General features: G+C 48.1%; 13 protein-coding genes and 1 long non-coding RNA gene across 33 annotated transcripts in view; 7 read left to right on the forward strand and 7 right to left on the reverse strand.

Annotated features, from left to right (window-relative positions):
• Crkl (CRK like proto-oncogene, adaptor protein) overlaps window positions 1-2,618 on the forward strand; it is a 23,472-nt gene extending 20,854 nt beyond the window's left edge. For both annotated transcript variants that reach the window (XM_090320567.1, XM_090320569.1), the window contains one exon: window positions 1-2,618. This exon is cut by the window's left edge and continues 196 nt beyond it. The gene's annotated coding sequence lies outside the window, so the exon portion shown is untranslated.
• An 11,181-nt stretch (window positions 2,619-13,799) lies between these two features.
• On the forward strand, window positions 13,800-33,664 carry Aifm3 (AIF family member 3). 2 transcript variants are annotated; one of them, XM_090320570.1, is made up of 21 exons: window positions 13,800-13,854; window positions 16,269-16,448; window positions 25,050-25,263; window positions 25,455-25,564; window positions 25,760-25,869; window positions 25,965-26,009; window positions 26,906-27,002; window positions 27,084-27,196; window positions 27,492-27,578; window positions 28,360-28,451; window positions 28,541-28,671; window positions 28,758-28,873; window positions 28,976-29,047; window positions 29,140-29,203; window positions 29,767-29,843; window positions 29,945-30,062; window positions 31,279-31,377; window positions 31,735-31,810; window positions 32,316-32,420; window positions 33,056-33,076; window positions 33,295-33,664. In XM_090320570.1, the coding sequence occupies exons 2-21, from the start codon at window positions 16,418-16,420 to the stop codon at window positions 33,332-33,334; spliced, it is 1,818 nt and encodes a 605-aa protein (XP_090176696.1). In that variant the 5' UTR covers window positions 13,800-13,854; window positions 16,269-16,417; the 3' UTR covers window positions 33,335-33,664. The 2 variants fall into 2 exon arrangements, with proteins under 2 accessions (XP_090176696.1, XP_090176697.1); XM_090320571.1 differs by lacking the exon at window positions 33,056-33,076.
• A 545-nt stretch (window positions 33,665-34,209) lies between these two features.
• Window positions 34,210-48,943, forward strand: Lztr1 (leucine zipper like post translational regulator 1). Of its 3 annotated transcripts, none has more exons than XM_090320573.1 (21): window positions 34,210-34,750; window positions 35,180-35,242; window positions 36,594-36,650; window positions 38,154-38,233; window positions 38,596-38,704; window positions 40,999-41,082; window positions 41,778-41,835; window positions 42,852-42,991; window positions 43,462-43,663; window positions 43,932-44,087; window positions 44,400-44,510; window positions 44,685-44,777; window positions 44,905-45,000; window positions 45,086-45,248; window positions 45,477-45,646; window positions 45,789-45,945; window positions 46,282-46,408; window positions 46,510-46,659; window positions 47,718-47,823; window positions 47,908-47,988; window positions 48,181-48,943. In XM_090320573.1, the coding sequence occupies exons 1-21, from the start codon at window positions 34,551-34,553 to the stop codon at window positions 48,295-48,297; spliced, it is 2,520 nt and encodes an 839-aa protein (XP_090176699.1). In that variant the 5' UTR covers window positions 34,210-34,550; the 3' UTR covers window positions 48,298-48,943. The 3 variants fall into 3 exon arrangements, with proteins under 3 accessions (XP_090176699.1, XP_090176698.1, XP_090176700.1); XM_090320572.1 differs by having other exon boundaries at window positions 34,212-34,750; window positions 45,083-45,248; XM_090320574.1 differs by having other exon boundaries at window positions 34,691-34,760; window positions 45,083-45,248.
• Window positions 48,944-49,036: 93 nt separating this feature from the next.
• Thap7 (THAP domain containing 7) lies at window positions 49,037-53,095 on the reverse strand. The gene is made up of 5 exons (XM_090320576.1): window positions 53,040-53,095; window positions 52,802-52,881; window positions 52,229-52,384; window positions 51,641-51,781; window positions 49,037-51,468 (listed from the first exon to the last, which is right to left on the reverse strand). The coding sequence occupies exons 2-5, from the start codon at window positions 52,879-52,881 to the stop codon at window positions 50,916-50,918; spliced, it is 930 nt and encodes a 309-aa protein (XP_090176702.1). The 5' UTR covers window positions 53,040-53,095; the 3' UTR covers window positions 49,037-50,915.
• A 579-nt stretch (window positions 53,096-53,674) lies between these two features.
• Window positions 53,675-63,828, reverse strand: LOC150045282 (tubulin alpha-3 chain). Its single transcript, XM_090320577.1, has 5 exons — window positions 63,743-63,828; window positions 57,522-57,744; window positions 56,444-56,592; window positions 55,446-56,126; window positions 53,675-54,063 (listed from the first exon to the last, which is right to left on the reverse strand). Exons 1-5 carry the CDS (start codon window positions 63,743-63,745, stop codon window positions 53,767-53,769), a joined length of 1,353 nt encoding a protein of 450 aa, XP_090176703.1. The 5' UTR covers window positions 63,746-63,828; the 3' UTR covers window positions 53,675-53,766.
• A 2,021-nt stretch (window positions 63,829-65,849) lies between these two features.
• On the reverse strand, window positions 65,850-82,306 carry Lrrc74b (leucine rich repeat containing 74B). Of its 2 annotated transcripts, none has more exons than XM_090320585.1 (9): window positions 82,159-82,306; window positions 80,370-80,512; window positions 79,546-79,678; window positions 78,163-78,303; window positions 74,470-74,579; window positions 73,244-73,359; window positions 70,369-70,447; window positions 69,337-69,432; window positions 65,850-66,982 (listed from the first exon to the last, which is right to left on the reverse strand). In XM_090320585.1, exons 1-9 carry the CDS (start codon window positions 82,298-82,300, stop codon window positions 66,827-66,829), a joined length of 1,116 nt encoding a protein of 371 aa, XP_090176711.1. In that variant the 5' UTR covers window positions 82,301-82,306; the 3' UTR covers window positions 65,850-66,826. The 2 variants fall into 2 exon arrangements, with proteins under 2 accessions (XP_090176711.1, XP_090176709.1); XM_090320583.1 differs by having other exon boundaries at window positions 78,163-78,369.
• Window positions 82,307-83,794: 1,488 nt separating this feature from the next.
• On the forward strand, window positions 83,795-94,246 carry P2rx6 (purinergic receptor P2X 6). Of its 4 annotated transcripts, none has more exons than XM_090320579.1 (12): window positions 83,795-83,982; window positions 85,169-85,319; window positions 86,350-86,421; window positions 88,597-88,672; window positions 88,849-88,942; window positions 89,016-89,096; window positions 89,179-89,320; window positions 89,410-89,519; window positions 92,241-92,334; window positions 92,423-92,488; window positions 92,609-92,686; window positions 92,784-92,873. In XM_090320579.1, the coding sequence occupies exons 1-12, from the start codon at window positions 83,849-83,851 to the stop codon at window positions 92,865-92,867; spliced, it is 1,182 nt and encodes a 393-aa protein (XP_090176705.1). In that variant the 5' UTR covers window positions 83,795-83,848; the 3' UTR covers window positions 92,868-92,873. The 4 variants fall into 4 exon arrangements, with proteins under 4 accessions (XP_090176705.1, XP_090176706.1, XP_090176707.1 ...); XM_090320582.1 differs by having other exon boundaries at window positions 83,862-83,929; window positions 92,784-94,246; XM_090320580.1 differs by lacking the exon at window positions 92,423-92,488.
• Window positions 94,177-99,155, reverse strand: Slc7a4 (solute carrier family 7 member 4). Its single transcript, XM_090320578.1, has 5 exons — window positions 99,132-99,155; window positions 97,426-98,412; window positions 96,368-97,008; window positions 96,009-96,117; window positions 94,177-95,878 (listed from the first exon to the last, which is right to left on the reverse strand). Exons 2-5 carry the CDS (start codon window positions 98,405-98,407, stop codon window positions 95,703-95,705), a joined length of 1,908 nt encoding a protein of 635 aa, XP_090176704.1. The 5' UTR covers window positions 98,408-98,412; window positions 99,132-99,155; the 3' UTR covers window positions 94,177-95,702.
• A 6,622-nt stretch (window positions 99,156-105,777) lies between these two features.
• Window positions 105,778-113,796, forward strand: LOC150045286 (tubulin alpha-3 chain). Its single transcript, XM_090320586.1, has 5 exons — window positions 105,778-105,849; window positions 109,654-109,876; window positions 110,808-110,956; window positions 111,425-112,105; window positions 113,400-113,796. The coding sequence occupies exons 1-5, from the start codon at window positions 105,847-105,849 to the stop codon at window positions 113,694-113,696; spliced, it is 1,353 nt and encodes a 450-aa protein (XP_090176712.1). The 5' UTR covers window positions 105,778-105,846; the 3' UTR covers window positions 113,697-113,796.
• A 1,349-nt stretch (window positions 113,797-115,145) lies between these two features.
• On the reverse strand, window positions 115,146-127,855 carry LOC150045287 (mitotic-spindle organizing protein 2B-like). 4 transcript variants are annotated; one of them, XM_090320591.1, is made up of 5 exons: window positions 127,701-127,792; window positions 127,254-127,354; window positions 126,896-127,044; window positions 125,997-126,176; window positions 115,146-115,476 (listed from the first exon to the last, which is right to left on the reverse strand). In XM_090320591.1, the coding sequence occupies exons 1-5, from the start codon at window positions 127,746-127,748 to the stop codon at window positions 115,322-115,324; spliced, it is 633 nt and encodes a 210-aa protein (XP_090176717.1). In that variant the 5' UTR covers window positions 127,749-127,792; the 3' UTR covers window positions 115,146-115,321. The 4 variants fall into 4 exon arrangements, with proteins under 4 accessions (XP_090176717.1, XP_090176716.1, XP_090176715.1 ...); XM_090320590.1 differs by lacking the exon at window positions 127,254-127,354 and having other exon boundaries at window positions 127,701-127,855; XM_090320589.1 differs by lacking the exon at window positions 127,701-127,792 and having other exon boundaries at window positions 127,254-127,487.
• A 244-nt stretch (window positions 127,856-128,099) lies between these two features.
• Smpd4 (sphingomyelin phosphodiesterase 4) lies at window positions 128,100-156,237 on the forward strand. Of its 2 annotated transcripts, XM_090320587.1 has the most exons (20): window positions 128,100-128,303; window positions 131,161-131,244; window positions 132,227-132,313; window positions 133,494-133,636; window positions 133,792-133,867; window positions 135,644-135,752; window positions 135,853-135,905; window positions 136,047-136,198; window positions 138,619-138,751; window positions 141,482-141,553; window positions 145,734-145,820; window positions 149,006-149,151; window positions 150,032-150,122; window positions 150,512-150,612; window positions 151,302-151,465; window positions 152,241-152,446; window positions 154,580-154,819; window positions 155,070-155,201; window positions 155,334-155,462; window positions 155,631-156,237. In XM_090320587.1, exons 1-20 carry the CDS (start codon window positions 128,229-128,231, stop codon window positions 155,958-155,960), a joined length of 2,610 nt encoding a protein of 869 aa, XP_090176713.1. In that variant the 5' UTR covers window positions 128,100-128,228; the 3' UTR covers window positions 155,961-156,237. The 2 variants fall into 2 exon arrangements, with proteins under 2 accessions (XP_090176713.1, XP_090176714.1); XM_090320588.1 differs by lacking the exon at window positions 145,734-145,820.
• On the reverse strand, window positions 155,291-155,802 carry LOC150045289 (uncharacterized). Its single transcript, XR_016533000.1, has 2 exons — window positions 155,615-155,802; window positions 155,291-155,501 (listed from the first exon to the last, which is right to left on the reverse strand). It is a non-coding gene; the product is annotated as an uncharacterized LOC150045289 (long non-coding RNA).
• A 4,151-nt stretch (window positions 156,238-160,388) lies between the features above and the next one.
• Window positions 160,389-166,209, forward strand: Ccdc74b (coiled-coil domain containing 74B). 2 transcript variants are annotated; one of them, XM_090320593.1, is made up of 8 exons: window positions 160,389-160,691; window positions 162,094-162,138; window positions 163,256-163,312; window positions 164,390-164,552; window positions 165,199-165,391; window positions 165,473-165,549; window positions 165,630-165,686; window positions 165,856-166,209. In XM_090320593.1, the coding sequence occupies exons 1-8, from the start codon at window positions 160,460-160,462 to the stop codon at window positions 165,992-165,994; spliced, it is 963 nt and encodes a 320-aa protein (XP_090176719.1). In that variant the 5' UTR covers window positions 160,389-160,459; the 3' UTR covers window positions 165,995-166,209. The 2 variants fall into 2 exon arrangements, with proteins under 2 accessions (XP_090176719.1, XP_090176720.1); XM_090320594.1 differs by lacking the exon at window positions 162,094-162,138.
• Window positions 166,210-166,914: 705 nt separating this feature from the next.
• On the reverse strand, window positions 166,915-233,152 carry Med15 (mediator complex subunit 15). Of its 7 annotated transcripts, none has more exons than XM_090320595.1 (18): window positions 233,003-233,152; window positions 210,608-210,695; window positions 193,814-193,865; window positions 192,292-192,321; window positions 190,048-190,260; window positions 187,579-187,820; window positions 185,787-186,113; window positions 184,259-184,387; window positions 177,661-177,780; window positions 171,111-171,238; window positions 170,888-171,015; window positions 170,586-170,720; window positions 170,448-170,511; window positions 169,773-169,839; window positions 169,290-169,450; window positions 169,038-169,204; window positions 168,397-168,495; window positions 166,915-167,823 (listed from the first exon to the last, which is right to left on the reverse strand). In XM_090320595.1, exons 1-18 carry the CDS (start codon window positions 233,068-233,070, stop codon window positions 167,687-167,689), a joined length of 2,355 nt encoding a protein of 784 aa, XP_090176721.1. In that variant the 5' UTR covers window positions 233,071-233,152; the 3' UTR covers window positions 166,915-167,686. The 7 variants fall into 7 exon arrangements, with proteins under 7 accessions (XP_090176721.1, XP_090176724.1, XP_090176725.1 ...); XM_090320598.1 differs by lacking the exon at window positions 233,003-233,152 and adding an exon at window positions 232,363-232,471; XM_090320599.1 differs by lacking the exon at window positions 233,003-233,152 and adding an exon at window positions 232,171-232,350.
• Window positions 233,153-236,793: the final 3,641 nt, after the last annotated feature.

Here is a 236,793-nt window from a genome sequence, read left to right on the forward strand (position 1 = left end):
GGAAAGTGTTCTCTCTCATAGGGAAGTTACACTGCATTGCTGACCGAAGTCCAGCTTTCTGCAGACTGGCGGTCTCTCATACACATTTGGAATGCACACAGTGGCTGCCTCCTGGCATTTGTATCATAGTAGTGTTGTTGAAGAGTAGCCAAATTTAGAGTTCTTCTGAATCATAAACTGGAAATACTGGTGGAAGCACACAAGTGGAGAGAAGTAGATATGGGAAGAAGTCTTCTCATCACTGCTCTGTGTACTTGGGACTGGTTCTGTCATAGAAAAGCTTGAGGCCATGGTGAGATCCTGCATGTTGCTGTTCCAAAAGCAGTAGCTCCACTGCCAACTTGTTTTTCTTTGGACAACAGGAAGTGAACTTTTAAGAAATAATTCTGTCCTGAACCCCCCAAATCTGGCTTTTGTTTTCTTTTGGTTTGGTTTTGGAAGACTAATTAGTTAGACTTGTGTGTCTTGAACAGATTTTTAAGTAGCAGGTTGGATTTTTTGTGATTTTTCCCAAGAATAATATGTGCCTCTGAGCTTCTAAACTGAAGCTGCTATAACTAAAGGAATATAAAGAGAACACCCCTGAAGCAGAGGCCTTTATTAGTCTTGGTTGCCAACAGTACCTTGTTTTTCCATATAGCGTGCACACACACACACACACACACAAAATCAGCGGTCATGGTGTGCCAAGCTAGGTGTATAGCCTCTTGAATTACTTTGTTCCCAGAAGCATCAGAATGGACAATAGTTTGGGGGAAACTGCTGATTGCTTTGTTCACCAGTGATAGGATTAATGAGGAGCCAGTTTTCTAACAGCTTTTCTGTAAATTATTTAGAAATAGAGGTGATTCATAGAGGTATTGAGGTTTACCAAAGCATCACTAAACTGGATTATTAAATTCTTATTAGCCAAACATTAGTGGTTCATGCCTGCAATCCTAGCTACTCAGAAGGCTGGAGATCACAGTTCAAAGCCAACTGTGGTTCACAAACAGCTGAGGCAGGAAAGTCTGTGAGACTCTCAACTCTAGTTAATTACTAGAAAACCAGAAGTGGTGTTATGGCTCAAAGTAGTAGAGTGCTAGTCTTGAACCGAAGAGCTCAGGGACTTGACAGCTCAGGTCAAGTCCCAGGACTGACAAAAAATGGATGGCTCCCATAATTCTACTCATTAAAGTCCACTCAGCCCTCCTTGTCCAAGGCCCACCTTCCCCAGGCTGTCAGAGAAAGATGATGTCTGTTGCTGCCTCCACAGTCCTAAACATCTGTGATCATTCTAAGCAGAGGAAATACTAGCTGTGGAATTTGGTTCATGTACTTGAGATCTAGGCTAATGTTATAGTGGCTAGGGAGAATCCTAAACCAAGTTAACCATTTGTAGATGTGTTGATATAAAAGCATTTTCTTGTTAGCTAAAAAAGATCTATTTATATAAGTCTATTGGTGCAAATGTGTGACTAGTCCCTCAATCCCTCAAGTCTTCCCATAGCAGATTAGAATTTTTGGAATCCATATGCAGTTCAGTCTGCTCTCCCACCTGGATCTTGAAATCAAACTTCTACTCAGAGTGAATACAGCAGACCTAGAAATGTAGCAATGATCTAGTGACTAGCTCTAGCATTTACAAAGCACCTGTTGTAACTATGGCACTTTCTCTGGAGGTTCTTGGATTTTTTTTTTTTTTTTTTAAGATTTAGAGCAATATGTTGTAATGACATACCAGCAAAATTCCTATTGTATTACCTTTCCATTACTTTCATTGATTTTTCTTTACTATTCCACTAAGCTGATGACTGCCATATTTAGAGAATCTTGAGTGTGCCTGTGACAATAATTGGAAAAAAATACCGCTGTCTATATGTTCCTGAAAAAAAAAGTTCTAGATCAGCTCTCCTTAAGCAGAATGAAGGGCAGTCAGTCACCCCCTGCACAATACTGTTCCTTGCAGTTACTCTTTTTGTTGTTGCTGTTTGGCTAGATCTATTGAGTTGTAAGTGATTACTTTTCAGACAGTGACCTGCTTCAGCCCTGCCCTTATTACCACTTGCAGGTGAATGAAGTGTCTAGCAGAAGGTGAATATGTGCCTTGTTCAAAGAGGGCACAGACCCTGAATCCCTGGTTTTGTTTTGTTTTGTTTTGTTTTTACTGGGGATTAAACCCAAGCCTCACTTGCAAGGCAAGTGTTCTACCATTGAGCTTATACCCTCAACCCTTTTAAAATTTTGAGGCAGTCTCTTAGTTTCTCAAGCTAGCTCTAAAACGTATGGTCCTTCTGCTAAAGTAGCTGGGGTTACAAGGCATGTGCCACCACGTGAGCCTGGCTCTTAAGGCTTTTTGAAATCACACACAGGTAAAGAGCTTGGCTCCTTTTAATTATAGCAGTTGGTTCAGCAAGATCAGTATGTGGTCTTTCAGCTAGGTCTAGTGACCTATAAAACCCACCGTAGGGCCAGGAGTGTGGCCTAGTGGTAGAGTGCTTGCCTGTTGAGCATGAAGCCCTGGGTTCGATTCCTTGGCACCACATACACAGAAAAAGCCCAAAGTGGTGGTGTGAGCACTAGCCTTGAGAAAGCACAAGGACAATGACTAGGCCCTGAGCTCATGCCCCAGGATTGGCCCCCCCCAAAAAAAAAAGAAAGAAAAAAAATCACCCCACCCTATGCTGAGCACTTCAGAATCAGACTACCCAGAAACTAGTGTTTAATTCCTTAATGAAATATTTCAGATTTACCTCTCTGGGCCAAGTGCTGGTGGCTCACACCTGTAATCCTTGCTAATCAGGAGGCTGAAATCTGAGAATTGTGGTTTGAAGCCAGCTGGGGCAGGAAAAGCCATGAGACTCTTTAACTCCAATTAGCCATCTGAAAACTAGAGCACTAGACTTGAGCAAAAAGAGTTCCGGGAACAGTGCCCAGGCCCTGAGCTCAAGCCCCACAGCCGACGCAAAAAAATTTAAAAAAATCTCCCAAGCTTCTCAGGAGATTCATAACTCCAAACAAAGGGAGTCTTGAGTTCTGAACTCTCAAAATATGTGCCAAAAGTGGAAACTCTTTGAAATTCTGATTCAGTGCTAGGTGCCAGAAGTTTACACCTATAATTCTAGCTACTCAGGAGGTTGAGATGTGAGGATCACATTTCAAAGCCAACCTTGGCAGGAAAAGTCCCTGAGACCCTTATCTCCAGTGAACCACCAGAAGACTAGAAGTGGCACTGTGGCTCAAAGTGGTAGAGGAGCACTGACATTGAGCTGAAGAGCTCAGAGTCAGTTCCCAGGCTGTGAGTTCAAGCCCCACGATGGACAAAAACCAAACCAAAACAAACAAAAAGAATGAAGCACTTCTGCTCAGCTTTGTGCCCAAGCACAAAAATAAGCCTCCACTGATCTTGAGAAAACATCAGTGCTTCAGAGAACAATATGTATTTGACCTTGGGGTAGTTTTTTTTAATGATTTGTTAATTGCTACTTGGTCTGCTGTGCTGTGGTACAGAAAATATTTGAACAGCAAATCAACTCACAATGGTTCGTGACCTGGAAAAGAAATAAATTATGAATTTGAGGGCATTGACAGTTTATTTAAAAACTTGTTGATTCTGGGCAGAACCGCTGTGACAGGAGTTATCCTTGCCATTTCTGCACTGCATGCTTACCACCTGATGACATGGTTAAACAGGATGTGTTGACCAGCTGCCATTGTATGACTTTGGTCACCAGACCCCACATCTGTGCTCGTGGAAAGGAGGAAAGGACCACTGTGCCCTCCTTGGAGCTTCACACCCTGGCACTGTGCCGGCCTTTACAGCTGTTTACAGACAAGGCAGGCCTGAGACGACGGCCACTGCTCTTGTAACATTTGCTCAGAGGAATATGAACATTTATTTTTTGAAAAGGGATGATGTGTTTTTGTGCCAGGTGTTTATAATTTAATCCTTTAATATTATGTTCATTAACCTCTTAAAATGAGTGAATTCTTGATTGTTTTAACACAGTACCTAAGACTAATGTTTTCTGAGGACACCACTGAGCTCTGCCTCAAACTCCACCCTCTGGGACCAGAGATCCTTGACCCTGGTAACTGCTGTCAATATGGACACTGAGCCGGTTGTGTATTCTAAAGGAGTAGAAAGACAGTTCTCTGAGACAGGATCGTCCCTGCAGGAGGAACAGTGGCCTTGCTTCTAGACGGTCTTCACTGTGTGTTTTAAAACAACAACCACATAAAACTCTTTTGACCTGTAACGTAAAGATCATAAACTTCAGGCAATAATATTTTCTGTGTAAGCTTTTAAAATTATTTTTGGGGATCATAGCTTGTTTTATTTTGTGCTATAAAATTAACAGTATTAAATGACTTATATTCTTAGAATACATCGAGTGTCTTTTCTTAACAGATTAGTGCCTTTTTATTTTTGTATTCCATTTTACGTTCCTGGTCCCAGCATCAACACCCTTGTTTCCATGTCCTGTTTGTACATTTGCTCAATAAAACTTGCATCAGCTGGTGGTGGCAGCTGCTTCAGTGTTTCAGTGTCTCCTCAGTCCCCACCAGCCACAGCCTCCCAAGAAACCCCTCACACTGCCCAGAGCCACCCAGACTGCTGCTGCCACCTCTGCCCAAGAGCAGCCTTTACCAAAAATGTCATACAGAGCCTTCCTCCAAAAGAGAAATTCTTGTAGTGTGGACATAGTGGATACTGTAGAAAGCCTAGTGCTGCTTGAGACTCTTATCTCCAGTTAACCACCAAAAAACTAAGTGGTACTGTGGCTCAAGGGGTCGGGCACTAACCCTGAGCTGAAGAACTCGGGGACAGCACCCAGGCCCAGAGTTCAAGTCCCACAGCTGACAAAAAACGTCTAGTGCTTGGTCCTAGCCTTCTGAGTGTGAAACAAGTTTACTTAGATTATTACACCACCATGGAGAGACTGAATGCTTTTCCTTCTAAGATACCCAGGCTCCTGCTATATTTTTCTTGAGCATAAACTAAGAAATCTTGGAAAATAAAGTAGTTTCATCCTAAGTAAGGTACAATGTCTGTCCAACTTTTGTTTTGCCAGTCCTGGGGCTTGAACTTGGGCCTGGGCACTGTCCCTGAGCTTCTTTGTACTCAAGACTAGCACTGTTACCACTTGAGCCACAGCACCAATTCTCTTTTTTCTGTGTATGTGGTACTGAGGAATTGAACTCGGGACTTAATGCATTTTAGGCAGGTACTACCACTAAGCCACATTTCTAGCCCCTAACTAGCTATTTTAAAGCATCAATTTGACACCTAAATAATACCTGCTGTTCTGGGAAGGGCTTCTCCAGCTTTAGAGACTGCAGCCAGCAATTATAACCTGACATTGTTGAAGTCTACAAGCACCTGCAATGCTCTTTAGAGGAGTGCCTTCTGCAGACATCTGGATGCAAATCTAGCTATGGAGGTCCAAGCAGATTCAGGAAGACATCCTGGCTGCCTAGCAGAGGGTGAAGCTAGCATTGCAGTCTAGGGACTATTCCAGATTTTATCTTGTATATTCCTTTACTCAGCACTGCAAAGGCTATTTCCTGTCTTCTGCAAGTAAGAGGTGATGGGTGGCCTCAGGCCCTGCTCTCTTTTCCTTGTCTTCCCCCCCCCCTACTTTTTTTTTTTTCAGATGGGAGGGGAGAGGTTTGTGGTAAGGACAACCATGGAACAGCACAGGCTTGGATTTTCCAAACACAGGGTAAGTTACTCCCATGCCTTATCTCTGAAGACTGCTCAGAAACCCTGCCTGTGGTGCCTGCCTGGGTGCAGCGCATCACCTACACCACAGCCTTGCTCATGGGTTCCCAGGAAGATAATCTCAGTGCTTACCTGGCAGGACACGCAGTACTCAGTCCAGGAAAGGCAGACATGGTGCAGGAAGGAAGAAGCCTGGCCTAAGGCACAGGGCACCCAAGCACTCCCCCCTGCCAGTGTTTTTGGGGGGTTCTGTCATTCTTTAAAAGGGTTCTCCAGGGCACAGGAGTCTGGCACCTGCCATGTGCCCCCACATGTGCAGTCCACAAGGTCTCTCTCAGATCACAGTAGGGGGAGGAGCTGAGGCCAGGAGACAACAGGTCTTCCTCAAAACTGCACCCCAAGGGCATTTGCATTTGTCCTCTTTCTTTTTTTTTTTTTTGCCAGTCCTGGGCTTGACCTCAGGGCCTGAGCACTGTCCTTGGACTTTCTCAAGGCTAGATCTACCACTTGAGCCTCAGCACCACTTCCGGCTTTTTTCTATATGTGGTACCGAGGAATCGAACCTGGGTCTTCATGCATGCTAGGCAAGCACTTTAACCACTAGGCCAAACTCCCGGCCCCTGCATTTGTCCTCTTAAGGCTTTCTTTTCACCCATAAACAGTTGGGGCTTTTGGATTGAAAGTGTAGGGGGGGGGCGGGTGGAACAGGAGGGTGCAGTTCTGCTAGCACTAAAATATGGAGGATGTTGGCGGATGAGCCTTGGAGTGATGGCTAGGGCAGAGACCCAAGTGGAGCACCCTGTACCTGCCTGCCTGCCTGTCCGTCACAGAGAGGCCTGGAAAACAAGCTGCAGCCTCAGGAACCTGAGAAGGGAGTAGGAGAAAGAGGGATGGGGGATTGTACGTGTGTGTCAGAGCTGCTCAGCAACCTGGTCCAGGAAAGAAGAGAAAACCTCTAGAGTATGCACCAAGAGAAGCAGGGAAAGGGTTGTCTCCACCCAGGTCGCATGCCAGTGCCTTCCAGGAATGATGGGTTGATTGCAGTTCACCTAAGCTCAAGGAATGCAGGGGATTCTGCACTGGCTTCAAGGTTGGAGGATAGGCATCCTCTCAAGCTGAACTCCAGTGGCTTATAACTGTAACCCTGCCTACCCAGGAGACTGAGCTTTGAGGACTGAAATTCCAAGCCATCCTGAGCAGACAAATCTGAGGTTTCTCCCCAGTTAACTAGCAAAAAGCCAAAAGTAAAAGTGTAGCTCAAGTGACACAATGCCAGCTTTGAGTGAAAAAGCTAAAGGTGTAATTCAAGCCCTAGTACAGTCATAAAAAGAAAACAAAAGCCGGGGGTACAGTGGCTCCCACCTGTGAGCTACTCAGGAGGCTGAGATCTGAGGATCAAGGTTCAAAGCCAGCCCAGGCACAAAAGGACCTGAGACACTTATCTCCAATTAACCTCTAGAAAACAGGAAGTGGGGCTTGGCTCAAGGGTAGGGAGGTAGGTAGTCTTGAGCTGAAGAGCTGAGGAACAACCCCCAAGCCCAGGGATAGGGCAGTAGCCTTGAGCTGAAGAGCTCAGGGACAGTGCCCCAGCAGAGACCAAGCCCCATGACCCACCCAAAAAAAAAACAAAACCACAGGATACAACAGTCAAAAGATGGATATTTGGCGCTGGGAATGTGGTTTAGTAGTAGAGTGCTTGCCTAGCATGCATGAAACTCTGAGTTCAAACTTTCCTACTCTTTTGTTATACTTTTTTTTTTACATTCCTGAGGCTTGAACTCAGGGCCCAACCAGTGCCCTTGGGCTTTCTCAAGGCTAGAGCTCTACCACTTGAGCCACAGCACCATTTACTGCTTTTTCTATATATGTGGTACTGAGGAATTAAACCATGCATGCTAGGCAAGCATTTCTGCCACTAGGCCAAACTCCTGACCAATTATACATCTTTCTAAAGTTTTTCTGTAACATATAAGCAGGTATACTCTGTGAACACTTTTTCATTACACACAAATACACAGGTTATTTGCTCTTCTGTGCCTTTATTTTAGATTTTTTGTTGAGTGGCATCTTAAATGTTTATGTTCCTTTTCACTGCTGTATAGTATTAGTATTCCATAAGATGAGTGTCTTACAACTTATGGTGGTCCTTTCTAATCAGATACATTAAAATGGGTGCTTGCTGGGCAGCAGTGACTCATGCCTGTAAATCCTAGCTACTTAGGCTGAAATCTGAGGATAGAGGTTCAAAGTCAACTGAAGCAGAAAGGCCCAAGAGACTTTGTTTTTTTGTGTGTGGGTCATGGGGCTTGAACTGGGCCTGGGCACTATCCCTGAGCTCTTCAGCTCAAGGCTACTGTCCTTCCCCTGGGCTGGGGTGTTGTCCTTCAGCTCTTCAGCTCAAGACTACTGCCCTACCCTTGAGCCAAGCCCCACTTCTCATTTTCTAGAGGTTAATTGGAAATTAGTCTCAGGTCCTTTTGTGCCTGGGCTGGCTTTGAACCTTGATCCTCAGATCTCAGCCTCCTGAGTAGCTAGGATTACAGGCATGAGCCACTGTGCCGAGCCCATGAGATATCTTTAGCCAGCAAAATGAAAACAAGAACAAGTAGAAGTTTGGCTCAAGTAGTACAGTACTACCCTGGAAGAAAAAAAAATAATAAAGACAGGTATGATGAAAACTTCTTACCCAGCTATTCCTCTATTCCAATTATTTTGTCTATGGGACTTATCCAGAACTAGTGCCCACCCAACTGGTTCATTCTGTGTTCCCTGGAATTTGCTATTTTTCCTCTTGTACTTTCCTAGCCTTCTCCCTCTGCCAAACTAACCTTCTCTCCCTGGCAAGTTCCTGTGGTTCCATTTGTCCTCAGTTCCTACCACCTCTCTCCACGAGACTGGGAATTAGAACTGACTGAGTAGGTTGGCAGAGCAGGAACTAGTCTAGCATTCAGAAATCCCCAGAGAATTCCATAGGTTCTGGTGACAGAATGATCAGGGCTGTGTAGACAGATCATGCCTTGGGAAGTGGCTGGACCTCAGTAGCCAGGACAAGGTTGGATGTGAAGGGCAGAAGCAGGAAAATGGGGCTTGGAGTAGGAACCCCAGCTTGGGGACTCCTCTAACTTATGCTTCCCTAGAATATTGCCTTGTGGCTGTGAGCACCACTTAACCCACCTATAGTATGTCATACCTTCAGTGTTTCCCAGATCAGCTAAACTGATGTCACTGCATCCAGAAGTCCTCAGTCTTAAGAAATAGGCACACCCTTCTCTCTCCATATCACAACCCTCAAGCTCATTGAAGGCCATGCTGACCCTCACACTGGCCTCTAGGGGGTGCCAGTGTCAGCCCTAAAACCAGCTATGGACACAAGTGTACTGAAAAAGGACATTTCCCAACTGGGTGACAGAGGAACTAGGGGTGAATGTAAAGAAGTTTTTGTTTTTTGTTTAAAAAAAAAAAAAAAAACAACTGCTTCATGGCAAGGGTAACTAGGGTTGTCAGCCTTTCTTCTAAACTGTGCTTACTGCTGCAATCTCAGTGAGTCCTACCTTTGGGCTATCCCAGTAGCATTTGCTATTGTCAAGGCTGAGGGACATGTTTTTTTCTGAAGTATCTTGCAGGCACCAGTGGGTTACACTTTAATCCTAGCTACTCAGGAAACTGAGATCTGAAGATTGAGGTTTGAAGCCAGCCTGGGCAGAAAAGTCCATGACACTTTGATGTCAATTAGCCAGCAAAAAGTCAGAAATAAGTATGACTCAGGTGGCAAAAAAAAAAAAAAAGCCTTAGGCAGAAAAATGTCAAGAGAGTACAAAGCCTGGAGTCCAAGACCCAGTACCAGTCTCAGAGCCTTCCTGGGTCCTGAACTCTAGAAATCTCTCTCCTTCCCCTCCCACATCTCTACCACCAACATTTGCATGACAGAACCAGCTTCCAGGGTTCAAGTCTCAGCTCTGCCTCCTATCAGCTATGTGGCTTCTAACCTCTCTGAACCTGTTTTCTCATCTCTCAAATGGAGATGATCGGGCTAGGAGTTTGGCCTAGTGGTAGAGTGCTTGCCTAGCATGCAAAAAGCCCTAGGTTCAATTCCTTAGTGCCACATACATAGAAAAAGCTGGAAGTGGTTCTGTGGCTCAAGTGGCAGAACTCTAGTCTTGAGAAAGCCCAAGGCCAATGCTCAGGTCCTGAGTTCAAGGCCCAGAACTGGCAAAGAATAAATAAATAAATAAATAAAATGGAGATGATCCGGCTAGAAATGTGGCTTAGTAGTAGTGTGCTTGCCTAGCATGCATGAAGCCCTGGGTTTGATTTTCAGTACCACATAAATAGAAAAAGCCTGAAATGGCTCTGTGGCTTAAGTGGTAGAGTGCTAGCCTTGAGCTAAAGAAGCTCAGGGACTGTGCCCAGGCCCTGAGCTTAATCCCCAGGGCTAGCCCAAAATAAAAAAGCCAGGTGCAGTGGCTTACACCTGTAATCCTAGCTACTCAGGAAGCTGAAATCTGAGGATCATGGTTCAAAGCCAGCCTGGGCACTAAAATCTATGAGACTCTTATCTCCAGTTAACCACCAGAAAACTGGAAGTGGCACTGTTGCTCAAGGGGTAGGGTTAAATTGCTAAATTGCTAATTGCTAAATTGAGCTAAATTGCTCAGGAACAATGTCTAGGCCCAGAGTTCAAGTCCCATGACCAACAAAAATAAATAAAATTGAGGTGATAAACTGGGTACTGGTGGCTCACCCTTATAACCTAGCTACTCAGGGGGCTGAGATCTGAGAATCACAGTTTGAAGCCAGTCTGGGTAAGAAAGTTTGTAACAATATTATCTCCAATTAACCACTATAAAACCAGAAGTGGGGGGGCCGGGAGTTTGGCCTAGTGGTTAAATTGCTTGCCTAGCATGCATGAAGACCCGGGTTCGATTCCTTGGTACCACATACATAGAAAAAAGCCAGAAGTGGTGCTGAGGCTCAAGCGGTAGAGCTCTAGCCTTGAGAAAGTCCAAGGACAGTGCTCAGGCCCTGAGCTCAAGCCCAGGACTGGCAAAAAAAAAAAAAAAAAACAGAAGTGGGGCTCAAAGTGTTAGAACTTGAGCAAAAAAAAAAAAAAAAATGCTCTGAGATAGTGCCCAAGTCCAGAGTTCAAACTCCATGATCATCACCATCAACAACAAAGGAGATGATAAAAAGAGAAGCTTCTGCTGGACACCAGTGGCTCACCCCTGTAATCCTAGATACCCAGGGGGTCGGAGATCTTCAGATCATAGTTCAAAACCAGCCCAGGCACAAAAGTCTGTGAGACTTTTACCACTAGTAGTTCAAAGTGGTAGAGCACTAGCCTTGAGCTGAAGAGCTTAGGGACAGCACCCAGGCCCAGAGTTTAAGTTCCATGACCGACAGAGAGGGCTGGGAGGCTTCCTTCTTAGGTTATTTGTGAAGACTTAAAGCTTATCCTTTAGTGCCAGGATCTGGTGGCTCACACCTGTAATCCTAGCTTCTGAGGAGCCTCTGATCTGAAGATTGAATTTCAAAGCCATCCTGGGGTAGACAAATCCATGAAACGCTTTATCTCAGATGAATAGGCATAAAAGTTGGAAGTAGAGGTGTGGCTCAAGTGGTAGAGTGCCAGCCTTCAGCAAAAAAGCTAAGTAAAAGCTTGAGGCTTTGAGTTCAAGAGCTACTACTGTCACAAATAATAAAGTGCTCACCTTAACATCCCAGCTACAGGAAAGGATGAGGCAGAAGGACCATGACTTCTAGGCAAGCCTGGGTTACTAGGTATGACCACCCTGTCTCAAAAAAAAAACAAAAAACAAACATATAAAGTCACATTCATGGGTTTTTTTTTTTTTTGCCAGTCCTGGGCTTGAGCTCAGGGCCTGAGCACTGTCCTTGGATTTTCTCAAGGCTAGAGCTCTACCACTTGAGCCTCAGCACCACTTCCGGCTTTTTTCTATGTATGTGGTACCAAGGAATTGAACCCGGGTCTTCATGCATGCTAGGCAAGCACTTTAACCACTAGGCCAAACTCCCGGCCCATCATTCATGGGGTTTTTTGTTTGTTTTGTTTTGTTTTTGTCGGTCATGGGACTTGAACTCTGGGCCTGGGTGCTGTCCCTGAGCTCTTCAGCTCAAGGTACTGCCCTCCTCCTGGAGTCATGCGCCACTTCCAGTTTTCTGATGATTAATTGGAGATAAGAGTCTCACTGACTTTAGTGCCAGGCTGGCTTTGAACCACGATCCTCAGATCTCAGCCTTCTGAGTAGCTAGGATTGCAGGCTTGAGCCACTGCACTTGGTACCCATGGTTATTTTTTTAAGAGACTGTCTTTCTGGCTTGGGGCGGGGGGGGCGGGGATGGAGCATAGAAAGGGAGGCGAGATCAGAATGTGTGTGGAACAAACTGGCTGGTTGGAAGCTAAGGGCATCAGGCTCAAGTACAGCCATCTGCCAAGTGCTGGGGTTCTTCAATGGCCATTGTCACACCTTAGAAAGCACACTGGAGGGGCTGGGAGTTTGGCCTAGTGGTTAAAGTGCTTGCCTAGCATGCATGAAGACCCGGGTTCGATTCCTCGGTACCACATACATAGAAAAAAAAAAAAAAGCCAGAAGTGGTGCTGAGGCTCAAGTGGTAGAGCTCTAGCCTTGAGAAAGTCCAAGGACAGTGCTCAGGCCCTGAGCTCAAGCCCAGGACTGGCAAAAAAAAAAAAAGAAAGAAAGCACACTGGAGTCACAGGTTGCCTTCACACTGGCTCCCTGCAGGCAGGAGCCTGATACCACAGGCACTGCACTGTAACCTATTCAGGTCTTCATCCAATTGGTGGACAAGCCTCAGTCTGCCCCAACCTTCCCATTTGTGAAATGGGTTAAGTGGAGTGGGAGGATGGCATTTATGTGCTGAATGGCAGGTGTAAGTCACTGCCCTTAATCAGAGTCATTGTGTCAATTGTCCTGGAGGGACAAGTGTCACCTGACCACAGCTACATAGAGATGGAGAAGAGATGAGCTGATGAAGCAATGCACATCCAGGAGCTGGGAACCAAAATAAAGGATCTGGGGGCCAGGAGAGTGGCCTAGTGGTAGAGTGATTGCCTAGCATATATGAAGCCCTGGGTTCAACTGCTTGGTACCACATACACAGAAAAAGCCCTAGAAGTGGTGTTGTGGCTCAAGTGGTAGAACTCTAGCCTTGAGAAACCCAGGCCCTGAGTTCAAGCCTTAAGACTGACAAAAACAAAAACAAAACAGAAAACCAAACAAAATAAAGGGTCTGTCTGGGCACTCCTGGCTCACACTGGGAATCCAGCATCACAGCTGGGACCCAGCCCAGTCAGAAAAGTCCATGAGACTCTTATACTATTATCAGAAAAAGCTGGAAGTGACTCTGAGGCTCAAGTGGTAGAATGCTAATCTTGAACAAAAGTTCAGGGACAGTGCTCATGACCTGAGTTCAAGCCCAGGACTGGCTCAAAGACAGAAAGGAAGGAAGGGAGGAAGGAAGGAAGGAAGGGAGGGAGGGAGGGGGAAGAGAGAAAAAATAAATCTGGACACTGGTGACTGTCAACCAGAGGTTGAGATCTGAAGGTTGGGGTTCAAAGCCAACTGGTAGGAAAATCTGGGAGACTCACATGACCACCTAACATCGGAAAATGGCTACTAGCAAAAAGGCTCAGGCACAGCACCCAGGCTCTGAGTTCAAGCCCCACGACCGACCAAAACCACACATATAAAAAGCGACCTGGGCGAGTCCTCTCCTGAAGTGGGCGGGGGTCTCTGGGTTTTCTCCTGGAGGCAGATTTCAGCTTGTCCCATGTCACCCACCCGCGGAGCCCCAGAGACTGGCCCCACTCCCAGCTGGTCAGCCCCTGGGGGAGGAGGAGGTGTCCCGAGGATCCTCCGGGTCCCCGGCCCGGCGTGACCCCTGACCACCCCCCACCTGCGGGGCGGGGCCAGGCGGGGCGGGGCCTGGCAGGGCGGGGCCTGGCAGGGAGGGGCGGGGCCAGGCGGGCGGGGCGGGGCCAGGCGCCTCGGCTCCCGCGGCCGCAGTGCGGCCGCAGCGCCGGCCCCGCCCCCGCCCGCTCCTTCCCTCCCCCCGCCCTCCCCCCAGCGGCCGCGGCCCCGAGCGGTTCCAGAGCCCAGGCCCGAGCCCAGGTGAGCGCCCGCCCCGGGGACCCCGATCCCCGGGACCTCGGCCCCTACCTTAACCGCTCCTACCCTGCACCCCTGCGCCTCTGGGCAGAGCGCGCACTCGTGGGTCTCGACCCGGGGTCAATGCGTTGGGGGCTTCGGGAAGAGCGGGGTGGGGAGTGAGGGGGCGTCATCAGCTGGGTCTGGATAGACCCGCCGGGTCTGGAGTCCCCTCTCTTCTTCCTCTCCTTCCCTGCTAGCGCTCCTTCCTCCCCGCGGAGCCCTCCCGTGTACCGGGCCGCCCGGCTAGGGTGCTGGGGTCCGGCGAGCTAGGGGGGACCGGGATGCCGCGCGGTCTGCAATCGGCGTCCCAGACCCCGGGAACTGCACGTGCAAAAGCAGGGAGAGTGGACAGGAGGCTGGGGCCGGAGCGGGGAGCTCGAAGCCGGGACGGAGGCGATCAGACGCCATCCCCGAGCGCGCCCGGAGCCGCTGCGGCTGGGCAGGATCTCCCCCGCTCCTCGAGGTGAAGCCGGGGCATCAGGAAAGGGGAGGCCGGCGGAGGCGGGGGAGAAGGCTCCTCCCGAGGGAGCTGAGGGGGACCCCGGAAGCCCTGCTCTCCCCTCCCCCGAGAGTGGGTACCTCTGGGAGGGGGAATCAGAACCCTCATAGGTGTGAGGCGGGGGGCGCGCCCTGGGACAAGACAGGCTTCCTGAGTGGCCGCGATGGGCACCGTGAGAGCTTTTCAGGAATGGGCAGCTTGTGAGTGACACACAGCACTCAAACAAAACTTGGAGCCCCTTCCGTCAGAGTGAGGCAAAAATCTTCACCTTTGAAGTTGGGGCCACCGGGCTCCCAGCTATCCTTCCACCACAATAGATGAAAGGCATGATGCCCACCCAATTTCCTTCCAGGCTAAACCCCTGGACACCTGGGAAGGGAGGGAAGTCTGGCCAGGCCCTAGGGGGACACCCCTTTCTTCCTTCTCCCCCCCACCCAAGACTAGATCCTACCCAGCAGGGAAGGTCTGAGGCCAGAAGGTAAACAGGGCTGAGCCACTGGTGAAACCAGGACCTCAGCCAGAGCTCCTCGAGTGCCCAAGGAAAGGGGCAACTGGAAACTCAAGTTTTATATACTGGATGACCAATGAGAGAAAGAGCTAAGGCACCCCCAAATGGCTCAGGTGACTCTTCACTTTAATGGGCAGGCAAGATCAAGGACCAGGCAAGAGTGGGCCTTCCTTTCAGTCCCCTGGCTCTCAGGCACCCTCCAACTGCCTTCCCTGTGGTCTCAGGAAAAATTTCCAGGGGAAATGGAGGGCTGAAGAAGGGTGGAATGTGGAAAAGTCCATTTTAAACAGAGCAGCAAACACCTTTGTCCTGCACCTTCCAAAGTCCACTCTTTTAAGCCCCATCTTCAAGAAGGTCCACCTTGTGATCCCAGGCCAGCTTTGCTATCGTGATCTTTCTGTTGACTAGGGGCCCCATCCCGCAGCTGGTGCCTTGCAAGGCCTTAGGGTAGTATAGGTGCCTGTTAGAACCCTGCCCATCTTACACCTAAGGTAGGTAGGGGATTGACAGAGCACACAGGTCCATCCCACCCACCACCTGCTGCTTGACCTTGGCAAGACCTTGGCTTCCCAGTTTCTCCATCTGCTGTTGGACATGACTCCAGCACCACAGAATAGGATGGAGGTTGGGGGGGGGTGCCTTATGCCTGCTGGGCACAGGATGTGGCAGGGCTGTCTGCCTGGCTTCCCTCTCCCCCAACCCCATTAGTCCCGGGCTGAATGCCCACATGTTCACCATGGAGCTGGGTTTCCCTGGGGACCAGTGGACTGGACTAGCCTCACATCCCCAGCTCCTCCTGGCCAAAGTTTCCACTAGGAAGGGGGAGGAGAGGCTGTTCTGCTTCCTGGACCCCTGCCCTTCCTGCCCTGCTTTTCAAGACCAGGCAGCCTCTGCCATTACTGGGCTAGGAGCAAGGAATAGGAGGAGGTGGGTTTCTAGAGGCCACCATTCAGGATGGAGGCAGACACCGGGACAGCCTTGTGTCACTCTCATTGGAAGAAAGACTAGGAGGGCTCTGGCTTGCTCAAGGGATCCCAGGTTTTACCCAAGCATTGATGGCCTTCTGGGAATATGGAGGGTCTTAGACCTATGGGACTTGGAGAAGGGAAGTTGTGGGCTGGTGTTGGTGGGAGGCTAAGCGTTTCTGGACAAAGCAGATATGGGAATTTCTGGACAACACTGGAGCACAGAGGGGCCTCTGGTAGTGGACACAGCCTGTGCAGAGAAGGAGAAAGTATGAGGGGTTGACCCTCGAGAATCTTAAAGGGTAGTGTCCTGCATGGCCCCTTACATGCACCTCTCCCAGAAACTCCTAGCCTATCTCTGTCTCTACTCCCTGACTCCCAAGCCCTGTCCTGCTGCCTCCAGGGTCCCCTGCAGGTTCTTGAGGTAGCTCCAGCTGGGATGGCCGCTCCAGCATCTCTAAGGGCCCTGAGAGTCCCAGCTCTGTGGGAGGCACCCTAGGCCTCTGACGAAGACCGCCCAGCCATCTGTGATCCTGCCACCCTCCACTCATCATGGGTGGCTGCTTCTCCAAGCCCAAGCCAGGTACCTCCTCTTCTCTTAAGGTCGCTGCTGTCTTCTCCTCCTCCTCTTCCTCCTCCTTCTCCTCCTCTTCCTCCTCCTCTTCTTCTCTACCACCCTCCCTCGTCCTCTACCTTCATCCCCTCCCCCCTGTACTCTGCCAGCCTCAAAGTAGGTCAGGCCAGGCAGGAGCCCGGAATGTTAATGCGCTATTGGAAGGGGTGGAGGACTGGAGAGGTTCTTCAGGACCCCATTCTGCAAGATGCCCCTCTCTGTTTGGGGCTTGGGTGCCCATGGCAGGAATAGCAGCTGGATCCTCTTTGAAGCAGGGAGGAAAGGACCCCTCCTGTTTCCAAGCTGGGGGAGGGGGCATTCTAGGGCCGTCTTCAGCCACAGCATGAGCTCTCTGAGTCTCAATTTTCCTCTACATGATGAGCCTGTCCACCCTGACCTCTCTGAAGTTGCTGGAAGGGTACAGTAGCAGTTCCATTGCCTTTATTTACCTGCCTTATTCACTGACTTGCCATGTCAGCCTCTCTGGGTATCATCCCATTTCCACCCAAATACCCTGCTCTGCCTAGCCCTAATAGCTGCGGCCTGCAGAGGGGTTGTCACAGGGTACCAAGAAAATGGAAATCCGCACCTCCATTGGAGATGATGTCTATGAGGCTCTCCCTCTCCTCTTCACTTTCCTTCTTCCCTTTTCACACTATCCGGGGAGGCAGGGCATACAGCCATGATAGGGATGGAGAAACTGAGATCTGGGGAGCCCTCCAGAACCCAGCTAGTACTCCACCCACCCGCACCTAGGTTGCCCCTGCCAGCTCACCCCAGATGGATCCCCTTACCTGATACCCATCGGCTCCATTACCTTGGAACTTGTGAGCCTTTTCTCCTTTTTCCTGGGTTTGCAGGAGAACCTGGGGGAGGGAGAAGAGCTGCGATGTCTTGCAGGGCACATAGCCTGCTCACCTGCCCTCCCACCCCTGACGCCTCTTTTCCTCCCCTCCCACTTCTGTGCCAAGAACATCTAGAATTGGGCTGGGTTTTGCTCCTCTGCCCTACCTTAGTCCTGGCTTGAGCAAAGGAAGTCCATGGTTATTATCTTGAAGTAGTTGTACAAAGGGGTTTCACTTCAGCATGTCAGCTCATGAGCACAATGCATATTGATCCATGTCTCTCCTTTCAATGTCTGTCACCTTGGTTTCTGCCTTTCCTCTTCAGAAGTGGACAGGGGGATGCCAGCTGGCTACACACTGGGCACCTATGGGACTGCTGGGCTGACAGGAGACCCTGGGCAGAATATGATGTCACCTGCAAGTTCCTGGGTGCGTGTGTGTGTGTGTGTGTGTGTGTGTGTGTGTGTGCACGTGCTTAAACTCTAGGCCTCATGTTGGTTTTTTTTTTTTGCTTGCAGCTGGCACTCTACCACTTGAGCCACATCTCCATTTCTAGACTTTTTCTGGGTAATTGAAGAGTCTCACAGACTTTCCTGCCTGAGGTGGCTTCACACTGCAATCCTCAACTCCTAGCCTCTAGAGTGATAGGCAATGAGCACAGGTGCTCAGTTGCAGTGCCCCAAAGAGCTGGCCTGCTGGGCACCACAGGCGACTTTGTTGCACGCGCTCTCTCTCTTTCTCTCTCTCTGCCCCCCCTCCCTCTCCCTAAGATCTGGAGAGCCCACCAGAACCCACTTTCCTTCTCTCTTTCTTCACAATATCCATGCTGGCAGGACCTCCCTTCCTCTCTCTACCCCTCCCTCCCTCCCTGTTGCTTGCGCGCTCCCTCTCTCTCTCTCTCTCTCTCTCTCTCTCTCTCTCTCTCTCTCTCTCTCTCTCTCTCTCTCTTTCTCTCTCTCTCTCTCTTTCTTCTAAGACAAAGTCTCAGAGGCGGTGCTAAGATCTTGAACTCATGAGTTCCAATCTAGCCCTGCCCCTTCCTGGCAGTGTGGCCTTGTGCAGGTGATAGACCCTCTCTGTCCTGCATATCCCTGATGTATAAAATGGGGTGGTTTTTCTTAGCCCAGGACCTGGCACCCAGGAACTGTTTATATCCTCCTGAGCTGTAGGCTCAGGCCTTGAGTACTCAGGATGAATTAGTCAGGGGTGAAGGAAGCATAGGAGATTTCAAGATGTGGACATGAGAGTTCAGTAGGCCAGAGCCACATAAATAGCAGGGAAGGCAGAAGACCCTTTGGTAAACATGGATCCTTCCACTGGTCTCTGCTCATCCGTCTCTGTGAGCACTAGCACCTGTTTCCTGATTTTCCACTGTGCTTGCTCCTTAGAGTGCTGTCCCAGTGTTTCCTTGTTATTGATAAGATGCCAGGCCGCTTCCCGCTGAGCCCAGAACAAGGAGGAAGGACAGCTTTTGGACATCTGGTTAGTTATTTTTTATTAGGTTAGAAGTGCAACCTGCAGGTTTTTGCTCTTCACTCTGGTTACTAGGAGACTCAGAGCTAATTGGTAAAATGCTAGGGGTGTAACTTAGTGGTAGAGTCAGTGTTCAATGTGTGAGAAGTCCTGAGTTTAATTCAAGACTAACCAAAGCACACTACTTCTTTCCATATGAGCTTCTATTCCATACACACACACACACACACACACACACACACACACACACACACACACACAGAATAGACATATTTATTTTATTTTGTCGGTTGTGGGGCCTGGGCACTGTCCCAGAGCTCCTCATTTCAAGGCTACCACCCAACCCCTTGAACTACAGTGCCACTTCCACTTTTCTGGTGGTTAACTAGAGATAAGAGTCTCAGAGACTTTAGTGCCGGGCTGGCTTTGAACTTCAATCCTCAGATCTCAGCCTCCTGAGTAGCTAGGATTACAGGCATGAGCCCCTGTGCCCGGCAGTAAAAATATTTATTTATTTACATTGAACATGTAGATGTTATTTTCTCAGTATTTTTGTGTATTTGTGTATTGAGTGATGTGTTGGTTTGAACACGGCGCCTTGTACATGCTAAGCATGGACTCTGTCACTAAACTATACCCCTAGCCTCTTCTCTCCATTTATTTATTTATTTATTTTAAATTATTATTATTTTTTTGCCAGTCCTGGGGCTTGAACTCAGGACCTGGGCACTGTCCCCAAGCTACTTCTACTCAAAGCTAGCCGTCTACCACGTGAGTCACAGTCCCACTTCCAGCTTTTTCTGTTTATGTGGTACTGAGGAATTGAACCCAGGGCTTCATGCATGCTAGGCAATCACTCTACCATCAAGCCACATTCCAAGCCCCTCGTCTCCATTTTATTTTTTATTTATTTTTAGAATATTTTATTTATTAATTGGTCACACATCTCTTTTTTTTTTTGGCCAGCCCTGGGACTTGAACTCAGGGCCTGAGCACTGTCCTTGGGCTTTCTCAAGGCTAGAGCTCTACTGCTTGAGCCTCAGCACCGTTTCTGGCTTTTTCTATGTATATGTGGTACCGAGGAATTGAACACGGGTCTTCGTGTATGCTAGGGAAGCACTCTACCACTAAGCCAAACTCCCGGCCATCCGTCATCTCCATTTTATAACTAATGATTTTTTTTTTTTGCCAGTCCTGGGCTTGAGTTCAAGGCCTGAGCACTATCCTTGGGTTTTTCCCTCAGGCTACAACCCTTCCACTAGAGCCACAGCATACTTCTGGCTTTTTTCTAAGTATGTGGTACCGAGGAATCGAACCCAAGTTTTTGTGCATGCTAGGCAAGCACTCTACCACTAGGCCATGCTCCCAGCCCCATGACTAAGGAATTTTGAGGCTCAAAAGGGTAAGTCAGGGTCTGCTGGGCAGCTGGGAAGCATGGAGCTATGGTTGATCTGGCTATGGCAGCAGAGATGCTCTCCTCACCTGCCTTTCTGCCGCTGCTCTTGACTTAATGGCATCCTTCAAAGCTGCATCAAAAGCACTGTGGATCCTTCTGGAAGAAAGTAGAGGGTGGGAGCAGCCTGGCTTGGCGTCATCTGGCACCCCCTGCCAGGCAGTTCCTGCGGACTCCCACAGCCTGATGTCAACTGAGCCTTAAGTATTTTTCTTTTTCATTCTTCCAAAAACATTCTAACACTATGACATCAAGCGTGGAAAATGGAAGAAAAGCCTCTACAGGATACAGCCACCTAGTGGTTTTATGCACATGCGCCCTGCACTCCCTGCCGGGCTCAAGTAAAGAGACTGACCTTCACCCCTTCCCCTGCAGTGAGCTGGGGCCCTGTGGGACCTACAGATAGGGAAGGCAGTCTGGCCTGAGTTGGGGCATGAGCCCAGCATGGAGGGGCAGGACAGGCCAGGACTGGACAGCCAGGGCAGCAGAGGCAGCTGTATCTGAGGAGTAGTGTATAGGCTAGCCAGGGACTGGAAGGATTGCAGCCTACTCAAGTAAATGAGGATGGGTGAGCAAAGGTCAGGACTCAGTAACCATATCAGGTGTGAGGTGGAGGGATGCAGGAAACCAGCAGGGAAACCAGGGGCAGCCTGGAGGCACTGGTATCTTGGGAACTGAGAGAGGAACCCCCTGCTCCCATATTAGCCCATGCTGTGCCAGGAGCTCAGCTTCTTTCTCCTCCATCTCCCCCCACCCCCTTCAGCAGCTCCAGGAGGCCGGATTATCGCTGCTAAAAATTCTGTTTATTGTTCTCTTCTAATTAGAAAAATACTCCAGGCACGTCATAGGGAATTTGGCAAATGCAGGAAAGTATGAAGAACACAACAGTCTCCAGCTCGAGTTGGCCCTAGAATAGGCCCACAGCACACAAGAAGATGACCTGTGAGGGGCCTGCAGGGGTCAACACACTCTGCTCTGTCTATGTGTAGTGCTTGGGGACCCCAGACTCTGTATAGGAAGACATCACAAATCCAGGACTTGGTAAAAGATGAATGGATCCCAAACTGATAAGGATAGCTATTTTAAGAAGTTGGGCCAAGTGCAGGTAGCTCACTCCTGTAATCCTAGCTAGTCAGAAAGCTGAGATCTGAAGATCCAGGTTCAAAGCCAGCCTAAGTAGATCAATCTAAGAGACAAGAGACTTTTATTTTCGATTTGTAAGCAAAAAGCTGAAAGTGAAGGCTTAGCCTTGAGAGGGAGGGATCGGGAGAGGGGAAGCAGTACCCACAATACTGGCACACACATACCAAAAAAAAAAAAATGTTCTGCTGGGTGTCATGGTGTGGTAATGCATGGTTATAATCCTGCCTCCTTGGGAGGTAGAGGCAAGAGGATTGTGAGTTTGAGGCCAGTCTGGGAAATTAATGAAATTTAGTCATACCGTTATCTTAGAAACAAAACTGACTCCAGTGACTCATGACTGTAATCCTAGCTACTCAGGAGGCTTAGACATGAGGATCATAGTTTGAAGACAGCCATTTTATAACTAATGATTTTTTTTTTTGCCAGTCCTGGGCTTGAGCTCAGGGCCTGAGCACTGCCCTTGGGCTCTTGGACTTTCTCAAGGCTAGAGCTCTACCACTTGAGCCTCAAATCCACTTCCGGCTTTATTCTATGTATGTGGTACCAAGGAATCGAACCTGGGTCTTCATGCATGCTAGGCAAGCACTCTACCACTAGGCTAAACTCCTGGCCCCGAGACTTTTTTTTGCCAGTCCTGGATCTTGAACTCAGGGCTTGGGCACTATCCCTGGACAGCTTTTGCTCAAGGCTAGTGCTTTCCCACTTGAGCCACAGCACTCTGTGTATGTGGTACCAAGGAATCGAACCCAGGGCTTCATGCATGCTAGGCAAGCACTCTACCATTAGGCTATGCTCCTGGCTCCCCCACAATAATCTTATCTCAAAGAAATTGCTGCCCAAAAAGCTGTAAGTGGAGCTGTGGCTCAGAAGATAGAAAACTATCCTTGAGAAAAGAAGCTTAGGGACAGTGCCCAGGTCGTAAGTTTAAGAACCAGGACCTGCACTAAAAAAATGGGATGGGAACATAGCTTAGATTGTAGAGGACTTGTCTAGCTTGTTCATGCCCCAGTATTGGGGACGGGGGTGGGGGAAACATGGAATTTTGTTGTGTACTTTTTTTTTTGGCAGCTATGAATCAAACCAAGACTTTTGCAAATGCTAGGCAAAATTTCTACCCCTGAACCACATTCCAGTATTCATCTTTTAAAAAAAAAAAAACTTTGAAAAAGTTTAAAGGTGGCTGTTAAGATTCACTCCTCCAATTGCAGCATTCAGGAAGTTGAGACAGAGGACAGAAGCTGGTAACCAGCTACCAGCCAGGCTACTCTATAGTCAAACCCTTCCCCAGAAAAGCAAAACTATGACAGAAAGTATTCAAATAGGTAATAGTTAAGTTACAAGAATAGGACAGTTAGGTTACAAGACCAGAACAGAGTGTGATGGTACATGCCTAAAATCCCTGCTGTTTGGGAGGTAGAGATGGGGATTCAGGTTCTAGGTCAGCCAAGGCAAATTAGCATGTCACTGTTCCTAAACCAAATTACAAGATTGCTCAAGTCTGCATTCCTCATTATTTAGGAGGCAGAGATTGTGGGATTATGGCTCAAGGCCAGCCATAGCATAAAAGGTTCTCAAAACTTCATCTTAATTAAAGTTTGCACAGGGTGGCATGTACCTGTCATCTCAGGCTGAGTACAGTAGCCCAACACAGTGGTGTATGTGTGTCATCCTAGTGACAAAGAAAAACACAAATAGTAGGATCATAGTCCAGACATATCCAGGCATGAAGTGATAACTTATCTGGAAAATAACCAGCATAAAAAAGAAGGTGGCATGGGGCCGGGAGTTTGGCCTAGTGGTTAAAGTGCTTGCCTAGCATGCACGAAGACCCGGGTTCGATTCCTTGGTACCACATACATAGAAAAAAGCCGGAAGTGGTGCTGAGGCTCAAGTGGTAGAGCTCTAGCCTTGAGAAAGTCCAAGGACAGTGCTCAGGCCCTGAGCTCAAGCCCAGGACTGGCAAAAAAAAAAAAAAAAGAAGGTGGCAGGGGCTGGGAGTTTGGCCTAATGGTACTTTACCGTGTTTAACTAGTATGCATGAAGACCGGGGTTCGATTCCTCTGTACCACATACATAGAAAAAGCTGGAAGTGGTGCTGTGGCTCAAGTGGTAGAATACTAGCCTTGAGCAAGCCCAAGGACAGGACAGTGTTCAGGCCCTGAGTTCAAGCCCCAGGACTGGCAAAAAAAAAAAAAAAAGGTGGAAGAGTGAATCCAGTGCTAGGGTGCTTGTCTAGCAAGACCAAGGCACTAAATCCAAACCCCAGTACCAAAAATAAAACAAAATGGCAGAAGGAGTTGCTAAAGTGGTAAGTACTATACTTGACTAGCACAGATTAGGCCCTTGATTTAATCTCTAGCACCTGGCAGCAGGGGTGGGTTGGTCTGTGTGTGTGTGTGTGTGTGTGTGTGTGTGTGTGTGTGTGTGTGTGTGTGTGTGTGTGTGTGTGTTTGTGTAAACAGTGGGTACTAGACTTCCTCTCCCAGATTCCCTGCTTGTCTTTTGAGCCCTTTGTTTGCAGGAGTCATTAACCAATGTATCTCTGAGATACCAGGGTCATCATATTTATCCATCAGAGGATAAGACAGCATCAAGAATTCTTTCTTTCTTTCTTTCTTTCTTTCTTTCTTTTTGTTTTTTGTCGGTCTTGGGGCATGAACTCTGGGCCTGGGCACTGTCCCACTGTCCCCAAGCTCTTCAGCTTAAGGCTACCGCCCTACCCCTTGAGCCATAGCGCCACTTCCAGTTGTTGTTGTTTTTCCAGTCCTGGGGCTTGAACTCAGGCCTGGACACTGTCCTTGGACACTTTTTGCGCAAGGCTAGCACTCTATCACTTGAGCTACAGCACCACTTCTGGCTTTTTCTGTATATGTGGTTCTGGGGAATCGAGCCCAAGGCTTCCTGTATGCTAGACAAGCACACTACCACTAGGCTATGCTCCAGGTCCTGCACCTCCAGTTTTCTAGTGGTTAGAGATAAGAGTCTCATGGTCTTCAGTGCCTGGACTGGCTTTGAACCTCCATCCTCATATCTCAGCCTCCTGAGTAGCTAGGATTACAAGTGTGAGCCACCACGTCCGGCCCATCAAGGATTCTTTCACAGAGATTCCTGGGGAAGGGACAGTTTAGGGGTGAAAAGAGCTCTAGTCTGTCACCCTCCATTAATTTTACCATTGGTAAAGGAAACACGAGAGGGTGAGAGGAGAGCTCAGTGCTAAGGCACTTGCTTTAGTGTGGGTTTCACCGCAAGCACTACAAAAGAAAAAAAGAAAATAATACAAGCCGGGCACATTGGCTCACGCCTATAATCCTAGCTACTCAGGAGACTGAGATCTCAGGATCTCGGTTCAAAGCCAGCCCTGACTCTTATCTTTGATTTACCATTAGAAAACTGGAAGCGTCCCTGTGGCTCAAGGGGTAAGGCAGTAGCCTTGAGCTGAAGAGCTTAGGGACCATGTCCAGGCCCAGAGTTCAAGCCCCACAACTGACCAAAAAAAACAAACAAACAAACAGCTGAATTCATATAGACCCCAAAGACCTTGCTTGCCTGTCCCTCCTCTGTTTTCTGGAGAAGCAGAGGGCGTGGAGGGGAGATGGAGGGGCAAGACCAAGGGTCCTGCACTGGCACAAGGGGCTCATGGCTTGGCCCTGCCCACAGTGGAGCTCAAGATTGAAGTGGTGCTGCCTGAGAAGGAGCGAGGCAAAGAGGAGCTGTCAGCAGGAGGGAAGGGCAGTCCCCGGGCCTACCAGGGCAACGGCACTGCCCGCCATTTCCACACAGAAGAGCGTCTGCCTGCCCCGCACCCCTACCCTGGTCCTCAGGACTGCATGGAGGCTGCTGTCTGTCATGTCAAGGATCTGGAGAATGGCCAGTGGGTGCTGGGCCTGGGAGGGGATCAGAGGGCAAGATGGAGGCTCTGGATGAGGGCTGAGCTGGGGTGGAAGGCTGGGAGGGGCTTCTGATCTGGGCCTGCTCCCTGAAAGTCTGGACTCTGAAGTAGGCACCCACAGGGGGATGTGCCTGCATCCTGGGCCTGATCTCTGAGCGTAACACCTTTTCCAGGATGCGGGAAGTGGAGCTGGGCTGGGGCAGGGTGCTGCTGGTGAAAGACAATGGAGAATACCACGCCCTAGGCCACAAATGTCCACACTACGGTGCCCCTCTGGTGAAAGGTGAGATGTTGGGTGCATGTGGAAAGCCGAGTGGAACCACCACTACTACTACTCCACTAGGTCTGCTCGGCTCCTCCCTGAACCCAGCATCTTTTATCTATTATTGGGGTCTCCTGAGCTAGGGGGGGTGGGACCAGTAGGTGCTGGGATCCTTGGAGAGGACTCCCTGCCCCAATCTGCCTTACCATTCTCCAGGCGTGCTATCCCGGGGCCGGGTGCGCTGCCCCTGGCATGGTGCCTGTTTCAACATAAGTACTGGAGACCTGGAAGACTTCCCAGGCCTGGACAGTCTGCACAAGTTCCAGGTGGGACTGGGAGTACCTAATGAAAGCATGGGAGTGCAGAGTCATGCCTGATCGACACCTTATCCACTGGTCCTGAGCGCTGAATGCTCTTGCAGGTGAAGATTGAGAAGGAGAAGGTGTACATTCGGGCCAGCAAGCAGGTAAGGGATGGCTTAGGGTTTAAGCAGAGGCAGGCAGAACAAACAGTGAGAGCTGGATGCTGATGGCTCATAACTGTAATCCTAGTTACTCAGGAGGCTGGAGATCACAGTTCAAAGCCAGCCTGGGCAGGAAAGTCTCTGGGACACTCAGCCTTGATTTTCTAGCCTTGAGCAGAACTCAGGTCCTGAGTTCAAGACCCAGGATGAGTATCATGTCTTCCCTCTGCCCACTCGAGAGAGAGAGAGAGAAGGGGGTGGGTTGGGGAAAGGAAAGGAAGGAGGGACAAAAGAAAGAGTACCTAGGCTCTGTTTCTGTTTTCTGCCAGTCCTGGGGTTTGAACTCAGGGCCTAGGCATTGTCCTTAACCTTTCTCAAAGCTAGCACTCTACCACTTGAGCCACAGATCCATTTTCAGCTTTTCTTTTTCTCTTAGTTTTGGGGCTTCAACTCTGGGCCTGGGCACTGTTCCTGAGTTCTTCAGCTCAAAGCTACCACCCTACCCCTTGAGCCATAGCACCACTTCCGGTTTTCTAGCGGGTTAATTGGAGATAAGAGTCTCACCATCTTTAATGCCCAGGCTGACTATGAACTGCAATCCTCAGATCTCAACCTCCTGAGTAGCTAGGATTACAGGCATGAGCCACTGTGCTCCGCTCTTCCAGGCTTTTCTGTGTATGTGGTATCAAGGAATCAAATCCAGGGCTTTGTGCTCACTAGGCAAGCATCCTACGACTTTGGCTATACTCCCGGCCAAAAAGTGCACAGGCTGTGATGGGAGGAAGCCTGGCATGGGAATAGAGGTGCTTCATGGATATGAGACTGAGCTGGAGCGGCAGGACCTGGGTCAGCCAGGAAACGCAAGCCTCCAACTGCTTCCACCCTCTTGCCACTCCCAGGCCCTGCAGCTGCAGCGAAGGACCAAGGTCATGGCCAAGTGCATCTCTCCAAGTGCTGGGCATAGCGGGAGTACCAACGTGCTCATTGTGGGTGCAGGTTGGTGGTAGAGGCATGAGGGGCAGGCTGGGGGTAGAGGATGAGAAAGACGTGGATTGTGGAGCAGTCTCTTTCCTTCAGGTGCTGCTGGCCTGGTGTGTGCGGAGACACTGCGGCAGGAGGGCTTCTCAGACCGGATCGTCCTGTGCACGCTGGACCGGCATCTACCCTATGACCGCCCCAAGCTAAGCAAGGTGGGAGAGTGGGGGCCAGAGGGTCACAGTCAGTGACCTAGATCCCTGACCTACTGGCTCCCTTCAAGCTCCCTTAGGACTTTCCTTGTCACCCTCAGGGACATATTCAACTGCCCCTCTCCACTCATACCAGGCCCATCTGGGGTATCGTGAAAAGAGCTGGCTTTATTGAGTTCTGTCCTACAGCCTTCATGTGACCCAGGGCTGTCCTCATTCTCCCTGGGCTCTGTGTCCTCTGCTGAAAAAGGGAAGCGTGGTTACCTGGTACTGTATCAAGTTAACTTGCGTTTTTCAGTCCCTGGATACACAGCCTGAACAGCTGGCCCTGAGGCCCAAAGAATTCTTTCGGGCCTATGGCATCGAGGTGCTCACTGAAGCCCAGGTATGAGGTTATAGGCAGGAAATATGCAAGTGAAGGGGTTAACAGCAACCATAAAGTTCAGGAGGCCATGGAGGTGTCTGAGGGGAGGGTTGCTCTGCCTTCTGATCCTACTTCATAGACATGGTTCACAATACTGGGTGTGTGTGTGTGTGTGTGTACCAATACTGGGGCTTGAACTCAGAGCCTCAAGCTCTTGCTTAGATTTTTTTTTTTCCTGAATGCTGGTGCTGTACTACTTGTGTCACAAACTAGTTAAATGAAGGGAGGTAAGAAAGCTGGGAATGTAGTTTAGGGGTAGAATGCTTGCCTAGCATGCATAAGGCCTCAGGTTTGATTCCTCAGTACCACATACATAGAAAAAGCCAGAAGTGGTGCTGTTGCTCAAAAGAAGCTCAGGGACAGAGGCCAGGCCCTGAGTTCAAGTCTAAGGACTGACAAAAAAAATAAAAGGGAATTAAGAGTATCATGGATTTTTCTTTGTGGGATGGCTTTGAACTGCAATCCTCAGATCTCAGCCTCCTGGTTAGTTAGGACAGCCAGGGATCTGTCAGGTCTTTCTGGTGGGGTCATGGGTACAGGCAGAGTACCAGGATGTGGGTAGATGGGTGATCTGATTAGTGTTGGAGAAGGTATCACACAGGTTTGGTGGGGCAACCACCAATGTCCAAGGCTTATAGAATGAAGGCCCAGGATGGCTTTTCAGAGCCTAGCTGAGATCTGGAAGTAGTAAGATCCAGGGCCATGCCCAGAACTCACTCTGCCATGGGGGTGGAGATTACAGGTGGTCTCGGTAGACGTGAGAAACAAGAAAGTTGTGTTCAAGGATGGCTTCAAGTTGGAGTACAGCAAGTTACTGCTGGCACCAGGGAGCAGGTGAGAGAACATCCCTCTTGCCCTCTGTTGGGTCACGGGTTGGGACTCTGGCTAGGCCAAGAGGATCTCACTGGCTTGTTGTCTCTCAGCCCTAAGACCTTGAGCTGCAAAGGCAAAGAGGTGGAGAATGTGTTCACCATCCGGACGCCTGAGGATGCCAACCGTGTGGTGAGGCTGGCCCGGGGCCGAAACGCTGTTGTTGTGGGAGCTGGCTTCCTAGGTGAGTGGCTGGTCCTGTTGACAGTGGTGGCAAGACCATCATGGCCAGTCCCTGCCAGATCTGCCACTCCTGTCCACCACCATTAGGGATGGAGGTAGCCGCCTACCTGACAGAGAAGGCCCATTCTGTGTCTGTGGTAGAGCTGGAGGAGACGCCTTTCCGGAAGTTCCTGGGGACAAGGGTTGGTCGTGCCCTAATGAAGGTTAGCCCACTCCCACATATGGCCCCTCAGAAACCCTGGGTGTCCATCCCATCCCCTAGTGGGGCTCTCACCCACTACTTACCTGTTTGCCTGTCCTGGTAGATGTTCGAGAACAATCGGGTAAAGTTCTACATGCAGACAGAGGTGTCAGAGCTACGGGCACAAGAGGGAAAGGTGGGCTCTTGTCTTTCCTCACTGCGATTTCCCCACCCTCTTCCTGTGCTCAGAGCTAGGCCCTCCTGTTCACCTCCTTCCACTCCCCACAGCTGAAGGAGGTCGTGTTGAAGAGCAGCAAGGTCCTGCGGGCTGATGTCTGTGTGGTGGGCATTGGTGAGTGGGTGGGTAGGCAGACACGTATGAACAGAGCCATCACACAGTCTTAGACCTGCCTCTCCCACCCCGGAGCCTCAGTGTCCACATCTGTAAAATGAAGACTTGAGGGATTACCCAACTTCCCATGGCTGCCGGGAATCATGTACCTAATTTACTTGGGGCAGGCCTGGAATGGAGCATGCGCCAAATGACTGCTACAGACTACTACTTAACTCCATGTCCTGGCCTGTGTGAACTGCAGGACATAGACAAGCCTTGAACTGGTTCCTACTAAAGCTGAAGTGACAGTTGGGGGAGGGAAGGGGAGGAGCAAATCTGGAAGGTAGCAGCACAAAATTGGGAAAGTATGGCCCAGGTGCCTGTCCTCTAGGAGCTTCTTGGAGGAGGTGATCCTGAAGTTGGATGGGCGGTGTGGATTCAGAAGGGATAGATGCATCAAGACCCCAGGTGGGGAGCCATGATGATTAGTCTGGGGCAAGTACATCAGATGAAGGATGTGGGCTATTCATATCACCAAGGGTGGGACCAGGGTGTGGACACAGTGGCCTCTGTCCTGCTAGGTGCGGTACCGGCCACAAGCTTCCTGAGGCAGAGTGGCATTAGTCTGGATTCCCGAGGCTTCATTCCTGTCAACAAGGTGGGTTGTGGAGTGGGCAGGGGGCTGGGTTGGTTTAGGGGTGGTTGGAAATATGGGTTGGCCCCTGTCCCACCCAGAGAGCCTTGGCCTTTTCCCCATAGATGATGCAGACGAACGTTCCTGGTGTGTTCGCTGCTGGTGATGCTGTCACCTTTCCCCTTGCCTGGAGGAACAACCGGAAAGTGAACATCCCACACTGGCAGATGGCTCATGCCCAGGGTATGGCTAGCTCTGAGGCATGTAGGAGGGTGGGAGGCTATCCCAGGATCCCAGGATCTCAGCCTCCTCCAGAACTTCTGCTTCAATTTCCAGTCTGGGATCATCAATTCTGTGCTCTGTCTGGCCAGCCTCTTTTAGTTGATCAAGACAATACACAGCGCAAGCTCCATAGTCCATCTCCAGACAACTCCTTCTAGTGCCTTTTGAATACTGTGTTTAACCAGGCACAACCCCAGGGTGTCTTTCCATTAGTCCTTCTGTTTTTCTCAAGAAAACATATTCTGCAGATCACAAGAGAGAGAAAGAAGGGAGGAGGGAATTAGTAGGCCAGCTTCACACTCAAGGTTTGTCATCTGTAGGCCACTGGACCTTTCCCTGTGAACTCAGTTACCTTACTCAGACCCCTTTGGGCAGCCATCCAGCCCAGCTCATTGAGTACATTTCCTCTCTCCATGTTTTGTGGCTACTAAGTTCTCTTGAGCCTTACCTACTACAAACATCTGGTCTAGGCCCTTAAGCCGCAGGTTTCTGCAAATTAGCCAGCTCAGGGCCTCATTGAGTGGACTGCCAGATTCCTATTCCAGAAGCAGGGACTTTCTCTTGTACCCATTTTCCTCTGCCTTCATGAACAGCTGAAGGTTTACTATCTGAAACCACATTTCTGGCACCAGTCTCTGTTCCAGGTGTGAAGTTGCTCGTAGATTGTAAGGAACCAAAGGCTACACGGCAAAATATAATTAGGATTTAGAATTTAACTGGGCAGGTAGATATAGGAGTTGCGTTCTCATATATCTTCAACTATGGAATCTAGAGGGGTCTTACAGGAACTGGAGAGCCACCCAGGCTTTTCTTTCCAGGTGCTGCATAACTCCTACCATTTTTCTGCTTCCCAGCCTTTTGTACTCTATTGCTCCTCTTTCTTTGAACTTGATGTGTCCAATTAGCTGCCACAGTGGGCACAGTTGAAATAGAAAAGCTGCCCACACCCCCAACAAGACCTAAAGCTCATCGTTCAAATTCTCCAGTCAGGTGTTTCCCTCTGTATTAATCAGCTGCACCAGCATGTAGGCCTTACCTGAGCATGATGGGCCCCCTGATCTCTAGGGAGTCCAGGAGGAGTGGCCACACCTCTCAGAGTCCCCCTCAGAGCTCAGGGCAGGTAGTGTGGGTGTGGGGAGGGCATGAGTCAGAGCTTTGACCGCTCTGGGTCCCACAGGGCGCGTGGCAGCCCAGAACATGCTGGCGCAGGAGGCGGAGATCTGCACGGTGCCCTACCTGTGGACTGCCATGTTCGGGAAGAGCCTGCGCTACGCAGGTAACCAGGAGTCTTGCAGGAGGCGGGGCTTAGAGCTGTCAGAGGCGTGGCTTAGAGCGAGTAAGGGGCGTGGCTTGAGACTAGAGGCGGGGCCTGCAAGCTCTTAGGGTCCTGGGGCTGATACCTTCCTAGGAATTGGAAGTGATGAACTGCTCTGTGTGTGTGTGTGTGTGTGTGTGTGTGTGTGTGTGTGTGTGTGTGTGTGTGTGTGTGTGTGTGTGTGTGTGTGTGTGTGTGTGTGACTAGAGTCTACATGGAAACAGTGCCAGCTACGAGTTAAGAGGGTATAGGTGGGCAGTGAAGCCCCCCACTCACTCCCCTGGCTTATGTGGACGCCATCCATCTCCTGGCCCACAGGCTACGGAGAAGGCTTTGACGACGTCATCATCCAGGGGGATCTGGAAGAGCTGAAGTTTGTGGCTTTTTACACCAAGTGAGAACAACGGGTGCAGCAGGGGCTCGAAGCAGCACACTGGGGAAGGGAGACATCCCAGAAAAGATCTCCTTCTGGGGAAGGAGCTTAGCCAAAAGGTGGCCCGGGTGGCAAAGGGAGGCAACTGGGCAGGAGGTACATAGAGGGAAAGTGAGGGGCCAATGAGAACTCTTAATAGCTCTGCACTGGTTACACTTTTTATCCTCCCGATAGTTCTTTGAGGTGGATGCTTTTAGAAGGAAAGTCACACAAGCCCTGAGGGCTGCTGAGGGCTGATGCTTCCCTAGGGAAGGCTAAAGTCTAGGCTGGGGCAAAAGGAGGATTGTTGCTCAGGACATCCTGCTGCCCTGGGCAAGATCCCTCCCCAAGTTGCTGGTGGACAGGAGGGTACCAGTATTAAAGATTGACATGGCCATGGAAGTGGAGGTATGGCTCAAGTGGAAGAGTATCAGCCTCAAAGGCCTGTTCTAGGCAGTCCTCAGGTCCAGCCACCCTTTCTCTACAGAGGTGACGAAGTGATCGCCGTGGCCAGCATGAACTACGATCCCATCGTATCCAAGGTGGCTGAGGTGCTCGCCTCAGGCCGTGCCATCCGGAAGCGGGAGGTGGAGTGAGTGTGGGAGGCCTTGGGGTGGGGGAGTAAGCCTCCTGTAGGATTGGCTCACCAGCTAACCTGGCAGCAGCTGTCTTTCCATCCCCAGTCTTTCAAGCCCCTCCCTCTGATTCTTAATACCCTTCAAGTTAGGTTTCCAGGAATACTAGGCAACATGGGGCATGGATTGGAAGAAGAATGGGTATTTGTGCTTCCCCTGGGCAGAAAGAAAGGGTTGTAACCCAGAACAAGGTCAGTGATGTTGGGAGGGGTTAAGGCTCACTGCTTGGGTGATCACTAAACCTGAACTCATGTGGTTATGCTGAGCCTAGCAGTAGCTAAATGGGGGAAACACAGTTAGGGATGTTTCTGGATATGCCCTGCGCAGAGATATGGGATGATTGTCTAGAGTCTGGTAGGCCTTGGGCACTTATCATTACCTTCAACCCAGCCTGGTCTCAGTAAGAGTCCACTGTAGCTCAACACATGTACAGAGACAAGTTCTCAGGGACTGAGGGAAAGAGGATACTATGGGGCTGGAGGCCATGGGATAGGTAGGCCTTAAGCTGGAAACAATGGAGGACCAACAGTAGACATGATGATGACATGTTCTTTTCCTGGCCTTCTGTTTTCTCTCTCTTGCCTTCGCAAAGGTTGTTTATGCTGCACAGCAAGTACGTGTGTCCTCTATCCTTCCCACTGACCATTCTAAGCCTTTCCCACCTCAGCCCAGAGCCTCTACCCAATGATCTACCCTTCCTCTACCCAGTATACTTCCCTGCTGGGCACCAGGGTCTGGCACAAAGCTATCATGAAGAGTCAGCTGCTCCTGGTGCCCAGAATGGGAAATCTACCCTCTTCTGTTTTGACTGTCTTTCCTTTATCCCTGCAGGACTGGCGACATGTCTTGGCTCACTGGGAAAGGATCCTGAGCTCCCATACAGTGGACTTGGGCCGGCATGCTGGAGCACCAGGGTCAGAAGCCAACCTGGGGGACAGGTGCCAATCTCCAATTTCCCAGAACCCCCCCAGGGTAGAATCTGAGTCCTCTCAATGCTTGCCTTTAACTGCCTGGCTCCCCTCCAGAGAGGTCGCTGATGCCTCCCGAACATGTCATCCCCACTCACCCCCAAGGCCTCAGTTGCCACTGACAGCTGGTACTGCAAAAAGGACAGGCACTGCCTCTTCTCCCTCTTCTGGTCCCCAGGAGGTCCTTATGACATGCTAGAGATTATCTTAAAATTAAAATGCACACATTTGAAGATCTGTGTGACTCCCCGTGTAACTGAGCCAACTCAAGAGGGAGAAAGAAAATCATAGGGAAAGAGGCACAAAGCAAGTTTGGCATCTGAGTACCCAGGAGACAGCAACAGATTCCCGCGTGTCTGCAAGGTCAGGGAAAACTAGCAAGTGATTTTGGATCCGGATGTTGAAGAAATAGCTCTCCAGGTAGAAGAGACGGCACATGAAAAGGGCTTGAGATAAGCACTGATCCTTCATAGGTCGGCGGCGGTGCACGTCCGACTTTTGGAGAGCTGTAGGATCTATAGGTCCTGACACACACCATGCTTCTCATTTAAGCGGAGCTTCCTGAACCTATTTCACAGGGGAAAAGGTGAAGTGTGCTGTTAAACTGGGGGGGGGGGGGGGGCGTCGCCACGCTGCTTCCCGGCCAAGGGGCGAGAGGAACCGTGTGGGACCAGGGTCGAGTGGGTCAAGAACGAGAAGTAGCACCGCCGTCGAGCTCGGAACCTTCCTCCATCTGGACTGCTGGGAGCGACGGAAGATCCAAGCGGTAGCTACGCGCAGGGACAAGGCATGCCGGGAGCCTTGGGCCGGTACCCGCAGGTGGCGTGAGGCTAGCAGGCTCTGGGAAGTCCCAGCGTTGGGACGCCGCGTTTACCGGACCAGAAAAGCTCCCCGGAATGTCATATACTAGCCGCAAGTTCGGCCGCCAGATTCCTCACTGGGCCGCAGTACCATAATTAGTAGGCTTATCCGGAAGTGCGGGATGCCGGAAGTGGGACGGAGGCCGGAAGTGCCACGCCATTGGCGCAGTGCTTGCTGGGAAATGTGGTCTTTCTGGGCCGCTGGGGCGGTGGCCACAAGTCCTGCGGACCCGGTGGCCAGCCCCGGAGTGGACCCGAGATGGCTGGGCCGGGGGGCTCCGGGAGTCAGATCGGGGCTGGGACCCTGACAAGCGGGGCGCGCTCCAAAGTAGCTCCGAGTGTGGATTTTGACCACAGCTGCTCAGACAGCGTTGAGTACCTGACCCTCAACTTCGGGCCCTTCGAAACAGTGCATCGCTGGCGACGCCTCCCACCCTGCGACGAGTTTGTGGGTGCCCGGTATGGCGAGGTGGAGGAAGTTCTGTGGGCACGGGGATCGGGGATGTCTTTTGGGGCGGTCCCAGGGGAGGGTCTGGAGGCGAGGTCCGGAGGTGTTGGTTTGGAATGAGATCTGGGAATGGGCTGTTAGTGATGGCCGCAGCAGAAGAGCAAGCCCCACAGGTGGTGAGCCTGGGCAGGGTCCTAGCACTGTGGTGTTATGTCTCCAGTTTGGGTTCCACGAGTGTTAGGTGGGATGGGAAGTCCAGGGTGGTGTCACACATCCCCACGTGTAGGTTCCTTGAGAGTAATTTGGGATTTTCTTTTGCACAACTTGGCAATGGAGAGATGTCATCCAGCTTCTGTTGCAGACTCGTGTGCAGTCTGTTCTTTGCATGCCACCTACTTGGGTATTGGCCTTAGCACTCTCCCCACTTTCTTTCCCTTTAGGCGCAGCAAGCACACGGTGGTAGCATATAAAGATGCCATCTACGTTTTTGGTGGAGATAATGGGTGAGTCTGAGTGTCTGGGGTTTTAGACCCCAGAGAGAGCCTTGTGGTCTGAGATTGGGCCTGCAGAGCTTCACTACTGTCCTTCTAGACATTAGCTAAGCACTGAAAAACTCAGTTTTTATATCTGCGAGGTTCTCTGCACTTACTTCCCAGATCATAGTAAGAATTAAATAAGATCCTGCCCTTTAGGATCTCTGCACTGAGCATGGATGTCACATGCTCAGTACTTGGAAACACCTTTCATTCTGAAGGGAATAGGCAGCCTTGAAAGAAACACATCCACCTTTAGTGCCTAACCTACCAGGGACTCTTCTTTTTTCCCTACCCTTCCTTCTGAACTTTGTCTTCAGGTGCACCTTTTAGCCAAATGATAGAAAGAACACAGTTCTATTTATTTTCTGCATGCTTTACTTGTCCTGAAGGCTCTTCTGCATTACTGTAAACTATTGGCAGATAATCGTTCTGGAAATGACCTGACATTCTGTTGGTAGGTACACTCCATTCACTTAAACTGCTACTAGTTAACTTGTGGCTGGTTTCCTTTTGCTGAGAGTTGATCCTACCCATAAGTCTCTAGTCTCAGTCTTTCAGCCCCAGTACCTGGCCCAAAGCCCAGGAAGCTCACTGCAGCCTTGGTCCTGGTAATGAAGAGGTTGTTGACTTGGGAAGGATGGATATTCAGGATCCTGTCAGGCAGAAGGGCCTAACCCCCTTATATAGCCCAGCTCCTCAGTCTTTTCCTAAGAGCAGGCACAGTGACCCACCTCCCTGAATAAAAGCCCAGTCCTCATGACTATTAGCAAGGCTTACATACTTGTATTACTTATTATTTCTCTGCCCTGTCCCTTTGTGGCCCTGAGAAATTCTGACTGTGTCACTACATTTAGAATGTTCCCATCTTCCTTCTGCTCAGCCTTTTGTACTATTTTCACCTTCCTATACTTTCCCCTTCTCTTCTGATGCTCTTTGTAAAGATTTTTCCTGGCTCCTGCTCTCTGATCACCTCCATTTGTCCTCCAAAACACACAGATATTGGTTATAATCTAATGTTTTTGCCAAGGCAAGGCCTGCACTCTCTTCTGCCTGTGTGGCAGCCCTGGTGCCAACATCAATTGGGGAGCCTCCTGTGGTCACCACTTCTGTCCTTTTGTTACTGGCTGGTTGCCTGACATTGGCTGGGTCCAGCAGTTAGTGAGCCAGCCTGGCTGTTTCTGCTGACTGTTCCCCTCTCCCTACCCCCATATGAGTATATATTGTCCCTATCTCCAGGGTAGTATCCCTGGATATGCCTGCAATAATATTCTACAAAGTATACCCAACCAATGAAACCTTCTGTCTGGCTGCCTTTCAGAAAGACAATGCTCAATGACCTCCTACGGTTCGATGTGAAGGACTGCTCTTGGTGCAGGTAGGCAGCCCCATTGTGTGCTAGAATTCCTCCTAGAATCAAGTGCTAGGCTGGGTTGACTAAGAGTTAGCTCATCATGGAAGGCCAGAGAGAAGCATGGAAGAGAGAAAGGGCCCCTGGGTGTCAAGCCCATAACCTCTTAGTGCTCTGTTTCTTTTCCTGAGTGTCTGTTCTTGTAACCAGTGCAGATTATTCAGAATCCTGTTAACTGGTCCAGTTGTAGATTCCCAAATTCTGACCCTACAGAGCGCTTCAGTATTCTCTTGGGTTAGGGGTGGCTATAGGATCTGATCCTGGCAAGGGTGAGCTTTGACTAATGAGGTTTTTGTTGGTTAGTTTTTTTGTCTGGGTGTGTGTGTGTGTGTGTGTGTGTACACAGGGCTTGACCTCTGGGCCTGGGGCTTGAACTCTGGGCCTGGGTGCCATCTCTGAGCTCTTCAGCTCAAGGCTATCACCCTACCCTTTGAGTGACAGCACCACTTCCCATTTTCTAGTGGTTAACTGGAGATAAGAGTCTTATGGTCTTTAGGTGCCCGGGCTGGCTTTGAACCATGATCCTCAGATCTCAGCCTCCTGAGTGGCTAGGATTACAGGTGTGAGCCACCATGCCTGGTGCAATTTAATTAAAAAAAAAATCCCCAGAGGTTAGGAATAGGAGCCTGCAGTCTATTTTTTGTTTGTTTTGTTTTGTTTTGTTTTCAATTGGTATTTTGGAAGGGTTTTTTTTTTCTTTTTTTTTTTTTCTTTTTTATAAAGAAAAGTATCACCTTTGAAAACACAAAAGCATCCTGTTCCAGGAGTGTGGCCTAGTGATAGAGTGCTTGCCTAGCATGCACGATGCCCTGGGTTGGATTCCTCCGTACCACAGTCAGAAAAGCCGAAAGTGGTGTTGTGGCTTGAAGTGGTAGAATGCTAGTTGTGAGCTAAAAAGCTCAGGGACAATACCCAGACCCAGAGTTCAAGCACCGAGGTCCAGAGTTCAAGGCACATGACTGACAAAAAAACAAAAACAAAAACAAAGGCTCCTGTTGTGCATCTATAGTCCTAGCAACTAGAGGAGGCTGAGATTGGAGGATGGCTTAAGCCCACAAGTTTGTGTGAGCAGACTGGACACGATAGTAAAACCCTGTTTCAAAGAATAAAATTAAATAAAAGGGACAGGTTATGGTGGCTCATGCCTATAATCCTAGCTACCCAAAGATCTGAGGATCCTGGTTCAAAGACAGCCTGGGCAAGAAAGCCCATGAGATTCCTACCTCCAATAAACCACCAGAAAACCAGAAGTGGAGCTGTGGCACAAAGTGGTAGAGCACTAGCTTTGAGTGGAAAAAACTCAGGGACATCACCCAGGCCCCACAACTAATAGTAAATATACAAGCAAACAAACAAATAAGTAAGTAAATAAATAAATAAATGGAAGCCAAGGGAAGGGTCATCCCTTGGCCAGTAGGGCATGCATGGTCTGGCTGATTCCCGCTGACTTTATCCTTGTACCTAATTTAGAGCCTTTACAACTGGCACCCCACCAGCCCCCCGCTATCACCACTCAGCTGTTGTCTATGGGAGCAGCATGTTTGTCTTTGGTAAGTAGCCTTTTGCCTTCTCTTGAGCCTGCAGATACCCTGTCGTCCTGCCAACCCCTCCCAACATGGTGTCTTCATGTTCTATGTCTGGCATGTGTTCTCTGGCACCCCCCTCTGAATTCCTGTGCTGGGTGAGAGGTCCTTTCCATCACTGAACTCCCAGGGTTGTGATGGCTTGGGCTGGACATGGCATCCAACTCATCTCTGTGTCTCTGGTGCCCAGCATAGGCAGGGCAGCAGGTAGGCAGTTGTGCCCAACAGATTTGTGCATAGAGTCCCAGTTTGTGAGTTTTCTCACAAACCTGAGACCTGATATTTGAAGACTTTGATAACGTTCGAGATATGACTCTTGCTCTCTCTAGGAGGTTACACTGGAGACATTTATTCCAATTCCAACTTGAAGAATAAAAATGACCTCTTTGAATACAAGTTTGCAACTGGCCAGTGGACGGAGTGGAAAATTGAAGGGCGGTGAGAGACTTTGTTATTGTACTTAACAGGCCGAGGCTGGGAGAGGCCCAAGGGCACTTAGCAGACAGGAAGCAGTGAGAATCCCTGATTCTCACTGCCCACTTCTGTTCCCTGCTTTACCTAGATCCTCCTCTTTCAGAAGAAACCCAGATGGGGCTGGGAGTGTGGCTTAGTGGTAGAGTGCTTTCCTAGCACGCATGAAGCCCAGAAAAAGTTGAAAGTGGCACTGTGGCTCAAGTGATAGAGTGCTAGCCTTAAGCAAAAGCAGCTCAGGGACAGTGCCCAGGCCCTGAGTTCCAATTCCAAGATTGGCCAAACAAACAAACAAAAAATGAGAGTGTGAGAGAGACCTTTTTGTCAGTCCTGGGCCTTAAACTCAGGGCCTGAGCACTGTCCTTGGGCTTTCTCAAGGCTCTACCACTTGAGCCTCAGCACCATTTCCAGCGTTTTCTATGTATGTGGTGCCGAGGAATTGAACCCCAGTCTTCTTGCATGCTAGCACTCTACCAATAGGCCAAATTCCTGGCCCCTGAACATCTCCCCCCCCCCCCCCCCCCCCCCGCATCAATGCCTCATACATGCTAGGTAGTACTGTACCACTGAGTCACTTTCTCGGCTCTACATCTGAATTCAGTTTATTCATTTATTCGTGTGCAGGTAATGGGGCTTGTACTCAACTTAGAGTTTAGGTACTATCCTTTAGGCTTTTTGTTTTTCCTCAAGGCTGGCATTCTGCCACTTGAGTCACAGCCCTCTGATTAGTTGGAAATAAGAATTTTACAGACTTGGGCTGGGAGTTTGGCCTAATGGTAGAGTGCTTGCCTACCATGCACGAAGACCCAGGTTTGATTCCTCAGTGCCACAAACATAGAAAAAAGCAGGAATGGTGCTGAGGCTCAAGTAGTAGACCTCTAGCCTTGAGAAAGTCCAAGGACAGTGCTCAGGCCCTGAGCTCAAGCCCAGGACTGGCAAAAACAAAAACAAAAGCAAAAAAGAATTTTGATCTAGGCCCAGGGATAGGGTGGTAGCCTTGAGCTGAAAAGCTCAGGGACAGTGCCCAAACAGAGTTCAAGCCCCAAGACCCACAAAAAAAAAAAAAAAAAAAAGAAAGGAAGAAAGGAAGGAGGGAGATAAGGGAGAGGGATGAGAGGGAGGGGGGTGAGATGATGTATGTGTATATGGAAGTGTCACAAAAATCACACTGGTACTATTAATCATGAAAACAATCTGTAAAAAAATTTGTCTGGGGAAGTATTTATCAAAATGAACTCCAGGAAATGACTCCAGGAAATGCAAATAAGAGGTTTGTTTTTTGTCTTTATTTGTCATTGGAAGGGTAAGGGGGGAGGGGTGGATACAGAAACGGAGGGACAAAGCCTAGACAAATGCAGCAGTAGTACTCACTGAATGCTTTTTATTTATTTATCTGTTTATTTATCTATTTATTTATTTTGCCAGTCCTGGGCTTGAGCTCAGGGCCTGAGCACTGTCCTTGGACTTTCTCAAGGCTAGAGCTCTACCACTTGAGCCTCAGTACCATTCCTGCTTTTTTGTATGGATGTGGTACCGAGGAATCGAACCCAGGCCTTTGTGCATGCTAGGCAAGCAGTCTACCACTAGGCCAAACTCTAGGCCCCGAATAATTTTTTTTTAAATCACAAAATAGGGGTTGGGAGTTGGCCTAGTGGTAGACTGCTTGCCTAGCCTGCAGGAAAAGTTAAAAGATGTTTAAAAAAAAAAAAAAGAAGAAGAAGAAGAATTTCACAGTTTAGGTTCACTGCTGGTGGCTCATACTTGTAATGCTAGTTACTCAGGAGGCTGAGATCTGAGGATTTGTGGTGTGAAGTCAGCTCAGGCAGAAAAGTCTGTGAGACTCTTCTTTCCATTTAACTCCCAAAAAATCAGACCTGGAGCCATGGCTCAGGTGGTAGAGTACTAGCTTTGTGTGAAAAACGCTCAACAATAGTATCTAAACCCTTAGCAAAAGCTCCAGGACTGGCATGCACAAAAAAAGTCTCACAGACTTTCTTGCCCAGGCTAGTTTTGAACCACAGTCCTCAAATATCAGCCTGATTAGCAGCTAGGATTTCAGGTGTGAGCCATTGAGTATTTGGCAACATCTGAATATTTTATTCAGCTATTACTGTCAGACTTAATGAGATCAGTATCTGACACTGTTACTCACGTCTGGCAGATGTGGTCTCACCTGCTCATTTGTGGCCTCTGTGCTACCACATGGGACTGTAGCCTGCACTGGAAACCTCTTTTTTTAAATTTTCTCCTTTATGTTGCAGGTTGCCCGTTGCCAGGTCAGCCCATGGGGCCACTGTATACAGTGACAAGCTGTGGGTCTTCGCTGGCTATGATGGCAATGCCAGGTAGGCTCTGACCTGGGCCCCCACCTCTGAATGTCCTCTTGGGCAGAGCCAATCTCCCTGGCATCCAAGGGCTCAGACTGGGAAAGGTTGGCTTGTCAATTTTGAGCATCACTTTGGGGGTTTCTCAAGAAGGGATATGGGAGGAAGAGAAATGAGGGCAAATAAATGTGAGTATACTGAGTGGAGCCCCAGCCAACCCTATGGTCCCTGAATGAGGACCCGCACAGATGGAAAGGAGGAACCTTAGGAAGGAGGAACTCGGCAGGTTCAGCAAATCGGTGGAGAGAGCTGCAGTGGGCTTCAGCCCCAGCCCTAGATTTCTGCTTTGTCAGAGATATTTTCTTCCTTCTTTCAGAAAGTTCATTTTACTGGAGTATTTATTTCTGATTACAAAAGTAGCAGATGCTCATTATAAACTCTGGCTTTACAGAAGGCCCTAATAGGGGGTGGGTGTTGTGCTATCCATTGAGGTCTCCCCACTTTGGGAGGACATCCAGGAAGGGTCTAGCTGTTTCATTCTGCCCAGGATGTGCAGAGGACCTGGTGCAGCAGGCTTTGATGAGCTGTCTCCCCTCCCATGGATGCGCCTATCTAAGGGTTACACAGGAGTCCCCAGATCCAATTCCCTCCTGGCCAGGCCCAGGCCCACTTGACAGTTAAACCTAAAGAATCTTATCCTGTTTGCCCTGATGTAGGCTGAATGACATGTGGACAATTGGCCTCCAGGACCGGGAACTCACGTGTTGGGAGGAGGTAAGGGAGCTGTGGTAGAGACATGGGTGAGGGGGCATTGGAAACCAAGTGCTGTGTGGTAGAGGCTGTTTCTTCCCTTTGCTAAAATGGAGCCTTTCTCACTCTTTAAGTCCTCCTAGTCCACACAGTCAACTCTAGCAGCAATTGGGTGATGACTGAAGACAAGAACTCTGGAGCCCTTTTATAATATATGCAACATCTCTAGCAGCACTGGGGGCTCTGAACCCTGGACAAACCACATGTAATGAACTGATGGAATCTTTGTCTAATCCACTCACGTGTGTGTGTGTGTGTGTGTGTGTGTGTGTGTGTGTGCGCGCGCGTGCGCACGTGCGCTCGTCCAGAAACTTGAATTCTAGGCCTCAATGCTGTCCCTGAGCTTTTTTGCTCAAGGCTAGCACTCTATCACTTGAGCCACAGCTCTACTTCTTGCTTTTTGGTGGTTGACTGGAGATAAGAGTCTGATAAACATTCTTGGCTGGACTGGCTTTGAACTGTGAGCCTCAGATCTCAGCCTTTTGGGTCGCTAAGATTATGAGCATTCTAATTCACTCCTGTTTGAACATAATAAGGTAATAAGGGCAGTATGCCATCCAGTGTTCTGCTTAGTGCCTTCTTTCCCTTGTAAAAATGTTGATTTTTAAGCTCTGATGATTTCGGCTCTAACTTGGGCCCATGAAGTAGGTGAGGTGGGACTATTACCCATTCAGCAGAATATTAGTCTGTGAACCTTCATTTACAAAAGAAGTGTTAACATAAAGTTCCCAGACGGGCACCAGTGGCTCACACTGTAATCCTAGCTACTGAGGAGGCTGAGATATGAGGATTTCCATTCAAAGCCAGCCAAGGCAGGAAAGTCCATGAGATTATGTCCAGTTAACCAGCAAAAAGCTAGAAAAGGAGCTGTGGTTCAAGTGGTAGAGTGCCAGCCTTGCGTGACAAAGCTAAGAGAAAGTACATGGAAGTGTGAGCTGAGGTCCTGTGAGGTCCTAACTGAACTGTACCTCCTACTCCAGGTGGCCCAGAGTGGTGAGATCCCACCATCTTGCTGCAACTTCCCTGTGGCTGTGTGCAGGGACAAGATGTTTGTGTTCTCAGGTCAGAGTGGAGCCAAGATAACCAACAACCTCTTCCAGTTCGAATTTAAGGATAAGATGTGAGTGTCCTGATATTGTATGGAACATGATTCACGCTCATGCCTCTGTCTGGCAGTCGTTTTTGTCTGTCTTCCTAGGCTTCCACAAATCACAGGAACATTCAGGCTGGAGTAGGGAATCTGTGGTGCCCCCTGCAGGCCCTTCTGAGTATAGCTACAACTCAGCAAGCTAGGGCCTGCCTGGGCCAGAGTTCCAAAGTGGGTCACACTCAGACGGGCTTCACACCTCCTGACCTGGGCCATAGTGGGTTGTATGAAGCTAGGCAGGGTGGGTTACAGAGCTAAATAAATAGGGCCAGAGATGCCGGGCACACATGTTTGGCAAAGGGTCTAGCTTCAGAGCTTCTCTGTACCCTGGGCTAGGCTCCAAGAGACCACACATGGACTTTACAGGGGGACCTGTAGTGGGGAGTCTGCAGGAGGAAGCAGAGCCTTTAGACCAGTATTTACTCATTGTCATGTGCCCCTAGATGGACACGCATCCCTACTGAGCACCTGCTCCGGGGCTCCCCGCCCCCCCCACAGCGGCGGTATGGTCACACCATGGTGGCCTTTGACCGCCACCTTTATGTGTTTGGGGGTGCTGCTGACAACACATTGCCCAACGAGTTACATTGTTATGATGTGGACTTCCAGACCTGGGAGGTGGTGCAGCCCAGCTCCGACAGTGAGGTGCGTGCTGCCAAGCCACGGGTGTTGGGTGGGAGTTCCCAGTAGGGAGGAGGGAGGATCCTGACCCTTCTGACCGGAAGCTGAATAACTTCCATCCCAGGCCCCCAACCTCAGGGATTCCCAGGGCTCTAGAAAGCTCTAGAAAAGGATCAGAACCCTTGAGGCTCTTACCTCTTGCCCCTCAACCCTCTCGCCCTCCCCCTGCTGTGGCTCCTCCTCATGACCCTTGCTCACTGTCACTTTCCCGCCCCCTGACTCTTGCCACCAGGTTGGCGGGGCTGAGCTGCCTGAGCGGGCTTCTGCTTCTGAGGAGCTTCCCAACCTGTCCTCCGACGAGCGAGGTGGCTTCAAGAAGTCCCGAGATGTGTTCGGCTTGGATTTTGGTACCACTTCAGCCAAGCAGCCTGCCCAGCCAGCATCAGAAGTAAGACGGTGGGGACCCTAGCACAGGCTCCATCCCCCTCTACAGCAAAGTCTAGTCCAAAGCCCAGAAGTGCTTGCTGGAGGTGGGGTGGTCTGCACAGTGAAGCAGGTGCAGCTCTTGGAGCCCAAAACCTGATGGAAAAATCAGATCCCAGACTGGTACTCTGCTCACTGTGGGGTCTTCATAGCCCACCTGGACTATGGGATTGGATGCTTTGGGTTCTCCTTGGCTGCCAGGTGGAGTCATGTCCCCAGTCACAACCCACTGCAGACAGCCACCTCTACCCTCTGCCTGCTTTGTTTTCCTCCCCAGCTGCCCAGTGGGAGGCTCTTCCATGCGGCTGCTGTCATCTCCGATGCCATGTACATCTTTGGGGGCACAGTGGACAACAACATCCGCAGCGGGGAGATGTACAGGTTTCAGGTGTGCGGCTTATACATCTACAGTGATAGGGAGCGGAGTGAGGGGTGATGGGAAGGTGGAAGTGGGCCTCGTTCATTGGTGTTTGTTGCTGGCCTGATCTAGAAGATGGAAACTTCTCTGAAAGTCTGTAGTGGGGCTGGCTGAGGTCACACTTGGGGGGGTCTCCTTCCACAGTTCTCCTGTTACCCTAAGTGCACCCTGCACGAAGACTACGGGCGGCTGTGGGAGAGCCGGCAATTCTGTGACGTGGAGTTCGTGCTGGGGGAGGTGGGTGCCCTTCCCATGCCTATAGGGTTGGGGGAGCATGGGTCCTCATAGGCCAAGCTGACCCTCCAGTGGTGTCCACCTGGGGCAGGGTCCGGTGCCCTTCGCCCGCTCATTTTCCTTCCTCTAGAAGGAGGAGTGTGTGCAGGGCCACGTGGCCATTGTTACTGCCCGGAGCCGCTGGCTTCGCAGGAAGATCGTCCAGGCCCGGGAGTGGCTGTCGCAGGTGAGTTCTTCCCTGATTCCCCTTGGCTGGACAGCTGTATCTGTTGGTTCTTGGGTACTCTCGAGCTCCTTCTTCCCCTCAGAAGCTGGAGGAGGAGGTGACCTTGACTCCCAGGGAGGCCTCTGGTGCAGCCATAGCGGGGGCGCGTCCACCCCTGCTACGAGTGGCCATCCGGGAGGCTGAGGCCCGGCCCTTTGAGGTGCTCATGCAGTTTCTCTACACTGACAAGATCAAGTACCCACGGAAAGGTCTGAGTGGGCTGGGGGTGGGCGGGGTCTGCAGGGTGGGAGGCAAGGCCCTTCTAGGCCTGCTTTACAGATTGGCCCCCCGAGGCACAGGATCTGTCACCATTATCACCTCTGATCACAGCAGCTGATAAATGGCCTAGCTGCTTCCTAGCAGCTTTGACCCACACACATCCAAGGAGGGAGCTCTGGGCCCTCGGCTCCGGGCCTCTCAGGTGCGCTTGTGTGTAGGCCACGTGGAGGATGTGCTGCTCATCATGGACGTGTACAAACTGGCCCTGAGCTTCCAGCTAAGCCGCCTGGAGCAGCTGTGTCGCCAGTACATTGAGGCCTCCGTGGACCTGCAGAATGTGCTGGTCGTGTGTGAGAGCGCTGCCAGGCTGCAGCTGGGACAGCTCAAGGTGCAGCTGGAGTGCCCGCCGGTGTGGAGGGAGGGAGAAGTGCTCACATCGAGTCCTCGCCCTGCTCCCCTTTGCAAGCTTCCTGCCCAGCCTGTGTCCCTTGGCCTGACCCTGCTTGCCTGCACGGGCCTGTCTGTCCCAGGAGCACTGCCTGAACTTCGTGGTGAAGGAGTCCCACTTCAACCAGGTGATCATGATGAAGGAGTTTGAGCACCTCTCGTCCCCACTGATTGTGGAGATTGTGCGGAGGAAGCAGCAGCCACCCCCTCGCACCCCTTCAGATCAGCCTGTGGACATTGGTAAGGGACCTCGAATTTGGGAGGGATGGTTTTCATCGTGGGGAGGAAATAGAGAACCACGAAGAGCACCTACCTGTCAGGCCCTTGGGGCAAGGGTGACTGTGCCCCAAGTGTTCCTGGGTACGAGGGTAGCGATAGACAAAGGCAAGGTGGTTGAGGGAAGAAGAGAATGGAAGCTGGTGGCACATTCTGGCCTGGAAAAGCTTTGTGCAGGGCACCAACATGGGAGAGTTGGTTCCCATGATGACTTCAGGCTGGAATACAAATCAGCCCCTTAACTCAGGATCTATTGGAGGGTTAGAGGCACTTGCTTAGGTCTCTCCACACGCCCCTTAGGCACATCTCTAATCCAGGACATGAAGGCTTATCTGGAGGGAGCAGGTGCAGAGTTCTGTGACATCACACTGCTGCTGGACGGTCACCCAAGGCCAGCCCACAAGGCCATCCTAGCTGCTCGCTCTAGGTGGGTTGAGGGCCTATGAGATGGCAGGTGGGAAGTGGAGACAGGGTCAAGATGCTGGCTTTGCTCACCTAAGTCACGAATGCCTTTCACCCTATTTGCAGTTACTTCGAGGCTATGTTCCGGTCCTTCATGCCGGAGGACGGGCAGGTGAATATCTCCATTGGGGAGATGGTGCCTAGTAGGCAAGCCTTTGAGTCCATGCTGCGCTACATTTACTACGGCGAGGTCAACATGCCACCTGAGGACTCACTGCATCCTTATACCTGAGGGTGCTCCCAGGTCTCCAGGGGGGAAATGATAGCCCACCCCAAGTCCTTCAGGATCCAGCTATCCTGTCTTGCAAGGCAATTATGGCCTAGTGCCTCACTCCCCAGTGCTAGTGCTGAACCTAGTGTTTTCCAAGGGCCCTGAAAACAGGTGGGCATTTGGCCAGGAGGGGTTTGTAGCCAGGATGGATGGAACAATGGGTTAGTTATTGTTATGTGTGCCAGGTGAGCAGAAGGGTTGTTTCTCATCCTTCATTTCAGTGGGGTTTGAGCATGGGTGTAAGAGTACCCACCTGACCAGTGTGGCTCTGTAAATGTGCAAGAAGTGGAGTATTTTCTCTGTTTACATTTTTTTTTTGTCAGTCATGGGGCTTGAACTCAGAGCCTAGGCACTGTCCTTTTGCCCCCCCCCCCCCCGCTTTTTTTTTATTGCTTTTTGTTGGTTCTGGGCATTGTCTCTGAGCTTTTCAGCTCAAGGCTACCACCCTACCACTGGAGCCACAGTGCCACTTCCCATTTTCTAGTGGTTAATTGGAGATAAGAGTCTCACGTTCTTTAGTGCCAAGGCTGGTTTTGAACTTCTAGCCTCAGATCTCAGCCTCCTGAGTAGCTAGGATTACAGACATTACAGGTGTGAGCCATGGCACCTGGCTCTTTGTGCTCTTTTGCTCAAGGCTAATGCTTTACTACTTTGAGCCATAACACTACTTCCTGCTTTTGAATGGTTAGTTGAAGATAAGAGTCTCCGGGGACTTTTCTGCCCCGCCTAGCTTCAAATCATGATCCTTAGATCTCAGCCTCCTCAGTAGCTAGCATGAGACACCAGTACCCAGCTTTGTTTAAATCTTGATTAGGTCCTCTGAACTTCTGATTCAGGTTCAGAATCTGTCTAGAGAGCAAGCCAGAAGCCAGAGAAGTCTCTGGCTTACTCCCTGGATTGGAGGGCTAGCGTAGCTGAGTGTAGGGCTCCCCCTCCCAGGGGACGATGGGAAGGGGTAGTTGGATGGGCTTCTTTTGGCTGGCAGCTCCTTAACCCACCCCAGCTACCTGTTTGCGGCCCCCTATTACTACGGCTTCTACAACAACCGGCTGCAGGCATATTGCAAGCAGAACCTGGAGATGAATGTAACTGTGCAGAACGTGCTGCAGGTAGATCCCCTGGTGCCCATGGGCTTTGCCTCCCTGTGGAGGGTGGGTGAGTTGGGGCAGTGTTTTAGATGGTCGCCATTGCAGATCCTGGAGGCAGCTGACAAGACGCAAGCGCTGGACATGAAGCGGCACTGTCTGCACATCATTGTGCACCAGTTCACCAAGGTCAGGCCCCCTACCCTGCTCCTCAGCTTTGCTCTCCCTGTCGGGTCTCAGTGGGCATGGGCAAGGGACTGGGAAAAAGTAGAGCTGCCTATTCACTTCAGCTTCAGAGCCAGCCCCCAGCTCTGAGCAGCTTGGAGCCCAACAAGACCCTTACATGAGTCTGATTCCACTTTGTTTTGGTCATTTGTGCAGGTCTCCAAGCTGCCCACACTACGGTCCCTCAGCCAGCAGCTATTACTGGACATCATAGACTCCCTGGCTTCCCACATCTCTGACAAGCAGTGTGCAGAGCTGGGTGCAGACATCTGAGGGCCCACCAATGTGGAGTATGACAAGCTGCCTGCTTGGTGCACTGGAGACTGTCCTGGCCACACCTGTGCCTGCAGAGTGGTCGTGCCTTTGGGGCCAAGGTCCAGGGTGCCCAGAGCTTCCAATCAAAGGGTACAGGGGGGGTCCCCTCATTTCATTGAGGATGAGACAGGTCTCACAGTGAGTGGATAGTGAAGACCCTCGGCTTTCAGCTATCTCCCTCTTCCAAGTGGAAGGCCAGGGCTTAGTAACTGAGATACCACGCAGCAGTGAGGAGAGGCTGGGATTGTGGATTTAGGGTCAGGCATGGGCTTTGGAAGACTCAGCCTGGTTCCTGTGGTCTATATGTGTCATAGATTCAGGCATTGGGATCCTCTTATCAGGGCCTCTCTCTAGGAGGAAGGGAGCCTGCTAGAATTACCTCCTGGGATAAACAACCCACCCTAGTCTGTAAGGAATTCTGATGGTGGGCTCACAAATGGGACCCAGTGATGGTAGGTCTGGAGTTGAGCCCTGTGGTTAATTCTCAGCCCACAGGGAAGCCAAGCTGGTCTGGTTTCCAGAAGGAAGTCAGCAGATATGTCCCCAAATATTTATTGTCATAGACATGCATTCATTAAAGGCTACCTACACATGCCTCTTGGCAGTCTCCACTGCTGGTCTTAGGCTATCAAGCTGTGCAGATCCATGGCTTGACATTTAGATGTGGGTGTGACCAATCTTGCCTCATTCTCTATGTTGCCAACATCTTGCCACCAACATGGGGTCACTCAGTCACAAAGGGGAGGGAGAGTGGCTGTAGGAGGTGGCCAGATGTCCCTCCCCTCCTGAGCCCTGACTAGAAACTTCATTGTCTCACTCTTGCATCTGTTGGGTCCTATGGAAGGGTCTCACCTGTTGCTGGGCAGGTAGCCAAGGATAGACCAGAGCAACCTCCTCTTGTTCTGTGTGAATCTGTCCTCATGCAGCCAAGTTTAGCCTTTCTGGGAGAATTCAGGAACCCCTTTGTCTTGTCTGCCAGGAAACTGTCCAAGGTGAGCTTGGAAGAAACCTCTCAACTCTTCTCCTGGGCTCAAAGCCTCTTTTTCTTGCTTGGCCATGCTCCATGTAAATGTGCCACAGCTGCAGTCCTTGCTGTGGGGACCCAAGTGTCTCTATGCCCTTAGCCAAGGTGGCAGATCCAAAAAGCTAAGAGGTGAAGGAAGAGTAGAGCAGGGGCTGAGGCAGGTGGCTAAGGTCAAGGACAGTCCCTATGACAGTAAGGGGCTGTCCTGCACAGCCACATCTCTTGGGATAACCCCTCATGGAAGAACCAGTCTGAACCTGTAAACCCTGTTTCTTGCCAACTCTGTAACTAGTCCTTTGAGTCTCCTAGAAATGATGTAAATGATTTTACATATCCTGGGTCCTTAAAAGCAAAGTGAACAGTGAGCAACAGCTGAGAGTGTACACACTTAGCTGGGATCCTTAAGCTATGTGGTCAAGAACCAGCAGCAGAGGATATATACCTGGCCATTTGCTATAGTCAAAGCCACTTCCAGATTCCCCTGGGTCGAAGAAAAGAAGTCAGGAGCTACATTCCTGCCTCCAAGATCTACCCACCTCTTCCCACACTTCCAAGAGAAAAGCTTTCACTTGGGGCCTTGCTACCTACAGAGCATAGCAGCATCAGCTCACCACAGCCCTTTTGCTGATGGGGACAGGCCCAGTGGTAAGCAATGCAGGGCTAGCCTTACTTGCCAGGAAGATGGGACCTGTGGACAGTCTGTCATGATTGGGCATGGTGGTATACACATAATCCTAACTACTCAAAAGGCACGAGCAGGAAGAACTTGCATTTGATGTTAGCCTGAGCAAAAGTAGCAAGACCCCTGTCTTGAAGTAACAGAATGCTTTCCCAGCATGGGAAAAGAAAAAGGTGGTTAAGACTTCTGTAAAAATACTGTTTTTGACTTTGTATCTTGGGGCTTAGCCTTTTTCTGTTCAAGACATGTTCATTTGAGCCACAGCTCCACTTCTGGCTTTTGGCAGTTAATCAGAGATAAAGAGTTTGACAAGACTTTCCTGCCCAGGCTGGCTTCAAACTGTGATCCTCAGATCTCAGCCTTCTGAGTAGCTAGAATCATATGCCTGAATTACTGGTACCCAGCTGGACTGTGTCACACCCACAGCACTTCCAGCTTTTTCTGTGTATGTGGTACTGAGGAATGGAACCCAGGGCTTCATGCATGCTAGTCAAGCACTCTACTACTAGGCCAAGCTCCTGGTCCCTGGATTGTGCTTTATGACCTGTCCCATATCATCTTGTGCTTTTAGAGCATGCAGAACTGCATGGACAGGAATGGCTGTCACCTGTCTATTTGTGTGGCACTGAGAGGTGTGCAAGAACAAAACACCCATATACAAAAACTTGGACCCAAGGTCTGAGCTCTCCTTGGGCTGTGGCTACCCTGTGTATGGGAACGAGTGTGTTATCCTCAGCTGAGCCAAACAGTAGATCTTCTTTCTAGAATCCGCTTTATTAATAGCATCAGGCTGGCTGGTCTGCTGAGTAAGTTCAGATCAAGTCCCTTTCCAGGCAAATGTGAAGAAGGGTCAAAGCCTTGGCGGATGATGCCTCAGGCCATGCTGCTACTCAGCTGCATAGCAAAGTCCTGCACGTGCTCCTTCAGAGTCTGGCGGGCATCAGCCTGTGCCCGCTTCTCTCGTGCCCGCTCTTGCTGCAGCTTAGTCAAACGTAAACGTAGCCGTTGCTCTCGCCGCTTGCAGGCCTGTAGTTGGCGTTGAGCCTTATCGAGGGCATCGAGGGCTGCTTCAGCCCTCCTCTTCCAGAGCAGGGCACTGCCCACCTGGTAGCTGTGCTCGTTTTGGATGTATGCTCCGGCAGGTGGTGGTAGGCGCAACATGTAGGCTGAGGGGGAGACTGGCCGTGGCTCGAGAGGAGAGGGCTGCCGCTCTGGTGAGGGCTGGGCACTACATCCCGCTTCATCTGCCTGGGCACCTAAGGGGCCCAGAAGGTCTGAGAAGGGGCTGCTAAGGCCAGGCTCCAATCGCCCAGCTGGAGAGGTGGGCAAAGTGGCAGGTGCTGAGGCCTCTTCCACAGGAAAACAGGTGACATCAGCAGGAGGTGGTGGAGAAAAGGGAGTTGTGGGCCCCCTGCCTTCAGAACAGCTGGAAGAGAAAGAAACTGACAGGCTAGACTAAAGAACCGCCAGATCCTGTTTTGCAATCCCACTGATCTCCCAGAGTCCCCTCCACAGGGAGAGCAAGAACCCTGTCCAGCAAGGCTACTAAACAAAATATCCTGAGCACAATCATTTAGTCTTGGGATGGGAGCACATACCGCTTCCTGCAGCGCTGGAAACGGCTGACATCAGGTGGGCCAGGTGGGTAACTGTGCCCTTTGACTTTGTTTGTCCTGCGTAACTTGGTGAAAGACTCAAATATAGTGGGGACTGCTCCTTCCTTCAGCCTATGATAACCACTGTGGGGAAAAGCAGCATAGATGAGTTGGAGAAGGGACCAAGGTATAGTTAACACCACAGCATGGGTTCCATAGAGGCCAGAAGGTACACCAACGGTAAGTTTAGGGAAAGCCAAATCAGGGAGAGTTCTACTGATCTTATAACAAGATAGTAACTGAGTTGAGGTGTGTGGGGAACCACCTACTGAGTTTGACCATCCAAAGAGAATTCTTGGGCTTCCTGTGAGGGCTGGGCATCAAACACCCCTGGAAAAGCTGTTTGTGTCACTGGCAGGGTGAAGAAGAGGACAATGCACCCTTGGAACCAGGTCTGCCTGTGCTCTCTCCCGCCCCTGTCCTCAGTCCAACTGGTCAAGGACCGCCTCAGAACACAAATGCCTCCAATCAACTTGCTGCTTGGGATGCCCCCCACACTCTGCCCCAAGGCTAGCGGGCGAGAAGGCCCACCTGATTCCCACCAGCTCAAAGCAGGTATCCTCAAAGTGTTTGGAGCAGAAGTAGATGTATTCGGAGGAAGGGTCCCATAAGCCTTGGCCACTGGGGTCCAGCCGCTGACAGTTGGCCAGCCACAAACCGCGCCTCGGGTTGTCCTTCTTGGGAAGTCTGCAGAGCCACAAACCCTGAGCACCAGGCTGCTGGCAGCCCTGGACTCATGATGTCCACGATCTCCCAAGGCACGCTGCCGGGAGACTCCCGCGACCCTGCCGGGTTAAGCAACCCCCACCCGGGCACAGACACGAAACTGAGGTCTGGAGAAGGAAAGCAGCTTGCTCGCTCTGCATCATCTAACACGAAAGAGTCACAGGTCAGTAAGTCTAAGTATTAAACGTCCCAGCTGTCTTTCGGGCCGGAGTCCATCTTACCCGGACCTCCCCTTTCACCCTCCCACTGACAAGTCCAAGCCTCACTTGGGCCTGAGGAAGGGGCCACGCGCATGCGCAGTCGCTACCGAAAGCGGCGGACGACGCCGGCGCACGCGCGCCCTTACGCACCAGCATGCACGCACGCACGCACGCTGACCTGTGGAAGGAGATGCCGCGGTTGCGCGTCTCCCGCGTATCCCGTGTGCAGCAGCCGGCGGCGGAGCAGTGACGCGGCATCTGGGGAAGGGGTAGGAGCAAGGTCTCTGGCGGAGTGCTTTTGCGCCCCCCGCCGCCACTCCGTGATAAAGGGTCTAGGCGCGTAGGGTCACCGGCCCCCCGATCTCGTCCCGAACCCGTCCCAACCCGTCCTCGTCACTCCCGTCAGCGGCACTCACGGTCTCGCCATTGCTGCGCCGCCGAAGTCTCGCGAGGTGTGGACCGCGGCGGAAGTCGGTACCATAGAGACTCGGGAGCGGGCGGCGCTCGCCCCGGAGGCGGGGCCTGAGGAGGCGCGCGCGGCGGTGGCCACGTTCCCTTCCCCCCTCCGGCCCCACCGCTCCCAAGTGTGCGTGCCGCCCCTCGCGCGCGCGTTACCCGGCCGGGCCGTACCCCGGAAGCCCCCTCGGCTGGCAGCCTGCCCCGAGAGGACCCAGGGAAGGAACCCTGGCCGAGGAGCCCGACCACGACCCTCCCGGGAGGCGGGGCGGGGCCCGCTGGGCGGGTCGCAGTGTAAGGGAGAAGGCGCGAGGACCTGGATTTGGAAAATGAAGCAAAGAAAAAGGCTGGCAAGTGTGGCTTGCCTAGCGAGAGTGGTGGTCCTGTTCTACCCCAGGAAGAGACTGAGGAGGGGCCGTGCCGCCCCAAGACTGGGGCGAAAGAAAGCAAGTATGAAAGAAAGCAATGTCCCTAATTCCTACATCCAACTGTCTAGAAGGCATAATTTCCTACAGAAAAAAAAAAGCTTCTAAGACGAAGTAATTTTAGAACAAATATAGACCTTGTTTTGGCCAAGTACAGCACACAGGACAAATACTAACAAAGAAATTTTAATAGTAAATATATTCTGTAATAATACAGTGGGGAGAAGATACAGAGGGTTGGTGGCCAGCCACACCCTGGCCCTCAGTATTCTTCCCCTTCTTCAGCCTCTGCTTCCACGGAATCCACGCCCACCTCTTCATAATCCTTCTCCAGCGCTGCCAGGTCCTCCCGAGCCTCGGAGAACTCCCCTTCCTCCATGCCTTCGCCCACGTACCAGTGCACAAAGGCCCGCTTGGCATACATGAGGTCGAACTTATGGTCCAGGCGGGCCCAGGCCTCGGCAATGGCGGTGGTGTTGCTCAGCATGCACACGGCCCGCTGCACCTTGGCCAGGTCTCCTCCAGGCACCACCGTGGGGGGCTGGTAGTTAATGCCCACCTGTCAGAGAAGAAAGCAAGCATTCCATGAAGCCGTATATCTCAACTTTCTGAGCAGCTAGGACCCACCAGTGCCCTGCTTAGTATTTTTTAACCCTAAAGTTCTTTTTGGATTTACCCACAGAACAGTGCTAAGCAACACAGCAACATGTATAAAAAATATGTGTAGAGTCAGTGTGATATAGCAAAACTGGAAATGAATGTCCAGGATAGGGTAAAGCTTCAATTATAGACCCAGGCATTGAAACACATGAAAAAGTCTAGGCACAGAAGACTCATGTCTGCAATCTTAAGCTACTCAGGGATCAGAGATCTGAGGATCAGGATCTGAACCCAGCTCCAGCAGGAAAGGCCAGGTGTTCTGGTGGCCATAGTGCCACTTCAAGTTTTGGAGTAGTTAATTGGAGATAAGAATTTTTTTTTTTTTTTTTTTTTTTGCCAGTCTTGAGCTCAGAGCCTGAGCACTATCCTTGGACTTTCTCAAGGCTAGAGCTCTACCACTTGAGCCTCAGCACCACTTCCGGCTTATTTTTTTCTGTGTATGTGGTACTGAGGAATCGAACCCAGGTCTTTGTGCATGATGGGAAAACACTCTACCACTAGGCCAAACTCCGGCCCGGAGATAAAAATCTTACGAGATTTTTCTGCCCAGGTTGTGTTTGAACAGCGATCCTTAGATATGAGCTTCCTGAGAAGCAGGAATACAGGCATGAGGCATTGGCTCACAGCGGCTAAACAGACTTTAATGTGAACATGACAGGCTATGACTTATACTTCTCCATACACCAACCTTCCAATAGGCACACAAAACTAGAGGCTTAGCTACAAAAGGAAACCAGGTAGCATTTCCTCCTGCCTTCAACTAAGGCTGACTTGGATATCACCTTGCACATGTCCCCCTGACTGAAGGAAAAACCTAGATAAGTCCAGACCTTTGGTAATTAGACACAGAGTGGAAGGTTTCACCTTCTACTTATGAATTCTTAAGGTCTGCAGTCAGGTCCTTGTAAGATTTCCAGGTTGCTGAAATCTGTTTGGGGTTTTATATTTTACTGTTAAACTATGAGTGTGTCAAATATATAGAAAGAGATGATCAATATAGTGAGAAATAATCAGTATCAGACTGGGTATGTGGCCTAGTGGTAGAGTGCTTGCCTAGTACCTGGGTTTGATTCCTTGGTACCACATACACAGAAAAAGTGGGAAGCAGCCCTGTGGCCCAAGTGGCAGGACACTAGCCTTGAGCAAAAAATGTCCAAGGACAGTGTCCAGGCCCAGAGTTGAAATACCAGGACTGGCAAAAAAAAGAAATAGTGTCAAGATAATTTTGTAAGATGTGCTGCTTGCTGACAGATATGGGGACCTCACACCACCCAGTCCTACCTTAAATCCAGTCGGGCACCAGTCCACAAACTGGATGGTACGCTTGGTCTTGATGGTGGCAATGGCCGCGTTGACGTCTTTGGGGACCACGTCCCCCCGGTACAACATACAGCAGGCCATGTACTTGCCATGACGAGGGTCACACTTGACCATCTGATTGGCCGGCTCAAAGCAGGCATTGGTGATCTCAGCCACCGACAGCTGCTCGTGGTAGGCCTTCTCGGCTGAGATGACAGGCGCATAGGTGGCCAGGGGGAAGTGGATGCGGGGGTACGGCACCAGGTTGGTCTGGAACTCTGTCAAGTCCACATTGAGGGCCCCGTCGAACCGCAGGGAAGCCGTGATGGAAGACACGATCTGCCCGATCAGACGGTTGAGGTTGGTGTAGGTGGGACGCTCAATGTCCAGGTTGCGCCGACAGATGTCGTAGATGGCTTCGTTGTCCACCATGAAGGCACAGTCGGAATGCTCCAGGGTGGTGTGGGTGGTCAGGATGGAGTTGTAGGGCTCCACCACCGCGGTGGACACCTGGGGGGCTGGGTAAATGGCAAATTCCAGTTTGGACTTCTTGCCATAGTCCACTGAGAGCCGCTCCATGAGCAGAGATGCGAACCCGGAGCCGGTGCCTCCCCCAAAGCTGTGGAAGATGAGGAAGCCCTGCAGGCCTGTGCACAGATCCGCCTGGGAGGAAAACCACACTTCGTGAGCGAGCACCTACACAACACGCCAGGCTCCCTTCCTTCCCTCTGCACCTGCACAACACGCCAGGCTCCCTTCCTTCCCTCTGCGCCTGCACAACACGCCAGGCTCCCTTCCCTCTGCGCCGGCCATCAGTAACTCACACACCAGGACCCCACACTGGGCAGGAAGACCTGTGTAGACTCAGCTGGACTCCTGATTCCAGGCTGAGACTGGCCACAGTGACCCATCCACTTCCCAAGGCCCCACTCTCCCCACAGGGCCACGTCCACACGCAGCCCTCTGAGTGCCATTCTTACCAGCTTGCGGATCCGGTCCAGGACCAGGTCCACGATCTCCTTGCCAATGGTGTAATGGCCTCTGGCATAGTTATTGGCAGCATCTTCCTTCCCGGTGATCAGCTGCTCGGGGTGGAAGAGCTGCCTGTATGTGCCCGTGCGCACCTCATCTGCAAAGAGACAGCGTGTGCCGACTCAGGCTTCCTCTGCTCACCAGGATGGACACCTGGCTGGCTGCGGTTCAGGTCAGCACAGCACATGCTGTGCCTCCAGGTCAACAGGGACTCCCTACAGGTTTTCTCTTGCCTTGATTTTCATTTCTCTCTCTCCAGCTGGTTGGCTGGCTGGCTGAAACGAGGTCTGCCTGCACAGCCCAGACTAGGCTGGAACTCCATAGGGAGCCAGGCAGGACTCATGGTCATAATCAAAGTGCTGGGAACACAGGTGTGCCCCTCCAGCCCTGCACACGGAGGCGATGTGTGCCTCTGGGAGGCTAAAGGCAGCTCAGGACAAATGCCAAATGGAAATAAGCTCTCACATGCTCACACTGGACAGAAACGGACTTCTCTGACTTGCAACCACCTCAAAGGAAGGAACTTAACTCCTTCACACACTGCACAGATACCAGGCCAGTGGGACTGGCAGTACCCTATGTGGCCTGGGTCTCACATGCTGTAAGGGGGACATCCTGTCACCTCCTAGGGGACACTGGAAGGTGCTTTCTCTCCATCCCTTCCAATCTGGAGGAACCACATGGATGCTCTTTGCTGCCTCTTCATAGCTGCCCTGTGCTAGCAGCTCCACAGCACCAGGGAGAGAAGCAACACCTGTGCAGCTGCACCCGGGGTCTGCAGAAGTGACCTGACCGGGGAGGCAGCAGGAGGACTCTCAGCCCATCATCTTCCTGCTGGCAAAGCAGCTTCCTTACAGGCCAGGCTTTCCTAAGTTAGGAGCCTGGGTGCCACGGGCGGGAACCTTTCAGCTTCTCACCCAACATGTTCCCTCCTCTCTACAGAAGGATTCCAGGAGCCTGCATGGGGCTGAACGGAGGTGCTCCCGCCCTCCCAGGAAGGCCCCCCTCCAAGCCTAGAGCACCTACCGACCACAGTGGGCTCCAGGTCCACAAACACTGCTCTGGGCACGTGCTTGCCGGCCCCAGTCTCGCTGAAGAATGTGTTGAAGGAGTCATCCCCACCACCAATTGTTTTGTCGCTTGGCATTTGACCATCAGGTTGAATTCCATGCTCCAGGCAGTATAATTCCCAGCAGGCATTGCCAATCTGGACCCCTGCCTGCCCCACGTGGATAGAGATGCACTCGCGCTGGAAACCAGAACACAATATGAAAAACATGTATCTCAAAGCAACCACAAGTATAAGATATGCAAAGCATCATGCACATTATTTGTTCAGTGCTTCAGTGTCTAGGGCTTTCTAGGTAACTCCTTTGTCTCAAAACTTTCAGAACCATGCGTCAGTGGCTCATGCTTGTACTTAGGAGGCTGAGAACTGAGGATCATGTTTCAAAGCCAGCCTGAGCAAGAAAGTATGTGAGCTTTATCTCTAACTGACCAAAAAAAAACCATGCTAAGGGGCTGGGAGTTTGGCTTACAAAAAGCTGAGCTAAGGGGCTGGGAGTTTGGCCTAGTGAAAGAATGCTTGCCTAGAATGCACGAAGGAAGACCTAGATTCAATTCCTGGGTACCACACATATAGAAAATGCCACAAGTGGTGTTGTGGCTCAAGTGGCAGAGTGCTATCATTGAGAAAACCCAAGGACAGTGCTCAGGCACTGAGTACAAGCCCCAGGACTGGCAAAAAAAAAAAAAACAAAAAACCAAAAAGCTTCAAAGCCAGTCCAGGCATGAAAGTCCATGAGACTCTTATCTCTAATTAACCACCAGAAAACCTGAAGTGGTGCTATGGCTCAAGAGGTAGAGCATTAGCCTTGAGCTGAAGAGCTCAGTGATAGTGCCCAGGCCCAGAATTCAAGCCCCATGACTGGAAAAATAAATTGGAATATGATACTAATATGCATGGACATTCTGTGCTTGCTTTGGGCAGCAAATACACTAAAAGATATAGAGATTTAACAATGAAATCCTCTGCACTGTATAACTGAGATAAACAAAAATAAAATAAAACAAAATAATTTACAAAGGACAGAGAAAGCATAGCATAGTGGTAGATTGCTTAGCCAGCACGCACGAAGCCCTGGGTTCAATTCCTCGGTACCACATACTCAGAAAAAGCTGGAATGGTACTGTCGCTCAAGTGGCACAGCACTAGCCTTTAGCAAAAAGTGTCCAAGGACAGCGCCCAGGCCCTGTGTTCAAGCCCTAGGACTGGGGGAAAAAAAGACCAGTACAAATAAGAGTTGGAGGTATGGTTCAGTGGTACTGTATCTGCACAGTAGTAAGCAGGTAGTCTTGAGTTCAAACTCCAGTACTATCAAATAAATACATTTTTTTGCCAGGCTTGGGGCTTGAACTCATGGCTTGGCCCCTGTCCTTGAGCTTTATCAATGCTAGCTCTTTGCCACTTGAGCCACAGTATCACTTCCAGCTTTTTTTTCTGTGAATTGTGGTATTGAGGCATCAAACCCAGGGCTTCATGCATGCCAGGTAAGTACTGTACCACTAGTCCACAGAGCTGGACCCAATTAAATACATTTTATAAATAACAAACTGATTTGCTGTATAATATCCTTGTTATTAAGTGGTAATAAGCCCAATTATCTACATGGTTGCCATGACACAAAGGATTATTTAAAACTCAGAAAGCACTTATTGTCAATAATCTATTCCTTATGATGATGAAATCACAATGATTGTCTGAAAAATATATAATCAGTTTGGGTTTTTTTTGTGGTTTATGGGGCTTGAACTTGGCCTGGGCACTGTTCCTGAGCTCTTCAGATCAAAGCTACCGCCCTACCCTTAAGCCAAGCCCCGCTTCCCATTCTCTAGAGGTTAATTGGAGATAAGAGTCTCAGGTCCTTTTGTGCCTGGGCTGGCTTGAACCTTGATCCTCATATGTCAGCCTCCTGAGTAGCTAGGATTACAGGTGTGAGTCACCAAGCCCAGCTATAATCAATTTTGACTGTGACCTGACTAAAGGATAACAGTCCAATAAGGAAGGCTGGATCAGATTTCAGGTCAAGCAGGCTAAGCCCAAGTGGTGACTATATAGGTATTCTTTTTTGTTGGTTTGCTTTGTGCAGGTACTGAGACCTAAATTTAGGGCCTCATGCGTTTGCTTATCTTTTTTGCTTAAGGCTGGGGCTCTATCACTTGAGCCACAGCTCCACCTTTGTATGTATTCTCTCCACTCACTAGATAGAGGCAGGTGCTCATGCACCTGTGGATGGCACCAGAACATTCCCTCACTCTGCTTTTGGCTCATGGCAGAAGAGAGGTTAGAGGAGAGTTCGGTCAGGGTACTTGCTCCCTGATAGACTGCCAGAATCACTTTCTCAAGCCTGTAATTTTTTTCTTCTGATACTAGACTTAAACTCCAGGCCTCACATTTGCCAGGAAAGTGTTCTATCCCCCGAAACACAGCCTCAATCCACTGAGTCTTTTAAGTCAGCATGCCTCATAAACTCCCTGCTCCCTCCTCGTTCTCTCTCAAGTGGAGAAGTGCAATGGCCCCTGGACATTTCAAGTGCTGGAACAAAATTATATCTTTAACTCTTTTGTTGCCTTAATAAATGGTACCATTTTAGGGTTTCTTTTCAAAGCATTTATTTAGAATAAATTAATCTATTTTCTGCTGGGAGCCTATCTGTAAACTCACTATTTTCTTTTTCAATTTTGTCATCGTCATAAATACACAGAAATAAGCCCAAAGCATACTTTTTTGTTTTGTTGGTCATGGGGCTTGAATTCTGGGCCTGAGCCTGATCTCTGAGCTCTCCAGCTCAAGGCAACTGCTGTATCACTTGAGCCACAGCGCCACTTCCAGTTTTCTGGTGGTTAATGGGAGATGTCTCATGGTCTTTTGTGCCCAGGCTGGCTCTGAACCTTGATCCTCAGATTTCAGCCTCCCTACTAGCTAGTATTACAGGTGTGATCCACCAGTGCCCAGCTCAAAGCATACTTTCTAATGTAATCATAACCTACAATGCAAGACCTGAAAGTCCTGTTTCCTGTTTTAGAAGCACCAAATCTCAGTCTGCACAGGCATAAAAAATAATTTGTGTAATGTAGCATTTCTCCCCATATCATGGGAGATCACAGCATTCTGTTAGAGAAGGTACTTCCCCATTGTTAACTATTATAATCTTGGAGGAGGCTAGCTTCTGTGCTTTACTTTTTTTTCTATAAATGCCACCAGGTCACATATGGAATAGAGTACTCAATCTGTACTTGTCTTGGAATCTTCCCAAGTGTTTTGTTTTGCTTTGTTCAAGCAAACATTGTAAAATTTAATTGAAGTAAATTTATGTGTGTGTGTGTGTATGTGTGTGTGTGAGTGTGTGTGTGTGTGTGAATGTGTGTCTGAGAGAAAGGGGGGAGAGAGGGAGGGAGGGAGGGAGGGAGGGCGGGAGGGAGAGAGAGAATATGAGTGATCTGGAGGCCTGGGTGCTGTCCCTGAGCTTTTGTGCTCAAGGCTAGTGCTCTACCACTTGAGCCAGAGTTCCATTTTCAGCTTTTTGGTAACTAACTGGTTAACTATCAAAACTGCCTATCCAGGCTTTTTTTTGTGCCAGTTCTGGGGCTTGAACTCAGGACCTGGGCACTGTCCCTGAGCTTCTTTTGCTCAAGGCTAGTATTCTATACCACTTGAGCCACATTGCCACTTCCAGCTTTTTTCTGTGTATGTGGTACTGTGGAATCAAACCCAGGGCCTCATGGATGCTAGGCAAGCACCCTACCACTAAGCTACATTTCCACCCTCCAGGCTGGCTTTGAACTGTTGTCTTCAGATCTCAGCCTCCTGAGTAGCTAGGATTACAGGCATGAGTCACTGGTGCTCAGCAATGACTCAGAAATTTAACACAGGAATCAAGTCTTCTAGAATGGGAATTTATCATCAACTCTTATAGCATACAAGGTGGGGAGTGGAAAATTCAGTTTGTGAGGCTAATTCTGTCTCTCCTGAAGCAATGAAAACAGTCCAAGTATCAGAAAAATCATCTTTTTCTTTTAAGAAAAAGCCACTGTAAAGTCATCATTGCCAACCTCACGTGGACCATCAAACTTTACTTTTTTTAATTTATTGCCAGTACTAAGACTTAAACTCAGGGTACTATCCCTTAATTTTTTCCTCCTCAAGGATGTTTCTCTACCATGTAAAGCTCTAGCTCCATTTCTGGCTCTTTGGTGATTAATGAGGTAAAAGTCTTATGGAATTTCTTGCCCGGGCTGGCTTTGAGCCATGATCTTCAGTTTTCAGCCTGAGTAAGTAGGACTACAGGTGTGAGCCATTGGTGCCTGGCAAAATGTATTATTTTTTAAGTTGTTCTTTCCCCTCTGAAAAAATTATTTGAGGAATGGGGATGCATCTCAGTGATACAGTGCCCGACTAGCATCCACAAGGTCCCTGAGATCCATTGCCACAACCACAAAAGGAAAAATAAACTGTGACCTTTAAAAGGTAAATTCCAGACCAATCTCCTCTATTTGTAAACTCTAGCTGAGTCTTTCTTTCTGTGCATGTGCGTGCGTGCGTGCGTGTGTGTGTGCAGGTCCTGGGACTTGAACTTAAGAGCCTGGGTGCTATTTCTAAGGTTATTTTTCCCCCCTCAAACTATTGCAATCTCATCTGTATTCTTCTCTATATTCTTGGCAAATGACCTTGTTTTCTTACCCAGAGGAATACTTCCTGAGACCAAATTTGCAAACATCTCTGCCTTCTTATTTTCCTTTGCTTTATATAAAATAATGTCTCCTCCAGTCAATGATACTTTTTTTTTTTGTGCTGATTCCAGGGCTTGAGCTCAGGGTATAAGCACTGTCCTTGGACTTTCTCAAGGCTAGAGCTCCACCACTTGAGCCCCAGCACCATTTCCAGCTTTTTTCTACATATGTGGTACCGAGGAATTGAACCTGGGTCTTGGTGCATGCTAGACAAGCACTCTACCACTAGGCCAATCTCCTGGTCCCTGACACTTCATTTCTACTGACTGACTACTCCCAATAGTCCTAGGCCCCAAAGGAGTAAATACAATTTACAGTATTTACTGTATTACATGGGTAAATACAATTTCACAGGGATTCCCGCACTGATCCTTTCTACTATACTAATATTTTCACTAACAGTACACATGTATATGTGGAGAAAACTGTTAGCCCCTTAGCCAGGATCAAGATAACAGCACCCTTGATCAGAATGAAAAGCAAACCAAAATCAATCACCCTCACTTCTCTACCTCTTCTGCTGTCCACGCCCCTCCCTGCTGCTTCCTGGCTGCCATGAGGTTTTCTACTCAACCACACCCTCCCTAGGAAAGGCTGACACTTCTGAAGCCATGAGCCCAAATAAACTGTTCCTCCCTTTAAAAACAAGCCAGCCAACAAATAAAACCCCCACCAATAATCTCAGGAGGCTGAGATCTGAGGATTATTGTTTGAAGCCAGCCCAGGCAGGAAAATCCCTAAGACTCTTCTTATTTCCCCTCCTGAGTAGCTAGGTTTACAGGCATGAGCCACAAATGTTATGTATTTTTAAAAGTTCTTGGTTTTCCTTTTTTTTTTTTTTTTGCTGGTTAATTTGGAGATAAGACTCTTGAGGGCTTTTCTGCTCGAGCTGGCTTCTCGTTGCCATCCTCAGGATCTTAACCACCCGCGCTCCCACGCCACCCCCTTTTCCTCTTCTAATGCGGCAGTCATGGTTATCAGCCCGCAAACAGGGAACGTGGGGCTCCTCAGTTAGCTCTTTGGAGCTTAGGATGGCTCTAGGACCAGAAAGCCCGAGAGTCACCTTCCATCCAGGGTTCTGGAATCCAACGCTATTGTTTATTATAAAGGAGACGAAGGCCAGGGGCACTGCCCCCCCTTCCCAACCCCCCCTCCTCCCACCCCGCCCCAGTCTTTGCAGCTCGAATCCCGGGCGATGCAGGCACTTGCTGCTGAGCCTCACCCTTGGCACTCCCGACCTGTCCCCAGGGGGTCACATCTGTCCCTCAGAACACGTCTGTCCTTAAGAACACGGAGGAAAAGCCAACCGGATCACAACTTCTCCCCGCTCCCACACACTCCTTCTTCTGGCTCTCGTCCACCCCGAGGCCCGCACTCCGGGCATTGGGGCGCGGGGAGGGGGTGGGGGTGTCCCTCGGCTCCTCTGCTGAGCCCTCTGCCGAGCCCTAGTACTTTACCATGGTGAGCTCTGCTCCAACAACGCTGCACACACTCACCACCCGTCCTCAACCGCCGCCACGCGCTCAACTGCGGGCACCTCGAGCGCGGCAGCGTTTTTTTAGAGCTTGCCACTCGGGTGCTCATTGGTCCAGAGCTTCTGGGAGGCGGGAAGAAGCCCTAGAGTCTACTTATGATTGGCTGTTGAGCCTCCCTTGGAGAAATGGAGCTTTCTGATTGGATTCGGGTTGGGCGGGAAGGCTACAGAGTCGCCGATGGCCCAGGGACCCGACGTTCAAGACTGTCCATGCTGTTGCCTGGTTGAGCTGCCCGACGGTGACAATGCTGTGCATGGAAGGCTCTGAAGTGCAGAAGACTAAATGCTGCTGGCAGTACTCTGGACACCCAGGCTTGCTCGCCTCTCTTTTTTTCCTTTGCTGATTTCGTTTCTATGCTGGGCTCGAACTCAAGGTTTAGGTGCTGTCCCTGCTCGCTCTCGTGCTTTCTCTCTACCTCTTGAGCCACAGCCCCACTTCCGGTTTTCTAGTGGTTAATTGGAGTGAAGAGGCTCACGGACTTTAGTACCTGGGCTGGCTTTGAACCGCGATCCTCAGCTCTCAGCCTCCTGAATAGCTAGGATGACAGGCGTGCGCCACCGTCGGCAGTTTCTAACCTTTAGACCTCTACCCTTCTGGAAGCTGAAATTTTAGCATGAACCACGCACTTTTTATTCAGTCTTTGCAAACCTGGCTACCTCCAACAAGCCTTCTCACTATAAAACCAAAAGTAGGTGCAACCTTCCTCCTCTTGTGCTCCTTTCTCTGGTGCTGCAAAGCCTTTTCCATCCAGCACCGAATAACTGGGCAGTGTAAGCTGCAGAAAGCTGGGAAAAAAGAGAAGACAATTTTTTATTTTTACTGCTTCTTTTCTTTGTGTGTGTGTGTGGTGGGGGGAGCACCAGTCGAGTAAATCTTTCATTTCCATTAAAAAAAAAATTACTATATCCTGGGTAGTGGAAACAATGGGAATTTATTTTCTCACATTTTTTTGGAAGCTGGAAGACCCAGACTCCTCTTGCTGGTTTGTAGACATCATTTTATTTATTTATTTTTTTTGGCAGTCCTGGGGCTTAAACCCAGGGCCTAGGCACTGTCCCTGAGCTTCTTTTTGCTCAAGGCTAGCACTCTAACACGTGAGCCACAGCACCACTTTCTGCTTTTTCTGCTTTTTATGTGGTTCTGGGAAGTTGAACCCAGGGCTTTATGCATGTTAGATAAGTACTCTACCACTAAGCCACATTCCCAGTCTTGGCATCAAATTTTTTGAAGTTTTATATCTCTTGCTACTTTGAAAATCTTGTCTTTATGTTGGTGCTGGGGCTTGAATTCAGAGGCCGGGTGCCATCCTTTATTTGGCCTTTTCTGTTCAGGGCTGGTGCTCTACCACTTGAGCTACAACTCTACTTCTGGCTTTTTGCTATTTAATTTGAGATAAGAGTTTCATGGACTTTTCCTTGCCCAAAGCTTTGGACTGCAATCCTCAGATCTCAGCCTCCTCAATTGCTAAGAATACAGGCATGAGCCACCGGTGCCATTTTGTTTTTACTTTAAAAATGTTTCTTCTTTTATTAAAAATATTTAGAGATGGACATTGGTGCTCATGACTATAATACTAACTATTCAGGAGGCTGAAATCTGAGGATCACAGTTTAAAACCAGCCCAGGCAGGGAAGTCTATGAGATTCTCTAGTAACTACCAAAAAGCCAGACTGGCATAAATTAATTGTACTTGCATTCATGTATATAATGTACTTTGATTAAAATCACCCAGAATATACTACTTTTTAGCCCCTCTTTTTTCCTATTTGCCCCTCCCCCACTTTTTTCCTTTTGTTTGAAACAGGACCGCATTATGTAGCCAAACTAGCCTCAGACTCATGATTCTCCCGTGGCTTCCTCCTGAGTGCTAGGATAAAGGTGTGTTTCACCATGACTAGCCGGCATTACTGTTTTATGCATCTCTGGTTTTTCTTTTCTGTAGAGTAGAGTAGTCAAATGATTGGATCAAAGATCACAGGCAGTTTCAAAGCTTACTGACCAATGGTCTTCCATTTGTTGTGATTGTATTGTTGCAAGTGGAGTTTGAGAATGATAATTTTACACTTCTGTTTTGTTTCTGTTTCATTTTATTTCATCTGCCAAGGTTGCCAGCATATGAATATGTGCAAGACAGGGACATTTTTGGCCTTATGTTCAATTCAGTATTAGGGTCTTGTGTTACAACAGGCTGAGTGCTGGTAGCTCACACCTATAGTCTTAGCTACTCAGGAAGCTGAGATCTGAGGATCTCAGTTCAAAGCCAGACTGGGAAAGGAAAAGTCATGAGACTCTTTATGTCCAGTTAACCAGCAAAAAGCCAGAGGTAGGGATGTAGCTAAAGTGGTAGATCAACAGCCTTGAGCAAAAAAAGCTAAGCAGGAGCATGAGGCCCTAAGTTCAAGTCCCAGTACTGTCACAAAAGAAAAGGAGCCAGGAGCAGTGGCTCACTCCCGTAATCCTAGCTACTCAGGAGGCTGAGATCTGAGGATCGCCATTCAAAGCCAGCACCAGCACTAGAGATCATGAGACTCTTATCTCCAGTTAACCATTAGAAAATCGAAAGTGGGGCTGAGGCTCAAGGGGTAAGGTGGTAGCCTTGAGCTGAAAAGCTCAGGCACAGTGTTCAGAGTCCAGTCCCCACGACTAACCAAGCAAACAAACATAAAAAAAAAGGCCAGGAGAGTGGCCTAGTGGTAGTGGTAGCGTGCTTGCCTGGCATGCATGAAGCCTTGAGTTCAATTCCTTGGTAGCACATACACAGAAAACGCCAGAGGTTGTGCTGTGGCTCAAGTGATAGAGTCCTAGCTTTGGGAAAGCTCAAAGACAGTACTCAGGCCCTGAGTTCAAGCCCCAGGACTGGTAAAAAAAAGGAATGAATGACAGCCCAGATTACATTGAGGACATTAGGACAGAGAGGAAGGTACGGTGTCATGAACCAAATGGGCCACATATGGAAGTTGCAGGGGATTATTGAAGAAGATGAAGCGAAGAAGCCATGCTCCCGAGTCACTTAGTGGTAGATGTTGGTGACAATGGTTTGAAAACTGTCAGCAACTCTTTTTTATACTCTGGTCGAGGAATACCAGTCTTTAAGCAAAGTCCTGGAAGAATTGCCTTCACTGAGCTTGCAAAGTCATCAAATTCTTTATTAACTTGGATATCCTAAGGAGAGACAATACAAGACAGTAATTATTCCTTTCTGAGAACTCCATTATTCTTCCCTCCCTCCCTCCCTCCCTCCCTCTCTTTCCTCCTGTCTTTCTTTCTTTCCTAGGGCTTGAACTCAGGGACTGGGCACTGTCCCTGAGCCTTTCTGTGCTTATGGCTATCCCTGTACCACTTGAGCCACAGTGCCACTTCTAGTTTTTTCTGTTTATATGGTACTAAGGAGTCTAACCCAGGGCTTCATGCATGCTAGACAAGCACACTACCACTAAGCCACTAGGTGACATTCCCAGCTCTCCATTATTTTTCTTGCATACACAGGTCTCCAGAAGCTCCATTGAGCAGTTTTCTCCTGGGGACATCAATTTCATCTTTCCCCAAATTACTAAAACAGAGAAGGGAAGGGAATGAAGGGAGGACTGTTCAATTTCATTCTTTCTGGGAGGTTAAGAGAGAGTAGTGGGGACTGAACCCAGGCCCTCTAGGTTTAATTCTCTTGCTTTAAGTACACCCCTTGTCTTAAAAAAAAGATGTCTGTTGGGGCCGGGAGTTTAGCCTAGTGGTAGAGTGCTTGCCTAGCATACACGAAGACCAAGGTTCAACTCCTCGGTACCACATACACAGCAAAAAGCTGGAAGTGGTGCTGAGGCTCAAGTGGTAGAGCTCTAGCCTTGAGAAAGTCCAAGGACAGCGCTCAGGCCCTGAGCTCAAGCCCAGGACTGGCAAAAAAAAATGTCTGTTGAATTATGGGAACAGTTTGTTGAACTGAGGGTCTTGCATTTGTGAGGTAGGTCTTCCACTTCTGATCTACACCTTCAGACATTATTTTTCCCTCTTAAACTTGGGCTTGGGCACTGTCTCTGAGCTCTTCAGGCTCAAGGCTAGCGCTCTACCACTTGAGCCACAGAGCCACTTGCAGTTTTCTTTTTTTTCATATATTTTTTATTGTAATTAATAGAAGGGTTACATTATATTCACCAGATAGAAGGTGCATTACTTCACATACATTGATACCCTTTCTCATGTCTTGGTCCCCATTTCCCTCACCCCAGACCCCACTTGCAGTTTTCTTTTCTTTTTCTTTTTCTTTTCTTTTTTTTTTGTTAGTCCTGGGACTTGAACTCTGGGCCAGGGCACTATCCCTGGGCTCATCAGCTCAAGGCTACCGCCCTACCTTTGAGCCAGAGCTCCACTTCCAGTTTTCTGGTAGTTAATTGGAGATAAGAGTCTCATGAACTTTTATTGTCTGGGCTGGCTTTGAACTGAGGTACTCAGACCTCAGCCTCCTGAGGAGCTAAGATTAAAGGTGTGAGCCACTGCAACCTGCCATTTCTGGTTTTTCTATATATGTGTTACTAAGGAATCGAACCTAGGTCTTCGTTCATGCTAGGCAAGCACTCTTCCATTAGGCCAAACTCCCGACCAACCTGATAGTTTTTGTTTTGTTTTGTTTTGGTCAGTTGTGGGACTTGAACTCTGGGCCTGGGCATTGAGCTCTTCAGCTCCAGGCTATTGCCACTTCCAGTTTTCTGGTGGTGAATTGGAGATAAGAGTCTCACAGACTTTAGTGTCCCAACTGGCTTTGAACTGTGATCCTCAGATCTCAGCCTCCTGAGTAGCTAGGATTACAGGCATAAGCCCCTGCGCCCAGCTTCAACCTGATAGTTTTGGGGACAGGGTTTTCCATTCTGACTGGACATGCACCTTTAAGATGATTTGCCTGTTTCCAGGCTTCCCGAGGTAGCTGGGTTGACAAGTATGACACCATACCTACCTTCTTTCCTTTCCTCCTTTCTTTTTTTTGGGGGGAGGGATTTGGGAGGGAAGGATCTCAGTTCTGGGCTTGAACTTTCTGTCTCTGTGCTGTTCCTGAGCTTTTTTGCTCAAGGCTAGTATTCTAGCACTTGAGCCATAGTTCCACTGCTGGCTTTTGGTAGTTAATTGAAGGTAAGAGTCTCACAGACTTTCCTGCCTGGGTTAGCTTTGACCTATGATCCTTTGATCTCAACCTCTTGAGTGGCTAGGATTACAGGTATAAGCCAATGGTGCCCAACACTTCTTTTCTTTGAGAAGGATATTTCCTGCCAGAATCATGGTTCAAAACCAGCCTGATCAGGAAAGACTGTAAGACCCAAGGTAAGACCTCAGAGTTGTTACCTGTTCAGATCAGGAGCAAAACAGGAGTGGCTTCTTGATCTACATTAACATTAAAACATCCACACAGCCACATAGGGTATCAAGGCAGGACATTTTCTTTCTCTAATCCTCACTTTATTCCTCTAACATGGAAATGATAATAGCTCACAGCGTTGTTGAGAAGGCCAGAGCTGAAGTTCACGAGAAGCTCTTACAGAGAAATCCAGCAGTTCAAGAGCAGATGCTTGATTGTCCCGGACAGATTTAAGGAGACCAAAGCAGCCTTCACTTTTCATGGGATTCCTGGAAACCTAAGAAAGACAGACAACAGAGAGATGCTGAGCCTGAGGAGGCCAGAAGACACGTGCAGCTGTCATCTCTGCTGTCATGCACTGTGGCATCTGCCCAGGTGTGTCATAGGTAAGGGTGGAGGGAGGGAGGGAGGGAGAGACAGGAAGGGAGTGGACACTGATTAGGTACCTACCTAGTGACTGATGGAGAAGGGGACATCCCTTATTTTCTCAATGTGATTAAGTTCAATACCACTTGTGTGGAGAATAGAGCTCTGAGTCTTCCGGAAGAGGTGAGTGCAGCTAGTGGAAAAATAGAACAGTGCATGTGTGCATGTGTGTGGGTGAGTCCTATGTGCACTGGGGCATGTATGCACTCTGGCATGCATGCCGAGAATTCTGAGCAGTGGAGCTAAGAGCTTTGAACTTGGAACTGAACATCACCAGAGCCCAGAACTCTAATGTGTTAAAAGTGAACTGAAACTGGTGTTAATTTGGGGAATCAGCCAGCTGATGGCTGGAAATGTACACATCAAAGCTTGAAAAGAAAATCTGGGATCCTATGGGGGCCAGAGATATGAGAGAAAATGAGGGAAGCCTGGGAAAGGCTAGAGATAGGGAGCAGAGCCAAATGCCACCCCGTGGCTGGTGATACTGTCCCTCGGTGTCTACAAGACCAGAGGAGGAATCTCAGGGAAGAAGGTGAAGGTGAAGACGAGGGGTGTTCTGGGAGAGGACGAAAGGGGTCAGCAAGATGTGGGGAGCTTCTGGATTACCCTGGAGTTCCAGCACGGACCAGGCCAGATGCGGAGGAAGTATCACAATGGGTAAATCAGAAACCCCCATATCTGGATACAGCAGCCCGTGTGCACTGCTTCTCATCTTATGTGTGGGTGGAGGGTCCGTGTGAACAGGCACAGGGCAGGTCTGGACTGGGGTCCAGAGGAAAATACTTACCACAAGAATCCTCAGTGTCTGGTTGACTCGCAGCCCCAACCCCAGGCGCAGAGCTCCCACTGCAGAGATGCGGTTGTTGCTGCAATAGAAAAGACATAACTGGGCTGGGAATGTGGTTTAGTGGTAGAGTGCCTGCCTAGCATGCGTGAAGCACTAGGTTCAATTCCTCAGTACCACATAAACAGAAAAGTCTCGAAGTGGTGCTGTGGCTCAAAAGGTAAGTGCTAGCCCTGAGCAAAAGAACCTCTAAAATATGAAACCAGCCTAGGTGCCCATCAGTAGATGAATAAAGACAATGAGGGAGCTGGAAGCCAGTAGCGTATACTTGTAATTATAGCTACTCGGGAGGCTGAGATCTGAGGACTGCAATTCAAAACCAGCCCGGGGAAAAAAAGGTCAGAGACTCTTATCTCCAGTTAACTGCCAGAAAACCAGAAGCGGCCCTGTTACTCAAGGGATAGAGTGCTAGTCTTGAGCGGAAGAGCTTAGGGACAGCACCCAGGCCCAGAATTCAAGCCCCACAACCAACCAAAAACAACAACAACAACAACCAGCAACGACAACAAAAAGAAGATAGAAGTGTGGCTCAAGTGGTAGAATGACAGACTTGAGCAAAAAAGCCAAGTGAAAGCATGAGGTCCTGGGTCACTTTTTCTGACTTCAGAGATCCCAGCCCTGGCTATACCTGTGATTTTTTTTTTTTTTGCCAATCCTGGGGCTTGAACTCAGGGCCTGGGCACCATCCTTAAGCTTTCTCAAGGCTAGCACTGTACCACTTGAGCCGCAGAACCCACTTCATGCTTTTTCTATGTACACAGTATGGTATCAAGAAATTGAACCCAGGGCTTCTCACATGCTAGACAAGCACTTTACCACTAGGCCACACTCCCTGCCCTATGCTTGTGATTTTAGTATCTCATTTGCTATATCTAGCCTTGGCTCTTTTTTTTTTTTTTTTGCCCGTCCTGGGGCATGAACTCTGGTCCTGGGCCCTGGCCCTGAGCCTCTGTGTGCTCAAGACTAGCGTTCTACTACTTGAGCCACAGCGCCACTTCTGGCTTTCCCTGAGTAGTTTTTCAGAGATAAGAGGCTCACTGACTCTCCTACTAGGGCTGGCTTTGAACTGTGATCCTCAGATCTCAGCCTCCTGAGTAGCTGGGATCACAGGTGTGAGCCACTGGTGCCTGACTCCTTGGCTCTTTCTGCAGGGAAGAAAAGAGAGGCTTAGTGTCCCTGGAGAGGGGTTCAGCCACAGCTTATGACCTCTCTGGCCCCTACCTGTTCCCTTCTATTAGTCTCACCTTGAACTCCATTACCTGTGGAGGGCTAGGAGAAGCATTTCACACACAGCAGGCCTTTTCTAAGAAAAGCATGTCTCCTATGGCGGGGCTCTGCCTTGCTCACCCAGACTAAAGTCTTATAAGTGGAGGGGAATCTATTGTTGATTCTCCACCCGGCCCTCTGAAGATTCTTTGCACACAAATCTGTGATCTGAATTGTAGGGATTTTGTTCGAGTATGAAAGAGCTTACACTGGGCACCAGTAGTTCGCACTTGTAATTCTAGCTATTCCAGAGGTTGAGATCTAAAGATCATGATTCAAAGCTAGCCCAAGCAGGAAGGAAAGTCCCTGAAACTCTTGTCTCCAATTAGCCAGCAAAAAGCCAGAAATGGCCAGGTGCTGGTGGCTCATGCCTGTAATCCTCGCTACTCAGGAGGCCGAGATCTGAGAGCCAGCCTGGGCACAAAAGTCTGTGAGACTTTTTTTTTTTTTGCCAGTCTTGGGCTTAGGTCAGGGCCTGAGCACTGTCCTTGGATTTTTCTCAAGGCTTGAGCCTCAGCACCACTTCTGGCTTTTTCTAAGTATGTGGTACCAAGGAATTGAACCCAGGTCTTCGTGCATGCTAGGCAAGCACGCTACCACTAGGCCAAATTCCCAGCCCCAAGTCTGTGAGACTTTTGTCTCTAGTTAACCATCAGAAAACTGGAAGTGGCATTGTGGCTCAGCATGGTAGAGTGTTAGCCTGAGTGAAAGAGCTCAGAAATAGCATCTAGGCTCAAAGTTCAAGCTCCATGACCAATAAAAACAAACAAAACAAAAAGCCAGAAATGGAGGTGTGGCTCAAGTAGTAGAACACTAGCTTTGAGCTGGGTGTGACAGGCTCACGCCTGTAATCCTAGCTACTTAGGAGACCAAGATTTGAGGACTGTGGTCCAAAGCCAGCCTGGGTAAGAAAGTTATTGAGACTTTTTTTTTTGCCAGTTCTGGGGCTTGAACTCAGGGCCTGGGCACTGTCCTTGGACTTTCTCAAGGCTAGAGCTCTACCACTTGAGCCTCAGCACCACTTCTGGCTTCTTTCTATGTATGTGGTACACGAGGAATCAAACCCGGGTCTTCATGCATGCTAGGCGAGCACTTTACTATGAGGCTACGCTTGTGTCCCTGTGACACAAGCTTATCCCCAATTAACCACCAGAAAAGTAGAAGTGGTGCTGTGGCTCAAGTGGTAGAGCACTAGCCTTAAGCTGCAGAGCTCAGGGACAGTGCCCAGTTTAAGCCCCAGGTTCAAGCCTGTGATTAAACAACAACAACAAAATTACCCCACACTATTTGAGCAAGAACAAGCTCAGTGGCCAGACCCTGAGTTTAAGCCCCTGGACTGGTGCGCGCGCACACGCACACACACACGCGCACACACACACACACACACACACACACAATTATTTTAAGTGAGAAGGTCAGAGTTGGGTATTCTGGGATTGTGGCTCAAGCTCCATCCAGAGCTCCCTCTGTACCCATGGAAGGTCCAGTTATCAAATGCAATAGCAGGGAGCCTGCCATGGTCCTAGTCCCTAGAACAGCACCCCGTGCTCACCTCAAGTTGAGTTCTTCTAACACATTGTTAGCCTTGAGGGCCTCACCGACTGCAGAGGCACCAGAGTCTCCAAAGCCATTATAAGAGATGTCCAGGACTTTCAGGAAGATGTTTGCCTAGAACCCAAAGAGGAAAGCCATAAATCCAGGCAGAAAATGCAAAAAGCCAGGGAGCCTCAGCTCCAGAATCCAGGAGGCCTGATCAAGGACAAGCTTTCACGGGGAAGACGTTCCAGGGCAGAGTAAAGGTGAGTTGTTTGAGAGGATCTTTCAGGGACATAAGGGCACTATGTTAGGAAAGCAACTTTGTATGTCAGCAATAGACATGTCTCAGACTGCAGATGTCCCAGTTAAATGTCTGTCTAGAGAAGATGCTTGAGGGGCTGGGAATGTGTCTTTTGTGGTAAAGTGCCTACCATGCATGAAGCCCTAGGTTCGATGCCTCAGTACATAAACAAAAAAAAAATCAAAGAAATAAAATTTAAAAAGGAAAAAATATATAAAAAGACAATGGTTGACAATGAGTAACAGACATGAACTGAGCACAACAAAAATATTGTTGTTTGTTTGTATTTTTTTTTATTTGCCAGTATCAGGGCTTGAACTCAAGGCCTTGCAATCTCACTTAGCTTGCTTGTTTTTCTGGTTTTCTAGCACTCAAACCCTACCTCTAGACTGGCATTTTATTGGTTATTTTAGAGATGGAGTCTTATGGACTTTTCTGTCTGGGCTGGCTTTGCCTCTGATCTCAGCCTCCTGAGTAGCTAGGATTGCAGCTGTGAGCCACTGACACCTGAGCACAGTGACCATTAAATGTGGCCAGGAAATAAAAGTCACCAAACATCCTTTCAGCAGAGCTTAAAGGACACAAGATTCACCATTTGGTGAATTAACCAGCATCTACTGGTGCCTCTTAACTACTGAGGAAGCTGAGAGTTGAGGACTGTGGTTCAAAGTCAGCCAAGGCAGAAAAGTGTGTAAGACTTTTATCTCCAATCAACCACCAAAACGCCAGAAAAGAAGATGTAGCTCAAATGGATGAACATCAACCTTGAGTGAAAAAGCTATGGAAAGAGTGCCCACGTCCTGAGATCAAGCCCCAGGGTTGGGGGGAGGGAGAAGCCACCACAGATTTCTTTCTGGAGCACAGTTGAGGCAAAGATGTGGGACAGGGAACACCTACCCCAAAGGACTTACCCCAGGGATGACTGTGTGAGTGTCTCATACCTCCAATCCCTTGGCAAATGCTGTAGCCCCTGAGCCTCGAAGGTGGTTCCAGCTTATGTTAAGCTCAGTGAGTCCACTATTTTCTGCCAGAGCTGGCCCAAGGATCTCTCCTTCAGAAACACCAAGAGTGACGGTCTTAGTCATTCTGTTAATGCCCTTCACAAACAATACTGATGCTGGGAAAGGAGTTTGGTCTAGTGGTAGAGTGCTTGCCTAACATGCACGAAGACCCGGGTTCGATTCCTTGCTACCACACACATAGAAAAAAAATCCAGAAGTGGTGTTGTGGCTCAAGTGGTAGAGCTCTAGCCTTGAGAAAGCCCAAGGACAGTGCTCAGGCTCTGAGCCCAAGGTCACTACTGGCAAAAACAACAACAGAAACAATACTGATGCCAACGTATGCCAGAGTCTCTGCTGGGCAAATGGATCACAACATGAACTTATCCTAATTGGGCAGATATGAATTCAAATTGAGATGTGAGCTATAAATGGGGGGCTAGGAGCAGAGTAGTGGTTTTTGTGGGGTCAAGAAAAGAAGGAAAAGGAGGAAAACGGAGTTCTGTTGGAACTATGGTGAAATACAGAAAATATGAGTAGATTGTGTGTGAGGAAAAAGCCTGATAATATGGGGGGAAAATCCCTGTTAGTTTGTTTGCTACATCCTGTTTCAGCAAAGACACAGGAGTCTGCATCCTTGATATTACACAGTGATTCTGTCTGAAGACAGGATGAATGTCAGTTCTTACCTTATGCCTAATCTCTGCTACATTCTGATATCTTGCTATCTACTCCTTGGGCTGGCCTCTTTGGTCTATGAACCCAAAACTGACCAAGTTAGGGGGCAGTTTATTCATTAAAAACAGAGGTTAGAGGGCTGGGAGTTTAGCCTAGTGGTAGAGTTCTTGCCTAGCATGCACAAAGACCCAGGTTCGATTCCTCGGTACCACATACATAGAAAAAAGCCAGAAATGGTGTTGTGGCTCATGTGGTAGAGCTCTAGCCTTGAGAAAGCCCAAGGACAGTGCCCAGGCCCTTAGTTCAAGGCCCACGACTGGCAAAAAATAATAAAAATAAAAAAGGAGGTTAGAGAAAAAACTGTGGTTTATCCTGGAACTCTCCCTCACTTTTCTTGACCATGCTTGTGTACCTAAGGGAATCCTCTTTTCCTGACACAGTATTCACTGGATAGAACTGGCACCACCATGCATGTATGCATAATAGACAGGAATCACAGGAAAGAGCAGATAGGCAGAGATATCTGTGTAGATACACCCAATCATAGAGCTGCAAGTGGGAGGAAGAAGCAGGTGCAATGAGGCAAGGAGTAGATTGAGGGGCTTTTAAAATAGGCTAAAGGGATTTGGATGCTATGAAAAAAACCCTGTTATTTCTATCAAAGTGTATTGCTTAAAAGTTCCTGCTTTGGGGGCCTGGAGTTGGCCTAGTGGTAGAGTGCCTGCCTAGCATGCTCGAAGACCTGGGTTCAATTCCTCGGTACCACATACATAGAAAAAAGCCGGAAGTGGTGCTGAGGCTCAAGTGGTAGAGCTCTAGCCTTGAGAAAGTCCAAGGACAGTGCTCAGGCCCTGAGCTCAAGCCCAGGATTGGCAAAAAAAAAAAGTTCCTGCTTTGGACAGGTGGCTTGGCTCTTGTTAAGAAAAAAAGAGGAATTGCCTTGAGAAAAGAAAGAAATTTTATCTGAGTGCAATGGCTCACACCTGTAATCCTAGCTACTCAGGAGACTGAGATCTGAGAATCAAGGTTCAAAGCCAGCTCAGGCACAAGATGACTTGAGATTCTTATCTCCAATTAACCTCTAGAAAACAGGAAGTGGGGCTTGGCTCAAGGGTAGGGTGGTAGCCTTGAGCTGAAGAGCTCAGGGACAGAGCCCAGGATGAGTTCAAGCCCTATGACCTTTTGCCTTAAACTAAATTTTTTTTACCAGTCCTGGATCTTGAACTCAGGGACTAGGCACTCTCCTTGGACTTTCTCAAGGCTAGAGCTCTACCACTTCAGCCACAGCACCACTTCTGGCTTTAGTACTAATTAGAACACACAGCCAGCATGGTTCCTGCCTGGCTTGCCTGGCAGCAAACACTTTTAGGACCTTGGAGAGCTCCTTGCTCAGACGCTGGGATTCTTGGCACCTTCTCAGCAAGGCCTGGGTAAGCGCTATTGGATCTGATAGCTCCAAGTTCTCAAAGATGGGTATATTTTTCTTCCTCAGATCCCTGTAGGGCTTGGAGGGAAGGGCAGTGTTCATGTCTATAATCCTAGCTACTCAAGACGTTGAAATTTGAAGATCACAGTTCAAAGTTAAACCAAGCAGTAACGTCCAAAATACTCTCATCTCCAATTAACCACCAAAAAGCTGGAAGTGGGGCTGGGGTTCAGATGGTAGAGTGCCAGTTTTAAGGGGGACAAAAAAGCCAAGCAAGAGCCTAAGACAAGGCCCTTACTTCAGTACTGGCATCAAAAAAGCAAATGTGTCTGTTCATCACCTTTATAATGACAATAAAAGAAATAAAAAAGAGCAATCGAACAGACAAACACAAAAGGCCTTTTTAAAAACTTCCCAGGTCCCACCCCACCTCCTTGTGTACACATGCATGGGTTACAATGTCTTGGCAGGTCTTTGTTTATAGCCTTACATTCCAAATGCCTATAGTCTCCCAAGTAGCTGGGATTATGGGAATATGCCATTGTGCCTGACTTATTTGTTAAAATGGGGACTGCAGTCAGAAATTAGTGCCTTCAAACTTCAACTCTCCCATTCTCTGCCTTCCAAAGAGCTAGGATTTCAGGAGTGAGTCCCTGTAATTCATCTAGGCCTATTATAAGCATATCCTTCTTGAAACCAGGGACAGCTTATAGCTGTGTTTCATTAGAACAGTGTGAACATATATAACAATGAACAAGGAGATATTCTTGAGATGAATAGAATAGAAGAAACGTAGGCTAAGGTGAGTATGGGAAGCAGAAATGGTACGTGGATATTCTCTGGCATGTTTGATATGTGGCCTTGCCACGCTCCCTCTGACAGAACAACAACTTTCATGGCTCATTGGGTGCTGGTGGCTCGAATTTGTAATCCTAGAAATTCAGGAGGCTGACGTTTGAGGATCATGGTTCAACACCAGCACAGGCAGGAAAGTCTGTGAGACCCTTTTGTTTGTTTGTTTGTTTGTTTGTTTTCAGTCCTGGGGCTTGAATTAGGGCTTGGACACTGTCCCCGAGCTTCTTTTGTTCAAAGCTAGCACTCTACCACATGAGCCACATCACCACTTCTGGCTTTTTCTGTTTATGTGATACTAAGGAATTGAACCCAAGGTTTCATGCATGCACTCTACCTTTAAGCTACATTCCCAGCCTGTGACACTCTTCAATTAACCACCAGAAAACCAGAAGTGGTGCTGAGGCTCAAAGTGGTAAAGCATTAACCTTAAGCAAAAGAAACTCAGGGACAGTGCCTAGGCCCCAAATTTAAGCCCCATGACTGAGAAAGAAAGAAAGAAAGAAAGAAAGAAAGAAAGAAAGAAAGAAAGAAAGAAAGAAAGAAAGAAAGAAAGAAAGAAAGGAAGGAAGGAAGGAAGGAAGGAAGGAAGGAAGGAAGGAAGGAAGAGGAAGAAGAGGAGGAGGGGGGGGGAGAAAGAAAGAGTTTCACGTTCCATGGTGGTCCAGACCACCTATTACCTGCTAAGTCATTCAGCTGGTTGTAGCTGAGGTCCAGCGATTTCACCCTCGTGTGGGCCAGCAGGAAAGTGGCAAGATGCTGAGCTGCCTGCTCCTCCAGACAATTCCCTGCCAGCTGTATCTTCTGCACTGTCTGGTTCTCTGCAAGGGCAGCACAGAGCGCCTGGGCCCCTGCAGCTCCTAGCTGGTTTTCTGACAGGTCCACTTCTGGAGGGCCAGTAACACTGTTCAGCCGGGCACCATTCTCCTTCACTTTCCTCCATCCCACAACCCTCCGGACTCATGACAAAGAGGCTTGCAGGTGGCATCTCTGCCACCTACTGGCTAGATCTTTTGGGTTAAAAAACAACTACCTACGGGCCAGGAGTTTGGCCTAGTGGTTAAAGTGCTTGCCTAGCATGCATGAAGACCCGGGTTCGATTCCTCGGTACCACATACATAGAAAAAAGTCGGAAGTGGTGCTGAGGCTCAAGTGGTAGAGCTCTAGCCTTGAGAAAGTCCAAGGACAGTGCTCAGGCCCTGAGCTCAAGCCCAGGACTGGCAAAAAAAAAAAAAAAAACAAAAAAAAACACAACTACCTAGCTAGGGACTAGTGGCTCATGGCTATAATCCTAGCTACTCAGGAGGCTGAGATCTGAGGATCCACATTCAAAGCCAGCCCAGGCACAAAAAAGTCCGTGAGACTCTTATCTCCAATTAACCAGCAGAGAACTGGAAGTGGCATTGTGGCTCAAGTGATAGAGCATTAGCGTTGGGCTGAAGAGATCGGGGGCAGTGCTCAGGCCCACAGTTCAAGCCCCAAACCAAAATGAAAAAAAACAACAAGAACAAAAACCCTACCTGTGGGGCTGTGGAGAACAATACAGTGAGAGGTAACACCCCCTGTTGAAGGGGGTCTAACAACATCACATCCTACCCAGAAGCCCTCTCTGCCAGATTGCCAGGGACTGGCAGTGTTGCCCAGGTGTCTATTCAGGAAGCACTTATGTGTCTTGAGTTGGATTTGTATCATCTGCAGACCACGTCACACTTGCTGAGCACAACCTTCAGACTACAAGATGGTTGGGGTCCTTTCACAGATTGGTTCTCTTATGGGCTGGCATTTGGATGCATCCTATCTACCATTTCCCATCTGTGTCTGCATCAGGCATTGGGCATCCACCCAGGATGGGGAAGAGGAGAGGACAAGTGGGGTGAGTGGATTGTGGCATATCAGAGGAAGACTGGCCCCCAGCCATGGCTGTACCCCGAGTGTCTAACTCAACCTGTGCCCCATCTTGTGAGGACAGTCCTCCCCACCCCCAGCCCCATCAGCAGGGCCCAATTACAAAGGTCTCTTTCTCCCAGAGGAAGGAAAGCCACCATCCCAGGCTCGGCACCTACCACAGATACTGCTACTTTTTCTCAGGACAGCTGCCAGGACCTCTGCACCAGTCCTGCAGAGACCATTGTCCCGAAGATCCAGCCTCTTTATGGAGGGATTAGCAGTCAATGTAGAAGCCACAGCCTGAGCCCCCTGGCACAGAACAGAGGGGCCTGAGGGCTGGGCCCACCTAGAGCTGAGGGCTCCAAATATGGCTGCCTACTCATCTGGCTCATGTCCCCAGGGCTCACTACATTCCATGCTTTCTAACTGGAAAGCCTCTCCTTTCCCAGAAGCCACCTGTTTCTCCCTCTAGTAAGAGGTTACTGTTTCTGGCTCCATCCAGATTTTGCCTCCTGAAGTCTTCCTGGATCCAGCCTCCCCATGCTTTATAATGACCTCAGTCACCACCACCATCCTGTGTCCCGTACTTGGTGCAGAGAACAGCTGAGTATGTGCAATGGACTTATAAAGAAGCAGCTAGATGCCCATGGCTCATGCCTGCAATCTTAGCTACTCAGGAGGCTGAGATCTGAAGGGCCCAATTCAAAGCCAGCCTGGGTATGAAAGTCCCTGACAGTCACATCTCCAATTAACCACCAAAAAACTGGAAGTGGGGCAGTGGCTCAAAGTGGTAGATCACTAGCCTTGAGCTGAAGAGCTCAGGGATGGCGCCCAGGGCCATAATTCAAGCCCCCATGACTGAGAAAAAAAAAAAAGGAGGAGGGAGGAAGAGGTAAGGGGTGGGTGGAAGGGAAAAGGGGGAGGGGGAGGAAGTAGAAGCAAACATTGTCTCCCAGGTCTTTTTTCTCTAAGCCTGGCTCCAGTGTCACTCCATAGGTACCTGGGGCCCTAGACCACGATGCCGAAGGTTCAATTCTCCAGCAATCCGTTGTCGAAAAAAGCAGGAGGCAGGCATAATGCTATGGGTTTGGCAAGACCTCAGGCAGACAGGATTCTTGGTCCGTTCTCGGTGCCCATAGATACCTAGTAAGAGACAGATGACAAATCCTCCTTCACCTTGTATGGACTGTCTTCCTGTGCTAGTGGGACTATTGCTTTTATATTACAGAGAAAGCAAACTTTCCCAGAATTAGGACACTGCTCAATGCCTAATGTTTTTTTTTGTTTTTGTTTTTACTTTATTACAGAATTTATTAACATTGATTTTTAAATCATATTTCAAATGACGTGTTTAACAAACAGGTATTCAAGAAGGGAATCCCTATATACAATCACTGGCACTTAGAGTTTAGAACATAATTCAATGCCTAATGTTTTATGAACTTTTATGTATGTGGGGGGGGTACTGAAATAATTCTAAATCCTATATACCCATTAGCTTAGCTTTTCCTGTGGGCTGTAAACCCTATATATCCATTAGCTTAGTTTTTCTTGTGAGCTGTGTTTTCCCAGCCTTGAACCTATTTCAAAATATTTGGCAGGGTCTGGCATTTAAATGTTCTAGAAGCAAGGGTATTATTATTATTATAATTATCATTATTAGTGCTGCTATTGGGAAGCAAATTCTTTTTTTTTTTTTTTTTTTTTGCCAGTCCTGGACTTGAGCTCAGGGCCTGAGCACTGTCCTTGGACTTTCTCAAGGCTAGAGCTCTACCACTTGAGCCTCAGCACCACTTCCAGCTTTTTTCTGTATGTGGTACCGAGGAATCGAACCCGGGTCTTCATGCATGCTAGGCAAGCACTTTAACCACTAGGCCAAACTCCCGGCCCAAGGGAAGCAAATTCTTGATGGTGGAATTTTTCCTCTCTCCCCCTACCCGGTCCCCAGTATTGGGTCTTGAACGCAGGGCCTAGGTGCTGTCTCTTAGCTTTTTTTTTTTTTTAAACCATTCCTGGGGCTTGAACTCAGGGCCTGTTCATTGTCCTTGAGTTTTCTCAAGGGTAGAGTTCTATCAGAGGACCACTTCTGGCTTTTTTTTCCCCCTTTTTTGCTAGTCCTAGGCCTGAGCTCAGGGCCTGAGCACTGTCCTTGACTTTCTCAAGGCTAGAGCTCTACCACTTCAGCCTCAGCACCAATTCCAGGTTTTTTTCTATGCATGTGGTACCAAGGAATCGAACCCCCAGTCTTCATGCATGCTAGGCAACACTCTACCACTAGGCCAAACTCCCAGCCTCAACTTCTGGCTTTCTGGCTCCCTGTCCCTTAGCTTTTTAGGCTCAGGAGTAGTGCACTCTCAGTAGGCCACGCTCCCAGCCCCATGAAACTCTTTATTTCCAATTAACCACCAAAAATACAGGCACTGGAGGGGTAGCCAAGTGAAAGTATAAGGTTCTGAGTTCAAATGTAGAGCGCCAGCCTTGAGAAAGCCCAAGGTCAGTGCTCAGCCCAGAGTTCAAGCCCTAGGACTGGGGGGGGGGGGGGGGGATGGGGAAGCTTCATGGACTTTCCTGCATAGACTGGCTTCGAACCCAGATCCTCAGATTTCGGCCTCCTGTGTAGCTAGGGGAGAACCACGGGCGCCTAGCTAATGGTGGAACTCTCATTGTGCCCAGGAGAGGAGCTCGAGGCCACGAAGCACTCTGACTACCGTAAGGGCACCCCATTCTGCCCCAGCCCGCTCCTCCACCCAGGTGAGAGGCAAGCCAGGCTCCTCCAGCCCCACGGGCACCTTCCAGCTCTTGATCCGAGTCCGAATCACTGTTTCCAGCCTCTCGGACCTCTGCCAAAGGTCCAGCGGCTGCCATCGCTTCTTCCTGCAGTTCTTCCTCCTCACCAGCTCTTTCGCGGGGATCCTTCATCCTTACGGCCATTTCTCAGTTGCCTGCACGCAGGAGCTCGGTACATTAGCAGCGCTCACATTTGGAAGGCTGCCCGGGAGTGTGGGCGGGCCCTCTAAGCCTCACTGACCAATGGTATGTGGGAGATAGGCGACAGGCGTTCATTGCAGCCAATAGCAGCTTTCCCCACTTCCCCCGCCCCCGCCGAAGCCTGGGCAACCTCCCGTGGCTGGTCGCCATAGAAACTGCGACTGGACGACGACCGCGCTGCACACTGCCAAGCACAGGGGTGGGCAGCTTTGGGGGCGTTCCTTCTTCCTGTAGGTGCCCGCATCTCTCTACTTTCTTTTTAACAATTATTTTTATTTATTTACTTACGGATCTCTGTGTGTGTGTGTGTGTGTGTGTGTTGGGTCCTGAGGATTGAACCTAAGGCCTGAGCACTGTCTCTGAGCTCTTTTGTGCAAGGCTAGGGCTCTACCACCTGAGCCACAGCTCCACTTCCAGCTTTTTGGTGGTTAATTGGAGATAAGAGTCATGGGGGCGGGGAGCTTGGCCTAGTGGTAGAGTGTTTGTCTAGCATGCATGAAAGCCCTAGGTTCAATTCCCTCAATACCACACACACAGAAAAAGCCAGAAGTGATGCTGTGGCTCAAGTGGTGAGCGCTAGCCTTGAGAAAGCTCAAGGACAGTGCCAAGGCTCTGAGTTTAAGCCCCATAACTGGCAAAAAAAGAAAAAAGAAAGAAAAAAAAGTAGTTGTATAAAGGGTTTGTTTCAATTCCGCAAGACAGATTATGATTACAGTGCGTTCTTGGCCAATGTCACCTTCTCCTCTTCATCCTCCTCCTCCTTCTCTTCCTTCCCCCTTCCCCTCCTCCTCCTTCTCTTCTTCTTTTTCTTGTCCTGGAGCTTGAACTCAGGGCCCAGGCACTGACCCTGAGCTTCTTTTACTCAAGGCTTGCTCTCTACCACTTGAACCACAGTGCCACTTTCCATTTTTTCAGTGTATGTGGTACTGAGAAATCGAACCCAGGGCTTCATGCATGCTTGGCAAGCACTTTACTACTAAGCCACCTTCTCAGCCCAGTGTGACCTCTTCTGTCAGTCTCCTCTATATTGCCTCAACAAACACTGACTCCAGAGCTTGTGGAGTGTTCTCAAACTTTTTCAAGCTCTTTTCTGCTTCCAGGAGCTCTTTGATGGGCCCAGGTTCCTTTCTGGAGTCAGCCACTTCTCCACCAAGGATGTAAGATCTGTAAGCATTAGCTCAATGGTCATCTTTGCCTGAAACTTTCCTTAGGTTTCTGCTGTCCCACAAAGACCTTTCACAGCACTTACATCTGTCATGTACTACCCTATAAGGAAGTGGAATCCGAAGGCAAGTGGAATATCCTTTTAGCAGAAGGACCCAGGAGAATGAGAGGCCTAGGATAGATAGGACTTGGGACTGAGCCCAGAGCTGGATTCTGCCCTTTAACAACTGTGTGGCCTGGCCCAGTTGAGCGCCTGCTCTGCCTCCAGCTCAGTAGTGGCTGCAGCTGCTGTGCTGACTCATGTAGCTGACAGCAGGGGCTGGGAGCATGGGCTTCCTAGGGACCGCAGCAGCCCAGGGGCTCCTAGATTATAAGACAGAGAAGTATGTGATGACCCGGAACTGGAAGGTGGGCATCTTGCAGAGACTGCTGCAGCTCGGAGTGGTGGCCTATGTGGTGGGGTAAGAGGGAAATCTTGGCCAGAATGCCTGGAGGGATCACGATTGGTTTTGTGGGGCTGAGAGTTGAGAGTTTGGTTTTTAAAGATCAATGCTGCTGGTGGGGTAGTGGGCAGGGGAGTGGGAAGGGGGGAAAGAAGTAGCAGGATAGGCCAAAGGAGAGATCTTTGTCCATTCAGATATCATCAGAACAAGACATGTGCCCACCTGCCTCCTTTGCAAGGTCTTTGTCCCTAGCCCCACATTGGGTTGCACCCCCGTTCCTGTCCAGAAGGGATCCTGATGGGACAGGAGATGGTAATCACTGATATTTATGAGAGCTAGAGCTCTGAAGTCCCCCAAAAGACCACTAGCTCTAGCTGTGGGTAAAAAGAGAGATCTTCAAGAATGGAGCTGGTGCCCTGGCACCAGCTGGTAGCTCATACTTATTATGCTAGCTACTTAGGAGGCTCAGTTCTGAGGATCACGGTTCAAAGGCAGCCCAGGAAGGGAAGTCTGTGAGACTCTTATCTCCAATAAACTACCAAAATGCTGGTAGTAGTAGAGCTGTGGCTCAAGTGGTAGAATGTTAGCTTTGAGCAAAAAAAAAGCTCAGGGACAATGCCTAGGCTCTGCATTCAAGCCCCAAAACTGGCAAAAAAAAAAAAAAAAGTGGGGGGAGCTGGCAAGGTGCCAGTGGCTCATGCTTGTAATCCTAGCTACTCAGGAGGCTGAGATCTGAGGATTTCTGTCCAAAGCCAGCCAGGATAGCAAAGTCTGTAAAACTCTTAGACAGTTAACCAGCAAAATGCCAGAAAGGGAATTGTGGCTAAAGTGGTAATGCACTAACTTTCAGTAAAAAAGAAAAAAATGCCAAGGGACATTCCCAGTCCCTGAGTTCAAGCTGCAGTGTCAGCAAAATACAAAGCATGAACTGTCTAAGTGTGAGTGGGGATGGGGTTGGGACATTGGATGGTGACAGTAGTTGTAGTGAACGTTGTCTACCTATGACAGTGCTGGCTCTTGATGCCTGGTTAGGGTTTCTAGCCTTTTCAGGGAGTCTGGAATGAGAGGGGAGGGCAGAGAGGAAGCAAGGAGCCTAGAAGCAGAAGGGATAGCCTATAGGGGAAGAAGCCAAGTATATAGGACTCTGTCTCTCTGCTGGTCACCTTGTGCTATGGAGATTGCACACTGCCCCTCATCTCCCCAGGTGGGCCCTCATTGTGAAGAAAGGCTACCAGGAGCGAGACATGGACCCCCACGTCTCTGTCATCACCAAACTCAAAGGGGTTTCTGTGACACAGATCAAAGAGCTTGAGAACCGGCTTTGGGACGTAGCTGACTTTGTGAAGCCACCACAGGTGGGTCTCTGGGGCCACCACTGAGGACACGAGGCCAATCATACACGCCCTCAACTCACCTCTGTCTACAGTGCCTGTGGGGAGGGGGTTAGAGGGAATGAAAGTAAATATGAGAGATAACTTGTATCAAAGACATAGATCTGAACACCACTGGCTCACACTTGTAATCTTAGCTATTCAGAAAGCTGAGATCCAAAAGATTGTAGTTCAAAGCCAGCCTGAGCAGAAGAGTCCATGAGACTCCATCTCCAAAATAATCAGCAAAAAGTCAGCTGGAGGCATAGTTCATGTGGTAGAACACCAGCTGAACAAGTGTGTTGAGAGAGACAGAAACACAGACGCAGACACACAAGACAGACAGACAGATGGACATAAGGCTTCTTGTACTCAGAAGCAGCCAGAAACCCAGCCATCCTCCAATTGTTGCTTCCTCTTGTCTCAATGAAGTTGGTGACTAGCGAGGTGAAGAACTTTTCACTGGAAAGCCAAGCTGCTGCCAAGCAGGAAAGTCCAGGAGACTCTCATCTCTAACCATCAAAAAGCCTCCAGTGGAACCGTGGTTTAATTGGTAGAATGCTAGCCTTGAGTGGAAAAAGCTCAGGTATAGAAAAAAGGCCCTGAGTTCAAACCCCAGTAATTGTGCACATATGTGTGCACACGCACACACACACACACAGGCTCTGGATCTGGATGATGTAGCACTCAGGGGCGTTGGGTTCAGTCCTCTCATTCCAAAACAAACAGCAAGCTGGGTGTGGTAATGTATACCTGTAATGCCAGCTACTTGGGAAGCAGAAGCAGGAAAGTCTTGGTCCAAAGCCCACTTGGGAAAAAGTGGAGGATCTTATCTGAAAAATAAACTGAAAGTCAAAGAACTTGGTCGTAGCTTAATTAGTGCTGGTTTAACAAGCACGAGGCCTTGAGTTCAAATCCAAGTAATCGCAAAAAAAAAATTAAACCAGATTATCAGCCTCTGATTCTTTCAGTTGGAGAAGCCTAGCCAGGACCAACCTTGAGATTTGCTTTCTAGGGAGAGAACGTGTTCTTCTTAGTGACCAACTTTCTTGTGACACCTGCTCAAGTTCAAGGCAGATGCCCAGAGGTAAGGTTACCCAAAACCTCCCAGGGTGTCCCCACTTCCTCCACCAGTCCTGGATCACATCTCCTTTCTCATTTGCAAGTGTCTAAAGATTCAGTGTGGGCTCAATCTTTCTACAAATTATCTTGTGTAGGGTTCATAGGGGCCCTACCTTGGAGGAACTATGAGTCTCATGGACGAGATCACTGAAGCTCAAGGGAAGTCACATGTTCAAGGTGACAGCACTGAGATCTCTGAGTACCAGCTCTTCCCTCCCAATTCTGGCCCTGCCTGTGTGTATTCTTCAGGCTGTTAGTATAATCCCCAAAGCCAGGTGCATGCTCTGATTGCGCAGATGGCATCTTGTAACAAGCAACAAAGATCATGTCTCCCCATTCCTCTCACTCTCTGCCAGTTCTGAGGCTTGAACTCGGAACCTGGGTACTATCTATAGGCTTTTTCTCAAGGCTAGCACTCTACCACTTGAGCCACCGTGCCACTTCTGGCTTTTTCTGTGGGTGTGTTGCTGAGAAATCAAACCCAGGGCTTCGTGCCCTGTACCACTAGGCCACACTCCCAGCCATGTCCCCTACTCTATGCCCAGTCGTTATTGTTGTGTCCCAAGGCAGCAGCCATTTTTTTGTGGGTTAGCTAGCACACTTTTGCTTATGATGAGTTTGGGGTCAGTTATGATCTCTGGCTATTGTATGTGCTTATCTGTGCTAGTAATGGGGCTTGAATTCGGGGCTTTGTGGTCTTGCTTAGCTTCTTTTGCTGAAGGCTGGCATTTTATCCTGTAAGCCAAACGTCCATTTCTTGCTTGTTGCTGTAATTTAAGCTAAGAGTCTTATTGACTTTTTCTGTCTAGATTGGCTTCAAAATGCCATCTTTGGACTTCAACCTCTTGAGTATTTATGACAGGCATAAGCTATTAGCACCAGGTTGATGTCTAAACATTTTTCATTCCAATTGAGCCAAGTTTGTTCTTGGCCATTTTTCATCCAGAAAAGCAGATTCTCCTCCCTAAAATGCCACCATCCCTCACCCCCTTGGTCTGGGATTGTCCAAGTGAGCCATCATTCGTCAGAGAGCAGCACACTGGTTCTTTCTCTATAGATTTGAATGGTTGGTACCCAAAATATAACTGTGGGTGCCTGTCTCTATGGTAACATCTTTCCTTTAATCAAGCCCAACATTAGATCACTGTGTGCTAGGCTGGAGGATGACTGTTCAGATGCTTCTCTGGTGGGTGGTCCCACTAGGGGCGTTGGGGATCTCACATGTCCATTCCTGTCCCTTTCCCCACAAAAGAGGGAGGCGTCTACACAAAGGATGTGCTTACCTTTGGATGATGAACACTGTATCTTCTCTCTGTCTGGATGCTGAAAGATGTCCATTTAGTGTTCTCTGAAATTTTGCTACAGATATGAGCTTGACTTTTCTGGAACTTGTGGGATTCCTTAATGCCCATCTCTGAGGGATCAGGCTCTTCCCATGAAACTGCCATGCTGCTATCCTGTGTGGAATCCACTGCTCCGACAATCTTGTCTCCTGAAGCTAGCCATTATGGCTTTTCAGACTTCTTCAGTTATTTGGCTTCCCTCTGCCTGAAGCTAAGGCCCTATAAGACTTCCTGACGCTCAAGTCTGCCTTGCTCTGTTGCTTACCCTCTTCCTCTATGGGCTATCGCCCATGACTCTAACCCTGTGAAGGCAATGAATGTCCCTGGAAATAGAATCTCAAGCAGGGAAGGGACTAGATCAACTATGGGGAGTGTGGAAGGTACTACTTCCCTATGACTTCAGAGTCCTGCTCTTTACTGCCCATATCCTCTTGCCTCCACCCTAGCACACCGAATGCCATCCACTTGTCCTTGCCAAGTTCCCTTCATTTTTCTGTTCTGTTGTTCAACGTGTACCAGGGAAGCTGCATCACTTCTGCCACCAGGACAAGGTGTTCTTGTTTCCCTATCTGATCAGAAGGCAGCTGGTTGTCCACCCCACCCCCACCAACCTGCCATTCTCTGTTTATTTGTGCCTTCCAATGTGTATTTTCCCATGGGCCTCCAACCCCAGGGAATCCTGGGAGATCTGTAGGGAAGAGCTGTGTTCTTGTGGTCTATGGGGCTGAGTCACAGAAGAGAAGAATCTCTTCCTGAGTGATTGGTAACTGGGGGGGGGGGTCTCTCATCCACCCCAGCACCCTTCTGTCCCACTGGCTAACTGCTGGGCCCAAGAAGATTGTCCTGAAGGGGAGACGGGGACACATAGCCATGGTAAGTGTGAACTCTGTCTTCCAGCACCTTCCCTGGGGAAAGGAATAAAGAGGAAATCCTGAGTGTGCCTATCCTGGTATTGCCCTGTTCTGCCAACAGCCTCTCTTTTGTACCCTCCATGTGCCCTTGAGGGCCTAGAGTTCATTTTGTGTTGTGTGTGTGTGTGTGTTTTTAAGGCATAAAAACAGGTCAGTGTGTGGAATTCAATGAGACCCATAGTACCTGTGAGATCCGGAGCTGGTGCCCAGTAGAGAGCAGAGCTGTGCCCATGTAAGTCTCCCCTGATTCCTGAGAAAGGACTCCAGGGTGGGCAACAGCTTTCTAATATCCCCTCTGCCTACAGGAAGCCCCTGCTGGCGCAGGCCAAGAACTTTACACTGTTCATTAAAAACACTGTCACTTTCAGCAAGTTCAACTTTTCCAAGTAAGCACGGGCAGGTTCTGGCTGATCCCAGATCCTCCATGTTTCCTAGCTTATCTAATTCTCTAGCCTGATTCCTTCCCAGGACCAATGCCTTAGACACCCGGGATACCACCTACTTCAAGCACTGTCGTTATAATCCACACTCCAGTCCCTACTGTCCTGTGTTCCGCATTGGGGACCTTGTGGCTGCAGCTGGAGCTGACTTTGATGATCTGGCCTTGCTGGTGGGTCCTCAAAGTTTGGGATGTTGAAGGGCTTGGGGAGAGGACCTGAGGCCCACCCACAGGTGGGAGCAGAGATATGCTGTGTGCAGGGTGGTGCTGTGGGCATCACAGTCCACTGGGACTGCAACCTGGACGTGGGAGGCACTGACTGCTGGCCTCGCTACTCTTTCCGGCTCCAAGAACGGGGCTACAACTTCAGGTATGGCTCCCACTAACTGCTTGCTGTTCCTAGCAAGTCTTCCTCTACCCATTTCCGCACCCCGCCCCCCCGGTCTCCAACTAGGTCCACCATGCCTACAGAGGTTCCCGGGGGGCAGAAGTGGGTGTTCACAGACTTAATTTCCAGCTCAGGCTCCATCTAGCCATGCATTCCGGCAGTACAGTCTCTGCCTCCAGACTCTGGCATGGCTCCTCTTCCACCCTAACATCTCCCTTTTATGACAAAGGGGGCATTTTTGGGGGGCGGGGGTCTTGAGCTCAGGGCATGAGCACTGTCCTTGGACTTTCTCAAGGCTAGAGCTCTACCACCTGAGTCTCAGCACCACTTCCAGCTTTTTTTTTTCCTATGTATGTGGTACCGAGGAATTGAACCCAGGTCTTTGTGCATGCTAGGCAAGCACTCTACCACTAGGCCAAACTCCCAGCCCCCACATTTTTTTTTTGCCAGTCCTGGGCTTGAGCTCAGGGCCTGAGCACTGTTGTTGGACTTTCTCAAGGCTAGAGCTCTACCACTTGAGCCTCAGCACCACTTCTGGCTTTTTTCTATGTATGTGGTACTGAGGAATCGAACCCGGGTCTTCATGCATGCTAGGCAAGCACTTTAACCAGTAGGCCAAACTCCTGGCCCTACATTTTTGTTTTTTATTTACTCTTGATCTAAACATTTTCCTCCAAAACATCTGTAGTAAGTTCAAAGGTTAATATCACGCATATCCATATGCTCTTCATTCATATTCATTAGTTTTATTTTTTAACATTTGGCCACGTTTGGTTTTTCCTTGTCTAAAATAAGCTGTAGAGAGCTCGACAGACTTCAAGCAAAGCCCTTTTGGGTTGGAGATATGGTAAATTACTTGCCTAGGGTGTGTAAGGCCTTGTGTTGGATCCTAAGCTTTACAAAACATGAAACAAAGCAAAGCAAAGCAAAGCAAAACAGAAGTATTTGAAAGTAGCTAGGTGCTGGTATCTCATGCTAGTAATCCTAGCTACTCAGCTACCTGATTCTTGATGGTCAGGGTTCGAATCAGAAAAACCCATGAGATTCCATTTTCAATTAGCATATCAAAAATATTGGCCTTGCTGGGGATGTGGCTTAGTGGTAGAGTGTTTTTGCCCTGGGTTTGATTCCTCAGTATCACATAAATGAAATAAACTTTAAAAATGCTGAACTGGAGGTGTGGCTCAAGTGGTAGAATGTTAACCTTAGTTGAAAAGCCAAATGAGAGTCAAGTTTTAGTACTGAGGGGGGCAGGGAAAGCTGAACTAGAGTAGAAGCATGACCCAAATGGTGATGTACCAGCCAACAAGCAGAACAAGCATAAGGCCCTGAATTGGGAGTGTGGGAAGCTAGGCATCAGTGTCTCATGCCTGTAATCTTAGCTACTCAGGAGGCTGAAATGTGAGGATTATGATTTGAGGCCAGCCGTGGCAGATATGTCCATGAGATTCTTATCTCCAATTAATCAGGGAAAAGCCAGAAGTAAAACTGTGGCTCAAGTGATAGAGTGCTACCCTTGAGCAAAAACGCCAAACAAGACTGGGGGACACTGAGTTCAAGCCCAGTACTAGAAAAAAAAAGCAAGAAAATAATTGAAAATAAGTGGAAGATACTAGACTCTCACCCTTTCAACACTGTCCTAAGACCAAGGGCCTTCCATGTGACTGCCAACTAATTGTCACACCCAAGAAACTGGACATTGATCAATTAAATCTAATATTTTTATTTCTCTTTTTTTTTTTGCCAGTCCTGGCTTGGATGCAAGGCCTGAGCACTGTCCTTGGGCTTTCTCCAGGCTAGAGCTCTACCATTTGAGCCACAGCACCATTTCTGGCTTTTTCTATGTATGTGAACCCGGATCTTTGTGCATGCTTTGTGCAAGCACTCTACTACTAGGCCAAACTCCTGGCCCTAATATATGTTTTTCTACAGCATTGACAATAATGGTTCTAAATCTCTGTGTTTTCTAGTCAAAGATGTACTCAAGGAGACTGTGTGTATGTGTGTGTGTGTGTGTGTGTGTGTGTGTGTGTGTACATATCGGTTCTGGGGCTTGAACTCAAGTCCTGGGTGCAGTCCCTTAGCTTTGTTACTCAAGGCTGGGACTTTACCACTTGAGCCACAGCTCCACTTCAAACTTTTTTTGGTAGTTAGTTGGAGCTAGGAGGCTCACAGACTTTTTCTGTCAGCCTGGCTTTGAACTGTGAATCTCAGATCCCAGCCTCCTGAGTGGTTAGGATTATAGGCATGAGCCACCAGTGCCTGGAACACTCAAGGATCTGAAATTGACACCTTGGAGATCTGGCTTTGTTCCCTTTCCTCCTACCTGTGGATTTGTCAGCCCTACTTTTCTCTACCCGTGCCTCCTTCCTGAGCCCTGGGAAGCGACCTTATGTGAACCTTCTTCCCCAGTTCTGGAGGAAATTGAATTCCTGTCTCAAGGATCTGACAATTCTAGGCCTGCCACAACCCTACTCTGCTTTCCTCCTCCCCTTCCTCCCAATTTTTATTGTGTTTTGGTCTCCGCTATAGGCAGAGAACTCTGCCATACGTCTGGCCTGCCTTTAGCATCTACCTAGGGCCAAGATCTAGGACTCAAGTTTGGGCTGAGAGTCAAGCTATAAGCAAGACTGAGGCTCAGTAAAACCCATCCAGCCTAAGAACAGGCAGCATGGACACCAGAGCCCTCTTTCCTCACCCAAGGACCTCCAATCACTGGTGGGAGGCTTCCGGTGTAGAGACCCGGAGTCTGCTAAAGCTCTATGGGATCCGCTTCGACATTCTTGTCACTGGCCAGGTAAGGGTCAGGGATTCAGACAGATGGGCCTGGAAGAAACCTGGGAGGGCAGTCACGGTCTAAAAGGCTCAGCCTAAGCCTCTCTTAGGCAGGGAAGTTTGGGCTGATCCCCACAGCCATCACAGTGGGTACTGGAGCGGCCTTGTTGGGTGTGGTAAGTCTGATTGCTATGGGTTTGCCTTGGCTTACAAGTGAGTACCTGCCTGGGTCTGCATGTTGCATGGTGGGAAGGTAGGTTTGGAAGTCAGGATGTAATGAGCCCTACCTTTCCCAGGTCACCTTCCTCTGTGACCTGCTGTTGCTATATGTGGATAGAGAAGCCCATTTCTACTGGACAACAAAGTATGAGGAAGTGAGTTACAGGCCTTTGTTGGTTCTAGAGTTGAAGTCGCTCAGTCTGGACACTGGGTTCTGATCTGCTGTGGGTTCTTATTTTTTTTTGTCTGTAGGCAAAAGCCCCCAAAGCAAATGCCAGTCCTGCACAGACAACGCCAGCCTTCCCACCCATGTGCCCGGATGTCCAATTGCCTTAGATGATGCCAGCATTTGCCTCCCACATCCACTCTTGGCATCCTGAAACCAATGTGAGGACTCCAGAACCACTTGCCTGTCTAGTTCCACAGCCTGTAGCTGCTCTCTGCTTGTTAGAGGCTGAGGGCTAGGGGATGGGTCACAGAGGAAGCCCAGTAGGATTGAAGAGGGGGATGGACCCCCTTCTTTGAACTCCCAAGAAGACTAGGTCCAGCTTTGGCAGGGTGCTACCTAGAAGGACAGAAGCTAGTTTCGTTTAAAGACTTGGGGGGCAGGGTGACACTTGAGCCATAGAGGTAGAGAGAAACCAGAGTACCTGCAAGGCATCATGGATAGAGGGTCCATGTTCAGCATATAAACACCTCTTCTCTCAAGCTAGGTGGGGCTGAGGGTAAGAGAAGAGGGTTATAGGGTTGTAGGTAACAGGAGAAGTTAGTAGGCTGTGGGCAATAGGGGAGGTTAATGGGGCTGAGTTGGTGGTCACTAGGTCCTTTGGGATCTTCTGTATATCACGTCAGAGGCCCTCAGCCTCCCCCCTGGATCCTGATCACTGGGTTTATTGGGTTCCACTGGGTAAGGAGGAGGTACATCTGGGAGGCAGCTCCTCTCTGAGCTGGGCAGAAGACCCATGTTGAGGAAGCTTCCTGGTCCCAAGGCTGGCTGTGTCCCAGTGTCAGAACCTAATATCTTTGCTGTCATTGGACAGCTGCCTAGTTTGGGGTAGAGAAAGGGGAAGGTAAGAGCAGTGCCAAAAGAATGTGACAGTGCTTGCTAGCTGGCAGTGTGGCCAATGGGACCGTTCTTATTATTATGGATCCACTTAGGTGACATTCAGGCAGCTGCCACACTGCCATGAGACCCCTGCATGCAAAAGGCCATAACTTTGACCCAGACAGAGTACAGAGGCTGTAAGGAATGCCTTAATAAAGACCAGCCACATTCTGACTCTGAAATTCTCCAGTGGGAACCCAAGTTCTGCCTGATGGAAATTGTTTCCATGTCCTGGGGCCATGATCAGGAAGAAAGGATAGGGCTACAAGAGGCTAGCCCTCTCTTGGACCCAAGATGGAGCAGGGATTTGGAAATAACCCCCAGCTCAGTAAATTACTAGTAGCTTTCTCATGAGTATGCCTGGCCATCAGAATTCGGCTGGGCCTGAAGCGGCATTAACATCTAGAATCACCTGGCACCCAAAGCTTCAGAACTCCTGCTACCTACCTCTCAATATCCAGAGCAGTGGTTTTCATGGAGAATGAGGGCTCCAGAGGACTGGAGTGGGAGAGTATGGATTCCAATTACCAGTAATTGGAGGTGGGTCACATGTACCTGGTTGTTCTAGGATCTAGAGAAAGCTGATGTCACCACTGAAGTAAAGCTTGCCAAAGCCAACAGCTTCCTGTCTTTCTGGAGAGGGGAGGTGGCTATAATGGACATAGCTCAGCCATAAGGATCCCAGTGGAAGTATGTATATAACATGGGCTAGGGTGTTCCTGGAAACTCCCTCTTTGTACGTAGGCTAAAAGGTAGCAGAGGTGGCCCCAGGCACTGGTGCACATGCACATTCATGTGCAGCTTTCAAATCTCCATGGGGACTACTGCCCTGGGCACTGAGTAGCAGTAGAGACACACACCAAGGGGCTTTATCTAAGAGCCCTGGCAAAGTGGATAAAGACAGAGCCAGCTATGGTTGGGCCTGAGCTTGCAAATGATTACTTCCTTTACCTCACAGTAGCCATTTGGGCCATGAAGGATTGTGCATGGAGGGGAAGGGTCTTGTGGAAATGTGCCTGTGTCCAGGTGTGTCCTAAGTGGGCCTTGAGCCCAGGATCTCTGGGATCCCTAAAAAAAACCCAAAAGGTCCCTTGAATCTCACTGCTTTTTCTGAATAATGTTTTTCAGGCCCAGCCATTACTCCCTAAGTCTACTCCTAGATATGGGGAGCTTGGTCCGCCCTGGTCATGGACCTCTTCTCACCTGGGTTAAGCAAGTCCATTCTCAACTGGGCAGAGAATCCAGCATAAGGATGTCTCCTGGTCCCAAATCTAGCTGAATTCCTGTCCTAGCTATACTTTTATAGAGCCTCATGGTCTCTGCTGTGAATTGGGAACAACTGCCTGGTTTGATGAGAGGGAGGGGCAAAGAAGAACTCAGTGCCTAAAGAATACAACAGTACATGATGGCTGGCCATATGGCCAGTAGAATAGTTACTATTATGGGGTCCCTGGGGCCTTTTCCCTGCCCACTCTTCCCTCAGTTGTCCAGGTAGCCAGGATTGCTAATCAACAGAAAAGCATTGGACAAAGAGTCTACCACACCAACACTGACCAAGTCCCATCCCTAAAGACCAGCAGTTCTCTAGGCACTGGTGATTACTCAGGAGGCTAAGATCTGAGGACCCTCATTCCAAGCCAGCTCAGGCAGGAAAGTCCATTGGAGATTTTTATCTCCAATTAGCCACGCAAGAGCCAGAAGCAGAGATGTGGCTTAAGTGGTAAGGTGCTGACCTTGAGAAAAAAACAAAACAAAACAAAACAAAAAACTAAAACTAAAAACTAAGGAATAGTACCCAGGCTCTGAGTTCAAGCCCCAGAACCTGGGTGCATGCACACACACACACACACACACACACACACACACACACACACACACACACACACAGCAACAGCAGCAGCAATAGCAGCAGCAGCAGCTCAGCACCTAAGTCAGGTGGGTTCTAAGGTCCTGAGAACACCCCTACCCCATCCTGCATCCTGACAGGTGCAGCCCCAGATCTTCTTGTCTCTCAAGGAAGTGAGAAATGCAGGGGAATTGTCAGTGGGCCTCTCAGATAAGCCAAGCTACTCCATGCAGCCAGGATCCTGGGCTGGCTCCTGGCTAGTAGGCTGCACCGTTTCCACAGTCTCTTCCAGGCCACCACTGGGGAATACCACATAGTGTGCAGTGGTCGGCTCTGGTGGTTCCCGTTGGTTCTCCTTGCTGTGCCAGATGCCGTAGCCAAAATACACAGCGAGTCCTGTTGTGAGGGGAGATGACAGAACGAGCCTGAGAGCCAGATCCCAGCCCTGCCTTGTCCCTCCTTTCCCCCATCCCACACACACCAAGGCAGCACTTACGGGAGTGTGCCTCAGCTTGACCCCACTCACCAATCAGCAGCCAGATGGCAAAACGCAGCCAAGTCAGGTAGCTGAGCTTGAGCATGAGGCAGATATTGAGGAGGATGCTCAGAGCTGGAGTCAAGGGCACCAAGGGGATCTGAAGGCATAAGAGGAAAGCTAGCTGGGCTTCAGGATCTGCTGGCCCAGGGCCTGATTTCACAGAAATTCTACCTCTGTCTCTGGAAAGTCTGGAGACCCGTGGGTCCTTACCAGGCAGAAAGATGGGGGTCAAGAGGATAGATTGGTTTCCTCAGCCCTATAAGCCCTTCACTCTCTGTGGGCTGGCCCTGAGGCAGTGCCAAAGAGCTGGTTGGGTCAGGTGGGTGGGTGCAAGGCGGAGGAAATACCTGGAAAGTATCTTGCTGTTGCTGTTGCTGGTAAGCCCCCAGGACAAGAAGACTAAGCAGGAACACGATACCACTGATCACAAGCAGCAGGACGTACGCCCACTGAGGGAAGTGCAGAGCTGAATCCCCGAAGACCAGCACACAGCTTAGGGTAGTGGCTGAGGCCACCAAGATGCCAAGTGCCCAAGCCACAGCAGTTCCAGGGCTGCATTCCTCCAGGAAGCTCAAGTAGGGCCTTAGGGATGGTCGCAGCTGGCCAGGCTCAGGGATGGAGGTCTGTACAGAGCCTACTAGCTGTATGTGGTCAGCGAATGAGTCGTACTTCTTAGCTGAGGGGCTAGGGCTGGCCAGGCCTGGGGAGCTGGGTGGAGAAACCTTCTGGAAGCGCAGTACAATGATGCTGGTGGCCACGAAAGTATAGGCCAGTAGAGTACCAATGGACAAGAACTGGACCAGTGCCTCCAGGTCCAACAGCAGTGCGAGGAGAGCCATGAGGACCCCAAACACCAATATCCCCACCACAGGCACCTGCGTCCGGGGATGTACGCGGGCAAACATCTGGAAGAAGAGCCCATCAGCAGCCATGGCATAGACGATGCGTGGCAGCGAGAAAAGGTTGCTGAGTAGGACTGTGTTCATGGCTGCAGCAGAGGGGAAGAGGGCATTTAGTGTGGCAGCGGAGCTGCTGTTGGAGGGGCAGGGGCATAAGGGAGCTCTTTGGAGACAGGGGCATAAGTTTAGTTTCTCAGAGAGTGGGGGGTGCTGGACTGTCACCCCCCCACCTCCCATAGAGCATTTCAGTTTAAGGAATCTATTTAGAGCAGAGTGCCACTGTCCCTAAAGAATTTGTAAGCACATGCTCAGGCATTCCATGGACAATCTGTGGGGAACGGCACTCCATCTAGCCTGGATGGCAAGGCTCTAATAATTCATGTTTCCCTAAGCCCATTATACAACTCATAAAACTGAGACGTGAATGGAGGCACGTTCTCCAAGAAGCTGAGGGTTGTGCTTCCACTGTTCTGTTCCCACCCACACTATCCACAAGATTTACTTACCGCAGATGGAACCAGCTGCCACGATGAAGCCAGCCCAGCTGTATCCCCGCCTATAGAAGGCATCAGCGAGGGCAGAGTCAGGGTCCAGGCTGTGCCAGGGTACCATGAGTGTTAGCACGGTGGAGATGAGGATATAGGCGCCAGCTGCCAGGCCAAGAGAGATGGCAATAGCCATAGGTACGGCCCGCCGTGGGTTCTGGGCCTCCTCACTGGAGGCGGCAATGACATCAAAACCCACGAAGGCATAGAAACAGGTGGCCGTGCCTGCCATGACTCCAGAAAAGCCAAAAGGTGCAAAGCCACCCTCCTTAGAGCTCCAATTATGGGGACAGGCTAGGGCAAACCCCAAAATAATGATGAAGAGGATGACAATTAGGCTGATGGCAGAGAAGGTGTGATTAAGCCAGGAAGAGACTCGGGCTCCACAGGAGACAAAGGCAGAAGCCACAAGTAAGATACCAGCAGCCAGAAAATCTGGGTATTGGGCCAGAAAAGGCACCTGCCAGACACCCACGTGAGATTCGGTAAAATTACGAATACTGTGGCTAAAGATGGCATCCAAATAGCCGCTCCAGGCACGAGCCACAGCAGCACCTCCAATGAGGTATTCCAGAAGCACATTCCAGCCAATGAGAAAGGCCCACACTTCACCCATGGAGACATAGGTGAACAGGTATGCAGAGCCCGTCCGGGGCACACGTGCTCCAAATTCTGCATAGCATAGGGCAGCCAGCAGGGATGCCACAGCAGCTATGGCAAAAGACAGGAGCACGGCAGGCCCAGCTATGTCTTTGGCCACAGTGCCTGTGAGGACATAGAGACCCGAGCCTACCATGCCCCCCACACCTAGCAAGGTCAGGTCCAGTGTGGAGAGGCAGCGCCGCAGAGAGGTCTCCATGCTGGAGTCTTCCAGTGGCTTCAATCGATTCAGCTTCTGGCAGAATCGAGCCAGGCTGGCAGTGCTGAATAGTCCCCGGGCCATGGTACCTAGGAGGGCCAGAGGGAAATGACAGGTTGTCCAGTCATGTCCTGGCTAGCCTTGTGTCTCTCCTGGATTGTCCACCCTCGGTTCATTCTGTTGTCTCCACAGGGGGTTTGTGTGGGGGGGGGGGGGAGATCCAGGACACCTGTACTTGAGGATCTCCTCAAAGATTAGGATGAGACGACAGAGATGGGAAGCCTGGAGATCCTGTGGGCCTCCTGGGCAGTGGAGGGGGGCAAGGCAGAGCCTGACCTAGGCGCCGGCTAATCTGGCACTGAACATGATGAACTGGCCCCAGAAAGTGAGAGAGATAAGGAACAGATCCATGATCGATCAGGCATCTAAGCGCCAGACGAAATGGAAGGCTTCGGCACAGCCGGGCCTCCAGGACCCGGAACGGGAGCGGCTCTGGCAGTCGGGGCGTGGTCCAAGCCACCACTGGGCCTCCAAGAACCATCACCCCCCACCCCCACCCCCTGCTGCCAGGCTGGACTATCAACTCACCAGGCCCAGGAAGCAGAGGCCCCAGATCTGGAGGCGAGGCCCGCGATGCACTTGCCCAAACCCCTAACAAACTGCCGCCTCTCGCTGCCGTGGCCCGCCTGCGCCGCCGGGAGCGACCTGGCTAGCGGCCAGGACCACTACCCTTGTCCCCAGACACCACCGTCTTCGCTTGCCCGCTGAGCTTCGGGCGGAACCCTGCGCAAACCCCGCCGCGACCCACCTGCCGTGTCGCCAGCCACCGCCACCGCCGCAGGCTCCGCGCGCACTGCCCGCCCCCGCCAGCCAGGGAGCGCACGGCCGCCAGCCAGCGCGCAGGGCCCGCCCCGCCTCCGAGGCGCGGATCGCCGCACCCGCCCCGGCCCTCCCCCTGCGGAGCGGGGAGAGGGGGCCCAGCCTCCCCCTCCTCCGCCGGCACACGCACCTAAGTTACCTCCTCCGCGCGCGCACGGCTTACCAGGTGAGGATCCGAGCCCTCGCTCCGATCCCAAGGTGTCGCTGTCATACCATTCAACCAAGGGAGTCATCTGCTCGGGACCCACCCACCCGCCCCGCGGAGGCCCAGGCGCGGCGACCTGCGGCGGAGGGGTCTGAAAAGGAACCTTCTTCGTGCCCAGGGCGATGAGGACCTAGGTCTGGCTGAGCAAGCCCTAACTGCTCAGCTACAATGGCGCTGGCAGGCAGCCATCCTCAGACGTTGGCAAGAAAGCGTAGCCTTCCGTGAGAATGCTGTGAAAGGGCAGAACCTGGGCAGGCTGTCCTGAGCCTCCTCCAGCTACAGATAATGTCTTATAAAATGAGACACGCAGTTGACCTCCAGAGACGGCTGGCAGGCCGCTGTGTGTGTGCACGCACGCGCGCGCCCTCCACGCACCCCCGATCCCAGCGCAGCATCTCTTAGCCTAGGACCACCTGGACAATTCTGAAGTACCCCAACAGCAATCCCCTGCTCGTTAGAGTTCAGAGTACTTCATGCCGGTCCCCATACCATGAGCCCAGGAGTGCTATGCCGATTTAACTTGAAAATCAGTGAACTGTGCCATTCTAAGGAATAAAGAAAATAATAATAATAAAAAAAGCTGGATGCCAGTGGTTCACACCTGTATTCCCAGACACTCAAGAGGTTGAGGTCTGAGGATCTCAGTTCAAAACCAGCTTAGGAAGAAAAGTCTTCAATGAAGAAAAAGAAAAAAGAGGAGGAGGAAGAGGAAGAGGAGGAGGAGGAGGAGGAGGAGGAGGAGGAAGAAGAAGAAGAAGAAGAAGAAGAAGAAGAAGAAGAAGAAGAAGAAGAAGAAGAAGAAAGAGGAAGCCGCCAGAGTAGAGATATGGCTCAGATGGTAGAGTGCTAACAAAAAAAGCTAAGAGACAGTACCCAAGCTGAATTCAAGCCCCAGTATTGGCACACACACACACACACACACACACACACTGAGAATACACTAAATTGGGTTGGAGGTGTAGCACAAGTAGTAGAGAGTTTGCCTAGAAAGAATAAGGTCATAAGTTCAAGTCCCAGGACTGCCAACAAACCAAACCAAAAGAAAGAAATCTGACAGAAAAGAAAGTTAAAGCATATCTAATTACAGATGACATCATACACACACACATACACAATTTTATGGAATCCACAAAAAAGAAAAATATATATTAGAACTAACAAATTCTGCAAAGTTGTCACATATAAGATCAAGGTACAAAAATCATTTGTGTTGGGCTGGGAGTGTGGCTTAGTGGCAGAGTGCTTGCCTAGCATGCACGAAGCCCTGGATTCAATTCCTCAGTACCACATAAAGAGAAAAAAGCCAAAAGTGGTGCTGTGACTCCAGTGGCAGTGCTCTAGCTGAGAGTACAGAGAGGCTGAGGGACAGAGTCCTGAGTTCAAACCCCAGGACTGGCAAAAAAAAAAATCAGTTGTTTTTCTGTACACTACTAACGAGCTATCCTGAAATAAAATTAAGAAAATAATTCTGGCTGGGACCTGGTGGCTTATACCTATCATCCTAGCTACTCAGGAGGCTGAGAAAAAAAGCTAAGGGACAGTATCCAGACCTTGAGTTCAAGCCCCAGTACTGGCACAAAACACAACAACAACAAATCCTATTTTTAAGAAAATATCAAGCTGATTTCAAAAGTCATATTGAAAGGCAAGAAAGCTGGGTATTAATGGCTCATATCTGTAATGCTAGCTATTTGGGAGACTTGGATCTGAGGATTACAGCTTGAAGCCAGTTCAGGCAGGAAGGTCTATGAGACTTTTTTTTTTGCCAGTCCTGGGCTTGAGCTCAGGGCCTGAGCACTGTCCTTGGACTTTCTCAAGGCTAGAGCTCTACCACTTGAGCCTCAGCACCACTTCCGGCTTTTTGCTATGTATGTGGTACTGAGGAATCGAACCCAGGTCTTCATGCATGCTAGGCAAGCACTGTAACCACTAGGCCAAACTCCCGGCCCCTCTATGAGACTCTTATCTCCAATTAATCACCAGAAAACCAGAAGTGAAGCTGTGGCTCAAGTGGTAGAGTGCTATTGAGTAGGAAAGCTCAGGGACAGCACCCAGGTCCAGAATTTAGGCCCCAGGAATGCATCAAAATAAAAATAAAAACAAAAACAAACAACAACAACAAAAAGAACAGAATTAGAGATTCCTACTTCTTGATCTCTAAACTGATTACAAAACTATAATAAGACTGGTGCTGACATATCGGCAGACATAGAAATAAACGAAATAGACTTGAAAATCCAGAAAGGAACCTTTACATTTATGGTCAAATGATTTTTAATAGAGCTTATTTTATCAGAGATGCTGTGGGTTCACAGCAATATTGAGCAGAAAGTACAGAGAGTTCCCATAGATTTGCTCCTTAGCTACAGAACGTCTTCCACTATTGGTATCTAGCATCAGAGCAGCACATTTGTTACAACTGATGAACTTACACTGACTCATTATTGTCACCCAAAGTCCCTACTTTCTATTAGAGTTGAACTTTATGTTGCACCAAAGTTCTATGGGTTCCGACAAATTATAATGTTAGGTACAGAGGATTAGACTACCACACAGTTTCACTGTCTTAAAGAGACTTTGTGCCCCGTCTGTTCATCCTGTCCTCCTCCAGACCCTGGGAAATGCCAATTGAGTGTGTGTGGGGTGTGTGTGTGTGTGTGAATGTGTGTGTGTGGCCATACATGACGGTACTTGGACTTGACCTTAATACCTTGCTCTCTGACTTTTTTTTGTGCTGGTCCAGGGGCTTGAACTCAGGGCCTGGGTGCTGTCCCTGAGCTTTATTTGCTTAAGGTTAGAACTTTACCACTTGAGCTACAATTCCACTTTGGGCTTTTGGGGTAGTTCATTGGAGATAAGAGAATTACAGACTTTTCCTGCCTTGGCTGGCTTTGAACTTTGATCCTCAGAGCTCAGATTCCTGGATAGCTAGGATTACGATGTGTGCCACTGAGGCCCATCTCCTTTCTTTCTGTACGTCAACCCTGAGAATAGCAGCATTTGTCTCTATCTGTTCTATCCCTTGCTAGCGGTGAATTCCCTCTTCTCAACAGTTCCTGTAGCCTATTTGTTAAAAACCAGCCCTGGATTCCTGAATACAGTCCACTTCTGGTTTTCCAAACACCTTTTCTGCCAGGAGCTGGTGGCTCAAACCCGTAATCCTAGCTATGTAGGAGTCTGAGATCTGAGGATCATGATTCAAAGCTAGTGTGGGCAGGAAAATCTGTGAGATGTTATCTTCAATAAACTACTCAGAATAAGCTGGAAATGGCCCTGTGGCTCAAGTGGCAGAGCACTAGCCTTGAGCAAAAGAAGCTCAGGGACAGTGCCTAAACCCAGAGTTCAAGCCCCAGGACTAGCAAAACAAACAAACAAAACAAAACAAAAGCTTTCCTGATCCTTGTAAATCTGGACCACATCCTTCATCATTTGCCAATCAAGGGAGTAACAGGGAGTCAGGGAAATTTGTTTTCCTAAATCCATTGTGGCAGAGGGAGATGTTGCTCAAACCCAGAACTGTTTTTTAACATGTGTGTATGTGGTACATGTGAGGCTTGAACTCGTGTTTTAGTTTTGTGGGTTTTTTTCCCTCAAAGTTAGTGCTTTACTGCTTGAATCACAGCTTCTTTTCCAGCTTCTTGCTGGTTTTTGAAGGTAAGAGTCTCATAGACTTTCTTGCTAGATCTGGCTTCTGAACTGTGGTCGTCACATCTCAGTCTTCTGAACAGCTAGTATTATAGGCCTGTGCTATTAGTTTTTGATATGCATTTTTTTCATGGTTCACAATGGTACACTTTTCTTTTTTAGCCATTTGTACTTGTGAGAACTGTCTGATCAGCTCACATTCCCATTTACCACATCCATGTTTTTGTAAACACGATTTAATTTATCTATTTCTCTTCTTTTTTTTTTTTGCCAGTCCTGGGCTTGAGTTCAGGGCCTGAGCACTGTCCTTGGACTTTCTCAAGGCTAGAGCTCTACCACTTGAGCCTCAGCACCACTTCTGGCTTTTTTCTATGTATGTGGTACCGTGGAATCGAACCCAGGGCTTCATGCTTGCTAGACAAGCATTCTACAACTAAGCCACATTCCAGACTGCCTCTACTTTATGAGTGCTGGACTTACAGGTGTGTACTTGGATGCTCAATCCATTATTATGCTTATGTTTATCACTTTTCCCTTTTTGCCAGTCCTGGGGCTTGAACTCAGGGCCTGAGTGCTGTCCCTGGGATTTCTCAGAATTAGAGCTCTACCACTTGAGCCATTTCCAGCTTTTTCTATGTATGTGTACCAAGAAATTGAACCCAGGTCTTCGTGCATTCTAGGCAAGTAGTCGACCACTAGGCTAAACTCCAGGGCTCTGTTTATCACTTTTAGCATCTTAATTTCTCTGTGAAAATTCCAGATCCTGTGGTTAATGCCTAGAACAATTAACAGGCACTTGAGAAAATGAGTTGATGATTGGGGTCAGGAGTATGGTAGAGCACTAGCCTTGAGAAAACCCAAGGACAGTGCTCAGATCTTGGGACTGGCAAAAAATAAAAATAAAAAATAAGTTGATGAATTTTATAAAGTCACTCTGGTATATTGGTTAGTAAATTAAAAGCACTTGAAAAACAATAGATATGGAACAATCTTCATTATTTTCTTTGCTATTTCTTTTTTTGGCAAGTCCTGGGCTTGAGTTCAGGGCCTGAGCACTGTCCTTAGACTTTCTCAAGGCTAGAGCTCTACCACTTGAGCCTCAGCACCACTTCTGGCTTTTTTTTATGTATGTGGTACCAAGGAATTGAACCTGGGTCTTCATGTATGCCTGGCAAGCACTCTACCACTAGACCAAACTTCTGACCCCCTTTGCTATTTCTTAGAAGCAGAAGTTCCCATGTGAATCAACATCATTTTTCTTAAGGTCAAGAACTTAACATGAGAGAATTTTGTACAGCCTTTGCTAAAATATGTCTTATCTCTAAGACTTTCCACATAGTTCAGTTGCTTCTTTATGACCCACTATTCTTTGTCCTGGGATCCTAGGTAGAAAGAAAATGTATTTTCTTTCACTGACTCTATAGGTTCTAGTGAGGAAGATGATTTCCTCTGTGTACTAGATGCTGGGGAAACTGACAAAGCCAGAAGAAAGTAATTTTCTACAAAGTCAACACTGCTGGATTTCTGTGTGTAGTCGCTACTGGTGAGTGGAAGGGGAACTTTTTCACTATCCCTTCCTTTGCAGATTTCTAGTCTCAGAAGAAAAATATTCGAAAGAATGAATTCTTTGAAGGGCTGGCACATGAGTTGAGTGTCAAGTACAGAGTCCTGGGTTCAAGTCCCAGTACCACAAAAAGTGTTGGGGAGAGTGAAAATAAAGCAAATGATCTTGGGCTGGGATTTTGGCCTAGTGGTAGAGAGCTTGCCTAGCATGCACAAAGACCTGGGCACGAGTCCTCACTACCACATACATAGAAAAGCTGGAAACGGTGCTGTGGCTCAAGTGGTAGAGCACTAGCTTTGAGGAAAGCCCAAGGATAGTGCTCAAGTCCTGAGATAAACCCCAGGACTGGCCAAAAAAAAGATCTTGCTGGACCCCAGTGGTTCACAGCTGTAACCCGTTACTCAGGAGGCTGAGATCTGAGGACAGTGGTTCAAAGCCAGCATGGGCAGAAAAGTCCCTGTGAGGCTTTTATCCCGGCCCTGAGTTCAAGCCCCATGACTGGCAAAAGAAAGGAAGGAAGGAAGGAAGGAAAAGAAAAACAGTGGTGAAGGGGAAAAAAAAAAAAACAACCTCCTTTTCTGGAGTTTGGAGGCGAAAAATCTGAGGCTTGGGACTCAAAACCAGCCCCAGCACAAGAAAGTCCAGGAGACTCTTGCCTCCAATTAACCAGAAAACTGGAAGTGACGCTGTGGCTCAATGCGGTCGAGGGGTAGCCTTGAGCTGAAGCGCTCAGGGACAGCTCCCAGGCCCAGAGTTCAAGTCCCAGGACTCCCTCCCCGCCCCCTTGTACGTTCAGGTTGGCTTTGAGCCCCTTTCCTGAACCTCTTGCCTGGGCAGGTCTCGAATCCTGACACTGGCCATCCTGGATTCCTGATGTGAGTTTTCAACAGGCAGATGCAGATGTGGGACCCGACATGGCCCCTTTCCTCCGGGAAGCAGAGCTTCTGCTCGGCCCCGGGACGGCTTCTTATAGAGCTTCTCAGTAGGCACCAAGAGCATGTGGGCCTCAGGAGACAACCAATCAGAAGGAACGCTTCGGACGTCAAGGTAGGTGGCCAATCACGATTGAGATTTAAGCCTACGGTCCGCCCTAAAGCTGTGAGAACCAATAGTAGTTGCGCGGGCTGTGAGCCAATCAGGACACGGTGTGCTGCGGGGACGCCAGGCGGTTGGGCACGTGGCCTCGGACGGAGAGGAGGTGAGAACGCGGTGTGTTACCCGGAGGAAACCATGGTAAGCGGTGCACTGGCGGGACGGGGCAGGCTGGAAAGGGCAGCAGGGTTGTGTGGGACCTGGTGTGGGCACAGGGGGTGGGCAGGGCACTGCCGAGGTGACTCCGCCGCGTGTGTTTGCGGTGACACTAGTTCCCTGCAGCAGGTACCCGCTTGCCCTCCGCTTCCCCCGGCGGCTGTGGCTGCAGCCAGCATCGCTCTAGCTTTTCTTTCCAAAGCAATACAGAGTGGTTTACGGGAAATAAGCATTTACAAAAAACAGGCGGTTTGGTTTTTTTGAATCAAATCATTAAAAAAAGAAAGAAATCAGAGCTGGGTGCCGTGGCTCATGCCTGTGATCCTAGCTACTCAGGAAGCTGAGATCCGAGGATCTTGGTTCAAAGCCAGCCCGGGCACTAAAGACCGTGAGACTCTTATCTCCAATTAACCATCAGAAAACCAAAAGTGGCGCGGTGGCTCAAGGAGTCGGGCAGTAGCCTTGAGCTGAAGAGCTCAGGGACAGTGCCCAGGCCCAAAGTTCAAGTCCCATGACCCCCCCCAAAAAAATCAAGTTTTGATGTAAGATCAATAGGAAACGGTACATGCTGGAAAATGTGAACGATTTTCCCCTCTTATTTGTGTATATGTGTTCTGGGCCTTGAACTCACGGTCTGAGCACTATCCGTTAGCTTTTCTGCTCAAAACTGGCACTCTAGGGCTAGGGCCACAGCTCCAATTTGGCTTTTTGGTGGTTAATTGGAGATAGGAGTCTCAAGGACTTTCCTAGGGTAACAGACATGTGCCATGGGATTGTGGTAAATTTCTGCTCAAGCAAGTCTTGAATCAGGATCCCTATCTCTGTTTTATTATTAGCTTGGATTAAAGGTGTTTTAATATGTGTGTGTGTGTGTGTCCTCACTGGTCCTGGATGCTTGAACTGAGGCCTGGGTACTGTTCCTTAGATTTTTTTCACTCAAGGCTGGCATTTTACCCTTGAGCCATAACTCTACTTCCAGCTTTTTAGTGGTTAGTTGAAGATAAGTGTCTCAGGAACTTTCCTGCCCTGACTGGTTTTGAACTGAGATCCGGAGATCTCAGCCTCCTGAGTAGTTAGAATTACAGGTAAGAGCTATCAGTACTTGACACGTTCATTTTTATACCCCAGCTTATAGGTGACTACTGGGTAATTGGATTAATATATTAATCATTTGCACATTAATTAAACATTTCTGTCGTTGTGGATGCACATTTAAAATAAGTGCCTGTACAAGATCATCTTATACTGAGAGAGGATATAAAGACCCTTCTCAAATAACTTTAAAAGTTTAGCTCATTTCACTTGTTCCCAATGTACTGAAGCTGATGGCTAGTCATTTCAGTCTCAATTTTCTCTTCAAACTAATGTTTATATGATTGGTTGCTTACAAACCACACAAAATATGTAACTGCAATAACCCAGGTTTATGTTGGCATTTTCTTTCTACAAAAGTTGGTTTCAGGGCTTTGGCTTAGTGGTAGAGTGTTTGCCTAGCATGTACAAAACCCTGTGTTTGATTCCTTGGTACCACATCCATAGAAAAAGCTGCATGTGGTATTGTGGCTCAATGGTAGAGCTCTAGCCTTAAAGCCCATGGACAGTGCTCAGGACTTTAGTTCAAGCTCCATCCAGGACTGGCAAAAAAAAAAAACGTTGGTTTCAGAATTGGAGGCATGACTCAAATGATGAGAGCAGGGCACAAGTAACTCATATGTCTAATTTTAACTCTACTGGATTGAGGTTCAAAGCCAGCCCAGGCACAATAGTCCACAAGATTCCAAATAACAAAATCTGGGCTAGAAGTATGGCTCAAATGGTTCTACCATTGGCCACTATCTATAAACAAGCAAGCAAGCTGAGTGAGGCCTTGAGACTTCTGAGTTCAATCCCTGTTACTGACCAAAAAGGAGGGGTTTGGGTTAGTGATAGAGCGTGTTTCTAGTATATATGTGCAAGGGTTTGCGCCTCCCACACCAGTATCATTTGTACTTGAATTAATTGGATTTGTCTTTCTGGACAAACTTCCAGACCATTTTACATTAGTTATTTTCCAAACAGGGTCTGAGGTTTTTTTTATGTGTGTGAGTATATGTGCTAGTACTGAGATTTGAATCCAGGACCTCACTCTTGTAACATTTTCTACTTAATGCTGGGGCTCTACCACTTGAACCATACCTCCACTTCTGGACTTTTGCTTGTTAAGTGTCTCAGCCTATTCTGGCCAGGTTGGTTTGAACCGAAGCCTTTATTATCAGTCACTACTACAAATGCAAGCAATCAGTGCCCTATGGCTTCTTGTATTTTTTTTTCCTAGATAATCCTGGACTTCAGTCTTTCTGCCTAGAGCCTCCATCGATGGGAGCTTTTTTTTTTTTTTCTTTTTTTTTTTTTGCCAGTCCTGAGGCTTAAACTTAGGGCCTGAGCATTGTTCTTAGGCTTTCTCGAGGCTAGAGCTCTACTATTTATGCCACAGCACCACTTCTGGCTTTTTTATGTTTGTAGTACGGGTAATGGAACCTGGGTCTTTGTGCTTACTAGGCTGCTTGCACTCTACCACTAGGCCAAAGTTCTGGCCTAGCTAGGAGCTTTTTACTTATTTCCATGTGGATTCAGAACAGCCATTTGACCTCACTTGGCCTTTCTTATAAAGCACACATTCCCCCCCCACACACACCCCCATTCAGTGTTGTGTGAATTAAAAGGTAACAGGATGAATGGAAACAGAAGCTTTACTCCATGCTATGTGATTCCAGGGATTTCTCTGCCTCCTGCTGCTCTGGAACCAGAGTTCTAACACATCCCTTACTTCCTGAGCCTTACAGAGGCTTGCTCTCATTTGCCCCTGAGTTCTTCCATGAAGCTGCCTCTTGTCTGCTTTGTCCTGTGGTTTCTAGCTGTTTCAGCTTCCTTGAACTAGCAGTTTTCTCTTCAGCCCAGGAAGACCCCTGGGCTTTGTTTGCTTTTCCAGCAGAGCCCAGAAGCTCTGCAGGAGGTCTGGGGGGTGATTGTGAGAGTACTCTGTTCCCTTTGATGGATAAGCAAACTGTTATGTGTTGACAATTCTCTGAAACCCTTTATTGGGTTGGGGAGTTAGCTCAGTTGGTGAGCATTTGACTAACAAGTTCAAGCCCCCTGAGTTGGATCTTCAGCTCTGCGGGGGAAGGAGGGGGAAGAAAACTTATTTCATAAATCATACTGGATTTTCTAAGCCATTACTTTACTTAAGGTAGGATAACCTAATCCTTGAATACAGAATTGCTTATCTTTTTTTTTTTTTTGCCAGTCCTGGGCTTGAGCTCAGGGCCTAAGCACTGTCCTTGGACTTTCTCAAGGCTAGAGCTCTACCACTTGAGCCTCAGCACCACTTCCAGCTTTTTTTCTATGTATGTGGTACCGAGGAATCGAACCCGGGTCTTTGTGCCTGCAAGGCAAGCACTCTACCACTAGGCCAAACTCCTGGCCCCATATCTTCTTTTTTTTTTAAAAAGACCAAACACCTAGCCTTATCTACTTATTTTATATTAATTTCAAACATAGTTTGTGGATTGCTCAGAAGGTGAATTTATGATGACTATTGCTGTTCATAACTCAAGGGTCCATGTTGGATAGACCTGTGATAAAAATAATCTGATATAAAATAATCACTACGAGTTCAAAGAATGCTATGTCTTAGGAGCTCTTTATGAACCCAATTCTAAATACTCATTTATGACAAAATTGTATTAACATTTTGTGCCATGCCAGTTGCTGTGAAGATACACGTTTTTCATATTGTGTTCTGGTTTCCAGCGCGAGTGCATCTCTATCCACGTGGGGCAGGCAGGGGTCCAGATTGGCAATGCCTGCTGGGAATTATACTGCCTGGAGCATGGAATTCAACCTGATGGTCAAATGCCAAGCGACAAAACAATTGGTGGTGGGGATGACTCCTTCAACACATTCTTCAGCGAGACTGGGGCCGGCAAGCACGTGCCCAGAGCAGTGTTTGTGGACCTGGAGCCCACTGTGGTCGGTAGGTGCTCTAGGCTTGGAGGGGGGCCTTCCTGGGAGGGCAGGAGCACCTCCATTCAGCCCCATGCAGGCTCCTGGAATCCTTCTGTAGAGAGAAGGGAACGTGTTGGGTGAGAAGCTGAAAGGTTCCCGCCCGTGGCACCCAGACTCCTAACTTAGGAAAGCCTGGCCTGTAAGGAAGCTGCTTTGCCAGCAGGAAGATGATGGGCTGAGAGTCCTCCTGCTGCCTCCCCGGTCAGGTCACTTCTGCAGACCCCGGGTGCAGCTGCACAGGTGTTGCTTCTCTCCCTGGTGCTGTGGAGCTGCTCGCACAGGGCAGCTATGAAGAGGCAGCAAAGAGCATCCATGTGGTTCCTCCAGATTGGAAGGGATGGAGAGAAAGCACCTTCCAGTGTCCCCTAGGAGGTGACAGGATGTCCCCCTTACAGCATGTGAGACCCAGGCCACATAGGGTACTGCCAGTCCCACTGGCCTGGTATCTGTGCAGTGTCTGAAGGAGTTAAGTTCCTTCCTTTGAGGTGGTTGCAGGTCAGAGAAGTCCGTTTCTGTCCAGTGTGAGCATGTGAGAGCTTATTTCCATTTGGCATTTGTCCTGAGCTGCCTTTAGCCTCCCAGAGGCACACATCGCCTCCGTGTGCAGGGCTGGAGGGGCACACCTGTGTTCCCAGCACTTTGATTATGACCATGAGTCCTGCCTGGCTCCCTATGGAGTTCCAGCCTAGTCTGGGCTGTGCAGGCAGACCTCGTTTCAGCCAGCCAGCCAACCAGCTGGAGAGAGAGAAATGAAAATCAAGGCAAGAGAAAACCTGTAGGGAGTCCCTGTTGACCTGGAGGCACAGCATGTGCTGTGCTGACCTGAACCGCAGCCAGCCAGGTGTCCATCCTGGTGAGCAGAGGAAGCCTGAGAGTCGGCACACGCTGTCTCTTTGCAGACGAGGTGCGCACGGGCACATACAGGCAGCTCTTCCACCCCGAGCAGCTGATCACCGGGAAGGAAGATGCTGCCAATAACTATGCCAGAGGCCATTACACCATTGGCAAGGAGATCGTGGACCTGGTCCTGGACCGGATCCGCAAGCTGGTAAGAATGGCACGCGGAGGGCTGCGTGTGGACGTGGCCCTGTGGGGAGAGTGGGGCCTTGGGATGTGGATGGGTCACTGTGGCCAGTCTCAGCCTGGAATCAGGAGTCCAGCTGAGTCTGCACAGGTCTTCCTGCCCAGTGTGGGGTCCTGGTGTGTGAGTTACTGATGGCCGGCGCAGAGGGAAGGGAGCCTGGTGCATTGTGCAGGCGCAGAGGGAAGGAAGGGAGCCTGGTGTGTTGTGCAGGTGCAGAGGGAAGGAAGGGAGCCTGGCATGTTGTGCAGGTGCAGAGGGAAGGAAGGGAGCCTGGTGCATTGTGCAGGCGCAGAGGGAAGGAAGGGAGCCTGGCGTGTTGTGCAGGCGCAGAGGGAAGGAAGGGAGCCTGGCGTGTTGTGCAGGTGCAGAGGGAAGGAAGGGAGCCTGGCATGTTGTGCAGGCGCTGGCTCACGAACTGTGGTTTTCCTCCAGGCGGATCTGTGCACCGGCCTGCAGGGCTTCCTCATCTTCCACAGCTTTGGGGGAGGCACCGGCTCTGGGTTCGCATCTCTGCTCATGGAGCGGCTCTCAGTGGACTATGGCAAGAAGTCCAAACTGGAATTTGCCATTTACCCAGCCCCCCAGGTGTCCACCGCGGTGGTGGAGCCCTACAACTCCATCCTGACCACCCACACCACCCTGGAGCATTCCGACTGTGCCTTCATGGTGGACAACGAAGCCATCTACGACATCTGTCGGCGCAACCTGGACATTGAGCGTCCCACCTACACCAACCTCAACCGTCTGATCGGGCAGATCGTGTCCTCCATCACGGCCTCCCTGCGGTTCGACGGGGCCCTCAACGTGGACTTGACAGAGTTCCAGACCAACCTGGTGCCGTACCCCCGCATCCACTTCCCCCTGGCCACCTATGCGCCTGTCATCTCGGCCGAGAAGGCCTACCACGAGCAGCTGTCGGTGGCTGAGATCACCAACGCCTGCTTTGAGCCGGCCAATCAGATGGTCAAGTGTGACCCTCGGCATGGCAAGTACATGGCCTGCTGTATGCTGTACCGGGGGGACGTGGTCCCCAAAGACGTCAACGCGGCCATTGCCACCATCAAGACCAAGCGTACCATCCAGTTTGTGGACTGGTGCCCGACTGGATTTAAGGTAGGACTGGGTGGTGTGAGGTCCCCATATCTGTCAGCACGCAGTGGACCTGCAGCCATGGTTCACATACTTTGGGGACATTGCTGTGTGTGTTCTACTTTGAGTAGGCTTACAGAAGTGAACCAGAGGGCGAAATCACTGATATTCCTGCATCTTTTTTACTGAGTCATCACACTAGGCAGTGTACGTACACACATATACACACGACTGTTTCTGAAAGGTTTTGTACCATTTGTGCCTGGTAGGATTAATGTGGGAAATGTAATTTTATCTGTTTTCTTTTTCTTTGTTGTAGGGCTTGAACTTGGTGCCTGGTCACTATCTTTGAACTGTTTTTGCTAAAGGCTAGCACTCTACCACTTTGAGCCACAGTGCCCCTTCAGGTTTTCTAGAGGTGCCCAACTTGCTGTTAAATTCTTACCTGGGATTCCCCTCTCCCCATTATATTCTTTTGGATAAGAGGATAGCATGGTTGTTAGAATAGCTGCCTAATTTTTTAAATTAAGATTCTGATTATACACAGCCCTGTCCATTCATTCACTTAGGGATTGTTCATGGCTGCTTTTGTCATACACTAGCAAGATTGAACAGTTGTGATAAAGAACCTTAATCCTGGGGCTTGTATAGTTATGCCTTCTGCAGAACAAGTCAGCTGCTCTTTGCTCTGGTTGACCTGCACATTACCTATGTCCTGATTCTGAAAGTTGGAATGCCTGCTGTTTGGTTTCTTCAATGCTGCCTCTGCTTCACTTAGAACTGAAGTAGATTACTTCTTGCCACGATGGTAGCAGCTTTTTATCACATCTGGCCTTTGTCACCTTTGTGTATGCCTGTCAGCTTAGAGGCTTAGTTGGTGGCCCACAAGATGGGAAAGTCTTCTCTGGGGGCAATGCAGTTGTATTCAGTACTTGCAGGCTATTAAACTAGAGATTTCCACTACAGAAATTCATTGTCATCTTACTGAAGTCTGTGAAGGAAAGATTCCATTAAGAATATAAGGCGGCACATATGTTTTAGGGGAAAGAGTCTCCTCCTCCGGGCATCTATCACATGACATAGTTGTTAGACACAGCTCGCATGCCACTTGGGACCCCGCCAGAATGACACAACTCCATGGCTCCTCTTCCCCTGCATTTACTTTCTCAGGACCCATCTTCCTGCTGTCCTGACCCCATGTCTGGCACAAAGGAAGCCCCAAGGAGTGCACGTACAGTGTCTTGGGTTTAAGCAACAGTAGGCACCACTTCTGGACCTGATATAGACTTCATGGAGTGCTTGCTTTCTTCTCTGACAGGTGGGCATTAACTACCAGCCCCCCACGGTGGTGCCTGGAGGAGACCTGGCCAAGGTGCAGCGGGCCGTGTGCATGCTGAGCAACACCACCGCCATTGCCGAGGCCTGGGCCCGCCTGGACCATAAGTTCGACCTCATGTACGCCAAGCGGGCCTTTGTGCACTGGTACGTGGGCGAAGGCATGGAGGAAGGGGAGTTCTCCGAGGCTCGGGAGGACCTGGCAGCGCTGGAGAAGGATTATGAAGAGGTGGGCGTGGATTCCGTGGAAGCAGAGGCTGAAGAAGGAGAAGAATACTGAGGGCCATGTTGCTGGCAGGTGCATCTGTTCCTGACTCCTGCCACTCCTCAGCATGGCTGACTTCGAGTTGTTTGCAATTAAAGGTTCTGCATAAATTCCATATTTCCTGTTGTTTGTTTCTGCCCACAGAGTGGACAAGCTCTCCAAGCCACATAGAAAGCTGGTATAAGCTCCCTTGAAATGGGTCCTGGGAAAGCACATAGTTGCCATCAAGGAATTAATACTTCCAATCTCCTAGATTTACTAACTGCTCCTAAGAAAACTGGGAAGCTGAGTGCCAGTGGCTCATGCCTGTAATCCTAGCTACTCAGGAACCTGAGAGCTGAGGATTGTGGTTCAAAGCAAACCTGGGCAGGAAAGTCCATGAGACTCACCTCCAGTTAATCACTGAAAAGGCTGACAGTGGCACTGTGGCTGAAGTGAACATGCTAGCCTTGAGCAAAAGGGGCTCAAGGGACAGTGCCCAGGCCCTGAGACCTTTCTCCTCACAAAACATTTGAGTTAGGTTTTCTCCACTGAATGCTATTAGAAAGTCTCTCCATTGATGAAATACGCTGGCTCGATTATAAAGGCTTCGATTGAGAGTGTTGATATGTCTTCATGCCTAACACTCAGAAGACTGAGTATGAAGCTTTTGGGCTTCATACAAAACCCTGACTTAGGAACACAGAAATTTGGTTGGGATTATGGTCTAGTGATAGAGGGTGCTTGCCTAGCATGCATGAAACCTTGTGTTCGATTCCTTGGTACCACATACACAGAAAATGCTGTAAGTGGTACTGTGACTCAGTGGTAGAGCACTAGCCCTGTAAAAGCTCAAGGACAGTGCCCAGGCCCTAAGTTCAATCTCCTGGACTGGCAAAACAAAACAAAAAGCCAGGTGTGGTGGCTCATGCCTGTAATCCTAGCTCCTCAAGAGGTTGAGATCTGAGAATCTCAGTTCAAAGCCAGCCTGGGCACTACAAAGCCATGAGACTCTTATCTCCAATTAATCACTAAAAAATGGGAAGTGGTGCTGTGGCTCAATGGTAGGGCAGTAGCCTTGAGCTGAAAAGCTCAGGGACAGCGCCCAGGCCCAGAGTTCAATTCCCAGGACCCACAAAAAAAGAAAGGAAAAAAACCCCACAGAAATAGAGTACTTCAATCTAAGGTCTGTGGTAGGAAGCATCTACAAAATGCCTAGAATGGGCTCAGCGTAAAGGCCAGGATGTAGGAGTGAGAAAAGGGTGTTAGCAAATTCTCTCCACATCTGGCCTTGACTTCATCATGAGGTCCCTGGAGGCAGTGCCCCCCTCCATCCACACACTAACACCTTTGCTTTCTGGAAGCCTTTCACTTCAAGGGAAGCATGGTAACTTCTTTATAACCCAGATATGGCATATTTCTCAGACCCCAAAACAGGGCTAGAAAGATGAAGTTACTGGTTTGATTTGCTTAATTTGGCCAGTGTATGATGAAGATTAGCAAACAATTTATTCTAAGTCTTTGTTCTTTAATATGTCTAAAAGTGATAGAGAATGTCTAGTTAACATGTTTAGCCTTTCAGAAACATGTAAGGGAAAGAAATGGCCACAGGCTGGTGGGTCAGCTTTTGAGAACGGTGGCCTGCAGGCTCTGCTCCAGTCCTATGTGCCACCTCGAGAGGTACTCTTCCCCGGCCCACCCCCTTTGGGTAGCCTTGTGGCACTGGGTTGGCGTGGCATCCGTTGGCTAGATCCTTCCCTGCTGTTGCGTTCTGCCAGTGTGGGTGTGCCAAGAGCAGGGCCGCCTTTGTTTCTGCCTGCAGAGATACAGAAACAGCTGTTAGATGCAGAACACCTACCATGTTTGTCTCCTGAGCAACGTTCTTGTCTGTTAGTATTCAAGCTGTTCCAGCTGGAGATCCCATATCAGCTCAGAGTCCTGAGACTCAACTGCCTAATTAATAAGTCATAGGAAAACACTTGACAGTTTGCCCAAGGACAGGGCAAAGCTATTTTCAAATCATACATGAATGGAGTCCATTCAGGGAATGTCATCTCACTACTCTTCCCTATACCACATACATGATTTGACCCTTTGAAGGCAACAGGAACACATACCTAGCTCCCCAGTACATGTTCACCTAAAACCACCCACCAGTGGCCTTAGGAGATGCCCAGAGGCTGAAACACAGCAAGGACTGCAGGCCAATTTCTGATTCTGGAAGCTCTTGCTTACAAGCATATTCCTGAAATACAGTTGCTGAGCCTCTTGTGCCAGGATTTGGCTATTGAGTCCATGTGGGGCTCCAGCCAGGCCTTAAGTGTTTGAAAATGATGTTCAGTCACTTCCAACTCCATTGGTTCATACGTTCCTTGGTTGTTTTCCTTAATCTTAGTCTTATTTTCAGAAAGATCTGCAGCTACATTTGGACTTGACTTTTTAAAACTCTTTCTAGAGCTTCATTTTTAAAAGGGGGTAGTTATAACCTGGGTGGTGAAGGGTTCAAGTCTATAATCCTCAAGAGGATGAGATTGGAAAATCACAGCTCAAAGCCATCAGCAGAAGAAAGTCCCTGATACTCTAATCTCTAATTCCCCAGCAAAAAGAAGCAACCGGAGTTGTGGCTCAAGTGCCAAAGTACTAACCTTGAGCAAAAAAAGTCATAGACAATGCCTAAAGCCTGAGTTCAAACCCCATGGGTTAAAAAAAAAAAAAAGAGTGGAATGTCTCACACACACACACACATACACACAATGGAATTCTACTTATCTAAGAATGACATTGTATCATTTGTACAGAAATGGAAAGACTTGGAAAATATACTAAGCGAAGCAAGCAAGACCAAAAAAAAAAAAAACTAGGCTGCATATTTTCCCTTATTTGTGGTAACTAGACTGTGCCTATAAATCTACAAATAAACACACTGAATGACCAAAACAAATAAAAATAGAGACATGATATATTGTAAAGCATCCTAGTCACTAACATACAGAGGCAAAGGAGATTAAGCATAGGATAGTGGGCAAAGCCTCAATAGCTGTGGACAGGCTATCATAGAAAATAATATTCTATGAAATGAACTTTAATAAAAGGAATAAAAGACAAAAAAAAAGTGGCTCCTAAGTTCAGAATGCTAAAAACATCTACAAGACTTCAGAAGATTTGTGAGGACAGGACATGCCTCAAGCAGACTTACCCAAAGAGCCAAAAACAAACAAAAAAAAGCGCTGCTATATCCTGTCACGCTACAGTGTCTCCCACAGCATGCTCTCGGTAGGTCACACAATTCTCTCAGCAGGCTGAGCCAGGAATGTGCTCAGGTACCCACATGCCTTCTTCAAGGAGTGGGTCATGCCCAATTCAATCCAGGGCCTAAAGAGCAAGGCAGGTTTGGAATGAAGGCCTGACTTCGAAGCATTTCCTTTTAACTTGCCATACATCTGAGCTTCTCCCCTGCCCTCAGGACACTGAGCAGGTCCTTCGGGAAACTAAAGGACAAGGAAGTAGAAAAGAGCAAATAATGTCCATCTGTAAATTTGATGTGGCTGATAAACCCAACCTAATGTGAAAAGGAAACCAATACAACCACAAACCACAGGAGACATGAAGAAAACCCACTTAGTACTCAGGTGCAAAGTGGTAGAGAGCTAGCAGGCATGATGGCACACTCACGACTGCAAAACAAACCTTCAAAACAGCCATTTGCTGAGCACTGGTGTCCACATCTACAATCCTAGCTACTAAGGGGCTGAGATCTGAGGAGTGTGGCCAGCCCAAGGGACTCTGATCTCCAACTGACCAGCAAAAAGCTAGAAATGGAGCTGTGTCTCAATGTGGTAGAGTGGCAGCCTTGAGCAAAAAAGCTGAGGGACAGCACCTAGGCCCTGATACTGGCAGGTACATATGTATGTACGCACACACACCACACTTATCCAGCTCTAACATGATTCTTGGATACCTCAGGAATGACATGCTTTTGTTACTAGGGACCCAATTTCAGGCCTTCTCATTTTATCCATAGGCTTAATACTAAGATCAGATGACATGGAGGGTGATAACAAGTGATGATCCCAGGCCCTTGTTTCTACAGGACAGTCCTATGTACCAGAGAAAGTCAAAACGTCCTCCTCATTCAGTTTTTGAAAACTCCGGTGATCACTCAGCATTCTATGATCCCCTACAGAAGCAAATCTCCAAAATGTACCGGTCCTAGCTACTCAGTCATCACGTGGGGAGGCTCGGAAGTCAAGGATTGGGGCAAGCCAACTTGTGACCCTCTTTGACTTATTTTTGTGCTGGTACTGGGGCTTGAATTCAGAACCTTGGTGCTGTCCCTTAGCTTTTTTACTCATGGCCTGTGGTCTACCCGTTGAGCCACTACTCTACCTCTGGCTTTCTCTGGTTAATCAGAGATAAAAGAGTATTATAGACTTTACTGCCTGAGCTGGCTTTGAACCATGAACCTCAGATCTCAGCTTCCTGTGTAGGTAGGATTTTAAGTGTGAGCCACCAGCACCTGGCAGGGACCACCTTTTGGAATGGCCTCTGTGAGGTTCAATACACTATCCCCTGTAAGCTCAGCCAGCAGGCCAGGCAGCTAAAGTACAATCTGATTTGTAAAGAATCTAGAGTGTAGCCAGCCACTGGTGGCTCCTGCCTCTAATCCTAGCTACTCAGGAGGCTGAGGTCTGAGGATTGAGGTTCAAGGCCAGTCTGAGCACAAAAATCCATGAGACTCTAACCTCCAATTAACCACAAGAAAACTGTAAGTAGTGCTGTGGCTCAAGTGGTAGAGTGCTAGCCATGAGCTCAAGAGCTCAAGGACAACACCCACGCCCAGCGTTCAAGCCCCATAACCAACCAAAGCGAGGGGTGGGGTTGGGGTGGGGGTAAATGTAGAGTGTTCTACTCTTATCCTTTCCTGTAGATATCTCTCATCCTTTCTTGTAAGGATATCTTTATCCTTTTTTGGTGAGAGTGCCTCCTTGTGGGAACACAAATAAACAGGTATTTTATTTCTTTATCAGCACCAGTTCTGGAGCTTGAATTCAGGGCCTGGGTACTGTCTCTGAGCTTTTTGCTCAAGGCTAGTGCTCTACCACTTAAGTCACAAATGCACTTCTGGCTTTGTGTGGGTGGGGGGGGGTCATGGGGCTGGAACTTGGTCTGGGTGCTGTCCCTGAGCTCATCAGCTCAAGGCTACTGCCCTACCCTTAAGCCAAGCCCCATTTCCTGTTTTCTAGAGGTTAATTGGAAATGAAGTCTCAGGCCCTTTGTGCCTGGGCTGGCTTTGAACCTTGATCCTCAGATCTCAGACTCCTGAGTGGCTAGGATTACAGGTGTGAGCCACACACCTGGCTTGCACTTCTGGCCTTTTTTTGTGGCTAAAGATAAATATCTCATGGGCTTTCCTGTCTACCTACCCTGGCTTTGAACCTCACAATCCTCAGATCTTAGGCTTCAGTAGCTAGAACTACAGGTGTGAGCCACTGGTACCCAACTGACAATCAGGTATTATTAAGAACGTAAAAACAGAAATAAGAGCAAGAAAAGAGAGAACTCAAAAATCCAAATGGAACTACAAAAGGTACTGAATAGCCAAGGCAATTTTAAGGGAAAAAAAAACTGTTAGTATCACAATTCCAGACCACAAATTTTACTACAAAGCTATAATAAAAACAAAACGAAACAAAAAAGTACTGACCCTAAAATCAAAGTAGTGGCCCTAAGACCAATGAAATAAACTAGAATAGCATACTTACAGTCATCTGATATTTTACAAGGGAGCCAAAAATTTACATTGAAAAAAAGAAAAAAGACAGCTTCAGAACCAGGAGTGTGGCCTAATGATAGAGTGCTTGCCTAGCATGCACAAAGCCCTGGGTTTGATTCCTCCTCTGTACCACACACACACACACACACACACAAAAAGCCAGAAGTGGTGTTGTGGGTCAAGTGCTAGCCTTAAGAATGCTCAAGGAAGCCCCATGACCCACAAAAAAAAATCGTAATTAAGGGCTGGGAGCACAGCCTATTAGTAGAGTGCTTGCCTCATACACATGAAGCCCTGGGTTCGATTCCTTGGTACCACATACACAGAAAAAGCCAGAAGTGGTGCTGTGGTTCAAGTGGCAGAGCGCTAGCCTTGAGCAAAGTGTCCAAGAAGCCAGGTACGGTGGCTCACGCCTGTAATCCTAGCTACTCAGGAGGCTGAGATCTGAGGATCAAGGTTCAAAGCCAGCCCCAGCAGAAAAGAACCTAAGACTCTTATCTCCAATTACCCCCTAGGAAGTGAGGCTTGGCTCAAGGGTAGGGCGGTAGCCTTGAGCTGAAGAGCTCAGGGACAGTGCCTTGAACATAAGTTAAAGCCCCATGACCCACACAAAAAAAAAAATGTCCAAGGGCAAGTGCCCAGGCCCTGAGTTCAAGTCCTAGGACTGGCAAAAAAAAAAAAAAAGAATGTTCAAGGACAGTGCCCTCGCCCCAAATTTAAGCCCCAGGTCTGGCAAAACAAACAAACAAACAAACAAACAAGCAAACAAAAAAACCCCAGTCTCTTCAATAATTGGTGTTGGTAAAAGTGGACATGCAGGGGTCGGAGTTTGGCCTAGTGGTAGAGTGCTTGCCTAGTATGCATGAAGACCATGGTTCGCTTCCTTGGCCCCACATATACATAGGAAAAGCTGGAAATGGTGCTGTGGTTCAAGTAGTAGACCTCTAGCCCAAGGACAGTGCTTAGGCTGGGGCTGAGTTCAAGCCCCAGGACTGGCAAAAAAAAAAAAAGTAGACATGCATATGTAGATTAAAATGGGATCGCCGACACCTTGTACCAATATCCATTCAAAATGGATCAAACATGTAATCCTAGCTACTCAGGAAGATGAGATCTGAGAATTGTGGTTTAAAGCCAGGCTGGGCAGGGAACTCCATGAGACTCAAATCTCCAGTTAACCACCAGAAAACGAGAAGTGATGTTGTGGCTCAGAGTAGTAGAGCATTAGCTTTAGAGCAACAGAGCTCAGTGCCCAGGCCTTGAATTCAAGTCCCATGACTGACAAAAATAAAACAGAATAAAAAAATAAAGCTCAGGGATATCTCCTAGATTCTGAGTTCAAGCCCCAGGACCAGGGTTTACATACAAAAAGGAACCAAAGACCTCAATATCAGATCTGAAACTTCGAAACTACAAGATGGAATAGGAGAAACATTAGGATTCATTAGCAAAGGCAAGAGCTTCCTGAAGAGGGTCTCAGAGCACAGAGATTAGAGAGACATATTTTCTCTCGTATGTGGAGGCTAGATCAAAAATAGATTCTTATTTACAATTAACCAGCAAAAAGCTCAAACAGGGGCCGGGAGTTTGGCCTAGTGGTAGAGTGCTTGCCTAGCATGCACGAAGACCTGGGTTTGATTCCTCGGTACCACATACATAGAAAAGGCTCAAGTAGTAGAGCTCTAGCCTTGAGAAAGTCCAAGGACAGTGCTCAGGCCCTGAGCTCAAGCCAAGGACTGGCAAAAAAAAAAAAAAAAGTATTAAAAAAAAAAGCTCAAGCAGAGATGTGGCTCAAGTGGTAGAGTGCTTGCCTGGAGTGAAATGGCTAAAGGAAAGCACCCAGACCCTAAATTCAAATCCCAGTACCAATAGACACACACAAAATAAGTAAAACCAAAAAAAAGTTTGGGCATGTGGTTCAAATGATAAAACATTTATCTACCAAGTAGGAGGCCCTGAGTCCAAATCCCAGAAGCATCAAAAGAAAATCTACAAGGAAGGATGTGTATAAGCTATATGCAAACACTATGCTATTTTATATAAGACCCGGAGCATTTATCTATAGATTTTGGTACTCATGGGGTTCATGAAACCAGTTCCCTACAGACATAAGAGCTAACTGTATTAATATTTCAAGCCAATATACATTCCCAAACCTTTGCATTCAGTTTTGGTGACAGTTCTTTTACAACTACTGCGAGCTTATACAGGTAGTGTGCCTTGACTACACTAGACACATGAGTGTCTCACTTTGGGAGACTCACATTTTTCACACTTCACACATCACCTTTTATGTTTTAAAAGAGTTTGCCTGGCACTTGTGGCTCATGCCTGTAATCCTAGCTACTCAGGAGGCTGAGAGCTGGGGATTGTGGTTCAAAGCCAGCCCAGAAAAGTCCATGAAACTCTTATCTTCAGTTAACCACCAGAAAACTGGAAGTAACAGGGTAGCTCAAAGTGGTAGGATGCTAGCCTTGAGTGAAAAAGTTCAGGGGCAGTGACCAGGCCTGAGTTCAAATGCTATGAACAAGAAGAAAAACAAAAAAATAAAGATTTTGCCAGTGCTGTTGGCTCATGCCTATAATCCTAGCTACTCAGGAGACTGAGATCTCAGGATCTCAGTTCAAAGCCAGTTTGGGCACTAAAAAGTCAGTGAGACTCTTAATCTCCAATTAATCACCAGAAAACCTCCAATTAATCACCATAAAACCGGAAGTGGCACTGTGGCTCATGGAGTAGGGTGGTAGCCTTGAGCTGAAGAGCTCAAGACAACACCCAGGCCCAGAGTTCAAGTGCCACAACCAACAACAACAACAACAACAAAAAGCCTGGGCAGGAAAGTCCATGAGGCTCTTTTTTTTTTTTTTTTTTTTTTTGGCCAGTCCTGGGCTTGAGCTCAGGGCCTGAGCACCACTTCCGGCTTTTTTCTATGTATGTGGTACCGAGGAATCGAACCCGGGTTTTCATTCACGCTAAGCAAGCACTTTAACCACTAGGCCAAACTCCCAGCCCTCCATGAGGCTCTTATCTTCAATTAATCAATAGAAAGCTGGAAGTGAAGCTGTGGCTCAAAGTGGTAGAGCCCTAGCCTTGAGCAAAATAAAGCTCAAGGATAGCACCCAGGCCATGAGTTGCAGCCCGCGACGCCCCCCCCCCCCCAAAGCAGAACACTCCTGAACTTAATTGTCCTTAATGACTTAATTACTGTAGACCTCATCAGCAAGACTGCTTTCTGCCTTTGAGGTCTTATTTCCCCCTTCTCTTTTGGGGGCCAGGTATCCAGATAGACCCCTTGTGCCTGCTGCAGCTTAGAGACTCAAACCTCTGAGTGGGCTGTGGCCTGTATCCTGTTATCCTGTAGCCACTCTATACCCTTAGTTCTGTGCCATCTCAGTGGTCATAAATTCCCATTGTGGATTGACACCAGTGACTCATGCCTTTAATTCTCGCTACTCAGGAGGCTGAGATTTGGGGATTAAACTTCAAAGCCAGCTTGGCCATATACATCTGAGAGACCCAATTAACCAGCAAAAAATCAGAAATGGACATATAGCTCAAGTGAAAAGTGCCAGCTGTGGGAGAAAAAGGGCCCAAGTTCAAGCCCCAGTACCATCACAATTTTTTTCTTTTTGCCAATCCTAGGCTTGAGTTCAGGGCCACTGCCCTTGGACTTTCTCAAGGCTAGAGCTCTACCACTTGAACCTCAGCACCATTTCCAGCTTTTTCTATGTATGTGGTACCAAGGAATCAAACCCCGGTCTTCATGCATGTTAGGCAAGCACTCTACCACTAGGCCAAACTCTTGGCTCCAAAATTTTTTTAAATAAAATAAATTTAAATTGTTAACATAGGCTAGCATATTCCCATAAAATAGATCACTCTGACTGCTCCTCTTATTTTCTCACTTTAGTTTCCTTTTTATAATAATGTCAAGTTTTTTTGTTTTTTGCTTTTTTTTTTTTGTCTGTCATGGGGCTTGAACTCTGGGCCTGGGTACTGTTCCTGAGCTCTTCAGCTCATGACTAGCATTCTACCACTTGAGCGACAGTGCTGCTTTCCCCTTAGTGGTGGTTTACTGGAGATAAAAGTCTCATAGACTTTTGTGCCCAGGCTGGCTTTGAGCCAGGATCCTCAGATCTCAGCTTCCTGAGTAGATAGGATTACAGGCAAGTTTAATAAGCAAAATATGAGTTGAATTTGTAGAGCATGTTCTGTGTAGGGGCTTCACAGGAAGCAGAAGTTTCTTGAAGCAAGTGATGGGTAAGGTTAAAAAAATGGATACAAGTACAGACCAAGTGGGTGGGGATGGGGTAGTGTAGGAAATATGTCTCTATCTTGCCAGACAGAAATCATGATCCTTAGGGAGCCAGTGGTACAGGTTCCAGACAACAGCTCCTCTTTGAGCACCCGTGCAAAAGCAAACTCTGTACCAGCTGCTCTCCAGCACACTGCCCACGCTGTCTCACCTATCGGATGAGTGGAGTAGAAGCTCGTCTTGCCCCATCTCCCAAGCACTTCTTCCTGTGGCTCATCTGGTGGCCTGGGCTGCAGGTCATGTCTCTTCCCTATTAGTCAGCTTCTCCAGGTCCCCTGAGTTCTGCCCTCAGCATTTCTCCAGGGATTCTGTGTCGTCCCACGACTAGAGTGTAGGCTATGCTTCTATGACTGGACTGGTGAGAGCCAACTCTGTGGGGCTAATCCTGGTTCTCCTATTTGGGGCTTCCGCCTACCTTCTTTGGAGCTTCCAATCATTCCGCTCCTCCCAACACCCTCTGTGCCCATACTTCCAGAACCTTATCCCCAGGTACCTCCTGACTTTCTATCCTTCTTCCAGACAGGCCAGACATAATATACAACACAGGCCAGGTGCTAGTGGCTCACACCTGTAATCCTAGCTACTCCAGAAGCTACGATCTGAGGATCACAGATTGAAGGTAGCTGAGTAGGGAAGTCTAAGAAGTTCCTATCTCCAATAAACCAGCGAAAAGCTGAAAGTGGAGTTGTGGCTCGAGTGTTAATCAGCCTTGAGTAAACAAGGTAAAGGACTGTGCTTTGGCCCTGAGTTCATGCCCCAATACTGGTATAACACACACACACACACACACACAACCAGGCCACAACACTGCATTTCTGTCTTACCCACTATGCCATCTGGCAGGCTGCAGGGCTCTATCCAAGTAACTCTTTGCGCCCCTCACCTGCTTTACCCTTCTGCTGTGGTGGCTAGGAAGCTCCTCTCATGCCCATCTCCATTAGTTTGTCCAGCCACCTCTCTCACTAATCAAAGGTGTGTCTCAAATCCTTGAGATATGCCTTTGCTCACTGAGCTAGTGAGTTCCACTATCCCCTTGAACTAGGAGAACCCTAGACCTAGTTCTTCCTTCCCCCTGAAAACTGGCCCAGGGATTCCTAATCTCAGCTTATTGCCAGCTCTCTTTCCCTCCCTGAGCCTTAGCTCCAGGGAGCACCTGGAGCTTTGGAGGGGACGTGGGGTGGGTGCAATCAGGACCCCTAAGGTCTGACACACCCCGACTTTGAGGTCCTAGAACCACCTGCAAGGTCTCTCAGGCCAGAAATGAGGCAAGAAGAGGGCTCAATTTACAAGTGTGGTTTATGGCACAAATATATGTTATTCTTGTGGTCCTGACAAGGAAGCTGAGAGGAAGGGGGGACATCTATTCTCTCCTCCAGACCTTCCACCCAGGTAGGAATCAGGGCCCAGTAGGCCAGATGGTTTTCCAGCCCGAGGCCATGTTCCTAACAGCACACCATGCTGCCTAATTGGTGCCTTTTTTCCCTCCCCTTGGATGGGTCCTTTATAGCCTCAACATCTTTCCTAGCAGAGTTCACCTATGTGGTATGGGAGTTGCTGATCTCTCCTGACAGCAGGCCTACTGCACAGTCTAGAAATATTGTGGCTTTGGTAGTGTCTTTTCTTCCCCTTCCTTCCTTCTTTTTCTCTTTCTTTCTTTTTTTTTTTTTTTTTTGCCAGTCTTGGGCTTGGGCTTTCCCAAGGCTAGAGCTCTACTACTTGAGCCTCAGCACCACTTCCGGCTTTTTGCTCTGTATGTGGGGTACCGAGGAATTGAACCCGGGTCTTCGTGCATGCTAGGCAAGCACTCTACCACTAGGCCAAACTCCCGGCCCTCCTTTTCTCTTTCTTTAGGTGCTGGTCCTGAGACTTAAAACTCAGGGTCTGGACAGTGTTCCTTAGCATTTTCTATTCAGAACAGGTGCTCACCACTTGAATCATATCTTTATTTCCAGCTTTTTGGTAGTCAACTGGTGACAGGAATCTCAAAGACTTTCTTGCCTGGGGCAGCCTTAAAGTGTGATCTTCATATTAGCTTCCCAAGTAGCTAGGATTACATGAGCCACCAAACCATAAGTCACTGGTGCCTGACTAAACTGACCTACTGTGTCGTTGGTCAGCTCTTCAGACAACATGGCCTTTGTGGTTCTACCTTTACAGCTGAATGCTTCTCTGGCCTTGAAGGGCCACTGGTGGTTTGAGGGAAACTACAGATCACACCAACCCCCAGAGATAAGCTAATAAACGCGACCTGTGAAAGGAGAGAACAGGCAGCAAGAGAACCGGAGGGAAGCAGGGGCCCCTGGAGAGAGAGGCGAGTGCTTGGCAGCTGGGCAGTGGAGCAGAACTGGAGAGGCTGCAGGCCGCAGGACAGAGGAATAGGAGGGCCTTGCAGGGGGACTACAGTTCCTGGCAGAGAGAAAGGAGGCCTCTGGAGGTCAGAGAGAAACACAAAGAGAGTAGACAGAGGGTGGGTCAGTGAAGATAGCTGGGAGGGTCCTGGTAATTCTCCCCATGGCCCAGCCTGCATGGGTACTTCCAAGATGAGGTGTCAGCCCTGACCTCCTTCCCCTTGTCTAGGAGGGGGCCCAACACCACAGGGGTGGGAAGCAATGCAAAGATGAGTCAGTGCAGGGACCAGAGAGGCTCCTCCATGACATAGTCTGGTGGTTAGTATCTGTCCATTCTGTCATGATTACCAGCACAAGGAAGCCCTTTAAACCTGCACTTTCACACAGGCTCTTACTGTGCAATCTAGAGTAGTCGGTGGTGACCTGGTTCTGAAATCTTTTACAATTTTTGGAGGGAAGTTCTGCTGGCCCCATCTCAAGACAGGAGTTGGCCTGGGTAGATAGGGGTAAGAGGGAAGAAAAGGGCAGTGTTTCTCTGAGTGCTGCTGTGATGTCAGGGTGATAAAGATCAAAGGCACTCCCCCCCTCCTTGTTTGTCAAGGAAGGCATGCTTGAAGAGGTGAGAAGAAACTGGGGACCACCCATCCCCAGCTATGCTGGGAGTGCCCTGCCCGGAAGTGGCTGGCCAAACTAGGGTCCCTGATAGCAAATAGGATGAGACAGACAGACAGGCTTGGCTTTCCAGGGATAAGGTGACATTGTGTCCAACCACCCCTGCCATTGGGGCCCCAGCTCTGACCTCGGGTCTCTGGCATGCTGGACGTGGGCAGAGCTAGGGCTGCAGGGTCTTGGGGATCGCTCGCTAGCCTCTGTCCGGCACACATGGACTTGAGCATCTGGAAGACGGCGAGGGGGGCCACGTTCAGATTCAGCAGGTCCACCAGGATCCTGGAGAAAACAAAATGCAATGTGGTCAGTGAACCCTCGCGGCCCCAGCGAAGAGGATCGACGGGGCCCGACATGGCCACCAGGAGCCACATCCCTGAAGACCCCGATAAAGACGAGAGGGGTCCTGGAGACCAGCGGGCGAGGGATCTGGTAACGGCGGTGCGCGCCGTTCCGACCAGCGCGAAGCGCCCCCACCCGCGCCCGCTCACTTGAACACGTCGGGGTCGACCGCGGCGCCCGCAGCCTGGGCCAGCTCGTACAGCTCCGTCTCCTCGGCGCTCAGCACCTTCTTCCGTCTCAGCGCGAGCTTCTGCAAGGTGGCGGCCTCCATCCCCGTGGCTGCCCCGTGCGCGGGACCGCCGGCCGAAGCCGCCATAGACGCAGCCCCGTGGGCCTGCGCGCGCCGCGACCCGGTCCACCCGGCCCTCCCGGCCGCCCCGGCCCCGGCCCCGCCCACCCGGCCCGCACGGCCCCGGCCCCGGCCCCGCCCACCCGGCCCCAGCCCCGGCCCCGCCCATCCGGCCCCGGCCCCGGCCCCGCCCACCCGGCCCGCCCGGCCCCGGCCCCGCCCACCCGGCCCCGGCCCCGCCCACCCGGCCCGCCTGGCGCTCCCACCACGCCCTCTACCGGCCGCTGCCCGCTGTCTTCTTCCGTACATCGTTCCCGCAGGGACAAAACAGCCCTGGCACCGTGGGCCGAGCCATCGCCACGTCGTCATTTGATCCCTATACGCGTACTGAACGCCTAGCGTGTCAGGGGTGGGGATGCTGTGGTGGAAAACTGCGATCAGACGTTCCCTGCCAGACGGCATTGGTCATGGGCGCTTAGGGAGTAGTACCTAGCGGAATGTCCGCTATAATGGGCACTCAACAACTTGTCTGTTGGACGCAGGACATTCACTGTAGTTTGTACTTGTGCCGGTAGGGTTCGTCACTAAGGGAGGAGTCCTCGAAGAAGCGAGAAGCCGAAGTTAGCGGTGCGCATGCGCAAACTGTACCCTAGGCGAAACTACGTCAATCCGCCAGGACCACCGTTACCTCCGTGGCGCGTGCGTGTTCTACTGTGGCCCGCCTCCTTAGCTTGGGCGGGCCTTCGTATCGCGCATGCGCCTTTGAGATAGCTGGCCATAGAGGTCGGGGCGTTTTTCCCGCCGGGCTGGGGGGCGTGACGCAGCGCGCAGCTTGATGACGACGTTTCGGCGCTGGGTGGCGGAATGGAGGCTCCCAGCGCTGCGGGAAGCTGTGCCCGCGGTCCCGCTGGTGAGTTTGTGTGGAGGTGAGGGGCCGAGGGCGGCCAGGAACGGGGGGTAACGGCGTGTGAGTCGGCTCCACGCCGCAGCAGCTTCCTCGAGCCCCCGCCGAGGCCGTCTCCGTTCTTTTTCGAACCCGAAGGACTCAGGCCAGGCCCGGGTCATTCTGTCAGATCCGGGCTGACGGGCGAGCCGAGGGCTCGGGCCAACCGCAGGGGCCTTGCTTTTTACTCCACCACCCCGAGCGGCCTGCACACCCCAGCGTGGTAGGTAGTGCTCGGTGCTCGGTGAACGTTCGTCGAGGGGATGATTTTAAGTTCAGGTTAAGTCTTAGGCTGTGCTAACGGTGTCAGCGGCAACGCCGAGTGTGGGTCCTGGCTCCACTCTCCGCACTCGGTCGCTCTGAACCTGTGTCCTCCTCTAAAATCGAGGAGCCTCGGCATTTTACTCCATAGGATTACCAAAGCAACACACTGGCATGCTTACAGCTTCTCCAAAAGCAGCTAGAGGGAGGTCTCGGTAAGGGCGCGAAAAACTTGTCCTGCTTGCCGTGGGCTAGAACTGACATAGAAAGAAACCAGACGGCTCCTAAAGAAATTGTGTATTGGGGCCGGGAATGTGGTTTAGTGGTAGAGTGCTTGCCTGACATGCTGTGATACTCCTGGGTTTGATTCCTCTTTACCACATAAACAGAAAAAGCCGAAAGTGGCCCTGGGGCTCAAATGACAGAGTCCTAGCCTTGAGCAGAAGTGCTCAAGGACAGTCCCCAGGACTGGGGAAAAAAAAAAAATTGGATGTTGAAAGGATAGGAGGAAATGAAGCCCAGGTACACAGCACAGTATGCAGAGGTGGATGGGTTGGGGAAGCAGCATTAACAGGTAGTGTTCTCCCAAGTGGCCAAGAATTACCTGACACTCACTGCCTCTACCTCCTTCCACACTGCCAATTGCAATATCAGCATCTGTCTCATGTGGTGGGCAGAGCTGTGCCAAGAAAACCATCATTAGCCCATCAATGGAATTGTATAGGCTTCTCTGCTCAGTCCAGTAGTGGGTATTCTCCCTCTACCTCTCTCTCTCTCTCTCTCTCTCTTTCTCTCTCTCTCTCTCTCTCTCTCTCTCTCTCTCTCTCTCTCTCTCTCTCTCTCTTTCTCTCTTTCTCTCTTCATGCTTTTTGTGGGTCATGGGGCTTGAAGTTGGCATGGGCGCTGTCCCTGAGCTCTTCAGCTCAAGGCTACTGCCCTACCCATTGAGCTACAGCCTCACTTCCGTTTTCTGGAGGTCAACCGGAGATAAGAGTCTCAGGTCCTGTTGTGCCTGGGCTGCCTTTGAACCTTGATCCTCAGAGCTCAGTCTCCTGAGTAGCTAGGATTACAGGCGTGAGCCACTGAGCCCAGGCTGGTAGTGGGTATTTTCTGTTTCTAAGCATGGTGGGCAGAGAGGTAGGAATCTGGGAAGCCATTTCTAATTTTTTTGCTGGCTGTCTTAAAGACTTCCCTGGCATAGTGTGGCTCTTTTATTAGTTGCACAGCACAGATAATACGCTTTATCCACTAATCTGTGAGATGGTCATAAGGAGAGCAGGTTGTTCATATCTTGATTCTGCTGCTGGGTGGCAGCAAGTGATTTAGCTTCTGTTTGCATGTTTCCTCATTCATTCTGACCTCATAAGGTAATGAACAGCACCCATATGTTATATAGTCAGAAGTTCAGGCAGACTCAAATGGATTCTCTACTTAGGGTATCAAACTCAAGGTATTGGCAGCTTTCTTCTTGAAGGGTCATAAGGCTTGGACTCTGGGCCTGGGCACTATCCCTGAGCTCTTCAGCTCAAGGCTACTGCCCTACCCATTGAGCTACAGCCCCACTTCCTGTTTTGTTTTGGTTTTGGTTTTGGTTTAGTGATTAATTGAGATAAGAGTCTCACATTCTTTAGTGCCTGGGTTAGCTTTGAACCAGGATCCTCAGATCTCATCCTCCTGAGTAGCTAAGGATTACAGGGCTGAGCCACCATGCTCGGCTTTGGGGTTTTAATTACATCTCAAAGTGTCTTTGCCACCTGGATAAGGTGGCTCACGCCTATGGCTTTGGGGTTTTAATTACATCTCAAAGTCTCTTTGCCAGCTGGACAGGTGGCTCACACCTATAGCCCAGCATTAACACTAAAGTCCATGAGACTCTTTATCTCCAGTTAACCACTAGAAAACTGGAAGTGGCTCTGTGATAGGGCAGTATCCTTGAGCTGAAGAGCTCAGGGACAACTCCCAGGCCCAGAGTTCAAGTCCTACAACCCTCCTCTCCCCACCCTCCACCCCCATAGTCCCTTTGCCACAGCATCTAGATAAGAGATTGAATAACCAAAGGATAGAAATCTGGGAACTATCTTTAGAATTCTGCCTGTCACTATGGATTAAATGAAGAAATATATGGGAAGCCATCAGAACCAATCCTGATATCAAGTGTTAGAAAAAACATCAGCAAAGATGGCATTGCAAACTTCGCTGTGAAACTAGCTTTCTGGACAGTGTGAAATGGCAGTTCTGTAAAACAAGGGAATGGTCAGTGCAGTATGGGTTGAGTTACAGAAGTGCTATAAGCATTGTGAAATTGCCTAGTGTTCTATTATGTAATAAAACAGTTAAAAAAAAACTTATAAAGGTGATACATAGAGGAATTACAGTTTAAGTAAGTTGGGCAAAGAGTACATTTCTTTTTGGACAGTGTCACCCCTTCCCTCACTCCCAGTTTTTCCCTTTAGTCCTTACACAAGTTATATAGTTCATTTTCAGTGTCTAGTGGATACCACTGCTGCATGTTTACCCTTTATCACTCCATCAGATACTGAATTTTGTCTTTGTTTTTCAACAGTGGTTTCCTAAGGTAACAGTTACCAACTCTCCACAAGAGACTACTATGGCATTCCCTCACCTGCAACAGCCCAGCTTCCTACTGGTAAATATCAGATGCCGACAGGATTGTCAATGATGACCATACTGTAACTGAAGGACTTCTTTTCACAATTACAAAGAACCCTCACTAGCTATTCTTTAGGCCATATGATACAAATAACCATGGACTTGAGATTAACACCCTTATGATCTACTTTTTGCCTCCTTTGTTTTGTTTTTTTAATTTTTTTTTTTTTTTTTGCCAGTCCTTGGGCTTGAGCTCAGGGCCTGAGCACTGTCCTTGGACTTTCTCAAGGCTAGAGCTCTACCACTTGAGCCTCAGCACCACTTCTGGCTTTTTTTTTTTTTTTTCTATGTATGTGGTACCAAGGAATCGAACCCGGGTCTTTGTGCATGCCAGGCAAGCACTCTACCACTAGGCCAAACTCCTGGCCCATAGTCCACATTTTGATGGGCTTTTTCACTGATGATTACAGTGATCTAATCATGAGTAGTGAGCCAGGAAATTTACAGTTAATGTGTATGAACTTAGTACTTGTAGACTGTGAGAGGTACCCTGCACAATAGAAAGGTCCTGTCCTAGCTGTAGGGCTGACCCTGGTACTGAACCCCTTCATTAATTGGTGGATATCACTATGTAATTTTGATAACTCATAGAATTCTGGGTGCTTGAGGGAGGGCCTCTGAGAACTATTCTTGATGGGGTAGAAATTCAGTTTGTCTGTTCTGTTAACATCCTTTGGATCATAGGCATGCAACACCTGATACATAGGCAGCTGAGACCTGAGGATTGTGATTCAAAGCCAGCCTGGGCAGGAAATGCCCATGAAAATCTTATCTACATTTAACTACAAAATGCCAGAAGTGGAGCTGTGGCTCAAGTGATGGAGCACTAGCCTTGAACAAAGGAGCTCAAGGATAGTACTCTGGTGCTGAGTTCAAGGCCCAGTACTAGCACAAAACAACAACAAAAATCAAAACTGCAGAGCAAATGTGTTCATGGTATTTTTACTTTGTCCTTCTAGGCTAGCTTGAAAGCTGATGTTATAAATAAGCCCTTTGCACAGCGCTGCCAAGATTTGGTAAAAGTCATTGAGGATTTTCCAGCAAAGGTACAGAATCTCTGTGGGGCATACTTATATTCTTAGCAATCTGTAGTAGGTATAGGCTAGGAATGCTAGAAATACCCTGTCCTACAATTCATGAGACAGCCCCTTGCAACAAAAAAGTATCCAGTCTAATATGTCAATAGTGAGACACTGATGGAAATACTTTGAAATTATGTATCTAATTCAAATATGGAATTATCCAGCCAAGGAAGGTTGCCTAGAAAAGTTAATGCTTGCCAGGCAACAGTGGCGCATGCCTGTAATTCTAGCTACTCAGGAGGCTGAGATCTGAGGATCATGGTTCAAAGCCAGCCCAGGGCTGGGAGTTTGGCCTAGTGGTAGAGTGCTTGCCTAGCATGCACGAAGACCTGGCTTCAATTCCTCAGTACTACATACATAGAAAAAAAAGCCAGAAGTGGTGCTGAGGCTCAAGTGGTAGAGCTCTAGCCTTGAGAAAGTCCAAGGACAGTGCTCAGGCCCTGAGCTCAAGCCCAGGACTGGCAAAAAAAAAAAAAAGCCAGCCCAATGCTGAACATGAGACTCTTATCTCCAATTAATCACTAGAAAATGGGAAGAGGAGTTGTGGCTCAAGGGGTAGGACTGTATCCAGATGAAAAAAGAAAAGTTAAAGCTATAGACAACAGTGACAGTTATGTTTCAGACCTTTGACTAAAAATGTTACTCTCTGCCAGGCCTAGTGGATCATGTTTGTAATCCTAGCTACTCAGGAGCTGGAATTAAAGCCAGCCTAGGCAGGAAGGTGTGAGCCTTGTCTCCAGCAAGAAGCTGGAAATGGAGCTTGCCTCAAGTGGTACAGTACCAGCCTTGAGCGAAAAAGCTAAGGGATAGTGTCCAGGCCTTGAGATCAAGTCCCAGTACAGATACACAAACTATCTCTTTAATAACGGTCTCTTCAGTCTGAAATTTTTGTTGGTGATGCTAAGGCTTCCTGCAATCCACTGAGCTACACCCCATCCCCTAAAAGAAAGTCTAATCTGAGGCTGAAAAATGATGATGTTTAGTGTATCATGTCACCCAGTTGAAGAACTAAAGCAGCTCTTCACCTTCCCATCAGAGTCTACCAGACAGCAGCCTCTGCAGGGGAAAGTGGGCGGTATGTGAGAATTGGAGCTGGGACAGGAGTGGGAGCTGTGAATGTTTCTGAAGCTTTGCTATATTTCAGGAGCTACATGCCATCTTCCCATGGCTAGTAGAGAGCATCTTTGGTAGCCTGGATGGTGTCCTTATTGGCTGGAACCTCCGCTGCCTACAGGGACGTGTGAACCCTGTGGAATATGGCATCGCAATGGAGTTTCTAGATCCAGGGTAGGTAGATAACTACCTAAAAGGGGCTAAGTACCCCCACATAGTGATTCCATTTGAAATCACTTTGTTTCTTAAAGTTAAGAAGGAATCAGAGCAAGACAATTTGTAATTCATGTGTTCTGTTTTTCTTTCTTTTTAAAAAATTTTATGTTCAGTGGCCCAATGATGAAATTGGTGTATAAACTTCAAGCTGAAGATTATAAGTTTGACTTTCCTGTTTCCTACCTCCCTGTAAGTAAGCCATGGTGGACAGAGGGGCACTTGAGCAGTGGATCCAGAGCAGTGCCTATTGTAGTGAGTAGGGCAGGGGCCTGAAGAAATGGGGGTAGTGCAAGAGGCATTACAAATTAGAACTTCCTGTGGTCACTTTTTGTTTTATTTTGTTTTTTGGTGCTAGTACTAGGGCTTGAACTCAAAGCCTAAACACTGTCCCTTTAGGTTTTTTTTTTTTTGCTCTAAGCTAGCACTTTACCACTTGAGCCATAATGCCACTTCTGGTGTTCTGGTGGTTAATTGGAGATAAGAGTCTTACGGACTTGTGCACTTTTGTGCCCGGGCTGGCTTTGAACCATTATCCTCAGATCTTAGCCTCCTGAGTAGCTAGGATTATAGGTGTGAACCACCATACCTAGCTGAAGAATAACTTTCATTTTTTTTTTCATTTTTTTTTTTTGTGGATCATGGGACATGAACTATGGGCCTGGTTGCTGTCCCTAAGCTCTTCAGCTCAAGGCTACCTACCACCCTACCCCTGGGCCTGGGCATTGTTCCTGGGCTCTTCAGCTCTAGGCTACCATCCTAACCCTAGAGCCACAGCCCCACTTCCAGTTTTCTAGTGATTAATTGGAGATAAGAGTCTCACATTCTTTAGTGCACTGCTTCGAACTGAAATCCTCAGTTCTCAGCCTCCTTAGTAGCTAGGATTATAGGTATGAGCCACCATGCCTAGTAAGGAGTTATAAAAAGCAAGGAATTGGGCCTCAAAAACATTCAGGATAACCTTTTTGTTAGTGTGTGTGTGTGTGTGTGTGTGTGTGTGTGTGTGTGTGTATGTGTGAGAGAGAGAGAGAGAGAGAGAGAGATAGGGCTTGAACTCTGGGCATGGGTGCCATCCCTGAGCCCTTCATCTTATGTGCCCAGGCTGGCGGGCTGGCTTTGGCTTTGAAGCGTGATTCTCAGATCTCAGCCTCCTGAGTAGCAAGGATTACAGGTATGAGCCACTGTGCCCAGCTGTTGTTGTTTTTTGCCAGTCCTGAGGCTGAACTCAGGGCCTGGGCACTGTCCTTGGGCTTTTTCAAGGCTAGAGCTCTACCACTTGAGCCTCAGCACCACTTCTGGCTTTTTTCTATGTATGTGGTACCGAGGAATCGAACCTGGGTCTTCATGCATGCTAGCAAGCACTTTAACCACTAGGCCAAACTCCTGGCCCAGGAAAATTTCTTATCTCCAACAAATCATCAGAAAACCAGAAGAAGAGCTGTGGCATCAGCCATGGTGGCTCAGGCCTGTAATCCTAGCTACTGAGGAGGCTGAGATCTGAGGATCACGTTCAAAGCCAGACCTGGGCACTAAAGACAGTGAAACTCTTCAATTAACCACTAGAAAACTGGAAGTGGCGCTGAGGCTTATGGGGTAGGGCAGTAGCTTTGAACTGAAGAGCTCAGGGGCAGCACCCAGGCCCAGAGTTCAAGTACCACGACTAACAATTAAAAAAAAAAATAGAGCTGTGGCTCAAAGTAGTCGAGCACTAATCCTGAGCACAAAAAGCTCAGGAACAATACCCAGGCTGAATTCAACCCCATGATCCACAAAACAAACAAAAGTTAACCTTTAATCCAAGGTTGCTTTATTTAACTGTCCCAAGTAGACAGTGGTACTGCTTGGTAATGTCATATAACCCAGTGGAGGAACCCAAAACAGCAACCCTTTCAGAGGCAGGTAAAGGTCTTCCTCAGCCTTCCCACGGAGTTGTACCATGCTGGAGCCTGCCTACTTCACTCTTTACAGGGCCCTGTGAAGGCATCTATCCAGGAGCGTGTCCTTCCTGACAGCCCTCTGTACCACAACAAGGTCCAGTTTCCCACCGCTGGTGGCCTTGGTCTGAACCTGGCTCTCAGTATCCTTTGGTGGCCGGAGGGTAGGGAGGTATGGTTGGGCCAGCACACATTATAGGGTGTCTCATCAGCACTGCATTTGCTCCTTGACCCTGCCATCAGATCCATTTGAATATTACATATTCTTCTTTGCCCTGAGTCTCATCACTCAAAAGGTACCAAAAATGTCTAAATGCAACTTACTCCACACATCCCATGGGGAAGGGGTGGGGGCTTGGCCAGGAATGTCCCCAAGGTTACAAGTGCTCAGTAGAGGCCAGAGTGATGCTCACACTAATGATGGTTTGATTTTCCAGCCACTGCCTGTTTCCCTCCATGTCCGTACTTCAGATTGTGCATATTTTATCCTGGTGGACAGATATCTGTCATGGTTCCTGCCCACTGAAGGCAGTGTTCCCCCACCATTGTCCTCTAGTCCAGGGGGCCCCAGCCCCTCACCAGCTCCCAGGTAAGGCTACTTTGGTTATTAAAGCCTAGTCCTGTACAAGAGAGTGGCTTGGTCTGTAGCCTTGCCCACTGAGATAGTCAAACTACCTTTTGTATGAAGTTTTCCGGTTTTTCTTTTTCTGTTTTTTCCTCTCGGTTGTGAGGCTTGGACTTGGCCTGGGTGCTGTCCCTGAGCTCTTCAGCTCAAGGCTACTGCCCTACCCCTGGGCCTGGACATTGTCCTTGAGTCAAAGCACCATTCCCCTTTTCTAATGGTTAGTTGGAGGTAAGAGTCTCTTATTCTTCAGTGCCTGGGCTGGCTTTGAACCGTGATCCTCAGATCCTCAGCCTCCTGAGTAGCTGGGCTCATAGGCATGAGCCACTGCTCATGGAGCCACTGGCTCCAGTTTTTCTTATGTCTCATTTTCCAGCATTGCCCGCCCTAGCATAGACTGGAAGGTGTCTTGTGTTTTCATTTTTGATGGGCTGAGGCTGTCGATCTCTGGCTTCATTAATGAGGACTTATTTTGGTGTGGAAATGGGTTTGCATTCTGCTGGTAGCAATGCTCACTGTGGACTATCTAAGCTCCTTGGTGAAGGAGGGAAAGGAGTTGTCCTAGCGAGGAGAGACAGCTGTGTGGACTGGAGTGGGAAGGCATTGAGTGAAGAACATTTTGTGCTCGGCCACACTGGCCATCCCATGGCTGTGAATTGAGGTCTCTAGATAGGTTCTCTGAGGGTTTGGTAGGCCTTTACTCCAGTGCTTCTTGACCCACTGTAAAGATCTTTCTGCTAGGCAGCAGCCTCCTTAGTTTCTTAACCCCTTCTGTAGTCTCTGGTCCAGTTATGGCTGTGGGAGGTAGCGTGCAGGCTCTGGTACAGATGCTAGCCCAGACATGGCTAGTGGTGTATGTATTCCTGAATATCACCTGTGTGAGCAGATGCTCTCAGAGAGAGGAGAGGTGAGCTTGGATGGAAGAAGGAACTAACTGCCTACATGGCAACAGTAGGCCCAACTGCCTTTGCGATACTGTGGCTGAGAAGAAAGACACCAAGTTGAGGTGGATTCATGCTATATCCAAGGCACAGTTCAGATGCAAAGGTCAGCTAGGCTGGGTTTGTTGTCTACCTTTAACTTTTTCATTTTGAAATATCAGAATTAAAGTGGCCAGACATAATTCTCATATCTTTTCATCTCAATTTTCTGATTTTGGACATTTTCCCATGTTTATTTTATCCTCAGTCTCCCATTTATTTGTATAGTATATAGTTTATTTCTTTGTGTTTCCTGGGCTGTGTGAACAAGTTCTAGGTGTGCTATCCCAGCACTCAAGCTCCTCCTGTCTCAACTTCCTGAATGCTGAGAAGGCTGCATATTCTCCAACATGCCTAGGGTACTTCTGTCTACATTAGGAAGTTGATATTGCTACTAGATGGTCACCATGGAGTCCTTGAATCCTGTTTGGGGTCACTAGCATCTACCCCACTCATATCTGTTGCCTGGTTAGGAGCTGGCACAGACTGGCTTACTGCATGAAGTCATCTCTGGTGCTCTTTGATCTGGGATGAGCCCTCAGTCTTTCTACCTTTACCCCTCTTGACCTCTCCATTGGTGTTTTCCTTTACTTGGACAGTCTAGTGCTTACTGGTGACTAGGCCCAGCTGGGGTTTGTGAGAAGGAGCACTGCCATGCTGACACTGGGCCTTCTGAGCATCCAGCCAAGACCTTGTATTCCTTTGCCCCATTGCCTAGTGAACTTTGTCACTGAGCTTAAGGGTGTGTCAGCTAGATTTTTTTTTTTTAACCTATAAAGTGACATCTTCATTTTGAACCTAAATTAAACTTGAGGATTTAGTGGGAAAATATTTCAATAATATGTAATCATTGGAGCTGAGGACGTAGCCTAGTGGTAGGATCCTTACCTAGCATGCACGAAGCTCTGGGTTCAATTCCTTGGTACAATATCCTCAGAAAAAGCAGGAAGTGGTGCTGTGGTTCAAGTGGCAGAGCAGTAGCCTTGAGCAAAAAGTGTCCAAGGACAGTGCTCAGGCTCTGAGTTCAGGCCCCAGGACCGGCAAAAAAAAAAAAAAAAAGTAATCATTTACTCATGTTAGTATCCACCATTGATCTCAGGCAGTTTTTCTTTCTGTAACTGGGTTACAGGCATGACCTGTCATGCCTGCCTAAATCAGTCATTAATAGACTACCAGATGGTGGTTTTATAATTTCATCTTTCCTACATTTATTGAGTACCCTATGGTAAGGAAGACATTTCCCTTTCCAATTTTTTTTGAAATATATCAGTATAGACCTGAGAGTCACTAGATGATTAAACCTGTTGTGATTGGTTATTACTGTCATTGATTTTGATGTTCAGATTTTCTGGACAACAGAATTCCAGCAGTGGTCCCTAACTCAATAGTTTCCATGTTTCCTGTCAGGACACCAGCCGTGCCCTTTGCCTCCTATGGCCTCCACCACATAAGCCTTCTAAAGCGACACATCTCTCATCAGACTTCTGTGAATGCAGATCCTGCTTCTCATGAGATCTGGAGGTCAGAAACTCTTCTGCAGGTGAGAACCAAGGAGAATGGTGTCTTGTTTCTGTTCAAAACAAACTGCTCTGCCAGCCATCTTCCTTGTAAGACAGAGTCCCAAAGATACCCTGTCAATCTGAGGGCAGATCTAAATGTTTTTTTGTTTTGTTGATTTTTTTGTTGTTGTTGTTGTTGTTGGGTCATTGAACGTAGGGCCTGAGTGCTATCAATGAGCTCTTTGACACAAGGGTACTGCTCTACCACTTTTGAGCCATAGTGCCACTTCCAGTTTTCTGGTGGTTAATTGGAGATAAGAGTCTCACAGAGACTTTTCTGCCTGGGCTGGCTTTGAACCTCAATCCTTAGATCTCGGCTTCTTAAGTACATAGGATTACAGGTATGAGTCACTGAATCTGGCTGGACTTTTTTGTTGTTGTTTTGTTGATTGTGGGGCTTTAGCTCTGGGCCTGGGTGCTGCCCCTGAGCTCTTCAACTCTAAGCTACAGCCCTACCCCTTGGGCCACAGTGCCATTTCCAGTTTTCTAGTGGTTAATTGAAGATAAGAGTCTTACAGTCTTTAGTACCCAGACTGGCTTTGAACCACGATCCTAGATCTCAGCCTTCTGAGAGGCGGGCATGAGCTTTCTAAAGGGTAGCGCTGTACCACTTGAGGCACAGCACCACTTCCACCTTTTTCTGTGTATGTGGTACCGAAGAATCAAACCCAGGGCTTCAACTGGCAAAAAAAAAGATTATGGCTATACACAGCAAGATTCTATCCTTCCTTTTAAAGGCTAATATTCCATTGTGTGTGAGGCTGTATCATAACATTCTATTTATTCAGTCATCTCTTATTGTTCCCTTCAGTTGCTTCTACTTTTTGCCTACTAAGGATGTTAAGTGTATGTATGTGAATGTATAAATATTTTAAGACTAGTGCCAGTGCCTTATTCCTATAATCTCAGCTACTCAGGAGGAGGCTGAGATGTGAGTAGCTCAGTGTAAAGTCATTGAGGGAAGGAAAAATCCATGAGACTTATTTCCAATTAACTAGCACAAAGCTTTAAGTGGAGTTATGACTCAAGTGATAGAGCACTAGCCTTGGACAAGAAAAAGCTAGAGGACAGTGCTCAGGTCCTGAATTCAAGCTCTGGTACCAGCATTTAAAAAAAAAATCACTTTCATATATTTTGGGCATATTTCCTGGTTTCTGCTTCATTTAAAAAAAATGCATTTATCTGTTGTGAGTACTCAAGCTTGAACTAAGGACCTCAAGCTCTTGCTTGGCTTTTGGCTCCCAGTTGGTGTTCCCACTTGAGCCACACCTCTAATCCAGCTTTTTTTTTTTTTTTTCCTCAGTCTGGGGCTTGAACTCAGGGCTTGGGCACTGTCCTTGGGCTTTCTCAAGGTTAGCACTCTACCACTTGAGCCACTATACCACTTCTGGCTTTTTCTCTATGTATGTGGTACTGAGGAATCGAACCTGGGTCTTCGTGCATACTAGGCAAGCACTGTACCACTAGGCCAAACTCCTGGACCCTAATTCAGCTTTTTTGCTTACTTATTGAAGAGAGAATCTTTAGGACTTTTTGGCTGAGACTGACTTCTAACTGCAATCTTCATTTCTCAGCCTCCTCCTAAGTGGCTGAGATTACAAGTGTAAGTTGGTGGTGCCTGACTATTTTCTGCTTTCTTGATGTTAGATACTCCAATAGATATGAACTAACATCTCATTGTTTTGATTTATATTTGCATAATGATTAGTGATGTTTAACATTGTTTCACCTCTTAGTGGTGAATTGTATATCTTTTTCAGAACAATATTTAAAGCCTTTTATATTTTTATTTCTTATGTTGGTACTGGGGCTTGACCTCAAGGCCTAAGTGCTGTCCTTTTTTAGTTCAAGACTGGCATTCTACCACTTAAGTTATAACTCCATTTCCAGTGTTGTTAATTGGAAATAAGAGTCTCACTTTTTTGTCCAGGCTGGCTTTGAATTGAAATTCTCAAGTCTCAGCTTCATGAGTAGCTAAGATTACAGGTATGTGCCACTAGCACCCAGCTAAAAGTGTTTTTGTTTTTGGGTCTTGTTTTGTTTTGTTTTTGTTTTTGCCTGTATTGAGGCTTGAACTCTGGACCTAGGTGCTGCTCCTGAGCCTCTTTGTGCTCAAAGTTAGTGTTCTACTACTCAAGTGGTAGAGTTTAAGCAAAAATGCTCAGGGGCCGGGTGTGGTGGCTCGCGCCTATACTGACACCCAAAAAAAAGATTCTCACAGACTTTTTAGTGCCCAGGCTGGCTTTCAACCAGGATCCTCAGATCTCAGCCTTCTGAGTAGTTAGCGTTACAGGCATGAGCCACTGGTGCCAGTTTCCCTTGTTTTTTTCCTAGACTTCATGGTTTTAACATTTATACTTAAGTCATTGATCTTTTTTTTTTTTTTGGCCAATCCTGGGGCTTGAGCTCAGGGCCTGAGCACTGTCCTTGGCTTTTCTCAAGGCTAGCGCTCTATACCACAACACCACTTCTGGCTTTTTCTATGTATGTGATACCAGGGAATTGAACTCAGGGCTTCATGCATGCCAGGCAAGCATGCTCCCAGCCCATGATCCATTTGAACTTAATTTTTGTATACAGCAGGAGAGAACATTGTCACTTCATTCTCTGGCATTTGGATGGCCTGTTTTCCTGGCAGCTAAGGTGGAAATCCTCCCTTCCCCATTGAATTGTTGCAACCCCATTTTTGAGTGATTGTTGCTTTTTTGTAGGTTTTTGTTGAAATGTGGCTTCATCATTACTCCTTGGAGATGTACCAGAAAATGCAATCCCCTCATGCCAAGGTATGTTTCCATTCTTATTCTTACTGCCTGATGCCTCTAGCCCTGGCCAGCCTTCTAGTTTTTGTCCTGAGTGTAACTTAGTTGTCCTAACCTGGATAGTGAGAGTCAGAAGCCCACCCTCTACTCCTCACTCAGATGCTGAATGCAAGGTGGATCTTTTCCTCCAGTCCTGTGAGGGGCTTGCATCCCAAGAGGTAGGCTCTTGAGTCCTAGAGGAATGTGCTTGCTGGAGTCCTCCCTCCGCAGCTTCCGAGGCTCCTCCCAGGCAACTGGAATGGCTGAGGTTCTGGTGCTCTTGTTCTGAGGCAGAGGAAGTTATAGTTACCTCTAGGAATCATGTCCTAGTTCCTCTATGTGCCTTCAAGCTGTCAAGTGCACCATGTGCCCGTAGATTCACACACACTTGCACATACACACACACATACACACTGTGGTGGATCTGAACCTCCTTTCTTGACCTCACTGTCCTTGTCCAGTCTAGAATATTAGCAAGCATCCATTTCACAGTGGGTTGCCTGGGACCCTCCTGCATGCAGCCTAGTTTGCCTTTTCCTCTTGTTTCCCCCTTCTCCCTTCCTCTCAGCCTCTCCCCTTCCTTCCCTGAGCAGCACGCTTGTTTACAGAGGTGTGGAGGTGGCAGAGTCCTTGAGCTTCCTGGGGTATACACTTCATTAGGCTCATTATTGAAGAACAGTTCTCATTAGGCTCATTATTGAAAAACAGTTCTCTTCTGTTAGTGAGTGTGCTTAAAGTCAAGTTAAACTCACATACTGGGAAGTAGCTTAAACCACACACATCTAGGCCCTACCCAAGGCAATGGCTACATAGTCTGCTGCCTGTGGCTTCTGTGCTTAAGTTTCTCACTGCAGAGCAAAATTGTTGAGGGCTTCACTGAGAATGACGATGGAATTCAGCTGAGAAGGTTACCCTGTAACTTATCTCTGGTTCTCCAGAGGCCTTGCCACCCCAGTTCTCTGCTGTTGGGGATGGAGTTTATTCCATCATCACTTAGGTATCCTAAGTCATCATCCTGAAGCTCATGCTGGAGGAAAGAAATAGGGAGAAGCGGAAGGATTTCTTTCAGGCCTCTCAAGCACAAAGGCTCTGCTATGCCCTTCCTGCTTCCAGCACAGTCTTTCTGCATGTCCTCGGCTAATACATGATAGTCTGCTGGCTGGGATTCCCGGCTTGGTTTCCAGGGCCCAGCCCTAGGTCCTGGGAATTCACTCAGCTAAGTGCATGTAGCATTGCTAAGCAGAGGCAGGGCTGCATTGCTATATTATTTTCCTACCCCTGCTATCTTCCAATGGTGGAAGAAATATCTACTTTCAAAGGCCAGGGGAAGGATCAATGGGCTGTCCTTGAATCCCTACAATTGCTTCCTTTTGGCTAGACCATGAGGTGGATGAGTCTTGAATGGAGTGACTGGCAGTAGAACGACTGGGTACCTCGCGAAGTTCTGCTCTTTGCTTCCTCCTATTGAGGCAGAAAGCAAAACTAAGGCATCAATAGGAGTTCACATTATCCTTTATTGTTTGTTGCTAGGGCTTGCATTGAACCTACCCTACAGAAATCCTTTTCTGTCCTCTCTTATTCCTGATTTCCAGATAGAGAAAACATGGCACCAAGCTATGTGCTGGTGGCTCCTGGCTACTCAGGAGGCTGAGACTTGAGGATTACAGTCAGTGTCAGTCCTGGCACGAAAGTCTATGAGAATCTTATCTATGAGGCACTAGCAGAAAGCCCAAAATGGAGCTGTGACTCAAGTGATAGAGCATAAGCAAAAAAGCTCAGGGATAGCCCCCTCGCCCTGAGTTCAAGCTCCAGTACCTAAATAAATAAATAAATACAAGTTTGGAGGGAGGCTGGGAGTTTGGCCTAGTGGTAGAGTGCTTGCCTAGCATGTACTCGATTCCTCAGTACTATATACGTAGGGGGAAAAAAAAGCTAGAAGTGTTGCTGTGGTTCAAGTTAGAGCTCTAGTCTTGAGAAAGCCCAAGAACAGTGCTCAGGCCCTGAGCTCAAGGCCCAGGACTGGCCAAAATAAACAAATAAATAAGTTTGGAGGGAAAAAGAAAAGAAGGAAAACAGCACCAGAGGTTCCCCTCTGTGGTCCTCCTGGGTGCCGTCATGTGGCTGTGGGGCCTGTCCTGTGTTTTCACAGGAAAGGGCAGGGACTTGAGTAGGGAGTTTCCCAATTCCTCTCCAAGTGCTGCTGCAGGGCTTGGATCTGGCACACAGGAAGGCTGGAAGGGGCTTTTGCTGCCTTGCTGTGCATCTCCTCATCTTCTAGCAAGTACATTCTGACCTCTCTTTTGGGAAGTCTTGCAGGCATGCTGCTTGGGTAGGAGGCACAGCCTTCAAGGGACAGGATATGGACTGCCCTGGGGGATGCTTCAGCAGACTAAGGGGCTGCAGGAGGTAGGGCCTTAAGATGGGAGGGGGGGGGACTGGATAGCATGCAAGCTGAACTGTCAGTCCTGCTACTTGTGGGGTATGTAGCTGTGGCCAAATTTCTTAGGAGCTTCTTCCCTTGGGAATTCGGTATGTTTAGTGGCATGGATCTTGATGAAGTAAAAAAGGTTTATCTTGCCCCATTTAGCAATTTCAGGGCTGCCTGGTGGGCTGCTCAGCTCTGTGCAGCCCTTGGAAAGCTGTTCACTCCCCTCAGTTTTGAATAAGCTGTTCATGGAAAGGACATTGATTGGGTTTTAGAAATACCTGAATTGATCATATTGTATGAATGTTCTATACTATCTTAAAATTATTAATCATATCAGACACCTACCAATTTGGTGATTTTCTTCCTTTAAGACAACTCATAGAAATCTGCTTAATTATAGTCATCCCTCAGTATCCAGTGGAAGACTGGTTCCAGGACCACCACACACACACACACACACACACACACACACACACACACGCACACAATCAAAATATCAGAATCCATGGATCCTTACATGAAGTGGGGGAGTATTGAATATATCCTACAAACATATCTCCTATATGTTTTTAATCATTTTTAGATTCTTAAAGCATCTAATCTGATGTAAATATTTTATAAATAGTTGCTGAACTGTTTTCTTTGGGGACTAATGATAAGAAAATGAATCTGCTTACATTTAAGACAGCCTCACAGTCACTCAGATCTTCCCTCATGGCACTCTACCACTTGGCCCAGACTTCTTCCTTGGGTTTTTTACTGGCTCATTGGAGTCTGATTAATTGGGTTTTTTTTTTTCACCTCCCCCCTGGGAGTCTCTTCCCATTTGTCTAACTGTGCTGGCTTTGAACAGAGATTCTCAGATCTCAGCCTTCTTATAGGTGTGAGTCACTAGTACTTGGCTGCAATTATTTTGGGGGGATGATTTGGTTCTGGGGCTTGAACTCAGGGCTGAGCTTTTGTGCTCAAGGCTAGTTCTCTCCCATTTTGACCACAGCGCCATTTCCAGCTTTTTGGTAGTTGTTAGAGGTAAGAGTCTCTCAGACGTTCCTGCCTGGGCTAGCTCTGATGCAATCCTCAGGTCTTGGCCTCCTGAATAGCTAGGATTATAGGCAAGAGCCACTGATGCCTGGCCCTCAATACTTTTATTAAAGCTGCTCAAGTCTGAATGTGGAACCCATGTTTAATGGAGAGTTGGCCATACACAGTTTTCTTTTTTAGAAGAGTCCCTTTGGAACTGGCTCCTCAAATTCATTTTCTAAGCTCTGAGTCAGCTTTCTAGGTCTCAGTAGCCAGCCACTATCCTATATAAGGGCTCTGGTGGGTTGTGATGTACAGGAGTATAGAGCCCTGTGGAAGATCAGAATTGACCTGACCTCAGAACCCCCCACATCAAGGGGCTTCCCTGATGATCTTGAGTATCTATCTCAGCCTGCAAGAGGATGCCAGTGCGGGCCTCTGCACCAGGAGGCCTTGGTGGGCACTGAGGGGGGCACTCTGCTGCCTGAGGCTGCGGGGGCAGTGGTGGTTTGGATTGTCACTGATGTACTTTTGTTTTTTGTTTTTGTTGTTTTTTTTGTTTTTCTCTTTTGTTCTTTCTTCTGGGCTCCTCACTATTTTCTTTCTCTCCCCACTTCCCCCTTCCCGTCTTGTCCCATCCCCTCTCTCACCCTCCCCACCCTGTCTTGTCCTGCACCCTCTTGCCTTTCCTTGGCTTCTCTGCCTGTTGTCTCTCAGTTGGAGGTTCTGCACTACCGACTCAGTGTCTCCAGCGCCCTCCACAGCCCTGCCCAACCCAGCCTCCAGGCCCTCCACGCCTACCAAGTACTGGCCGCTCTTGAGTCCCTCCCCCTTTCCCTGTCCCAAGGCAGGGGCACAGTTTGCATTCTACATAGTGGCAGAGCGAGAATCTGGTGGGGCCTGCTGTAAGCAATTTAAGAGGCTAGTTCTGAGCAGAGTAAAGCTATGTGTTGGAGAGACCAGTTAACTTCAGCCTGGCCTGGTCTCTAGTTTGTATGCTAATCTGGCTTGGGGCAAACTAGTGAGGCATATGACCTTGACTGCCTACCGTATCAGAAAATAAGCCTGGCTAAACTTCTAGACAGTAGAAGCGTCTCAATTTCTCGGATGTTAGAGGGAACAGTGACCCAACTTATCCTCAGTGCTCACAGCCTCAGAACTTATGAATGGTCTGGCTTCTGTCTGGTTCAAAGTCATCACTCAGCCTGGAGGCTGCAGCCAAGCCCAGATTTATGCGTATGTCAGAGAGATAGGAAGAATTTGCCTAGTCCCCAACCCTCACCACACCCCAGAGCCCCAAGATTGTTAGTCTTTGACAGTCCAGTCTCTTACTCTTAAGCCCAGGATCTCAGGCCATTTATGACTCCTTCAGAGGCAAATGAGAGCAAGCAGAATCCTCATGGAGCTTGTGGTCTGTGAGGAGAAATGACAAATATGTGGATAGATTTGAGGTAATGAAGTAGAGTGCAGACCCTCTCTGATATGGAATTAGATGATTGGTGAGAAACAGCAGAAACACAGAGCTATGCTCCCAGTCAGGTCTCTGTCCATTTCACCCTGGGAAGGAGAACACAAACAAATGAACTAAAGTTTCATCACAGATGGAAAACATGGCTGAGACAGTCATGTTAGTGGCATGGGATGGTAAGCAAACCTCACCCTGGGCTCCTCAAGCAGAAGCTGCAGTGAAGAGGAAGAGGAGGCCCTCTGGGAAGGCTGAGCACTGAGCGACATCCCTAGGATGACATCTGGCCTCATCCCAGCCCTGTAGCAAGACAGGTTGAGGGTGAGCCCTGGAGATGCTGCACTTAGTGGGAAATGCTGATATGGACAGGGTGGGAGACAGAGGACATTGCTTAGTGGTAGAGCGTGAGGCCTTGGGTTCGTTTCCCAGCCGTAGAGTGGGAATGGAGTAAGAAAGGAAGAAAGTGAGCAGTTGGAAGCTAGATTCTACATGCATCTAGGTTTGGTTTAAAGTAGGAGGGGTGGGAAGGTAAGAAAGAAGTTCACTTGGCAAACTAGCAAGAAGTAGGCTGAGAGGGTACTGTGTGACTGTCAGTGTGAGAGCAGACTCTGGCCTGCCAGAAGCTCCACAGAAGCTGAGCAGTATGGTAAGGTACACCATATGGAGGTGGGCTGCTAGGTCGGTTGGGGGCCTTGCCTTCTTCCTGAGCCAAGAGTCGACATTACCACTCAGGATCTCAGGCCAGGGCTGGGAGAGAGGCTGCAAGAAAGTGAGGCTGCCGGTATTGGAGATGACAGTGTGGCATTGACTATCTCTTAGTGCTAATTAGTATTCAGGGTATTATGATGCCCTGATATAGTTCTATCATTAGTAATGAAATTCTGCGTACTGAAAAGGTTTATTTTGGCAGAGTCCTGAGGTGATGCTGGGCATCACATGGCAGAAAACAGGAAATGTTGACGACCTAGAAGCGGGAGGATGGAGAAGTCAGTGACAGTGCAGGCTCCATAATGAGACTCTCTCAGAAAGAGGAATGGGGAGGGGAGGATGTTCCCAATAAGAGAACAGGCCCAGGGTTCCATCCCAGCACCGTAAAAAATTAAAAGAAATCTTAACCAAGATGGCTTCTTTTTTTTTTTTTTTTTTTTTTTTTTTTTGCCAGTTCAGGGCATGAGCACTGTCCTTGGACTTTCTCAAGGCTGAAGCTCTACCACTTGAGCCTCAGCACCACTTCTGGCTTTTTTCTATGTATGTGGTAGCGAGGAATCGAACCCGGGTCTTCATGCATGCTAGGCAAGCACTCTACCACTAGGCCAAACTCCTGGCCCTCTTTTCTTTTTTTTTTTTAAAAGCAGATTTACTCTGAAATCCATTCATGAGGGTAGAGCCTGGTTGCCTCTTAAAGGCCCTACCTGGCCTCACCTCTTATTATCGTATAAAATTCAGTTTCAACATGAGCTTCAGAGGAAGCAAACTATCATTGTGTTTTAACCTTTTTTTCCCTTCAAAAAATACAATTAAAATCTTCCATTTAAAATTCCCTCCTTAAGCTCAGCTAGTGCAATGTGCCACCTGGACTTGGAGGGGTGGGGTGGCTTTTCATGACAAGGAGACTTAAGTAGATGGTACTGGAGTGTATGGTCTGCTGCACCCTGTGTGTATCAGGGGATGAGGCCCTTTGCAAACATGATTAGCACAAAGTCTATTAAAACCAAGAGGGCTGGGGGGGGCGGGGGACAGGAGTATGTTGTTTCCTGCTCCAACCACAAGGCACATATGAGCCTAGTGGAGAATGACTGGAGAGCCTCCTGGTAGAGGAAAGGCATACTCTTAGGTCTTGAGCTCACCCAGCCTGCATTTGCATTACTCAGCAAATTCAGCTCGCAGCCTTGAAGGTGTTTTTATCTGGGGACTGGTCATAGATCTGTTGGCAGCAGAAAAAGCGAATGCCCAGGGCCAACCCTCTATCTGGCCATGATAAGGATGGGGGAGCATGTGGGAAGGGTTGGGGTCCTGACTGGAGAAGGAGTTGACCCACTTCTGCAGGGTGAGCCCCAGTGAGCTTTTTGCACGTGCCTGAAAGGTAGGCAGGCAACCCTGGGTCCAGATTATAGTTGTGCTGCTAATGTGCCCCCATTATTACCCTCTGGATGGCCAGGCGGGGAGTGGAACCGTGAGGCCCAGCATGGGCAACAGGATCAAAGGCACATGCTGCCACGGTGGGGCTTGAGGTGCACAGGGAAGCACTTCGCAGGCTTGTCTAGTTTAGCCAGACCCCACGGGTGGGCTGGGTGGGCTGACCAAGTGCTTCAGTGCTGTGAGCCTGCCTCAGTTCAGACCCCCTGCAGGAGGCATGGCCATTCAATGCCAGATGCTGTGAGGGTTGGGTGGTCCTCCTGGCCTGGCCTGGCTTGCCCCACTTTAAGGGGCACCTGGTCGAGGGAGGGTTGTGGCCAGAGCTAGGGCAGGCTCACTGGGCACAGCCAACCTCCTCTGGCCCTGATGCCCCCCTTCTCTACTTTAGGAGTCATTTGCACCCACTGAAGAGCATGTGCTGGTGGTACGCCTACTGCTGAAGCACCTTCATGCCTTTGCCAACAGTCTGAAACCAGAGCAGACCTCACCCTCTGCTCACTCCCACGCCACCAGCCCCCTGGAGGAGTTTAAACGGTGAGTGTGAAGAGACAGGGCTTTGGGCTTCCTATTCCTCTGTCCTCAATGACACCACTGAACCTTCCCCAGAAGATAGGAATAAAATGGGAGCATATGAAAGCCAAGCGCAGAGGCTCACGCCTGTAATCCCAGCTGCTCAGGAGGCTCAGATCCAAGGATTACAGTTCAAAACCAGACCAGACAAGAAAGTCCATGAGATCCTTACCTCCTTGTAAGCACCAAAAAAGCAGAAAGTAGAGTTCTGGATTAAGTGGTAGAGTGCTAGCCTTGAACAAAAAAGCTCAGGGACAATTCAAGCCCCAGAACCAGTACCCCGCCCCCTACATACACACACACACACACACACACAAAAATGTAAAACCTCAGCAGGATGGGGAGGGATGGGCAGTGATCTGGGCCTGTGCTCTGTGGCCTGTTTCTTCCCCTTACTTGAAGCCTTCTCTCCACACCTGCCTCTAGACCTCCGTGTGGCCACAGCCACTGGCCAGAGAAACCCCATCTCACTACGTGAGAGTTGTTCCTTCCTCCTCGGTTGTAAAGCAGAAGCAGCAGTGTTGTACTGATAGCATTTCTTTTCCCGGTCAGAAGGAAGGCTAGGATCACACGGCCTGACTCCCTCAAGCCACCTGGGGTCTGCTGAGTAGGTGATGACTCTTGTGAAGGAGTCAGTGCTGACTCTACCCTGCATGCTGTGGGCACTTGGGATATTTGTGACCTCTGTTAACCTTGGTTTTCTCCTCTGAAGAACCTTGGCTTCCTTCCAAAGAGGGCCCAGTACTCTTGCTGGCTGGGCAGCCTCTGGCCAGGGCTAAGCTTCCTCAGGAACAGATCTCCTACCCTATGTGAATGGGAGCCGCCGTCTTTCCTATTCCCCCAGGGCTGCTGTGCCACGATTTGTCCAGCAGAAGCTCTACGTCTTCCTGCAGCACTGCTTTGGTCACTGGCCCCTGGATGCATCCTTCAGAGCTGTAAGCACTGTTCTGGCCTTTGCCATGGCTCTCTACCTCAGGAGGGCTAGCACATGATGGCGGAGTAGCTTACACCACGGAGCCTAGAACGGAGGCCTTGGTGGGCCCTTGTCATCCTACCAGATTTGGACACAGAAGAGCCCTTCCCTGCACAGCTATATGTGCTGGGCTGCCCTTAGCTGCCATGGTACCTGGGAGCCTGGCTCCTCAGTGCCTATATAAAGGTGTATGTGTCCCTCTCATACTGGGCAGATGCCCAGGCCTTCCTTTCTGAGCTTCCTCTGCAGGAAGGCTGTAAACCGCCAAAGGATGTGACTAAAAGCCCAGAGCTCAGTATATTGCCACTAGGTCCCTGTACCTTCAAGGCGCACATGTCTCGGTCCCCCCAGGTCCTGGAGATGTGGTTGAGCTACCTACAGCCATGGAGGTATGCACCTGAGAAGCAGGCTCCAGCTAGTGACTCCCAGCCCCGGTGTGTGGCCGAGAAATGGTGAGCCCCTGCCCCTGGCCCACCAGCCATTCCACCCGCTCTTTTGAGCAGAAGCTGCTTCAGTGGCAGACACCAAGCACTGGGCTTGTACTTCAGTTGACCCAGCCCCTGCCCTGGTGGTCTCGTGGGTTCTTCTGCCCAGGCCCCACAGAGTGGGCACTCAGCTAGTCCTTCCTGAACCAATGTTGTTGAGTCCTGGGATGTATTTTCTAAGGAAATAGTGGAAATACCTTACGCTCTTGCCCCTGCTCTTTCCCTAAACTGGCTCCAATGGACGTCCTGGGCCACTCTGAACTCTCCTTCCACCCCTCTTTGCCAGCATGGTGTGCCCACCATCTCCCACATGGTCTCCTGCTTGACCATCTCCAGGCTTCTATTAGCACCTGGTATCACCAGAGGCCTGTGCTTTCCTCGACCCAAGCCTTCCCCTTTGTGTTCCTCTGCTGTTTCTTCTCTCTGCTCAAGCAGGCCCTGGGCCTTAGCCTCGAGGCCTCTGCCCTGTTCTCTTTTCTGTTTCCCTGACCTCTGGCCACCCAGCCTCTTGAACTGCCATTTGTAATGTCTCGGCCACAGTCTAGGAACTCCAAAGAAAAGCAAAAGCTTCAGAAGGTGTAGACCATTGTGACACCTGCATTCAACAGGACTGACCTTGCTCAGGCTGATCCCTGACCTGCTCCTCTGGTCTTTAGGGCACCCTTTGTCCAGGAGAACCTGCTGATGTACACCAAGCTATTTGTGGGCTTCCTGAACCGTGCTCTCCGCACAGACCTGGTCAGTCCCAAGAATGCACTTATGGTTTTCCGAGTGGCTAAGGTCTTTGCCCAGCCTAACCTGGCCGAAATGATCCAGAAAGGTAAGTCCTTAGCTCTGGGTCAGTGAGTCAGGCCTTGTCCTGGCTAAGATGGACCATGCCCGTATTCAATGAGAAGTGGCACTTAGGGAGGGACCAGGGACCCTGTTGTACCCTGAAGACTTTTTTTTTTGGTGGGTCTTGAACTCTGCCTGGGCACTGTCCCTGAGCTCTTCAGCCCAAGGCTACCACCCTACTCTTGAGCCAAGCCCCACTTCCCATTTTCTAGGGGTTAATGGAAGATAAGAGTCTCAGGTCCTTTTGTGCCCAGGCGGTTTTGGACCTTGATCCTCAGATCTCAGCCTCCTGAGTAGCCAGGATTACAGGTGTGAGCCACTGTGCCCAGCTGCCCCAAAGCCTTTTGTAGCTGAATATCGATGGTCTGGGGACATGAAGCACATCAGTGTGGTGTGAAGTCTGGAGCCTGCTGAACCCTGCCTTCCTTTTGAACGTAGGGTGCCAAGTGGGAGCTCCACTGTACTCCTAGGCACAGCTACATGGAGCTGTCGCTCCTTTGAAACTGCTGTATTTTCTCTCCAGCTTCTCTCCAGTACTTCTGCCCCAGCTCTGTTAAGGCATTGGCTTCTGTTGTTCTCTTGCCTTTCTGTTGGCCCTCTGCACATGTGGTAGCCATGAGCCCCGCAGCAGTGCTGGGACAGGCTTTGGGTACACAGTGCTTGACGCTCCGTAGAACCTCAGGGAGTGTGTGGACCCCTGCCAGTAGCACCAGACACTCTTTCCTAGGTATTAGGTGCCAGGCTTGTGTCCTGCCTCATAGGTGAGCAGCTGTTCCTGGAACCAGAACTTGTCATTCCCCACCGCCAGCACCGGCTCTTCACAGCTCCCACCGTCACTGGCAGCTTCCTATCCCCATGGCCACCAGCTGTCACTGATGCTTCATTCAAGGTGAAGAGCCACGTGTACAGTCTGGAGGGCCAGGACTGCAAGTACACCCCAATGTTTGGGCCTGAGGTCCGGACCTTGGTGAGTAATCAGAGGTACCACGGGCATGGGTTCATTGAGGATGTGGGGACTGGCGGACTTGCGGAGGGAGGATGCCTAAGCCCAGAAGAGGAGAAAGGTGGGGACAGTAGTTTGGCCTAGTGGTAGAGTGCTTGCCTAGCATGCACAAAGACCAGGGTTTGACTCCTCAGTACCATGTACATAGAAAAAAAGCCGGAAGTGGTGTTGTGGCTCAAGTAGCAGAGTGCTAGGTGAGGAAAAAGCCCAAGGAAGGCCGGGAGTTTGGCCTAGTGGTTAAAGTGCTTGCCTAGCATGCATGAAGACCCGGGTTCGATTCCTTGGTACCACATACATAGAAAAAAGCCAGAAGTGGCGCTGAGGCTCAAGTGGTAGAGCTCTAGCCTTGAGAAAGTCCAAGGACAGTGCTCAGGCCCTGAGCTCAAGCCCAGGACTGGCAAAAAAAAAAAAAAAAGCCCAAGGACAGTGTTCAGATCCTGAGTTCAGGACTGGCAAAAAAAAAAAAAAAAAAAAGCAAAAGAAAGAAGAAAAGGAGGAAGGGGGAATGTTTGGGTGTTGAGTAAATGCTGCTGTCCTCTCTCCCCACTCCCTGTTTTTTCTGATAAAGTTTGGGTGGGTTTGGGGGGAGGGGTGTTTATGTCTGTACCAATCCTGGGGCTTAAACTTGGGGTTGAGCTTTTGTGCTCCAGGCTAGCACGATATCGCAATTTCACTTCTGGCTTGTTGGAGAGGAGAATCTTATAGACTTTCTTGCCTGGGCTGGCCTCAAATTGTGATCCTTAGATCTCTGCCTTCAGAGTAACTAGGGCTACTGGCATGAGCCACCCGTGCCCCAGTACACGTATATATGTATGTGTGTACGTGTATAAATGTATGTATATGTGAGATTTTTTACAGTTAGAACATCATTCACATCATTCAGTGCTGGGTATGGTGACTGAGGCCTGGAATCCTAACCATTCAGGAGAGATTGGGAAGATTGTGATTCTAGGCTAGCCTAGGCAAAACATGCAAGAGTATCTCAACCAATAAGAAGCTGGGCTCAGTGACACTGCCTATCTTGCCAGTTACATAGGAAGCATAAACAAGATCGTGGTCTCAGCTGTCCTAAGCAAAAAATGAGATCATATTCAAAAAACAATGAAAGCAAAAAGAGAAAAAAGGCTCAGAACAGCAACTAGGCACCGAGTTCAAGCCCCAGGATTGGCCAAAAAACAAACAGCAACAACAAGAAACCTTAAATGGTGACCTAAGAAGAGGAGAGGTTTGTGAGAGGGAATGCAGATAATGGTAATAGCCTGTCTGAATGTATAAAAATGGAACCAGTGCTGGGTGCACACCCTATAACCCTAACTACTAAGGAGGCTGAGATCTGAGGATCTTGGTTAGAAGCTAGCTTGGGCAGGAAAGACTGTGAGACTCTTGTCTTCAATTTACCATCAGAAAACCAGAAGTAGCATTGTGGCTTAAAGTGGTAGAATACTAGCTTTGAACAAAAAAAGCTCAGGGACAGTGCCTAGCCCCTGAGCTCCTGCCCTCTGACAGCACAACCACCACCAAATATGGGAAGGTGGCCTAGTGGTAGAGTGCTCGCCTTGCATGCATGAAGCCCTGGGTTTGATTCCTCAGTACCACATAAAGAGAAAAAGCTGGAAGTGGCACTGTGGCTCAAGTGGTAGCCTTGAACAAAAAAAGCTCAGGGACAGTGCCCAGGTCCTGAGTTCAAGCCCCTAGACTGTCTTCCCCCCCCCCCCCCCCCAAAAAAAAAAAGGAACAATGAAACCTGTTAGGAAAGGGAATTGAGAGGCTGGGAGTTTGGCCTAGTGGTAGAGTGCTTGCCTAGCATGTATGAAGACCCGGGTTCAATTTCTTTGTACCACATACATAGAAAAAGCCGAAAGTGGGACTGTGGCTCAAGTGGTAGAGCGCTAGCCTTGAGAAAGCCCAAGGACAGTGCTCAGACCCTGAGTTCAAGCCCTGGAACTTGGGGGGGGGGAGTGAGGGGGTGGTTAATACATGTGTGTAAATGTTACAGTGACACCTCCCTTGCACAACTAAGACATGGTAATTATTTCCCATCTGGGTCTGCACCCTCTGGAGCCACCCTGGGGTGACCTGCCTGTGCCTCCTTTGCAGGTCTTGCGCCTTGCTCAGCTCATCACACAGGCCAAGCAGACTGCCAAATCCATCTCTGACCAGTGTGTGGAGAGCCCAGCTGGCCGCTCTTTCCTCTCATGGTCATGGCTAGGCTTCTGCTCCACAGACCCAAATAGCTTCTACCCAGCTAATGACCTGGATGAGATGGGCCAGGACAGCGTCCGCAAGACAGACGAGTATCTGGAGAAGGCCCTGGAGTACCTGCGCCAGATATTCCGGGTATGAACTTTAGGATTTGTATGGGAAGTCCCCTACCTAAGGGACTTACTCTTTACCTAGTTAATGGCCAGCCACCTGCATGCATGGACTCACTGTAGCTCTCCTTTGTCCCAAGGGAGAAAGTCTGCACCTAGGGTTTCCAGTCTCTGTCCTTTTGCTGTCACTGCCAAAAGCCTTGTAGGGTAAAGAATAGTTCCCCCACATACCTTTTCACCCTAATATTGACAGCAGAGGTGTTTTTCTTTTACAGCTCAGTGAATCCCAGCTCGCCCAGCTCACACTCGCTTTAGGGACCACGCAGGACGAGAATGGGAAGAAGCAGCTCCCAGACTGCATCGTGGGAGAGGACGGGCTCATTCTCACACCCCTGGGCCGCTATCAGGTAAAAGACCCACATCCATCCCCCAGGGGCGTCTGCTGACCAGTCCTCAGTTTCTCCTCCCCCTAGTAAACAGAGACAGTCCCTTTGGGTGGTTCGCAAAGACCTATTTTCAGAGCTGACCCCACTTTCTAGATCATCAATGGACTGCGAAGATTTGAAATCGAGTACCAGGGGGATTCAGAGCTGCAGCCCATCCGGAGCTATGAGATCGCCAGCCTTGTCCGAGCGCTCTTCCGTCTATCTTCCGCCATCAATCACAGAGTTAGTGGGCCTGGGGCTGTGCGGAGAGTCCAGCTGCTCCTGGAAATGAAAAGCCAAACCACAAATGAGTCCCAGGAGTGGGTTGGGAAGGAGGGTGCCCTGCTGTCCTCAGATTGTGCCCCACTTCCTCCGCTCCCCCTCATCACCATCACCTTGCTTGTGCTTCAGTTTGCAGGCCAGATGACCGCGCTGTGTGCCCGTGATGACTTCCTTGGCAGTTTCTGTCGGTACCACCTCACCGAGCCCGCGCTGGCTGACAGGCACCTACTGAGCCCTGTGGGGCGGAGACAGGCAACCAGCCATGCTCGGGGCCCTAGGCTCAGCCTACGCTTCCTGGGCAGCTACCGGACCCTGCTCTCACTCCTGTTAGTCTTCTTTGTGGCCTCTCTGTTCTGCATCGGGCCCCTGCCCTGCTCTGTGCTGCTCATCCTGGGCTACCTCTTCTACGCCATGGCCATGACGCTGCTCACAGAGCGAGGAAAGCTGCACCAACTCTGACAGCTGGCCACTGACTCCAGTGCACACAGCCGGATTTGCTGCGCAGCCCCCGCCCTGGCAGGCTGCTTCCAAACCAGAGCACTGTTATCTCTGGGGTTCTTGGGAGTGTTTTCTTGCAGTAGTAGACTGGGTCCAGGAGACACTGAAATGAGGAGAAAGAGTGTCGCAGGTTGGCAAGCAGTGGGCCATGTTCACGAGCCCTGTCCCTCGGCCCCCAGCCCCACAAGCAGCTGAGCTGTTTGTTCAGGCCTTTCGAATCATTCTAGGATTTTGCCAGGTGCAGGCTAGCATGCCCACAGCTGACTTCAGGCCCGACCCTCAAGAAACTGGCCCAGCTTTCATCTTTCCTCTCTGGCAATCTTAGAGGTAGAAATGTCCAAGAGCCATCTTTCTTCTCCCCACGAAATAACCGGAACTCAGCATCCGCTCCAGGAAGAATCATCGTTTCTAAGAGATTTCTGAGGAAATTAGATAATGACTCTTCTGATTCATAACTGCAAATCTAGATGTTGCCACGTTTGGCAAAATTCTATGGCTGGGCCATAGAATTCCAGGAAGCCCTCTCGGGCCGGTGTAATAGAACAATGTTACATCTCTGACACCTCCCCACCCTGAAGGGTTGACCAAGTATACACTACTTGGGGTGTAGGCACAGCCACATGGCACATGGGCCTGGTTTGGGGGGTATAGCAGTGCAGGAGTGTCTATGGAGTTACATCCTGCCAGTTTCTACCTACAACCAAAGATGGCCAGAAGCATTGTCTGTCCTCTCAGTAAAGCCAAATGTCCAAAGACCAGTCACCTTTTGATAACACCGACATTCATAGTATATGACAGCATGGTCACTGTCATGGATGTCTCCTTCCTTCATCCTGCGGATGACATAGCAGCAACAGCATCTCAATGATGATTTTTAAACCAAGCCTTTGGTGTGTGGGGGCAGTTTTAAAAAAAATAATTCAAGTTGCAAATACTGGGCTTTGTATTTTGATTGAAGTAATCTTAGAATACATTTTGGGGCCTGACCAAAAGTCAACCCCAAATTTGTAACCTGCCATGCATAGGTCAGAATAAACCCATTCTTGCTTCTGAGTCTTTTGGTGCCTGGGTTCAAGTCTCTTTAACAGCTGGTTCGCTCCACACAGGGTCTTTGGGCAGTTGGGAACTGCAGAAACAAAGTGACAGTAGAGCCTGATCATCTGTATATTTTTGTGTTTCTCTCCCCTGGGGTGGATGAATCTACAGCATCAACAGACCAAGGCAGGTAATGAAGAGAAGGTGGCCCTGTGGTGTTGAACCCTGTGAATTTTACCTTGTTTTCAACAGATCAGAAATTTGCTTTACCATGTAAAACATGATTTATCTCAGAACATGATTTATCTCTTTGGCTTCCAGGAAATTTAGGAATCATGAGTATCTGGGACTGACCTGTACTAACCAGCCCCACGTCACTATCTCACCCAGATGTGCCATGAACAGCTGTTGTTTGATTGGATCCTTTTGGAGAGTGATCAGCCCTCATTAATCACTGTGTTGTTGGCATAGTTTTGTTTTGTTTTGTTTTTGTTTTTGTTTTTTGCTAGGCTAGGAATTGGACTAGACCCTTGGCTCCAATCCAGAATTCTTAGAAAGCACAATTTTCCTAAATGTAAAGAGACCAGAATAGATGAAATAATTACCCAGTCAATGTTATACCTATCCAGAATTGACTTAAGCCATAAAACTAGGCTTTGGCCAGTGGCTCATGCCTGTAATTCTAGCTACTTAGGAAGCTGAGATATGAGGATAAAAGTTCAAAGCCAGCCCAGGGAGAAAAGTCCTTGAGACATTCATCTCCAATAAAACACTAACCAGAGATGTAGTACAAAGAGGCTCAGGGACAGCCCCCTGGCCCTGAGTTCAGGCCCCACAACCAACAGTAGTTAGAAAGTGCTTTTCAGCAACAGTATAGAGATGGCACTTTTTTTTTTTTTTTTTGAAGCAGTCTGGCAGTGTATCCCAGGCTGACCTTGAACTCAAGGTTCACCTGCTATACCCACACACACATCCCTCCCCACTCCCTAAGCTGGGATTATAAACATGAACCACAATGTGTAGCTTGGCATTTAGTTTCATTTTTTTATGTGTGTCTTGCGAGGTAGCCCAGGCTGGTCTTGAATTCCTGGACTTGAGCAATCTTGCTTCAGCCTTCCTGTTGAGATGGTGGGAGAAGGAGGAGCTTTCAGTAACTGGTCTGGACCAAATAAGCAGCAGTATAGCTTCTTACACTCTCCACTTTTAGGTCTTTGTGCCACAAATGCATCTGCAGCAGCTTCTCTGCAGTTTCAGTGTGGACTGATCTTTTAGGAGAGCAGCAGATCTCCAGAGAGAAGAGTCTGGTCAGCCTAGCAGGTGACATTTGCTTTGTCACTTTGGCCTTCTAGTCCCCATAATCCCATTTGCATGTTCATGAGTCATGGCCAACCAAAGATTTGAGTAGAGTTTATTAGACTCCTCACTCTCTGTGGCTCCAAATTTCCCAATATTTCCCCTTAGATTCCTTGGTTTTTCAGCAACAATTACCAAACTGCATCCTCTACCTTGTGGACCCAGTAAGGAGTTAGAGGATTCTTCTTGTTGCAAGTCTAGCTGACTGAAAAAGCCCCTAAGAAGAGAAAACAAAACAAAACCATGGGGCTGGGAGTTTGGCCTAGTGGTAGAGTGCTTGCCTAGCATGCATGAGGTTCAATTCCTTGGTACCACATACATAGAAAAAAGCTGAAAGTGGTGCTGAGGCTCAAGTGGTAGAGCTCTAGCCTTAAGTAAATCCAAGGACAGGGCTCAGGCCCTGAGCTCAAGCCCAGGACTGGCAAAAAAAAAAAAAAAAAAAAAACCCAACCCTGCTATTTCAGTCATTTCTCTCTTCCCCTTGCCTTTTGTTTCTTGTGTGTTGTCACACAGTTGTTTTGGTTTTGGTGTCAGTCCTGAGGCTTGAACTCAAGGATTCAGGCACTCTCCTTGAGCTTTTTTACTCAAAGCTAGAATCCTACCACTTGAGCCAGAGCTCCACTTCCAGTTTTTGGGTAGTTAATTGGAGATGAGTCTCATGGACTGCTTATGTTGGCTTCAAATCTTGATCCTCAGATCTCAGATTCCTGAGTTGCTAGGGTAACAGCCATTTGCACCTGGCTTGTCTTTTTTGTTGTTGTTGTTGTTGAACTCTGGACCTGGGCCTTGTCCCTGAGCTCTTTAGTTCAAGGCTGAAGAGCTACCCCTTGAGCAACAATGCCACTTCTGGTTTTCTAGTGGTTAATTGGAGATAAGGCTCATGGACTTTTTAGTGCCCAGGCTGGCTCAGATCTCAGCCTCCTGAGTAGCTAGGATTACAGGTGTGAGCTACTGGTGCATGGCTTTTGTTTTGTTTTTTTAAGGTGGTGGTACTGGGGTTTGAAAGTGACCTCATACAACCTGGGTCTTCAGCCATGACTCCAGTCTACTTTGCTTCCTTTAGTTTTTTAATGGGGGTCTTGGTTTTTAACCTAGCTGGCCTGAATAACTATCCTTCTGTTTACATTTTCCAAGTACCCTGGTGGACTGGCATCTTTTTATTGGTTCATCCAGAGCCTTGAGCCTACTTACCTAACTGGCCTTGAACTATGAACTATTCTCCCATCTCAGCCTCCTGCGTAGCTGGGATTATTGGTATGCACTGCCACAAGAACCACACACACACACACACACACACACACACACACACGTTTTATTTTTGTTTATGTGGTATCAAGGAATTGAACCCAGGGCCTCAGAGTGCTAGGCAAGCACTCTACTCATTAAGTCAAGTCTCAGCCCCACAAAATCTTATTGAAGTTAGATCTTAATAACTTTTTGCTGGGGCTGGGAATGTGGCTTAGCGAAAGGATGCTTGCCTAGCATACCAGAAGCCCTGGGTTTGATTCCTCAGTACCACATAAACAGAAAAAGCCCTAAGTGGTGCTGTGGCTCAAGGGGTAGAGTGCTAGCCTTGAGCAAAAGAAAACCAGGGACAGTGCCCAGGCTGAGTTCAAGCCCCAGGATTGGAAAAACAAGAACAGTAACAAAACCTTTCTTGCCAGCGGGCCTTGAATGTGTGTGCCTTCCGTCTCTGCTTCCTCAGTGATCTGGATTGCACTCATCACAGTCTGGCCTCTTATCCACTGACATTTCACAATAGACATTCTGCGATCGCTGGGAGTTGATTTGTGTGCCTGTAACCATATCCTACTCAAAAAGCCAGCGGTTAGAATGGGCAAAGCGACATATTAGCAAATAGTTCTCACCTATGTTCAAGGCGGCTGTGCTTTCCAATTCAGGTGTAAACGCCTGGGCCGAACGCGGCCACAGGCCCCGCCCCAGCCTCTCGCCACGCCCCCCTCGGGCGCGCCCGTTCCCATGGCGACGCGGAGCCGAGTCCGGTCAGCTTGGCCCCCGAGCGGGCTGCGTGCAGTGGCGGTGGCAGAAACGACTTGAGAGAGGCGTGGGTGATGGCCGCCCCGCGGCCCGTCAGCTCCAACTCGAGCTCCAGGAGCGCGTCCCGACCCCGCCTGCGCCCTCCCGTAGGCCTGCAGCAGTCCACGGCGGCGCAGCTGGGCCTCCATGAAGCCCAGAAGCGGGTCCTGGATTTGGAGAAGAGCCTGCAATTCCTGCAGCAGCAGCACTCGGAGACGCTGGTCAAGCTCCATGAAGAGATCGAGTACCTAAAACGAGAGAACAAAGGTGAGTCCAGCTGCTCCCGGGTCCCCATGAACTCCAGAAGAGACCTGAAACATGGAGAAAATACTGGGCAGCATCCCCGCGCTGGCCTCCCCCTGCGCTCCTGGGCTTTGTGCTGTGCTCACCCTGTCCAGATAGTTGTCTCCCACCCTACGTTGCTCCTCTCTGCAGCTGACTTTGCAGGGTCAGACCACCACATTGTTAAGAAGTTTTCACAGAAGCCTGGTGCTGATGGCTTACCATCTAGTGACTAAGGAGGCTGAGATGTGAGGATGCAAGTTCAAAACCAGCCTAGACAAGAAAGTCTATGGGACTCTTATCTCCAATTAACCACCAAAAAGCTGGAAGTCGGCCATAGAGCACTAGTCTTGAGAAAAAAAAAGGGGGAAAAATTAAAATAAAAAATAAAATAAAATAAAAGCTCTGGGGCAGGGTCCAGGCCCTGGGTTAAAATGTTTACAGAACTGGGTGGCTGGGTGACCATAGCTCATGCCTGTAAATCCTAGCTACTCAAGAAGCTGAAATCAAGAGTATTTTAGTTCAAGGCTAGCCTGGACACGTTCCCCCCACCAATATATATATATATATATATATATATATATATATATATATATATATATATATCTCCCTAGAGCAGAGCTGGAGGTGTGGCTCAAGTGATAGAGCAAAAGCAAGCAAGCCAAGCGAGCTCAATGTCCTGAATTCAAATCCCACAACTGTCCTCCTCCATAAAAGTTTTTTAGAGGATTAAACATATCCAAGAGAGGTTGGGGATTTAGCTCAGTGGAAGAGCATTTGCCTGGCAAGTTCAAGGCCTGAGTTCGGTCCTCAGCTTTGGGGAAAAAAAAATACTAAGAAAGCGAGTGCATATAGCTTAGTCATTAAACACACCCATGTTAGTCAGGGGTCCTCTGCTGACTTGAGCCATCAGTGTGCCCTCCTGCTTTCTGGTGCTGCCTGTATCTGAAGTGCCAAAAGTTCCCTCACTGGGAGTCTATTATGGGGTTGGAGCCCCTTCCCCATGCTTTCTTGAAGCTTACCCAGTCCCTGATGCCTGGCTGTCCAGCCCTGGGTTAGGAACCCCTGCATTGCTCACATTCACTGGAGAGCTGTCATTCTGAATCATCCAACTTGTCCCCTTTGATCTGGCCTAGAAGTGGGCGCCCTGAAGACATCAGAGGCATGGTGTGGGATGACAGGCAATAGCCAGAGACATTTTTGCCCAGAATACCCAAGGTAAAGGTTTGGTGGAAGAAAGCTGACGGGACCCACAACAGAATCCAGTCAGCATAGTCACCAACTGAGCCTTGGGCCTTATGGGAGGAAGTGGGCAAAAACTGGGCAGGCCTAACTTTTCTTCCTTATTTTCCCTGTGAAAGTAACCACAGTATGTGCTTGCTTTTAGATCTCCACTACAAGCTAATAATGAATCAGAAGCCGCAAAAGAAAGGTACAATCAAGCTCCTGAGTGCCTGAGGGCAAATTACCACTATCCACAGCAGCCCCTCCAAACCTTGTGCCCATCTGAGCACTGGAACTGATGCTGTTTGCCCTAGCCAGAGCTGGGTGCCATGCTCTCAGAGCCCCTGGGCAGTCAGGATTGAGGAGCCTGCAGATCTGCCCTTACCTGAGCAGAGCTCCAGAAATGGAAGGAGCCCTGGAACAGTTCCAGCTGGGCTTTACCACCTCCAGTGGTTTCTACCTGGCTGGTATAGCTAGCCCAATCACTCCCCAGCCTGTGTGTTTTCCCTAGAGGTAGTCCTTCCTGGCAAACTCTAGGGATTGGGGATGAGAGAGCAGAGACTCAGATCTGCACATCACATCTAAGACACCCTCATTTTCATGGCAGCCTCACCTAGGAATGCCTCAGTTGAGTTTCTTGGCTCGCTTTTAAAACTTTATTTTTGCAAGTCCTGGGGCTAGAACTCAGGGCCTGGGCACTGTCCTTGGGCTTTCTCAAGACTAGCACTCTTTCACTTGAGCCACAGCACCACTTCCGGCTTTTTCTGTGTATGTGGTACCAAGGAATTGAACCCAGGGCTTCATGTATGCTTGACAAGTCCTTTACTACTAGGCCATTCTCCTGACCCCTTGGCTTCTTACCTTCTGGACATCAAGTGATTTGACTAGTGAAGAGGCCAGGTAGAGATGTTGCCAATGAGTGTGGCCTGCTCAAGGCTTTCCCTTTCCGAAGACTCAAGAGAACCAGGTGGTGGGAGGCCCCTTTTCCAGCAGGGCAGAGCAGTTCCAGCAAGCTGCTCTGAGCAGCATCTGCCTGCGTTAGAGGCTCCAGCCCTGCAGGACCTGAAGGCCCTGCCAGGACAGCAGGAGAGAGAGGGCAGCAGGACCTGATGCTCCTTTACTAGACTGTGTTTTCTGGATGGTCCCTCAGGAAGGCTTTCCAGGGGTCTCTTTGCCTTGGGGTGCTATGCTGAGTCTGGCGCTGCCTTAAGGGAGTATAGATATCACAGGGAGGATACAGCTTTATCAAGTTTGAACCAGGGCGGGATGGTAAACACAGATAAGCGGGCGCTGTGTTGGGCTGAGCCTTGTGTCCCCTCCTGCAGGAAGCACCTCCTCCTCGAGCCTTCAGTCCAATAAGTCCATTTCCAACCTAGTATCAGGTGAGTAGACGGGCCTCTGTTTGTTCTCCAAGCTGGGGCTGGGTTCTGCTGAGGTCCAGGTCTGGATAGCCAGTATGGGGTGTTAACCAGAAAGCTGCAAGCTGCAAGCAGCCCTCTACTGGGCAAATCTTGGGGGAGACGCTGTGGTTTGGGAGCACAAGGGCAGCCACAGGGCAGCAAGGCGTGGTGGTGGTGGTGGAGTTAATGCTCTAAGCGGAAATGGAAAACACAAGAACCATGGTCCAGTGGTAGGCTACTCTAGCAAGACAGAGCCAAGTTGTCACTGTTAGCAGTTCAGGGCACAGAGGTGTCAGGGCAGGCCCACCCAGGGCAAGACAATGAGCAGTTAGGCCCAACTAGCCTCCCAGTGCATCCTCAGTGGTATTCCTGGAAGGAGGGTATGCAGCAGTTGCCTAGCAGGAGCCCTGCTTAGCCTGTGTCCCAAAGCAGGCAGGATGCAGCTGGGGTGAGCCTGCCCCTGGAGCACCGGCCTGTGACCATTTCTGCAGAAGGTCTCTTCTGCTACGTTGCCATCCTCCCAGCAGCAGCAGCAGCAGCAGCAGTAGTCCGGACCCCACTAGTAAGCAATGAGCCTGAGAGAACAGGGCAGGGACCAGGCCTCTCTTTCAGTTTCACTGTACCCAAAATGGAGGCCAGTTTCCAATGATTGTGATTGTTTTGGAACATTCTACAGCAACCACCCACAGGGGTTGGTACCATCCCAAAAGTCATCAGAGGGACACACCATCTCCATCTTCCCTTTACAGAGGGAGACAGGGATAAGGGCTCTAGAGGTCAATCCTAAAGAATTTGGGTTGTAGATCTTTTTTTTTTTTGCCAGTCCTGGGCTTGAGCTCAGGGCCTGAGCACTGTCCTTGGACTTTCTCAAGGCTAGAGCTCTACCACTTGAGCCTCAGCACCACTTCCAGCTTTTTTCTATGTATGTGGTACCGAGGAATCAAACCTGGGTCTTCATGCATGCTAGGCAAGCACTTCAACCACTAGGCCAAACTCCCAGCCCCTGGGTTGTAGATCTTGAAGCCTGTCGTGACTGGACTTGTTGGGTCTGTCCTGCAGCTAACTCTCAAGCCAAGACCAGGCCCCAGCCTGGCTCCAGCAGGAAACAAGAATCAAAAACTGACATCTCCCAGAAGACGGACTTAGAAGAGCAGCCATTTAGTACTGCCATGACTCAAAGCAGCAAGTTGGACAAAGTCCCTGGGGTGCAGGGCCAGGCCAAGTAAGGGCTTCTTACTCCCTAGGGCCAGGCCAGGCTGCACCCAAAAGGCCTCAGGCTGGCACTTCATAGGCTCTCACCCCCTAGACCAGCGGACAGCTTTGCCTCCTCCTTTAAGGGCCTGATTCCACTGGGCTCACAAAGGCAGTTGAATGGGTACATTTTCGACGCTGTGAGGGCCTGAGTCAGGAGAACCAGGTAGCCCAAGCCATGTTCTCAGAGAGAAGAAACCAAAAGTGATTTGGCTTCCTAAGTAGGTTTTTTTTTTAAATTAAACCAAGCACAGTATATTGGGTTCCTGGGTCAGATTCGACTAGAGATGGGCACAGGCTGCCTTTGGAAGGCAGAGGCCAGCAAAACAAAGAGAACCAGGCTCTGCTGACTTCTGAGTTCCTAAAGCCTCTCTGATGCTGTGGAGGCCACTATCTGGTCCAAGCGTATTGTGTTGGAAGGGTTAGGCCCAGGGTAGCCTGGCAGCTAACCACTTTCCTCTTCACTTCTATTTGACCCTGGTCCCAGCTCACCCTGGTTTGTGGGTTCCCTTCTCTCATGACACTGGCATGGGCAGTACCCCGAGGGGTGTGTGTGTGTGGAGGGTAGGTGATGACACTGAACGACAGGTCATCTCTAAGTTGCCATAATGTTTCAGAGATGAGGACGCCGCAGAGATCTCCAGCTCAGTGGCAACCTTGGCAGGGAGCAGCCAGCACAGGGGGAAGCAGATGGCAGGGGCGGCTGCCTCGCTGAGCTTGCCCCCACACCTGCGCAAGCCCACCACTGTGCAGCAGTGCGAGGTGGTCATCCGGCAGCTGTGGAATGCCAACCTTCTGCAGGCCCAAGAGGTGAGGCCTGGGCGGGAGTGGACCGGCACCAAGGTGGGCCTCACCATGCATCCCACTTTATTTCTCTCCCCTGCCTTTTAGCTGCAGCACCTCAAGGCTCTCCTGGAGGGAAATCAGAGGTCTAAGGCTGTCACTGAGGCTGGGTCTAGCTCTCTCAAGTGAGTGTCCCCGTGCCTGTGCCCAGCCCTAGCCCAATAGGACCTGGCAACCAGGGCTCATTGCTGACTTCCTTCCCTAGGGACCAGGAGGCCATGCAGTTTCCCAAGGTCTCCACCAAGGGCATCTCTAAGAAGTGGTGAGGCCCCTGGCATGGGTCAGTGGGTGGCCCTGTACTTGGTGCCTACAGGGAGGAAAGAGCTGGGTCTTAAGAGACAGAGCTGGCTCCTAGAAGGCTGCGGTTCCACGGCAGCCACAGCTGTAGAGGCTTGCTTGCTCATAGCGGCTGCCTCTCTCCATACCTGCAGCCTGATTCTGAGCCCAATGCCCGTGGCAGAGCGTGGCATCCTGCCTGCTCTGAAGCAGAGCCTGAAGAGCAACTTCGCAGAGCGGCAGAAGCGGCTGCAGGTGGTGCAGAACCGGCGCCTGCATCGCTCAGTGCTCTGAGCCAGCGCCCTGCAGCTCTGCCGCCCTTTCTACACCCCAACACGGTTCTACTACTTTTCAGCCACTCAATTCCAAGTTAGACAAAAACCATGACAGATAAAGTACTTAATCTCAGAGCTGAGAAGCTATTTTCTCACTATTGTTTTGCTATTCTCCATTTACACAAAAGCACATTATTATCTGTTGAAAACAGAAAATAAAGCTTGTTTCATCTAGTTTCCTTGCCTCGTGGCTATCAGTCTCCTTTTGGCCATTTGTCCCTAAACCAGGATTCCATTATTTGGGGACAGCCAAGGAGCTGTTACTGCCCCGAAGGGAAATGGCCAGCAGAGCCACACATCACTCTTGAGTCTCCTGTCCAGACTGGCACTTCTGTAAGTGCAATACTGTCCTTTGCTGCTAACAAGGGTCCAGCTGGGCCTTCTGTGCCTGAGGACTTTCCTCTCCAGACAGCCTATGCGGCCTCCAGAACAGCAACTGCATAGATCACTGAGGTGGTCAGCTTGTGTCCACCCCAGTGGCAGCATGGCCCGACCGCCTCCTTCTCTGGCATAAACCCCTGTAAGAATTTGCCCCGGGCATAAACCAGGATGACCAAAAGAACGCAGGAACCAGGTGCTGGTGGCTCACGCCTGTAATCCTAGCTACCCAGGAAGCTGAGACCTGAGGACGGTGGTTCAAAGCCCAGGCAGGAAAGTCCAAGAGGCTCTTAATCTCCAATTAACCACCAGAAAACCGAAAGTGGTGCTGTGGCTCAAAGTGGTAGAGCCTTAGCCTTGTCAGAAAAAGCTCAGGGATAGCGCCCAGGATCCACAACTAAAAAGAGGAGCTAAGGTGTGGAGGCCCGACTAGACACTGTCACCTTTGAGACTGGCAGCAAATTTAACTTGGGAGAGGAGGGAATACAGTGAATAACGAACACAGGAATAATAAATTTATTTTAAGAACCACATATGACAGAGTAGTGCACATATAAAAAGGGGAAACTTGCCACCAGAGGGCGGCTAGTGCTGCCCAGCGTGGCAGATGACCCTGGGGGCCATCCTCAAGGAAGCCCACACTTTCTGGGGGTTGGTGGGAAAAGTAGGTGTTCTGAGGACACTGGGTCCCAACAACAGGTCACAGCAGGGACACAGCACCCTCACCCAAGTGACACAGCCTGACCCAAGTGTCAGGCTCCCAGACACCCCTGCTCCCTCACAGCACTGAGGCCTGTGAGGTCCAAGGCCCGGCTGGAGCCAGTCCCTCGCTGTGGCTTGCCACACACAGGGACAGGAGCCTGTGTCTCTTTATGTGGTCCACATGCCACAAATGGCACAGCCTGAGCCCACCACCTAGCAGATGTGTCTTCCAGAGGCTCCTATAAAAACAAGTACAATGTATGCTAGCACACAATGCTTGGACCCGACCCCCAGTTCTCCTTCACGCTACTGAGTACACAGAGCCTGGAGTGAGCACAGGGAGAACTTTCGTTAGGAGGGCCACACTCGCTGTGCAGCCAGCTCCAGCCCCCTGGCCCTGTACTGCACAAGTGTGGGGAAACATTTGGCAGGTCCCCAAGGCAGGGGATAAAAGCAGGAAAGCTAACTTAAGCCCAGGCTCTAAGGAGGCCAACACCTAGACATGTTCAAGAGGCGATGGGTGCGGGCCTGCAGCCCCGCTAGGCTGCACGGCAGTCCTCACAGTTCCTGGCTAGGAGGCTGAGAGGCAGGCCTGCTGGATGCTCTGTGCCCAGGTGTTGAGTAGGGCAGTGACCGAGTGCTTGTCAGGCAGCTGCAGCAGCCTGGAGGTCATGCACTGGTGCACGGACTGCAGAAAGGGGTTGGCATCTGCAAGAGAAAGTGGGTTGATGAGTGCCAAGTCTTCTCCAAGGGGCAGCTGCACCTGAGCCCTGGGCCAGAATGCACCTCTGGCAAGAGGTGCCTTGGTCTTGGTCTCCTGCCAAGACTGGCAGTTCCTCACAGCAGAAACACAATGAATTGGAATTTGAACTGGTTCTGGAGTCCCTGGCTTTTCCTCTGACACTTTTAGGAACCAACCTAGCTTTGCTGTGTGCCAGGGCTGAGCTTCAGGGGGGTGGGCTGGGGTGGGGGGGTAGAATGATCCTCAGATGGATCATCATGAGCCTAAGCTCCTGGCAGTGGCCCTGTGTCGGCACTACAGAGACTGGTAGCTGCCGAGAGCAGCTGGGTCTGTCCTGAAGCCATGGGCTTGCTCACCCCACCTCTATCAAACAGCTTCTTGGAGTCTCGGGACAGAGGACGAAGGACACAATACAGGGCAGAGGCTGTCTCTAAGTGACCACTGAGCAATCTTTTTCTGCCTGCCTGTGCAAGGGAGGTAGGAAGGACAAGAGGGGTTCTGCCTACAGAGCTGGCCCCAGGTATCTCCTCTGGGCTTACCGTACTGCCACTGTCGGTCGATCCACAAGGGGCTCTGGGCAGGGTAGTCAGCGGGCACACTGAGCTCCAGTGGTGGCACAGTTGGGAGGTCCTTGTCATCTGCAACACAAAAGGTGATCTGGCCCAAGCTTCGACCCACACAGCCCTGCTCCTGAACTGGCTCTCTGCTCCTTGTAGGGAGACTTGCTGCAGGCCTGGATGCCTCTTGGGACTTCTGAACACTGGGCCATGGAGTGCCCTGTGAAGATGGGTATCCAGGGGTGCTACCATAGTCCCCCCAACAGCCTCAGATAAGTACAGTCACTTCTGGAAGAGAAGCTGAGGAACGAGGACAGAGGAGGCAGCTTATCAGGCTGGTATTTGACTTTTGTGCTCCTGCTTTGTATTCTTGCTCAACTCCCTTGTTCAGCTAACATTCTAGTACTTGGGCTATGCCTCCAAGTTTACTATTCCTAATGCTCTTTCTGCCCTGTCTGACTCTGAAACTTGATATTATGGTTTGGGCCTCTTGAGTAGCTGTGAGCCGCCACCAGCATCTGGCGAGTACCAGTGTTCTGAAGGCCTGGCATGGGAGGGTAAGCCCTTGGACTGTAGGCTAGGCCTTGCTCTCCTAAGCCACTCAACCCTACCTGAACACTCACCCAGCCTGCAGATCAGATGGACAGTGCCGTTGTTACTGCAGTGGGAAGGGTCCAGGTTCACCAGGAATTTGGGGTCTAACCTGGCCACCTCTCCCTGGAGCACATTGGGGATGCTCTGCCGCTCATCCTCTTCAAGCCTTCGCTTCCGGGAGCACACCACAGGAGCCCTAGATGGGGACCATGGTGACATAATTACACGCAGTCTTGGTCCTCCTGCCACCCACCGTGAGGCCTAGCCCCAGCCGCACATACGTGATGGGGGGGCCATGGATGGCTGTCATGGCAGGCACAAATGTGCGGTACAGGGAATGATTGAAGACAGGTGAACGGATGTTGGCCAGGACAGCATCCAGAAGTGGCTGGCACAGGTCCTGTTGCTTGGTTGGTAGCACTGGTGGGGGTGGGGGGGTAGGCTGGGAACAGGATGGGCAAGGTCAACAGCCTGGGCATGGGGCCTCATCCCATCCTGAAGAGGTAATCCAGATCCCCAGGTCCCTCACCACAGCGGCTTCCTGCAGTATTCCTGGACACAATTCTGTCCCAACAGCCTCATTCCCACCCAGGTTCCTTCCCTGGGCTGGGGCCTTGTGCAAGCTGGCAGATGCAGGGTAGCAGGAATACCCATGGAGACCAAGGGTGATCTCTTTCAGGTCCTCACTCTCCATAGCAGACTGGCCCTTGAACAGAGGCTCCTTCTCGCTAATGTGTGTGGAACATCCCTGGGGCTCTACTCACCACTGCCATATCGTTCTTTAGTTTCTCCAGGGCAATCTCACACTTCTGCAGGGTCCTGAGGGGACACCTGAGGGGAGAGAACATGTAGGATGTCCTTCTGTGACTATCAGCCACTCTCAGCCTAGACTGAGACCTCAGCCTCCTCAAGGCCCATTCAGCAACTGGCATTCTCAGTGTCTAGAAAGGGAGCAGACCTGAGTTGAAGGGAGGCAGAGACAGAAGAAGGATCATCTAGATACACAGGTCTGTGGTGTACCCCGGCCTAGTGTACAGAGAAGCATGAGGCTGGCAGGCAGAAGGGAGTCAGAACCTGACCAGCCACTTCCGCCCATGTGCTTTTCACAGGTACCACCATCACCATCATGTATGAGCACAACTGGTTCTGCTGAACATGAGGTGACAAAGCTAGCCTATCACAGCAGCTGACAGCAAAGCCACAACAGACCAGGACAATGGCTGAGGAGCCAGGCTACCATGGCCACAGGTGGAAGCACAGGTGGTTATAGTAAGAGCCCTGAATAGAGCAAAAGCTGAAGAAGTGAAGTCTGGGTTTGAAGCATAGCAGGACTGGAGGTGGAGCCTCTGTCAGTGGCTACAGAGTTGACAGTCCTTTTGCTACGCCTACATTGCCAAGCCCTGGGGACCTTCCACTTCCTGCCCTAGGGTAAAGCTCACCGCTTGGAGGGGTCAGTCAGAATGTCCAGAAGGCTCTTCATCTTACTCAGGTCTTTTTTTCTGTCTGGGACAGAGAAGGGATACTGAGACACAGGGCCCTGGGCACTCGCAGGACCCTGCGCTCAGCCTGAGGCTCACCTTCATTCTTGTCAATCTTGTTGATCATGCGGCGAAGGGGCTCAATGTACTTGGACAGCTGCTTCAGCTTGTCCAGGTACTGCTGCTCCTCAGCCTGGCTGGAGCCTGCAGGGCTCATGACAGAGCTGGGGTTCACTGCAGGACATAGTAGGTGAGGCTGGCTCTCCGCCAACCCTCGGTGGGGTGCAGATGCTCTGAAGGGTCCAAGAGCTCACGCACCCCTTCCAAGTTGAGGACTTGGGATGAAGAGGGTGACTCTTGGCACCTTGTGGTATGTCCACCCAACCCCAGGTCCAGCTTACCAGGGGTGTTTAAAGGTCCAGGCGAGGGGACACTGAAATTCTGCGGGGTGCGGGCTGTCACTGGGCTCTGTGAAGGCTGGGGGGAGGGGCTAGGCAGAAAGCTGCTGGGAGACTGGGCAGGGCCTGAGCTGCAGTCAAGTGGAAAAAAAGCAGGTCTGAGCAGGGTAACTGGGCAGGCCTCCCCCAGGGACTGGGCAAGGAGGGGTATCCCTGGCCAGCCTACCTGACATTGGAGTTGGGCTGTGAGCCAGGCTGCGGGGATGGCTGGGGAGGAGGAGGCATTGACTGTGGGGTCTGTACCTGCTGGCCCGGCGATGGTGAGGACAGCATGGTGAGGCCACTCTGGTTGACCTGCAAGTGGAGGGGCTCAGCCGGCTCACTGCCATCTGCTCCCAGGTTCCCACTGCACCCACAGGATCATCCTCTGCAGTTTTACCCCCAAATATCTTCTTTCAGATGCTGCCCCCATATACACCCAGGCACAAGCATCACCTCTAGGTACAGTGTCCAAGGGGCTGGCAGGATTACCAGGCAGCGCAGCTTAGCCTCTTGGTGGAGGACACAAGGACTCTGGGCTTGAACAGCCATGACTATTCCCTGTCCAGGAAGGCAATGGCCTCGTGCCATGCCTGGAATGCTCCTGTACGTGAGTCAACAAGGCCCTGCTCCACTATCCATGGAATAGTCTTCCCACATGTTTCTATGAGACCCTCCAAGCCACCAGACTGATGGCCCCAAAATCAAGGTCAGCCACAAGAGTCCTCTATCCCCTGATCGGTTTTTGATTGATAGAGACATGGTCTTATGCTCTGTCCATCTGGATCTACTTAACTGGAACAAGTTGGCCTTAGGACCCATGTGCATGTCTAAGGAGGCCAACACACAGGCGACACCTGCTCTAGCTCATCCAGCACCTCCTCTGGATGACAGAACCCACTGGGAGCAGCAAGTAACTGGGAGGAGGCCCAGCTCCATGTGTGGCTATGCCCCAGAAATGCAGTGCAGTGCTGCGCTCTGCTCCCTAGTTTGCATCCCAGATGATACAAATGGGTTGCTTACACCACTGTTAGCACCAGGATATGGCCAAATTTACCCATGAACCCAAAGAGTTAAAACCACAGTGTCTGGGGACAGGATACGTGACTCCTTTCAGCAGAAAAACACAAGGTGACAGCTATGCTGGTCCCTGACAAACTGGAACCAACCTGAGGCTTTATAAAACACTCTAGAGATTGTCAAGGGCCCAAAGTGGCATCTGTCACACATTGTTCAACCTTCCTTCTGAAGGGCCAGCCCATAGCCTCTCGGACATTGATACACTTTTGAGGCACAGGTCTGTACCTTCCCTGAACTCATACTTTTGCCATGGCTGGAGTGCTGGCTAAGGATGATTCTAACTACCCAGAGGGCCATATAGAGATGCCCAGAGTACAAGTGGAGGCTACCTATAACCCATGCTGTGTGCACTGGAGTGGCAGGTGGCACTGAGACACAGGCACTTTCTACAAGGTTGGGTCTGTGCCCAAGTAAAGCCACTGGTCCAGTGAGAGGAACAAATAGAACAACCTGTTTCTATTACTTTGTGATTAAAACAAAACAACAACAACAACAAAAAATAGGTCGAGAGTTTTGGCCTGATGGTAGAGTGCTTGCCTAGCATGCACGTAGACCCAGGTTCGATACACAGAAAAAGCTGGAAGTGGTGCTGTGGCTCAAGTGGCAGAGCTCTAGCCTTGAAAATGCCCAAGGACAGACAATGCTCAGACCCTGAGCTCAAGCTCTAGGACTGGCTGGTGCACACACACGCGCGCGCGTGCGCGCGCGCACGCCCCCCCCCCCCCCACACACCGCCCTACACTGGAGGGAGAGAGGTAGAAGGACAGAGGGAATGGGAGGGGAGGAGAAGGCTAAGAGAACACAGGCTTTTGGCTGCTGGGCCTAGTCACTCTGAATAGAGATTCATGTTGTGTTAGCTCCAATGTGGGACTGCTCTATGTTGAGTTGAAGAACTGTAGCAGGTTTCTGCCATGCAAGACCAGCACACTCATGGTACTGGGGCACATGTCCCCCACATTATAAAATACGCTTTTAGGCAGGCGCAGTGGCTCATAACTGTAATGCTAGTTACTCAGGAGGCTGAGGATCTCTGTTCAAAGCCAGCCCAGGCACTAAAGTCTGTGATTTATATCTCCAATTAATCACTAGAAAACAGGAAGTGGTGCTGGGGCTCAAGAGGTAGAGTGGTAGCCTTGAGCTGAAGAGCTCAGGGACAGTGCCTAGGCCCAGAGTTTAAGCCCCACGACCGGGAGGTGTGGGAGGAAGCAGCTCTAGAATCAATCCATGTGCTCATAAAATCTCACAGTAGTAAGTTTCCATGTAGAGAATTACAGTTGGTATCAAGGAAAACAAACGGTATAAAGAATATAAAGAACTGACCAGCCTAGTCTAGCCCCTCTGAAGTTCCAGGACATACTGTCACCCTTCTCTTTTACCTGTACCTGGTTCCTGTTCAAGGACCTGTTCCTTGTAAGAGAAAAGACAGTCAGCCCTGGTCTGTGGCTCAAGCCAGGTGCTTCTTTGTGGGGGTAGAATGGTCCCCACAAGGCCTCATGGCTGGGGAGCTACCACAGGAAGGGTACTTCATATTCCCATGTCAGCACCCAACAAGGAGGCATGGGGCACACACTGCCATCTGCTCTGCTCTTGGTAAGTGCAGGACAGGGAGACAAGAAGATGCCCTCAGATAGAAGGCCGTGATCTAAGACATGGGGAAGGGCAGCTGGTTGCTTTCAAAGAGGCAGAGCACCCAGGCCTGTGTAGAGACATGCTCTCGGAGAGAAGCACCTTTCCCCTGTGGAAGGAACCTGGTCATACTTCTTTCCTCACCCCCAGAACAGCCTGGAAGCTTCCTCCTACGTGTTAACGAACAGATTTCCCGATTTCTTCACACAGGAGGCCCCTCCAGACATATCTGGGAAACCATTTGCCCCTTAAATCTCCTCTGCATCTCACTGGGGCTAGGTGGCCCAGAGGTAGCCCCAAAGGATGGGAACTGAGGAGAGACTTCCAGCAGGAGGGAAAACAATCCAAGAGCACCTTTCACTTTCTGAATAGGAAACCAGGGCTCTGAAGAGCCCTTCAGGGGTTCAGGACTGGGGTTGTTCCAGTCCCAGCAGACACCTGGTCTAAAGAACAGTAGTCCCCATTACCCATCTGCAGACATAACTAGCCCAGTGAGTAGTTTGTGGTGGGAGGAAAGAGCCTGGTGGGAAGGGGAGATGCTCTTTACGTCATCTCCTGTCATCTCCTGTTCTGTTCTACCAATGTCCTGCGCATGGACACAGTTGCTAGCAAATGTCACAAGATGAGAAGAGCCATCTTTCAGGGAAGAGCTTTTGATTGCCTGCCACAAGCCCTGAACATGTCACATGTAAATCACAGGTGACAAGGAAGAGATGACTTGCTGAAAATCACTAAGTCACTGCTAATATGCCACGAGGGATCCCAAGATCGGCAACTACCAATGTCTCAGAGACAATGACACACCATTGCCTATTTTCCTGGCAAAGGGGCCCTGCAAAAAAGCCTGAACTGTGAGCTGCACAGTATAACCAGATCAGAAGGTAAATTGCATACAGATGGGGAGAAGGAAGGAGAGGAGGGCAAAGGGGGTGCAGCCAGGGGCCAGCAAAGCAGAAAGGCCAGTCCCCATACAGAAACTTCAGGAAAGGCTTTCACAATGAACTCTAGCTCTCTGGACTATCAATACCTATCAGATACCCTGTAACTGTCCCTCACTCTTGGCATAAAAATGTGCCTCCATTCTAATGCTGCCCACAACACCGCCAATGGAGTCCTGAGACAGGAATGCTGTCACTCTGGTGGACTCTGCTGCACATGCTGTCTGGCATTCCTGTCTTAAGGACTCTCTGGTCATGGTTGATGGGGTTCATGACATACAATGTAGCCTTATGACACTAACAATGTTAGTCTCAAAAAGAGGAGTGACAGAGTGCCTACATTTCTGCTGCTATCCTGCGTGTTCTCTCTCTCTCTCTCCTCTCCTTCCCTCCCTCCCTCCCCCCCCCCTTTTCTGTCGGTCATGGGGATTGGACTCTGGGCCCAGGTGTTGTCCCTGAGCTCTTCAGCTCAAGGCTACCCCCCCCATCCCAGGTCTGGGTGTTGTCCCTGAGTTCTTCAGCTCAAAGCTACCACCCTACCTCTTGAGCCACAGCCCCACTTCCAGTTTTTAGTGGTTAACTGGCAATAAGGGTCTCAGGTTCTTTAGTGCCCAGGCTGGCTTTGAACTGTGATCCTCAGACCTCAGCCTCCTGAGTAGCTAGGATTATAGGCGTGAGCCACTGCACCTAGCCCTACTTTATTATACTCGATGGGAAAAACAAAACCAAGCAGTGTGGAAGTTTGTTCCCCTTCTGAAGGTGGCAGCTTTGGAACATGCTTAGAAGAGTGTATTGAGGTCAGAAGGTGCCAGAAAGCTGGGGCAGGGGGTGGGCTGCAGCCAGATGACCTGGTAGACAAGGAATGGAACAGCTCCTAGATAAACAGTTTGTGTGGTGCTGGGAACCTAATCTAGGATGCTATACATGCTAGGCATGTGTTCTCTCAGTCCCTGGGACAACATTCCTGGGATTGACTCTTTTCTTACGAGGGTCTGGACTGAAAACCAGTTGAAATGACTATATTGCAGTCCAGTATGGCAGGCAGCACAATATACAGGGTCATGGGGCCACGGAGGTCCTGAACATCTGGGTCATGGTTCCCCTCCTTCAGAGATCCCCACAGCCAAATGTGCAAGGGACTGCTGGGGGAGACAGGTGCAGGTCCCAGGCATGCCTGGTGATGGGGGCCATGTGGAGGCGGCTAAAGGAGGCTCTCTGTGGGAGAAGACAGCTGCAGGGCACTGTTAGGGCCATGGGGAGGCCTCTACTGCAGGGTTCTCTCCATCAGCTTTTCTCCCTCCTGTGAACTATCTCAGAGCTTCCTTCCTCTCTGCAGGTATGCACAAATGAGCCCATTTTAGGACAAGCGAAACAAATCCAGAATTCTGTCTGAGTTCCTTGTGGCCATAGCATACTGCTGGAATAGGAGTTATTTCCTTACTGGTGCCACATTTGTCCTACACACCCCACCCTAAAACTTCAGCTACCTACAAGTAATAATAGGAAAAGGAAAGTGTGCATAGTTAGCTGACATTTTCCAACACTGCCTCTATCACTCAAGACACAAAATACAGTGAGGATGAACCCAAAACTTCCATGTGCTAACTTTATTTGGCTTTACCTTCCTTTCTGTTCCTTCTCTCCTCTAATTTGTGTGCCTTTGTGCTGGAAAATCTGACACAGTAAAACCTAACTTAGTTGGCATAACTCGGGATATAAAGTTGATATGCAGGAGGAGAGGAAGGCTGAAGAAGGGAGGAAATGGGTTTGGGAGCAGGTGGGAGGGATGAAGTGCTCGTGAGAAATCCCAGTGGAAATACCTGTTACTAGGTGCATGGCAAAGAGCCAGCCCACCTCAGTACGGCAAGAAGAATCCCAGTTCAGACCAGGCACTGCTGGAATCTTTAGCTTCAGCGGGGAGCTCATCTATGAGCATGTAAAAGCCTGGCCAGCCAGGTATGTCATCAGACCACTCATGTTGAATCTTACCAAGAAGAAGCAGTGTTGAGTTTCATTTGAGCCCCGGATCCTCAACATGTCATTTATGGGCCCTTCTCAGTTTGAACAACCACCTGTTCAACATGCAGGCCTAGTATGTATCACTCCTGCAAATAAGTCTTGCTTTCTATAATACTGCTCATACACTCACACCACAGCCTTCTCTGATGCTGTGGATCCCAGGGGAGCTCAACCACAAGCTCCTCTGGAGGTGGCTACACAATATCTGTCATACCACACTGCCCAGGGTTTGACTATAGCCGACCCTCAGGAAAGGGCAGTGATTTACAGCAGCACTTCCCTGCAAAGGAAAAGGAATTTTAAGAGTCTCTTTGGTGAACTGGAGGCTCTCATGATAAACTCACTAAAATTTAGAGCCTCTATGATGAAAGAACCTCAAGCCCATCTCATTATCAGCTCCTCAGAAAATGAGGCCCACAGAACATGGGTGACAACTGTTAAACCAAAGAACATATGATGGGACAAGTCCAACTTCCACACAATAATAGAAAAGCAGAGATTAAGTCCTCTGAAAAGTAGTAAGTTCCCAGAGTCTACATCTACCTCATAAGGCATGTGTGGGTTCAGTTCTCTGCCCACTGGGTCAGCATCAGCCTCTACACAATGACTATTTCCTGTGATCTGTGCTGTCCAGTTCAGCAACCAGGCCCCCACAGGGCCATGAGGCATGCAAAATGTAACATGTGCCATAAGGAACAGATTAGTTTTATTTAATTTTAATTTAAGTGCAAACAGCCACACATACTAAACACAGCATTAGATAGCACAATCCTAGAAAGCTGAACTATTTGCTTGGCTTGTTTTATTTTACCATGAAAACAGCAGTACTGTGACTAGGAATACAAAAACAAAAAACCCAAAGCCCACAAAATCCCAGATTTATTCATAGCCCTCAAGAAATACCAGCTGAGTTTAGCCTTAGTTGAGCAAACAAAAAAATTATGATACTTGCTTTGGCACTCTGAAAGCCACCATGAAGGAAGTCACCAATGATGACAGGTGCGCTTTACAAAGGCGCTCAGAGGAACCCCAAGCTCCTGGCCGAGCCCTGTGCGCCACCCGGCCCGTAAATACCTGTGCTGTGGGCTGTCCGCCCAAAGAGATGGAGTTCGACGGGATGGCAGACATGGTGGAGGTGGGCGGGAACCGGGCTCTTACGTGCGTCCCACCTTGGGCCAAGGCTTCAGCAATCATCTTTGAGGACAGAGGGACAACAGACAAGGTGATCGCAACAAGAATCACAGTGCATGGCAGGTGGGGCTGTGCAGACTCTCAAGGAAGAGGGCCAAAGTGAGGCACCCTCGGGCAGCTCAGGCAGCCCAGGAAGAGGGGAGACTGGCTAACATGTTCCAGGTTATAGCATCTCCAGGTGCAGCTAGACATTAGGAATATAGAAGTGACTAAGAATGCTGTGTCCAGACCTTTCTTTCTTACTGGCCACACTCCTGTGTTGGTTGTCCTGGTCACATATCAGAATCCTGCAGTCCACAGTGCATTAAGAGCCAGCCCTCCAGGACTGAGGCAGTTCTGGGAGATCAGGTTCTTAGGAAAGACTTGAAAAGAGTACATGGCAATAAGGCTATGAGAAAAGTCAGCCATCATTGAAATAGGAAAGGAGCCCAGATAAGCCTGCTTACCATACCTTCACTGAGCCAAACCCACATCCTGTCTCCTACAGGTCTATCTGAGGCTATTGGTCCTGGTGATAATATGGAACTGGTTTTCTTTCATAACTAATGATAGGAGAAGTCAGGGATGACAGAAGAAGCTGGATCTATCCCTGGTGGGCTTGCTTTCTCTATTATGAGGGATGTCTCCTCCACAGTGATACCAGTAAGATCTATTCCGAAGCATCCAAGAGGACGATAGAAGGAAAATCTCAAGTACCAACTAGGATATCTCTCCTGTCAGTTTCTACTTCTTAAACTATAAAGAAAAGGAGGCTGCATTTGCCATGGCTCTGGTCCTGCCACCCTTACTCCAGGTTCTAGGGGTAGAGCCCAGCTTAGTCCTTGGAAAGCAGGGCCCAATGGACCATCGTATAGTGGAGACTGGAAGGGGTAAGAGGGTACTGCCTGCATGCAGGAAAGGCTGAAACCTTCCTGGGATCCTGACAGAACTGTGGGGTGTCTACTTACAACTAGTGGCCACAGTCAGGAGTCCATTTACAGAGCTCTTTCCAGAAGGGAGAAGAAGTAGAAGTCAAGTGGTACAAGAGGTAAACATGAATGTTATCCAGAAGAAGAAAATTAAGAAGGAATAAAAACATAAATCTAATTTACTGTTGAGTGGTATATTTTAAAAAGGAGAATTCCTAACAGGGGAAGCTCATTTTCTTGCAACTAGAAATTACAGGAAAAAAAAAAAAAACACACACCAACAATGTTCAGTGTATCAGAGTAATCAGGCAGCTGTTAAAGCAGTAACTCACTGTCAACTGATGACATTTCACTACTTACAGGTCACAGCTATCCAGAAAAGAATCTCAGAGAATTCAAAAAATTCTCAGCCCAGCCCAGGCTACAGGCCTGGCTCTCCCTGCTATATTCCCTGTATAGAAAGACTCAGAGGGAAGACAGAGGGGTCCTCTGGGGATGGCCAACTAGAGGACAACTATCAGTCAGCTATGTCACATGCACATTTGTAATCAATGTTTTTCTTCTATGATAATTCTTTGAAACCTGTGACTTAGCACAGCTAAGTTTTCATACACTAGAAGAACAGAAGATTGGAAGATTAAACCATCATCTTGGCTTATTAGCAAGAAAGAGAAGTTTGTTGGGCCCTAGTGAATCTTTCTGCAAGTGATGTATTACTCCCTCCCCAGCCCTTTAGCAACAATACAAATAATATCCAGTAAAAGAGATCCAGATCAGGGCTAATTCTTTTTTTCTTTTTTAGTGCCAGTACTATGACTGATCCTGGGGCTTCAATTCAGGGGCTGAACAATGTCTCTGAGCTTTTGTGCTCCAGGATAGGGCCCTACAACTTGGGCCACAGCTCTACCTCTAGCTTTTTGGAGACTAACTGGAGATAAGAGGCTCATGAACTTACCTGCCTGAACTAGCTTGAACTGTGATTCTCAGATCTTAGCTTTCTGAGTAGCTAAGATTACAGGCATGAGCCACCAGCAGCTGGGACCACTGAGAACTATGCATAAAGATATGCATCACTTGTAATAGGTCCAAACTATATGCCTGCAATCCTAGCTACATGGGTAACTGAGAAAAGGATTGTGGTGTCAGGCTAGCTCAGAGAGAAAAGTCTTTGAGATGAAATCTTCATCTCAAGGAAAGGAAGCTAGATGTAGTAAAGTATATCATTCATTCTTGCGACAAGAGGAAGCCTAAAACAGATAGACTGAAGTCCAAGTGCATAGCAAAGCAGGAAGCGAGATCTATTTCAAAAAGTAAGTACAAAACAGGGCTGAAGGCATTGAAGAGTAAAGAGCAGCAGTAAAGAGCTTCTCAGCAAGTGTGAGGCCCTGAGTTCCTCCCCTAGTACTACAATCAAACAATAACATCTAAGAATACAGTAAGGCATCTATAGCTCACATTTGTAATCTGGACTGAATTCTAGAGATTATGATTCAAAGCCATGCTGGGAACAAAAGTCTGTGAGACTCAATCTCTAGCTAACTTAACTAGCTAGGCTGAATGAATGGCTCAAGTGGTAGAGTATCAGCCTTGAACAAAAAGGAAGATGAGGCCCTGAGTTCAAATTGGGCTATCAAGAAGAAGTGGTGAAGGAATTCAAGAAGAAAATTAACAGCTTGGCACCGGTGGCTCATGCCTGTAATCCAAGGTACTCAGGAGGGCTGAGATTTTAGGATTGTGGTTCAAAGCCAGCCCAGGCACCAAAGTCTGTGAGACTCTTATCTCCAATTAATCACCAGAAAATGTAAGTGGTGCTGTGGCTCAAGTGGTAGGGTGTTAGCATTGAGCTAAAGAGCTCAGGGACAGTGCCCAGGACCAGAGTTCAAGTCTAGGACCAGTAATAGTAATAATAGTAATAATAATAATAATAAATACGGATTTGATTCCTTGGTACCACATACATAGAAAAAGCCAGAAATGGTGTTGTGACTCAAGTGGTACAGCTCAAGCACTGAGAAAGCCCAAGGACAGTGCTCAGGCCCTGAGTTCAAGCCCTGGGACTGGCAAAAAAGAAAAAAGTCTGGCTCTCAACTTGGCACTATTAAAACTGGTATAAATGATTAAGAAATAAGAGTTAGATTTTGAGTCACTGGAAGTGTGATCTTGAAGACAACTGTGGAATTAAGTCTCTTCTCTCTCTTTTGCTTCCTAGCTATCATGAAGTCATAGGCTTTACTATACAACATGCTCCCATGATGTGTAAAAGGGCCAAGAAACCATTAGACTGAAACCTCCAAAATTGTGAGCTTAAAATAAATCTTTCTGGGCTGGGAGTTTGGCCTAGTGGTAAAGTGTTTGCCTAGCATGCACAAAGACCTGGGTTTGATTCCTTGGTACCACATACATAAAAAAAAAAGCCAGAAGTGGTGGTGTGGATCAAGTGGTAGAGCTTTAGCCTTAAGAAAGCCCAAAGACAGTGCTCAGGCCCTGAGGTCAAGCCCTAGGACTGGCAAAAACAAATAAATAAACAACAAAAAACATTAAAAGGCAATTGAACTGTTTCTTCTAAGCTACTTCTCTTGTGTATTTCTCTCCACTTTCTTCTGTAGTTACATTTTGTTAAGGTTTATGGCTCAGAGCAACTCTCCACTATGGCAACCTGGGTTTCAAAGGAAGGCCATGAATGCAGAGGGCTTGTCACACAAAGCTAACTAGTTATGCACCCAGGACCTTGCTTTATTGATTGCCAGACTGTTAGTCCTGGAGTTGGGGTTGAATTCAGGGCCTGGGTACTATCCCTGAACTTTTTTTTTTTTTTTTTTTTTTTTTTTGCCAGTCCTGGGCTTGAGCTCAGGGCCTGAGCACTGTCCTTGGACTTTCTCAAGGCTAGAGCTCTACCACTTGAGCCTCAGCACCACTTCCAGCTTTTTTGTATGTATGTGGTACCAAGGAATCAAACCCGGGTCTTTGCACATGCTAGGCAAGCACTTTAACCATTAAGCCAAACTCCCGGTCCCTATCCCTGAACTTCTTTTGCTCAAGGCTAGTACTCTAACACTTGAGTCACAGTGCCACTTCTGGCCTTTTCTGTTTATATAGTACTAAGGAAGTGTACCCAGGGCTTCATGCATGCTAGGAAAGCACTCTACCACTAAGTCATATTCCTACCCTGGAACCTTTTTTTTTTGGCCAGTCCTGGCTTGAACTCATGGCCTAAGCACTGTCCTTGTACTTTCTCAAGGCCAGAGCTCTACCAGTTGAGCCACAGCACCACTTCTAGCTTTTTCTACATATGTGATACTAAGGATTCGAGCCTGGGTCTTCATGTATGCTGGACAAGCATTCTACCACTAGGCCAAACTCCCAACCTGAACCTTGCTTTTATTTTTATTTTATTTTTTGCCAGTCCTGGCCCTTGAACTCAGGGCCTGAGCACTGTCCTTAGGCTTTCTCAAGGAAAGAGCTCTACCACTTGAGCCTCAGCACCATTTCTGGCTTTTTCTATATTTATGTGGTACTGAGGAATTGAGCCAGGTCTTTGTGCATGACAAGCAAAGCACTCTACCACTAGGCCAAACTCCCAGCACCACGAAGCTTGCTTTTAGTAGAATAGTATCGTGGAGGTTGGAATATTTGCCTGTCATATGCAAATCCCTAAGCTCAGATCCCATTACTATAAAAACAAAAGTAAAGTTAGTCAACCAGCTCCACTAAACTGACATTCTAAGATGAAGGACTGTAAGAAAACCTTCTTGAGGTGTCATATTTGGGAACTGCTCTTGGGCTTTGAAATTCAATGAGACTTCTGCCACCAGTGCTTGGGAATCCATCCCACTGCCAGCTGCCAGTCTCCTTAAAACAATGTTGATGCAGTCCTTGAAAATCCAAACCCACAGTGGGTACTAATGGTTCACACTTATAATCCTAGCTATTCAGAAGGCTGAGAACTGAGAATTAAAAGTTCATAGCTCTCCTGGGCAAACAAAAGCTTCAAGACTCTTTTCTCTAATCAGCCAGCAAAAAGCTGAAAGTGGAGATGTGGCTCAGTGGTAGGTAGTGTGCCAGCTGTAAGTGAAAAAAGCTGAGGGAAGATGCAAGGCGCAGAGTTCAAGTTCTACTCTCCCTACCTCTTAGACCTGCACTCTTTCTATGGTCCCCATCTGAAAAGAAAGGACCCAAGGAACTGTGGCTCCACTTGTCACGGACCCTCAATGTTGAACAGGGTATTGTGCTTCAGAGGTGACTTGCCCAGACTTGGTTCCATGCTGGAAGAACAGGCCTCCATCCGAAGCAGGAAGTTATGGAGCAGACAGATTGGAAGAGCTGTGCCCTCCACACAGGTTTAGTACAGGGTTCTGAGCACACAGAGATGGAAACATCCAGCTTCTAGCAGCTGATGAGATACCAGCCAAGCCATAGGGCACATGATTCTTCAAGCTAGCAGCTTGTGAATACAACAGCGCTATACTGCCCATTCCCTAGCTACCTGCTTTGCAAACACTCAAGAGACCAGAACAGACCTTCTCCCTTTCCTAGTTGGCCAGACCAGAGGTCTCCATGAAGTGGGAAGGTAAGGTTATGAAGAATAAGGGCAGCAACTTCCACTAGCAGGGAAGGTCCATGTCCCTCCTCTGTACCAATATGAAACCCAGACCATATCTTTTTTCAGCACAGACCAAAAGAAGTCACCTCTCCAAGGTCTGAGGACACATCTTATCCGGCAGCAGACATGGCTAGCCTGCCCCCATCACAAACTCCAACCTGTACTATGTTTCACACAAAGCCACATCTGAGCAGGTGACAGAGGAATCTTAAGGCAGGGTGCATGTACTCAGTGCAATGACAAGGGAAGCTGCCAGTTTACCTCAGTCCCCTTCATCAGCATGCTTCTCCTGAAACTGTGTCCCAGAAACTAAGTGATGTGCTAGGTGCAAGAAGGGCTGTCACTGAGTTTTCATCTCTACTGTGAAATGACATCTGACATCTGAGATATGCCACATCTTAAAGAGACTGACCGGCAGGAGGCAAAGATTCCTGTATTCCAGCATCCCAAAAGTATCTAATACTCAGAGAATGGGGCCAAGCCAGTTAGCAACATGAGGGCAGCACACACCTTTCCCACAAGGCACTGGAGTCTTAGCGGTGGGCAGGCTCCTGCTGCCCTCTTTCATTCACTTGCTGCAGCACATGCTCATGCAAGGATTCTGGAGCCAGATGACTACTGCTATTCCTGTCTTCTTCCTAGTTTCTAGAGAGTTGCCTTTGACCTCAGTTAGCTCAGTGGAAGCTGAGGGAGGGTGAAACTGGTACTCATTTCTAATGTACCTTTCAGGGTGATAGAAAGAAAGCAAAGATGATGGGAGCCCAAGGAGAAGTGGGAACACGTATTATACAACTATTAGGTCTCAGTTGGACCTGAGCAGAGCTGGCCACTCTGAGGGCCTTAGGAGTATCTTGCAGAGTTTAATTGGGAAAAAAAACCCCACACTTTACCAGGTCCCTCATTGTTGAGCTTTGTGCTTGATTGCACATGCACCTGCTAATGACTAGAAGCCCTTGGCTCTCAAGGCCCTCACCTGGACTCCGGGAGCCACCATCTGGGCAGCCTGAGCTGTCTGCACTGCTGCCGGCTGCTGCACCTGGGGCTGTACCTGCTGCACCTGGGGCTGCACCTGCGGCTGCTGAACCACCATCGGAGCTCGGACCTTGAGGGAGGAATGGAGAATGCAACTTGGAGCTACCAAGGGCAGTGAGCAGAGCGCCCACTACCTGTGTGGAGCTGTGAAAACTGATAAGCCTTTTGTTGAGGTGGGGAAGGAGACTCAGGATTTCAGACTATGATGTCACTTTGCTTTCCATTCCTGTTCCCATAAAGTCATCGGAAATGTCAAGTTTGCAAGGCCAAGCCCCACTTCCCCAACTCTGGAGAAAAACTACATTGGGATTCAGCACTGAGAATTCCACTGGGATTCTCTACATACTCATCACACCAACCATCACAAGAGCAAAGCAATGGTTTCCAAAGCTAAGTCCACAGCCCAGCTCACTCATCCTTCTGGCCAAAGACACTGATGGTTCACAAGAGCCTCATTCAGAGCCCAGACACCTTGAAGGAAACCAGGGCTGGCCAGCCTGTAGCAGGCTCAGCTGCAAAGATGAGTGTGACAACAGATCAAGTCAAGAAAAGCAGACAACTGTGGGACCACTACAAGGCAAAGTCTTCACAAGGACAGGGCTCACCCCAGTAAGGTGCAAACAAGGAGCTCCTCCCTAGACATTAGTGGATGCCAGAGCCAATCCCCACAAGAAGCACAGCCCACCAAGAAGCACATCAAGGTTCAGGTGACAAGGGACCATTCCTCATGACACCCCAGGATGTTGTGCCTCTGCAAGGCCTCTCACACAGCTTAGGCAAGACCCTTGTCCCCATGCCATTCGATGAATTGGAAATGGAAAAGGCCATAAACCTCAGAGTAGCTCAGAAGATGTTCAAATGGACCTTGTTCACAGCTACCTCTGTCTTGGTGGCAATATTCTGTCCTTTGTTAAAATAGGTCTCATTTTGTACACACATGTACAATGAGATTGGAAATTGTATTTTGTGTGAATATGTCTCTCAAAAATATGGTAATGATAAGGCTAAAATAACCTGGCTTAGGGCTGGAGGTGTAGTTCAGTAGGAAAGCACATGCTTAGCTGATGTGAGACCTGTTTTAAATTCCAACACAAAAGAAAAAGAAAAAAATCCTGACATAGAACATAGCTCCCAGCAATAACTAAAGCACTACAGACACCTGCTACCCAGCACATCCTCCCACATGGTGAGATTATGTGTCAACCTGTCACCACCTTGATGCCCAACAGACGATACTAAAACTTTCCACATGGCCACACATCTGTGAAGCAACCTCTGTGCAGCATGTGGAAGTAGCTCTCTTGCTGGCCTGTGCTATGGAGCCAAATGTGAAGGTTGGAAGCCCATTGCAGTAAGAACCCTTCCTAAACTCAAAAGAGCTGTAGAAACTGCTGCTAACAGAGCCACTGATTATAAGCAACACCATGGGGAGAGAAGCATATGTTCCACAGTGGGCCTCAGGTACTCACGAATTTCAGTTGCTGCTGGGCAGTGTACAACATTTGTCCAGGGAGAGCTTGGGCCTGTGAAACCAAAGGTTGGCTTTGTGACTGTGGTGGGAGTTGTGGTGGTTGGTTCTGAGCAACTGGGGGCTGCTGTGTCTGTGGTGGCGGCTGGTGGTGCTGTGGGTGATGCAACTGTGGCAGCTGCTGAGGGAGGGTCTGGGAAGGGGGAGGCTGCAGCTGCTGCATTGGAGGCTGCTGTATTGGTGGCTGGGCCTGCAACGCCTGCTGCTGCTGTTGTTGCTGCTGCTGCAGCTGCGCCATCCTCTGCAACTGCTGCTGCTGCTGCTGGATCTAAGAACAGAATAACAGCACCCATAAGGCTCTACAGTTCCAGTGGCTCCTTATGCCATCCTTGACCCCAGGGAGCCCAGTTGGAAACATAAACCCAGTTTTCCGGAAGGCCTGCCTGAAAACTGAAGAGGAGCACTATACTAGAAAGACTGTGCACAAGGCTCACACCAGCCACCTTCCATTTACTGAGGACATATCAAGTATGTGTCTGTGCCCTGGCCAATAGAGACTAGTTTGTCCCTGACATGGTTCAAGGGATATATCTAAAGTTCGGTAAGGGGTAAAGAAAAAGTACCATCCCTTAGCAGAGCTAGAAGCTTGAACAACTGCAGAATTCTGTAGTCTTCCAATGCTACTTTGGAGTAGAGTGAAAAGTCAGCAGTATGAGCCTTATGAGCCTCAATGTCTTCTCTGCAGGATGATGAGAGTAAGCAGGGCCAAAGATTTACTATCGGTTCTGAGAGAGGAACTGCTAAGATCCAAGGGCCAGCAGGCTCCCTTAGGGCTTTCCTCCCTCAGCCTGCCATGAACATATCTAACTTCTGAACACAAACCATGTGAGGAAATAGTGGCATCTGGCAGCAGGGCTCCTAAGGTGACACTGCCGCTGTCCTACAAATAACAGCTGGAGTTGAATTGGTATTGTACCAAGGAGCAACAGAAACAAAACCGAAGCTATGTATATCCTCTAAGGAAAACTAAATCTCAGAATCTCTTCTTGCTTTTCTTATTTCGATTAAGAGTTTTTTCTTTTCCTTTTTTTTTTTTTCATGCTAGTCCTGGGGTGTGAACTCATGATCTTATGCTCCTGCTTAGCTTTCTTGTTCACAGGCTGAAAACTTTACCACCTGAGACATGCCTCTAGTCTAGCATTTTTATTGGTTAACTGGAGATGTAGCATTGTGGATTTTTCTGTTCAGGCTAGCTTAATTTATGATCGATCCATATCTCAGACTCCCGAGCCAAGATTACACTTGAGAGACATCAGCCCTCAGTTGACTCTTTTTTTTTTGGAGGAGGGAGGGTGTTAGTTGTGGGGCTTGAACTCTGGGCCAGGGTGCTGTCCCTGAGCCCTTCAGTTCAAGGTTAGTGTTCTACTACTTGAGTCACAGTGACACTTCTGGTTTTCTGATAGTTAAGTGGAGATACGAATCTCACAGACTTTCATGCCGACTAGCTAGGACTACAGAAGTGAGCCACCAGCAACTCAGTTAACTCTAGTTACGAGTGGCTATCAGTCCTCATGGCATATTGGCAGATCTGTGGCCAAGGGCCAAGAGCACCTCCTGAACTATATATATAGCATCCTCTTCCCAAACCAGCAGTCACTTCTTTCCTATGCTTTTCAGAAAGCCCATAGAAGAGGGACAGCTTTAGTCCCCCACATCCAGTACCAAGGCTGACACCTTTCCTGGACTCATGAACTGCAGGACAGACTCCCTGTGGGAACAGGGAAACCTAGTACCTGTTGCTGGTTTTGATGATGCAACTTAATTAAGTGTTGCTGCTGCTGTTGCTGCTGTTGCAGCTGCTGCTGCTGCTGCTGTACTACTGCTTGGAACTGTTGCTGCATTGCACTTTGCTGAGCTTGGAACTGCTGCTGCTGTTGCTGCTGCTGCTGCTGTAGGGCAGCCTGCTGCTGTTGGAATTGCTGTTGCTGCTGCTGTTGCTGCTGCTGTAGCGCCACCTGCTGGAGCTGGAGCTGGGCTGGAAAAGAGATCCAGACTTAAGAGATGCAGCCCTAGACTACCACACAGACTGCTTGGACTGTAGGTCAAGGCCACTGTTATAGCTTCTCAGGCTGTTGAGGGCAGTTAAAAGCAAAACAAACACCACCCCCCCCCCAACAACTCCCATTTATCGGACATGGTGAGCTGGTAGAAAGTGTTATTTGGGTTATGCAACTTTCTACCAGTGTCTCCAGGACTGCTTCTTTTTTGTATGTCAGACCAGAGGCTTGAACTCAAGGCCTGGGAACTATTCCTGGTCTTTTCTGCTCAAAATTGGTACTACCACTTGAGCTACAGCTCCATTTCTGGCTTTTGTTGGGAGTTAGTTGGAGGTAAGAATCTCACAGACTTTTCTGCTTGGGCTGGCTTTGAACTATAATTTTTTGCCTCCTAGGTGGATAGAATTACACATGTATGCCACCAGCACCCAGCCAAGCCTGCTTTCTGAGACTTCCTGGCAGTCTCTGGCCTAGGCTTTACCTTCTTTACAGTGGGTAAAGGCCTCAACTGGCCTTAATTGGGTGTTGGTGTTAACAGAAAGTAATAGGAAGTGATGCCCCCTAGGTATCACTATCCATTTCAAGAAGCTCAAAAGGCAAGGAGTCAGTGCAGAGAGGGTTTCTGATAGAGCAAACAGGATGCAGTTGAGAACTACTTCAACTTTCAACTAATGCCACCCAGTAGACCAGGTCCTATAGAAGTTAGGTAGGAGATAGTGTGGGCAGGATATCAGAGCTTCATCACTCAACTTCTAAGTGCTTTAAGACAGTTTTAGGAGAATTAATCATGTGAGCATTTGTGTATGTGTGTGCATGCATTTGTACTCAGAGCCTGGGCACTGTCTCTTAGTTTTTTTCACATGAAATGCAGCTCCATTTATGGCTTTTTGGTAGTTAATTAGAGTAAGAAGTTCATGGCCAAGAGCCAGGAGTTTGGCCTAGTGGTAGAGTGCTTGCCTAGCATGCGCAATGACCTGCGTTAGATTCCTTGGTACCACTTATATAGAAAAGCCGGAAGTGGTGCTGTGGCTCAAGTGGTAGAGCACTAGCCTTGAGGAAAGCCCAAGGACAGTGCTCAGGCCCTGAAGTCACTCCCTAGGACTGGCAAAAAGATACAAAGAATTTCATGGCCGTTCCTGACCAGGTTGGCTTTAAACTTCCATTCCTGGATCTCAGCCTCCTGAGTAGCTAGAATTACAGGCGTGAGCCACCAGCACCTGGCATCATGTGAGTACCCTAAGTCAATACATTTCAGGGCTGGGAGTTTGATCTAGTGGTAGAGTGCTTACCTAGCATGCACAAAGACCCAGGTTTGATTCCTCAATACCACATATATAGAAGACGCCAGAAGTGGTTCAAGTGGTAGAACTCTAGCCTTGAGAAAGCCCAAGGACTCTGAGTTCTAGCCAGGACTGGCCAAAAGGAAAAACAGAACAAACAAACAACTAAACCAATACATTTAAAAAATATTTTGGGGAGGGACCAGTCCTGGGTCTTGAACTCAGAGTCTGAGCTCTGTACTTGGACACGTTTTTACTGAAGGCTAGCACTCTATCACTTGGGCCACAGCACCACTTCTAGCTTTTTCTGTGTATGTGGTACTGAGGAATCAAACCCAGGGCTTCATGCATGCTAGGTGAGCACTCTACCACTAGGCTATGCTTCTGGCCTGTCAAAATTATTTCTTACTAAAATACAAACTGATAATAAAAAGAAAGTCAGCCTACTTCTAGACAGGGTAGAGTATACAAGGATAATGAGGTACAAAAAGGACAAAGCACCTCCTTCTTTCAAGGAAGGAGAGCCTGATGAAGGCATGGCTGTGAGTCCCAGCCAGCACTGACCCAGGGGCAGGAGCAGCATCCAAAGAGATAGCCCTCAGACATAAGGACAAGGCTGTGGGGACTTCATGGCACTGACGGATGGCTAAGAATCCCTTGAAACATAATGTCTCTATCTCAATGACAAAATACAAGCCCTCCTCAACCTCATAACAAGCCTTCCCTCCCCTCCCCCTGCAGAGTGAGTCCCACATCACTCATCCCTCTGGGTAGCTCAAGGATTTAAAACTTTTTTCTCTCTATAACCATCAGGCATAATTGGGGCTTCTCCATGATTTTTCTCATAACCACTGTAGACTAAGGAATAAATGGTAGTCTTGCCTCCCAACAAAGTAGCAAATTCTTCAGAAAGAGTGGTACTCACTCTGGGGAGTTGCTGTAGACACAACAGCCATGCTGTGAGGAGCCATTCCCGAGGTCCCAGGTGGTGGCTGTCCTGAGAGGGGCATTGGCTGACCCATGGGCCCAAGGCCACCCATTCCACTTAGTGACTGTCCTGGGCCTCGGGGAGGCATGCCGATCCCAGCAGCTCCTGCAGCAGGTCCACCAGTCAGGCTCTGCAGTGCATTCATGGGATCTATGAGAACAAGGGCAATGTCACAGGACAACACCTTGAACTGTGCAGGCTCATAGGTATGAGGTTGATGGGGCATAGACCTTCTCCAACCCAGAGGCTTCACGTACCCCAAAATCCTAAATGGTAAAAGCCAGAGGTCTGGAGCCCCTTGAATACTAGAGCTAGGGCCCTAGGCATGCCAATTATTGCTGTCAAAATGTAAGCCTCTTGAGAGTTGAGACTATACCCTATATCTCTGGCTACGCCTGTAACAAGGTCCTAATACTGAGTAACAACTCTAATGTGGGCAAGCTAAACTGAAGATGGACAGAAGCTTTTAGTGCAAATAGCAGCCATGAACATCCTGGCTCTCCAGCTTTCCTACTGAGTGATCACACAGGACAGATCAGAGAAGCAGGTGGGGCCAGGAAGATACTCGCCACTACCTCTGCTGCCAAGTCTTTTCAGGACACTGTCCCAATATGGCTCTTTGCCAAAAGCAGCACACTAAACATTCTAAGAGGGTATGAGAGGGCTCCATAGAGCACTGAGGGAGAAAAGTTGTGTTCACAAGCCCTAGGGCAGCACACTCAGCTCAGTGAGCAATGATACAATCAAGAACAAGGAACATGATACCATCATCACAATTCATAGCAGTTACCTTTAGATAGGTGTGGCCTGGCTGGGTTGCCTCACCACAGAATTAGGTAGTGTCCAATGATCCTAGCCTTCACAGAGCCTAGACAATCTCTAGACCTCATGTATTTGGTCTTGTCCAGCCTTTGCTAGCACTGGCCTATACAGACAGGGGCATCCAGTTTTTTTGGCCATATAGTCTATGATGTCATTTATTTGTTTGTTTACTTATGCACTGTTGGGGTTTGAATTCATGGCCTTTTGCACTAGGCAAGCAGGCATTCTGCCAGCTCTCACACCCTTTCTGATAGGTTACAGATCTGCCAGCAAGTCTGGATCTGCAACTTAGCAGGGAGTAGAGGAGATCAATTGACACAATTCCTCTTTTTTTTTTTTTTTTGCCAGTCCTAGGCTTGAACTCTGGGCCTGGGCACTGTCCTTGGGTTTTTTTTTTTTTTCCAAGGCTAGTACTCTATCACTTGAGCCACAGCATCACTTTGGGCTTTTTTCTGTGTATGTAGTACCAAGGAATCAAATCCCGGGCTTCTTGCATGCTAGGCAAGCATGAAGCCACTAAGCCATGCTCTTGGCCCTACAATTCCTCTTATATGATAAAATCTTGAAATTAAGTGGGTGGCTCATGCCTGTAATCCTAGCTACTCAAGAGGCAGAAATCTGAGGACTATGGTTCAAAGCCAGCCCATGAGGCTCTTATTTCCAATAAACCACCAAAACCAGTGTTGGAATGCTAGCCTTGAGCAGAAAAGCACAGGGATAGTGCCGAAGCCCTACGGTCATGCCTCAGGAGTGGCACTAAAAATAAAGACAAAAATAAATAAAAATCTTGAAAATAAAGTAGAAAGGGGGGCCGGGAGTTTGGCCTAGTGGTAGAGTGCTTGCCTAGCATGCACAAAGACCCGAGTTTGATTCCTCGGTACCACACACATAGAAAAAAGCTGGAAGTGGTGCTGTGGCTCAAGTGGTAGAGCTCTAACCTTGAGAAAACTCAAGGACAGTGCTCAGGACCCAAGCCCAATCCCAGGACTGGCAATTTTTTTTTTTTGAAAATTAAAAAAAATAAAGTAAAAAGTTTTCTGAACTCAGCAATTTTCTAACTTGAGGAAGTAAATTCACAGCTATTCCATATGACATACCACTATGTATTATTATACTACATTTATCGTGACAGTTCTCTTCCAGAGAGCTCACGGCTTTGGAGAGGTATTACTGACTTCAGTTTGCAGGAAGGCAGGGTGGAAGAAAGGCTGGGGAATGGCTGGTCGCTGGTTTTGAATCCTTTGACTATTCCCTTCTCATAACAAGTTAACCAAGACACATGAAGGTGGCACTTCATTCCTGCCACTCTAAATCTGAGGCTTTCCGAAAATACTTTATTTCGAAAGGAAAAAGTCTTACCACTGACAGAAGCTTGAGATTTCTTGTTATCTATAGAAAAAAAAAACCACACACACACAAATCAATCAAGCAGTCTTCTTTTTTTTTTTTTTTTTTTTTTTTTTAAACTTTGCTGTTGTTGTTGGGTGGTGGTCATGGAACTTAATCTAGGCTTGGGTACTGTCCCAGAGCTCCTTTTTGCTCAAGGCTAACACTTTACCACTTGAGCTACAGTGCCAGCTTTTTCTGTGATTAACTGGAGATAAAAGAGTCTCATGAGCTGGGTGAAGTGGCTCGTGCCTATAATCCTAGCTACTCACTCAGGAGGCTGAGATCTGAGGATCATGATTCAAAACTAGCCCAGGCACTAAAATATCTGTGAGACTCCTATCTCTAATTAACCACTAGAAAATCAGAAGTGGCATAGCCTTGAGCTGAAGAGCTCAGGGACAACACCCAGGCTCAGAGTTAAAGTCCCACGACAAAAAAAAAAAGTGTGGAACAAACCCCGCTGAGCTATGGGGTTCTCAAATGTCTCCCCTTACCTCAATGACTGTTAGAGCTGCAGTTGCCTCTACAACCCACACAACCACAGGGAAATGGTGAGCTGATGTCAAGAAGAGCCTGTCTCCAATGCTTACACACTAGGGTGGGCAGGAAGGCTACTGGCTAAAACCCAGAATGGCCACAAGCACAGGTTCCCTTCATAAGCTCTGTATCCATCCGGAAGCGCTGGTTTTGAAAATTATTCTTTTTCTTCTTCCTCCTCCTCCTCTTCTTTTTTTGTCAGTCCCAGGGCTTGAACTCAGGGCCTGAGCACTCTCCTTGGGCTTTCTCAACGATAGAGCTCTATTTAGTACTTGAGCCACAGCACTACTTCTGGCCTTTTCCATTTACGTTGTATTGAGGAATCAAACTCGGGTATTCATGCATGCTAGGCAATCATTCTACCACTAGGCCAAATTCACAGCCCCTGAAAACTCATTTTTGAAGAGCCAGAGTTGCTGCTTCATCAGGCCCACAGCACCAAAGCGGAATCTTTTGCATCAAAGGGGTCAACACAGTACAAGGCAAACAGCAAGTAGTAAAGATGTAAAATGCTGACCTCAAAAGCTTCCAATTTCACAGGAATGTACATTTAGATCAGGCTTTTGTGGATCACTAAAAACATCTATTAGGTAAGGAAGTATCTGTTCTAGGGTAAATTGTGTTAAGAACTGCCTAGTGAAAACAGCAAAAATCCTATACAAAAGAAAACCAAGTGGACAAATGAGAATAGGAGCCCACTTTAGACCACTTGAAAGCCAGACTTTCCATTATGTCAGAATCTGAATTTTTGAGGTTGGGGGTGGGGTGGGGAGGATAATCTGAAATCAAATGTGGCACAGCGGGGGAGCTTCCCAGAAGCAGGCAAATGGATACAGATGTTCCAATTCATACAACCTACTCAGAAAGCCTTGCCCAGAAAAACCTCATCACACAGCAACAGAGCTGGGCCTCTCACAGAGATCATGACAACCCAGAAATGTGAAATCTTACTTACGAATGTCCCGAAAATGGATAATGAGCCGGGCCACCAGGGAAAGGTATTCATCCTAAAAATAAAAACAGGAAGCAATTTAATCCCCAGTGAGCAGTACAATCATGTGACTCTTTCTCCCATCCCCTCACCCTGCCCAACTGAGGTTCTTCCTGCAGGCCTGCTGGCCTCTGGGGCTGACTGAGATTACTCAGCTCAGCCTCCTCTGGAATCCGTCTCCCAGAGAGCTATCAGTGATCCTCCGAGGTCAATAAAAGACACAAAGAAATAAAGAAGCAAGAAGGGTACTGAGGGCCTTCAAAAGCCAGCTACTCCACCTAATAAGGACATTCAGTCGAGAAGGAGGTGGACAGGCATCTCAAGTCTCCTCTCAGGAGCTGGCCTGGGCGTACAGAGCCTCGCAGAAGCAGATGCAGGCAGCTGTTGCCTCTCCACTATTGGTATGGAAGTGCTTTCACTTTCATGCTCAGCCTGTTGCTGCCTTTCCCCTGCTGACGTAATATGTGCAGCCAATCTGCACGGAGTGCCCCTAGCTGTGCCTGCTGAGAATTGTGCTCTTCTGCTGACCACACAGGCAAAGGGAGCAATGCACCGCTTGAAGGTGGCAGATGAAAGCCACCACATGCCATGTTTTTTAAACTGCCCAACAGGGCCTGCCTCTACTGACTGTCCTTTATGTACCCCAAAACAGCACTACTTGGCTTTCCACAGAAATTACTATCATGTTCTGTGGTCAGTGAAAGGATGTCTGAGTAAAATCTTGTTTCCAAGAAGTATCCTTCCCTCCACAGAAATTCCCATCCTTCTGACAGGGCAGCAAAGAAGGGCAAAGCCAATCATTTCTGCCCAGTCTGCACACCTGGCTGTCCATTTAAGTCTTCAAGATACTGAGAGTTCACAAAATAGCAGACACATGATGCCAGGGGAACGGTATAGAAATGAAGACAACTGAATAAGAATTAAAAAAAAATTTAGGGCATGGCCTACATCTCTGTCATCCCTCAGCCATTTTCTCTCCACCTCCTACTAACCGGCCCTCAGCCCCCATTTCACACGCTGCTTTTCTAGCAAAAATTAGCACAGTGAAACATGAAAGGAGGAAGGCCCAAGGGAGAGTTGTTAGATCTACCACCAAAGTGACAGAGACAAAGAGTGCCTTGCGTTGGAACATACAGCACTGACGAGGTCCTGTCAGAACTCCCAACTTCTAATAACCCTATAAATAAATTTCCAGTTGGAATTATACAACATGCCAGGAGTGAAGGGAACCCCCATAGTTAGTATCTGTTGAAATATGGTCCCTGAAGGATGGTGGTAAATGGAGATCAAGAGTACCATATGAAGCTCAGGGACAACTATGGGGCAGAGACCCCTAGACCCAGCTAAGTACATGGAGCCTCTAGGTAAGGTCTAGACAGGTAATGGTATTCCCTTCTGCTTCAAAGTACCCCAGCGCTATTAGGATAGCCCAGAAAAAGGACTTAGTCTTCTTTTCCTGCTCACTATCAAAACTGTAAGTGTCCAAGCTGTAAGGCTGGATATTACAAGACTGTAAACGATAATCTATAGCAAGAGCAAGCAAAATTAACAGGTGCCAGAACAGCTATAAAAACTTTATGTGAGCCGGGACGGTGGCTCACCCCTGTGATCCTAGCTACTCAGGAAGCGGAGAGCTGAGGATCCCAGTTCAAAGCCAGCCTGGGCACTAAAGACCATAAGACTCTTATCTCCAGTTAACCTCTAGAAAATGGGAGATGGGGCTGTGGCGCAGGGGGCAAGGTGGTAGACTTGAGCTGAAGAGGTCAGGGATAACACCCAGGTCCAGGGATAGGTATCCCTGAGACAGCACCCAGGCCTAGAGTTCAAGCCGCATGACCCACAAAACAAACAAACAAACAAAAAGCCCTTTATGTAATCAAATATAACCATTATATTTAATATATATGTGAAAATGGAACCATGTAACTTGAGTGTACGGGAGAGGCAGTGGAGAGCCAAGGAAGATGCGACATTGATCAAGATTCATTGTACTTATAAACTAATATGTTAACTTGAAACTCCTTTGGAAACTTCTTAAAAGATTTAAAAAAGGGCTGGGACTATGGCTCAGTGGTAGAGTGCTTGCCTAGCATGTATGAAGCCCTTGGTTTGAGTCCTCAGTACATATAAATAGAAAAAGTCAGAGGGGCCAGGAGTTTGACCTAGTGCTAGAGTGCTTGCCTACCATGCATGAAGCCCTTGGGTTCAATTCCTTGGTTACCACATACACAGAAAAAGCTGGAAGTGGTGCTGTGGCCCAAGTGGTAAAACATTAGCCTTGAGAAAGTTCAAGGACAATGCCTAGGCCATGAGTTCAAGCCCCAGGATTGGACAAAAAAAAAAAAAACAGAAAAGAAAAAGTCAGAAGTAGCATTGTGGCTCAAGCAATATAGTAATAGCTTTGAGCAAATGAAGCTCACGGACATTGCCCAAGCCCTAAGTTCAAGCCCTAGGACTGGCCCCCCAAAAAAGATTTAAAAAGACTTCATATGTATTAGTGCCTTTTTTTTTTTTTTTTCTAGTCTAGGAGTTTGAATCTGGGTTCTGCCCCTGAATTTCTTTTGCTCAAGGAGAGTGTTCTACCACTTGAATCACAGTGCCACTTATGTCTTTGTTTTGTTTTTTAGTAGTTTATTGGTGCTAAGAGTCTCACAGACTTTCCTGCCCAGGCTCCTTCTGAGAAGTTAGGATTATAGGTGTGATCCACCAGTGCTCATTAGTACCTTTAATTCTCCTGACCACCCAATGAGGCATGCCTGAATTACCAACAAAATGTTAAAACTGATTTAGGGGCTTTAGATATGACTTGGTAGCATAGCATGGGCTTGGTATATGAACCCATAGGCCCTGGGTTTGATTCCTAGGACCTCCTACTATACACATAAAACCAGGTGCCAAGCCGGGCATGGTGGCTCATGCCTATAATCCTAACTACTCAGGAGGCTGAGATCTGAGGATCACAGTTCAAAGCCAGCCTGGGAACTAAAATCAATGAGACTCTTATCCCCAATTAACCACCACCAGAAAACCAGAAGTGACACTGTGGCTCCAGGGGCAGGGTGGTGGCCTTGAGCTGAGGAGCTCAGGGACAGTGCTCAGGCCCAGAGTTCAAGTCCCACGACCAACTCCCCCCACAAAAAAAAAGGGAGGAGCGAAGGAACTCAACACATCAACTCTTGCTAGATATGTGCTCATTCTTTCTTTATACTTTCTGTTTTTAGTTTGGATTCAGTACCATCTACTTGCTAGGCTGATACCATACCACTCGAGCTATTCCTCTAGCACTACTTTTTGTTGGGTATTTTGGAGATGGGAGTCTCATAGATCTGTCTGTCTGGGCTAGTTCTGAATTACAATTCTTAGGGCTAGGAACTTGGCTCAAGTGATACAGCACCTACCTAGTTTTGAACTACAATTGTCTCGATCTCAGCCCCCAGAATGGCTAGGATTATAGGTGTGAGTCTGGTGCTGACTTGCACAAAGACTCAGTGACAAGCCATGGAGTGATCTGCAGGAGAAAGCAGGAAGGAAACATGCAACCTTTCATATAGGACCCAAGAAATCCAAAACATAAATACTTAAATCTGCTAAAAGAAATATTACAAGGACAAACTATGATCACAGGTAAACAGCAAGTATCAAGAACTGAATTATAAATGGATATTTTCCAAACCTACTGTTACTAATTTTCACTTTGAAATCATGTAAAGCTTTCATTACTAAGACAACAAAATAGAATCCAAAGAAAAACATGTAATTCCTAAAATCCCAAAATAAACTTAGAAAAACAAGTCTGATATAAAATTGGTGGTAAATTATTTTTGAGAAGCCTTTTTGCTTTTTAAAAGGGAAACAAAAAGCCAAACTGCAAGTTCTCAATATAAGGGAGACATTTTAAGAATAAGCAGAGATGTGAAAGAATTTTAAGTTTTTAGTTTACACCTTGTCATTAGTGCTAATTTTAACCTGTTTTTCCTGAAACTATTTAAGAGCAAAGCAAGCAATGACATAAGAAGCCAAAATGTTCATATTAACAACAACAACAAAAGATACAGTAACAAAAAAATGAAACAAGTAAAAACTCTATGGTTAATTTGAAATGGAAATATTAGAGAGAAATTATGGGGCTTTCTTGATGCTACTATAAAACTGTTACAGACAGGCATGATGGCACATGCCTGCAATTCCAGCATCTAGGAGGCTGAGGCAGGAGGATTATGAGCTCAAGATCAACCTATGCTACACAGTGAGACTGTCTAAAAACAAAACAAAAAATTACAAACTCATGTTACTTATTAGTTCTGTTCACTATTAGGTTCAAACGCAACATGGAGGGCAGCACTCGTACTGCACTGCCTTCACAAGGACTCCAGGGTTCCAGCAGAGGAGCCCTAGTCCTATGGCCCTAGATGCCAAAGCAAAAGGGAGTCAAGGAAGGAGACTCCACTGTGACCAGAAGAGCTTAAGAGCTAGCAAGCTAACTGGGCAAGGATGAGGCCATCTAAACACACGAACTGCAATGACTGAAACACCAGATATGAAGCCCTTAAGGTCAGGATGTTATTCAAAGGAAAAGAATCCACCCACAGCCTCTGAGTACTTCTTGTGCTAGAAAGATCCCAAAGAGCATTCCTAAGGACTCCAAACAAACATTGCTTCAAAAAGTCAGCAGGGTGCTTGTGGCCTGTAATCCTAGCTACAGAGGAGGCTTGAGAATCACAGTTAAAAGCCAGCCTGGGCAGGAAAGTCCATGAGGCTCTGACCCCCAATTAACTACCAGAAAAAACAAAAACAGCCTGGCAGTTGTGGCGTGGTAGCTCACACCTATATCCTAGCTACTCAGGAGGCTGAGATTTGAGGATCAAGGTTCAAAGCCAGCTCAGAGACAAATGGATCTGAGACTTTTATCTCCAATTAACCTCTAAAAAATGGGAAGTGGGGCTTGGCTCCAGGGTAGGTAGTAGCCTTGAGCTGAAGAGCTCAAGGACAGTGCTCAGGAAGAGTTCAAGCCTTGGGGGGGGGGGATGGTGGCTCACACCTGTAATCCTGACTACTCAGGACACTTATCTCCACTTAACTCCTAGAAAACGGGAAGTAGGACTTGGCACAAGGGTAGGGCAGTAGCCTTGAGCTGAAGGGCACAGGGACAACACCCAGGCTAAGTTCAAGCCCCATGACCCACCAAAAAAAAAAAAAAAAAAAAGAGCTCAGGGACAGTATTTAAGCCCTGAGTTCAAGAACCATGACTAACCCCCCCCACTCCCTCCCCCCAAAGCCAAGTCATCTGGTTAATGGCAGAAAACTCTTTCTTTCTTTTTCTTTTTTGGTGCAGGAATGATATTCCTGGAAATTGAACTCAAGTCTCCTAATAAGTGTCCTACCACATGAGCCACACCCTGTATCTTTTAATATTGGTTTTTCAGATAGTCTCACGCTTGTGAGTGCTGGCCTTAAACAGCAATGCTATCTCATCTCCAAAGCAGCTGGGACAGTGGGCATATACCACCATGTCTGGCTAGAAGACCCTCTTTATAGAAACATGTGATATATGTGGGAGCCAGAATTCCATCCTTAAATAATGGAACTATCAGGTGATGATGGGGAGCTTTCACAAGGGAAGAGTAGGTTGCTGCTCTCCAAATTTCTTTTATTCCTTTTTTTTTCTTTTTTCTTTTTTCTTTTTGCCAGTCCTGGGCTTGAGCTCAGGGCCTGAGCACTGTCCTTGGATTTTTTTCAAGGCTAGAGTTCTACCACTTGAGTCTCAGCACCACTTCTGGCTTTTTTCTATGTATGTGGTACCGAGGAATCGAACCAGAGCCTTCGTGCATGTTAGGCAAGCACTCTACCACTAGGCCAAACTGCTGGCTCCTGCTTTCCAAATTTCAAACAACTGTGATACCAAGAGGTCACCCTGGATACATTTTTTTATTACAACTACTGCACTTGCCTCTTTCCTTCTCCCATTCAGTTCACAACTGAGGGGCAGGCAGGAGTCAGGTATCTCCAGAGGCTTCAGGCTGTGTTGGAAGGCCCACAAGACTGCTGGGCCATTACTTTACAAGGCCACAAGAGACATGAGGAAGACAGTAGACCCTCATCTGGATACTACCATCACAACTTTTAGAACCTTTTTATCACTGTACTTCAACATATCATGAGAAACCGAGGAAGCGCAGGTGCCCATTTGGATTCTGATTTAAATAAGCCAGCCACTGGGAAAAATGTAAAGGAATCCAATGTATAACAAACTGTAGTACACAAGGATCAGTGGTGTGAAGACTGAACACTTAAGAGAAGGGATACAGACATGGGAAGGCACATCAAATTGGAGTTCCAGGATAGATATTTTATGTCTCTCTAAAAGTTTTTCTAGTAGATTTTAAAATATAGCAACCAAGCTAGGCATGATGGTTCACACCTGTAATCCTAGCTACTCAGGTTGAGATCTGAGGATCAAAGTTCAAAGCCAGCCAGGGCACTAATTAACCATAGAAAACTGGAAGTGGTGCTGTGGCTCCAGGGGTAGGGCAGTAGCCTTGAGCTGAAGAGCTCAGGGACAGCACCCAGGTCCAGAGTTCAAGTGCCATGACTGACAAAAAATAATAATAAAAAAATAAAATAAAAATAAGCAACCAAGTGTAATCGTGCACAGCTGTAATTCCAGCTAGCATAGATCACAGAAGGGCAAGCCACTAGAGACCTAATCAAGAAAGCTCCAATAGTGTCCTCTGCCTCTCTACACTCAAATAAACCATGTTGCCCTGCCTTGCTGTGGAATGGAGGATGGACAGACTTGTTCTCCCATCACTTTCACTTTCTATTTAAAAAATGAATTGGTTTACTGATGTACAATTCACTTTCCACACATTTAAAGTAGAGGGGAGGGAAAGTGGGAGAAAAACATGGGAAGGGGTAAAATGTTCAAGAAGTAATATACTCACTCACTACCTTACAAATGTAACTCTAACCCCTCTATACATCACCGTAACAATAAAAATTAAGTATACCATTTGATGTAGCTTAGTGGTAGAGTGTACACTGAACATTTGTGAGGCCCTAAGTTTGATCCTAACATTACAAAACAAAGTGGGCAGAGGGAAAGATAAAGTGATGTATATCATTTAATTGTTTTGGTGTGTTTAGAATTGTGCTGCATTGCTATCAATTTTAGAACATTTTCAACACTCCAAAAGGAAGCTCAGTTCCTCCTATAGCATTCCTGGCCCTAAAGAACCAACTAATTAACTGTCATTTGTTAAGTAACAGATCTTAGTATGTTAGGTCCAATTCCCTGGAACCTACAAATGTTACCTGTTACTTACTCTTTGTAGTTGTTTAAAGATTTTGAGATAGTTAGCCTAGATTGTCTAGGTAGGCCTTAATCAAATGTATCCTCATAACAGGGAAATTCCACACTCAAAGAGAAGACACACAGAGCAGAGAATGAGTTCATCCGTTGATGAAGCCGTGGGCTTTCAGAACTGGAGAAACAGCCACATGCCAAGGAATAGCAGTAGCTACTACAAGCTGGAAGGTACAAGGAAGATCTCCCTGAGAATCCTGCCTCCAAGGGAAAGCAGCCTTGCTGACATGGTGACTTTGACGCAGTGTTAACGCTATTAATTTTATATTTTGTGCCTTAAGAATGACGAGACCAATGGGGCGGGGAGTTTGGCCTAGTGGTAGAGTGCTTGCCTAGCATGCACAAAGACCTGGGTTCAACTCCTCAGTACCACATATATAGAAAAAAGCTGGAAGTGGTGCTGTGGCTCAAGTGGTAGAGCTCTAGCCTTGTGAGAAAGCCCAAGGACAGCGCTCAGGCCCTGAGCTCAAGCCCAGGACTGGCAAAAAAAAAAAAAAAAAAAAAAAAAAAAAAAAAAAAGAAAAGAAAAGAAAAGAAAAGGTTCAAGGATGGTACCCAGGCCCTGAGTTCAAATCCCAGTGCTGGCAAAAATAAAGAAATTAAAAAAAAAAAAGAATGAGGAGACCAAGATTCTGCTCTTTCAAGCAACCAAATTGTAATTATTTGTACTACAAGTAACTCCTACTTATAGTAGGAATAAGAGAAGGTTGTTATCAGGAATGGTGTCTTGATGGTAGATTTGGGACTGGACAATGAGAACATATCAGAAGAACTCTGAGCAGCTTAAGAGAAAGGGACCAGAGTGCCTTAAGCAAGCTATTGGTAGAAATAGAGATATTAGTCTCTATCTTAAATGAATGACCTGTCTGTCTATCAAGTCATTTCATCCATATGCTAGAATGTTATTTGGTCATATTAAGGGAATGAACAATTGTTTTGAAAGATGAGAGAAAATTTAGATTGTTTTTAAGAATATATGTACCATCAAAAAGAATGGTGTTATAGTTGGGGATGCTCAGTAGTTGAGCACTTGTTTAACATATAGGTTATGGGTTCAATCCCCAGCACTTTAAACAAGTAACCAAACAAACCTCCTTCCATTCCCACCACCAAAGATACTGGTAGAAAATTACTAACATTAATTCTCAGAAGACTACAGAGGAAACAGGAACATGTTATTGAAAACAGTAGCAAAGATCATCACCGAGACACTGTCAAAGTTTAGCTGTATTGTGGCCTTTAGTTTATAGAAGGCAAAATACTAAGTAATGACTTGCTTATTTGACTGAGTACGTTTCTTTTTCTTTTTCTTTTTTTTTTTAACTAGTCCTGGGCTTGAGCTCAGGGCCTGAGCACTGTCCTTGGACTTTCTCAAGGCTAGAGCTCTACCACTTGAGCCTCAGCACCACTTCTGGCTTTTTTTCTATATGTGGTACTGAGGAATCGAACCCGGGTCTTCATGCATGCTAGGCAAGCACTTTAACCACGAGGCCAAACTCCCGGCCCTGACTGAGTACGTTTCTAATCAAAAGGATGAGGGTTATCTTGGTTTCTTTCTTCTTGTTTCATGTAGTACAATGTAAAAGGAACAAAACTATAGAGAGAAAAAAACCCATTAAGCCAAACAAAACTGCACTTAATTTTAGAAATTCTGAGTTGTTCAGATTGGAAAAGGCAAGCATGCGAGCAAGCTAATGAAGATGAATAGAAAGTGTGTCATGAGCCAGGCTCAGCAGCTCATGCCTAAAATCCTAGCTATACAGGAGACTGAGATTGGGAGGATAATAGCTTGAGGCCAGCCTAGACAAAAAAGTTTGTAAGATGTCCTTAACATGGAACTGGGAATGTGGCTTAGTGGTACAGTGCTTGCCTAACAAGCATAAAGCTCTGGGTTTGATTTCTCAGCAACACATAAACAGAAAAAGCCCAAAGTGGCACTGTACCTCAAGTAGTAGAGTGGTAATCTTGAGCAAAAGAAGCTTAGAAACAGTACCCAGGCCCTGAGTTTAATCCCTAGTGCTGGCAAGAAAAAAAAAAGTCCTTAACTAATAGCTGGGCACAGTGGTGAGCAATGCAGAAAACTGGGAAATTCCGGGCCAGGGGCCAGGGACATGGCCTAGTGGTAGAGGGATTGCCTAGCATGCACGAAGCCCTGGGTTCAATTCCTCAATACTACAAACACAGAAAAAGCCAGAAGTGGCAGAGTGCTAGCCTGGAGCAGAAAAGTGTCCAAAGACAGTGCCTAGGCCCTGAGTTCAAGACTCAGGACTGGTTAAAAAAAAAAAAAGTTCCAGACTAGCCTGGACAAAAAATTTCCAAGATTCCATTTCGACTAAAGAATCTGGGCATTATAGAATACACCTGTCATCCCAACTATGGTGGGAGCATAAAACAGGGAGATCACAGTCTAGGCATGAGTCCAGGAAAAAAAGCATGATTATCACAAAAATAATAAGGTTCAATAGGTGCCCTCCTAACAGGTATAAAGCCCTGAGTTCATATCCCAGTACCATCAATAAAGAAAGAGAGCTGGGCACTTGTGGCTCATACCTGTAAATCTTAGCTACCCAGAAGCCTGAGATTGCAGCATCATAGTTTAAAGTCAGTCTAGGTAGGAAAAGTCATCTCTATCTCCAATCAACCACTAGAAAACAGGAAGTGGAGCTGTGGTTCAAAGTGGCAGAGCACTAGCCTTGGACACAAAGCTCAAGGACAGCACCCACACTCTGAGTTCAAGTCACATGATGACCAAAAAAAAAAGCATATTCTGGACAGACTAAGAATATGGCTGGGGCAATTTTGCTAGTGCCAAAGAACAGATTCAAGATTCGTGAATTCCCTCATTTGTTTCATATGCCATGAAAAGGGATAAAATGATCTCAGATCTACGGAGAAAGCTCATTCAACAGTATGCATATCACATATACATGAGAATCTTGAAAACATGCTAGCACAAACACTTCCAGCTTGGACTAAAAGGTTCCGATAGGAAATAAAAATCAAGTGTTAAATTCTCAAAACACTACAGATAGGAAATAGGCTGATAAAATTACTCAACTGAAGGGAGCTGGGGGCAGATAAGTGGGAGAAAAACATGGGATGGGGTAACAATGTTCAAGAAATAATATTTGTACTACCTTCTGAATGTAACTGTAACCCTTCTATACATCACCTTTATAGTAAAAAAAATTTTTAAGTACTGTGAAAAAAAAATATTCAACTGGTTGGGTGTGGTAGTCCACACCTATAATTGCAGCACACAGAAGGTGGAAAGTCAAGGATTTTAAGTTTAAGAGCAGTCTAGGCTATACTGTAAGGTCTTTTTTGTTTTGCAAGGGTGGGGGAGAGGGCAGGGAGAGAGGTGTGGGAGAGAAGTGGAGAGAGAGACCGAGACAAAGACAACAATCTGGAGACTTCAAAGCCTCCAAGTCTGTAGTAATTTATGAGAGCAGCCATAGAAAATTAATTATCTCTAACAATTTACCTATTATGGACATTCTGTAAAGATATAAAAATATATTCATAAGCAAGGCACTGATGGCTCACACTTGAATTCTAGCTACTCAGGAGGCTGAGATCTGAGGATCACAGTTCAAAGCCCAGGAGGAAAGGCTATGAAACTCTTATTTCAATTAACTATCAGAAAACTAGAAGTGGAGCTACGGCTCAAAGTGGTTGAGTGCTAGCCTTGAGCAGAAAAGCTAAGGGACAGTGTATAAGCTTTGAGTTCAAGACCCATGACAGACCAAAAAAAAAAAAAAAAAGATGTATTCATACATGTGATCCTTTGTGTATGCTTTATTTCATATATAATTCTTTTTCTTTTTTTGTTGGGATGGTTCCACTTTTTGGCTATTATGAACACTGTACAAGTTTTTATGTGGACATATGGTTCCATGTATCTTGAAAAGATATATGCATAGGATTGTATATATAGATGTATATCTATACCTAAGAAGTAAAATGGCAACTCCCTAATTTTTTTTTTCTTTTCATTTTTTTTTCCCCCAGTCCTGGGCTTGAGCTCAGGGCCTGAGCACTATCCCTGGACTTTCTCAAGGCTAGAGCTCTACCACTTGAGCCTCAGCACCATTTCCAGCTTTTTTTTCTATGTATGTGGTACCGAGGAATTGAACCCGGGCCTCTGTGCATGCTAGGCAAGCACTCTACCACTACCGGCCCCCTCCCTAATTTTTTTTTAAAAAAGAAACAGCCATATTGCAGTCTATAGCAGTTGTACCATTTCATATTTCCGCTGGGAATGTATGATGGTTTCTCTACATCTTTGACAACGCTGCTTATTATCTACTTGGTTTTGTTTTGTTTTTAAGCCTACATGAAACCAAAACTTCAAATTCTTGAGCTCATCTGATTCTTCAGTCTCAGCCTCCTAAGTTTTGGGTATGCTCCTGGCCTGCCATAGTAATTAAAAAAAAAAAATCAGTTTGGTATTGGTACAAGAATAGGCCTGAGGATCAATGGAACAAAATAGAAAACCAAAAAATAAACCCACAGACATATAGCCACCTAATATTTGATAAGAAGGCCAAAAACATAGGTTAGAAGAAAGACAGTCTCTTCAAACAAATGGTGCTGGCAAAATTGGCTATCCATGTGCAGGAAACTGAAGGAAAGTCCTTATATATCACCTTGTACCAGAATCAATTCAAAATGATCAAAGACCTCAATGTAAGGCCAGACACCATGAAAATATTACAGGAAGGGGTAGGGGAAATATGAGGACTCCTAGGCATGGGTCAAACTTCCCAAGATCCAGAATCACAACAAATTGAGGAAGGCCTGGATAAATGAGACTATATCAAACTAAAGAATTTCTGCATGGCAAAGGATAAGTAGAAAGCCAACAGAAGGGAAAAAGATTTTTACCAGCCATACATCAGACAAGGGCTTCATATCTAAAATATTCTTAGAGCTCAAAAAAATTAAACCCCTCAAACATAAATCCACAAAAAACTCAACAAATGGGGCTGGGATGTGGCTTAGTGGTATACTACTTGCCTAGCATACATAAAGCCCTGCATTAGATTCCTCAGTATCACATAAAAAGAAAAAAGCTGGAAGTGGCAATTGAGGCTCCAGTGGTAGACTGTTAACCTCAAGCAAAAGCAGCTCAGGGACAGTGCTCAAGACCCAGCACTGGTGTGTGTGTGTGCGCGCGCGCAGCGCGCGCGCGCACGCACACACACACACACACACACACACAATCAATCAATCAATCAATGGGCAAATGAAGCCAGGGCAGTAGCTTATATCTGTAATGAAAGCTATTTAGGAGGCAGAGAAAAGGATCACAATTCAAAACCTGTCCTCAATTAATAATCAAGGCATTATGTTATGTGCCTTCGGTATGTACCAGCTACACCAGAGGCTCTAATAGGAGGATTACTGTCAAGAGATTGGCAAAAACAGGGTGAAAAGCCAAAAAAAAAAAAAAAAAAGAGCCAGGAGCTGTGTAATCCTAGGTACTCAGGGGATTGAGATCCGAGAATCACAGTTCAAGGATAATCTGGGCACAAAAGTCTGTAAGAGTTTTTATCTCCAAAAACTATTCAGAAAAGGCTGGAAGTGGCACGCACTAGCCTTGAACACAAACAGGCTCAGGGATAATTCCTATGTCCAATTCAAATCCTAAGACCAGCAGAGAAAAGAGAGAGGGGGGTGGGAGGGAAGGGAAGGGAAAAGCAAAGAACAACTGGGGGTGTAGCTCAAGTGATAGACAACTGATCTAGCATGTATAGGGCCTGAGTTCAAACCTTAGTAGTACCAATCTCCCTCTTAAAAAAAAAAAAAAAGAAAGGGGTCGGGAGTTTGGCCTAGTGGTTAAAGTGCTTGCTTAGCATGCACGAAGACCCGGGTTCAATTCCTCCGTACCACATACATAGAAAAAAGCCAGAAATAGTGCTGAGGCTCAAGCGGTAGAGCTCTAGCCTTAAGAAAATCCAAGGACAGTGCTCAGTCCCTGAGCTCAAGCCCAGGACTGGCCAAAAAAAAAAAAAAAAAAAGAAAGGAAAAGCCAACGAAAGAAAAAGTAGGGCCAGAAGTAGGGTCAGGAGTTTGGCTTAGTGGTAGAGTGCTTGCTTAGCATGCACGAAGACCCAGATTCCACATACATAGAAAATGCCTCAAGTGGTGCTGTGACTCAATTGGTAGAGGTCTAGCCTTGAGAAAGCCCAAGGATAGTGTTCAGGCCCTGAGCTCAAGCCCAGGTCTGGCAAAAAAACAAATAAAATAAAAAAAAAAGAAGGGCTGGGAGTTTGGCCTAGTTGTAGAGTGCTCACCTAGCATGCATGAAAACCTGGGTTCAATTTCTTGGTACCACATACATAGAAAAAAGCCAGAAGTGGTGCTGAGGCTCAAGTGGTAGAGCTCTAGCCTTGAGAAAGTCCAAGGACAGTGCTCAGGCCCTGAGCTAGGGAGAGGGAGGGAGAGGGAGGGAGAGGGAGAGAGGGAGGGAGGGAGAGAGGGAGAGAGGGAGAGAGAGAGAGAGAGAGAGAGAGAGAGAGAGAGAGAGAGAGAGAGAGAGAGAGAGAGAGACACCAGACTGGTGGCTCATTCCTGTAATTCTACCTACTCAGGAGGCTGAGATCTGGTCCAGGATCAAATTCAAAGCCTACCTAGGTACTAAAGTCTGTGAGTCTCTTATCTCCAATTAACCACTAGAAAACCTGAAGTGGTATTGTGCCTCAAGGGGTAGAGTGGTAGCCTTGAGCTGAAGAGCTCAAGGACAACACCCAGGCTGAGAGTTCATGCCCATGACCAACAAAAAAAAAAAAGAAAAGAAAAAGTAGAAGCCGGTCACCTGTAATCCTACTCAGAAGGCTGAAATGTAGTGCTGTAGCTAATAGTAGAGTGCTGGTAGTGAAGGATACAAATAAACATTTCTCTAAAGAGAGAGAAAAAGAGAGAGAGAGTGTGTGTGAGTGTGTGTATGTGTGTGTGTGGCCAAGAAACAACCATACTCAACATAATTTGTCACCTGACAAATGCAAATCCAAAACCTCAATGAGGTACCATAATGGTTGTTATATAAAAGACAATACTTGGGGATTGCGGGGGGGGGGGGGGGGGAATGGGTACCAAGACATGTGAAAGGGTATCAATGTATGTGAATTAATGCACCTTCTATCTGGCAAATATCATGTAACCCTTTTACTAATTACAATAAAAAAAAATAAGACAATACTAAGGGTTAAGAAGAAACCAGACTCTTGTAAGGTGGTGGTGGGTTTCAAAAACCACCTGGTAGGACCGCAGCATGGCTTAGTGGTAGAGTGCTTGCCTAGCATCCATGAAGCCCTGGGTATGATTCCTCGCTGCCACATACACAGAAAAAGCTGGATGTATTGCTGTGGCTTAGGTGGTAGAACACTAGCCTTGAGAAGGCCCAAGAATAGTGCTCAGGCCTTGAGTTCAAGCCCCAGGACAGGCAAAAACAAAAAACAACAACAATAACAAAAACAGACCGCTTGGTAATTCCTTAAAAGGTTAAACACAACCTAGTAACTCCACCTGTAGGTATGTCCACATAAAAACTTGTAAACAAATATAACAGAATTATTCATGATAGACAAAAGGTAGAAACAAGCCATATGTTAAAAATGACAAGTGGAGCCAGGTGTGGTAGCTCACCCCTATAATCCTAGCTACTCAGGAGGCTGAGATCTGAGGATCACGGTTCAAAGCCAGCTGGGCACAAAAGTACCTGAGACTCTTATCTCCAATTAACCTCTAGAAAACAGGAAGTGGGGCTTGGCTTAAGGGTAGGGTGGTAGACTTCAGCTGAAGAGCTCAGGGACAGCACTTAGGCCAAGTTCAAGCCCCATGACCCACTTAAAAAAAAAAAAAGCCAGTTGTAAACATCCTGTATTTATAATCTACAAGTTCAGAATAGGAAATATATAGCAAAAGAGAGTGATAATAGTTACTGATGATTGGGGGTAGGGGGTATTACTACTAATGGATATCATGCTTCTTTTGGAAAATGTCCCCAGATAAAACTGCAGTGTCAATTCATGTAATTCTGTCAATATTAGACAACTGAATTGTCTACTTTAAACAAGCAAACTTTACAGGATATGAATTTTGATTTCAATAATGCTCTCATAAAAAAATAGTTTGGGAATGTTGAATGGTGGTAATGCTTTCCTAACCTGCATGAAGCGCTTGGTTAGATTCCTCAGTACCACATAAACAGAAAAAGCCAGAAGAGGTGCTGTGGCTTAAGTGGTAGAGTACTAACCAGCCTTGAGCACAGAGAGGCTCAGTGACAGAGCCTAGGCTCTGAGTTCAAGCCCCAGGATGGGCAAAAAAAAAAAAAAAAAAAGAAAAAGAAAAAAAACAGCCAGGTGCTGGTGGCTCACATCTATAATCCTAGCTACTCAGAATCAAGGTTCAGAGCAGCCCAGTCAGTAAACTCCAGACCCTTATATCCAACTGACTACCAAAAACTGGAAATGGAGCTATGGCTCAAAATGGTAAAGTGCTAGCCTTGAGCACAAAGAGCTTATGGACAGCGAGTGCCTAGGCCCTTGAGTTAAGACCCATAATGACCAAAAAATAAAAATAAAACAAAATAAGAAGAGGGGCCGGGAGATTGGCCTAGTGGTAGAGTGTTTGCCTAGCACGCATGGAGGCCTGGGCTCGATTCCTCGGTACCACATACATAGAAAAAAGCCGAAAGTGGTGCTGAGGCTCAAGTGGTAGAGCTCTAGCCTTGAGAAAGTCCAAGGACAGTGCTCAGGCCCTGAGCTCAAGCGCAAGACTGGCAAAAAAAAAAAAAAATGATCATCATGTATATCCATAGGCTAGCCTACTTCTACCCACTTTAGTAAGCATCTCTTAAGAGCTCTTTGATGCACATACATGTGCATACAGACATTTTTCTTCTCTCCCTCTAAAATGGCTTTTCCCCCAAGGAGGTCCATGGATGGGACAAGAGGATCACTTAAAGCCCAAGGTGCTACACCTGGTCCAGGGTGAGAGGCTATAATAGAAACTCTTCTCTCTAAACACTTGTGATGTTCAGGCCTCAACCTGCCTCATTAAACAGCAACCCTTCTCTAACCCATGCATCAGGGCTCAAGGAGCACCCCAATGACTCTGAGGTTAAGGGCAGAGCCAGTTTACAACACATCTCCTTCCACAGGACTCACCAGGGCTGACCACACACAGCAAAGGCCAACAGTGAGCTCCAGAGCTAGAGGCAAGGCCTACACCTAAGGTGCCAACTTAGTGTCTTCCCATTGCATGGACACATAGAAGGACCCAGGGAGAACCTTCCCACTCCCTAATACCCCAGTAGAGGGTTCTCAGATTCTGCCACACTCCTCTCCCAGACCCTTTCTCCTGAGGAGTTCCACTCAACAGGGCCTTACCCGAGTCTTGGCCTTCAGGAACACATGGCTCTCCATATCCTTGCTAGATTTACTGTGGGCCACACCAGCTTTCCTCATGGCATCCTCACTGAAATACAAAAGAGAGAGAGAGAGTGTGTGTGTGTGTGTGCGTACACACACGTGTATGCACGCACACTCACATGTATGTTAAATCTGCTTCCAGAGGCCCTGAATGGTCCTGTACAACAACTGCCCTTAGGTGATCCAGGTGTTGTTCCAGCATGCATGAAAGAAGGAGTGTTTAATAGGGAAATGTCAGAAGGCTGAACCTGAGAGTAAAAAGGCAGGACCAGGGACTGGGAGTTTGGCCTAGTGGTAGAGTGCTTGCCTAGCATGCACAAAGACCCAGGATCAATTCCTCAGTACCATATACATAGAAAAAAGCCGGAAGCTCAAGTGGTAGAGCTCTGGACTTGAGAATGCCCAAGGACAGTGCTCAGGCCCTGAGTTCAAGGCCCAGGACCGGGGGCAAAAAAAAGGCAGGACCATAAGAAAGAATGGAAAAGTGGGTGTCATGAAGCAAAATGGAAGCGCTCAACATAAGCAGGCTGAGGTGCCATCCTTAAAGACTGCACAAAATCAAATATGTATTAGACCCTAGCACCTGGCCTCTGAATGGTCCTTCCCTCCCACTGTGTGCAGTGGAAGCCTACTTCCAGATTTCCTCCTCTGTAAACAGGCCACAAAAGTCATCCCCCAAACCCTATATAGATGCACATCTCCTGATGTAACCAAAGAGACCAGCCCAACATCAACAATTTCTAGTGTAGAAGAGGAAACAATTCACAAAGTGTGAAAATAGGAAATCCCATTAAAGGTTTGCTATCACACTGTTGTTGCAGAAATAAACAAGTGCACAAGAACTAGACTGAGGGTTGGGAGCATGGCCTCACAGTGGTAGCATGCTTACCTAGCATGCAGAAGCCCTGGGTTCGATTCCTCAGTACCACATACTAAGAAAAAGGCAGAAGTAGCACTGTGGCTCAAGTGGCAGAGTGCTAGCCTTGAGCAAAAAGTGTTCAAAGACAGTGCCCAGGCCCTGAGTTCAAGCCCCAGGACTGGCAAAAAAAAAAAAAAAAAGCTCCTCTTGATTAACAGTGATACAAGCTGTCCTCTAACACATGTGTATACACACACAAAAAGTATACCTGACAGAAAGGAAAGGACATATCAGACCTGGCCCGTGTCTCCTAAGGGACTGGCTGTTCTGCTTTCAGTCTTCATTCTTCCCTGAAGGTTAGGTCTCCTCTCTGCCCATCTTGCCAGCACTAGGTTTTAGGATAAACAAGTATGCCAGGCTCTCTAGCCTCATTTCTGAGAATAAACCCAGTGAAGCCTGTCTGTGCTCAAAAGTACTCTAACCACTCGAAACACAAATGAACCAAGCCTATAGTACTAAAGAATGTTGGACATAGAGCTTCGGCATCAGGCCCACGATCCCCCAAAATCACAGAAAGATTTGAAAGGCAAACAATACTAAACAATATTGACCTATCATACTTCTAGATCCTTAATAAGAACTCAAGTTCCTACCTCCTCACCTGCTTCCTGAAGTCTCAACCCAAGCAAAAAGCCAACAACAGTTCTTACTTAAACGGAATGGAGAGAAGAGGAACAGATGTATGAGGACAAAGGTTTCTGGGGCCATAAGAGACTCAAGAATAACAGTGTGGGGTAGTAACAAAAGCATCAGTCCACATGAAGTGCAGGATCAGAATTATAGAGAGGCATGCACAGGGGTGGAGGGAGCACGAGTGAGGACCTGGTGTGCTGTGCTGAACCTGGCTTGGGGATAAGTGCTCCAGCTTGGAAAATGGAGACATCACCTGGTTGGTTCTAAGAAGTCATTGAGTATTTCCAACAGAACTGACAAAGATACCTGTTTTCAAAGCGTCAACACAGGAGAAGAGGGGTGCACTGGAGTCTGCAGGGGACATGGCAGCACAGGGGCCTTTGTACAATCATTGAATATTATGCCAGATTTCTGACATTAGTTCTGGCTGCTGTCAGCCACCTTTGCTTCAGTCAGCAGACTAGCAGGCCTCAGGAGATACAGTGAATCTCTAACACAGCAAAGATGCCTGGCACATGAATAGAGACCAGATGCAGGACACAGCTATTGCAGTAGTTTTGAGTTGGTAGGACAACCACAATCAGCAACTGTGCCAAAGAAACATACTTAGTGAAGAGCAGGTGAAAAATATCAGATGCCAGGGATTGTGCCAGGAATGAGCCCTGCCCTATCCTTCCTGGGTAACATCACAGGTGACATGGCTGATATGAGAACTGTTAAGTGACTCAGAGTCTGAAAAGCATCAACCTGTTTAGAGGCCAAAAACAAGCCTATACTGATGAACCAGAACACATCCTTAAGCAGCAGGAAACTGAGAAGCAGAGGCCAGTCCTGCTGAGCACTATGAAAGAGGGGCTGCTGGGAAGGCCTGAAGCTGAGGAGAAGGAAAGCTTTCCTGCAGCTAGGAACCAGAGCTGTGCAGGGCAGTCCTGTACCCTGATCACATCCCGTGTCCTCTCCAAAAAGGGCTTAAATAGACCTTTCATGTTTGATGCTAAAACATAAACCAAGATGCTCTGGCACTGTTTTCACTCCGTAAACCCTATTTTTAAAAATGTTTTGCTCCTAATTACATCCTGAAGATCATGTGCCATAAAACAAAAGACAAGCCAAACAAAGCAGGCATGTCTGCCTTTGCTAATATTGTACTTTGCCCCTTTGGCCCTTCCACCCTCTCCAGTTCTAGGGCACTGACTATGCAGTCTTTCAAGTCTCACTTGTACTTATATCAGGTCCTCCCTTACTTATTCTGAGACTTCAGGCAATAACTGTGAGTGGTTGTGGTTAAGACCCAGCACACCTTAAGAACAGCACTGGTGTCGTTCCAAGTTCCCTCTGCTCACCCTAACTGCAGGAAATTTCCCCCTGAGAAGAGGGAAATGGAGGCATGGCCATACATGCTCAGGTGCTCATCAGACCTAAGTGACCTTCTGGCAAACTACAACTAACAAGTACAGAATCTGTTCACGCATCTAACAGAACCAGACACTTGAATATGGGACCTTTTACTCTGTGTGTTTAAACCTAAAATCATAAAGACAAGAGAGGAAATATTACACAATATCAGGTATGTCATCAGAAGTAGACCATATAAAGACAAAAAAGATTTAAAGAAAAAAAAGATTTTGACATATTTAAAAAAAAAAAAGCCATGGGACATGGCCTAGTGGTAGAGTGCTTGCCTAGCATGCACGAAGACCCAGGTTCCATTCCTTGGTAGCAGATACACAGAAGAAAGCTGAAAGTTGTGCTGTGGCTCAAGTGGCAGACCACTAGCCTTGTGAGGGAAAAAAAAAAAAGTCAGATGCCAGTGGCTCACCCCTGAAATGCTAGCTACTCAGGAGGCTGAGATTAGAGGGACTCAGTTTGAAGTCAGTACTGTGGCTCAAGTGGTAGAGTGCTAGTCTTGAGCAAAAAAAAGCCCAGAATTCACGTCCCAAGACCGAAAAAAATACATACACACAATACACACACACACACACACACACACACACACACACACACACACACACACATCTGGGCCTTGGGAAAAAAATATCTCTGGGCCTTGAGGGGCTCTCAGGAGGCTGAGATCTGAGGATCTCAGTTCCAAGCTAGCTTGGGCAGGAAAGTCCATGAGGCTCTCTAACTACGGCAGGGCGGGGAGGGGGGGGCGGGGAGCCAGAAGTAGAGCTGTGGCTAAAATAGTAGAGTGCTAACCTTGAGCATAAAACTTCACAGACAGGGGCCCGGAGCATGGCCTAGTGGTAGAATGTTTGCCTACCATGCATGAAGCCCTGGGTTCGATTTCTCGATACCACATACACAGAAAAGTCAGGAGTAGGCCCTGTGCAGTGGCTCACGTCCATAACCCTAGCTACTCAGGAGGCTGAGATCTGAGGATAAGGTTGAAAGCCAGCCCTGGCACTAGTCAGTGAGACTCTTATCTCCAATTAACCATCAGAAAATCAGAAGTGGGGCTATGGCTCAAGGGGTAGGGAAGAAGCCTGGGGCTGAAGAGCTCAGGGACAACACCTAGGCCCAAGGGTAGGGGAAAAGCCTTGAGCTGAAGAGCTCAGGGATAGGGCCCAGGCCCAGAGTTTAAGTCCCATGACCAACATACACACACACCACACACAGAAAGTCAACTTGGGACTGGGAGTTTAGCCTAGTGGTAGAGTGCTTGCCTAGAATGCACAACAACCTGAGTTCCATTCCTTGGTACTACATACATAGAAAAAGCTGGAAATGGTGCTGTGGCTCAAGTGGTAGAGCTCTAGCCTTTAGAAAGCCCAAGAGCAGTGCTCAGGCCTTGAGTTCATGCTCCCACACTGGCAAAACAAATAAAAACACCTCAAATAGAGAGAAAATAAATTCAGTACAGTCAGGAATCAGTGGTTCACACCTATAATCCTAGCTGCTGTCACTGAGATATAAGACCTGAGGTTTGGAGCCAGCTAAGCGGCAAATCCAAAAGGCTTTTTATCTCTAATTAACTAGCTATAGTTCAAATGGTAGAGTGCCAGCTATAAGTGGAAATAGAAAAGGCTGAGCAAGAAGGCAAGACACTGTGTTCAAATTCTAGTAGCAGAAGGAAAAAAAAAAATTCATCCAAGCTGAGAAAGCACAGAGCTAAGTGATGTGATATATATTAACTTCAGAAAAGGTATGTAAACTAATAGCAACAGAAAATAGGCATTCGGTTTTTTGGGGGGAGGGAGGTAATTAGTTATAGGACTTGAACTCTGGGCCTGGGTGCTCTCTGAGCTCTTCAGCCAAAGGCTACCACCCTATCCCTTGAGCCACAGCACCACTTTTGGTTTTCTGATAGTTAATTGGAAATAAGAATCTCATGAACTTTAGTGTCCAGGCTGGCTATGAACCCACAATCCTCAGATCTCAGCCTCCTTGGCAGCTAAAATTACAGGCATGAGCCACCAGCGCCTGGCTCTAGGCATACATTTTTGTTTCATGCCAACACTGGGGCTTGAACTTAGGGCCTGAGCACTGTTCATGGGCTTTCTCAAGGCTTGAGCTCTACCACTTGAGCCACAGCACCACTTGTGCCTTTTCCTATGTATATGGTACCGAGGAATCGAACCTAGATCTTCATGCATGCTAGGCAAGCAATCTATGACTAACTCAAATTCTAGCCCCCAAGCTGGCTCTTAACCCCCATCTTCAGGTCTTAGCCTCCTAAGTAGCTAGGATTATAGGCATGAGTCACTGCTATCTGATATGTATTTATGTTTATAAGGCAGGGCCTCATTAACTTTGCCTGAACTGGGCTAGAATTCTTTTTTTTTTTTGCCAGTCCTGTGGCTTGAGCTCAGGGGCTGAGCATTGTCCTTGGGCTTTCTCAAGGCTAGCACTCTGCCACTTGAGCCACAGCACCACTTCTGGCTTTTTCTATATATGTGGGGTGCTGAGGAATCGAACCCGGGTCTTCGTGCATGCTAGGCAAGCACTTTTACCACTAGGCCAAACTTCCAGCCCCTGGGCTAGAATTCTTTATTCTCCTGTTCCCACCTCCCAAGATGCTACCATTATAGAAGTGTGCCACCATGCCCAGTTCTTGATTTTTTTTTTTTTTTTTTGTGGGTCATGGGGCTTGAACTCTGGGCCTGGGCATTGTCCCTGAGCTCTTCAGCTCAAGGCGAGCACCCTACCCCTGGGCCTAGGCGTTGTTCCTGAGCTTTTCATGTCAAGGCTACCACCCTACCTCTTGAGCTATAGCACCACTTCCCCCTTTCTAGTGATTAATTGGAGATAAGACCAGGCACTAAAGACCTTGAGACTCTTTAGTGCCTGGCTGGTTTTGAACTGTGATCCTCAGATCTCAGCCTGCGCCTGACTCGATTAGCTTTTTTTAAACTTCCTGTGTCAGCCAACATTAAAAAAAAAAAGTGGCCAGGTACTAGTGGCTCATGACTGTAATCCCAGCTACTCGGGAGGCTTAGATCTGAGGATCGAGATTCAAAGCCAGCACAGGCACGAAATTCCGTGAGACTCTTATCGCCAATTAATGGCCAGAAACCCTGGAAGTGGTATAGTGGCTCAAAACAGTAGAGCACTAGCCTTGAGCTGAAGAGCTCAGGAACAGTGCCCAGGCCCAGAGTTCAAGTCCCATGACCAACATAAAAAAAAAAGAAAAAGAAAAAGAAAAAAGAAGGAAAGGCCAGGAGTGGCTCAAGTGGTGGTGCGCTAGCCTCAAGAAAAGCCCAAGGACAGTGCTCAGGCCCCGAGTTCAAGCTCCAGGACTAGGGAAAGAGGAGGAGGAAGAGGAGAAGGAAGAAAAAGAGCTGTAGCAGTAGCATCTCTGCCAGTAATTTTGAACACTGGGAATATCCCTAGAAGTCTACCATATATCCTTCCATAGTTGTCCAGCTAGCCCCATAATCACAGAGTAGGAGTTGGCAGTGATTTCAAGATGAGTGAGGCCAACACACCACCCATACCTAAGAGACACTTTCTTGCTGCAGCTTCAATGCCTAACATCCCAGGTGGAAAAGCCCATACTCTATTAGTACAAGCCCGGTTCTAATTTTTACTGGGTCTCTAGAGCAGCATCCACACCACCTTTGGCCTACTAAGGATCCTGCAGCTAAATTACTGCCCCACTGCACTGAGGGAGAAAACAAGAGACACTAATTGGTTTGGATACCTACAGTAACTGAAGCACACACCTGGCCTTTGGACCTCACAAGTAGCTAGCATGTTTGCCAAACTATAACCTGAATAGATCCTAACTTCTTCCTTTTTTTTGATAGCAAATACCAAATGTTAGCAAACATTAGAATGCTAGCTCCTTGACTTTTTAAAGAAACATGTATTTTTTTTTCCACAAGATAAAAATATCTCATAAGTTATCTATCCACCTACATGTAGGAATGGGTATTTTGGTCTTTCTGAAAGAAGTTTTTTTTGGGGGGGAGTCAGTTGTGGGGCTTGTACTCTGGGCCTGGGCACTGTCCTTGAGCTCTTCAGTTCAAGGCTACTGCCCTACCCCTTGAGTCACAATTCCACTTCTGGTTTTTTAGTGGTCAATGGGAGATAGGAGTCTCATGGTCTTTAGTTGCTCTGGCTAGCTTTGAACCATGATCCTCAGATCTCAGCCTCCTGAGTAGATAAAATTACAGATGTGAACCACCATGCCTGGAAAGAAATTTTCTAATCACACCAATTCCACAGACTTGACATACTTTTTTTTTTGGGGGGGGGGGCGGGCAGTCCTGGGCTTAGGCTCAGGGCCTGAGCACTGTCCTTGGGCTTTCTCAAGGCTAGAGCTCTACCACTTGAGCCTCTGCACCATTTCTGGCTTTTTCTATATATATGTGGTACCGAGGAATCGAATCTGGGTCTTCATGCATGCTGGGCAAGCACTCTACCACTAAGCCAAACTCCCGGCCTTTGACATACTTTTTTGTCACATTTTTCTTGGTTGTTTAACTAAGCTGGTTCTCCTCCCAAGAACTCCCACTAAAGGAGAATTAAAGAGGTATCCTAAAGAAGAGACCACTGTCCTTAAAATGGCACATGCATTCTTGAGCTGTTTCAAAAGGCCACACAAGCTTCTGACATTTATTCTAATACATTGGTTTGACCTTAAAAGAACTAAGAGAGCTGAAGAGGCTCTGAAATCTGTATTTTGGTGCTAGCCTGAAACTGTACCCTCCAATTCCAGCTAGCAAAGTTGCCACCAGGCAAGCACATGACAGGGATGTGCTCTGCTAGCCCAAGACATTGTCGAAGTGCTTCTCTCATGTGGTTTTGTGGTACTGAGATGAGAAGCCCCAGCTTTTAGAAAAGATCTGTGCTCAACACTCACAGTTGAAATCAGATGGTGTCTGGAACACAGTTTAAAATAGTTCAGGAGGGGGAGGGGGATGAGTGGGTGCAATAAACACTGGCCATATGTTGTTAACTCTCTGGGAAACCACTTTCCTATTATCTTTACTTCTGGAAATGCTTTAAAAAAATCACAATGCGGAGCTGGGAGTTTGGCCTAGTGGTAAGAGTTGCTTGCCTAGAATGTATGAAGACGCAGATTCGATTCCTTGGAACCACATACATAGAAAAAGCTGGAAGTGGTGCTGTGGCTCAAGTGGCAGAGTGCTAGCCTTGAGAAAAAAAAGTCCAAGGACAGTGCTCAGGCCCTGAGTTCAAGCCCCACAACTGGCAAAAAATCAAAAACAAAACACAAAGAGCCAAAAATCACAATGGAACTTTGCTCATAAAAGTCAAATGCTTGCGAGCCCCAGTGGCTCACGCCTATAATCCTAGCTACTCAGGAGGCTGAGGTCTGAGGATCATGGTTCAAAGCCAGCCCCGCAATAAAGACCATGAGACTCATCTCCAATTAACCATTAGAAAACTAGAAGTGGCTCTGAGGCTCAAGGGGTAGGGCTGTAGCCTGGAGCTGAAGAGCTCAGGGGCAACATTGAGGCCCAGAGTTCAAACCCCATGACTGACACAGACACACAAAAAAAGTCAAATGCTTATCTCAAGCTAGTATAATGGGCACATATGGTCCACATCTTTTGTGAACATGGGCTGTGGGCACACAGGAATCATCAGCCAGATCCCACCCCGGGAAAGAATACCGCCTGAGCTGTGGGATAGCCATAACTCAAAACCGGACATACAGCCTAGCTCCATTTACAAAGTATATGTGTATATGTATCTAGTTATTAATAGATACTCACATACATATAAACAAACACAGGGTTGGAGGAAATATATCAATATGTCAGGACTGGCCATGTCTGGGAGGAAAGATTATGGAAAACACCTTCCTGTTTTTCAATCCTCTACAATGTTATCTGGAAGGGAATAAAGCACTACACCCAAAGCTCTGACACTACCAAAACAGGACGGGGAGACAGGACTGAGGCAGCTGCAGATATTGAGCAGCTTCTTTGAGTCTGGTGGCCTAGCTGCAATGTACCTAGCTTCTGACTCCACAGTCCTTTTCCACAACTGCTCTATCTACCAAGTACCATTCTAGGATCTTCAGCTGTGCCCTCTCCAACTGGGCAGACAGGCTTCACCCTGACATCAAGGAAGATTCATGCTCCAAAAAGGGGAGCTGGTCTTTCTGGTCTGCTTTTTGCATAACTGGCTGCTGGCCAAGTCTCCTAGGAAGGGTTGGCAATGCCACCCACTCCCCATATCATCTCAGAATCAGTAGTCAGGGTTCTTTCCCTGCAGGAATGCATACCTATCTTCCTCCTCTTTTGCTCTGCAAGCTCCAGCATGCACACCACCCACCCACCCACACATATACACAGAGTCAGCACATCATGCCACATTTTCCTTTCCTTGAAGACTTTCTTTTCTGTGTCCTAAAACTATTATAGAATCTCTTCTGTGTCTTAAAATTATCTTTTCCAATCCTATCACCACTACTTCCAGAGGAGCCTGAAACTTGAATGTGCACTCTAAATCAACAAGGTTGTTGGATGTGAGTGGCTCATATGTGATTCTAGCAACTCAGGAGGCTAAGATCAGAGGGTATGGGTTTGATGCCAGCCCAAGTAGAAACGTTGACTCCATCTCCAATTAACTAGCAAAATATCAGACTGGAGGCATGGCTCAAGTGGTGGTTGAGTGTTAAGTCATGAGCAAGCCCGTTAAGCTAGAGCACCAGGGTCTGAGTTCAAGCCATGTATTTCTAATTCAAAACAAAAAACCTGATGGTTTTTGTTTGTTTGTGCCTTGATAATACTAGGTGCTGACACCAATATGAAACTCCTCTACATTGCTGGAGGAATATAAATTGGTATTGCCATAGGAAAACTATTTATAACAGGCTAAGAGCCATATCCTCTTGCCCAGGCTCCATTCTGCTCCTATATGCACAATTCAGAAAGAGCATATCTGCCATAAGAGATAACAACAGCCATTCCTGATGCTGTCTTCATGCAGCCAGCCAACTGATACTATCCCTAATGTCCATAAACGTAGAACAGAGACCAAGTGTGAGTAACACATGCCTATAATCCTAGCTACTTATAAGGCTTAGACATGAAGGATTAATATTCAAAGTCAGCTTAGGCAGAAAAGTCTGAGACTCCATTTTCTTTTCTTACTTTCTCTTTCTTTCTTTTTTTGGGGGGGAGGCAGGGAGAGAGAAGGAATTCTGGGGCATGAACTCAGGGCCTGGGAGCTGTCCCTGAACTCTTTTACTCAAGACAAACACTCTACCACTTTGAGCCAGAGTTACTTTCAGTTTTCTGCTAAGGCACATAGCTTTTTGTTTTTTCCTGGGCTGGTCCTCCATCTAAAACTCAGGCCTGGGCCCTGTCATTGTTTGTTTTCTCACAGCTAGTGCTCACTCTAGCTACAGCTAGAGCCACAGCTCTACTTCCAGCTTGGGCTGACTTCGAACCATGATCCTCAGAGATTAGCCTCCTGAGTAGTTAGGATTACAGGAACAAGCCATGGGTACCTGGACCAACACTTAGCTTTTGAGCTAATACTAGCTTGTGTGCACTCACACATGCACATGCACACACACAAACACACACAGAGCAAGGCCTTGAGTTTAAACCAGTATTAGTACAAAATAGAAAGAAAAAGAGTAGATTGGAGGATCAGGCATGGCATTGCTCACCTGAAATTCCAGCACTTGGGAGACTGAAGCAGGAAGGGCCTTAATTGGAGACCAGTATGGAGTACACAGTGAGATTCGCTAGGATTCACTCAGCACTCATTTTGCTTGCCCATTAAATAGAATCACCTAGAGAAAGCCTATCCTTCACTTTGTCTTTTTTTTTTTTCCTTTTCAGACAGGATCTAAGTTGTACCCAAGGCTTAACAAGCCTTCCCAGAGGCTAGGAAACTCAGTTCCCTTTGTCTTTAAATCTATTTCTTGGCAGATAAGTTGTTACCTATAATCCAGCACTGGGAAAGTGAGGACAGGAAGATACTGAGTTTGAGACTAGTTTAAGATACCTCAAATTTTATTTTATTTTTTGCCAGTACAAAGGCCTCACACTTGCTCCACTGATACTCTACCACTTGGAGCAATAGTAGCCCTTGCTTTTCAGTTTTGTTTTGTTTGTTTTCCAGTCCTGGGGCTTGAACTCAGGGCCTGGACACTGTTCTTAGGCTTTCTCAAGGCTAGCACTCTACCACTTGAGCCATAGCACCACTTTTGGCACACACACACACACACACACACACACACACACACAAAGCCAAAAATGGTGCTATGGGTCAAGTACTGGGGAATCGAATCCAGAGCTTCATGCATACTAGGTGAACACTCTACTACTAGGCCACACTCCTAGATCCTTTACTGGTTATTTTGGACATAGAGTCTCGCAAGCTGGCTTTGAACCTTGATTCTCTGGATCCCAGTCTCCTGAGTAGCTAAGTATCACAGGCAAAGGCCACAGTGTTTATTAGTGCTTTTTCTTTTGTGCCAGTTAAAGCTCATGGGTGGCCCTCTAATACTTAAGCCATGCCTCTAGTTTAGCATTATGCTTGTTAATTGAAGACAGAATCTTGCAACTTCAGTGCCCAAGCTGGCTTCAAACTGATATGCTTTAAGTTCCAACCTCTTTTCCCTCCTACATTCCTGTGTAGCTAGGATTAAAGGTATGAGCCAGAAATTTCTTTTAGAATTTTTTTGTGTGTGTATGTGTGTGGATCATGGGGCTTGAACTCCACCTGGGCGTTGTCCCAGATCTCTTCAGCTTAAGGCTACAGCCCTACTCCCAAGCCAAGCCCCACTTTCCCTTTTCTAGAGGTTAATTGGAGACAAGAGTCTCAAATCCTTTGAACCTGGATCCTCAGATCTTAGCCTCCTGAGTAGCTAGGATTACAATCATAAGCCACTGTGCCCGGCGCTTTTAGAATTTTTAAAAAAATTATTATTATAAAGGTAATATGCAGCTGGGTACCAGAAGTGACCCAGAAGTGGGGCTGTGATAAGAGTGCTAGCCTTGAGCCTGAAGAGCTCAGGGACAGTGGTCAGGCCTAATGTTCAAGCCCTATGACCAACCAAAAAAAAAAAAAAAAAAAAAGAATACTAGTCCTGGGCCTTGCTACTCAGGGCCTGTCCTTGGGTTTTTTCAAGGTGGTACCCAGGAATCAAACCCAGTTCTTTGTGCCTTCCCACCACCCCCCGCCCCGCTCTCTTAGTTTCAGGAGAAAATTTAAGCTAAAATCGAAGTAGGTTGTAGGAGAAGCCAACCATTGCCTAAATGTAACACAGCATAAAAGAGTTTAATCTGAAGTCATATCAGGTTATACCCAATGAGGGCTCTATAAACTAAGAACTGGGTGCTGGTAGCTCATACCTGTAATCCTAACTATTCAGGAGGCTGAGATCTGAGGATTGCAGCTCAAAGCCAGCTGTGAGGCTCTCAATTAACCACCTAAAACCTGAAAGTGGTTCTCCATGGTAGAGTGCTAGCCTTGAGCTCAAAAGCTCAAGGACAGCCTACAGGCCTTGAGTTTAAAAAGTTCCATAACAGATAGGAAGGAAGGAAGGAAGGAAGGAAGGAAGGAAGGAAGGAAGGAAGGAAGGAAGGAAGGAAGGAAGGAAAAAAGGAAAAAAGGAAGGAAAAGGGAAGGAAGGAGGAAAGGAGGAAAGGAAGAAAAGAAAGGGAAAAGATAGAAAGAAAGGAGGGAGGGAGGGAAGGAAAGAAGGAAGGAGGGAAGGAGGGCAAGAAGGAAGGAAAGAAAGAAGGAAGGAAGGAAGGAAGGAAGGAAGGAAGGAAGGAAGGAAGGAAGGAAGGAAGGAAGGGAGAGAGGGCCATAATGAGGTTGAGCCACCCAGGGTCATCAAGAAATGTGATGAGGCCAAGGTCAAAGTTTCACCAGGATGTTGGTACCATACCAGAAAGGTATGGTATGGTACAGTATGGTTCTCATGCCAACAGGACAGAGAATCAGGGCAATTTCTGACTAAAAGAGGAGCCTGAAGTTCCTCAGCGGTAGAAAAGTTAAGAGATATCTCAGAAGAATGGTCTAGCACTGAGGGCCTACAAAGGTGACTTTCCAGTTAGCTAGTTGTGGCATGGACAAGGTCTATCTCATTAAAAAGTTCTGAATACAAAAGGAACATATATTCATTTTTTTTACAAAAATACACATGCTTAGGTGTGTCTTGAAAACTACAAAAAAACAAAACAAAACAAAAAAAAACTGAAATCATTTATGACCAACTAAAGATGACTAAGAAAATTCAGCATGTGGGCTGGGAATTTAGCCTAGTGGTAGAGTGCTTGCCTGGCATGCACGAAGACCCGGGTTCGATTCCTCGGTACCACATACATGAAAAAAAGTGGAAGTGGTGCTGAGGCTCAAGTGGTAGAACTCTAGCCTTGAGAAAGCCCAAGGGCAGTGCTCAGCCGCTAAGCCTCAAGCCCAGGACTGACCAAAAAAAAGAAAAGAAAAAATTTAGCATGCTCTTGGGAGGGGGTGGGGGAGAGGACAAAAACAAGGGGTATCAATGTGCGAGAAGTACTGCACCTACTACCTGACAAATATAACTGTAACTCCTCTATACATTATCCCAACAATAAAACAAGTAAGAAAACAGAGGGCCAGGAGTTTGGCCTAGTCGTAGAGTGCTTGCCTAGCATGCACTATTCCTCAATACCACACACATAGAAAAAAGCTGGAAGTAGTGCGGAGGCTCAAGTGGTAGAGCTCTAGCCTTAAGAAAGTCCAAGGACAGTGCTCAGGCTCTGAGTACTCTGAGCTCAAGCCCAGGACAGGCAAAAAAAAAAAAAAAGAATTCAGTATGTTCTTGTTCGTATTTATTTTCTGAAGAGCTCTCAGAGCTGGACACGGGTGGCTCACGTTGATAATCATAGCTACTCAACACACTGACTTGTGAGGGTTATAGTTCAAATTAGCCTATTTCCAATTAACCAGCAGAAAGTCAAAAGTGGAGCTGGCTAAGTGATAGAGTGCTAGCTTTGAGCAAAAATGCTCAGAAATAGTGCCCAGGCCCTGAGTTCAAGCCCCAAAATGGTACAAGAAAAAAACAAAAAAACCCTCCCAGATCACTGATACCAGCATCACAGAATGTATCATCTATAGTTAAGCTAACCAAGCTCTCTGATCATCTTATCAACATTAGTGCTCCTTGCTGAGATAATTTGTCATTCTCATCCCCTCCTATTATGTCTTTGGGGGAAATGCCTAAGAAAATAGACATTGTTATAGCGTTACTAGAATAAAGAGTATTGCAAAGGCCTGCTAGAAAAAAAAAAACAAAAACCAACAACTGGCCCTACTTTATGATTTGGTTGGCTTGCCTACATCTTCATGTGTGTTACTCATATCTAGACCAAAGATAACTACTCCCAGTAGGTAAGCCCTCATCACCACTGTACCTAAGCAGGCCCCATGGGTGCGCTGAAAACCTGTGCCAATGGACCCATGAATCTTCAAAACCACACAAGAATCAACACTAACTCAAAAAAAAAAAAAAAAAGAAAATCACACTGTCCCTTCCCTAAGGTGTTCAGACTAACTGAAAACAAATCTTCAAACAATCCAATGGCAAACTGGTACCTCTTTACCTATTGTGTGGGCAGAAGCAGGGGGCAGGGCAGCAAGGCTGTCTCTTGGGAGAAGGTCTGCACACTCAGCTGCAGAAGAATGGGGTCTTTCAGTCAGGGGAACAAGCTACATTCAGAACAGCCAAGGGCAGGATCTGAGTTCATCTGAGGATCCACAGGCAGCCTGGTAGGATGTCCTGTGGAGTGAAGGGTGGGCGAGTAGACTCTGGAGAAAGGATTAAGACTCAGTAGAATCCACAGCAATCAGCAGTCATTAAAAGGTCCTAAGAATCAAACATCTGGTAGAATGTTAAATATAAGGAATAATAATTGATAATTGTTGAAACTAAGTGGTATGTGGACATAAAGGTCTTTTTAAAAAACATTCATTAGAATCAGTTAAAAATTTTCCCTAGGCATGTAATTGAAAATTTTAGCCCAAAGAATGCTTTCCAGGGGGCAAGGATTTCTGGGCCCTGTCATGACAGTAATAGGCAGATAATCATTTACTCCCTGTCTTTTCTATCTCAGAATATCCAACAAAAGTCTTCATTTATGGGGGCCAGGAGTTTGGCCTAGTGGTAGAGTGCTTGCCTAGCATGCATGAAAACCCAGGTTCGATTCCTCGGTACCCCACATACATAGCAAAAAGCTGGAAGTGGTGCTGAGGTTCAAGTGGTAGAGTACTAGCCTTGAGAAAGTCCAAGGACAGTGCTCAAGCCCTGAGCTCAAGCCCAGGACTGGAAAAACAAAAAAAAAAAAGGGGGGGGGGGTGTCTTTATTTAGACACAGCTGCATGGTCACATGGTGATGGGGCTTACCTACTGAGTTATCTTGGATAGAGAAAACATATATGAAGATGTAGTCAAACCATAAAATCAACTGGAACCACAAAAATTAGGACCAGTTTTTCATCTAGCAAGGAATAGATAGATAGATAGATAGATAGATAGATAGATAGATAGATAGATAGGCAGCAGCAACAGGTGGCTGGGGTCATTTACAAAAGTTGGTGGTGGGGCTCAGGGACAGGCTGTAGCAGGGGTCAAAGATCAATGGGAATTTACTGGTTAGCTCTTCCTGTACTCTTTGGGGGAGGGGGGTCTAATGACCAAATGGAAATTGCTACAATTACAAATAACAGGCTCCTTCCCCCGGTGCTCTTAGCTGAATCCTCATTTTTCTCATCTTTCAAATAGGAATAAGTGTGCTGGGCATAGTGGCTTTCACCTGTAATCCTAGCTACTCAAGAGGCTGAGATCTGAGGATCAAAGTTCAAAGCCAGCCCAGACACAAAAGGACCTGCTGAGATTCTTATCTCCACTTAACCTCTAGAAAACAGGAAGTGGGGCTTGGCTCAAGGGTAGGGTGGTAGCCTTTAGCTGAAGAGCTCAGGAGCAGTGCCTAGGCAGAGATCAAGCCCCATGACCCACAAAGGAAAAAAAAAAAAGGGAGGGGGGAGTAAGTGCATCTAACTTTGGGAGTCGTGGATACATCTATAATCTTTATAATCTTGGCCCTCAGAATGATCTCAAGTTTGACAACGGCCTCACTTACATGGTGAGACACTGATTCTACTTAATTAAACTAGCCAGATTCTAGGGGTGTATACCTGTAATCCCAGTTACTCAAGAGGCAGAGACCTGGAGAAGGTGGCTTTGAAAAGCCAGTCCTGGAGGGTGGGTGGGGGAGGAGGAAGACTGAGGGATTCGATTTCCAATTAAGTTGCCAAAGGCTAGATTGGAGGTGAGGCTAAAGTAGAAAAGGATCAGCCAAGTGCAACCAAGCTGACAGTGAAGAGTCCTGAGTTCAAGCCCCAGTACCAGCACAAAAACAAAACAGAAAAATGTACATCTATAGTTGGGGCAACTATGTGGCATAGATGCCCACATACATCTTGTCAGTCACTGTTGCTAAAAAAAAAGCTCAGGACTCCTAAGCAAATGACTGAGAACTTAAGTTAGTTCCCTCATATCACTACTCATCTAGTGACTCAACAATCACTTTGGGTTCCTCATCAGAAGCAGCACTATCAGGGCACTGGGGCTGTAGAGATGAGCAGAAGGACACAGTGTCTGGCCCCAGGGAGCACATGTGCTAGAGATGAGTTTCACAGACATCTGTAAGCCAGCACACTCATTTAAACCAGGCTATAAACAGGGCAAGGGGACTCAGTAACCTCCCTGCTAGAAAATAGGGCCAAAATGGCCTAAGACTGTTGGGAGACCTGAGCAGAAAGGCCATAGAAAAGCCTGGTCAAGACTTCCTGGCCTCTGCTCTCCAAGAACCCACGAGCAGGATCTGAACTTGTAAGTCTAAGGGTACTATCTACTGCTCATTCCTCAAGTGAAGGTGTACCAGGCTATGGGAGGCTGCTACTTCCTTGCTAGTTTTCTTTGCTCCTTGTGTTGCTTTACTTTCTTTCTGCCTAAAAAAGCACTTGACTTTTTGCTTGTGGTCTAAGCCAAACTCATTTCCTGGGTGTGAAACCTGGAGCTCCATCTCCTTAGGAGCTTCATCAGAACAGGTGGCCATGTCTGCCATGGCTTTTCTTCATGCTCCTCCTGGGCCCTCCTGGTAGTTCACAGAGGCCCAATACAGAGCTGTCCTTCCCTAACTGAATCTTCTCAAAAAAAGTTTACTTGTTAGCTCAACAAGCATTTACTTAACTCGTAAGTATAAGCTGATGAACTGAAGGGTATAAGGAATAAAAAGCCTCAAGAATAGGAAGGCAGGAAATGAAGTCTTTCTTCCTTCTTTCATTCCCTGTCTACATATTTTCTGCACACTTACTCTACAGCAGACACGACACTATTACAACAGGCATACATTTGTTCTCTAAGAGCCTGAAGTCTACAGACATGCTAGCCTTAACCCAGCAATCCCGTGAAGAAGTCCCAAAGCACTACTCAAGGACACTAAGAGAACCTTATCTCAAGGTCTCTACAGGGAGACGGGGTGTTCAATGAACTGCTGATCTGAATCAACTGTTTTCTTCCTACCTACCCTACCCCCTATAAATTTCCTTAACAGTCAAATCCCCCTAGTCAGACTTGAGGTATCATCTTCACTGATCAAGGATAAGGAATCTTCTATCCCAGTAAGGCTATAGGAAGAAGCATTAGAGAGTTCATATAGAGCCCACCGACTTCTGCAGTGGCTTGCATAGATTCCCCCAGACTTTGAACCTTGAGCCTGGGTGATGTCCCTAAGTTTCTTTTGCTCAAGGCTAGCATCCCACCCCTTCAGCCACAGCTCTACTTCTGGCTTTTTCTGTGATTAACTGAAAATAGTTTCCTCAACTTTCTGGACTGGGCTAGCCTCAGCCATGACCTTCAGATCTTAGCCTTGTAACTTTTTTGGCCTTTTCTTAGACTTGAACTTGTGGCCTGGATGCTAATTTCTGAGTTTCTTTTACTCAAGATTAGCACTCTACCATTTCAGTCACAGTTCCACTTTCAACTTTATTGGTAGTTGAGTGGAGATAAGCGTCTCACAGGGGCTGGGAGTGTGGCCTAGTGGTAGAGTGCTTGCCTAGCATGCACGAAGACCCGGGTTGGATTCCTCAGTACCACATACATAGAAAAAAATGCCCAAAGTGGTGCTGTGGCTCAAGTGGTAGAGCTCTAGCCTTGAGAAAACCCAAGGACAAAGCTCAGGCCCTGAGCCCAAGCCCAGGACTGGACAAAAAAAAAAAAAGAAAAGAAAAAAGAAAAGACAAGAAAAAAGAGGTAACGTGATGTCCTTGAGTTGAAGAGCTCAGGGACAGCGCCCAGGCCCAGAGTTCAAAGCCCCACAACCGACTCCCCCCAAAAGTGTTCTGAATTAAGTCACCCAATGATAATTCATACGTGTGTGTACATATTTTTATTTATTTATTTATTTTTTGCCAGTCCTGTGCTTGAGCTCAGGGGTTGAGCACTGTCCTTGGACTTTCTCAAGGCTAGAGCTCTACCACTTCAGCCTCAGCACCACTTCCTGCTTTTTTCTATGTATGTGGTCTTCGTGCATGCTAGGCAAGCACTCTACCACTAGGCCAAACTCTCAGCCCAGATGTATCTTTATTTATATATACACACACACAGAAGTAGAAGGTCAAGAGAATGGAACAGAACAGGGTGGGAAATGTAAGAGGATAAATGAGGCTAGGATGAGGGCCTAGTTCAGCAGTTGGAGATTTTTGTTTTGTTTTGGTTTCTTTGGTAACACTATGTTACTGGTGAGCAGTCGCATGAACCCCTTGGTTGTCTATCACCCTCACCTGTGCTGTTGGGGGAGGAAGGACTATCAGAGAAGCGCAAGTAGCACTCTAAAAGGTTCAAAAGGGGAACTGGAGGTAGGATTCAAGTAGAAGACTGACAGCCTTGAGTTGGGGTTAGAAGGAGGCGGGAGCAGGAGGCCCTAAATTCAAATTCCAGTATTGGCTGGCACGCACATGCACACACACAAAAGCCCAAAAAGGCAGTCACAATGGAGGGCAAATAAAACTACAGAGATTTCCCACATGGGCTGTCAAGTTTATTATGACTCTTCTAAGCAACCACAACACAAAATCACTTTTTTCTCAGTGGGAGCTAGAAACTTGATCAGCCCAAGGCTCTTAAGCCTTGTTTCCCAGGCTCTTTCTTGGTAGGTCTTTAAGGACCCAGTGCAGACAAGCAAATTGATGATCACATGTCTTTCCCCTCTGCTCAAACTGCCCAGGTTTTTGCTATTCATTTTTTTAAGCAGTGCTAACTATTGAATCCAGGAATTCATGTGTTTTGTCACTGAACTATGACTCCAGATCTATGCTTTCATTTTCTCACCTACTATAAATCACTTGAGTCCAAAGTACTTGCCAACTTTTAATAACAGCATAAGTATTGAAAGTCACAACTAATATGTATAATACCAAAAACAAATATTCTTTAACCGTAGTACACAATCAAGAGACAAGGAAAGTGAACCCTGGGGAGGAAAGAGAAACTTCAGACTTGAAAACACATTAGAAAGCAACCCAAGTTGTGGTAGGAGCATGTCCCTTCTCCCCCCCTTCAGAGATAAAATCCCTGATCTCTGAAACCTATGAATATGCTATATTATGTAACAAAAAGGACTTTATAATGTAATTAAGGATACAGACTTTAAATAGATTAAACTGAATATGACCAGTTCTAAACTGACCTGTAAAAGGCAGAACTTTTCTGTAGTTTAAGTCAGAACTGTCTTAGAGGAACCAGCTAGAAAGGGTCACAGAAAAATGAGAAGGAACTATCTGGACCAAAAAAAAAAAAAAAATGGACCCTCACAAGAATCCAGGAGGGAAAGAAAGAGGATACACCTCAGTGCCAAGAACAGAATTTAGCAAGGAAAGTAAATGGAAGCAGATTTGCCTCCAGGACCTCCAACAAGAAATCTATCTTGCCAATAGCCAGATGCTGGTGGCTCATACCTGTAATCTTAACTACCCAGGAAGCTGAGACCTAAAGATTACAGTTCAGAGCCAGCTCAGACAGACAAATCTCTGTAAATAACCAGCCAAAATGGAGGTGTGGTTCAAGTAGTAGAGCACAGCTATGAGCAGAAAAAGCTGAAAGTGAAAGGCACTGAGTTCAAGCCCTAGTACCAAAAGAAAATAAACAAAAAGCTTATCTATCTAAATAGATAGAAATGCTTTATATATATATATACTATATATACCATATCCTATATATACATTATACTATATATATATATATATTTTTTTTTTTTTTTGGCAAGTCCTGGGGCTTGAACTCAGAGCCTGTGCACTGAGCTTTCTCAAGGCTAGGGCTCTATAACTTCAGTCACAGTGCCACTTCTGGCTTTTTCTGTGTATGTGGTAACCAGAAATCGAACTCAGGGTTTCCTGCATGCTAGGCAAGCACTCTACCACTAGGCCACACTCCAGGCCATCAGTGTTGTTTTAAGATGCTAAATGTATGGTAAATTACTCACAGCAGCAATAGAAAAACATGCAAGCAATAATATCTGGCATAGAGAAGAGAACACTTCCTGGAAGAAGAAAGGTGAATTATGAGGTTTATTGAGTGCCAAGCTCATCTAGAATCTGGAATCTTCTCAGCAGACCTAACATGACCTCAATCCACTCTCCTCATTGCTAGTTAAGACAATCTCATTCTTCCGGTTCTTCAGAACTGGGCTTTCCCAGGAGAATCCTCGTCCTAGAGGCCTTTCCAGAGGAAACCCAGGAGTAAGTTATCCCTCAAGATTTCACCAAGGGATAAGACAAGTATATAGACAAAACACTTGCTTGCAGATTCGGCAAGGTCTGCACAATTGCCCCAAGGTAATTTTGTGTCAGGGCTATTCCTTCTTCTGTATGCCGCTCCAGTATTTGGCCCAGCTTCCTTCCTTCCACATTGTTTCACTCTACCCCCTCCATCCAGTTAGTTATTATTGTTCACACTTTCCCCTTCCCCTGACATATGTCTTCCTATTTCAGTTCCTACAACTAGGGCCAGCTTTTATTATCTCTCCTGTTGCACGAAGTCATTCCATAGGATTTTATCAAGGGTTATGATAGACAATGATCTAGACAGTGGGAACATACAGAAGAGCCCAGTTCCCAAGAGCAAAAACTCCAAATAACTCGTCTTCCTCTTGTGTTCTTACTCACTGAGCGGGATAGGGGAAATCTTTCCAGCGCTGGTATTTTGCCACCACAAAACAGACCACATGCTACCAATTAAAGGCTCAAATCCTTAACATAAATAGACCTATTACCTATTGCCAGTACCTGCTCATCCTCATTCCATTAGCTCTCAAAATTTCCTTTCAGAACCCAGAACTCAGCCTACGAGGTTCTTTGTGCAGTAACTGATCACACCTCTCCAATCCGGGACAGCATTTTGGCCCTTCACACTCCCACCGGTCCTTTTAGCACTCAGTTTTTCCCTTACATACTCCCTCAGGCTGCTCCCAGCTTGCTAGAGCTAACTTACCCCTTCAGCATCCTCATAACAAGAACACTGGCAAGGCTGTATTGTGTCTGTTCCTTTATTCACTGTGGAAAAAGGCTGTGTCTTGGGCAATTTTCAGTTGAGCACAACAAAGCAGAAAGCTCAGTAAAAAAACTTAAGTGAAACAAGTAGTCGGTGGCGAGGCTGTAGTTGTGTTGGAATGGGAGTACTAACCCCGGCTCTTCATGCCCTCCTCCAGAACTCATGTGGCTTGCTGACAGCAGCTTCCTGTCTGTACGCCTTTAGCAAAGTTCATATTCCTTGGATGGGTCCGATGAGACTCCTTCCCCAATGCCCAAATTCCTATCCTCCCGCATCTTCAATATGCCCTCCTCTACTTTTTTTTTTTTTTTCCCCTCTCATCCCGATGCGGTTTTTTTTTTTTAATTGGAACAAAGAACCACGAATCGCGGAGACTGCTTGAAACCCACTCAGGATGTCTTCGTTCCCTTTCCGTATTCAATGTAAATCAAAGCAGGAGACAGTCTGCACCCAAAGCACACAAACGACGAATGAGAGAGCTCAGGACGATGACTCATAAGCCGGAGCTCGTTGGTTTGCAAAGAGTTCGTCCCCGGGAACGCTCACAAGCCGACCTCGTCCGCGAAGAATGGGAGCAGAAAGCCGAGGACCACACCCTAAGACTCAAGCTGGTCCCCGTCACCCTAGGTCTCTGGGCGCCCTCGAGACCCCGCAGGTTCCCGCGACGTCGGTCCACCTCGGACGTAGCCCACCCCGTGAGGAAGGTCCAGCCATCCCGTCCCCCCACACACCCCTCACCCCGACACACACACACACAGTGGCCCCTACTCACATTTGACTGACTAGCTTCTGCCGGAAGGCGGCGCTACGCCAGTCGGTCTCTTGACCCGAAACGTCCATGCCGGTAGTCCCACTCCTCACAGTGAGCTTTTCTCTTCCCCGCCGCTGTCGCCTCTACCGCAGCGCCAGGCCCAAACCCGGAAGCCGTCCGCGACTCTGCGGCCGTGCCGGAAGCGGGAGGGCATTGTGGGAAACTGAGTTGCGCGCAAGACCTTCTGGGAAATGGAGTTCCCAGCTGTGCGGAGGAGGCGCTGTTTTCATCCCGCCCTTTCCGCTTCACCTTTTAGCTTCGCTTTGCCCTTTAGGTGTCTCAAATCCTCGGACTGGGGGAATTGATGGCTGCGTGGAAGACATATGGCTGCCCACATAAAATGTTGGACTCCTGCAACCTACCTGCGCCTCTACTGTGTCCTGGCCCTGTTATTATATGCTAGGCCCCGCCGACCTGTGACTACCTCCCTGCCACCTCCAATTCTCTTACCTGACTTGGAACCTCAGATCCCACCCAAGACTGTTTTCTTGGGGATTGTGAAGGGCAGGTAGACTTGCTCAGTAGAGGCCAGTGAGCTACACCGGGTTGGAGGGTTTCCAGACTCAGGAGAGTACTTTAGGGGAATAAATGTTTGCCCCATTGAACCTTAGGAGGGCTGTACTTGCGTGTCCCTTGGAGGAAAATAAGATGGTGATCCTGAGATTTAAGTGGTTTGCAAGCACTTGGTGAAGAACAACCAATTGGTTGACCCTTGGAGAGTGTGAACTGACTAAAAAAACTCTCCTCCGAAGATCAATTTGTCCTAGTTTATTCAGAAATTAACAGGTTGAGCTCTGAAAATCCTAAATCCTACCACACTCTTAACCTCACACTGATTAAAATGGTCAGCCACACCATCTGTACCCCAGTGCATTTTTTATGATATAATTCACATGCCATGTAATTTATCCTTTAAAAATACCCAGTTTTTGGCTGGGCATGGTGGCTCAAGCCTGTAATCCTAGCTACTCAGGAGGCTGAGATCTGAGGATCATGGCTCAAAGCCTGCCAGGGCACTAAAGACCATGGGGCTCTTATCTCCAATTAACTTCTAGAAAACAGTAAGTGGTGCTGTGGCTCAAGGGGTAGGGCCTTAGCCTTGAGCTGAAGAGCTCAGGGACAGAGCCCAGGCCCAGAGTTCAAGCGCCATGTCATCCCCCCCCCCCACAAAAGGCAGACAAATAGAAGGGCAGGGCATACTCTCAGAGAGTGTGGGTGCTTTCTTAGGTGCTCTCACAGAGAAGCACAAATATCCTAGGGCTGTTGGGGTATTTATAGGGTAAAGACAGGGGGTCTGGCTTTAATATTATATAAAGATACATGCTTTGTCTTTGCTCTAATTACCTGGTATTACTTTCTGAGCTTCCAAGTAAGAATGCATTCTGCCATAAAACAGAAGCTTACTTGAGCTGAAGAACTCAGAGACAGCGCCCAGGCCCAGTTCAAGTCCCATGACCCACAAACAAAAACATAAGTGTATCCTTTTTGGGGGAGGGGGGAGGGTGGAGAGAGGCTATGGGGCTTGAACTCTGACCTGAGTGCTGTCCCTGAGCTCTTCAGCCCTACCCTTGAGCCATAGCCCCACTTCCCATTTTCTAGTGATTAATTGGAGATAAAGAGTCTCAGGGCTTTGTATTGTCTGGGCTAGCTTTGAACCATGATTCTCAGATCTCAGCCTCCTGTATAGCTAGGATTATAGTCATGAGCCACCACGCTGGCTCCAAAGTGTATTTTTGACACAAGGTGTTGGGAGCCGGAGTGTGGAGTCAGACTGTCCCATGAATCTGCATCACTGAGTAAGATAACCTCACAAAGAAGTGAGCTATCATGTATGACGCCACGCCTATTTTTGAGCTATACTGTCAGTATTGTGAACTTCCTGACTTTATTGATTTATTGCTTTATCTTTCTGGAGACTTGATTACCATTTGGTACAAATGTATTATTGCTTTATCACCTTCTGCTTAATTGATCTGAGACCTGATTACCATCTGGTGCTAATGTAACCCCTGGCAGTTCCCTGTTTCAAGAAAGTATATAAGACTGGATTTAGAAATAAACAGTGCTAGAGTCTTAAGTTCACAACATTGTTGGCTGCTGACTTGGGCTGTAGTCCTCCCAACCCCATCTGTTTGTCTCTTGTCTATTTCTTTTCCAAGTCCTCACCCCCTAAATCAGGAATCCCCATTGGCTGCCAGCTGGCCCCAGCAACAAGGAAGCCCCTGTTATCTGTATTTTGGGCAGGTAGCTTAAATTTTCTCAGGAAAGCATACTTTCTGTCAGTTAGCTGTTAAGTTGGGTGAGAAATGAATCCCTCAGGAAGATATGCATCCTGTTGTCTCTCTTTGAAGCAATGGTAACACTTCTATGTTTCAAAGATCATATTTCTGAGTTGCCTTCACCAGGCCTCAGTTTCCTTAAGTTATTCTGCTTACCTTTCTCTAAAATGACTTGTTTCCTTAATCTTAAGGGAAATATATGAAGGAATATCTCCTGAATTTGCTGTAAGCTGGCTATACTTCATTTTCTCTCATCTATCTGGCTTCAGTACTATAGGCATATTTGCCCCATTTTAGGCTGATAGCCTTCATCTTAGTTCATCCAAAATCCAGGTCCAGTCATGGTTGCTCATTCCCTAACTGCATGTACCCCTAGCCCATTCCCACCCAAAACTGCACATACCCTTAGCCCCAACTGTGTCAGCGACATGCTGTTGCCATAGTCCAGGTACCCATTCCTGGTCATACACTATCTTTAGTATCTAGATGCAATGTGCCTGGACCTGACTGTGTACCCCAATATAGGATGTTTGGCCCTGGATATAGAATGTATTTATTGTCTTGGCTATGCTCCAGGTACAGGATGTTTTCCTGGTGATAAGCCAGCTATAGAATGTTTGGCCCTGGCTAGCCGATATCTCCAGGGTCCTGCTGCAACTTAAAAGATTTCCTGCTCCCAGCCCCTGCACCCTATAATTACCTCCCCCGCCTGAGAGCAATTTGCTTTTATCTATCCCAGGAGAGATCAGTCTGTCCATTTCAGTGGACTTTAAATCTTTCTTTCTTCTATATGACTTGTGTCTGTCTGGTTTTCCTGGGATGATGCTTACAAGTAGTAGTGGTGTACTTGGTGGTGGTGGTGATGGTGGTGGTGGTACTGGGGAGTTTCATTGTGATATTTCCACAATTGATTCCATGCTTCACAATTAACCTCCTTTCCTTTCTCTATCCTTCAGCCTCTCCCAGTCCTTCCTCCTCCTCTTTCTCTTCCTCCTCCTCCTCGAACTGAGGACCTGGGCTATATCCCTGAGAGTTTTTGCTCAGGGTTGGTGTTCTACACTTGAGCCACAGCTCCAATTCTGATGTTTTTTTTTTTCCAGTCTTAGGGCTTGAACTCAAGGCCTAGGCTCAAAGCTAGCACTCTGCCAGTGTATGTGCTATCAAGGAATCGAACCCAGGGCTCTATGCATGTCGGTCGTGGGGCTGGACTGTGTCCCTGAGCTCTCTAGCTCAAGGTTACCGCCCTGCAGCCACAGTGCCACTTCTGGTGTTCTAGAGGTTAAGAATCTCACCGACTTTAGTGCCCGGGCTGACTTTGAACCGCGATCCTCAGATCTCAGCCTCCTGAGTAGCTAGGATGACAGGCGTGAGCCACCCCACCCGGCTCCAGCCAGCATCTTTGCATCGGTGGAGGAAGCCTGGGTTGTCCACGTCCCTCACACCCAGCAGGGGGCACGCGATCTTCCAAACCTA

Source organism: Megascapheus bottae, chromosome 28 (genome assembly GCF_031878675.1).
Source record: "Megascapheus bottae isolate mThoBot1 chromosome 28, mThoBot2.hap1, whole genome shotgun sequence".
NCBI lineage: Eukaryota > Metazoa > Chordata > Mammalia > Rodentia > Geomyidae > Megascapheus > Megascapheus bottae.

Bases quoted from the DNA above. Each gene is read 5' to 3' on its own strand.
- P2rx6 (XM_090320579.1), top strand. From the start codon at position 83,849: ATGGGCTTCCTAGGGACCGCAGCAGCCCAGGGGCTCCTAGATTATAAG. The intron at 83,983-85,168 runs GTAAGAGGGAAA...TCATCTCCCCAG, and splicing joins GTGGTGGCCTATGTGGTGGG to GTGGGCCCTCATTGTGAAGA. The intron at 89,520-92,240 runs GTATGGCTCCCA...TCCTCACCCAAG, and splicing joins GAACGGGGCTACAACTTCAG to GACCTCCAATCACTGGTGGG.
- LOC150045282 (XM_090320577.1), bottom strand. The intron at 56,593-57,521 runs GTAGGTGCTCTA...GTCTCTTTGCAG, and splicing joins CCTGGAGCCCACTGTGGTCG to ATGAGGTGCGCACGGGCACA. The intron at 54,064-55,445 runs GTAGGACTGGGT...CTTCTCTGACAG, and splicing joins GGTGCCCGACTGGATTTAAG to GTGGGCATTAACTACCAGCC.
- Slc7a4 (XM_090320578.1), bottom strand. From the start codon at position 98,407: ATGGCCCGGGGACTATTCAGCACTGCCAGCCTGGCTCGATTCTGCCAG. The intron at 97,009-97,425 runs GTAAGTAAATCT...CCTCTGCTGCAG, and splicing joins GGCAGCTGGTTCCATCTGCG to CCATGAACACAGTCCTACTC. The intron at 95,879-96,008 runs GTGAGTGGGGTC...CCCTCACAACAG, and splicing joins TGCCATCTGGCTGCTGATTG to GACTCGCTGTGTATTTTGGC.
- Lztr1 (XM_090320572.1), top strand. From the start codon at position 34,551: ATGGCTGGGCCGGGGGGCTCCGGGAGTCAGATCGGGGCTGGGACCCTG. The intron at 47,824-47,907 runs GTAGATCCCCTG...TCGCCATTGCAG, and splicing joins CTGTGCAGAACGTGCTGCAG to ATCCTGGAGGCAGCTGACAA. The intron at 47,989-48,180 runs GTCAGGCCCCCT...TCATTTGTGCAG, and splicing joins TTGTGCACCAGTTCACCAAG to GTCTCCAAGCTGCCCACACT.
- Ccdc74b (XM_090320593.1), top strand. From the start codon at position 160,460: ATGGCCGCCCCGCGGCCCGTCAGCTCCAACTCGAGCTCCAGGAGCGCG. The intron at 160,692-162,093 runs GTGAGTCCAGCT...GCTTGCTTTTAG, and splicing joins CCTAAAACGAGAGAACAAAG to ATCTCCACTACAAGCTAATA. The intron at 163,313-164,389 runs GTGAGTAGACGG...TCTGTCCTGCAG, and splicing joins CATTTCCAACCTAGTATCAG to CTAACTCTCAAGCCAAGACC.
- LOC150045286 (XM_090320586.1), top strand. The intron at 109,877-110,807 runs GTAGGTGCTCTA...GTCTCTTTGCAG, and splicing joins CCTGGAGCCCACTGTGGTCG to ACGAGGTGCGCACGGGCACA. The intron at 110,957-111,424 runs GTAAGAATGGCA...GTTTTCCTCCAG, and splicing joins TGGACCGGATCCGCAAGCTG to GCGGATCTGTGCACCGGCCT.
- LOC150045287 (XM_090320589.1), bottom strand. From the start codon at position 127,420: ATGGCGGCTTCGGCCGGCGGTCCCGCGCACGGGGCAGCCACGGGGATG. The intron at 126,177-126,895 runs GTCAGAGCTGGG...TCTGACCTCCAG, and splicing joins CAGCATGCCAGAGACCCGAG to AGGCCTCCTTTCTCTCTGCC. The intron at 115,477-125,996 runs GTCGCGTTTATT...GTATCTCTGCAG, and splicing joins CCTGTTCTCTCCTTTCACAG to GCAGAAACAAAGGCGGCCCT.
- Med15 (XM_090320595.1), bottom strand. From the start codon at position 233,070: ATGGACGTTTCGGGTCAAGAGACCGACTGGCGTAGCGCCGCCTTCCGG. The intron at 186,114-187,578 runs GTACTAGGTTTC...TTCTGTTCTTAG, and splicing joins ATCATCAAAACCAGCAACAG to ATCCAGCAGCAGCAGCAGCA. The intron at 169,451-169,772 runs GTGAGTAGAGCC...TCCTGTTCCCAG, and splicing joins TAAAGAACGATATGGCAGTG to CCTACCCCCCCACCCCCACC.
- Aifm3 (XM_090320570.1), top strand. From the start codon at position 16,418: ATGGGTGGCTGCTTCTCCAAGCCCAAGCCAG. The intron at 25,264-25,454 runs GTGGGTGCTGGG...CACCTTTTCCAG, and splicing joins AAGGATCTGGAGAATGGCCA to GATGCGGGAAGTGGAGCTGG. The intron at 29,048-29,139 runs GTGGGCTCTTGT...CACTCCCCACAG, and splicing joins TACGGGCACAAGAGGGAAAG to CTGAAGGAGGTCGTGTTGAA.
- Thap7 (XM_090320576.1), bottom strand. From the start codon at position 52,881: ATGCCGCGTCACTGCTCCGCCGCCGGCTGCTGCACACGGGATACGCGG. The intron at 52,385-52,801 runs GTCAGCGTGCGT...GTGGCTCTGCAG, and splicing joins CGCGGCATCTCCTTCCACAG to ACTTCCCAAGAAGGACAACC. The intron at 51,782-52,228 runs GTGGGCCTTCTC...TTTTCCCCACAG, and splicing joins TTTGAGCTGGTGGGAATCAG to TGGTTATCATAGGCTGAAGG.
- Lrrc74b (XM_090320583.1), bottom strand. From the start codon at position 82,300: ATGGCCGTAAGGATGAAGGATCCCCGCGAAAGAGCTGGTGAGGAGGAA. The intron at 78,370-79,545 runs GTAGGTGCCGAG...CTGGCCCTCCAG, and splicing joins AAAAAGTAGCAGTATCTGTG to AAGTGGACCTGTCAGAAAAC. The intron at 69,433-70,368 runs GTAAGTATTTTC...TGTCTTTCTTAG, and splicing joins AGACACTGAGGATTCTTGTG to GTTTCCAGGAATCCCATGAA.
- Smpd4 (XM_090320587.1), top strand. From the start codon at position 128,229: ATGACGACGTTTCGGCGCTGGGTGGCGGAATGGAGGCTCCCAGCGCTG. The intron at 132,314-133,493 runs GTACAGAATCTC...GCTATATTTCAG, and splicing joins TTGAGGATTTTCCAGCAAAG to GAGCTACATGCCATCTTCCC. The intron at 155,463-155,630 runs GTTAGTGGGCCT...CTTGTGCTTCAG, and splicing joins CTTCCGCCATCAATCACAGA to TTTGCAGGCCAGATGACCGC.